General features: G+C 44.2%; 7 protein-coding genes and 1 pseudogene across 11 annotated transcripts; 3 read left to right on the top strand and 5 right to left on the bottom strand.

Annotated features, from left to right (window-relative positions):
• Nucleotides 1-7,720: 7,720 nt before the first annotated feature.
• On the bottom strand, nt 7,721-16,782 carry HAUS1 (HAUS augmin like complex subunit 1). 2 transcript variants are annotated; one of them, XM_014894830.2, is made up of 9 exons: nt 16,693-16,782; nt 15,484-15,658; nt 14,350-14,485; nt 13,260-13,394; nt 12,195-12,318; nt 11,362-11,427; nt 10,093-10,164; nt 8,937-8,984; nt 7,721-7,983 (listed from the first exon to the last, which is right to left on the bottom strand). In XM_014894830.2, the coding sequence occupies exons 1-9, from the start codon at nt 16,759-16,761 to the stop codon at nt 7,924-7,926; spliced, it is 885 nt and encodes a 294-aa protein (XP_014750316.1). In that variant the 5' UTR covers nt 16,762-16,782; the 3' UTR covers nt 7,721-7,923. The 2 variants fall into 2 exon arrangements, with proteins under 2 accessions (XP_014750316.1, XP_088012376.1); XM_088156250.1 differs by having other exon boundaries at nt 7,795-7,983; nt 8,911-8,984; nt 16,693-16,781.
• Nucleotides 16,783-20,691: 3,909 nt separating this feature from the next.
• Nucleotides 20,692-28,240, top strand: ATP5F1A (ATP synthase F1 subunit alpha). The gene is made up of 12 exons (XM_014894854.2): nt 20,692-20,847; nt 21,943-22,021; nt 23,021-23,190; nt 23,994-24,167; nt 24,245-24,411; nt 24,541-24,689; nt 25,629-25,780; nt 25,911-26,135; nt 26,236-26,343; nt 26,856-27,000; nt 27,192-27,342; nt 28,014-28,240. The coding sequence occupies exons 1-12, from the start codon at nt 20,788-20,790 to the stop codon at nt 28,093-28,095; spliced, it is 1,662 nt and encodes a 553-aa protein (XP_014750340.1). The 5' UTR covers nt 20,692-20,787; the 3' UTR covers nt 28,096-28,240.
• A 3,140-nt stretch (nt 28,241-31,380) lies between these two features.
• Nucleotides 31,381-52,983, top strand: PSTPIP2 (proline-serine-threonine phosphatase interacting protein 2). Its single transcript, XM_014894855.2, has 15 exons — nt 31,381-31,460; nt 39,192-39,292; nt 40,941-41,018; nt 42,040-42,074; nt 43,536-43,642; nt 44,285-44,347; nt 45,231-45,329; nt 46,125-46,170; nt 46,563-46,642; nt 48,376-48,474; nt 48,963-49,059; nt 49,355-49,436; nt 50,112-50,146; nt 50,450-50,507; nt 51,026-52,983. Exons 1-14 carry the CDS (start codon nt 31,428-31,430, stop codon nt 50,497-50,499), a joined length of 1,005 nt encoding a protein of 334 aa, XP_014750341.1. The 5' UTR covers nt 31,381-31,427; the 3' UTR covers nt 50,500-50,507; nt 51,026-52,983.
• Nucleotides 52,984-55,246: 2,263 nt separating this feature from the next.
• On the top strand, nt 55,247-112,569 carry EPG5 (ectopic P-granules 5 autophagy tethering factor). Of its 4 annotated transcripts, none has more exons than XM_088156248.1 (44): nt 55,247-55,339; nt 59,563-60,489; nt 62,534-62,777; nt 63,626-63,762; nt 64,327-64,434; nt 65,398-65,471; nt 67,131-67,239; nt 67,549-67,663; nt 68,235-68,385; nt 69,272-69,427; nt 69,780-69,937; nt 73,059-73,213; nt 73,780-73,920; nt 74,148-74,312; nt 75,534-75,653; nt 80,245-80,504; nt 82,420-82,560; nt 82,962-83,106; nt 83,919-84,116; nt 84,816-84,926; nt 85,858-85,977; nt 87,385-87,551; nt 87,743-87,967; nt 89,795-89,918; nt 90,829-90,970; nt 92,046-92,217; nt 93,435-93,597; nt 94,195-94,337; nt 95,562-95,718; nt 96,708-96,902; nt 97,888-98,101; nt 98,865-99,025; nt 99,142-99,349; nt 100,097-100,172; nt 101,007-101,107; nt 101,304-101,479; nt 101,955-102,140; nt 103,623-103,832; nt 103,991-104,135; nt 105,135-105,377; nt 106,354-106,573; nt 108,072-108,287; nt 109,453-109,567; nt 110,615-112,569. In XM_088156248.1, exons 1-44 carry the CDS (start codon nt 55,292-55,294, stop codon nt 110,795-110,797), a joined length of 7,725 nt encoding a protein of 2,574 aa, XP_088012374.1. In that variant the 5' UTR covers nt 55,247-55,291; the 3' UTR covers nt 110,798-112,569. The 4 variants fall into 4 exon arrangements, with proteins under 4 accessions (XP_088012374.1, XP_088012372.1, XP_088012373.1 ...); XM_088156246.1 differs by having other exon boundaries at nt 101,004-101,107; XM_088156247.1 differs by having other exon boundaries at nt 75,531-75,653.
• LOC148219956 (uncharacterized) lies at nt 76,773-78,173 on the bottom strand (annotated as a pseudogene).
• Nucleotides 112,570-114,556: 1,987 nt separating the features above from the next.
• Nucleotides 114,557-124,712, bottom strand: SIGLEC15 (sialic acid binding Ig like lectin 15). The gene is made up of 5 exons (XM_088157033.1): nt 124,619-124,712; nt 120,644-121,027; nt 117,268-117,672; nt 116,387-116,417; nt 114,557-114,644 (listed from the first exon to the last, which is right to left on the bottom strand). The coding sequence occupies exons 1-5, from the start codon at nt 124,710-124,712 to the stop codon at nt 114,557-114,559; spliced, it is 1,002 nt and encodes a 333-aa protein (XP_088013159.1).
• Nucleotides 124,713-139,341: 14,629 nt separating this feature from the next.
• Nucleotides 139,342-152,673, bottom strand: SLC14A1 (solute carrier family 14 member 1 (Kidd blood group)). The gene is made up of 9 exons (XM_014894853.2): nt 152,548-152,673; nt 147,282-147,444; nt 146,373-146,562; nt 145,855-145,983; nt 144,520-144,712; nt 142,752-142,899; nt 142,048-142,182; nt 141,026-141,075; nt 139,342-140,201 (listed from the first exon to the last, which is right to left on the bottom strand). Exons 2-9 carry the CDS (start codon nt 147,427-147,429, stop codon nt 140,025-140,027), a joined length of 1,170 nt encoding a protein of 389 aa, XP_014750339.2. The 5' UTR covers nt 147,430-147,444; nt 152,548-152,673; the 3' UTR covers nt 139,342-140,024.
• Nucleotides 152,674-163,448: 10,775 nt separating this feature from the next.
• Nucleotides 163,449-177,275, bottom strand: LOC106865006 (urea transporter 2-like). Its single transcript, XM_014894827.2, has 8 exons — nt 177,110-177,275; nt 174,979-175,168; nt 173,922-174,050; nt 170,797-170,989; nt 169,043-169,190; nt 167,431-167,565; nt 166,102-166,151; nt 163,449-164,118 (listed from the first exon to the last, which is right to left on the bottom strand). Exons 1-8 carry the CDS (start codon nt 177,273-177,275, stop codon nt 163,849-163,851), a joined length of 1,281 nt encoding a protein of 426 aa, XP_014750313.2. The 3' UTR covers nt 163,449-163,848.
• Between the last annotated feature and the right edge of the window lie 97,646 nt (nt 177,276-274,921).

Raw genomic sequence — 274,921 nt, 5'->3', positions numbered from 1 at the left:
CCCCATGTCCCTGTCTCTATGTCTGTGTCCCTGTGTCCATGTCTGTGTCCTTGTCCTCCTGTGTCCTTGTGTCCATGTCCGTGTCCCTATGTCCGTGTCCCCCTGTATCCGTGTCCCTGTCCCCGTTCCCCAGTGTCTGTGTCCCTGTGTCCGTGTCCCTATGTCTGTGTCCCTGTGTCCCTGTGTCCCTGTCCCTGTGTCCCCGTGTCCGTGTCCCTATGTCCGTGTCCCCCTGTATCCGTGTCCCTGTCCTCATGTCCATGTCCCTGTTCCCGTTCCCCAGTGTCTGTGTCCCTGTGTCTGTGTCCCTGTGTCCATGTCCCTGTGTCCCTTTGTCCGTGTCCCTTTGTCCCCATGTCCCTGTCTCCATGTCCATGTCCCTGTCTTCCTGTGTCCCTGTGTCCCTGTCCGTGTCCCTGTGTCCGTGTCCCCCTGTATCCGTGTCCCTGTCCTCATGTCCTTGTCCCCGTTCCCCAGTGCCCCTGTGTCCCTGTCCCTGTGTCCCTGTCTCTATGTCTCTGTGTCCGTGTCCCCGTGTCCCTGTGTCCGTGTCCCTGTGTCCCTGTCTTCCTGTGTCTCTGTGTCCCTGTCCTCATATCCGTGTCCCTGTGTCCCTATGTCCCTGTCTCCATGTCCGTGTCCCTGTCCTTCTGTGTCCCTCTGTCTCTGTCCTGTGTCCCCGTGTCCCTGTCCTCGTGTCCCTGTTTCCCTGTGTCCCCCTGTCCCCCTGTCCCTGTGTCTGTCCCTGTGTCTCTGTGTCCATGTCCCTGTGCCCCTGTGTATGTGTCCCTGTGTCCTTGTGCCCCTATGTCCCCATCTCCACGTACCCATGTCCCTGTGTCCATGTGTCTCTGTGTCTCTATGTCCCTGCACCTCCGTGTCCCTGTGTCCCTGTTTGCTTATGTGCCTGTGTCCCTGTGTGCGTGTGTCAGTGTCCCTGTATTCCTGTCCACCCGTGTCTGTGTGCCTGTATCCTATGCTACAGTGTCTCTATGTCCTTGTATCTTTGTGTCCCTGTGTGCCTGTGTCCCTGTTCCTGTCAGTATGTCCCTGTCACTGTATCCTTGTCACTGTGCTACTGTCGCTGTGTCCCTGTTTGCCAGTGTCCCTGTGTCACTGCCCCTCTGTCAGTGTCACTGTGTCCCAATATCCCTGTCTACCTGTGTTTGTGTGCCTGTGTCCCTGTCCACCTGTGTCCCTGAGTCCTTAGTCACTGTCCCTGTGTCCCTGTGTCAGGCCTGTGTCCCTGTTCCTGTGTCAGTGTCACTGTGTCCCTGTCCACCTGTGTCCCTAGTCACTGTCCCTGTATCACCAGCTCTGTGCCCCTGTCCCTGTGTCAGTGTCAATGTGCGCCTGTGTCCCTGTTCATCTGTGTCCCTGAGTGCCTAGTCACTGTCCCTGTGTCACCAGCCCTGTATCACTGCCCCTGTGTCACCGTGTCGCTGTCAGTGTCCCTGTCACTATCACTGTCCCTGTCACTCTGTAGCAGTCACTGTCCTGTGTCCCTGTGTCACTGTCAGTGTTCCTGTCACTATCACTGTCCCTGTCACTCTGTAGCAGTCATTGTCACAGTGTCCGTGTCCCTATCACTCTCCCTTGTCACTGACTCTGTCACTGTCACACACACCTCCTAGCGCCCCTCACACACTCTGAGCACATTCTCCCTTCGACACCCATCCTGGCGATCCTGCGCTCGCTGAGACCACAGAATCCCGGGATCTTTGGCTTTGGAAGGCACCTCCGGAGACCCGAGCCCGGGGGGCTGCGTGCGGTGCCATCAGAGTGACACTGTAATGCCCTCTTTAAACATCGTAATGCACATTTTAATAATTGTAATGCACGCTTTAAACATCGTAATGCCCTCGTTTAACACTGTCCTGGTGTTTCTGCACCCGGGGGTTTTCCCGCACAGCTGCAGGTGTCCCTGAGACTCGGAAACGTGGCAGGAAATCATTTCAGCATGGTCTATAAGTCCTGATCAGGGCTAGGAACACCTGGGATATTCAAGAGTTAAGCATTCACCGTAGAACTGCTCGTGGCACAGCCTCAGTCCTAGGGCAGGGAGCACGGAAATGGGTGGGAAATCCACCCGCGCCACCACCCAAACCGTGTGCATGATTCGGACTCGGAAAACAGACATCATGCCACCGCAGGAGCATTTATCATATTGGGGGAGATGAAGAGATTCAGCTAGAAGCAGAGCCACGCATTCAGGAATCCACAATTACTTTTAAAACCGGTACTTTGCGAGGTACTTCTCGCCAAATACGCAAAAACCCACAAAAAAACCCCCAAAACAACAACAACAAAAAAAAAAAACCCCAAAAAAACCAAAACAAAACCCCCCCCAAAAAAACAAACAAAAAAAACCCCACACGAAAACAAACAAAACAAACAAACAGAAAAAAAAACCAAAACAAACAAAAAAATAAATTTAAAAAAAATAAAAAACAAAACCGACACTCGTCAAGGAAGGTGAATGCATTTTCTGTGGTGTCAGCATGAAGGAAAGCACTAACAAAATCTATATTTGAGCAAAGACAAAACCTTTTCTGTGCTGGGTTACGGGCAGAATGCAGAGCCTGCTCCGATTTCCTACGCGGCTTGAACCATCAACCCTCACCACCCAGCTGGCCGCTTCTGGAGGGGAGAAACATCCAGAACCTGTATTTGAGAGGGAAAAAAACATCCAGAACCTGTATTTGTCGGGGGAAAAAACCATCCAGAACCTCTATGTGTGGGGGGAAAAAACATCCAGAACCAGTATTTGCGGGGGAAAAACATTCAGAACCTGTATTACCGGGGGGAAAACCATCCAGGACCTTATTTTGCGGGGGGAAAAATATCCAGGACCTGTATTTGCGGGGATGGGTGAACATCCGCGACCTGTATTTGCGGGGGGAAAAAAAAACACCCAGGACCTGAATTTGAGGGAAACAATGTGGAGGCATAAATCCCGAAAGGCACCCGAGGATACTGCGCAGCTCACAGGCGTTGGGACACGGCATCGGGAACAGGCAGCGCAATTTTGAACGGAGTACAGGAAAGCATAAGGACACGGGCGAGGGCGGTGAGCATCTGCCTTGGATTTGCAGGAAGAAGTGATACTTGGGAAGACTCCACGCCTGAAGGAATCGGCAGGCTGGAGGCTTTATAAAAGAGAGGAGAAGGAATTCTATCTTAAGTACCGCGGAATTAGTAAACTGAGCGAGGAGACACCAGTGATCTGTAAATGTCTGAATGAAGCAAGTGGCATCAAGGGAGAAGGCTGGGGATATATCAATGATTTTAATGGGGTGAAATTACAGAAGGGTATGTCTAAGCTAAGAATCCCTGCGGAAAGCTTCTGAATGGAGAACCACAGGCTGGAAAATCATCTCCCTAAGGGAAGTGGTGAAAGCTTTATTGCCCGAGATTTTAAATGCCATATTAGGGGAAATACCAGGGGACTCATTCTGAAACATTAGGGAGATTGGGCTGAAAGATTAGGAAGAGGAAACGCTGGAGGTGGTGCTGGCTCCAGGAATTTTGGGAGTACAGCCCAGCACATCTTCTAGGCTCCTCTGTTATCATTCATTGACTGTGTCTGCCAAGAGTGCAATGATTTCAGCGTTAGTTACCCCACAAGGAAGTGATAAAAACTCCTCCTCCAGGAAGAAATTTGTCTGAGCAAAGGGAATCTCGGCGCTTCCCCAAGGACAATGGGAGGAAATCAGTGCTCAGTGCTGGAGTACAACCCTGAGCCACATTCTCTTGTCAAAGTAAAAGTTGGTTGTGAGAGCATTTTGGCTCGTAAGGGTTTCCAGGCTGACTTCTCTCAGCCAGCTCCTGGCGGGGGGACACTCCTTCTCTTTCCCAGCCCCCGGCTAAAAGTTTCCCTCTAGCTCCAGACTGAAGAATGACTTCTCAAGAGCTCATTTTGGAGGCATCCACAGGCACATTACTAAGCATCCCCTGCAAAGGAAAAGCTTCACCTTCCTAGCAACATTTAAACAACACCCATTTTCCAAGTCTCTGAAATCACAAATGTGCTGCTGATATCCAGCCAAGCCATCCCCCTGCAGCTCTTGAGGTCACCCAGGCTGCCCTGCAGCCAAAGCAGTGGCCAAAGAGGGACCAAAGAGGTTGTCCAGGACACCAGTGTTCATCCATCCCTGAGATACAGCCAGCAACTTCTTGGGAAGGAAAAGAAATGAAACATTGCCTCACTACTAGGTTTTATCAGCCAACATAATCTAATTAACCAGCACAGCTGTTTCATTAGCATTAGGGGCATATTTATCAAGGAAGCATTTATTAGATTAGCTTGTAATTTTGGAGTTGCTGGATATTTTTTTTACTGGAGTTAACACAGTTCAGGACGGTACAATGCTGAAGGAATTCCAGGCAGAGGGAGGCAGCACCGTGTCCTCCCATGCAGGAGGTATCTGACAAAGACAGAAGGAATCACAAGTCTTACTTCAAACACACTCTCTCTCATTGGTAAAGCCTGTGCTTATTCACACGTGGTGTTTTTCTGTAGGAGAAATATTTGTGAATTGAAGAAGCAGAAACACAGCTCAGAACTGCAATTCTTTAGAGAAGTGAGCATTTAACAAAATAAGAAATGCCTCTAAAGTTGCTTGAAGGTTCTAACAGCGACGGCCTGCTTGGAGACAAAGTGAAGGATTTCCTGCAAGGTCACAGGGACCAGGATCACTATTGTTTCACTGCTGACCCTGTACTTTGAAAATTCAAAGAATACCTTAGAAATACAAAAGATTTCACAGATCTCTAAGACCTATTCAGTTCTAAATGTAATTTGAAAGATCTTTTACCATTTTACACATAAAATTTTGCTTATAGGTACACAAAACAGCGTTAAGTATCAAGATACTTGGAGTGTTTTACCGGAGATGGTACCAAATGTAACCAACTTACTGTTAAAATAAGTCTTGAAACTTTTAATATTTTTAATTAAAGTCCATCTTAATATCCCACATATACCAAAGGATTTATGTAAATGAAAGAAGATTTTTGAATACTTTCAGTCAAAGAAGACTGGAAAGGAACCACAATGAAATGTTTGCAACAGATGGAGTATTTCTATAGTACTAGCCAAAAGATACAGCCAAAAGAGATTCCATCCACACCTTTTGATTCGATGCATTTTAAGTAAAAAGATACATATATCAGCTTAAAAGCCTTAAATTTGTGGGACGGATTCTGCAGTTCTATAGCATTTTACTTTATTCTGAACGTATTCTTTTAAATAGATCCACAATATTTTGCTAGTTTGAAGATTTTTTTTTTCCTAAAGCAGTTATTATTTTGCATACTGGCCTAATAAGAACAGTATGTCAATTTGTGGTAAAGTGTGTATGAGTTTTCGTTTGAGGCCGATCCCTATTTTTCAAATCTAGTTCATAATTTTAATTCCTCCTTTTTTTCTGGCTTTATTGGGGGGGGGGGGGGTGGGTTTGGGTTTTTTTTTTGTTTGTTTGTTTTTGTTTGTTTGTTTGGTTTTGTTTTGTTTTCTGGTGGAATTCCTCATGTTTTCCAGGAGGAGGAATTGAGCACACAGCAATAAAGCATGAATGCCTTTTGCACATCGTTGGGAAAATGGAATGCCTGCAGCTCAGCCTGGCCCTGCACCTGCTCTCTTCTTGCAGGTGTTAACACAGGTGTCTCCAAAACTCAGAGTGGAGCACCTGATGTACCCTGCAGGGACAGTGAAGCAGCAGAGGCCTCCCCATCCTCATTGGATCACTCAGTTGGGTGATTATTCCATATTATCCAACAGACAAGGGTCCAGCTGGCAGCCACCCGCTGTGACCCTCGTGGAAGCACTCAACAGCTGCCAGGGCAGAGGGAGAAGCCCAGAATCAGAAGTTTTCTGTTTTCTGGTGTGCTTCTGTCTCAGCAGGGCTTCAGCGAGCTGTTCCTCCTCCAGCATCCCATCCCCATGTAGGAAAAGCTGCACTGTCCCAAAACACACCTGAAGGAAAAAGTTCCTGCAAGGCATTCTGCAAAAACAAAGAGCTAAGAAACCTTCCCAAAGAGCTCCACAAATCACATTGGCTTGACTTTTCCCGATTTCCGTCCAGAGCTGACCTGACAGCTGTCCGCTGATTTACCCTGCGTGCGCTGGGGACAGCTCAGCTGTGACACACGGCTCGGATGCAGCTGCTGCAGATTGTTCTTTCTCGAGTTTCCAGTGCTAGGAAGCAACACGTGGCTGCGTTCGGGCAGCTCTCCAGACAGTCTGGCCCTGCTGCTCTCCAGATCTGGTGCTGTGAAATAGGGAGCAGCAGCCCGGGAGCGGTGCAGCTGCTCCGTGGGTGTGGGGAGGGGAGAACAGCCCCAGGCTCCACAGCTGGCACAGCACTTCATGGCAAGGTGGAGCTATGGAAGTGCCACAGTGCCCAGGAAATCCTCCCAAGCCTGGAGTCATGGTTACACGTGTCAGATAAAGTCTTCTCCTAATCTTAGCCAAGAAATTAAAAAGCAGGGCTAGTAGCACCCTCAAGCCCTCATCTATCCCACCTTTGCATTCCAAAGCGTGATCAACACTCCCTCACATTTTAAACTCTTAAGCAAATCATTCCTAATCTGCTTTTATGAGCTTCTAGTGATTAAGACTCCTTAATTGCCAGGCTATGACCTCCAGTGCCTTACACTGGCTTTCTTGTTACATCATCCTTTGATGTCTACCCAGCCATGCTCTCTTGTCTTCCAAGACAATTTCTTTCCCCTACTACAACAGGAAAATCAGATTATATTAATGTTCTTTCCAGTTCAAACACCATTCCCATGGCCTTCGTGTGGGTTTTATTCATAAGCAGTACCTGTACCTGTAATCATCCCTGCACTACAATAGCTGCTCCAAATTTCACATCAGTTACCTCTGAGATAATTTCTCTTCAGCCAGCCTAGCCCATGAATTTTCCACTTGCTTTTGCCCTCATTTCCTACCCCAGAAAGAGTGAAGATAAATACCCCAAAACTAAGGCAACTCATCCTTTCCTCACAGCTTGATTTAAACACCTGGAACTAAACAGCAACTCCTTCTGCTGTATGAAAGAGGCTGGAGATTCTCATGGGCAGTGGCTTTCTAGGAATCCCTCAATTCTTCCCCATCATAGCAAAAAGAGGACAGAGCTCACAGTTGTAGTATTTTATTGACACTAGTGCAATTTTGAATCTCTCTTCCTGCAGAGCAGTGGAAAATCAACTTTTGCAGTGAAGCAACAGCTCTCATGGCTATAATCTCCTGCAACTCCAATTGCAAACAGAGAGCACCACAATTTGCCTGGATGCTTCCCAGAACAAACAGGCCCATGCTCTGTGTCCTCAGGTGCTACCACTATTTCTAGATTTTGCTATTTCCCTATCCACAGGAGATTTTATGATTTTCGGCTTTTGTACCAAAAAGCTTCTAGAAGCTGGAGTGTGCAAAACCAGTCTGAAAGTGTGGAAGGCTGGTGTGGTGATGGCATGGAAATAATAGGACTCGGGAACCCTCATGGAAGATGACATTTGAGGTAGAATTGTTAAGGGCAATTTGACTTCAAAATCATCATGTCCCACAGTGGTTCTACAAAAATACTCTTTTCAGATCTAGAAAGGTCTTACTGTATATTTTTGTTTGTTTGTTTGTTTTAAAGCTATGCCTGCACTATCCATAGAGCTGCTTTGCAGGCATATATCACAGAGGGAAAAATAACTGATAAAGACAACAGAAGGTTTGGAGGTTATTTAATGAAAAATAGGTAAAGTTTACAAACAGAAGGCCAACAAAAAGAAGAACATAGGAGGAAGCTGACAAGGTAAAGTAAGAATTCTGAAATGGGTTGCTAGTGCAAGTAAGAAGGAAAACAGAAGGAAACAGAAGGAAAATCATGTTCCACGTAGGCCACTTCAGGTGAACTGGGGCTTGCTGGCCTATGTCAGCTCGAAAGGCACAGCCTCGAGCTCCCTTGTGAGCTCTTCGTCCACGGCTTTCTACCAGGAGAGAAAATCAAGAGGAATCAGGGACTACGAGACAGTTTCCACACTCTACAGGTAAACGAACACATCTGCAATGACCAAACCCTGGGAGGCTGTCAGCAGGGATGGATTAACCCCAGTGCTGAGCTGGATGGACTCGTCACTGCAAAGGGCAGACAACCACAGGAAACCTCCAAATGAAGGACAAGCTCAGCTGCCTTTACTCTGTGCCCCAATGTGATTTTGGACACCTCCCAACTCAGAGGTCCTGCCCAGAGGTGAGCTTCCTGCCCTCAGAACAGCCTCAGGCTGGTAAGGGGAGCTTGTACTCCTGAATCAAAAACAAGTGATCTACCAACCCAGGCAGTCTCACCTGGAAATGTGCAAAATGCTCTCACCTAGCTGTGATTTTTGATCACAGGTTTAAGGCTTACCAGTCGTGCCTTATGAGCAAGCAGGCAGTAGCCCAAAGGAACAAAAACAGGTTTTATGGGACTCAAACATGGCCCAGCTCGCTCAGGAGAGCTATGGAAGAACCTCCCAAACAGCTTTATGGTGTTTGGCTCAACAGCCACACCTGCAGATCACACAAACATGGAGGAAATGGGCACTATGTTTTACAGGGGAAGGTACCCACTACAGTCTACAAGGCAGCTGTTGACTAAAATACGGGCCCTGAAGCCCTCTGAGAGTTCAGGAGGAGCAAGGAAGCTTCTGAGACCTACACTGCATGAACAAACATTCCAACAGGCAAAATTCATGGGGATACAGCTACCTAATCCCCACTGATATCACTGTGCCCAACTGCCTTTGCACTTTAGACATCACTCCACCAGCTCCCCTGATCAGTATCTACAACTTCTGCCTCACCAAATTTCCCCATGAGAACACTAAGACTACAGCCTAAGGTGAGTGAATCTGTAATCAATTAATACATATAGCTGCTGGAATGATAAAAAAATTCTTACAAGTTCTTTTTTTGCTTCTTCAACTATCACTCGTGCCAGGGGAATGCTCTAAGGAGATAAAATGAAATAAAAATCAGCATTTCATCAGGAAACAAGAGTCCTTGCACTGTTATAAGAGTCTAATGATAAGCCTCAGGTGAATTAATGGACAATTAATACAGTTTTGTGTATGCACTTCACATGCAGAAGGCATTGCCATTAAAGGCCTAGTATCGATCTGGTTAGGGCAATCATGTACTTTTCAAAAGTCTGGTATGGCCTAAAGTCTAAAAAAACTACTTCATTTTAGGCAATTTTCCAAACCTACCAATCAAGGGACTTGATTTCAAACGTATTTGTTCAAGAATTTTGCAAAGCACAGTAAGTTTGCAAGGATAAACCTCCCTCCCCTCCTGCTGCCTGCACCAGGAGTGAGGCATTGAGGCTCTCCCTTTCTCCACTGACAGCAAGGCTGGAGGAGGCAACTGGAGAACCTAATCCCATTTTAATGTCCTGCTCCACTCGAGGGAAGGAGGAAGCTGCCTCTTGGAGGAAGATGGATTAAAACAGAGCAGCAGTTCCACCTTTTTACCCACAGCCTTTTTTTTTTTTTTTTTTCTCCTAGGAGCAAGACATCATTGCATGAGGGAGATGAGAAACTTGCATTTTCATAGAGCTAAGTACCCAGCACCTTCAAGAGAAATCAAATAAAATAATGGAGAAGCCAGTTTAGAGGACAAAACCTACATCTTGCTATTTCTTCAGGATACTTAAAATCCTGTTCAGAGCTCCAAGCTCTGCACCACGTGCTGTGTCCACCATATTAACAGCCTGATGACAGTTACAGCTAAAGTACTGGCAAATCTCAAAAAGTTGGTTATACTAGGGGATTCCTTTTCTTCCATATTTCTTTGTCCAGTTTCTACCTAATTGACCTGAACACTAATTTACACAGCAAATCTGTCTACTATGTTAGAACAAAGTTTGCCTGGCAATTAAACTTGATTTCTTGACTCTGATTAATAAACAGAGATTAAGTCTTTGGTCTGCATCATTAACAGACCTGTAGGACATCTATCTGTCCACCAAAGCCATCACAATGATATCCCTTACATTCTGAAGCCTACTAAAATTAACCTGATCGCAAATACAATATAATAGTGGAATAAATATTTACAAGAGGTAAATCATGGTAGGATTTCAGTTCCCTCTTCAACGGCTCCAATTCTTTCTTCAGTGCAGCAAGTTCCTGCAGAGAGAGCAAGGCAGATCATATTCTAGGGAATTATTTGTAGAACTGATGGAAATGAGTGAGATAGATCCACAGTTATCTACAACATTTCAGAATTTGAGAGCTTTCATCTTGTATAAAACACACAAGAAACTGAAGTTTTGCACATGCAGCAGGAGACTCTCCCTTATGCTTATCAAGGGGAAGTAATTTCTCCTTAGGGCTGCAAATTGAGTACCTTCCACAGTCCTGCACTTTTTCAAATAATTGAAGTTAAATAAAAAAGATAAAGTCATTTTTGCTGCCCATTTCACTGACGTCTTGGCAAAGCAGCTCCATAAATGTCAAGGAGTCAAACCTTACCTTATGCTTGGGCTCTAGAAGATGGCAAGGCTAGAAAATTTGCCTGTGGCTTTTTGGATGTAAATTTCCAACAAAAATTAGTTCTGGCCAGTACCCTCCTGTAACACTGGGCAATGTGCGCAGTGCCACCCAGTGCTGGTTGGTGAGAACCACAACAGAGAAACCAGGAAATCTATTTTCACTGCTCCACTCGAAAACATACAGGAATAGACAGAAAAATTAATGACGAGAAAGACTGAATTCCCACTACAATAACAGCAAAAAATATGAAGATGTGTTGAGTGCACAGCAATAAGCTGTAAAATCTGTAGTTACTAACTCAAGAAATGTGCTTTTTCTTTAACATATGTTCCACTAGGCTTACAATACAGATGAAAAATGGTATATTTAAAAACACAACCAAAAAATAGCATATAGTGGTTCAAAATTTGGGTTTCATTAGACCTTATCCCCTTGTTTGAAGTGTTTGGAAGAGATTTATTTCACACAAAGTAGAAAGAATCACATTAGTCATTCTATCAAGAAACTGCAATACACAGGTAACCAAGTAATGGCATTTAGTCTACAGAATATCCACTGTTTATAACATGGACCAGAAATAAAGGAGGCAGATCTGTTTTCAGTGGCAGGGAATTTATTTTGTGGAAATTCTCCAGTAGATGCCTCTAGGAGAGACAAACCCACCCGAAAGAGCCCAGTTCATGGGAATCCATCTACAGGATTTCTATTTGTGCTCCATTTGGCCATTAAGATTTGTTCAGGCAACCAAACAGCAAACTACAGCTCCTGAAAGCACCCAACAAGCAAGCGTGTCCCACTGTAGAAACATCTCTCTTGTACCCAAAAACCTACCTCAGATGATTTCACGAGGGCCTCGTGTGTCAGGGATTGATCCAACCCCATGTCAAGAAGCTCACCCTGCAAACAGGAGAGGGCACAAAATGCAACAAGAAGGAGAAAGATTTCATTATTTCCTTCTGTTTTTATCTAAAGAGGTGGAGAAGAATGCAGGTTGTCCACAGCAGAAACGTGTGCTATGTGAGCCACAGCTATAGCTGGTGTACAAAATGAAGTGCTGCTAAAATTCGTATTAAGAATAACAAGTTTTTCAAGAAAAGCAATGGGAGAAGGGCACACGGCAAGGCTGAAGAAAGGCTTCTCAGGAAAATGTCAATTGTAATACAATACTTTCCATTTCGTATTTGTCAAGGAATCAGACAGCATCCAAGCGTTAAATAAGGCATTCACATGTGCTTCATCATTTAGGGAGGGTGAAGGAGCAGGCAGTAGAACTTCTGCTTTCTACAGAAGTTTAGTCATCCATTCTTTTCAAAAAATGGGTCATACTTATTACTTTGAGATACAATCTACCCCAGTGAATCAGCTGCTTTACTGGTAGCTGTCTGTGTTCTCTTGTAACTCAAAAGAAAACCACCAGATAATCCCAGCTAACCAAGTTTCTCAGGGAATGAGGAGAGAGCACTGTACTGAACACAGGATGCGCTGAGGAGAGATCAGCAGGGACAACTGAACTATATTTACATGTTGTCCTGTTAGCCCCAAAGTCCCCAGTCCTGGGTTTTAGGAAGCTTATGGGATGTCTCTGTAACTACAAATTTGGGCTCAACCAACCACGGCTGTGTCATCCCATCACAGTGCATTGTAAGAAAATTCCTCCCACCTACCTCAGCTTCCTTGATCTTTATTTTTAGGTCCTTAGATTTATCTTCCAGGAACTTCAAATTCTTGGATCGAATCTCAGCTTTGGCCTTTTCTGCTTCTTGAGATTCCTTTAATTTTTTAATATCCCTTAAAAATAATATGAAAAGAAAAAACTGTTACATTCAAAGATATACCAGTATATAAACACTGTTACTTATCTATGCTCAAGATAAGCCCTGCAGTCCAACCAACACAAGAAGGAAGAAAAAGGAGAAAACCTCGTATTTCCCTGTGAGATTTTCCAGTGGAAACATATACAGCTGTTACCTCCAGAACCCCACAGGCCACGGAAAATAGTGGCAAAGGGGAAAGCCATATGCCTAAAAGCAAAAGGTAATAGTCTTGGGCATAATTCCCTAACTCACTTAGAGACCTGTTACACGAGCTAAACCTCAGATCAAGAAGAGGCAAACCTGCACAAAGCACACAGGAATCAATCCATATTACTACTTTAAAAGACCAAAAATACACCCCACAAATAATTAGACTGGAAGAGAGCAGTGGAGAGCATCCAGGCCAACCCCCACTGAAGGCTGGGGTGGATCCTGCTGTGCTTGGCAAAGCACTTCAGATTACATGCTCCAGGGAATGGACTTTACACTAATTTTTTTAGTTATTACTATTATTACGTCTTCTACACACTGGTTAAGGGAACTTCTTACCTGGGAATGGTTTTTGTTTTGCCTCCCTCAGTCTGACTACAGAGCTCATGCTAAATGTGCTAAGAAAATCAGATTTGCCTTCAGCCTCAGATCAAAGCAACCAGTAGAAGATGTAAACTCGTATCTGAAAACTGCTTGTAGATCACTTTTGCTTTAAAATAATGGGTCTGATGCTTTCCCAGATCTCTTTCAATTACTGAAACTATCCATAACACATGGGTTTTGGAAGATACTTCCAAATACTTTGGAGATATGTCAAACCCCTAAAAATTCAGTTGTCCGCATTAGTTACCACAACCAACATTGCCCAAGACAGAGATCACCAGTATTACTTTAATCTTTCACTCCTCCTCATCCATTACTCACTCCTCTAAGTGCTTTTCTATCCTCAGTGCTGAAGTTAGTTTTTTTGTGAGGGTCTTCAATTTCAATTCCATTTCTTCGTTTTTTGATTTTGTTTTATACAGTTCCGAGGTCATGTCATTGATGGCGCAGAAGAAGCTGGTGAAGAGAGAATCGGTGGGAATGCTTAGGAGTCAACTCTTCTGAAAGTCAGATTTATTGTTATTCTTCTCTCCACACTTTAAAATAATGACTTAGTTTCCTCCTGATGTTATGGCAGGAGCAAATTAAAATAAGACACTAAGGAAATTTGCTTTCATAACTAAACACAGATTTCCACATGGAAGGGAAAACAACCCAGCAACCTGAGTAAGTGAACAACTGGCACTCTGGTGAATAAAGCCATTGGGTTTGAAGCCACCACGTGCTCCACTCGCGGCTTGCCTCACTGCTTTTGAGAGAAACTGCATTCAGTGCCTGAAAATGCACAGTCACAAGATGAGTTTCTTCCCAAGTGGCCCAAAGTTCTTCCCCCTCCAGGTCAGAAAGAGAGCTGTAAGAGCCAAGATCCTAAGTATCACATAAAAATTGGATCCCAAGGCAAATTTTGCCCCTTCTCTGCTGCAAGTGCTGCAGTGCCATGGGCCAAAGCCATGCTAGGGAGAGGCCCAAGGACACCAGACTAACAGATGCCATTTCTCCATGGCAGAGAGAATCTCCTTGCATGAACTGAAGCCAGATGAGACAGACAAACATGAGGAGATGAGGCTGGAAGACCAGTCAGAGCTCCCCAGTCTTTGCCTAAGTGTGAACACTGCTGTAGCTTGGGATACCTGGCACAACAGTTCAACTGGCAGCAGCCTGCAGCCACTGATCACGAAAGCATGAGAAAAAGGAGGGATTTAACTCCATCCCAGGTGCTTCTCAGGCTTCAGAGCCTTCCTGTGCTGGGATAACCAAGAGCTAGCATGCTCAGTTTTCATGCACTCCAAAACTGCCCAAGGGGTGAAAAACAAGCCTGACAAATAAGATTCCTAGTGCCAAGTTTGAAGCTGCTGACGTGAAAAATCAGAGGCAAACAGCACAGACTATGATGCAGAGTGTGAAAAATTACCTGGTAAGAGACGTGTCCTCCACTTCGAGTTCCATTGCACTTTCTACCAGGTCAGTGAGGTCTGCGACAGCTTCTTGGGACAGATTATCTTCAGAAAGACCCAGCCTTTCTCCAAGAATATACTGCCAGTACTCAGCTGGAAAATATATACAATCCAAAGTAGTGATTTCTTTAAATACTACTGCTCTCCTACGGAACTCTCCAAATCTAGAACCCAGTCTCACACAGGGAACTTGGCTACCTGCCTGTTGTTGGGGGAAAAAGACACTTTAAAAAAAAAGCTTAAACATGCCAAACTGCTGCCACATCTCCATCTGTCATGAATTCAGTGTATGAAGGGAGAAAGCACTGCTCCACTCCCTCCCTGACCAGTCTGTCTGACATCAGACAAATAAGAGCTCACTCTTATGCTACAGCAGTGAGCACAGGCAGGTCATCTCCCTACAAAGCTCAGCCTGAGCCTTGTTTGTGGCAGACCCAGGAAGTCTGTCTCCATCATTTTTTGTTTAGGGGCAAGGCACTTGAAGGAACAAAAACCAAACATGTTTCCTTACAAAAACGTCTTCATGGGTACTATGTCAGCCTTTGTACAGAAAAGTAAAACTCCTTCCTGAGAAAAGCCTGTGAAGGGACAGTCCTTTACTATGTGTGTTTAAAATATACTACAGTCCCCTGAATCACTCACTTGCTCAAAAAACCCAAACAAATCATAGAATAGTCACTCTAGGCAGCTTAAGCACAACTTAATCACCTCAATGTTGTTTCAGGCTTCTCTAGAGCTTTCTTTAACAGTGACGTAGCACTAGCTCAGACTCTTGAGTGAGCTGCAGGGACACTTCCCTCTCTATCCAGGCAATATTTCTATACTGTGCTATCCAGCCTAGAGGACTAGGAGGTTTTGGCAATTAACCTGCTTGTCCACATTTATGGCATGCTCAACATGGCTTAAAAAATTGCCCTTGACCAATCGTATGTCACTGTAAATTGCATGTGATGCATCGTAGTAAAAACTGCATTAAAAAAAAAAAAAGCTGAGTCTGTTTCAATTTTATATATATTCCTAAGTTTTTAACAAACACAATCTTCAGGATCACTCAGAAAAGCCTGACTTGAGAAATGGAGCTTCAAACTCACTTTCTGCTTCATACTTGGCCGTCTGGTCCTTCATGTCCTCTATCAGCAATGTAACGTCCCTGTCTCTCCCTTCATTGCACTCCATAACTTCATGCAAAATATCCACTGTCCTTTCATTCACCTCATACTGTGGAATAGGCGCATCCCCGTATATTTTCTTTAGCCATAAAGTAACCTGCCAGAGAAGGGAGACAAAAGAGCAAGCAATCATGTGAAATGACAGAAGACAGCTGATAGATGTGAAAAATGTAAACCAATGCAAACTCTGCATTCCTGAGGAGTAACTCCTATATCAGTCCAGGAGGCATTTCCCTCTTCTTTTAACAACCTCTGTGGTCTAGAAGACTATAATACATCCCTTTTAATCTCCTCCATTTCTTTGTACACCTGCTTATCTCCGTGTGATGAAATTTTATCTTCTTATTCACATGACCTGTCGGCTCGGACACAGTAATGCCCCAAGAAATGTTAAATGGGTATTTGGAAAACTGGTGAGCACTGTGTTAAAGTGTGTGGGATAAAGCTGCCCAAGCCATCCCTGGGAACAGTCTCTGTGGGAGAGTGGGAGTGACCACGATGTGCAGGCACAAGCCCTGCAAAGCACGTGTACCATCGGAAACAAGGCCAGAAATAAGAGATCAACACAGCGCTCTCAGGTAGGGCTGTGCTTGTGGAATCACAGAATTGTTTGGTCTGGAAAAGCACTCCAGGATCATCGAGTCCAACCACTCCCAGCACTGCCAAGGCCACCGCGGACCTGTGTGCCCAAGTGCCACATCCACACAGCTTTTAAATCCTTCCAGGAGGACTCCACCACTGCCCTGGGCAGCTGTGCTAGGGCTGGACAACCCTTTGAGTGAAGAAAATTCTCTAATATCCAACCTAACCAGATTAAAAAGGTTAGATTATGACCAGTAATAACAGAAGAAGAATGCAAGTTCTACACCGTGTAAGGAACATAAACTCTTGCATAAGCCTGTCTAATAAACCTGACGGAGAAGGGACGCAGCCGTATAATTTTAAAATACTTTTTTTCTCCCTAGCACCCCCTTCCTCACCCCGCGGCCGTACCCGCACCTCAGCGACCTACACAAGCAGCGGCGGAGAAAACCACGGCACCCTTCGGCGCCAACAGCACGAACGACATGTGGTGTGCGTGTGGGGAAAAGTGTGCCGGAAAGAGAAAGCGATCCCCGCCGGGCCCGTTACCCGAATGAGCTTCTCCTCGAAGAGCCGGTAGTCCGAAATTCCCGCCGCCGCCTCCGCCGCCGCCGCCATCCCGCCCGGAGCCTGCCGGGAGCGCCGGCTGAGGGCGGGGCCGCCGCCTCAGCGCGGCTCGCACCGCATCGCCGGGGAAATAATAACGGAAAAGGGTTTAAAGGTGAATCGGAGCGTTAAACGCTCTGAATAGAGCTGTCTGTTGGTTAAGGGAGGATGTTAAGGAACGCCAAGCGAAGCCCAAACAGCGGCAAAACAAAAGAGATGCAAGAGGAAGACATCAATATGTACAGCAGGAAGCTGCCTGAGGGTGCTGGGGGCAGGGCATGGACAGGAGCCCAGGGTGCCCAAGTGGGCGAGAGGCCCCTGGGCTGTGGCAGCCAGGGTGTGACACAGCCCCAGGGCAGCGCTGTCCCCTGTGCTGGCACTGCTGGGACACCTGCAGTGCTGGGGACAGCTCTGGGCCCCTCAGGACAAGAGAGACACCGAGGGGCTGGAGCGTGTCCAGGGCAGGGAACGGAGCTGGGGAAGGGGCTGGAGCCCCAGGAGAGGCTGAGGGAGCTGGAAAGGGGCTCAGCCTGGAGAAAAGGAGGCTCAGGGGGGACCTTGTGGCTCTGCACAACTCCCTGACAGGAGGGGACAGCCGGGGGGGATTTGGGATCTTATCCCAGGGAACAGGGACAGGAGGAGAGGGAACGGCCTCAGGCTGGGCCAGGGGAGGTTTAGATCGGATATTCAGAAAATTGTCTTCACAAAAAGGGGTGTCAAGCCTTGGACCGGGAGAGTGGTGGGGTGTTAGTTATTCACATCCATGTGGGGTTTGTTTTTTTTTTTTTTTTTTTTGTCAGGGGTTTTCACAGAAATTAAGTGATTTCCAAAATAATCAGAATGGCAAGAATTGCTGAAGAATCACATTTGGTACAATACATGCCAAAGTAGCTGAGGATTTTTCACTTAACCTTTTCAATTCACAGAAGGGGAATCCAGTGGAATCTGTGGCTTTACCAACCTCTGGATCACCAGAGGGACCAGTCTCACTGTTCCTGAGTTTCAGCACCTTCTCACTGGCAGCCCAAATCCTGTCTCACATATGGGACATAAAGTCATCCCCAGCTGCAGATTGAGAGGTGGAGGTGATTCTGCACCTATGCTCAGGTGAGAGCCCACCTGCAGAGCTGCCTCCAGCCCTGGGCTCCAACAGCACAAGGACGTGCAGCTGCTGGAGCCAGCCCAGAGGAGGCCACGGAGATGCTGCAGGGCTGGAGCCCCTCTGCTCTGGAGCCAGCCTGGCACAGCTGGGGCTGCTCACCTGCACAAGAGAAGGCTCCAGGGAGAGCTCAGAGCCCCTGCCAGGGCCTGAAGGGGCTCCAGGAGAGCTGCAGAGGGACTGGGGACAAGGCAGGCAGGGACAGCACACAGGCAATGGCTTCCAGTGCCAGAGGGCAGGGCTGGATGGGATCTTGGGAAGGAATTGCAGGCCCTTGCACAGGGTGCCCAGAGCAGCTGTGGATGCCCCAAACTTGGAAGTGTTTTGGCACTGTTGGACATGGCTTGGTGTAGTGTCCAACCCTTTAGGGGAATGGAGCATCCAAGATTCATAGATGCTCATGGTCAAAAGGAATGACAAAAGTCAGTGTTCACAAAAGTTTCCAAAGTTAAATTACACACTTAGCATGGAAATTAATGTCAGTCTCTGACCTGCTCATATAAGCCTATGCAGCAGGATTTTGGATAAAGGGGTAGGGTGAAAGGGAAGAAGGATTAAAGAGGGGCAGAGAGGAATAAAGAGATCACCAGGCTTGGCTCCTGTTGATCCAGCTGGTGGAGTGTCTCGGGTTCTGGGGTGCCTGCACATGTAGTCTTGGTGGGGGGACCTTTTATGGACGAGTTTCCCTGCCCTGGAGGTAACTTTCTTGCTTCCTATGCAAATTTATCATCTGCAGTTCATTCTTCTAGACCTTTCTGGAAATGGGTTGGAGGGCTTTAGGAGTCTCTGGAGGTCTTGATTCCCTGTACAGTCCTAGACCAGTTCTTGCCTTCATTCCTGTGCTGTGCTGTGCTTGTCTCCAGGAACTAGAAAAAGGATGTTTGTTGCAGAAAAACACAGCCCTATCTCTGAATGACCTCCAACCACATCCTCTTCTTCCTCACTGTGTTTCTACCTACAAACCTTGCTTGTTAGCAAGAGTCCTTGGTTGGCTCCATAGTTACCCAGCTATTGGTGTTTGAGGCACACCACCTCTTATCTTCTGGGCTTCTATACTTGGGGAAACCAATCAGATTTAATCCATGAAACAGATAGCAGCTAACAAGTGAGCTCTGAGTGATGTCCATGTGTTAAGAGAAAACAGATTTTTTGGTAGAATTGCCTTGTCAAGGTTTAGGGCTTGATATACTTCTAAGATCTCAGACCTAGGGGGAGGTTAGCAAAACTTGGGAAGGAAGGATGTACCATTGATAGTGGGCACAAAGAACACAGAGTTTATAGGCCACAGGGACATCTGCTTGAACTTCCCAGATAAGGAAGAAATAAATGCAGTGAACCCAGCGCTTGTGCTGAAATCAACTCTGACTGGGTAGACATTCTGGCAGGGGGAATCTGTGACAACTGACCCAAGAAACCCACCGAACCAAGAGAAGAGAAAGACTGTGCATGAGAAACAATATAATTGTTAGCCAACAGAATACTAATTAATAAAAAAACTTTGTAACACATAGCCAGTGAACACTACTTGCTTTGTATGCTAAAATGTATAAATGGTAAAGCTTTTTGGTAGTTCTGGAAAACCACTGAGCACCCAGGCTTGCACAACCCTGCAATAAATATTCAATGTCTCTCTTGTGTGTGTCATAATTGGTTTATTGCACAACAGGTAAGGAATCAAATTTTGCAGACAGCATTGTCACTGCTCCATCCCTTTCCCTACCCCTGATATGTGCCCCACCAGATTGGCACCTCTCAAGATTTAATCAGTAGCTGTAGCAGGACAATTGTGATTAAGCAGCTGCATATTGTGAGCATTGTGTGCTTGGCTTAGTTTTTTAAGGAAATCAAGACGATTCCAAGAGGAATGGCCTGTTTGGATGAGAGCCACGAGTGACTGAAATCAGCAGGACGGAGCAGTACCTGGGAGAAGAGTAATTCTGGCAGTGGGAGACTGTGGCCAGCATCTCATTGACCACCAACCCAAAACAGACTGACTAAAATGAGAAGCGAGAGATCTAACTAGGAAAGAAGGGTCTGAGTGGTAATTAATTGAAGTGGTATTTCATGGAATGGTACTAACAGAGAAGGTATGCGGTTTGTAACCAACGAATGCTGACGCCTTTGGTTGTTGAAATGTACGGAGTAACGTTTTGATGATGGGTATCGTAGACACGTAGCTACCTGCTTTGTGCTAACTAGAAAAGCAAATAGAAATACCTCGCCTAGTGTGTGAAATGGCGCTGCACACCGGGGAACGGGCCCACGGGGTAACATTTCTGTCCTTGATTGTGTCCCTGTCCTTGTCCCCGTCCCTCTCCGTGCCCCTGTCCTTGTCCCTGTTCCTTTCCGTGCTCCTACCCTTCTCCGTACCGATGTTCCTGTTCTTTTCTGTGCTCCTACCCTTGTCCCTGCCGATGTCCCTGTTCCTTTCCATGCCCCTGCCCTTGTCCCCATTCCTTGCCGCACTCCTGCCCTTGTCCCTGTCCCTGCCTCAGTTCCTGTCCGTTTTCCTTCCCGTGTCCCATCTCCGGTCCTCCCTCACTCCCCGCCCCTTCCGCCCGCTCAGGGCCATTTCAAGGACACCTCCCGCAGCCGGATTTTTTTCCTAAAGGCCTCATTTAAGTTTTTAGAATGATTTGTATCATTTTTATTACCTTTCCTACATACTCGTGTGTAGACAGACAGATATATAAATAGATAGGCGCACGCACTCCAACCAGGGGCACGGGAAGCAGTTCCGCGCACGCCCCGCCCCGTGGGCGCGGCCTCGGCGCCAAAAGGGGCGTGAGGCGCCGCCGCCATTTTGTGTGCAGAGCGCGCGGCCGGCCGTCCTCAGCGTCCCTCAGCCTCCGCCTCCCCCGGGACCCGCCGCCGCCGCGATGCTCTCCGCCCGCGTGGCCGCCGCTCTCGCCCGCTCCCTGCCTCGGCAGGCCGGCCTGGTGAGCACCGTGCCCGCCCCGGAGCCGGCGGGGACGCGGCGCTGCCGCCATCTTGGGGGCCGCGGTGACATTGAGGGTGTAGGGGGTGACATTGGAGTGTGGGGAGGGAAGCACAGAGTGTATTGTCAGCGCTGTGGGGCAGACCCTGCTGAGGAACGGGATGTCCTTGCCTGGGCTCGGGGTAGTGGCTTAAAGCTGCCAGGGCAAGGCCAAAGTTGTGAGTGTGAGGTGCGAGGGGGGGGTGAGGGTTTATCCTGTGTTTGTGAGGAAACGGAGGGTGGGAAGTGCCGTGAGGATCCAGTCATGCCAGTGTTTCCAATAAATATGAACGGGAAAGAGGCCTGCCCGGGGTGCAGGGTGTTAAATGGCATCAGCGTTGCTGCATGGTGCTGCACTGGGAGCCTTGGTTAAGGTGCAAAAGCATGATCTTATCACTCATTATCACGGATCTTTTTTTTTAGTGTTTAAAATAGGGTCTTCGCAGGAAGGGTGATTAGATATTGCAAAGGTCTCCAGAGGGGGGTAGAAGAACCCCAGAGGTGTTTAAAGATATAATGCACTTAGTGCTATGGTCTAGTTGCCAAGGTCGTGTTTGGTCATAGGTTGGACTCAATGATTTCAGAGCTCTTTTCCAAAGTAATTGTGATTCTGAGGTATTTTTGTTACAGTGCTTTGTGTTGTTTTTTTCTTTCTATGTGTGTTAACGATACCAAAACCCCTGCTGTTACATTTGTGTTAGAATACACAATCTTCTCTCTGTGCAAAACCCTGAGGTGCAGTGATTTCTTTATGCCCCAAGGTTCTCATGTTCAGCACAGAAAAGACAAATGTGAGGAGGTTTCTCTTTGGGGACTGCTGCAGCGGTTGATGGTGACATCAGTGCACTGCAGAAAAATGCAGTGAGGGATTTGGAGGAATCTCCTTCATTATCTGTCCTTTCTTAGTAGTGCTGGAGTTGGTTCCAGAACTCCATAGCTGTGAACTTAACTCAAAGCTGAGATGCATCATATGCAGCTCAAAGATGTGTTAATCTCTCAGCATTTTTTTGCACGATCAAAGAAATTTTACAGTTACTGAAACAATGATGTATTTCAGGTTTCCAGAAACACCCTTGGTGCAGCATTTGTTGCTACAAGAAACCTCCATGCCTCCAAAACATGCTTTCAGAAAACTGGTGAGTCTGAGAAAGGTTTTGACTGTGGTTTAAGAATTTGGTGTCAGACAAAAAGGAATTTATTATGGTGGTGAGCGTTGGTTGACGGCACTTTAGGATATTTATGCTTTGAGGGTATTTAGGTGAACTGTTTCCTGGTCAATTCAGCAAATTTCACTTTAATAACTTGGCAATGCCCCCAGAGCAGGGACTGGCTGTATGGCTGGCTTACATAGTGTACCTGCTTTGCTCGGATTCCAGTCACCTGCAGCATTATTTGAAAAAAAATACCCCAGGTTAGAGTTGCCTGTAACAAAATGAAGGAGTGCATGACTTCTCCAGGCCTGCCTGGGTTTGACCTTGTGCCCTTGAGCACAGCTTTATTTTGCTGCCAGCAGTCTGGTGTTTAGAGAGGACAGCTGCACTGTGTAGCCGTGTCTTTGGCAGTGCTTCATGCACATTCTTTTAAGTGGTTTAAGGTGATTAAGGGGCATACTAGGAAATAAGTTTTACACTGTTACTTACTGTTTTTTAGCCGATGAGGTAACAAGCTGTTGGAAGTCAAATTGAAGAAGTGTGGAGAATATATTTTTATATCTTCTATCAAACAACTTGATACTGAAACACAACGAAGTTCCTTTATGTAGGTGTGGATCTTGGATTACAAATCATTTGGCACGTGTTCTGATGTACCCAAGGCTAAGTTACTGCTCTGCAAGTAGGCCTGTTGTGCCTGGGCTAAGGCTGGTTAGTTAATCTAGTTGCTTTCTAGGGAGAGAGAGCATAGGATATAGTCAGGAAAGCGGGCAACTACACAGCCAGGCCAGGTTGAAGCTGGCTGGTAATGATGAATTGCATCTGCTTTTATTACCTGGAAATACAGAGGCTTTACCTCAGTAAAGGTGTTGCTAGTGAGACTTTGTGGCACAGCTGAGAAAGGGCACCCTGTGGATTCGAGGCAAGCTTTCTGAGTGCATATTGTACCTTAACGTGCCAATCTGATTTCACATCTCTGTCCAGGTACTGCCGAGGTATCCTCTATCCTAGAGGAGCGCATCCTGGGAGCTGACACCTCGGCTGAGCTGGAGGAGACCGGCCGCGTGCTCTCCATCGGTGATGGTATTGCCCGCGTGTACGGCCTCAGGAATGTCCAGGCAGAGGAGATGGTCGAGTTCTCCTCTGGGCTGAAGGTGAGCTGTCACTAAAGGAGTTCCTTTAGCACAGAAATAATAAAAAAATAATAATAATAATAAAAAAAAATAAAAAAATAATAAGAGCATGAGACTATCCTTGGAGGTACCACTGTGAGCATTGCATCGTCTTCATTGCAACTTTAATGTGTTGCAACTGGTGATGTTAAAAAAAAATTAAATTTGTAACGCTGCTTTCAGTATCAGCATCTCAGCCGACATTTGAACATTTGAGCTGTATTTGTTTTTACTTAGAAAGTAAAAGGACTAACCTGGCACTGAATTTTTTCTTTGGTTTCAGTGTCTTTTCTGTTCGATGCTTAGTAATGACCTCTCTGCTTCAATACATTATGCAGTTTGTTGGCTTCTTGTAATCCTGTCAGTGGGTTAGAGTTAAAACCTGTTTTGAGAGTACTGTAACATCTCTCTGAGCGTTTTTAAGGACTCGTTTCATTTTAGGCAGAGGAGAAACCAGTCTTTTTCCCTTGTCCAGCTTCTAGGAAAGGGAGTAATGTCGTACTTGAACCTTGCTTACCCTTTCTATTCTTTTTAGAGAAACAGTTAGCTTGAGTTCTAGGCTGCTGGGGTATAACTACCTGGGGTAAGTTGAAAACTTAGGCAAGTTCTCTAGCCCATGTGGAAGGAAATAGACACTTTGTACATAAAAGCTGAACCTTGACTGTTGTCACAAGGTTGAGGTAGATATTGTAGGATTTTGTACACAGTGAAATAATCATATCAATATTAAAGTTTTTATGCATGTCAGCATGGATTTTCTCAGGCTGATGTGATCTCTGTTCCAGGGCATGTCCTTGAATTTGGAGCCTGACAACGTTGGTGTTGTCGTGTTTGGTAACGACAGACTGATCAAGGAGGGGGATGTTGTGAAGAGGACTGGTGCCATTGTGGATGTTCCAGTGGGAGAGGAGCTGCTGGGCCGTGTTGTGGATGCCCTGGGCAACCCAATTGATGGGAAGGTAAGTGTAACTGGGTGTTAGTTATCTTTGCTTGTATCTGTGTGATACAGACCTCAGCAGCTTTTTCTCTCTTTTAGGGTCCTATTGCATCTAAATCACGTAGGAGAGTTGGCTTGAAGGCCCCTGGGATCATTCCCAGGATCTCTGTGCGTGAGCCCATGCAGACTGGGATTAAGGCTGTGGACAGCTTGGTGCCCATTGGTCGTGGCCAGCGTGAGCTGATCATTGGTGACAGACAGACTGGGTAAGTTAAATACTTGAGCCTAAAATATTCCTTAAACAGAGTCTCAGGTACAGTGGAGCTGGACACAGGGTTGGATAGGGGCAGGGAGAACCTTGGGCAGCTAAACTTACCAGCCTCTCTGTTCCACAGGAAAACTTCCATTGCAATTGACACAATAATCAACCAGAAGCGATTCAACGATGGCACAGATGAGAAGAAGAAGCTGTACTGTATCTATGTTGCAATTGGCCAGAAGAGATCCACTGTTGCTCAGCTGGTGAAGAGGCTCACTGATGCAGGTATGGATTCTGGGAGATGGTTGAGTCTGGCACCTAATGACATCCTGTTCTTCTTGCAATGCTCAGTACTGCTGTGACTGCTCCTGGCTGCAAGTGTAGGCAGAAATCATATTACATGAGTGAATGACTTCATTTTGTGAACAATAAATCTTTATAGTTCTCTGGGTGGAAAAAACCACCTTTTTGCTGTATCACGGTTAGGAAGACTATTCTGAGGCCCCCAAACTGCTGAATTGCTTCTGGAAAAGTCACCTTGTCGTTTTAGGTTTTTTTCCCAGCAGAGTTAAAAGCTTCATCTTGGCCATCAGGCAGGCCTGGTGACAAGCTGTGGCCTTCCAAGTTGTCGTGGACTTGGCATTTATCCCATGTGTTCCATGTGCCAGTCAGTGTGAATGGCAGGTGGAAATGTGGTGAAGAGCTTTCACTGCCCAAACACAAGGCATTAAACGATAGCATCTCTTCAGAGCCAGTGATCTCCATGGCCAAGGCTCCACATTTACCAGAGCTTACAGGGGATCATGCACTTGGCCCTCATGCTTGGTGATCCTGGCATCTGTCACAGAAAAACCCACATTTTAAGGACAGTAATTTGTTTGAGACCGTGTCACAGTGGGTTGCACGGTCGTGCAGCAGCCAGGAAAACCATGGGCTTTAAGTGTGAGCTTTCTATAGAACCAAAAGCTTGTCTTAGTTTTAAGCTTTGTTTTAAATAGGAAAGAAGTCTGCAAATGTTAGATGTTAGCTGCCACAACTTTGCTCTTGAGACTGCCCGAGTCAGTTTTGCTAGCAGATGTGTTCAGCTGGTGTGCTGAGCTTTCTTGTAGCAGGGTAGTGACACTGCTTGGACTTGCTTTAGCACTGGTACTTCACATGCTTGTTGTGTTTGCTGAGTTTGGGCACGATGACATAATGCATAATGGTGTCTCCAATCCTTTCCAGATGCCATGAAGTACACTATTGTGGTGTCTGCCACAGCATCTGATGCAGCACCCCTGCAGTATCTGGCTCCCTATTCCGGCTGCTCCATGGGGGAGTACTTCAGAGACAACGGGAAGCACGCGCTGATCATCTATGATGACTTGTCCAAACAGGTCAGGAAACTTTAGTGTTAGGCCTTGTGGTGTTGCATTGGCGTTTGCAGCTGTAAGAACACCTCAGGTTTAGAAATCTGAACAGTTGAGTTAGGTGCTGAGCTCTGAAGGGTGTCTTTGCTCCATGCAGGCCGTTGCCTACCGTCAGATGTCTCTGCTGCTGCGCCGCCCCCCTGGCCGTGAGGCCTACCCAGGTGATGTGTTCTACCTGCACTCTCGCCTGCTGGAGAGAGCAGCCAAAATGAACGACTCCTTCGGGGGTGGCTCTCTGACCGCCTTGCCTGTCATCGAGACTCAGGCTGGTGATGTATCTGCTTACATTCCAACTAATGTCATCTCCATCACTGATGGACAGGTAGGGCTTCCTCACAGCCCAGTCTGTGGAACTTCGTGGCTGGTCTCTGAGGAGGCCTCCAGGCTTCTGAACAAGATAATGATACAATTCTATCCTGCAGATTTTCTTGGAAACTGAATTGTTCTACAAAGGTATCCGTCCAGCCATCAACGTTGGTCTGTCTGTGTCCCGTGTGGGTTCTGCTGCTCAGACCAGGGCTATGAAGCAGGTAATTGAGAAATTGGTGTTCCTCCTCATGCTAGAGATGAGTGGTGTGTAGGCCTTCCAAGCCATTTCACTCTGATGAGCTGTGAACAGAGGGAATAAAGCTTTGTATCTCTTAGTGCTATGAAATTATGAAAGAACAAACTTCAGAGATGTCTTTAATGCTTCCATTGCCTGCTGAGAAAGGCATGGGAGAAAAGGAAATAGTATTTGCATAAAGATACAGGATTATGTATTGATCGCTTATGATTAGAGAATGCTGTCTTAACCACAGGCATTTAGTCCAGACATAGAATTAGATTTAATGTCAACGGTTGCTGTTTTAGGGGAGAAACAGTGTACTTACAGTAAAGTGCAGGATTTTTGTAATGTTTACAATCATCTGTCAGTTTTTAGATTGACTTGTCTGGAATGCAAGGCAGAGCTGACTCGTGACAACTGTCAGCTGCTAGATAACCTTCAAGCCGCTAGCCACCCTTGGTGGTGATCACAGTGGCTGTGACTTGTGCCCTGCAGGTGGCTGGTACCATGAAGCTGGAGCTGGCTCAGTACCGGGAGGTCGCTGCCTTTGCCCAGTTCGGCTCTGACCTGGACGCTGCCACGCAGCAGCTGCTGAACCGCGGCGTGCGCCTGACAGAGCTGCTCAAGCAGGGCCAGTACGGTGAGTGCCCTGCCCCATTAGTGCCTTGTGCTGACGAGGCTGGGCTTGGTTAGCGTTTATTGTGTCTGTTCTGTGCACATGGTAAATGCAGATTTGCTTGAACCATGTACACGTGGTCTTCCAGGGACTCTGTAGTCTGTTACGTCCTGATGGAAGAGTTCCAGTGGTGTTAATGCTGTCTTTTCCTGCAGTTCCCATGGCGATTGAGGAGCAGGTGGCAGTCATCTATGCTGGTGTAAGAGGTCACTTGGACAAGCTGGAGCCCAGCAAGATCACAAAATTTGAGAGTGCTTTCCTAGCTCATGTGCTGAGCCAGCACCAGTCACTCCTCTCCACAATCAGGTATGGTGGTTAACCTTGCTTTATCCCAAGGATATTGATGTCTGGAGTGCAGATAATAGTCACTGAACTGCTAATTTAGTGTATCCTAGATCATCAGGCGTTCAGCTGGATGTATCAAAACTGGGGGTTAAATCAGCCTTCCTACCACCCGCCTTCCTCTTAGGAAATGCAGCTGATGCTTAAAGTGAAGCTTCTTGCAATGTGTCTGCTCTAACCTGTTCCTGAAATCACTTGATTGAATCAGTTCCCATATTCCCAACAGCTTTGAGCTGTTGGAGTGCTGTGGGTTAAATGCCACTGAGTGAACTGCTGGGGATTGAGTATTTCCATAGTCCTGCCCTGGAAATTAGTCCTGGCTTTTTTTTTTTCATGAAGAAAATCATATGCCTTCTGTATCTGGGGCACAGCTCTGTAGGTTAGGCTTTGTTGGAATATATGTGGCTGTGCTGAAAGAATTTGTGAATAAACGCCAGTTCTTAAAACAGGACTGGCTCTTCTAGGAGAAGTATATTCTATCAGTGGGATGGTGGCTTCATGCACCAAAAAAATGTGTTCCTTTATCTACTGAATTCGTTAGAAATGGGGGGGTTTGTTGTAAAGCTTCTATGTTTATCTCGGGATTGATCCTGTTTTGGTTACTATGTCAGAATTTAACTGAACTCTTCCCACAGGACCGAAGGGAAGATTTCTGACCAGACGGAAGCAAAGTTGAAGGAAATAGTCACAAATTTCCTGGCTACTTTCGAGGCATAAACTCTTAAAAGTGTTGCAACACACCACGCTGTTGTGACCCAGTGTTCCAGCTCCGTCAAAGACGAAAGCATGTGCGACTTGAATGTACAGATCTCGATGAGAATAAAGGTTCCCGTGTAAAAAGGTTCTGTTCTGAATGTAAAAATACTGTGTTCTCAATGATTGTTTTTTTCTGTACTTCTGACTCACTCTTGAGCCTGTAGAACCACGGAGCTGAACTCTCCTGGACAGCCCTGCTAGAGGAACTCTGGAAATCAGGGTCATCTTTAATGGTTGAGTGGGCAAACTCCCCTGACGTGAACCAGGAGAGTGGCAGAGCTGAGGGACCTTCTCAGTGTTCATCGTTTATGCCAGGTAGCTTATCCTGCAGAAAGGCAGGATAGGCAGCTGGGGAGTTAGCTTGGGCTGTCTTGTCACGAGGACAACCAACTGGATTTTACAGGAGTCTCTTAACTGCCTGACACTGACAGAGCATTTATTGGAATCTGACTGACCCATCCTGGTGCCTGGCCTTTGGAACACTGGTCCTTGTGTGTCATGATGTAGCTGTCACAGTAGTAATAGCTAGAGATTTAAATCTGAGAATTCCAGAATGGTTGTGGAGAGGACCTTGAACATTGTCTCGCTCCACCCTTCTGTCATGGACCCTTCTGTCTCCTCACCTTCGACTATCCCAGGTTGCTCCAAGCCTGGCCTTGGACACTTCAGGGATCCAGGGGCAGCCACAGCTGCTCTGGGCACACTGTGCTGGGGCCTCACCAGCCTCACAGCCAGGAATTTTTTTCCAATATCCCATCTAACCTTGGCCTCTGTCACTGTTAAGCCATTACTCCTGGTCATTCTAGGCCCATATAAATAATCTCTATCTTGTCAATTCTCTTTAAGTACTGGAAGGCTGCAGTTAGGTCACCCCAAAGCTGCCTCTTGTGCAGGCTGAAAAATCCTAATTATCTCAGCAAAGGCGATCCCTCTGCTCACCTTGGTGCCTCCTGTGGATTTACTCCAGCAGCTGCACGTCCTTGTGCTGTTGGAGCCCAGGCTGGAGGCAGCTCTGCAGGTGGGCTCTCACCTGGGCACAGGGGCACAATCCCCCCTGCCCTGCTGCCCACGCTGGGGGATCAGCCCAGGGCAGGGGGGGGGTTGGGGCGGGGGCAGGACTGCTCTTGATGTGTACCCTGTCCCCAGTTAATTTCTGTACAGGAATGTCCTGCCTCCCAGTTCAAACCTGTGCAGTTACAGGCAGCTGGAAACATTCTCGTGCAGTTCAGGCTAACGGGCTTCTCTCGTTAATGGCCTGAGTGCTCTGAGAGAGCGACCTCTGCAGCACTGGGCAAAAATAAACACACACTTGGATTCCAGAGATGGCAGATACCTTTTTGGGAACAGTTAGCGCTGTGCTCGAGGAGGAGGGACTCCTCTGCAGATCTTTGGTTTTTGACCATTTTTTTTTTACCCCACAGCCCCAGAAAAGGTGGCTGGGGGCCTCACAGGTGTGAGGGAATACTGCTGTGGAACTTTTCTGCTCTGTTCTGCCCAACATCACTTGTTCTTTCCAGGACAGCTTTTACAGCTTGTGACTGTTTCTGCCCAGTGACTAAGCCCTTATCACTATTTGATGTTGCTGTGCTATGCTTTATTTACGTGCTGCTGTAGTTGGAAAGCCCTGAGCTCAGAGGTGTCTTAGTCCAAAACTACTCAGACATTTATTTTTTTTCTAGTAATGTAAGATAAATGTTCCAAAGTTCTGGTTTCTGCTCTCTTGCTGCTGTGATACAGGAAGATGGTAACTTCCTCATGGAAGCACTATGTGCTAAATTCATCCAGTCGGGTCAGAGTGAAGGTCAGTGGGTGAAGGTTCTGGAGGATGCGTCACAGGTCCTGAGTGGTGCCATGGGCTGCCCTGGCTGAGGGGTGGGGCTGGGAAGCTGGGAAATGGTGAGTGGATCACAGAATCCCAGAATGGTTTGGGTTGGAAGGGACCTTAAAGATCATCTATATCCACTTGCTGCCATGGGCAGGACACCTGAGCCCAGGTTGCTCCAAGCGCCATCCAGCCTGGCCTTGGACACTTCCAGGGGAGCTACAGCTGCTCTGGGCAACCCCAGCCTCACCATCTTCTCTGGGAAGAGTCTCTTCCCAATATCCTGTTTATCCCTGCTGTCTCTCAGTGGTAAAACGTGGTCCCTTGTTCTGTTACTCTGTGCCCATGTCTAAAGTCCCTCTCCAGCTCTCTCTGAGCCCGTTTAGGTACTTGATGCTGTGGATTCATGGTGATGGATTGTTTTAGTCTCCCTAAATCAGCCTCAGGTTACAATTGAGCAGACTTACTTCATTAAGTTAAAAATGCCCTTTTTTACATTACTGGCGTGTTTTAGCTGTCTCTGTGTTCAAGCAGAGGAAGCAGTTGAGTATCGTGGGTGTGATGGAGGCATTTCAGTACATAGTGTCCGACCTCCACTTTCATATTTTCCAAGCATTGCTCAGAGGTCCCTCATGGAGTGCCTTGTGTCAGGCAATAACTCCTAACAAAGCTGCGGCATGGGATGTGTGTGGTGAAGGAGGGCTGTGTGTGTTCAGGAGAAGCTGGGGGGCTCAGCCCGGAGAAAAGGAGGCTCAGGGGGAACCTCGTGGGTCTGCACAACTCCCTGACAGGAGGGGACAGCCGGGGGGGTCGGGCTCTGCTCCCAGGGAGCAGGGACAGGACAGGCAACAGCCTGCAGCTGTGCCAGGACAGGTTTAGACTGGATATCAGGAAAATGTCTTCACCTGCCCTAGCACAGAGTTTTCCTGCCCTAGCACAGGCTTCCCAGGGCAGTGGTGAGGTCTTCATCCTTGGATTACAAAGTCCTGTGGATGTGTGGCACATGGGTTAATGGTGGGCTTGGCAGTGCCAGGTGAATGGTTGGACTCGATGACCTTGGAGGGCTTTTGCAACCTGAGCAATTCTACGATTCCATGAAACCTTCCCAAAATATTCCTGAAGCTCCGAGCCGGGCGGGCAGGGTCACGCAGGGGGGCACGGCTGTGCAGCCGCCGGCCGAGCTGCTCCCGCTCCGCTCCGTCTTTCCTTGGGGAAGCGGCGGGATCGGCCGTCACGGGTAGGTTTGTCCCGGGCCGCGCTGATGCCGAGCATCCTTTCCCCCCCGGTACCACCCACATCCCGCAGCATGTCCCGCTCCTCCACCCGCGGGGATCCTGGGGCGGGAACACCCGTGCGTGGGAGGAGACTCGGCGGGGCGGGACGGACTGGGCCGGGCCGGGCCGGGCAGGGCAGGGCAGGGCAGGGCAGGGCAGGGCAGGGAGCGGCGGAGCGCGGCGGCGGCGGCAGCAGGATGCGGGAGGCGCGGTTCAGGGACCACTTCTGGGTGAGTGGGAGCACGGCGGGGCCGGGACAGAGGGGGCAGAGCCAGCCGGAGCCGGGAAGGCACAGCTGGAGGTGGAGGGATCACTGCTCTCTGGTTAGAATTGGCTCCAAAGCCGACGATCGTGGTCGTGGGGTGACGTTGCTGAATGCTCTGGGTCCATAAAACACTGGCACAGGTTTCCCAGAGAAGGTGTGGCTGCCTCATCCCTGGAAGTGTCCAAGGCTAGGTTGGACGAGGCGGGCTTGGAGCAACCTGGGATAGTGGAAGGTGTCCCTGCCCATGACAGGGGGTGGGATGAAATGGTCTTTAAGGTCCCTTCCAACCCAAACCATTCTGGGATTCTGTGATCCCCAGCAGGCACTGCCCACCATGCATGTCTTGAGAGTTGTGGCTTTGCAAACTGCTCCATGCAGCCAAAATAATCCCAGCAAGTGGCTGCTGCCTTGCTGGAGGAGGTCAGTGCCAGGCTGAAGGGTTTGATATCATTAATTTGCTATCACTGAACTACTTGGAGACACCATAGTGAAAAATGTTCTCTTGATGTGGAGCTAATTCTGGGCTAGGAGCAAGTCACTTGGTGTGGTGCTGCTGCCAGCTGTTGAACCATGGAGGAAGACCTACAGTTCGGGGAAAACCACAATTTATTCTTCTCGGTCTGAATTATGTTTATATAAAAGGAGAAGTACAGGAAACCCACATATCTGCTTCAAAGCTTCAGCTCTGTGGCTACTCGGTTCCTCTTGTGGTGGATCTTCGTTCTAGGTATTGGCAACCAGGAAGTAAATTACTAAATTTGGTCTTTTGGGGCAGAAAATCCTCATCTGTGAATGGTGCTTGGGGTTTCCCAGGAAGAGCTGGCACCAGGTTTGGGGCTCCTGAGTGTTGAGGAAAAAGTGCAGAGCACCATCCTCACCCAGCATCATTAGTGAGTTAACTGGCATAGTGTTGTCAAATATGTAAATCCCACACAGATGTCAAACCTGTTGTGGAGAATAAAACTAACTTTGCATCTGGCAGCTGTTTCCCAGCTATTTGTTACACACAAGTTTTCCACAGTGCTCCCTTTGCTTTGTAGACCTGCAGAGGGGAGGTTTTGAGGGTGGTGGCAGCACCCCCTGGGCTGGAGGAATAACTGTGATGCCAGAAGGGCTGAGTTGACAGGGTTTGTGGTGCCTCAGTGGCACACTGGATTGAAGAAGAGCTTCTCACCACAGGGCCGACTTTGGCTATTTCTGCCTGGTTTGTTCCTCTCCAGCAGTGGTGTGGTGCTTTTTGAAGGAGGATCCTGGAAGAGGGGTGCTCAGAGGGAGAAAACACCAGGACGGGAGCAGCCTGCAGCTCCCAAGACAAGGAGGATCTGGGGTGTTGTGTGGGGTGCTCACCCCTGTGTGACCAGTTTTACTACAAACACGGCTATTTCCTGAATAACCCCTGGTTCTTGCTGAGAGCCCCAAACCATGGGTGGTGCCAGGGATTTTTCCTCATTTTTGTTCTTTCTGAAGCCTGTGTGCTGCAAGTCCCCTGACCGAGGAAACGTGCCTGGAGCAGGCAGCTGGGGTGGAGGTTGGATGGGAACGTGATCGATGTGACTCAGTGGAGAGACTGAGGCTCTTCTGTGGTCGTTGGTCCCATGGAAAAGGCAGGTACCACCCCAAGCAGCTGCCACACCACGTACTGGTGACTGTGCATCAGCTGTGAGGGCTGGGGAGGAGGGGGGAATAAGGCTAGGAAGAAAAAAAAAAACAAATCAAGATGAGATTTGTGGGGGGAGGCTGCACATCCAGCTTCCACCTGCTGCTGAGTGCTGTGAGTGGGCACACACTTCCTCCTGCAATTTTCCTCTTAGATTGCTTTGCATAAGGCAAAAATAGAAGTCTTTTCTGAAGTAAGTGATTTCTTAGAATCATAGAAGCATAGAGCAGTTTGGGTTGGGAAAGACCTTACAAACCAGCTAGTCCACCACCCTGCTATGGCCAGGCGTGCCTTTCATGAGACCAGGTTGCTCTATGCCCTGTCCAACCTGGGTTGGAACACTTCCAGGGGTGGGGTAGCTACAGCTTGTGTGGGCAACCTGTGCCAGTGTTTTAATACCCTCAGTCATAAACAATCCAAACAATTCCTTCCTTATATTTTATATGAATCTCCCATCTTTTAGTTTAAAGCCATCATTCCTTGTCCTATCATTACAAAGAGCTTGGTGAGGCACAACTTTCGTCTTCTGTAGGTTCTTCACCTGTCAGACAAGGTGAGACCAAAAGGGTCACTGCTGCATGATCCTGGGCAGGTGGCACATGCTTGCCACACATTGTCCTTTAGAGGTGATGCTGGCTCAGCTTCAGATTTGCTGGTCCAACAAAATTTCCATGTCTTTTTTTTCCCCCCAGATCATCCCACTCTACCTGCAGAATCCCTAAATATTGGGGAAAATATATGTTACTCTGGTGGGAGAAAATTTCTCAGTGGTTAGGACAGCCTGGTGAGAAGGAGGAGACTTTGGGAGCACTCCAGGAGACGTATGATTTAACTAATGGGACAAAGTCTAAAAAAATGTGCAAACTCTCAAAACCTAGGGCAGTTTAGGTATTGGATCTTCCAGCTTTGAAATGTGACTGGTTTGTGGGGATAGGATGGTAAAGGTGAGGGTGTGAGACCCTGGCACAGGGTGCCCAGAGCAGCTGTGGCTGCCCCTGGATCCCTGGCAGTGTCCAAGGCCAGGTTGGACAGGGCTTGGAGCAACCTGGGACAGTGGAAGGTGTCCCTGTCATGGCAGGGGGTGGCACTGGATGAGGTTTAAGGTCTCTTCCAACCTGTACCATTTTGGATTCTGTGATTGTAGGCTAAGCTGCAGCCCTCCCTTTGCTCTGTCAGGGTAGCAGGACTGTGCTTTCAGCCTCGCCTGGGGACTGATTCAGTTTTAAACCCCAGCAGTTCTGGTTCCTTCCGTGGGTGCTTTGTCTGCTTCTGCACTGGCTCCTGTTCCCTGCTGGAGCTGATGGTGTGATATTCCTGATGTGCTCTGTAGGGAAAACACAGGGCCACTTGGCTCTCTGCACTGCAGTTTGCTCGTGCTCTTGGGTCTCAATAAAAGATGATGAATTTTCTAAGTAAAGATATTTGCTCTCTGGCACCCCACTGCAGCTCCTGCTTGCTTAGGAACTGAAGTCCAGACATGCCTGGAGCTGAACATTTTTGCCCTGCATGCTCCAACTCCCATGTCACTCAGTCCCACAGGCTGTGCATCCTGCCTGCCTGTGAAGGAGCTGTGCAAAAACAAAATTACCCCAAAGCTCGTGTTCATTTGCCCTTGCCCTGCCTGTAGTGATTGCCACGGGTTGGGCAAGACTGACATTTTGTTTTCATTTGTTTTTGCAATCTGCTCTTCTTCTTTCACTGTGTGAGGTTTCTTCTTTCACTTTTTTTCCACTTTCTTAGCACATGCCTTGTTCTCCACAAGCCTGTTCTTGCACCTGTTTCAGGTAACCCAACAGCCTTGGGTGTCATCAGTGCAATTCAGTGCTGTAAAACCACTCGGTAAAAATAAAAATTACAATAATGCTAAGAACCAGCCTGATTCTGATCTGTGGGCTAACAGGTTGCAAGTTGGAGAGTGGAATTTTGGTGACTTTGCCTTCCCTGAGGCAATGCTCTGCTCCCTGCAGCGTGTTCAGTGATGCTGCTAAACCAGCCTGTGGCTGGGGGGATGCAGCCCTGGGTGCCTGGCTTTATTCCCTGGCTGCTGACTGGGGGTGGCTGTTTCACTTCCCCTTTCCCCTGCTTGTCCTTCTCTAAATGGGGACTGGCTTGGTGGAACTTAGCAGCAGCGTTGTGAAATCCCTAGGTCATTCGTTTCAAAGGAACAAGGTGGGATTTCTGGGAATAAGTCATTGCATCAAGGGGGAATGGTCCATTGCTTCTGGTGTCTCTGGGACAAGCAGGGAACCTGTTTGCCTAGGGGGAGGAGACTTCACATGGAAAATCACTAGTCAAAAACTCCTTTTTGTAGGATGCTGGTCCCAGGTGGGTGGATTTGCAGCGAGTCCTTTCCCTCCCTGCAATGAGTTTTGTCTGTCCTGCTCTACCCTCCTGGATACGGGCTGGGGAGGAACCACAACCTGGTGCAGCCTCTCCTCACCCTGATCTTTCCTGCAGGCACCAGCATCAGCACTTCTCTTTGTCTCAGCAGCTCCTGCAGGACACTGAGCGATTTTGGGGCTGCACTGACTGTGTTTCCGACTACTAAAATTGTCACTGCCTTCTGGTGCCTTTCTCAAACAACACAAGGCTGAGGAAACATAATGAGAGCTTGGAATAAATATAGATCTTTCAAGAGGCGGTCCATGAACAAGTGCAGTGCCCCAAACCTTTCGGTTTGGGAAGGCTGGGACAGACTGGAGTGCAGGAAGGCTCTGCAAGGGGATCAGCACAGGGTGGATCCATGGGCTGAGCCCAGTCGTTTGAGGTTCAACAAGAACAAGAGCAAGTGCCAGATCCTGCACTTGGTTCTCACCAACTCCTGCAGCTCCAGCTGGGGCACAGGGGCTGGAAAGTGTCTGTCAGGAAAGGCCGTGGGGCTGCTGGGGACAGGGCATGGACAGGAGCCCAGGGTGCCCAGGTGGGCGAGAAGCCCCTGGGCTGTGTCAGCCAGGGTGTGACACAGCCCCAGGGCAGCGCTGTCCCCTGTGCTGGCACTGCTGGGACACCTGCAGTGCTGGGGACAGCTCTGGGCCCCTCAGGACAAGAGAGACACCGAGGGGCTGGAGCGTGTCCAGGGCAGGGAACGGAGCTGGGGAAGGGGCTGGAGCCCCAGGAGAGGCTGAGGGAGCTGGAAAGGGGCTCAGCCTGGAGAAAAGGAGGCTCAGGGGGGACCTTGTGGCTCTGCACAACTCCCTGACAGGAGGGGACAGCCGGGGGGGATTTGGGATCTTATCCCAGGGAACAGGGACAGGAGGAGAGGGAACGGCCTCAGGCTGGGCCAGGTGATGTTTGGATTGGATATCAGGAAAAATTTCTTCATGGCAAGGATTATTGATCCTAGAAACAGGCTTTCCAGGACAGTGGTGCAGTCCCCATCCCCAGAGGGATTTAAAAGCCATGTGGATGTGTCATTTGGGGAGGTGAGTGAGTGGTGGGCTGGGCAATGCTGGGAAATGGTTGGACTTAATGGTCATAGAGGGTTTTTCTAATTTAAGCATGTTTATGTTTCTGTGTTTCTCCAATGCCATTTGCTTCACAGGATGTGTTGTCTGCAGGGGTTTTCCATGTAAAGTGGGGTAGAAGAAGGAAGCGTCAAGCACAGCAGCTTGCTGTGATTCAGACAGGATCGTGATGTGCTCTCACATTCCCAGCAGAGCATTTCAGCCTGTCTTTTGGCTGAAAGCATAAGCAAACCTCTTAACAAAACATAACAAGCAGCACACGAATTCCATCTCCTTATTGAGTCCACTGGGTGCAAATCCAGGCAGCAGATCAGGAAGGGAGGGCTGCATGTCCTGCGAGCTCGGGGAACATCAGGTGCTGCTTTGTCACCTTGAAATCATCTGTTTGCAGTTTCCATGGGCTGTCCTCTGAATAGCACGTGGCCTCAGAGCTCTGCCCAGCAGGGAGGACCAGGACAGATGTGTGCTGGAGAGGGGCAGGAGAGATCCTCATGCTCTGTTTGGCCAGGGCTTGGTGCAGCTCCCCATCCTTCATTACTTGCCTTTGGGTTAGTTTATTATGGTTTTAAATCTTCTCCTCTGTGCCTGTGGCTCTGTGCTTGCCGTGTTGCACTTCCTCTTCCACTGCTGTTGCCAAGCCAGTCACAGAATCTCAGAATGTTTTGGGTTGAAAGGGACCTGAAAGCTCGTCCAATTCCACTCCCTCCCATGGGCAGGGACACCTTCCACTGTCCCAGGCTGCTCCAAGCCCTGTCCAGCCTGGCCTTGGACACTGCCAGGGATCCAGGGGCAGCCACAGCTGCTCTGGGCACCCTGTGCCAGGGCCTGCCCACCCTCCCAGCCAGCAATTCCTTCCCAAGATCCCATCCAGCCCTGCCCTCTGGCACTGGAAGCCATTGCCTGTGTGCTGTCCCTGCCTGCCTTGTCCCCAGTCCCTCTGCAGCTCTCCTGGAGCCCCTTCAGGCCCTGGCAGGGGCTCTGAGCTCTCCCTGGAGCCTTCTCTAGGCTGAACACCCCCGTCATGCTGGTCCTTTTGGCTCTTTCTGTGCCAAACCTGCCCAGAAGGTTTCTGCCAAGGCTGATTTGGCACCATACAGCCCTGCCTAGCTCCATCTGGGCCGGGAGCTCCTCCCATGGAAAACTCACATGGAGGAATTTAAAAGCCCTATAAATGTGGCACTTGGGGATATGGGAAGGTGAATGGCTTGGCAGTGCTGGGGAACATTTAAACTCAATGATCTCAGAGGGCTTTTCCAACTTAAACAATTGTGTGATTCTGTGTTTCATGTAACCCTTGCACCCTGAGGTCTGGTCCAGCCTTGGGTGCTTGGGAGCACATATGCTGGAATTTAATCCTTCTACTGTAGGAGGAAGAGTGATAAAACAAGGAGCTTAGTGCAAGTCATTGATGGATACTCCCAGTTTTCCCCTGGAGCCTTCTGCCTGGCACAGAGAGCCCAGGAGTGCCAGGCAGCAGAGCAGGATGCAGGAGCCTCCAGGTGCCCATGGACGTGCAGTGATGGGGCTCTGACCCTCCCTCCTGCCTGGGCTTGCAATGACCAGCAGCTGTGCTTTACATCCATTTTGTTTCCTTTGAAAGTGGGCTAGGTGAGTTAGGCTGTTGCTGTGTTTTGCAGGTGTAATGAAGCCTGAGTGCAGTGCAGTGTTTCCTTTTCACAGACCCCATTAGCGAAGATGTGAGCTGAGAGCTGGTTGTGGGTTTATCAGTGCTAACCTCATTTTGGAGGGACATTTGTACTTTGTGAAGGAAGGTTGGTTTCTGCTTAGGTCCTGCTCCTCAGTTCTATCTTCCCATGCAAATCTGGCATACCTTTGGATTTTCTGTCAGGCCCACTCCACCACATCTCCACTTCACTTCTTGCTTTCTGGTCACTGGCAGTCAAGGACTTAAATAGAGAATTCCACGTAATTAACTCTTCCTTTATCACAAATACCAGCCTTGTTACTTCTCCTTTATTGCACCAGGAACAAACTCTTGAGAAATCCCCCCTTCTGCTGCCCACGCTTCTCTGCCAGATCTCTGCATACTCTTATCCTGGCTTTGAACCATTTCTTGAATCTCTCCAACCTTCCACTATTCTCTTCAGGTTTCTTGATAACCTTTCATGGCTTTTGTTTCCTATTGCTGAGCTTCATAGCAGCTCCTACTATTGCTCCCTTTTCTGCAGCCTTGCAAAAGAATGAGATAAGAATGGGGTAGATTACGTCAGCCTACATCATTGCTGCATCTCTTTTTTTTTCCTTTTCATCTTTTCCTTTTCCTTTTTCTTCATGCATCAGTGCAATATATGTTTTTAAGGAATAATTTGGAAGAAAACACTGACCTTTCAGAAGTCTATGGCCACTGTGAGTGGCATAGATGCACCTTGTCTCAAATTGCCACCATTGTTCTCATACTGGAGTCTCTCCCACCCCTAAAAGAAAAGATTTTATTTCATAAAGAGGCCCTTGCACATTGCTCCCACTGAGCCATGGCCTGTGCAAATGCCTCAGGAGGTGGCAGTGGCCAAGGATTGCACTGGCAAGGACATGACTCCTGTTGCTGTGTTTTCAGAGCACGGATCTGACCAGCACAGTTGGCTATGACAGCATCATTCAGCATCTGAACGATGGCAGGAAGAACTGCAAAGAGTTTGAAGACTTCCTGAAGGAAAGGTAAGGAGCTTTGTGCCTCTGACAGAGGGTTGGGTTGAGCCTGGAAGTGGTGCTGTGGCACTGCTCCTGCTCCTGGTATTCCCAGTTTGATTTGTGCCGTGTTTAACTGATGTTAAAGTTCTGTCCCATGAAGTTCACCTTGCTGCTTACCTTGCAGAAGATAAGGTTAGTAGATCTTGGCCTAGGAGAGCCATGGCTTTGTCTCTGGTTGTTATGAACACCCCACAGATTCAGTGTTAATAAGTGGTAGGGTTAGGTACTGCTGTTATTAATCAGAGATGATCTAAGCAGGGGTTCTGTGGCTGCAAAAAACAGCTGCCATGGTCTGGCCATGTATTTTGCCTTTAAGATTTTGCCACCTGCTTAGCAGTAGCTAAATATGAAGAGCATTGTAGAACATGTAGAGCATGTACATTGTAGAACATGTACATTGAATTAATGTCATTTTGGTAGTGACAACTGGAGAAAACCAACCTCTGACTGCACGGCTTGGTACAGAGCATCCTAGAACAAACAAAATGGGGGTGAACTGAAGGAGAGCTGCACTTACAAGCGTCTAATGCACATACGTCTGTTCAGGCTGTAATCCTGCTTTCCAGGAAAATTTGGGTTTCCACATGAGGAAGTGGACCCTGAGAACCAAGTCTCACTCATCCGTGACAGTGCAGAGAGTGCCAAAAGCCTTCTCTACACCCTGTGCCCTCTTTGGTCTCGAAGGAGGTATAGGCTTCCACTGAAGTGTCTAGCCAGGAGGAGATCAGAGGCTGGACCTGGGTTTTCCAGTTTCTGGACTTGGCCCTGATTTCCAGCACGGCTGTTACACAGTTCCAGCTATGGAGAATGTGCCTGCTGAATGTTTTGCCACAAACAAAGTTAATGGGAATGTTGTTAGGTAGGAAAAAAAAATCAGTCTATCATACATATTTTTTTCAATTTCCCTATTAGCTTCTGGAGTTTTTAGAGTTAAGGTAGGTGAATTTCATTGCCAAAGTCCAACCACACAGGGGTCTGCACCTGTGTTAGTAGTTAAGGCATTTTAGGAAGTTATTTGTTTTATCCAGTGGATGTTCTAATGGCAGCCTGTAGCAGTGCTTGTTCCTTTCCACAGACAGCTGGGGTTGCCCAGATGGAGAGAACTACATTTGACCAAGCAAGTCCAGCCCTGGTTGTCTGTAGTGATTTCAAAGCAGCTGCAAAGGACTGGTTGTTCTTACACTGCAACACATGGGCTCTCTTTTCCTCCTTTTCTTCCAAGAGGGGGAGATAAAATGGTCTCTCAAAGGTGTTATGTATGTCACTTCACAAAATTTGGTCTCTTCTTCAGCTGCTCTCCATTAGGATTAGTGCCAGGTAGAGAGGGTGCCTATTGCCACAGATTGACAGAGGGAAGGGTTAGATGGGATATTGGGAAGGAATTCCTGGCTGTGAGGGTGGTGGGACCCTCTCTGGCACAGGGTGCCCAGAGCAGCTGTGGCTGCCCCATCCCTGGCAGTGTCCAAGGCCAGGTTAGACAGGGTTTGGAGCAGCCTGGGACAGTGGAAGGTGTCCCTGCCCATGGCAGGAGGTGGAATTGGATGAGCTTTCGGGTCCCTTCCAACCCAAACCAATCAGGTGATTTCTCTCTTTTATTTCTCTCTTTCCTCAACAGAGCAATTATAGAAGAAAAATATGGCAAGGAGCTCATTAACTTGTCAAAGAAGAAGCCCTGTGGGCAGACAGAGCTGAAGTAAGTTCACAGCTACTTTTATGGGTGTCCCTGAAGCAGTTGAGGAGGAAGAGAAGGAAGGAAGCTGTGAGACAAAACAGAATTGAAATGTGAAATGTGATTGAGACATTCAGAAGATGAGCTGAATCATTCTCATGAATGAGCAGTAGCAGTGCCCAGTTGGGTTTTAATTTGCTTTGAGTTGGAGCCCACCAAGTTCCCCTTAGCCACAGATTAACCAGAGCACTGTAGAAGCTCAGGGGTTTGTGGGCTGATGGGTCAGCAGAAGGCTGAGGATCATGAGACCTTGGGTTACCTCTGGACAGGTTTTGTAGCCAGAGGGAAGTACAGGTACTTCCTTGGCTCAAACCATGCAAATCTTCAGAGCCCATCATGCTGTGGCCACCACAGTTTGTTTAATTTCCCAAGTGACCCTCAGTGCCTTCTACTACTTTCTTTGTTTCTATGCTTTATACATGCCCTGGTCATTTGCTCACAGTATCAAATTGAGGTGTCACTTCAAATATTTCTGACATCTTTACTGTGCCATATTAATAGGGAGAAAAGCTCTCTACTTTTGCAGCCAATGGCAAACACACCATGTTGAAATTCTTAATCTGTTCTTTTATTTACAGTTTCATATTGAGGTGTCACTTAAAATGCTTCTTACATCTTTACTGTGCAATATTAATAGGGAGAAAAGCTCCCCACTTTTCCAACCACTGGCAAACACAACATGTTGAAATTGTTCATTTGTTCCCAATGATGGTTTTAGGAGGTTGCTGGAAACATTTGTCATGAAACTTTGAATTTTTAATTGCATCCAGTGTTCAGAAAGATGTAAAGTAGATGTCAAACCAAGTGAACTGTGTTATACCTGCTGAGAGGGGAAAGAACTGGAGGTACTAAGAGGATAAATAAATGTGCTTTGAGGTGCTTTGGCCATTGTTGAGTGAGCTCTGTTTTGGAAGAGGTGCTCTGCTGATGCCTGTGCCTGACTGTGCTTTTCCACCCTTTTTAATGTCCTGCCTGTATTTTTCAGCACGCTGAAGAGATCCCTCGATGTTTTCAAGCAACGTAAGTAATTCTTTGTGTTTGCCAGGACATTTGGCAGCACTAAAGCCTGAAGGCAACTGCCTGGGTAGAAAATAGCAGAGAAATCCCTAAAGCTGTGCAATGCTGAGTCCAGGCTTAGGCTGTACTGCTGGCCTGGTTCATCCCAGTGTGTGAGGTTTGGGACAAAGTGAGCCAAGACATGTGTGGAGACAGGAGATCCACAGGGCATCATTTTGGGATCTCTTGGGCTTTCAGGTCTGGATGCAGCTCAGAGGTCATGTTTATGTACAGAGGAAGCTGGGAACCTCATCTGGAGTTTGTTGGACAAACACACAGTAACTCATACCTCAAACTGGGGACAGCTCTGGGCCCCTCAGGACAAGAGAGACACCGAGGGGCTGGAGCGTGTCCAGGGCAGGGAACGGAGCTGGGGAAGGGGCTGGAGCCCCAGGAGAGGCTGAGGGAGCTGGAAAGGGGCTCAGCCTGGAGAAAAGGAGGCTCAGGGGGGACCCTGTGGCTCTGCACAACTCCCTGCCAGGAGGGGACAGCCGGCGGGGATTTGGGATCTTATCCCAGGGAACAGGGACAGGAGGAGAGGGAACAGCCTCAGGCTGTGTCTGGACAGATTGGATATGAGAGAAATATTTTCATGGAAGGAGTTGTCCAGCCCTGGTGCAGCTGCCCAGGGCAGTGGTGGAGTCCCCATCCCTGGAGGGATTTAAAAGCCGTGTGGATGTGGCACTTGGGGACATGGGTCAGTGGTGGCCTTGGCAGTGCTGGGGAGTGGTTGAACTTGAGGATCTTAAGGGGGCTTTTCCAGCCTAAATGATTGTGTGATTCCAACTGGAGCATCTAAAAGAAGGTGCTTTGGCCACTGTACCTTGCCATGTGTCACATCCTGCCATGGTACATCACCTTGAGGGTCAGCATTCTGCTATCCTGTGCCCAGTCCATCTCTTGCCTGATCTGGGTTTCTTGGCTGCCCCTGTGGACCTCCCCAACAAGGCTCTGCCCTCACCACTGCTGACAATTCACAATTCTGGGTTTGGAGCAGCTTTGGGGGTTGAATAAGGAGCTGCCATTTGGCTCTGCTCCCTTGGTGGACTTGCTGGGGTGGTGTTTCATGATGTGGCCTCTTACCTTCAGCAAGAGGAGCCTGAGATTGTTTTAGCCTTCTTTTTTCTGTGCTCCAAGTTATTGCCTGCTGGCCTGGGGCAATGCAATGCGTTGAAGCATGCCTAGATTTAGCTGCATGAAGGGGAGAGCTTTCTCAAACCGTGGAGCAAGTCCCAGCAGGACTGATCCTTTCATTGGTGAGCACTGCTTGGAGGCTGCTTCAAACAAGCTGGAACTTTCTTCACATTTCTGAAAGGGGATGTGTGATGTGTTCTAAGTTGACTTGAGAAACAGTCTCTTTAGGAATATATATATATATATATATATATATATATATATTTAATTTAATTTAATTTCTCTTTGCAGAGATAGACAACGTGGGACAAGGTCACATCCAGCTGGCACAAACCCTTCGGGAGGAAGCAAAGAAGATGGAGGATTTCAGGGAAAAGCAAAAGCTTCATCGGAAAAAGGTCAGACGTGCCTTCCTGCCCCAGCAAGGGGCTGATCCCCCTGCTGTCTCATGCCGTGTCTCAGCCCCTTCCACGCCCCCACTGCCTGTGCTGCTGGGAAGTGCTGAGCTCCTTCCTATGTGTTGTAACTGTGTTGAGCTGTGTAGTAACCTCCAACTTCCTTCTTCTCACTTCCACGTTTTCTTCGTGGGCTTTTTGGGGCCAGCCACAGCACTGGAATGTTCTTAAAGCATTTGTTTCTAGTGTTGTATGATCTCCATAGGGGCTGCTAAAATGGCCAAGCCTTTTAAACTACTTCTGGCTTGAGATTCCTTTGTTTGGAAAACCAGGGAAAGCTGCTGGAACTAGGGACTGGTTTGGACCTAGCAGAGGGGGACTGGGCTTCCCAGTTTTGCCAGAGTCTATGGAGATGAGACAGTACTATATATTGCTAGGATTTAATTTGTAGAGCTCCTTTGCATACACAATTCAAGGCTTAGACAGAAGCACAAAAGATGAGTTTTGTGAGCATGATTCGGGTGGATGTAGGTCTTTAAAAACATCTCAGTGTGGTCTGTGGCTCTTCCTTTTCTAAGCCTCACAGTGTGTCCTGGAGCTTTGATGGTCAGTGATGTGTTGACCCCAGATCTGTTATCTTCACAGATAGAGCTGATAATGGAGGCAATTCACAAAAACAGGAATCTCCAGTACAAGAAGACCATGGAGGTAAAGCTAACGTGCTGCTGTTTCTTGCAATGTGGGCTAATGCTGTTCACACACCCAAAGCACTGGGACAGGCTTAAAATGAGAGGGGTTACCTCCTCTGCTGTGACTCTTGAGGCTGTTTCTGTCTGAGTGGTGTGCAGGGTGTGCTCAGAAACAGTGAAGAGCACGCCAAAGACATGGCCAGTGGTAGCCTTGCATGGATAGATAGAAATGGTTTAGAATCAGAGAATTATTGAGGTTGGGAAAGCCCTCTAAGATGCTTGAGTCCTGCCATTTGCCCAGCACTGCCAAGCCCACCACTAACCCATCTCCCCAGGTGCCACATCCACACCTTTTTTGAGCACTTCCATGGGTGGTGACTGCAACACTGTCCTGGGCAGCTTGTTTCCCATGGCATGCCAAAGGGCAGGAAAACCCTTTCTGTGTAGAAGTTTTTCTCAGTATCTACTCCACACGTCCTCTGATGCAACTTGAGGCCACTTCCTCTCATCCTGTCCCTGTTCCCTGGGAGCAAAGCCTGACGCCTCCGGCTGTCCCCTCCTGTCAGGGAGTTGTGCAGAGCCACAAGGTCCCCCCTGAGCCTCCTTTTCTCCAGGCTGAGCCCCTTTCCATCTCCCTCAGCTGCTCCTCATCAGACTTGTGTTGCTGCCCATTCCCCAGCCCTTCCCTGGCCATGCCCATGCCTTTGTTTGCCAGGAGCTTTTCCACCCCACTCCAAGAGCAGCCTGCGAGCGAGGCTTTTCCCAAGCTGCAGGGCAGCTTTTGTGCCACTCCCTGCTCTGCAGGCAGGCTGTTCCTCGCAGGCTGAGCTTTCCAGGGCCCTCCCCATGAGGTGTGTCTGTGCCTGGCTCTGAGGGGTGTGTGTGTCTGGTGTCTGTCCTAGGCCAAGCGTCTGTACGAGCAGCGCTGCCGCGACAAGGATGAGGCGGAGCAGGCTGTGCACCGCAACGCCAACCTGGTCACGCAGAAGCAGCAGGAGAAGGTAGGCAAGCTGGGTGCCTCTTGGAACCCTGAAGCCTGCTGGGAGTTGTGAACTTTTCTGTGCTTCCTGGCGCTGACCCCCAAAAGAGCACTGCTTTTGACTTTAGGCATCGAAAAAAGCTTCCAAAATTTGAGTGATGGATTTGGAGTCACGGGTGTGTGGTTAAGTAGAAGGGTGTGATTTCACATGGCGAAGGGTTTGGAATTTGGGGTTTTAGAATATGTAGTAACAGGTATGGGACAAGATGGAGGTTCTGGTTCTGGGGCGTTGGCTCTTCTTCCTTCTTGTTCCTTCTTCTTGTTGGTTTTAGGTAGTGGTTTTTGGTTAGATGGAAAATACCACACTGCGGGCCACAGGTGTTTGGTCATTGGGTCAAAACTATAAATAATATAGATGTTAGCTGTTAATTGGATAGTTAGGCCTTAAAAGACCTTGTAACAAGTGAGATACAGCTCCATTTTGTCATTTTTAGCTTGTTAGCTAGAAGTGCTGTAACACTCACTGTGCTTTAGATAAGAATTAATAAACAACTGAGTCTGAACATGAAAATCCTGTCTCTCGTGCTTCAATCCCAACTCTGACTGAAGGCAGAGGAAAAAAGAAGTCAGCCACTAACAGGTGGCCATGGCAGAGAGGGGGAAGGGGATGTCTTTTCTTGCAGCTCTCATGCCCCATGGCTCTTCTCCCAGCTCTGGGTTTTGGGGTGGCTGGTGATGTTCCCCAGTGGCGCTCCAGAATCATTAATGATGCACCCAGCCTCTTCTCCACCTTCCTTGTCTCTCCTGTTTTTGGCAGCTGTTCCTGAAGCTGGCTCAGACGAAATCAGCACTGGAGGACACTGGTGAGTGTGGAAATGCCATGTTGGGAGGGCAAAGGGGAATGTTTCCAGGGGCAGGGGGTTGTACAGCCATGGTGTGCCTCGTGGGTGAGCTCCATCTCTTGGGTCAGGAATCACATACCCAAGGTAGTGGCAGTGGGCAACTTCCCTGGAAAAGCCTGCATGGCCCCACCAAAGCCATGTCCTTCTGCTTTATCCCTGATGTCCCGACCTTTTCAGCCTTTCTCTCAGCCCTAGAATTACCTTCTAGTGAAGGGATTTTTTAAATGAATGTTAGTCATGGAATCACAGAATCATGGCATGATTTGGGTTGGAAGAGACCTTAAAGGTCATCTTGTTCCAACCCCACTGCCATGGCAGAGAGACCTTCAGCCAAAATATGATTTATCTTGCAGACAGGAGTTACCAGCAGAGTGTGACCACAATGGAGAAGATCCGAGAAGAGTGGCAGAATGAGCACATCAAAGCTTGTGAGGTAAATGCCCCTAAAAACCTCCACATGGCAGCGTGGTCCTGTGGGTTTGCAATCCTGCAGGGCTCAGGGACCGTGTGAGTTTTGCTGTCCGTGTGTTCCCCTGGCAGTGAATGTATTGCAGCTAACCCTGTGTGTGTCTCAAGCATGGCTTCTGGATTCAAGGCCCCACTGCTTCAAGGTTTCTGCTCTTATTTTATTATTTTTATTTTTCCACCACCTTCTAAAATTGACAGAGTCAAGGCAGTGACATTTTTTTCCCCGCTACCTGGTTGCATGTGTGGCGTGGCTGTCATGTGGAATGGCTGTGGTCACCTCTGGATACTCAACAACACCTGGAAGACTATCTAAAACTCTGAAGGACTTCACATGACTTTCCAGCAGAGGCTGGTGGTGGCTGGAGGTGCTGGTGAAGCCATCTCAACACGCACACTGTGCCAAGGGCTCTTCACCTTGTGACACACAGACAGTGAGATGCAGTACTGTGGGAACCCCTCTGAGTGGCTGTATCAGCCTGAAGCAGACTGCCTCACAGGGAAGTGAGGTCCAGCAGGGATTTCCAGCACATGCTGGGGAATTTCAGGCTGGTAGCAAGAGGGCTGAGCAGCTGCTCTGCTGCTGGCCTGTGATCTGTGACTGGGGGATGGACAGAGACTGCAAAGACAGATTTTATCCCAGATCTGCTTCAGGCTTGCAACCAGCTTTCCCATTCCCAGCTGTGCCGATTCCTTCCAAATTACCTCTCTTCAGGCTGCTACTCTCCTTTTCTCTTCTGAACTGGAATTTGCTGTCTGTTTTGTGTGGTGTGCGTGGGTGTCTCTGTGCTGGTGTGCTTTTGGTGTCTTCTCTGGATGCCTCTAGGACGGGGACACAGTTTAGTGGTGGCTTGGCAGTGCTGGGTTATTGGTTGGACTCGATGTTGTTAGACAGCTTTTCCAACCCTAATGATTCTGTGGTGGGGAGTGGGAAGCAGCAGTTTCACTTTTGCAAATAGGTGGATATGGAAGTTCTCCTCTCCATGTGTTGCAAAGGTCATAAGTGGTAACAAGCGTGGATGTTCATGGAAATGTGTAAAAGCACGTGAAATTGAGGTGTACCAGACAGTGGATTTCAAAAGGGTTTAAACCTGCTTGGAAAAAGGGTGGGCAGGAAAGAGCAAGAAGACCAACCAGTCAACACACTTCTGTTTTCATACATCCCCAGTGGTTTTTTTTTATTGCTCCATGTCTGGAACATGGAAATGTTAAAAAAACACATACATGTGGACTTGGGGAAATGTGTTAGTGGTGGCCTTGGCAGTGCAGGAGTAATGGTGGGATTTGATGATCTTAGAGAGCTTTTCCAACCTAAATGATTCTGTGATTTAAGGGTACCTGTGTAAGGGAAGTGGGCTGGGACCACGGGAGCACAGGGTACCTTGGGAACCTCTACTGCCTTTAGGAAGCTGGCTTGGTCTCCCAGAGGTAGAAATGTGCTGGGTGGTCCCCTCCACATTAGTCTTGCAGATTTTCCAAGCTCAGTACTCACCTTTGAATTACCTGGTTGCATAGAGGGATTATTTCTCCTCTGGACAAGCCGGAGGAATCACAGCTCCCTTGTTTCCTGCAGAAGACCAGCACCAACTTTTCGGGGCAGTTAGCTTTGTTGTGGCACATGGGGGTGAGAAGCAATCAGGAAGAAAGAGATTCCTCCTGTTTTTAAAGATGTTATGGACAGTTTTTTCTGTGTTGTTTCAGTTCTTTGAGACGCAGGAGTGTGAGCGCATCAACTATTTCCGTAACGCCCTCTGGCTCCATGTCAACCAGCTCTCCCTGGGTTGTGTCCAGAATGATGAGGTACCTCAGCTGAAAATCTTCATTTTTCTGCATAGCAAAGCCTAATTTGTTTTCCTGGGCACTAAGCTGTGTTATGTCTGGGTTGGGCTGTGGCCCTTGATTGACCACAGACATGAGTGGGCAAGCAGAAGGACTGGCCAAAACTCTTGCAAATGAGGTTTCCTCCGGAATTCCCACATTTTCTGAGGACGGTGAGGCCCTGGGACAGGTTGCCCAGAGAAGCTGTGGTTGCCTCATCCCTGGAAATGTCCAGTGCCAGGTTAGACAGGGCTTGGAGCCAGTGGAAGGTGTCCCTGCCCATGGCAAAGGGTGGATTGGGATGGGCTTTAAAGTTCCTTCCCAACCCAAACTACTCCGGGATTCTGTGATTCCCTGACACTGAAGCTCGTGTGAATACTAGGCTTTCACCCTCTGTGTGCTAACCATTTGGGGAAAAGCCTTGTTTTTTGACCTGATATATACAAATGCACTTTATTTCCCTTTTGCAGAAGTATGAGGAAATCCGCAAGAGTTTAGAAATGTGCAGCATTGAGAAGGATGTTGATTTTTTTGTAAATTTACGCAAAACTGGAAGTTTGGCACCAGGTAAGAGCTTAGTAGAATCTCAGAAAGTAGTGTTGGCTGCTCTGCTCATGGAGCTGGCTACTCTGGTCAGCATCATTTTGTGTGCAGAAAACACAAATTTTGCATTTCATTCGTTGGCATGCAGCACTAGTTTCTCTGCCACTTTTGACAGCCCATGGAGATCATAGTCCTGTTTTTTAGTTTCCTGATCAGGCATTTTCTCAGAGAGGGGAAAGACTTAGCAGCTGAAAGTTGGTTTAGCAAGTATTTTATGTCTGTAAGAGGCTTGTACTTTACTACTGTCAACTTTTCTTAGCTCCTGTTGTTTATGAAAACTACTACAATGCCCAGAGAAATGTGACTCCTGCAAGAAGTCCAGCTCCTGTACCTATATCAAGGTAAGGTGTGTAACGTACAACTGCAATTGCTATTGCAAGTGATGCTCACTCCCCGAAAACAGGCATATTTTGTTCATTTCAGTTTATTGGAAGCTTGACTTCAGGGTATTAGAGGAAAATACTTGCTTGCACGGCTCTTGGTGTGATCTGAGGAGAGTTAAAAGCATTTGTGGGTGGAGGGAGGAGCTGCAGAGCTGGGTTCACTCTTGTGGGACAGAAGCTGGGCAGGGAGGACGCTGTGAAGGGTTTTTCTGTCAGGGGCAAGATGATGACTGGGGCCAAGACTCATGCCAAGTATGAATAATTGCCACTTTGGCTACCACACTGAGAGAGGAGTCATGTCCAATTGTGGCTTCCTAATGTCTCACTCTGGTCAGAGGCATGTACAGAGATACGCCCTGAGGCTCACTTGTGAATTTTTCCCCAAGTCAGTGCTTTCTGGTTATTTTTTCCTCTCCCCACTGTGTCAGGTTCAACTCCCATGTTTGCCAAGTGGGCTGTGGGTGGTGAGCCCAGCATGACTTGCCTTGTCAGGTCTCCATAAAGCCCAGGCTGGCCAAACCTCTTGCCCTCCCACCAGCTCTGGGGGAGGCAGCTGGGGGGTGCAGAGCCAGGGCAAAGGTTAAGGAGTGCCTTAGCCAGCAGATCCTCAGCTCTGTGTTTCCTTCTGTGCAGGAGGGGACCCCTGCCCACCCCGACCACTGCACCAGGTGAGTCACTGCTTCCTGGGCTTTCTGGCCACACAGCGAACTGTCACTTCAGCCCTTGCCCAGAGCCCCTTCCCAGCTCCCTTGGACCCCCTTTAGGCTCTGGAAGGAACTCTAAGGTCTCCTTGGAGCCTTCTCCAAATGAACACCCCCAGCTCACCCAGCCTGGCTTGAGCCTCATTCACTCTTGCATCTCATCCCTTTAACGTGGGTGGCCAATGTGTGGTGCTTCTGCTCTCTTTAAAGTCACATAATAAGCACTTCTCATGGGAAACCTAAGGGGAAATTTTGTGCTCTTTGTTTCAGGGGAGCCTGATTATGCCACAGTTGATGGCTACAGCTTGGTCCACTTCTAGCAGTCACAGTAAGTACCCACTTTCGATGAACAAATGAAGCCTTAAAAGAAAGAGGGGGAGGAATTTTTTTATCTAGGTAGATAGTAATATGACAAGGGGGAATGGTTTTTACTGAAAGAGGCTGGATTTAGATCAGCTAGAAGGGAGAAATTCTTCCCAGTGAGGGCGGTGAGGCCCTGGCACAGGCTGCCCAGAAAAGCTGGGACTGCCCCATCCCTGGAACACTCAGGACAGGTTGGACAGGGCTTGGAGCAACCTGAGATAGTGGCAGGTGTCCCTGCTCATGGCAGAGGGGTTGGAATTAGGTGGTCCTGATCGTCCATTCCAACCCAAACCATTCTGAGATTCTGTAAGAAAGGATTTGAGATGAAGCTACACAGATGAGGGACAGTGGAGAAAGAATGGCCATTGGTTAAGGAATGACATTTTGAGGTGACTGACTGGAAAACGTGATGCTCCTGTCAGCCCTCGCATCTCTTGTCTGAGCTGTAGCTGTGGTTTAGACACTGTTGATCCTGTTCCCTAGGTTTTCCAGAAGGCAGAAGACACTGTTGGTCTGACCAGCGTGGCAGAGATGGTATTTTGAGTTATTCCCAGACACATAGAGCTGAAGTGCTTCTGCTTTTCAAGAGAATATTTGAGGACTCCGATAATTATTTGTACATTCAGAAAGCGCTTACTAAAATCTGTGCCTTTGATCAGCAAACTCCTTGGATGGATCTTCACGCTCAGAGGAAGAAAAGGACCAGACACAGGGGTGATCTGTGTTTTTGAAGAAGTTTTTGATTTGAAGTTCTTCTAAAGTGTAGCCGTCTAGAAAGTCTGGAGCCTCCCACTCTCTAGATAACTCAGAAGTTGTGTGTGCTGAGAGGAGTGCTGCATGATGCTTTGAGCACGCTGGCTTGTGCTCAGGGTGTGTGCATCCCTCCCGGATCTCAAATTTTGCCTTTTCCTGATGGCTTTTGCCTGTTCCTAAAGTCTTTCATTAGCGGGGATTAAACTTGTCATTTAGGTAAAATTTTGCTCTTACCTCTCAGAAATCTTACCTAGAGAGGCACCAGTGGTTGCACTGTGTATCTGGCTTAGCTGTAGCTGTGCTCAAGCTTAAGTGCTGACACTGGAAAATTATTTGCATCTACCCAGGGAGGGGCTGTGTCACATCTAGCCTGCCGAGAGGTCCCAGGAAGGATCTGAAGGAATTTATTCAACTCTTCCTACCACCTCTCTGGTGATGGTCTTGTGAGCTTTTAGGTTTATCAGGTTGTCCCTGGTAAGCTCTGGAGACCAGGCTGGATGGGGCTTGGAGCAGCCTGGTCTAGTGGAAGGTGTCCCTGCCCATAGCAGGGAGTTGGAACTGATGCCTGAAAACAGAGGTCAGACAAAATTAAGGGGAATAAAAAGTGGTTATATTTACTGAAGGGCCTTCAGGTACATTTGGGGCAGATGAAGCCCCTCAGGAGCTACACCCAAAAAATGGACAATGGGTCACAGATTTTCATCTTTTTGTAAGTTTGGTCCATTTGTGTATTTGGGTTAATCTTCCAATTACAGCTTCAGGTAATGAAGTCATTTACCCCAAGTTTTCTGCCCCACCAACCCACTTTTGTTTACATTTCTCAGGGCCTGAGACAGTAAACTTGATTCCCATATTCCCTTGATGCCCTAGAGAGAAATTGTTTTGTCTGACCAAAATAGGAAAGCAGTAACTAACACTCTATATGGAGTTTAGAGTTATACACTAAAGAATTGCAGGATTACAAGTACATGAAAAATATAAAAGCTAAAATCCTAAGGCATCAGAACTAGGTGGTCTTTAAGGTCCCTCCCAACCCAAACCATCCTGGGATTCTCTGATTCTGTGATTTAATTAACTTCTGTGATTCTATAAACTTCGGAACTTGTTCTGACTATGCACCACAGGAAACAAACTTACCTACTGCTGGAGCCATGAAACTTGTTTTCTGACCACATCTCCTGAAAGTTCCTGCCCTTGTTGTTACCACATATATAGATAATGATTATGGTTTGATTCAGAAGCTTATGTGCCTCGGTCGGGGCTGCTGGTCTCTCTGATGTCCCTGTGTGCAGTGCTGCTTCACTGCTCCTTGCTGCCTTATGACACTGGATACAGGGACACAGGACATGGGGATAAACACACAATTTACCTGTCTAAACCTGGTGCCAGGTAACTAACCTGGGGCAACAGGGTTTGCTGTTTTTACAATGTTTTTTTCAAGTTGAATCTGCATGGCTTCAGCATGTGCCTCAGCCCACCAGTCCTTGGGGTTTTAACTGAATTTGCTTGTGTGGGGAAGATGACACTGAGCTCTGACATCTGCCCTGCTGCCTCACAGTGAGCTGTGCAGAGTGCACATGCCAAGGAATCAGCTATCCTATTTATTTCTGAAAGAACAAGGATACAAATACTCTTCTGAAGGAGCCTGCTGTAGTTTTAATTCTATAAATATATATTTTAAAAAATAAGTTTTGAGTCTCGTATTCTGGATATGCATTCTCTTTTAAAGTTATCATGTTCACTTTCTATTGGCGATGGGTTTGGGATCCATGCAAAGTCTCTCCTGGATGGAAACCTACAAGATTACATCCTTGCTCAGCCTTTATTTCAGTCCTTGCTCAATACCAGCACAGCAGTGGGAGAAAACACCCCGAAAGAGAATGGCATGAGAAGTGCTTATGGTTAGCCATGAGCTGCAGACCATGCAGGGCTGTTTGCACCGGAAGAATATCTGCTCTGAAAAAACTTGCATGGTTTCTTTTCTGGGATTTTTCCACTGACTGAACAGTTGCTGTTTGCTTTTTCTGGATGTAGAGGTCCCCAGTGAGGCTAAAACTTGGCTTGGAAATTTACTAAAAATACAGAAATAATCCCAAAATCGGGGTGCTGGGGCAGGTCTCCCCCTACACCTATGTACAGTTTACATTTCCCGTGGATACTACAAATTCCAGGTTACACTTTAGTAACATAAAGACTTCTCAAGCCCTAAGTACAACGTCCCATGGAGAGAACAGTGCCTGTTCCAGGCCATTGACTGGACTGTGATGTGTTCTGCAAAGTGTCACTGGGCTCTGGAGGGGCTCATCCTCCTGGGCATTGGGAGAAGCAGCTCCTGCTCCCTCTGGGGTTTGTGCCCTGCTCCAGCTGTGGCTCCTTGGGGATGGCTGGGTGCCAGGACAGGGATCTGAGGGACAGCAGCCCCTCAGTCTGGGGCTGAGCCAGCATTCCTGCTGTTCTGAAGGTGTCTCAGGCCCTGAGGCAGACAGAAGTGACTTCACACTCCCCATCCTCGCTGGTGGGGGCTTGGCTTCTCATCCCACATTCCCTGTGGCAGAAATTCGGGCTGGCCCTATGGACCGTCTTTGAGTCTCTATTACAGTCTCCGGTTCACTGCAGACTCTCTGTGAGACCCTCTGGGCAGTCTGTGGGTCCCTTGAGCAGGCTGTGTGTCCCCATGGGGGTTCTGTTTGTCCCTATGGATGATATGTCAGTCCCTATGGATGGTCTGTATGTCCCTGTGGATGATCTCTGGGTCCCTATGGATGGTCCGTATGTCCCTGTGGATGATCTCTGTGTTCCTATGGATGGTCTGTATGTCCCTGTGGATGATCTCTGGGTCCCTATGGATAGCCTATATGTCCCTGTGGGTGATCTCTGTGTTCCTATGGATGGTCTGTATGTCCCTGTGGATGATCTCTGGGTCCCTATGGAGGATCTGTATGTCCCTGTGGATGATTTCTGGATCCCTATGGAGGATCTGTATGTCCCTGTGGATGATCTCTGGGTCCCTATGGATGGTCTGTATGTCCCTGTGGATGATCTCTGGGTCCCTATGGAGGATCTGTATGTCCCTGTGGATGATCTCTGGGTCCCTATGGATGGTCTGTATGTCCCTGTGGATGATCTCTGCATCCCTATGGATGGTCTGTATGTCCCTGTGGATGATCTCTGGGTCCCTATGGAGGATCTGTATGTCCCTGTGGATGATCTCTGCATCCCTATGGAGGATCTGTATGTCCCTGTGGATGATCTCTGGGTCCCTATAGTGGACCCTGCTCATCCATGGAGAGTCTGTCAGTCCCTATGGACAATCTGTGTGTCCCTATGGCTGGTTTCTGTGTCCCTACAGCAGACCCCACTCACCTAGGGATGGTCTGTGGGGTCCCCACGGACAGTCTGTGTGCCCACGGACACTTTGTGAGTCCCTATGGGTGCTCTGTCTGTCCCCATGGATGGCCTGCGTGTCCCCATGGACGCTCTTGTGGGTAACCAGGCAGTGTCTGTGTGTCCTCGTATAGTGCCGGTCTGTCCCCCTGCAGTATTGGTCTGTCCCTGTATAGTGTTTGTGTGTTTCTGTACAGTGTCTCTGTGTCCCCGTGTCCGTCTGTCTGTCCCCACCGACGCTCTCTGGGTCCCTCTGCCTCCCCCCGCTCCGCCCTCCCCTCTCTCCGCCCCGTCCACAGCGCCACGGCCCCGCCCGCTCCCCAGCCGCCCCTTATGATTGGTCGCTGCAGCGGGGGCGTGCCTCACCGCCCATCTCTCTATCTGTGATTGGTCGACGCCGCGAGGGCTTGTCCCACTGCCTATCGCTTTCTCTGCGATTGGTCACTGCCGTGGGGGCGCGTCCACCGGACCATCTCTCCCTGTGATTGGCCGGCACTGCGGGGGCGTGTCTCTCCACTCGTCTCGCTCTGTGATTGGTGGCTGCTTTGGGGGCGTGTCCCTCCGCCGGTCCCTGCGCGGCGCGGAGCCGCCTCAGCGCGGGGCAGCGCGGCCATGGCCGAGGCCGTGCGACCCCCGCGCCGCGCCCGCACCCGCCCCAAGGTAACGCGGCAGCGAGGGCGGCTCGGGGCCTCCACCACGGCCGGTGGAGGCGAGGGAGGGTCCTGCGTGTGGGGGGTGTTTGCGCCAGGCCGTGTTTACATCTGTGTTTGTGCGGCCTCTAATGGTGAAGGGTGGAGAGTGGGGGAGAGTGTGTGGGTGATGTTGCTGTGGGTTTTTTTTTCTTTGTTTTCGTAAAAAGATTCCTGATGGTCCCTGCTGTTCTGCGCTCTCTGTCTGTGAATTTGTCGTGTTTGCCGGCGGGTGGGAGCTATGATAGGCCTTGTGCTGTAGCAGGAAGTAAACAAGGTTTTTATTATGTTGTCGTACGGCCTCCTCAGGGGTCCTGTGTCCTGCGGGAGGGCTGGGGCAGTGTGCAGCAGTGGAACTTACCTGTGTTTTAGTATAGTGTAGGGAGATTGTCCTACAGACAGAGCTGGGGCTGCTCAGCTGCACAAGAGAAGGCTCCAGGGAGAGCTCAGAGCCCCTGCCAGGGCCTGAAGGGGCTCCAGGAGAGCTGCAGAGGGACTGGGGACAAGGCAGGCAGGGACAGCACACAGGCAATGGCTTCCAGTGCCAGAGGGCAGGGCTGGATGGGATCTTGGGAAGGAATTGCTGGCTGGGAGGGTGGGCAGGCCCTGGCACAGGGTGCCCAGAGCAGCTGTGGCTGCCCCTGGATCCCTGGCAGTGTCCAAGGCCAGGCTGGACAGGGCTTGGAGCAGCCTGGGACAGTGGAAGGTGTCCCTGCCCATGGCAGGGGGTGGCACTGGACGGTCTTTAAGTTCCCTTCTGACCCAGACTATTCAGTGGTGCTGTGTTACTCCATTTTGTCTGTGTTGGGTTTTGAAATGCTGAGAACATGATTCTGTGTGTAACACATGATAGTGCTGCTTCTTCCTAAGTTGATGCTGCAGTTTTTTAAGTTTTACCCTTCCTAGGTTTTTATCCTCTGCTGAGTGGGTTCCTTGTTCCTGATATTAGTACTGACAGCTTTCTGAAGGCTTTATTTTCTTTACACAGGATATTTATAGGAATGATCTGAACTACCTTACAAAGTGGAAATGTTTTCCTTGGTTTCTTAACCTCTTTCTTGTTGTCCCTATGGACGACCGTATAGAGCAAGGACATTCAAGTCATGACTGTCAAAGCTCTTTGAAAACACTGAATTAATTGACCACTGTTCTGTAAAACCCGGGCTAAATCTAAATGTCAGATGTGGGTGTGCTTCTGAATGGAAGGCAAGTAAAGATTGCAGGGAAAAACAATCCCGGAAGAGTTACTGTGTCATTGTTTTGGTTTTGATTCAGCCCCTGGCGTGTGCAAGGCAGTTAAACCTTCAAACTGCTGCCTAAGAGAATTGGTTCCCTGCAGGAAGGTGGTGAGTCATGGATGACACTGCTGTTTCATTTAGGACATGTGTGTGGTGACTCTAGTCTTTAGCTATCCCTTCCAGGTGAAATTCACTGTGAAACAATTCACTGGGGTTGTCACATGTGAGAACCTTGGATTCTCCAGTGCTGCACATGACCCATTTCTGGAATTTGTGTTGCTACTACGGTGCTCACCTCTGTTAGTGCCCGGGCGTGCCTGAGGATGCAGTTTGTGGGTCAGTCACATTAAGGACTTTTCCATTCCCATGCCACAGAAAAAGCTGTAATCCTTTGAAAAGCTGGAATTCTTGTGATCTGAGAGAAAGGCTGGCTCAGCTACAGAGCTGCCAAGTGGTGGAATGGAGCCCAGGGCTTTCTGACAATAGTAGCCCCAAAGTTAAACTTGTGCAGCACCAGCAGCACCAGATTAATTCAAACAGAGGGAGGTGGCAAAACCAGTGCACTTGGAAATGGTGAAGAGGAAACCCTGTGTCTGCTTGTTTCTGTGTATGGCACTCAGGTTGATGCCTTAGGATTTTAGCTTTTACATCTTTCATATATTTGTAATTGTGCAGGTCTTTAGTGTCTAACTCTAAACTCCGTATGGAGTGTTAGTTACTGCTCTCCTATTTTCGTCAGAACAATTCCTCTCCAGGTCTGGCAATCAAGGACTCCTCACTGCTTCAGGCCCTGAGAAATGTAAACAAAAGTGAGTTTGGGGAGCAAACTTGGGGTAAATATTTTCATTACCTGAAGCTGTAACTGGAAGATTAACCCCAATAAGCCAATGGACCAAACTTGTAAAAGTGTGAACATCTGTGACCCATTGTCCGTTTTGGGTGTAGCCCCAGGGGGGGCTTCATCTGCTCCAAATGTACCTGAAGGCTCTTCAATAAATACAACTGCTTTTTATTCCCCTTAATTTTGTCTGGCTGCTGTTTTTAGGTAATCCTAAAAAGGCATCAAGGTTATTCCAGAGATGTTTCCTGAAAAGTTTGAAGTGTCCTTAGCATGACCCTCAGGTCATTGATGATGTGCAAGGAGAAGTGAGTGGTAAGGCATGGGACAAGACTAATGACCAGATGACATTTTCCCATCCCTGGGGGTGTTCCAGGACAGGTTGGATGGGGCTTGGAGTGACCTGGGATAGTGGAAGGTGTCCCTACTTATGGTTTGGGTTGGAATGAAATGGTCTTTAAGGTCCTTTCCAATCCAAGCCATTCTGGGATTCTTTGATATGTGACTTAGGCAGAGTTTTCCTCCATATTAATTCAGAACTTGATTTCTCTCGTTCTTTCTCAGATGAAATCTCTTTTAATGATTATGCCTTTTTTTCTTTTTTTTTTTTCTTTTACCTAGGGAAGTGAGAACTGAAAGGCACATCATAAATTTTAAAAACAGCTGTGTCTGGGAGGGATGCAGGCTGATACTGAGAGATAAAGGGAGTTTATTCTGTACGAGGACTGCAAGAGGAAATGTTGAGATTGTAGAGGAGAGAGGGCCAGCATGTGTTTGTGAAGTGTGTGGATCAATACACTGTATAAATATGATTTAGTGATACAGTATTCTGTGGAAATTATTGACTTTGAGGTAATTGTCAGGAGATGCTTATTATGACAAGTCCTGGTTTAAACAATTGCACTGATGTATTTTTAACCTCTGACCTGCAGCTTTAGCTAGTGAGTCAGAAATGCTTTGTGATCAGAAGTATTTACAGGTTTTAATACACCAGAAAACAGTTTGAAAGCAAAGCCAGAGTAATTACCTTTTTGTGTAAAGGACCTGTGACCATATGTTCAGAGTAAAATTAGCCTTGAGGTCAAGGTGAGCTAGTGCCATGATTTGAGCTGTTTTCATTTACGCTTTCTCTTAAGGCAAAAACATTCAGATGTTTAGTAAAAATATGTGAGCAAGTTTCCAAAACTTATCTTTTCCCTATTATTATTTTCCCATATTAAAAGCTTGTACTCATTTTACCTCTGTTCGTTGTTACGTTATATGGGTCATCCAAAACTGGAGCACTGTGACCTAACTCCTCAGTTTTGCTCCTAATAAAGTGCTAGGTCTTCACAATTGACAGATTGGCTAATCACTTTGCCAGTTTTTTGTTATACAAGTGGCAAATGATTTACAGGTTATCAAAATCTTAGTTCATTTCCTATGCTGTGCTTTTGAGAAGGAAGCTAATCTACACCTTAGCTTAGGTTTATGGGAATTATTTACCCTCAAACTAATTGTAATTTTAAATTGATTTACAGTTTTAATGGCACTATTAAGTTTTTCTACATCTCTAGTGTGTACTGCCTGCTGAAAATAGGCATTTTCAGTTATTGTTCAGGTGTTACCATGGTTTTAGAATGTAGCTAAGGGTTGCATTCCAGACTTGTTTTGTTTTGAAATTACTGTTTTGAAAATATTTTCCCAGTAACTAAAATATTCTGTAGAACTTAAGATGCGTCTGGATCAGAGTAACTTTTTTTTTTTTTTTTTGGTCAATATGGTGAAACTGAGTAACTCTTCTTAGGTATCAGGGTCCCGTTGTGTTGGTTATTTTCTGTGTTAATGAAACAGTCTGTCCTGTGATATTTATAGATTTTTACTTAGAAATGTTGAAGCCTTGTGCAAGAGCAAGACCAAGAAAACATACACTGGTAGACAGTCTTCATAAAGCAGCTAGAGAACAAAGATTTGTTTGGTATATTTGTTTTTATCTTTAGTATTATGAAAATTAATATGTTTAAAAGGGCTTTTGGAGTCGTAATGCTGACAAATACTACTTTTGGTATTGGTGGGATTGGGGATGCAAGGTGGAGAGATTCACTTGGCACTGACACTGTTAATCTTTTGTTCTCTTAGGAAAAGAAGAAAAAAAGTAGTGAGGAGCCCCAAGTACAAGAACCTGATGATGTTTTCCTGCCTCCTGTGGCAGAAGGGTCTTCTCAAGCCAGGAGAGTGCAAGTGGAACATCCTGGAGAATTTACAGAAATTCAGCTCAGAGATGAAGTAGACAGTAGGAAAACTATAAATGATGTGTCTGACATCCCCCAAAGTCATTCATCTTCAGCAAATGAGGGGGCTCTGGCAGTGGCTCTGGAGCCTCCCAAAGATGCAGAAGAAGTCAAAGCTGGTCCTTCCCAGGAGGAATGTGTGGGGGATGTTGAGAAGAGCGAGAAGAACGAGTTGGACAAACCTCAGAGCCCTGTGGAGGCAGTTGCTAGCGGATCTAGAAATTCTGATTTATTGAGTAGTACCCTTCAGCCCAGTGCTGCTCCCTCCCTGTTAGTGATGGGCTTTGTACAGGGCAGAAGAGCTGAAAACCGACAAGACTTCAGAGATCCTCTTGCCTGCTCTTCAGAGAAGCTTCCCCCCAGCACCTCCCAGCGCTCTGAGAAACCCAAGGCGCGCGTTCCGCGCCCGGTTTATCCAGACCTGTCCTTGGAGCTGTCCTACGAGAAGCCCACCATCATGGCAGTAAAGCCCCTGCTGCACCACGAGAGGCTCTACCCAGAGCTGCCCTCCGAGCCTGAGCTGGTGCCATTCACCAGGGAGCAGCTGAAAATCTTTGAGCCCTGCTCCTGGCTGGAGAACGTTGACTCCTATGCCGAGGAATTCGAGAGTGTGGCTCACCAGGACAGACACGAGTTCTACGAGCTGCTGCTGAACTACATGCGCTGCAGGAAGCAGCTGCTGTTGGCTGAGGCAGAGTTGCAGGCCATGGCAACAGACTGCCAAAATGTGAAGGGGAGATTATGGACTTTCAAGGAACAGCAGAAAACTGTGCAGGTGCTGTTGCTGAAGTTACTTTTGAATGCAGACTATTTGGAAATTAATTTCACTTGTTGGCAGGTTTATTGTAGTTAAGCTGTTTTGTTGTTAAAGAATCACAGAATGTTAAGGGTTGGAAGGGACTTTAAAAATCTTCTAATCCCAACTCTGCCTTCCATGGACAGGGACACCTCCCACTAGACCAGGTTGTTGCCTTATCCAACTTGGCTTTGAGCACTGTTAGGATTGGGGAAACCTTCCTGGGTAACCTGTGCCAGTGTCTCACCACACTCTCAGTAAAGATTTTTTTTCCTAATATCTAACCTAAATTTCCCCTTCTACAGTTCCTGATAAAGAATCCCTGACCAGCTTCCCTGTAGGCCCCTTTCAGATACTGGAAGGTGCTGTGAGGTCTGTACATTCCTCCAGGCTGAACAGCCCCGACTTTCTCACCCTGTCTTCATAGGGAAGGTGCTCCAGTCCTCTTACCAACTTCTTTGCTTCCTCTGTACTTCCTCTGACTCTAGAAGTTCTGTGTCCAGAGATTATTGCCTCTGCTTTCTGTCTCTCCACTGTCAGATGCCAGAGTATCATCTTCTTGAGACTTAAGACAGTTTGTAGTTTGATTTTTTTTTTTAACCTCTGACGTGTGCAGGGCAGTAGGATATGTGTTGGCGATTTCTTTTGGGGTCAGAAAGGATGAGGTGTGTACACCCAGTTCTGTCCGTGGTGTCAGGTGAAGTTTGTACCACAGCACTCCAAGCAGAGGTGGGGACATGTTGGGAGTGACTGTAGCAGTGATGTCCTGCTGGCCTGCTGCCAACTGTAGGAGCAATTTCCATTGATGCATAAGTATAGCTGTGTTTTTTCTTACTTCCAGAGTGGGCATGGTACTCTGTAAGATTTTTGTCTCCAAACGAGAGGTGTTTATGGAGCTTTGGGGCACACATCCGAAAAGTTTCCTCCAGACTCCTTCTGTGACACTTGCCTTTGGAGCTCAGTGTTACAGTGGGAGTGAATGAAATTGTTCTGATGCTGTTTATCATCATCAAAATTGTCCAGAGATGCTGAACAACTATGCATAGGGTAGATTTTACTGTTTTTGTAAGTGCAGTTCATCAGAGTTGAGGAATTGAACACACCTGAATTTTTTCCTTTTTCTCGGGGAATAACATGGAGCCTCACTGGATTCTAGAGTTTACAGTGATAATTTTCTGTTCAAGAACAATTTTGGCTTCACTCCTTCATCCTCTAAGGTCATCACAGAGTTGTCTACGATTGCTTTATTTCATCCCAATTCACTGTATATTTATTGTGTGTACAGAATAATTGTTGTATTTATACCAATTTAAAATTCTTATTCTGCTAACTTAGGAAACACAGGGATGCTTTCAAGGTAAGCTTTCAAAGTGCTGGCTCTTAGGAGTGTTTCCTGATTGCATAAAAGAGTAACAGGAATGTTATTGTAAGAATAACAGGAATGTTATCTATTGTATTTTTCTTGTGCTGAAGAAGCAGAGATGAGGCAGAGGAAAACTGACCTGAGCTTTTAAATTCATTTTGGGAAAAGGTTAGAGTGCAGGTAATTTCTGAATGTTTTAAACATGCAGTGGGGAATTGCTGCAAAATACTAGTCTTGAGAGTGTGGGAAATGCTTACCTTGTTCCAGTGAATGTTTTAGGTTTAAAATAGCAGATCCAAATATACGTGGAAATCTGTAAATTAAGAAGCAGGTGCACTCACTGGGAGTGAGACACTTGGTTTTGTTCACATCTGTCAGTGCTACAGGCAAATAACTCCTGGCTGTTTCTAAACCTGAGTTGCTGAGGGTTTATAATATATTTTTTCTTCAGGAGCCAAGGATATGAGTCTTCAGTAATCAGTAGCTCTAAAAAGCACATAGGATATTGCCAAATGTTTGTCTTTCCATTTATGAAATATCCCCTTTTTATGAAAGCTTTGAGATGTGTTTAGGAGAGGGTTATATCATGATTGATTTCTGTTAGGGTGACCCAACAAAATGTCAGAACCGCTGACATGAGATATTTGCTCCTTTTTCCAGGGTGTGTGTGCAGATCAGTGCAAGGTGACAGGTCACCACCGCTACCAGACAGTGGAGCTGAACGAGGGCGTGCTGGGGGAGCTGAAGAAGCTGTTTGAGGCCAAAGCAGAGCACGTCCACCAGACCCTGGCCCTGCACTCCTACACCTCAGTGCTGTCCCGCTTGCAAGTCGAGTCCTATGTTTACAGGTTGCTCAGCAGCTCGTCCCTGCTGAGATCTGTGGCCCTGCAGCAGCAAGAACAAGGTGTGTTTGCTGGCCTGGGCTGCTCCCAGTCCCGGTCAGGGTGCCCAGCACCTCGTGCAGCTGCAGATTTGGAGTCTTGTGGTGGAATTTGTGTAGTGGAGTGTTACTCCTCGGTTACAAAAAACTGGTGATCTGATGTAGGGATCAGTGAAAGCTTTTCCTCAGAGGAAAATGTCTAATACCCTTGAGAATTGGCTTTATCACTGGGCAGTAAAAGCTAACTGCAGGAGTGACTTCTACTGTCTGAGCTGCAGATGGACACTGATTACTCCACAGAAATACTATGTGGATGGGACACCCAAATTCCCAATCTTTTATTGTCCAAGGCAATATCTAATGCAGTTCTTTTTCCCAGTTCTAAAATGAGCTGGATATTTTTCCTGCTTTACTTCCTCTTTGGAAGGCTATTTGAAATCTTAAACTCTTAATCTTTAGAGTTGTCTTTTTGGTTTTCGTCCTAAATGTTTTGTTTGAGTTCATGCCAATATAATACTTCAGCTAAAGTATTTCTCCTCCTCCTACCCCAGATATTTTTCTTCCTTATTGCTCCTCCCTTTGCACTCCATCTCCCAGAAAGTTTATATGCATAGTAGTAAATAGGGGTTCTTAAAAAGCTGATGTTGAGGGAAGGCCTTTTGTGAGAGTAACCATAGTATATTCTTCTTACAATTAGTGTCCAGAGTTTTATTATATTCTAAGGATTCTATTCTGACAGATTTAGCAGGCAGCTGTGTTGAAATATCTTGATGTCTGCAGGTACAGAGAGCAGTTTTAGATGCAGCCCCAAACCCATTGTTCATGCTGCTACTTCTTGTCAAAGCTTCATCAATTCTGTTTTTAATTTACAGTTTCAAAGCAGTCGGAAAATCTCTCTTCAGACTTGAGCCACTTGAAGGAATGTATCAGTGTCCTTTTCAGCTTCACTCGCAGGGTTATTGAAGATCCACAGTTTCACAGTGACCTTCTCATGTGGCTGCAGAGACTGGTGAGGGAGTAGACATGGATATATCTGATCCAGCACACAAGATGAATTCGGGAGTGATTTCTGGAAGTGTTATTGGTTCGCTCCCTGTCCCATGGGCAGTGTTCTTTTGAGTGGGATTTGTCCTACTTGAAAAACAGAATCTCTTAGCAGATCTTTAGAATTGATTCTCTTCTGTGATAAAAGTCAAGCAGCATTAGTGAGGATTGGCACCTGAGCAGCCAACACTGCTCACAGTGAACTTAATAATACTCACTGTGCTTTTACTTATTTTGAAATTAGAACTGTTCAGACTTGTCATGTTTGAGAAACTTTTGTTCTTGCCAGTTTCTAAGTAAATTAGATTTTAATGCAGTTGTAGAAAAAATAATTACACCAAAGAAAATGGTTTGTGGCTCATAAGGCAAACAAACAGATTTTAAATATTATTCTCCTGTAACAAGCTCTGAAAATTCAGGTTTGTTAGAATGTGTGAGAAAAGAAATGAGCAGTATTACTGTAGTTAGCAAGACTGTAAGGAAATGAAATTCAAAATTATTTACTTGATTTGAATATACTTCTCTCTAGGTGTCTGTGCTGCAGAGAATTGGCTGTCCAGGTGACCATCTCTTCCTCTTCAACCACATCCTTCGGTGTCCAGCTGGCATCAGCGAGTGGGCTTGTCCATTCATTCAGGTGTGAATGTTTAATTCTTTACTGTCAGCAGGTTGGAGTGGGAGTGGCGTGGGTAGGGGAGGAGAGTGTCTTGTGCCTGCTTAATCCCTCATGACCCACACTGCCCTTCCAGGTGTGTGGAATCATGGTGGCAGTGAGGGGTTTGTCAGGGAATGCATTTATCCACGTCAGGCCAACCATGTGCAGTTAACAGGGGAGCACACTTCACTCTGGACTGGAGAGATCCCATGAAAGGGAGTCAAGGCCTTATCCACCAGCTTTTGGGAGTTTTCTCCAAAATGTGGAAAGCATATTTAGACTTGAAGAAGCAGCTGTGTATAAAAAGTGAGATTGGATTCAGCTCTGTGTAAGCGATCAAGAGGACCAGATTTTTTTATGTGCTATACATTGAAGTGAGACTGATTTCCCTGGAAGGTTCAGGGACAAAGGTCTAGGTCAGAGGGAGTGCAGCTATACAAAGGCACCCTTGCAAAGAACATATTTGGTCTTTTAAGAGGAGAAAATGTTGGAAATCCAGTCAGAGGAAAAGGGCTTCAACAATTACACTAGCTGGAAAGGCAAACAATACAACAGAAGTATAGAACAGAATAAATTAGCTTGGGAAAGACCCTTAATATCATTGAGTCCAATTAACTTAATGTGGTGAGATTTCATCTTCCCCTTTGCTCAGTGTCTGAATTAGCCCTGGTGCCCGGACCTACATGTGGCACAAAGAGACAGGTTGTCGTCTTTTTTATGGAGCTTTTGATCAGGGCTTTTTTTCCTTCCCTCTTTTAGTTCTTCTAAGTAGTTTTGGACAAGTCATAGTGTTTTGCCGTGGCAATATTTTTTTCAGGGTGTGGGTGTTGTCTTTTATGGATTCTTTTAAGTCTTAACAAAAAACTAGTGAGAAATGTGAATTTTATGAGAATAATTTGCCCTTTTCTTGTTTAGATTTACTTAGATTTTTGCATTTAATTTCAGATCAAAGTCTTGGGTAACCCTTCGGGTGTCTTCCATTTCATGCAGTCTCTTGCCTTGCTTATGTCTCCTGTCAAGTAAGTATGAACACGATTTTATAAATATGCTCTGATTATTTAAGACTAGAAAACGCACAATCTACTTCTAAAACTCTGGAAGTTCATTGCAGGCAAAGTCATAAAAGCAGGCGCATATAGATTCACAGTTTAATTCAAACTCTTTTACTTATTCATCTTAAAATTCAGCCTTGGCAGTGCCTCCTTGTGCTGTACACGGTATGATGCAGCTTTCTTTCAGCTGTGAAATAGCTTGTGAAGACTGACAAACCCACAGTTTTATTCTGAAATATTTCTTGCTCTGCACCATGGCCTGTTTTTTTAATACTGTCTCTGCAATAGAGTCCCCCGAGTAAAGATGTTAAGCTGGTGTACACACTGATTGGACTTCTGGATATATTTTTTATCCTTTTTTTAAAATTTATTTTTAAAATCTAGTAGGAGTGTGGTGCTTGGAGAAGCTGATTAATGAAATCAGTCACGAGTGAAAAGGGTTTTACTTTCCAGATAAAATGCATAGCTTGCCTTTCCCTCTGCCCAAAATTTGATGTGAAAAAATCAAACTGCTGGTATTCAGAGCTGTCACTGTGATCTTGATAGTTTGGGTCTGAGTTAAGTGGGAGTCTTGTTTATTGAAAGCTGTTATTTTAAAGGGTTTTATTTTTACATTTTCTTTCTAGAACTACCTGGGGAAAGCAGTGTATCATGAGGGAATGTGCGTTGCCAGTTCCTTTTAATTCTTGTGTTTGGAACAAGGGCCAACTTAATGCGTCTGGGGTGCTGCTCTAAATGTTGATACCAGAGCTCAGAGCCTCCACAGGGTCTGCTTTTACTGCTGAAAGAGCTGAGACCTGTCTGTTACAGCTCCTGCATGTCAGGAACCAGGTTATCCTAGAGTCATTTACAATCACAGGATTGTTTAGGTTGGAAAACATCTATAAGTTTGTTGAGTCCAACTCTTAAACCTGAACCACTGTGTCCCCTGCTGAACCAGGTCCTCTGATGCCACATCCACAAGCCTTCTGAACACTTCCAGACATGTTGACTACACCACTGCCCTAAACAATCTGTTGCAGTGCCTGACCAAGTTTCCATTAAAAAATTTTCCCTAATATCTAATCCAAACCTCCTGTAGTGCAGCTTGAGGCTTTTTTCAGTCCTGTCACTTTTAACTTGGAAGCAGAGCACCTGGCTGTGCCCTCCTGTCAGGGAGTTGTGCAGAGCCACAAGGTCCCCCCTGAGCCTCCTTTTCTCCAGGCTGAGCCCCTTTCCAGCTCCCTCAGCCTCTCCCGGGGCTCCAGCCCCTTCCCCAGCTCCGTTCCCTGCCCTGGACACGCTCCAGCCCCTCGGTGTCTCTCTTGTCCTGAGGGGCCCAGAGCTGTCCCCAGCACTGCAGGTGTCCCAGCAGTGCCAGCACAGGGGACAGCGCTGCCCTGGGGCTGTGTCACACCCTGGCTGACACAGCCCAGGGGCCACTGGCCTCTTGCCCACCTGGGCTCCTGTCCAGCTGCTGGCACCAGCACCCCCAGGGCCTTTCCTGCCATGCATCTTTCTGCTTTACTTGCTAATTTCTTCCTCTTGCATCTGGGTTTTTTAATATCTTCCCTTAACTGAAAGATTACTGAATTCAGGATTTTTAATTTTCTAATTTTTCACACTTGATTTTTCACTTTAAACCAGAAATCGTGTGGACTTCATGTGCCACATGAAACCAAGTGAAAGGAAAAGTTCCTCTTCATCTGGAAAGGAATCTGGAAACTGGACTCTGGTAGATGAAGGAGGAGAAGAGGTACAGCAGATGACTTCTTTTGTTTCTCTTTTTGTCCTTTATGCTTTTGTTCAAGCTCATTGATCTTTGTGAAATGGATGAGGAAAATCTGACTTAAGTTAAAAAGGATAATTTGAATTTACTTCTGTTTTAGTCTCCTTTTATCTCTGTGGTATAACTGTAGAGATTGGAGCTTCCAGTAGTGAGTATTAGCAGAGAGTATTGAAATATTTCAGTTTTTCCTAACAAAACTGTTATTAGTGCAATAGTGAAGCCCTTTACTATTGGCTTTACTGTAAAGCTATTGACAGCACCTGTATTTGTCTATAGGATGAGGATCCTGAAACAAGCTGGATTCTACTCTTGGAAGATGATTTGATTGCTCTATTGTCACAGTTCCCATTTCATGAACTCTTTCAGCAGTTCCTCGGCTTTACATCTGAAGGTAAGCCAGTTGCTAGAGACTTATTCTTCATTTTGCTTATGCTAATTAAATTAATGGCTGCCACTGCCAAGAGTGCTACTGTATTATGAAACTCTCTGAGAAAAATAATAATAATGAACCTGTGCAGCAGCTTGCAGGCTAAAGAGATGAGATGGAAGTATATGCCATGTGTATGGGTTAAATAAAAATGTAATAGCAACATGCAGGCAAAACATTAGACTCTTTTCCCTTAGTTTGGATTTGGTTGTCAGTTAACTTCCAAAAGTGCTTTCAGAACTATTTTTCCTCCTCACCTCTTAATTGTAATGTTATGTGATTTTTCTCTTTTTTTTTTTTTTTTTTTTTTTTTTTTTTTAATCTCTGGACAAGTAATTGTTTGCCAGAGGTCTTATTACCTGCATATTTTATTTGTACTTTCATACTTAGCAGGTAGTTAGTGTTCATTTCATAAACATAGCATACATTTCAATTCACAATATGGTGAATTGTTGCTTTGAGTGCTTGTTAAGTTAGTTAAAAATCCAGAAATCACACTTTTTTTTTAACTCTTATTTTTGTGTCTCCATCTAAGGTGCTTATTTTCCTGAAAAAACATCTCCCCAAAAGATGATGAAGATTTTTGCCTTTGCAAACTCCTTAGTGGAACTTCTGTCTGTGGGATTAGAAACGTTTAACAGAGCACGGTACCGACAGTTTGTGAAGAGAATTGGTCAGCTCATCAAGTAAGAGAATTTTTTTCTCTGTGGTGTGATTGAATCTGTTTTATACATATATTTGATACTCAGAGCTGCTGAAAAATCCTCAGAATCAAACATCAAACAACCAAAGTAACCCAAACCCAAGCAGTTCTCAGGTAGGTTTTGCTCTGACATTTGTTCAGTTCAGGGTTAGGCAGTCTGGGAATCTGAAGTGGAGAATTACAAAATCTAAATGCTGTGGGTGCAAAGGGGCCAGGTGAGCTATGGAGCACCAGCTGACTTCCATTAGTCATGTTGTTAGGCTTGTCTTGGGTACTCACTGAAACCCAACAAACAGAAATCCCTTGAATTTCCCCTATCTATAACTGATGTTACTGCTTGATTTCAGTTGTTACCCAAAATTGTTTTGGGGTTTTTGCTCCCTGAAAATTGTCCTGTTGTTGCAGTAAGTAAATGTAATTGAAGCCTAAAAGCTGCTCTTCATTTTTAAATCTCTAGCATTGTCTTCTATGTGTGCGTTCTCAAGGGGGAATACAGTCAAATTAGAAAAAAAATCCATCTTTTTCTTTGTGTTATGGAGGCAGTAACTTTCTCAGTGTAATTATTTCTGTATGAGTTTTCTGTATGTACAGCTCTTTCATCCTGTACAGTTATTTAAGGCTCCAAAGGTCACACACAACCTAATTTGGTATAACTGAATATTATGCCTTGTTTGCTTGTAAAACCCAGGAGGGAGAACATAGAAATTTGACTGATGCAATTTATATAGAAACCTCTGGAACCCAGAGGGAAAAATGTTGGACATGTGTCTTGTGGCTGGACTCTGATCGTGTTGCTCTTGTCTGTGTTTTCCTGTGGTGGTGACATACTTAATGATCCTTCTTTGGCTTTTGTTTGCTCTGCTATGTAGGATGACAGTGTGTCATGTGAGTGACCACTGGGCCCAGTATGTTAGTGGCAATAAACAATATGGATCAGTAGAACAACCCTACTCTGTGGAAAAATTGCAACTGGAGTTCGATGAGCTGTTTTTCAGAGCTGTTCTACATGTTCTGAAGGCAAAAAGGTGGGTAATCCCTTCACTGGCTTAATTTTGGAGGAGTTCAATACTTGAAACTGGGATTTGGAGTAGCTTTAAATACTTAAAGTTTAAACAAGTCTGAAATAAGTAGGATTTTTCAGTGCATTGGTAGCATCAAGGTGGGGAGGAATTAGGCCATGAATTGTAGCAACTGACAGAAGCTCTGAAATCTTGGCCAGTTCAGAATGAGGTTGGCTCAGAATCTGAGGTGCTAATACACATCCTCACATTCCTAATTCTGTTGTGTAGCAGAGGTGTGGGCCAGAGACGTCTCCTTTCCAAATGTTGGGATTTATCAGGGTGGAGCTGTTCCTAGCTGCCTCTTCAAATCCAACAGGTTGGGAGTCTGGCTGTTCATGTCTGAGATGCCTTATGGAACCTTGTCCAGCAACATGCTTTGGAGGCTCTTCTTCGTCATGCACTGTGCTGAGAACGAGCACCTGGAGCAGCTCTGCTCTACTCTTCAACCTGTTGATTACAAGCAAAGACTCAAAGGTAAAATTCCCCCCCACAGAACCAGTTCTAATCCATCAACCTGCTGCTGCATCAGCTGTGGGTTTAACTCTTTGCACCCTTGAGCATGGCTGGTCCAGTGGCCACAGAAATGTCTTGGGCAGTTCACGGTTTTCCAGTACCTGTTTGCCCAAATTGTCATTTTAACAGCAATTGATAGATTTTAATGCCCTTGTTTTCTCTGTGGCTGCCTCAGAGCTGCAGGAGGGACATGCAGGAGGTACTTCCCATGTTGACCTTCAACAGTACTTGGAGAGTGAGATTTAAATCCTAAAGTACAGACGTATCACTTAGGATTAGTGTGGCAATTTTTTGGTTAGGTGTGTTGGATTTTGTTGGTTTTTATTTTCTTGCTACTGGTTGACTGTTGAGCTGCTGGTAGTTGTACAAATAATGTATTTTTAGTGTCCTCCTTTTTTTTCCCCACTAAACTTGCTAATTTTGGCTTTAGTAACTCACATTATTGGAGACTGCTTATCATCCCCAACTATGTTTCTTTTATCTCAGGCCTTCTTTTCATGCATTTCTTGTCCTAAGTGGAACATTTTATTTTTACTTCCTCTTGACTTTTGTCCCATGTTGATCTCCACAGTGAACGTGGTGTTTTCAGCTATAGCAGTGCTATTTAGAGGCCAGCTGGAATGCTAGTTTCCCTCTGCTGCTGCATTCATGGATAGTATTTCAGGACTTGATTGACAGGGGGACAGGTAAACAGTTTACTGTTCCCTACTTTACAGCTTCTTTGCTCCCTTCAGGGAGAACAAATCTCATTTTTGTCAGTTTTACTTCTCAGCTGGCTGGTATCCCAAGTAGCTGTTACCCCATCTACAAAGTTTTGATGGAGAAGCAAAAGAAAATGGTGATTCTGAGAGGTTACCGAGTATCTTGGCTCTGTGCAAACGCAGCTAACATTTAAGGCGATTTACATAGAGATACCAAGATTGTAGTTGTGTGCACTTGATTAAGTGCTGATCTAATAAGACTTGCCAGCCAAAACAGTAGCTGTTACACTGTTTCAGTAGAATGTCTTTATTTTTGTTTTTGCTAGAAAATTTTTACTGCATCTATTATAGGTTGCAGTAACAAACACAATTTTTTTAATATATATAATTATCCTTTCCAGGCATTGTTTTGCTTCTAGCTAACTTTTGTTTCAAAGTCCCTGGTATGCTGATGCAGGATTTCTTTATCCTCTTCATTCTCCTCAATGAGTTTTGTCAGTATAATACTGTTTTTTTCACCAGTGTCCAGACGGAATATCAACAGTTCTTTCAGTGAAACCCGTCTAATCTTCTGAAATATTTTCTTTTAACTGCCACATAACAAATTATTCTTAATTTCTTGTAATTCATACCCTGGAAGACCATGACATTAACATTCTCTTGGGAGAGAGCCTTTTTTAGTGATTTCCTCTCCCAAATAAACATGAGAAAAGGGTGATAAACCTGCAAGTATAAGCAAGCCTTGGTAATTGGTGGAAGCTTTAAGCATCAAATCCACAGAGGTGGGAGTAATGCCTTTTTGAAATTACCTAAAAACAGAAGCCAGATAAAATTAAGAAAAAAAAAAAGCAGTTGTATTTATTGAAGGGCCTTCAGGTACATTTTGGGCAGACAAAGCCCCCCAGGGGCTACACCCAAAAGTGGATGATGGGTCACAGGTTTTTCATACTTTTGTAAGTTTGATCCATTTAAATATTGGAGATTAATCTTCCAATTAGAGGTAATGAAGTAATTTACCCCAAGTTTGCTTTCCCCCAATTCACTTTTGTTAGCATATCTCTTTATTTGTGGTCACAGTTTCCTCGCTGCCAGTATCTGGATTTGAGAAGTCAGTGATTTTTAGGGTGCCCTGAACTTGAAGTGTAGTGTGATTAGAGGAAAGGAATAGGGTCAAGTAGCAAGTGGATGGTGAAGATACTGTTTCTCCTCTATGATACGACAGGATTTAGGTGGAGTCTCTGCTTCCCTTATTCCTTGTCCCCATCTTCAGTCCCAGGCTATGGCTTGGTGTGGGTTTGAGGTCAGTGTGGAGCCCACAGCTGACCCCTTCTCCCCACTGTGGGTGACTCTGCTATGCCTCTAGATGCAATAATGATGTGGTCATTTTTAGTATCCTTTTGCATCATCTTAAAAAAACTAAAGTGCAAGGGGAAACACAGTTGTCTGTAACTTCTGCAGTAAGGATAAAAAATATCCTTAGGAAGTAGAGGTGAATGGATGAGGCACCCTTTGTTTGCCTGCTGTGTCTATCAGCAGTGCAGTTTCTCTTACTGTTTGGAAGAAACTGTTTTCTTAAATTACACAATCCTCTAGCATGCTGTTCCATGAGCTGTTTTGCCTGTGCAAGCCTGACCTTCTCAGGTTGGAGTAGAGTTGCAAAATTCTTGAAAGCCCTTAAAATAGAATGTAACCCCAGTGCACGTGTTTGATCCCAGGCATGCTGAGCACACGTGTGTTCAGGTTAGCTGAGTGCACAATGGGTGCTTTTTCTGTATATTCAGCTGCTATGAAAAAAATCACTGTAAACAGTGTTTGCTGGCATGTTTTGGTTCAGAGAAGGTAGATCACTCCTGAAAATTTTTTTACAGCTCAAATGCTGCTTTCAGGGCTTGTTTAGCTGCACAGACTCTATTTAAAGTTATTTGGAAGAAATTAAAAATACATTTTAAAGCCTTGTACAGGTTCCTTTGTATCCTTACCTTCCTGTTGTCCCACACCCTGAGGAATGGAATGTTTATTTGTTTTTGGCAATATCTCTTTAGAGTTTAAAAGTAAACCTCCCTTGAATTTGAATGAAAACATCTCTTAGCCTTCCTACTTGTGCAGGTTCAGTTCTCTGTTTTCAGAGATGGATTCCAAACAAGTGCATCCAGTATTTTTGCTTGTATTGTACCTGGGAAACTAAAATTGGCCCTTTTTTGTAGCTCTTGGGCGTAATCAAGACTTGGGACTAGATACTTGCAGAATTTTTACTTGTGGTTGGCATGGAATGATCTCCACAGATCACTTCTTTGGAATTTGAGTGAATAACTCTATAAATGCTGTTGTTGTGTGTCCTATTGCAATTTCATCATGTTTCTTTTAATTGACTTTTTTTCTAGATCCAGAGCACCTTGCACAGTTTGAAAAGTATCTCCAGTCAATGAACTGCTCAGAAGAAATCTGTCTGCTCACCACATTTGCTCAGATGGCACAAACCAAACGGACTGATGTTGATGAGGATTTTATCAAAATCGTTGTTTTGGAGATATATGAGGTGACTAATGTTACTGGTGCATTCAGGAAAATAATGAAAATGCTCTTTATATTTGTAATTGTGGGAGGTGTGAAACTTTCATGGCTTCTGTAGTTTGTTCAGCCATGGAATTAAAAAAGTGCTACTTTAAACAAAAATTACTGAATTAAAATTGCCTGAAATACTTGTTTTTTTCTGGGAAAAAGAACAGATTTTCTGTAAGCAAAGCCAGAATGAAACAAATAAACAAAAATACTTTTATTTTGTTTTATTTTTCTCATACAGGCCTAACCTGTAACTCTGGAATTCCTTATAGGTTGTTTTTTCTGTTGTTTTTGGTGAGATTATTTTTAGTGCCTGTGGCTCTGTTGTTCCTGTGTTTAGTTTTGGGCATGTTTTTTAGCACTGTGACACAGAACTTTCCTGGTGTTTAAGGGAAATCAGTTTCACTTTTCATATGGGCATTTATCAAGTTTACAATGACCAAGAGCAATTGAGTGTCCTATATTTTCCAGGAGACTTTTTAATTCCGTGTTAGTGGAGGTCATCCAGAAGCAGTAACTTCTCTTCCCTGCTCATCTTCTCAGGTGTCCTATGTTAGTCTTTCCACAAGAGAAGCATTTTCCAAGGTTGGTCGAGAACTCCTGGGAGCCATTGCCAGCATCCACACACAGATTATTTCTGTACTGCTGGATCGGATTAGAGAGACCATTGATAAAGTGGGGATGGTAAGTGCTGATGTCTATAATTTAAATAATTTAAATCACACACCCAGTTAAACCTAGAGGCCATACCAGGTTGTGTGATAAGACATGGCTTGGTATGAATGGATGTGTTAAAGACCCGTCTGTGGGAGGTTTTTGGTCATACTTCACTTTAAAATAGCAGGGCACAGTGCTGATTATTGTTGTGTGCTGAGTACTGATTTGCACTTTTTTGCTCTCTCTCCTCAAAGGTTTCTTTATATCTATTTAAAGAACTGCCCCTGTACCTGTGGAAGCCTTCTTCATCTGAGATAGCTCTGATCCGTGACTGGTTGTTGAATTACAGCCTGACAACAGTGGAGAATAAACTGGCTTGCATTATCTTGGAAGGGCTGAACTGGGGATTTGGTGAGCATGTAGGTATTGAGAACAGAAGCCTTGAACCTCCTCAGTTTTTCAGAGCAAAAGTTTAGCTCAACCTGGGAGAAGAACAGAATTTCAAAACAGTTAATTGCATGCTTTTATATTATGGCTGTACACCTAATGGCACAAAATGAGAATTTCATAATTATTTTACAGCACACTGCCTGAGGATTTGCTTGTGCTGCTTTCTTATAGTGGTGCAGCTGAGTTTAAAAGAGATATTTAAGCAAGGATTTTTTTTCCTCTCTAAATGAGGAAATAGTTGATACGACAATTTTTTATGAGTCACATGATTAAAATGCTTTTGACTGTAAAAGTAGAGGAATCTTTTGAAAAATGTGTAGGAGCCTGGTGTGACTGTAGCTTGCATGCTGGTATCTAGGTATGTTTTTCAGAGAGCAAGAAAAATAATGATGGAAATTAGACATTTCAAAACCCTGAGCATCACTGAAATTATCAGGAATTATTCCATAATACTGGGTTACTCTAGGAGCTCCTTGACTTCAGGATATAACTGAGGGTGAATGCTGTTTCAGAAAAAAGCAGGAATAGACTGAGGGAATAATGTTGCCTGTGTTCAGTGATTTAGTTTAGCATTGCATTCTGTGCATTTGGTGATCCTGAACTCTTCTCTTTGCCATGCTGATGGTTGTACATTAATATCGACTTACTTTTTCTCTCTGTTTCTTGTGGACATGTAAAGAAAAGTGAATATTAGGGAAAATTAACAATTCTTTGCTGTGCAGTAGCAACACCATGTCTGTACCCTTTGGTATGGGGAAAAATGGCTCTTTTATGTGGCAGTTGATAGAGGAATTGCTGTGTTTTTGTACAAAAAACATGGTCTTGGGATTTGGTTTTGTGTTTAAAGGCAAGAGTTCAAGTGTCTGTATTATGTATTTGAAAAAGGCATCTATGGATTTTTGCATTAGTAATCATAAGTTCATAAAATGCACATGGAAAGTGAATATTGTGATGCCTTTAAAAAAATAATCTTGTTATTGGGCTTTGTGTTGCCCATTGTGAGCCTGGTACTCTTTAACATTGAGCTGAATTTTTTTCACTGGGCAAGATTTTTGCCTAGATTTTGCAATAATTAATTTGAACTGCAAGAAAAATATTAGGATTTATTTCTCCGTGGTGCAGCTGAATGTACAGTTGTAGAGACCTCTTAAACGACTCAAGTTTTTATGTCTTGACACTGTTTTTAGCAGAATACTCTTCACCTGGATCCAACTATCCATTCTGAAGTTGCATTGATGGTCCTGGAAGCGTATCAGAAATATCTCTCCCAAAAGCCATATGCTGGGCTGCTTTCTGAAAGCATAAAACAGGTATCCTTTCTCCTTACTTACAAGGAATAACTTATGGATGGCTATAAGTGGGAAAAGCTCTAGGGCAAGATCTTGTTTTTCTCCTTTTTTTTTTTTTTTCATTCTTTTTAAAGCTATTCTTTGTCTAACTACAATTTCGTAACATAATAACACTCAATGTTGCCTGCACCCACAGAGCGGTTTGAAGATACTGTCAGGCTTCTGTTGAAAATCTGTGTGAGAATCACAGAATCATAGAATGTTTTGACAGAAGGGACCTTAAAGATCATCCGGTCCCACCCCCTGCCATGGGCAGGGACACCTTCCACTGTTCCAGGCTGCTCCAAGCCCTGTCCAGCCTGGCCTTGGACACTGCCAGGGATCCAGGGGCAGCCACAGCTGCTCTGGGCACCCTGTGCCAGGGCCTGCCCACCCTCACAGAGAACAATTTCCTACTAATATCTGATCTAAATCTACTCTGTCTCATTTTGAAGACATTCCCTGTGTCGTGTCACTCCATGCTCTTATAAACAGTCTCTCTCCATCTTCCTTGAAAAAGACATTTAATTTTGACCCGCTTGCAGGTTTGTGAATAGTCACAAACTGCTCCTCCTTTACTCATGCAGAGGTAGATAGTACTTGCTAAAGCAAGGCTATTTATCATTACTGGTGATCATAAGAGAGCTCACTCCAGCTCTTAATCTCATTTGAAGACTCAAGTGTTAATCCCTTTTGGAGCTTTTCAGCAGTGGGCAGTGTTATGTGACCTGAACACACCACAGACATTTCTTAAATTGATTTTACAGCACACTGGGCTCAGGAAGGGATAGCCCTAAGTTACAGGATGCAAGGAAGGATGGAAAGATCAAAGTTAAAAAATCCCTGTTTTGGATATTTGTCACCGTTGGATTGGATGTGACATACACGCACACACAGTTGAACAGAATAACAGTGGCGTCCTCTTTATTCCGTGTGTTCTCCAGTTTATACACTCTTAACAAAGTGTGATCTTAAGTTATTGACTGCATCACAATACCTTATTATATTAATCGGTGCAAAGCAATTAGTGTCAATATATTTGGCAAAAGTTTTGCAAAAATTTAATAAGGCCCACACACACATTTACTTTCTCATGTAGTCTAAATACAGAAGTCCTTCAGGTATCTTTTTAAATCAGTTTCCATGCTAATGGTCTTGTCTTCTTCCTTGCTATGGATACACTCAGAATTCATCAGTTGATGTTACTTCTACTAACTCAGTTTGGCTTACAGGCCAGGTCTCAAGCCCCTCCACACTTTTCCCTTTTTATATTTGAGCTACAAACACAGCTGCCAAGGATTTTTGCAGGGCCCTGTGCAAAAATCCAAGCAGACAGGGGAGGCACAAAGCAATAATTACAATCACCAGCAAAATAAACGATCCAGTCTTCAAGAAGGCTTTAAGCCATTCAGTGATGCCCCAACTGTTGAAAAAACTATTCAGCCATCCCTATCCTTCATCACCTGTAATTCATTGACTCTTTCAAATTTGCAGTGCTTTTGTAGATTGATTCACTGTGATCTGATAAATTCATGCAACACATGCCTTCAGAATCCTGGCATCCATGACCATGTGCTAACAACAAAAAATCAATAGCTGCTCTGTTTTGCAAAGTGGCAATGTCTAACGCTATCTACACCTAGTAGTAACCCACTTAAAGCCACACATGTGTCATTGCTTTGTTTAGCTAACCAACAACCAAGTTTATTCAGTGAGGGTAGAGCATGAGCTGCAGCTCCTCCAGGTGCCAAAATGGATGCAGGAGCAATAGAAGCAGGTCCCCAAAAAGCCATATTATCCTGGCATTGAGAAGTAAATTCATGTCGAAGTGATCGTTTGCTTCTTATTTTCTGGTGCATCATTATAATGTTGGGCAGCAATAGAGTGAATTGGCCCAAACTGCACGGATCTCTTGTTATCCTATTTGGAATACCAACCCAAGTACAATCACCACAGATTAAAACCACACCTTTTGGCAGCTGCAAAGACACATTAGAGACACGTGCTGTATGATGTGAGGTGTAGTTACACCACAAGCTTGCATTTCTGTATACATTTAATGTTGCATTTACATTCTGAGGCAGCCCCCCTTTGGTCTTCTCTTTCCTCTTGTAACTAAACATTACACAAGCATCCATTTGCAATGATCCCAGCAATTCTAGTTCCTGTGGCTCAATGGTAACTTGAGGCAAGTGTGCACAGATACTGTTCCAAAAAATCTACATTTTGTATGGGATTCACTGATTTACAATTAAAAGCTTGTGAGGGACAAGGCCAGTTGTCAAGAGGTACACCAACAAGACACACAGAGTGTGGATTTTCAGGATTGGAGACTGATAAACACAGCGTGTCTTGATGTGTAGCCTTAGACAGTGTCACCCACACGTTGTGCTTTGGTTGTGGTGGAATCTTCCATCCTGTTCCTTCCTGTGTGCTGCAGGTAAGGCTTAACACAGTGAGCAGGAATCCAGCATGGTCCATTTTCTGCAGAGACACAAGCATACCCCTTCCCCAGGTTATTAAATCTATAGGACCACTCCATTGGCCACTAACCCAATCTCTCACTTGCACACGAGCAGGCTTTTGCAGCTCTGATTTCGAAATTAAAGAGGAAAGGTGGGAAAACAAGGAAGTAAAGAAGTTGTCTCCCTGTCGGATAAAAAGTTCAACGCATAAACTGCCTAGGGAGTTTCTTCTTGCATTCTCCATTTTTGTTTTTGAAGCTGGTGCTTCAGTGTGCCATGAGCACGTTCAACAGTAGCTTGTCCAGTGGAAGAATGAGGAATACCTGTACTAAGTACAGTTCCCCAAACAGCTAATAAATGCTGTGTTTTCTGAGATATATAACCAGATCCATTGTCAGCCTTAATCTGCTGAGGTACTCCTAAAACGGCAAAACCTCTTTGAAAGTGATGAATAATACCTACAGCTTTTTCATCTCCATGTGCAGTTGTTACAATAGCATGAGAGAAAGTATCAGTTGATACATGTACATGTCTTCCAAATCAGTCATCTGAGTGATGTCTGTTTGCCAGAGTTGCAATGCTTGCAGCCCTCTGGGGTTGGTCCCATAATATGCAGAAACTTGTGAACCTTGACAGTCAGGGCATGCAGCAACAATTGAACGAGCACCATTGCTACTGAGGCCGAATTGCAGCTGTAAAGCTTGAGATCCCTGATGGTAAAATTGATGAGATAAGATTGCTTGTTGCCTGTGATCAGGGACTGTTAAGGCAGCATTGGCAGCAAGAGCGTCAGCTACAGCATTTCCGTCTGTGAAAAATCCTGGCAAAGAAGTGTGACTGCGAATTTGCAGCACAGAATATGGTTCAGTGGGTTGCTGAATTGTATTCCACAATTCCAGCAATATATCAAATAAAGGTGAATGATCAACTTCAGATAAAGCAGCCTTATCCAATTTTCAGGTCAAATTTACTACATAAGTAGAATCTGTCACAATGTTTACAGCTTGAGGAAACAACTGAAATGCAGTGGCTGTGGCTTGCAATTCAACAATTTGAGGTGAACCTGTTTGAAATTTTACCACATGTTGCCAATTGCCGTTGATTTTCCAAGTAACTTTCTTGTTTCTTCAGGCCCCTCCATAGATATTCAGTCAAAGATGCTTATATTTATTTATTCAGAGGTTTTAGCATTGTGCTAGGCTTTGTCTTCCCAGTATTTTTTTGTATGGTGTTTTCCTCTATACTTTTTTCCCCCAACCTTTTCTTCCCACACTGTGAATGTTCTTTGTTGTCTCTGCTCTGTTTTGACTTGCTCCTCTGTACTACTTAACCATGGTTTGTTATCTTGTGCCAGCCAGATGAGTTCTCTTTTTAAGCCAGTGTTAGCGCTAGTTTCCACTTGTGCTGTTTAATCTATCCTGACTTGCATGAGCCTATAACTAGAATTAGAGAGAAAGTAATGCTTAGGTTCTTGTACCCCTGCTCAGAGAGGATGAAATATCTGCACTGCCCTCCAGCTCTACAATTTACATTGCTCTGTCAGAACATGTACATTTTTTTTCCCAAGAGATTTACAATTCTAGACAAATCTAGACATGGTCATTATGACAGTAGACACATACATTTGTGACTCTGCCTTTCCACATACAGACTTTTTTCTAAGGAGAGGCTGCCAGGTTTTAGGCTTTTTGTTGACAGATAGTACTTTTGCATGGTTTTTTCTATTTCCTTTCACCAGCAGTCTTAATGTTTTAAACATTATTGAAAGGTTGTGTCTGGCTTTTTTTTCCTTCAGTATTAAAATTAAGATTTAATTCAAGGTTGGCATCTAGCTTAGAAGAATTTAACCAGACAGTGTATGTTGATAGCCTTTACCTAAAGGGATGGGGGGAAGGAGAGGGAGGTAGAAATTGAAGCCACAGGAGGAGAGTGTTTAGATAAACTACATGATATGTCTAAAAAATAATTGCTGTTGGTCTAATCCTAGAAGGTTTGGGTTGGAAGGGACCCCAAAGATCATCCAGTTCCCTTTCCATGGACCAAGTGCCACCACGTGCTGCGTCGTGGCTGTGCTTCCTCTCATTGCTGCTCCTGCTGCTCTGTTCCAGGTCTCCTACCTGGCCAGCATCGTTCGCTATGGGGAAACGCCAGAGAGTTCCTTCAATCAGTGGGCGTGGAGTTTGATTTTGAGGCTGAAGCTGCACAGGAATGACCGTGGGGTGCAGCAGAGCGGACTGGCTGTGCCCGCGTGCGACAGTGCGCTGGACACGGCCGAGTCGGTCACGCTGCACCCCCTGCTCAAGGCTGTGAAGGCAAATATCCCCATTGGCTGCTACCTGGCACTGGCAATGACCACCCTGGGCCACAGGTGAGGGCTTTTTGGGGGGTTTGCCTTGGGTGGATGGCCCCAGGGACTGAGCAGCCTCCCTGTTGCTGAGCTGCGGGTTGTTAACGGCTTTGTGCGTGTTTAAAGAGCAAAGGGCTTGTGATGTGAGGGATCGAGCAGCTTGTCATCTCTCTTAGGAGGAGGAGCTGGGCCTGGTTAGTCTGGAGGAGACTGAGAGGGCATCTCATTAATGCAGATAAACTTCTCAAAGGGGTGTCCAGAGGATGGTGCTGGACTCTTCAGTGACCACATGAGGAGCAATGGCCACAACTAAAATACAATCGGTTTCACCTCAGCATGGGGAAGAACTTCATTACACTGAGGATAGCAGAGCCCTGGAACAGCTGCCCAAGGAAGTCATGGGTTCTCCCTCTCTGCAGCCATTCCAAACCCACCTGGACTCATTCCTTTGTCTCCTGCTCTGAGTGACCCTGCCTTGGAGGAGTTTGGACTGGATAATCTCAAGGTCTTTTCCAACTCCAACCTTCTGTGATTCTGTGACTGTAGTTTCACAGAATCCCAGAATTATTTAGGTTGGTAAAGACCTCCAAGGTCATCAAGTCCAATCTGTGACCAATCCCCACCTTGTCACCCAACCCAGATCAATGTGTGCCATGTTATTGCTTGGACACCTCCAGGGATGGGGAGTCCACTGCCTCCTTGGACAGCCTCTTCTAGTGCTAAATAGTCCTTTGTGTATAGAAATTATTCCTGAATTCTTTCAAGCAACATGCTATTTCCTTTATTTTGCTAGTAGTGTTTTTTTTGCCGTTTTGGCTGCACTTTAGGGTCCAATCATAAGAATTAGTGCTGAAACTGAGGGTTAACTCCTCTGGACAGGAGTAACTTTGAACCATACTTACTGAAAGGGTTGTTCTCGGTAATTTCTTTTATCAGGACAGCACTGCATTCAGAAAATAGTGAGAAAAAACCCACTCACTCTGGGAACAGTAGATAAAGAGCATTATAAGAGTAGTGAACCTCTTAGGCATGACTGTGTTCCAACACAGTCTTTTCCAGTGCTTTTAGCTGGTTTGTAGGTAAGGCTTTTGGATGCCACCAAATGTTCTTGTTTGAGGTACAGAGCCACACAAAATTTGATCAGTTCTCACCAGAACTGTTTTCCCTGAGCCTGTGATCCCTTTGGTTATGTGCTATGCTGTTCAAAATTTTCACTGACTTGTTTTCTACATATTATATTTTGTTGCTCTTTTAAGAAAAAATAATTTAAAATAATTAAATTATAATTAAAATAATAAAATAAATTTTAAAATAATTTAATTAAATATTAAAAATAATCTGGGCTTTCTTCTCCTTCCCCAAGGAAGCCGTTGTTTCATGATAAGGTTATGCCATAGATACTTTAAAGCACTGGAGTAGTTTGAGACTGATAATAAGGTATTTTGAGTTGAGAGTGGAAATTCTTCCATAACTTTGAGCATGAAATAAAACACGAAAGAACCTTTTTAGTCTGTTCTCCCCCCTACACCTTCTCTGTTTGGCCTTTGGCTCTTCTTTTTCTTGGAGAAGAAGGCAAGTTGTCCAAGTTAGGCAGGAATAGTGAGCTTTAAAGCTCACTATAGAAATTTGATGAAAACTTGCGTTTCCAGTGATTTTTGAAAGATGGGACACTGATCCCCAGAAAGAAATTTGTGAAGGAAGGAGATATTTAGTAAATATTTGAGAAGGAAATACTTAGCAAATCTGTCAGCAATTGAATGACTTCTATAGCTGAAGAAAAAACTCTCTATTTAGTTATTTAGATTTTCAAAGATCAAGTGTAAATTTATGAATGTATTTACATCTCAGTTAATGAGAATTAAGTCAACACCTTGTCTCCCTTTCTGCTGATAGTGAATGCATTTTTCTTAATTTGTTTTGTTTTGTTTTCTGACAGCATTGAGAAATTCTGTGCTGAAGGGATCCCTCTTTTGGGTGTACTAGTCCAGTCTCGACATCTGAGAACAGTAGTCCACGTGCTGGATAAAATTTTGCCCTTGTTTTACTCTTGCCAATATTACCTCCTGAAGAATGAACAGTAAGCATTATATGCTCATAATATGTTCATTTTTAAATTTTATACATTTGTTTATTTAATTTATTCATAGTTGCAGTGAAAGTTAATAATAATAATATTTTGGTTTAGACACCTGACAGTCTCCCAGACAAATCCTGAGTAAGATTTGGGTCCTGATGTAGATTAAGAACTGTATTTAGTCCTGATGAACTGCCTTGAATTACAGGCTGGTGTGAAATGTTCACACTGTGCCCAGTGTATGGCTGAACTGGAGCAATTAAATCTGCACTGTGGTTGTGAATCAAAGCCTTTCTGTATGTGTCTCACTGGTGCTGTTGGGCTAGTTTTAAATTCTCTAGAAGCAGGCTTTCTGTTTAATATGGAGTAGGAGATACTTTAATTTAATTTGTTGACATCTCTAGGTTTTTATCTTACGTGGAACTGTTTCTTCGTCTGGATAGTGGAGTCCCTCAAGGAGTGACCCAGCAGGTTACCCATAAAGTGACACAGCACTTGACTGGAGTGAACTATGGAGAAAATGTTAAGCTGCTCAGTAGTATGATACAGGTAAGAAGATTATTTAAAAAAGAAGAGAGAGAGAGAGTGTTTAAAACCAAGCTTCTTTGACTGAGTTAGTGTTAAAGATTAGAAAGGATACTGAAGCTGGCAGTTCAATCACAGAATACCTTGTATCAAGCATTAGTAGTTGGGTTTGGTTTCCTGAAATGTTCCTGGTTAAATTTGCCTTACTCTGGCAATACATATGACACTAACAACAATATTTGCCTTTCAGACTTCTTGGAAAATTCATTTTCCCATACCAGGTCAAAACTATTTAAAAAAGGAAATGTAATATGCAGCACTGCGTTCTTGTTTGTGTTATTTGAGGAATGCAGCAGAGACACTAATGTTTGCAAGCTCTGCTTTTTACCATTAATTTAGGGCACTGAAATGGAAAAATGTTCTTGAGTTAGGGAACTGCAGAGGTTTTTTTAAGTGCAGGGAGGTCAAAACCCAAGGCCCTCTAACATTAGAGAGGGATAATGGAAATAGGCTTAATCTGGGAAGGCCTTTTGCAGGATCAGCAGCCTGGAATTTGGAAATAGGTGCTGTTTATGCCTGCAAGGGTCCTGCTTAAGGCTTCTGTGTCTGTTTTTGCTGATTGCACAGAGTGCTCTGCTCTCCAGGCTTCAGAATCTGTAGAAGTTTGGAGGCTGTAGATGACAAAGCTCTCCTTACTTGGGTATAGAGAGTTTTGTAAATTACTTAATTTAAGGGTAGCTCCACAGCCTCAAGCAAGTCAAACAGTCCTCCAGTAAGTTCTTAAACGTTACTAAAAGCTGCAAGCTGTTGACCAGTTCTCCCCTTTAATTTGCCAGACTCACATTTTTCTAAGTGACCATCCAAATGGAGTGGGGCCAGCTGCAGTCCTGGAGTTCTGGGTGCAGGTGCTCACAAGCCAGCAGCTGTGGCACAGGGACCGTGCCACTCTCTGCCTGCTGGACGACTTGTGCAAAGCTGCTTTTCAGTACAGCCAAGAGGACTGCGTGCAGAAGCTGCTTTACCAGCAGCACAAGGTAAATTGTTGTGGTGTTTCAGTGTGGCTGTTGAGTAAATGGTCAGCTCGTGTGTTGCACGGTCGGATTTTGATGTGAATGTGTTTTCCTGGAGTGCAACAAGAACGGCTGTGAAATCCTGGGATGGTTTGGGTTGGGAGGGATCTTTACAGCCCATCCAATTCCACTCCTGCCATGGGCAGGAACACCTTCCACTATCCCAGTTTGCTCCAAGCCCTGTGGAAACTCTTCTTCAGCACTTCCAGGGATGAGGCAGCCACAGCTTCTCTGGACAGCCAGTCATGATGATGAGTGATGATGGGGTTATCTGATTTTTTTCTGAGTTGATCAAGATTAATTAAATGTCATATCTTTTATAATAGTGATAATAATTGCTACTAAAACCAGTTTGGAACACAGTTTGCATTCATGTGAGTTCCACTGTAGTTTGTCTTCTTTGCATTTCAAATATTTGATGGAGTGTTTAGGACAGAAGTGGAGCTCACTCTCCTGAAACAAACCAGACATAGTCACTGCAACAGGATGTTTTCACTGAAATAGAAAGTCCAAGCAGGCATTTCAGTGGTGCCTGGCAGAGCTAAGGTTGGAAAGTAGCAGCAAGAGGTAGAAAGGAACCTGAATAAAGATTGAGTTATGCACCTGTAGCTTCTAAATCATCTGGTCATGAAAAAACCCCAAATGTTTTCTGTTTCTGTGCAGAATGCTCTGGGCTATCACTGTGACAAGGGTATGCTGTCTTCACTGGTCAGCTGGATCGTGGCAGGCAATGTCACACCATCCTTTGTGGAGGGCAATGCCAACTCCTCTCAGGTGAGTGTCATGGTGGGGTTTTGTTGTGGGAAAATCAGCATACTGGTCTAGGGGTCTGTTTTGGTTTGGTTTGGTTTTTTTTTTTGTTTTGTTTTGTTTTGTTTTGTTTTGTTTTTTTTGTTTGTCTGGTTTTTTTTTGGTTTTTTGTTTTTTGGTTTTTTTGTTTGTTTGTTTTTTGTTTTGTTTGTGGGTTTTTTGGTTTTGTTTTGTTTTGGGGTTTTTGTTTGGTTTGGTTTGGTTTTTTTGTTTTTTTTTAGATTTCTCTCTTGGTCACTTTTTCTTCCCGTCCCAGAGTTTTCTTGCAAAGAAATCCAAGTTCAGCCTAAGAGAATGCTATGGGTTTATTGCACTAAAAAGAACACGGGTATTTTGCACAGGGAGAGTTTGTCTAATCTGCATCCAAGAATTCGTATAATACGACATACTAGTTAAATTTTCTTCTAATCTACTATTGTGCTTGATCTGTTTGACAAAATCTGTAAAGCCTGACTTTTCTATTAATCAGTCTTCATCTGATAAATCTTTTGAATTTGAGTTACTTTCTCTCTGCTTCAGTGAGCTCCTTATTCAAGAAAAAAGGAAAAAAACCTTGCAGTACCAGATACAGCTGTGTAGTGCAGGTGGAAGAGAGGAGATCTTACTTTACTGAGTTCGAGAAGGTTGTTTCCTCCAGAGCTCCCTGGGTAATTCTGTCAGTTGTGTCTGCTTTTCCTCCTCTTCCCCAAGATTGTACAAAGGGGAAGTTTGAATTTAAGGATAAAGAGGTCTTGTGTATTGAGATGTGATACTGCTTTTTGCGACTCTGCAGAGAGAATCTATTTAATTTTACTTTTTTTACTTTCTATTTACTCCTCTTAAGAAATCATCAAGCTTCCTGATCCTGCCCCCTGCTGTTTTACTATCAATATTCTGTCATTTCTGTCTTGTCCAGGTCTGGTTTGCATGGATGGTGTTAAATATGGAGTCAATATTTGAAGAAGATTCACAGCTTCGCAGAGTTGTGGAGGGGGAGCTGGTTATCAATGCTTTAACTCCTGATCAAGCTTTGAAGGTGAGAGAGCTGGTCATCCCTTTTTATTAAGTAGAGAGAACTGCTGGAGAAAAGTGTTCCCTTGTATAATTTAGTTTTTTCTCTTATGTACTGCTTTCTTACCAAGATAAATGCATAAATAACGCTTTACCTGGCTGTGCAGGAGAAAATATACTGTAGGGAAATTTTCTTATACATTTTGAGTATATTTGAGTTCCTTTACATTTAAAAGCTGCCATGGCAATACCTGATTTTACTATATCAGTATTTACAGAAAACTAGTTTGTGCTTTTGCATTATTTTCTCAGTCATCTAAATGCCTCAAAACCTTCAGTGGATTTACTCTATACCCCTGATATGGGGAGTGGTTATTTTTCAGGTGGGAAAACGTGTCTGTATTTCAAACAGATGATTTCTCAGATGACCTGAATTGTGCAGAAGACTGGCTTTTACTTTTCTCTGTGTTCTGAATTATTTCCCAAGGCTTTCAAAACTATTTAGGTCTCTCCTTCTACAAGCACTTAATAAGCTGTACTTCAGGCCACATTGCAGCATTTTCCAGCTTCTTTGCTCAAATTCAGTTAGAATTTTTGGAGTGAGGCAAGTGGAAACCAAAGCTGTCCATTCTCAAAGCACCTTTTACCCCATCCTTCATCTTAGCTATTTCAGTGAAGGAAGTGTCTCTGTGAAAATAGGTTTGCTTGGGCAGTGTCAAGTACATGTCTTGCATCCTTGGAGCTGGTCTGGAGAACGTTTGCTCTTTGTCTTGGTTTGTCTTGATTTAGCTGGAAAACAGAAGGAGTGTGTGGAAAAGGATGCCAGAGGTCTGGTGTAGGAGATGAGGTAGTGCCAGGGTCTGCTCCCAGTGTTGGGAATTCAGAAAAGCCTCCCATTCCCTTGCTTCAGACACAGTCCAGGGGAGCTCGGAGTGAGACTGTTTAACAATTTAGTGTGTCTGTGGTGTTGCTAAAATGGGAGGCTGCTACTCATAGGTTGCTTTGGTTTTGTTCTGCTTTTGCTTCCGTGTTCTTTCTTGACATTAGTTACACTTTGCATTTTGAATTTTCACTAGTGCTATATTAAATGTAATCTTGAAAAAGTTAAAAGTAGCATGCTGGAGATTTAAACGGGGGATATCTACTTCTGTGAGGAAGAACAGTAATTAAGTGTAATTAACACCAGTAGCCCATATGTTGGCCTTGTGTCAGAGCCATCATGCTGGGGTTGTGTAAGCATCAGAGATGTAGGTCTGCTCTCCCAACATAATTGTGAGATGGGCAGCTCATCCTTCAAGGCCTGTAACAGATGTGTGACTGCTTCCAAACTTTTCTCCACTGTAATTACCAAGTGTTCGTGCTGTGCTAATCTGCTCAGTTGACCTGTGACAGCCTGTTACAGCACCACACTTGTCTGGAAATGTTTCTGCAGAAAGCCCAGGCCCAGCTGAAGCTGCCCATCGTCCCATCCCTTCAGAGGCTCATGATTTACCGCTGGGCTCACCAGGCCCTTGCTACCCCTGCAGCTCACCCTCTCCTGCCGCTGATCTGGCAGAAATTCTTCCTCCTGTACCTTCACCGACCAGGACCACAGTATGGGTGAGTCTGCCCTGCTCCAGCAGATTAGCAAGCACTAATTAAGTGCACAGCAAGTGAGAGTCAGTGCATTACACTGACTGCTCCTGAAAGCAGTGGGTACCAGCAGCTTCTCTGGTGAGCCAGTTTATCTACAGAGATGCTGATTTGACATTTGCAGCAAGACTTACTTACGCTTTTTTGTTCATTTTTAGATTACCTGTAGATGGCTGTATTGGAAGACGCTTTTTTCAGAGTGCAGCTCATGTTAACTTGCTAAATGAGATGAAGCAGCGGCTGACAGAGATGGCAGACTTCCACCACGCTGCCAGTAAAGCCCTGAGAGTGGAGAGTCCTGAGGGCAGTGACAGGTCACCAGAGAAGGCCAGCTGCTCACCTGATTACCTGACTTCACCTGAGCTGCATAAGGAACTCGTCAGGTAAAAAAAGCCTTTCCAGTTCCACGTTTATCAATGTAACTGCCTGAGTAACTACTACAGCACAGTCGTAGCTGTGTGAGAAATGAAGGGATGTGACCTTAGATGTACTGCAGGCACTTATTAAAAGCATAAAATCATAGAACCGTTCAGGTTGAAAAAGCCTTCCAAGATCATCAAGTCCAGCCCTTAACCCAGCACTGTCAAGACCACCACTGACCCATTGTTCCCAAGTGCACAGTTGGGCTCAGATCCATTCCTCTGATTGCATAACTTGTTTATTTTGAGAGGAGACTGGTTTTGCTACTTAAAATAAAACATCGTTGATAAGTTTGTCACTCCCTTTAGGGGAAAAGCTTTGCCATGAATGGTAGCCCCGTGCTGGCAAAATATTTATTATTTAGGCATAACTGCTACTCGTATGCACATCACTAGCTATAACTGTAAAAGGCTACTTGGTGTGTATATATGTTTGTCACAGACCAGGGCCTGAATTTATGTCTGAGTAAGATTGCTGCATCAGGAAATTTACTGTGGACTTCAGCACACGGTTCAGTGCAGTTTGCTTGATTAGCAGCCTGAAGGTGAGCTCTGCCAAGTGTGTTCTGTGCCACCTGAAAAATGGTAAATCTGCTTACCAGAACCTTGCCACGGGACTCCCCTTTTGTCTTGGAGGAGGCTAAGGAGGGGGACACAGTCACTCACTGCTACTCAGCTGGTGAATGCTCACTTTGTTAGAGATAGTAGCTTCTAAGAGATACCTATACCTCATGTACACTAAACCTGAGGAAGTGTGTGACTATTGCAAGGAAGTACTTGAAAGGATTATTTGAAAGAGTCCCTTGTTCAGTGGCCCTGGATGTGTGGAATCTGAGCTCTTGCTCAGTGCTCCCCTCAGCATTCAGTAGGTACAGTACACACAAACAAGGGAGATCATAAATCCCGCTTGGTTGTCTGTGAAAAATAATCCAGAGATGCTCACCGGATGAACTAGATTAATATTTTCAGTCTTTCCTTTCAAATAGGTTTTCCAATCCCAACAGAAAACCAGACTGCTCTACACCCAAATAAATCTTATGCTCGGGAAGTTTAATGACCTGTCTAGTTTCCTAGACAGGAGGGAAATTATTGGTAGGGTTTATAGGGGCTGATGCTTGGAATTGGTCTACTTCCATTTTTTGACCAATGACACTGATGAAGGAAGCAGGAGTTTGCTAGTGGTATTTAATACCACAGTGTGAAGATTTAATGGCATTCTAGTGCTTCCTTGTCAGGAAGGCTTGGATGGTGTGGTTGTGAAAATGGTAGCAGTCAGTGGAGTGATGTCAGCTGAAAAGAAGGTGTATTTATGTTAAAGTTTTAACAAAGGAGAAATGAGAATGAGCTAGCCATGAATGAGGCTTTGAAAAGAAATTAAAAGATGTGACTTAACTCAGGCATGACTTTTAGAAACAGGCAGTGCAGAGAGGTTGTGGGGTGAGAAGCCAAACTTGCACATGTGTACTCTGTTTATTCCTTTGGTCTTTTGGATGGGATTGTGGTGGTACTTTCTGACATAAGAGACTATTCCAGTCCTGGGTCTTAGGCTAGTTTGCATAAATGATTGCCTTTTCAGAATTTGTTCTCATACTCTTTGTTGCTTCCCTTCATATTTTTCTAAGTCCCTTCTTTCCACTGCTGGTCTTTAACTTGACAGTAAACAAGTGAAAAAACACCTGAAATGTCCTTTTTTAAACCTTGTAGCATTATTTGTTGCCCTAATTCTAACATTAGAACAATCAAATTCACACTGATTTTTTTCCCCCCTTTTTTCCTTTTTTTGCCCCTCAGGCTTTGTAATGTTTTAATTTTGTGGTTGGAAGAAGAGAGTTTCCAGAAAGGAGACACATACATTCCCTCTTTGCCAAAGCAGTATGATGCACATAGACTTGCTAAAGTCATGCAGAATCAACAGGTGAGTTGCTAGTAACAGTGGCAATCTGAAATCTAAAGACTACTTGCTACCATTAGTCTTTGAAATTAGTGAGAGAATTGTGTTACTGGTCTTTAGTACACATACAGGATGTATGATACTTTCATGGCTCTAACCTTTTTTCCTAAAATCCTGTGCTATCCCAAACTGCCTTCCTTTATGTTTGAAAGAGGACTCAAATGTAGATTCCTTGCATATCTGTCATTTCTTGCAACACAATCCTTTTTCTGTACTGCTCTATAATTCCTTTTTTGTTCTAAGTTAGTATTAGGGGATTATTTAAGTTGTAGCTGTCAGTAACAAAAGACTGGACCCCAAAACCTGCTTGTGTTGGTAGTCTGTAAAATGTCAGGTTCAAATATAAGTTAGTGAGTGTGCATTTTTCTATTCTTCAAGCCTAAAGACTTAGTATAAGCAAAACCCTGCAAGAGGAGAGATTTTGGAAGGGCATTTCTTTATGCTTGCTTTGTTTTCACTCCTTCAGTGTATAAGACTGCTGGAAATGCAGTCCACTTTAGCCTGGCTGCAGTTAATAATGCCATTATGTTTTAGACTACCTTGGTTGCTTGTATTCCCTTTTTAGGAGCAGATTTTGAATAATCGTCTTTCCCTTTGTCTCTTACATGTTAGAAAGTATACCATGTGTCAGGTTTCATCTCTAGGTGTCACAAATGCTCTTCAGTGGATATATGTGTATGGTATATGTAATAAAAATAGTTCAGTATTTTTCTTCAGTTTAGACTTTTTGCCCTGAATAATAAATCTCCTATGACTTTAAACTACAGGGTATATTTTTTATGTACTTACTTTAGTTCCCTAGCTACTAGGATGGGTGGACAGCACATGGGGCTGACCAAAACGGGGATGATAATTTAATTCTTTTGTGCTCCAGGATCTGTGGATGGAGTATGTCAATGTGGAACTCATACACCATGAGTTTCAGGAAGCTCTGAACCTTTGGCTGCAGGTTCAGCTTGAATCACATGCAACCTGTGCTTCTGCAGGGGAAACAGATTTCACCAACCCTTTGTCAGGTAAGAGATAAAAATATCCTTAAGGAAACTGCACCTTAAAGAGTTACTGGGATGTCAAAGCCCTGGTTTCTTTAGGAGCTTGATGATGCCTGTCAAAGCTTTTCATACAGTTTGTTTTCTGCGGGTACAGTATTTGCCATGAAGTTGTCATGGTTTCCTCACTAAGATTTTCATGTGAGAAGCCAACACTGATGCTTTTTGGCTTCAAGTTTGCCGTGTCACAGAGTGGACCTAGGGCGTTATGGGTGAGCTCCCCAAAAGTTCCTCTGGACAGAGTGTGCTCCAGACATTTTCCCAAAATTTAGAGACAGACAGGTACAAGCAAAGGTAAAACCAACTGCATCTGAAAACATATTGTCTCTGGGATTTTTTCTTTAGTTTTGTTTGTTTGATTTTGTTTTGTGTTATATTTCCCCGTGTGTTTCCCTGGAATTTTGGCATAGTGAAAGGGTTGTTCTAGCTCAAGAGGGGTGATAGTCATAGCTGGTACGTTAAGGATGTAGTGAGATTGGATTTGGGGCTGGTCCAAAGAAAAGGAAGGAGTGAGGGAATAGAAGGGAACTGGAATAGACTCATAGGTGAATTTACACTGTTTGGACTGAATGGAAAATAAACTGAATAGAAATCAGCAGGAGGAGAAGACTGATCCAGAGAGAGTCTGTACTCTGAAAAGGAATTGACATTGACAGGACTAGAGGTGAGGATGAGTTGTAGGGAAAGGGGGATAAATTTTGCTTAGAATTTTGTCTGGGTGTCTGTGTCAGATGAGTAAAATAAATGGAGTAACAGGGAGACTGGAAGATGGGAGTTTTTGGAGAAAACCAGTGGGTCTTTTGATCCTAACCTTTGAGTGATGGAAGAGCTGGTCCTGAAAATTAGCTGTGTGAAATAAAGTTTGAAAACAATGAGATCAGTTGAATGATTTTTCTCTTTTTTTTTTAATGAGGAAACCTGAGAAATATTTATCTGCAGTGAAAAATTGTTTCATGCAGAAAAATTAATGTTTTTGTTCAGTTTCTCCTAAACTTTTCTCATTGACCAAACTTGCTTCTGCTTATTTAAAATTCTTTTGTAGCCAAAGTGAGGATCATGAATAATTTGAAGAAGCTTGATACTCCCAAGCCCCCTCTGCCTCTGCAGACGATGAGGGCTCCTGTGCCAGTGATTTCCTCTGCCACTCTCGTGAGTCAGAAGGACGCGATCCAACTCATGCGCAAGGACCTGAACGTCTTGCAGCAGCACGCCAAGTGAGTCGTGTCTGTGCTCCTTGTGCCTCACTGTTAGTATTCCCAGCGTGTCCAGCAGTGCCTTAAAATCATCATGGAGTCACAGGATAGCCTGGGTTGGGAGGCACCTTAAAGCTCATCCAGTGCCATGGGCAGGGACACCTTCCACCATCCCAGGCTGCTCCAAATCCCAATGTCCAGCCTGGCCTTGGGCACTGCCAGGGATCCAGGGGCAGCCACAGCTGCTCTGGGCACCCTGTGCCAGGGCCTCACCTCCCTCACAGGGAACAATTTCTTCCTAAAGATGCCCTTCATGGCAGCCTCATTTGTGGTGTTAGCACAAGACCGTCAGTACTTGATTTCTGCTTCTTGTCCCCTTGGTCTACTCTCTCTTCTGGTCTGTCAGGTTATTATTCTACTTCTTCAACTGACATAAGAGTGCACAAGTCTTATCTAATGGCTGAGACTACATCAGACTTGTTTTCTCATGTGGCGTATTTCCTGAAATAAAACCTCCTTTTAGGCTAGGTTTGTTGACAATGAGTTATTTAACCCTTTTGCACTAAGGTAGTAGTTGCAATATGAAGCACCCAGGAGAGAAACCTGATTTCTGGTTCTGCTAGCTTTGTGAATGAAATAGACTTTCTATTTTTAATATTCCAACTCAGATAAGCCAGCTGAATTGTTTTCAATCACAACTGGTCAATCTATAGCTGTTCTTACTGAATGTAGTCGTTTAATAACAATAGTATGAACCAGAACAAAAAGTACTAAGCCCACAAGAGGCTGTGTCTAAACAATTCCAGTATCAATTTTAGGTGGGTTCTCTATTTTTTTTCTTTTTTTTTTCCACTTTTGACTGAATTATCACACTCCAGCTTGGTGGTTGTTTTTTGTGGTGTTTTTTTTTTTTTTTTGCTTTTTATTTCCAATGGAAAATTGCATTTCCTACTGAGATTATTCTGTTTAGTTTCCTTCCAGGTTGTCATATCAAGTAATTCAAAAGAACTCATACATACTTGAGTGGTTTTGTTCTTATGAACCTGATTCTTTATTACTTTGAAGTGCTATTACTTTGAAGTTTTAGCTCAATTTCATTTAATAACCTTTTATGTTTTCCAGGAAAGTGTCATGAGTCTTTGTACAGCACAGTAAATTGAAGTCTCGTCTCTTATAAATTCTTATCATTGCTGTTCTCAGGAAATATTTTGGTAATTTTATTAATAAATGCCTTTCAGAACTGCAGCTCTCTGGGAGTCTCAGCATGTTGCTCTGAACAGTGAGATCCTGGACACAGTGCCTAAGCTGTATGTCAACAGGGAGGAGCAGATCACCCTCCACCTGGAGTGCCGGGGAACTTCAAATAAAGAGTGCCAGGGAGCAGCTCAGCTCACCATCCAGGTTAGAGGCATGGCATCACCTCTTTTTTGGGGCTGTTGACATAGAGGATGAGCATGAAATGCCTCAATTATCACGAAAATGGTAGCATTTGATCAAGTAAATCCATATCCATATTAGTGATCCAAAACACATCATGTGTAATGCTCAAAAGGAGAAGCAGATCAACAACTGAAGAATAAGTTGTTGCATAATTTGTTATGCTCATGGCATCAATTCTAAACTGCTTCCCAGTGTATGGATGTGGGAATTTGCTTGCAGATAGGAATAGAAGCTTGAAAATGTTTATGGAAATACTCCCATGTTGCTTATTAAATTAATTTTTTGATCCTCTCTAAGTTTCAATCCCTGTGGATTAAAAGCCTTAGATAAAAGACATGAATTCTATTAGTGTGTGTGATAATTAATTAGGAACATGACCAAGGAGGTGTACGTGGGCACGATGTACTAAATCTGATCAAAGCTCTCAGGAGGAAAGCCATCCAAATTCAGGGTTCTCTGACTGGACTCTGCTTCATTTTTAGAAACAGCTGCAACATGGAAGAGTTTTAGCAAAACTGTATTGGTTCTGAAATGAACGTGTGCCTTTCTATCCTTTAGTTTGAAGGGAAGCACAAAAATGAAGCAGTGAGCCAGCAGCTTCATGCTTTGCGTAAAGAAGTGAGGCAGCTGCAGGCAGAAGCCATGAAGCCGCCTTCCCTGGGTGTTGTGGAGGCAGCCGTACACGTGGAGAATTTCATAACGTACGTTGTTCAGCTGCTGCTCTGGGCAGTGGTGTTCGTGTTTCCATTTTGGTTTCGTGTGTTTTTCCATGTGCTCATCAGCTCGGGCCAGCAGCAGAGCTGGAATCCTGAGACCTGTGTGTTTGTGGCACGGTAATTCTTACTATCAGAGGGTCACTCAACCTCAGCAGGGCACACTGCTGAGTATTGTATTGTGTTCTACTTCTGTTCGTTGTTTTCTACTTCTTTTTATTGTTCTGTGCATAATAGCCCTCCTAATCCTGTAAAAGGACACTGAGTGATGACAAGGATGCTCTCTTAAACTTCAGGAAGTGGCAAACTTGTACCACAGCTGTCTCAGCCATAGGCTAAATTGCATGATTTGAATATGACTTTCTGTGGGTTTTTCTCTGTTGTAATGCAGAACATAAATCTTTGAAAGAGTACTGCAATTTGAAGTAGTTATTCAATAGGTGAAACAAAACGATGCAGTGGAAGAGGGCTAGATAATACCAGATTTTTGGGGGAGTGTGAATAAAATGGGGTCAACCAAGGCCCTCTTCCTCACTTGAAGACCTTTTGCAGTTCATCCCAGAGGTCCACTTTTGCAATTTCATCCTCAGTCTTCCAGATTTCTTCTGAGATTCTCTTAGTGTAGCCGTTTTACTATAGAGCGTTATGATTATACAAGTAAAAGGATTTATGTACTACTTGTTCATTCTTGATCATTAATCTGAAAAATTCTGTGGATGAGCCAGTTCTTGGGAATTGCATCTTCTTCACCTGTTTTAATTCAGACTTAGTGAAGACAGGGAATTGATCTCAATGAAACATTTACTGGGCAATACACAAAAAAAATTGGTTGCTTTAATTCTTTTATTGTTGAGCCTGTGAAATAAAATGGGATATTTTTTTTGCAATACAAAGGCAGTTGAGATGCCATCAGAATATGAGAGTACATGATTAAAGGGAGAAATAATCCATTGGGACTATGCTTTGGAAATCTTTCAGTGTTCACTTTCTGGCTGATTATGGAGACTTTCTAAGGCTTGCAAGTATCCATTTCAGGCAGAAAAATTACATGAGCTAAATCTGTGACTTTTTAGTCTGGCTATGAGAAGAAGGGATACTCAGGGAGTATCACAAATACTCATCTCAAGGCAATATGTTGGCAAGAAACCTTTATTGTCACAGGTTATTCTCCGTATGTAAGTTTAAACTGTCTTTTTAACTTAATATTTTCAGGGCCCTGATAAATATCTACAAGGTGCAGCCTATGCCTGCAATCAAGAAAGTTGGAATTGGTTTGTTTTTCACATTGGTAGAATATGTGTGTGATGAAACCCAACGTAATCCTCCCACAAGACAGTTCTTCACGTCCTGCATTGAGATTCTCGGCCAAGTGAGTTTATTTCTTGAATATGAAAATATTTTCTAAATTTTTAGAATTTGATTTTTTTGATGCTTATTCCAATTTCACTTGCTGTTACCAAGAGGGGGGAGGTCCTAAACATGTTCAGAAGCCTCAAAGTTAATTTCTAAGCTTCTCTGCCATTTTGTTTTCAACTAATTGTGTAATAGTCCTTAGGAGAGGTGAAGCTTGCATTTAAGCAAAATAAAAACTGTTGCTCTGAGGTGCCTCTGCTTAGTGTTAATAAGTTGTCATTGTGTTAGTTAAATGCTGGAGTTTTGGCCAGGTAACTAAGGTTTGGATACTTTCAGTTCATAACAGTGTTTCAGCATAGACTTTGCTTTTACCTGTCACTTTCTGGTTGATGCACATCTCGTCAGCCTCTGTATTTAGACACCTTTCTTCTGCAGCCTTGCAGTATTCCCTGTGTAGTGAGTTTTATCAGAAGTTTGGTGGTTGAGAAGACAAGTGCTTGCTGGTGGTGGTAATGTTTGCTGTGTTTGTGCTCTGAGAAAAATGATTAGCCTCTGCTTTGGGTCCAGATACTTATTTTTATCTTGGGTAGAGCTTATTTCCATGTGCAGCTGTCTTTGAGCACCTCTAACAGCTGAAGGGCTGAGAAGTTCTTCACATCTGTAATTCTGCCAAATTTTTCCAATTATCAAGCAGGGCTGGTGAAATCAGGATTCATTTTCTAATGCTGTTCCCTCAGGAAAAAATGGTTTTTCTAGGTGTTTTTAGACAACATATGTTACCACAAATGCTGGTCTAAAGTGAGCATGTTTGTTTTGTGATATATCTTGTGGAATAACAGCATTTAGTTGATGTTAGTCTTACAATCTCAGTCTTTTGTTTTTGAGAAAAACTTCCCTTTTTATAAAAGGACCAAAACTATACATGTCTCAACAAGATTAAGAGGTGTATTTTCCGGCTGACTGACATTTGGCTGTTATTTTTTCCACCATTCCCACTTTTCTCAGGTGTTCATCAGTGGGACCAAATCAGAGTGCAAGCGTCTGCTCCAGACGATCCTGCAGAACCGGAGGCTCTGTACTCTCCTTTCTCCTTACTTCACTCCTGTTGCCTCTCCCAGTGAATTTGTGACTTTATACGAAAAGGTTGTGGCCTTTCTGAGTGAGGATAACAGCGATGTTGTCTTCATGCTGCTGACAAAGGTAAAGTCTGGTCTGTGGGTGTTCTTTGCCTAAAGATCGTGTCCTTAAGCTAAAGAGGAAAGAGATGCAAATCTGGTACTTTAAAATAGCATTGACAGGTTCTGTAGAGATGCGTTGGTCATGCAGAATGGTAAGTGTTGAATTTAAGCTCAAGAGGGGCTGGAGTCAAAAGCAAATAGCTTAAGTAGCCTTTTCCAGCCCGGATAGTATCAGTATGTGCTTCCCAGGGCTTACTGCTAAAATTAAAACCATCTCTCGATGATTTCTTCTGCCTGGTATCTCTGCAAACCCATTCATCACAATAGTTAGTGAATGCCAACTATCTACAATCTGCTGTCTATCTAACAATCAACATTTGGGACTATGTCTGCATTTTCCAGTTCTGTTTGGCACCCATGTGCTTCCTGCCTCTCTTAAAGCAGAGTATGGTAATAGCAAGTGGTTTGCACATCTTCTGTTACTCACGATACTTCCAATGGAGATAGTAGTGTAACACTTGGCATTTGATATTGCTCTGATCCCCCTCTTTAGTTACAGGGAGATAGCTGAGAGCAGGAGGAAGTCTGTCCTGGGCAGGACTCTGAGATGGCCGTGGTGGCAGTGGCCAGTACTGTCCCTGCTACCAAGGTCCAAGCTGATGTTCAAGGAGCTGTGAAAGCTCTGCTCCTCCACCTGAAAATGTACAGGCTGTATCTGAGTTTCCACATAAGTTTAATGCTTGTGTGGAAACTCAGACACATCTTCATGAATCTGAGCCCTTCTGCCCAGGGCTGTTTCACAGTTCTAAAGAAATCTGCAGTATGCTAAATCATAGCCTTTGAAGAATGAGGTTTGGCGTTAGGGCTAACGAGATGCAGATTCATGAGGTCTTTCTTAAATACATAGAAATGTCATGATTTAATTTGCTGGTGACTTCTCCCTCCTCCTAAAGGTGTTGTGTCTGTTGAATGTCCTGCTGACAAATGCTCCCTGTGCTCTGTTGCAGTTTGACATCACGCAGTGGTTGAGCGTGGCCAAGCCGCCTCTCTCGGAGCGCACCCAGCTCCTGGAGTCCATTCACTTGGCTCTCAATGCATGTGGCCTGGAACCTGAAGAAGATATTTTGATGCCATTTAATATCTTCTGCAAGCATTGGACTAACCTTCTCCAGTATCAGTTCCCTGACCACTACAGTGATTTCTTAAGGTTGTTTGTGCAAAGTGAGTATCTGAGGTGATGCATCCTAAGCCTTTGTACAGAGCCTTGGCTTAAAAATATGAATTCTGTGCAGTAAACTGCAGAGTGATTTATGCTTCCCTAGGTTTCTACCTAGGGCATTTTTATGTGCCTTGCTATGTGATGTGTTTTTGTTAGACATATTGTAGCTCTTCTGTAGGTCAAGGCACACAAATCAGTAACAACAGATTTTTCAGCCCATGTAACAGGAGAAGGATAGAGGAGAGTCTTCTGTTAATGGATGCACCTATTAATGGTTATGCCATGGTCTGTAATGAAGAACCCTTGTTTTTGATTCAGTTTTTGATTACCCTTCAATATCAGGCAGAGAGCTGGAATTATGAAAATGTGTAACTGACATTGAAACCTGCTGAAAATGTCCTGGTTGACATTTGATGCCACCCATATTCTGATGTGCCCCTCAAATGAGAACAGAAGTACTTCTGTTTGTCAAACCATACCTGCTGAAGCAGCAGCTGTTTCTTAATGTGTATTTGCAACCAGGAATGTACAAAGTGCCTGGGAAGCTGTCTAAGAAGAGAAACATGTAGATGCCAAAAGGAAATGTTGATTACATTTGCAAACTTGAGGTAATCTCTCACCCTTAAACCTGGGGCTTTCAAACTCCCACATTACCTAATTTTTCATGTAGCAGGGAGCTCTAATTTCAACCTTTTTTGACTTGATTGGAGAAAGAGACTGACATCTTTCTGGTTTTCACGAATGAATTCCCTTCTTTCTCCTAAGGCTCATCAGAGCAGCTTCTGAGCCCTGACTGTTGGAAGGCATCACTTCAAGCTTTGGGGTGTGATTCAGCAGTGACTGAGCAGGGCAGTTTCAAGAAAAGTGATTCTGCTGAAGGTCCTGTGATGAGGGATGCTGCAAAAACTCTCCTCTCCCCACAACAGGTGGGTGCCTTTTGGGTTGATTTATGTTTTTCAGGTGAAACAGACACCCTCCAGTGACAGATAACACTGCTGTGCAGCCTTTCTACAGCTGATTAATAGCTTCCTTCTTTTTGCAGGTCAGAGAGACAATAGAATGGCTTTCCACATCCTTCTGCAAACTCCGACTGGCCTCTGTGGACTTCAGGACTTTTGGCCTGTTTTCAAAATGGAGTCCTTATGTGCCTGTAGTGAACACATTCCTGGAGTATCTCATTAAACGACTGATTGACACTGAAGTTGCTAATTTAGCCCAAGAGCCTGTTGGCAGTAGTAGAATTTTAGCAGGTAATGTGTCTTAAAAGCAGATTTTATAAGAACAGACACCTGATTTCTCTAATTCCCTCTGTTAAGGGCCAGTTAAATATACAGTAAAATCTTCTTTGCATTTGTGCAATAATGGTTGTATTAAAATACAGATGGGAAATGTTGCTGCTGCTTCATGGCCACGTAGGACTTGGTGCTTTATAATCTGAGAGGAAGCTTTTTTATATTTGAGTTTGCTTCAAAATTACTTTATGAGGCAATTGTACTTTCTTCAAGAAAAATAGTCTTTTTCACTGAGCAGAGATTTGGAAGGAGACACTACTGAATTTCATCGTGCATGATTTAGATCTGGAGAAAGTTGGCTTTTCTTTTAATTTTTAATTAATTTTTATTTTAATTAACACATTTTAATATGTGCAGGTATAAAGTGTGAAGCATCATTGCACCCACAATCTCTGGTGTGTTATTAAAGTTATACTAATAAAACATCTTAACAATGCGAAATGCTTATGATGGTTGTTAAAGCAGCCCTGTTGTTAACTAGAGTTATTATTAAGCATATTGTATTTTAAATTTTTATTTGACCAGAAAGGACTGATGGAATGCTTGGACTCAGTGATCTTGGAAGTCTTCTCCAGTCTTAATTATTCTATAATTTTGTGAATGCTAGAATGAGAAAAGGATATTATATGCAAATTTAGAAAAGTGTAATATGTTCACTGTTTTTGATTTGAAGGAAAAAAGCAACTTTGTTTTGTTTCCTTTTAGCATTGCAGTCCTTGTATTCCGTCATTGCTGGACTCTTTAAGCCATGGATACTGGTCTTGGAGAAAGAAGATGCAAGGTATATATTGCATTTTAAAATTAAATCAATTTTTGCTAAAGTAGGGACTTTAGTCCTATAAGAATGGCTTTCATTATTATCTGGTTTTTAATAATTTGTGGCTGTCTTGCCTTCCATTTAAATAGCTCTCACTTTGTAATTTCCTTAATAATTACTGAAGTAATTCATGACCTACATCAAATTTTCCAAGCTTTGGATAGAATAATTATTTTAGATATGAGAAAGATCTTGTAATACTACGAGCAGAGCTTGATTATTTGAAGGATTTCACTCAGTTTTAAAAACACTGAAACTTGAATTTTGGATTCCCTTTTTTTAGCTTTCATAATATATATAATACCTGTTTAAAAGAAAACAAAAAAGCCAAACAAATGCAACCCCAAATGCCAGTGGTATATAAAGAAACTTTAGGCTAAATGAATGCTGTGAAGATCTATTGCCTCATGTACCTCTGTCTTCACATAAAAAGTTAGTTATGGTACTATCCATTCAAATATTGCTTGCTTTCAAAATTAAAAGCTTTCGGAGTTGTGAGTGCACCTTCAGTGCTGAAGTTGTAAGGTTTTCTGCTGTTGGTGAATAATGTCATTGAGAAACTCTGTTCTTTCAATTTCATTATGAAATATCAAAGAAGTAATTTCTGCTTACTCAGTGGATCTGGTGGGATAGTGATGGTGGGATAGTGAACCATGCAGCTCTTCTAAGGAAGAAGAGGGGAGTCCCAAAAAGCTGAAATTGGGAGGACTTCTGATACCTGTACTTCCCTGCTTAGAATATTTAAATTCTGCTCAGGTAACTGAATGCAGAACTTTGTGTTGCATTTCTTTTCAGTAGCCAGCCCTGCTACCCTTGGTTGGAGAGTGACACTCCTGTAGCCTCCACTGTGGTGTGTTTGTTTGCAGATTGCATCAAGCTTTTGCATGAGAGCTTCAAAGGTGAGCATGAAATCCTAAGCCTCCCCACATGTTGATTTGGAGGAAAAAACCCCAAAAGTTTAGTGTGCAGTTTTTCTTTGGGTGTATTTTAGTGTAATTTGCAAATCTTCCATGTTCAAAAATAGACTTTCTTCTGAAATCAAGTTTTATCTGAATTTTTTTCAATTGTTAATTTGTCTGTCTTCTTTGATTCTAGAAAAGCTGTTGCCAAGCCACCATGGGGCACTCTGGTTACACCTAATGCATTACTGTGAGTGTTGCACAGCCCCCAAAATGCCAGAGTTTATTCTCTATGCTTTCCACACTGAGTTCAGAAGGCTTCCATGGAAGGAAATGCATCCAGACCAGATGCTTATGGAAGAGTTCTTTAAAGTGAGTTTGTGGCATCTATTGAATTAAGTTCATAGTCAGTGCCGCCCTTGAAAATAGCTGGAGAGCAGGACACAGCTGTTTTTGCAAGCAGGCTTTTAAAGTTTGTTTTTGGCATTCACGGCTGCTCAATTTATGATGGATTTCTGTGAAGGAGTGCTTTTGAGTCTTAACTAAGTTGTGAGGAGCTGTACAGCTCCCTCTTTGTTGATCTACTGGAATGTCTCATTTATTTTATGTGTATTTAATGCTTTTAGTTAGATTTAATATATTATGCTATTGCCATGTTGTTCTCATTTCCAAGTCATCTGAGACAAGGTAAAGCTGCAAGAGGGGGAAATGATGGAGAAAAGACATTTGTCTACTCCTCCAATGACCTAAAATGCTGCTGTAGATTTACGGTTGGCTATGGAACTGAAAAGTATAAAAGTACTTATATCTTACATTGTCCACACCTTTTTCCCTTTCTCCTTCCTAGATCGAAAGAGGCAGCCCCAAGAGTTGTTTCTTGTTCTTGGGTTATGTTTTATGTGAAGTAAACTGGGTCAGTGTCCTCTCTGATGCCTGGAGTCCCAACCCTCATCCTCAGACTCATGGCATGATTGTCTGTTTGTTGTACATGATGGTCCTGTTGGCAAAGGAGGAACAGCTCATAGGCGAACAGGTAATTTTTTGTGATGGTTCATACCCATCTCTTAAAAACTATCCTTTATTAGAAAGGACACGAGATGTGACTAAATCCAGTTCATTGCTTCTGAAAGACTCTTCAGAAGGTCTTGATCATCTTCAAGAAGTCCCAGTTCACATATGTCAGCTTTCTTCCACTTGCACTATCTTCTGCTCTCCATTTCCTCTGAGGCGTTACAAGATGCTGCACTAAGATGTCACCAGCAGCCTTTGACCATCATTGTATTTCAGTTTAGGAAAATTACCAGAGTTCATGTGCTTTGACCTGAATGTGTTTGCTTATCAGAAGCTTCTCGAGCTTCAGAAGATAGCTGTTTGCACATGGTGTGAGTCAGCCTCAGGAATTCCCTCCTTCCCTCCAGCAGTGTGTTAAACTGATGTAGTGTCAAGAGATTTTTGCCTCCCAGAGCACTCCTGTGACACCTTGATCTAAATCTCAGCCTTTCTCAGCCCTGTGTCCCAGGGCACGAGCAGCCTGAGGAGTACTTGTTGTACCAGTGTCACATTCCTGTAGAAGTAGTGTAATTTGAGTTAGTTCTGGTTTGTCACCACAATTCCAGTATTTGTTCATTCTAAAACCTGTAGAAACATAGGATAGGATACAGAATATTCTGAGTTAGAAATAATAGAGTCCAGCTCCTGTCCCTGCACAGACACCCCAGCAATCCCACCCTGTGCATCCCTGGGAGCAGTGTCCAAACTCTCCTGGAGCTCTGGCAGCCTCGGGGCCGTGCCCATTCCCTGGGGAGCCTGGGCAGTGCCTGAACCCTCTGGGGGAAGAACCTTTTCCTGATATCCAGTCTAAACTTCTGACACAGCTCCATGGCACTTGGTGTTTCTCTGTGTCCAGGGGCTCTTTTTCACTGCAGATGTTCAAGAATAGATGGGAGCTGCTCATAGACAGAGGGACTTTTACCTCTGCTGACTTGCACTGCCTCTGTGACTGTGGGGCTGCTGTGCTGTTCAGAGTGGTATTGATGGGAATAAGCACATGAGGAGTCCCCCAGGCTGGTGGATGAATCACTAAATGGAAAATTGAGGGACACAGTTTCTCCTGTGAACTTATATTAATGTGATTTTAAAAATAATATTTTAATGCCTCTTTTAAACCTGTACTGAAGTGACTTTAACTTGAAAGGTCTCCATATCTTTCTAGCTGTTTTTACATGTTGAATTTTAACATTTTTCACAGATTTTTGTACTTGGTTAGAGCTGCTGCAACAGTCTTAAACACAATTCTGCAAATATTAGAGACGAAATACATGTGTTAGCATACTGCTTGAGTAAGAAATTGCTTTTCAGAAAGACTCCCTAAGGTCACCTATTTCTGTAGGTTTTCAGCTCCATCTCCTTCAAATTCTGAAGCCAGAGATTCCTTCCAGTATTGAGTACTGTGAGTATGAATTGAAAACTGCAAGGAGGATGTGTGTAGCTTAAACTCATCTCTTTAAATCTTCAGGAATCTCCACTCATAAATCTTCTTGGACAGACCAGCTCCCTTCCTTGGCAGCTTGTGGGCATTTCATCTTACGAAAGCATCATCAGCTACTGCAACAGTCACTACCCTCCCTCTGTTATCCTTGCTAAGGATGCTGGAGCTGAACTGATCGTGAAGCTCCTGAAAATCTCAGCAGGCTTTGGGGCATCTTCAGATAGTCACGTCCACCTTGTGAGTTGAACTAGTTTTGGAGCATCTCCATGCTGTTCTTGGCTTTTGTGTTCTTGGCTTTTTGTGGCTGCTTGTGTATATTACAGAATATGGAAGGAGTTTTATGTGTGATTTTTCTTCCCCCCCCCCCCTTAATTGATGTTAATTTTGTTTGACAGGATGCAACACTGAAGTGCCGAGCATACATTCGCCAGGTGGTTCAGTTCCTCAGCACCTTAGAACAAAGTGGAAAGATAACCCTTGCAATTTTGGAACAAGAAATGGCCAAGTTGCTAGATGATGTAGTCATCTTTAACCCCCCAGGTTTGTGTTGAGGAAATGGCAAATGGCTTCAAGACTGTCAAAATCCTTTATTCTGCTGAGTGGATTGATGAACATCTGTGACGATTTAATTATTTGTATTACTTTCATGTCTCCCTGATGAGCAGCAGGGCATAGTGCTTTGGTGATGTATACATAGGTGGTATATTAGCACAAAGCAAAAACATGAATCTTGCCCTACAGAGCTGTCAAAAGTGACAGAACCAACATTAAAAGTAGGGGTTATGTTTGTGAGTAAAACTGGCTGATATACAGAGGCTTTAGCGATTAATTTCTTTGTCATCTGTTGGTTTGGGGTTTTTTTCTAATTTTTATTTTACTTGTCATTTATCTCTTTCTTTAAAGGGAAGAATGGCACAAATCCATTTTCCTGGTCCTGAGGGATTAGGAGTGATGGGTACAGATGAAAGTGGGGAAAATTGTTAGGTATTAGGAAGAAATTCTTGCTATGAGAGTGATGAGACACTGGCACAGGTTGCCCACGTAAGCTGGGGATGCCTCAACCCTGGCAATGCTCCACGCCACATTGGGTAAGGCCTTGATCAGCCTAATCTAGTGGAAGTGTCCCTGCTTCTGGCAGGAGGGTTGGAACCTAGATGATATTTAAGGTCCCTTCCAACCCTTAATATTCTATGACTCTAAATCGTAAAACTGGGGTAATTTGACAGTGTTGAAGTAGAAGAGGTATACTGGTGTACCCTAGTGGTGTAATTTTTCCAGACACCCAGGATAGTGCAGTGAGATTACCTAGATCTCATTTTTAGTATTAGTACTGTCTTGAGGTTCCTGTGTCAAGCCATGAGTTCAGGTGAAATCCGTGTCTCGCTGTGCTCCGCAGAAATGGTTGTGAGAGGTTGTGTCTCTTCCTGCCCATGGGTGTGTCACGAGGAAGAGGCTTTCCCCAGAAAGTGTCCAGTGGTGAGGCTGAGTCTGGATCCCGGTGCCCTTTGCTGAGAGGGTTCTGTGTTCTGTGACTTGCAGACATGGATCTGCAGACACGCCACCTGGCCCTCAGCAGCCTGTTCATGGAGACGCTGATGATGCTCAACACCTCCAGCATCACCACGGCCGAGTCTCTGCGGGGCAGCCTGCGCAGGTGGATCGACGGCAGGGTGCAGGGGCTGCTGGCCATGCCCCTGCTCACAGCTGCCTGCCACAGCCTGGCCTCCGTGCGCCACATGGCCGAGACCACCGAGGCCTGCATCACCTCCTACTTCAGCGGCGGTAGGCGCCTGTCTCTGTCCCACAGCCTCTGCTCACCCCGGGATGCCACCGAGCACAAATCCGGAGTTACGGATTGGTTTGGGTTGGAAGTGTGGTCAAAGATCACCTTGTTCCAGCCCCTCTGCCATGAGGAAGTGGCTTCACGCTGTCACAAGGGTGGATGGGGTATGAGAGAGAAATTCTTCCCTCTCAGGGTGGTGAGGCCCCGGTACAGGTTTCCCAGAGAAGCTGTGGCTTCTCCATCCCTGGAAATATCCAAGGCCAGGTTGGATGGGGATTGGAGCAACCTGGGATAGTGGAGAGTGTCCCTGCCCATGGCAGGGGATGGTATAAGATGGTCTTTTATGTCCTTTCCAACCCAAACCATTCTGGGACTCTGTGACTGGGGTTTGGGTCTTACAGCTGCCCTAACTGTCTGTTTTCTTAATATCCACACCCATCTCTGTGAAAACTGATTTGCTCTGTGTAGTGTTGCCATTTTTGCAGCTAAAGTGGAGGACTTTATAAAAAAAAAACACCCCAAGAGAACTGAAGACATTTTTCCACTTCTCTAGTGTTCTGTAAGCTAATTTAAGAAAAAAATACTCTGCTTTGGTAAAATTCTGAAAGTGTGGTATGCGTGATTTTTTTATTTTCTTTTTTCTGTTTACATAATCCTTGTGGAACTACATTTTTATTTCTTTCACTGTGTGGAAGATTCAGTACACCTGAGGGAAATACTTCTAATTCCATTGCTAAAATGTTCAAATTTTAGTCCTGGCTGAATGCTGGGAAAATACCTCACCTTGACCTCAAGGAGGTGCCCTATGATAGTGGAATTTTTCTGTTCTCTCCATCAGAGTTGCATGACATGCTGATTACCTGAAAAACAGCTAAACCAGCCCAGATTCTCTTAACTAGTAGTCCTGGTTCTTAGGTTTTACCAAGTGCTGCTTTCTCACATGTTTTTTGTTCTTTCCTTCTGCTTTCTTCAAAGATTCCCCTCACCACCAGGAGTTAGGTTGGGGCCCTATACTTGCTTCCCTCCAAGTTCCTGAGCTAACCATGGAAGAATTCCTGCAGGAGTGCCTGTCTTTAGGAAGTTACTTGACCCTCTATGTCTACCTGCTGCAATGCCTGAACACTGACCAAACCCTTACCAATGAAATGAAAATTCTGCTGACCATCAGCAAATGGCTGGAGCAAGTGTACCCCAGGTATGAAAGCTTCTGAATGTGCCTGGACTTTTGGATTATTATTACTGTTTAGATTAAATTTTTTTTAGAGTTGTATAGCTGGTATATAATTAGGCAGCCCTGATTAATGAAGTTAATTTCAACAGAGTGCTGGATGAAATGGCCTGTCCTTCTATATCTACTAATAGAGGGTCTGTCCATCTGCAGTGCCAACAGAAAGTACATGGAAGAAGGAATTTAATCTGCTAGAAAAGTAGTGAGTTTCAGTAATTTTTCAGTCAGACAAGCTTGGTTTCAATGACAGCCCAGATTTGTGCTCCATAAAAATGACTCGAAGCAAACACTGAATCATTCTGGGTTCCACTTCCCAGCATGTCCACAAGGTGGGATGAGTTATGTGCTGGATATTCGGTCTGGCACTCTGAGAGAAATGGTATTGAAAGCTGCTGGATGGAGACTGTGCAGCAGCTCTGAAACAAACCTGCAGCCAGTGGATCTGATGGGAAGCCCAGAGTTAGTGGCCTGTATTGTTGTAAAACATCTTAGATAACTGGGTTCTGAGGGGAAAGGATGCAAAACTTTGGGGTCAAAATAAAAATATTTAATGTAGGTAACAACTGTAGTTAGAGTTGCTGCTGAAATTGCCAGGATTTAGCAAGCCTGATTATTATTTTTCCTTGTTAACGTTGATAATGTTCATATTTTCTATAAAAGAACAATTTGGAAAAATGTATGTTCCCACTGTTTCTTGAAATTCAAAAAATACTTTCACTGTGGTAGGTACTGTAGTAATTTCATTGCCAAGGCATGAAGGAGACAGCAAAGCCACCATATAAAGCCGATTAAACCTTGCTGTAAACATCAGATCTGACATTGCCTGCAATGGGAAACGACTGGGAGGAGTAATGTGAGGATAGTCTGATGCAGGAAACTCGTGCTGTTGCTTTATGTGGAAAATCTGAGCTTGTTAACTTAAACAGCCAACTGTTTGGAGAAAGATTAAAAATAGCATGGGGGAACTTCACTTGGGGCTTTACTCAACAAAAAACTTCAATGTTTCCTTTTCTCAAGGATCATATTAAATATCTAAATTGTTGTGGTAACAACATCCAGTCCTTCCTGAAGTGTTTTATTGGTAAGTAAAGAAAAGAACAAAGGAGTAGAGATACAGCTACATTCCTTTTGTGCCAAGTCTTAGGCAAGTTTAAATCCACTTACGACTGCAGTATCATTTATTTCCAGTTGTAAAGCTTAAAAGGAAGCACTGTTCTTTGTCCTGTTACAGGCTCTTAAAACTGCTAGCTGGTGGATCAAATCCATAGCAGTAGCAGTCACAACAGTATAATGACTGGTGGGGTAGTGTAATTATGCTATCCTCATGTGATAAAATTAGCTGTTGTTAATTAACAAACTGAATTCTTCATAGACCTAATGAGGAGAGAAATAAACTTCTTAACCTATTCATCTGACTCTTTAATTTTTATTTTCTCTTACGTTTTTCTTTAAATTTTACCTAAAGCTCAGCAAAGGAAGAGGCAAAGCTGTTTCTGTGGTGGCATAAAGCCATGCAGCTATCCTTGGTGCAGCTGGAGCAAGATGACCCCGTCCTGATTGAATCTGTCATCCGAACCCTGCTGTCCATCCAGGGCAGGCAGAGCCAGCTGGCTGAAGAGAGACTCACTTCTGGAATACTTGGTGCTATTGGATTAGGCAGGAGGTCTCCTTTGTCACCCAGGTGAGGGCTGAAGCTGTGTTGGATTAATTGTTTTGAGTCATGGTGTTAAACAAACTGCAGCCTGGGTGCAGAATGCCCACTCTGGGTCCAGCAAAATGTCAGAAGATGATCAGAGTCCACATTTCCCCCAGATGTATAATGTTCTTTGGGCCTGTCACAGAAATAGCACATGAGTGTGTTAATCAGGTGAAGAAGCAAGTATGAACCTTTGCAAAGGTTGTGGTGAAAAAGGAAAGAAAATGCAGTTCTAAATCTGATTTAGTGTCCACCACAAGCAAAGTTTGTATGCAGACTGTTTGTTAGAGGAAGGTACTTCCACCTGGTCTGTAGAAAACTGCTTCAGTTGACTTCCCGAGATTTTGTATATAAACAAACACATTGGAATTTCTGTCCTAACCTTGAAGTATTGGAAACGTTAAGAGATGTGCAAAGCAGCATGTGCTTGCTTGTGATTCACTTTACCTTCTAAACAGAGACACCAAGCTTGATTATTAGGTGTCAAAATCAAGTTCACTCTGGAAAGAATGCTGAGAAAAGAACCCCATAAATGTTTGTGGAACAACAATTCAATCCTGCACCTAAACATGACTTTGTGTTTATAAAGCCCTTCTGGGATGCAGTGCTGTTTTCAAATTGCCCTGAATTCTTGGTGTCATTCAACTCATCCCTTGATTTGGGTGACAGGAGTGTTTTACATTCTGTCACCTGAGGGGTATTTCAGGTGTGAGGTAATGACTATTTCAGCTAGGCTTGAAACAGATGCAATATTTCCTATAAAGGTATTGTATTATCTTCTAGTATGTGTTGTGTCCTATTGTGTGTATACCCAGAGAAACTGGGATCCCCTTCCAGTCCTGGGAGTGTTCAAGTCTGGGTTGGATGGGGTTTGGAGCAGCTTGGTCTTGTGGAAGGTGTCCCTGCCCGTGGCAGAGGATGGTGTAAGATGGTCTTATATGTCCTTTCCAACCCAAACCATTCTGGGATTCTGTGATATTGATTGTGATACTGTGATATTCCAATTCCTAATGCACTGGAATAGATCCTCTCACGCCTTTTCTTTGTTCCTCATGCAAGAGGTACCTCGTGGATGGATCTTAACACTTCATCTGCTGTTGAGCCTTGCAGGTCTGGTGTCACCCTGTCCCTCTGTGCTCTCCCCGTGCAGGTTCCGGGTGGTTGCCCGCAGTTTGTCCGCCTTCCTCCTGGTGCAGATCCCTGCAGAGGGCCAGGTGCGCCTCAAGGCCGGGTCAGAGCCCAGGCTGTCTCAGAAGGCTCAGCAGGTGAGGTGTGCCCATCTCTGTCTGCTTGACATGCCCCCTCTGCATGCTCGTTTAGCTTTTGGGGTGAGCTTTGTAAGAGTCGCTACAAGCGTTTCTTCAAGGTAAATCCTGCTCTCACCTTGTTGGTAAACTTTGTGTTTGACTCTGTCCTAAAGTACCCTGGGTAAAACTTTACATGGTGTTCTGTGTTAATATGAAGGCACTACTTCTGAATCTTACACATTTAAAAGCGGATGATGAACTTAGGTCTATAAAGCCCAACTTCAGAAAGTTTGGAACATAGCAGGTGGAAGGAATTTAAAACAAAGAGGAAAAAACAGTGCTGCTGTGGTTTGCACTGCTTTTCAGTGATAAAGCAGGGCTACATTCACACTGACATTTGTTTATGTGAGGTCAGGGCTTAAAAGCCCTATGACAAATAAATATTCCCCCTTTAGCATGTGCACTGACCGTGGTGTTCTCTCAGTAAGTGCTTGAGAAGAGGAAGGAGGAGTTGGTTAGGAACCAAAGCAAAGTTGCTTGGTACAGCTTATTGCTCTAAAAAAAGGACAAAACTTGTTCAGAAATATTTTCTACATTTGCCCTTGTTAGTCCTGCCAACATAGACATCTCTACAAAGTATTTTTAACTTGGCAGTTAAGATCTAATACTGTTAATGGGAGCGAAACAATACTTTTGTGAAAGACAGTGTCTTCATAAGAACAACCTAAAGTGAAGATTTAAGTGTGTTGCAGCTTGTAGTTTGACATAATTTCTGTGAAAACACATCTTGAGTTCATGAAGCAGATACTTGGCAATGTTTGGGTTACGGAATCCTAGGAAACATTAATAGAACATTAAACAATTAATAGTTTTTGTGTTGATCTTTGAGAGAGAACAGCTTGAAAAATACAAGTTGACTTGAAACACTGTTATGGGATGTTAGTTGGCAACTGTTTTGTGCTGGGTTCTGTAGTAAGTGAGGATCCTTTAGGGGAATTGTGCAGATGGTGTTGTGTTATGGACCAAAATACACAAAACTAACAGAATCTTCCCTTTTCCCTGTAGGCACTGACTGCTCTCGAAGCCATGTCATCCAACAAACAATACACGGATTACCAAGAGCAGCTCTCACAGGCCTCTCTGTTCATCAAGCACCCTGAGCACTGCCTTCGGGATGGCAATAACCTCCTGTCCCTCCTGGTGAACACACTGTACCCAGAAGTGCATTTTTTGGATAGCATTCGGTAGCAGCGCCGGCGGTGGCTTTGGTTTACAAACAGTGTCCTTATTGCACAAGTGATTTTTACCTTCAGAGTTCCACTTTAATTAAGTCAGACCTGTGAATAAGAACTGCACACTGTCAAGTTTTCTCCACTTCAAGGTTTTCTTGCTTTCCTTTTGATTTTTAGGCCTGTGGAATTGCTTAATGGTTTGCGTTTGGTTTGTTTGTTCGTTTGTTTGTTTTTTTACTGAAAGCACTTGATTATCTTCTGTGTGTGGTGCCCTTTGAAGAGAAGGGTGCCTGGGGATAGGTGTAAAAATCACTAGTCAGCACAGCTCATCCTGTAGTGTCTGAAGTTTTTGCTTGGTGCCTTTTTTTATTTTCCATTGTGCCATCACTCAGGCCAGTTCAAAAGTGAGTGGAGGATTGTGTGTAAAAGAGGTTTGACTTTCTTAATCAGGATACCTCTGAGTCTTACCTGATGAGTGTGTGTCTAGCAATTTTTGTGAAATCCCTGTATTTGAAAGGATGGTATTTTAAATCTTGACTTTTTTGCTATCCCACAGAAATCCGTAGTTTAGAGGCATGCCTGCAATCTTTACCCACTTCTGTAAATACCAACAAAAATAGGAATTGAGAACATTGTTTTTTCCTGTTTTCTAAATATTAGTGTGTCTGCATCTATATTGCTTGATTAAATGCAAGTAACTTCTAGCCAAGTTCAAGGGGATTTAAGTCCAGAGACTATTTTCTGGATCTCCAGTGTCTGAGAGGGGAACAGTCAGTTATGATCATGTTAAATAGGATTCCTTAATTACTAAGTCTGGTTGTTTAACAGCTAGAAATATTTAACAGCAGGAAATGTTTAACAACCACCACTTCAGCTTATTTTCTTCTGCCTGGCTGGACATGACATGACAGGATTTTAGATGACACTGTGAAGAGTTATTTTTGTTGTATTAAATTTGGTGATCACTTGTTAAAATTCTGTTGCCAAAGCATGAACCATGAGCCTGTAAATCTGTTGTTTGAGCTGAATGATCACTGGTTTTGTTGCCTTGTCTGATCATAGGATGCACTTTTGTTTAGGAAAAGCAGAAGGCAAAATTTTCCTGGTGCTTGTTTGATGTCCCTTTAATCACTGACCTGTTTGAGCTGGCCCAAGGTCCTGCAGTCCTAGTCCCTTACAGCTCTGTGAAGGAACTGATCACTTTTTGTTTTCCTCCATTAATTGTGCCTTTGTGGTTTTGACATGGTTGCACGTTAAAACATGAGTTCTGGTCAATAGGGGATAGAAATGTGCTACCTACTGTCTGGTCAATAATGCTTTGAGCTGTTGCTCTTAAACCATGGTTCTGGTGCTAGAGGACAGATCACCTTTTCCTTCTTGGCAGGTTCTGCTAATTATGCCAGCTGGGTCATTAGATCACCATCATTTTAATGTGGTCTTAGAGTTCTTTGCTCTATCTGCGAGCCTATAAATAAATATATATATGTATATCCCTTTGTATAGTAACCAGACACCAATGCAGCATGGTTTTTAACAGACTCTTTTGGAAAATTCATGTCTGGAGGAATACATTCTGCTGCTTTCCCCCCCAAAGACTTAAAAGCACTGGGTTTATTAGGTTCAATGTTATTGATCAGTTGCATATAAATGTGAAGAAGTCAGAAATATGTGTTTGACATGCACTTTCAAAATGAGGAATTGTTTCAGCTGTTGCGTTTTTACAAATGTTGTATTTATAACATGCTCTGTCTGCAAAGACCATGCAAAATAAAAATGGAAAATCAAGCAGTTGGTGACAGACACTGTGATGTTTTCAACTTTGTAGAAGTATCCACATCAGATAACAGATAACATAATTGCTCTATGTGTCACCAGTCTTCTGGCTTAATGATCAGCGTGGCAGTGGCTGAAGTCTGAACCTGTTTTGCAGTTTTCTGTGCACATGTGAACTCCAGAGCTTGGGAGTCCAAGTGGTGCCCAAGAGATTGACTTTTTATGCCTTCTGGTTTTACTGGAAGGACTTTGGCATTCCCTGCTCAATACCAGAAGTGTCCTGGTGGGTGCACTGCTGTGTTTTGTCCTTCCACTGGTTTGAGAATACTGGTTTGAGTGGGTGTTTGAGTCTCCCATGAGGACCAGGGGGAGAGGAGATGGTTTTGGGACATGAGGTCTGATGATTCTATTTGCACTCAAACTACTTGAGTTAAAGAAGTAATTTTTGAGAGAAAAATTCAGGAAGCCAAGCCTCAATCCCATGCACAGGTAGAAGTGAGTTCTCATTACTCTATGTATGTAAATCGTAAGGGCTCAGAAATCCAATTCAGTTTGTCCAACTGATATCTCTGAGGTCTCTTTCCTCTGTGACTGTGACTTGTGAAACTGAGCTTACAGGTCTGTGACTACACTGTCTGCTGTAACTTCCCTTTTCTCTTCGCATCTCTTCTTATTTTTATTAAATCTGGCTTTGTCACTGCTGGGATTTTAAGCAGGGATTTAAAAGATCAGGTTCAAGTATATCCTTGCATTTATTTTTTTTCCCTTATCATTCTGGCCGAGTCATTTAGTATTCTGCTTTGCTTTCCCAGTGCAGATATTATGAAGAGGTGAACTTTAAAATAATGATTACCAGCCTGGGGTTGAGCTTGCAAGCTTGATGGTATTTCAGTAGCAATGTGGTGATTGTTACCAGGAGCAGGATGTTTGGGGACCAGTTTTGGAGTTGCTGCACTGGGATGGATGCACAGAGCATCAAATCCATCAGTATAAACATGAAAATAAGTTCAAGCCACCTGCTCTTTCTTAATCCTTTCTCCTCCTCCTCATCTAAGCCATCCTGGGCCTCTGCCTGCCTTTCCAGGTTGCCCCACGTTGCCCTCTATCATAAATTGGATCTGCTCACCTGATCTTGGAGGATGTTCACAGCTGGGTTAGTGATTTGTCTGTGGTTGGCCTTTGTGACTTTTACTAACACTTCGTAGTAGTGACTTCATCTCAGAAGAGAGATTTAAGAAATGAGTAGTCAGACCTTAAACTCCTTTGTGTAACACAGGTATAGAAATGGTTTAGAAATATTTTTTAGCTATTAAAAAACCAAACAACCCAACAGTTTTGTGTATTGGAACATTTATCACAAAGCTCTGAGTTTCTGGGCACTAGGAGCTGAAGCAGAGTTATAACACAGACTAGTTTAGACTCCCAGTGTCCTGCTTTCAGCTCTGCCAGTTTTTGGAAAACGTCTTCCTTTTTTGCTTGGATGCCTCTTTAAAGTTAAGATTTCCTTTAAAATAAGCTCTTCTGGTAGTTTAGGAATAATAATTATTTTTTAAGAAAAGAAACAAACCCCATTAGAAATCCCAGTAGTGTTTTTCCACCGCTAGGATTTCTGTCGTGTCAGTAGCCCACTTGGATATGGTGGGAGAAGTGGAGTGGTGAAAACGGCTTTTCAGAGTGATGTTTGAGGAATACCAAAGCAAAAAGCTGTGAGGCAATTTTATACTATTGCCTGCTTGCTAAATATCTGATACGGGCTAAAATCACACAGGTAGGTTAAAACTGACCATGTTTTGCTCTTCCAGCTCCATCACTCTTCTCTTTTCCCTGTAAGGGCTACTCTCACTCTTGAGGAGAAGCAGGAGCTCATAGCATCGTGGAAGGCACTTGCAGATCATGCAGTCCCAAGCTCCCCGAGGCTGGTCTCACCTCCTGAGCCTCGGCCAAGGCTGGTCCTGTGCTCCCTGGGGAAGGAGATCCATGGGGATGGATCCTGGCCAGCCCCTCAGCTGTGCCTGGGCGCTGTCCCTGCCGTGGGCAGGCTCTGGTGTCTGCGGTCACAGTTCTCGTAGGTGCACTCTGGCAGCTGTGGCCTGGCAGGAGGAGATGTGGGGAAAGTGGGAAAGTGCTCTGGGCTTTGCCAGGGGCTCAGGGGATGTCAGAGGAAGCGTCTGCAGCACTCTGAGATGGATCCTCTTCCACCTCACGGCAGCTTTTAAGGGTCTGAGCTGCAACTGCTGTTCTACACCTTAAAGCTTTTACATTTTAGAGCAATACTCTGCACCTTTAGCATCCATTCTGCTACTGTCCTGCCCAGAGCCTCGTGAGGTTGGGACAATCCTCTCCCGAGGAGGATCTTCTCATAGGAGTGATGGCTTTAAGCCTTCTTACCTGTGTAGGTATCTAAGCAAATATAACCAAGGGTACAATGTGGTTTAGACCCTGATAGATCAGCTAAACTGGGCTTTTTAATGCTTTTTTACAAGTAATTACAGATTTTACTGTGAGATTAAGGTCCTTGTTTCTTTGACTGTGCCCTGTACACTGTCCTACTGGAATATCCATTGTTCTTGGCAAAGGTCAGGGAAGGAGACCTGCGGGGTAACTCAGGAAGGAGGTATCACAAAGAAATTACTCAAATTGAAAGGGAGCAGCCCCATGCAGATGTAATTATCCTTGACCTCAGATAAGTCTTCTTTACCACTAGATCAAGGGTTGGTTTTGGTGGGACTTTTTGTTTATTTTTTAATTTATTTCTTCTATCCCAGAAGTTTGGCCACCCCAGCTGTCAGGAGTGTCCAAGATCAGTGTTGTGCTGGGTAAGGAGAAATGCCAGAGGTTTGTGGCAGCGTGGTATGGATGCTAGCCCTAGAATCAGGCCCTGTCACACCTGAGCTGAGCTGTTTGCTACCTCCATACCTTCCCTGCACACTTGGCTAAGCTCATCATCTTTGGTGGGACAAATTTTTCTGCTCCATTACAAACTGGGGTGCAGTGGGAGGGGAAGATTTATGTTTCACAGTGTCAGCACAGGAATCCCCATCCCTGATCATTCCCTTGGGTGGATGATCCATTGTTGGTTTAACGTGGCATCACAGAACCATGGAATGGTTTGGGAGGAACCTTTAAGCTCATCCAGTGCCACCCCCTGCCATGGGCAGGGACACCTTCCACTGTCCCAGGCTGCTCCAAGCCCTGTCCAGCCTGGCCTTGGACACTGCCAGGGATCCAGGGACAGCCACAGCTGCTCTGGGCACCCTGTGCCAGGGCCTGCCCACCCTCCCAGCCAGCAATTCCTTCCCAAGATCCCATCCAGCCCTGCCCTCTGGCACTGGAAGCCATTGCCTGTGTGCTGTCCCTGCCTGCCTTGTCCCCAGTCCCTCTGCAGCTCTCCTGGAGCCCCTTCAGGCCCTGGCAGGGGCTCTGAGCTCTCCCTGGAGCCTTCTCTTGTGCTCTCTCAGCTCCCAGCTCTCCCAGCCTGGCTCTGCAGCCTTCCAGCCATGCTCTGGGCTTGTGCCTCATCTAAAGTTCTGTCAGCCCTTTGCTGTACAGCAGCCGTGTGCTGTGGTCTCTCCAAACTGCTCCCAGTCCCTTGTCCTCACACCACTGGGGTCTCCTCTCAGCTGTGCCCAAGCCAGAACCTCCTCCCAGCAGTGTCCAATCCTTGTTCCCTCACACTGGCTCACCTGGCCATCAGCTCAACCCACTCCTTCCCCCAGCAGCCTGCTCTGAGGCCAGAAAATTGTTACCAAGACCAAGGACAAGCTGCATTTCTCACCTTGGCCATGCTCACTCTCCTGCAGGGTAACACGAGTAGAAGGCAAGACATCCTTACCTGGCCAGGCTGGATGAAGCAGAGGAGGGACCTGTGAAGTGGAAATGATGATGTGGGTTAGCAATGAGGTCAGAGGGGGCTGGGGAGCCAGGACTGGCCTAGAGCTGCTGTGACACTCCAGTGAATGGGAAGAAGCCCTGATGTCAGGCATGTGGCCCCCTCCATGTACTTGGGAATTAGGCACTGGAATATAAGGAGCAAAGCATTTTTGGCTGGTCTGACAACTACTACTGTTCAAGACAAGTGGTGGCTTCCATGAATGTGACACCAGACTCTCCCTACAGACGAGTCACAGTGATGGGACATCTCATTCTTGTCAGTCCTGCCCATGCCACCACTCATCAGCACTGCAGGGCTGGGGGCCAGCAGCCTCCTGGATGCTTGGGATGTTGTATCCCTCAGTCCACGGGCTGATTCTCATCTCCTGTAAGCTGACCTCACAGCCTTGGCGTGGCTGGAAGGTGGGATTTCACAAATGCTGGGGAAGTGCTGGGTAGTGAGGCCCTGGGGGACTGACGGGGAGCTCTGTAAAATGAGGATGCTCATCCCAGGAGATGGTATGGGATGTGGGATGTAGCAAAGGTGAATCCTGGCTGTGGGCCACAGGGAAAGAGATAGTAATTCAGGGGAAAAAAACCAATAAAAATCTGGTTATGTAGGCAGTAGGTTCTCCACTAATTTTCCCTCTTGGTTTATTAACATTTCTTCTTGGGCACAGGGAAACTCTTGCTCCCTCTGAATTTCCAAAGGCCCCTCTGTCAGCCAAGAGCTTCTGGCTCTTCTTAGGTTTCCTGCTAGAACTATCCTTCTCCTAGGGCAGAAAATCATAAAACCATTAACACTCTGTCCCCCCAAACAAACCCAGTCCCCTCCTGCCTGACTTGTCCGTGCATCCAGTGGGATGGAGGGGCAGTCAGGACACTGACCTTCTCTGGAGAAAAAGGTGAAGCTCAGGATAGCCAGCAGAACCACCACCTTGATTCCCAGCGGCACGAAGATGAGGACCATGAAGGAGGAGCTGTCGGATGCCCTGAACCTGTAGAAGTAGACGGCTCCCTCCGCCCTGCCGTGGCTGTTGACTGCAGTGCAGGTGTATTTCCCGTCGTGGCTCAGGGACCGCAGCTCCTTGGTGACACGGTGGCCGGAGATGCTGCTGGAGCTCAGGCTGCTCTCGGGGGGTCCGCTCCAGCTCAGGGCAGGGGCTGGCTCTCCCTCGGCTGTGCAGCGAGCCTGGAAGGTGTGGTCCCTGCTGGAGCTGACCGTGATGTTAATGATCCTGGGGGCGGCTGTGGGAATCACAACAGGGCAGGGAAAGTGGGTTAGGCTGCAAAGGCAGGTGCAAAACACCTGGAATGAAGTTTTGGTTTGGTGAACCCTCAGCGTTGTTCTGGGTAAAGTTGGATATTGGTGGGTGAGAGCTGGACCTGCCCCAGCCTGAACCCCCCTGCCCTGGGCTGATCCCCCAGCGTGGGCAGCAGGGCAGGGGGGATTGTGCCCCTGTGCCCCTGTGCTCAGGTGAGAGCCCACCTGCAGAGCTGCCTCCAGCCCTGGGCTCCAACAGCACAAGGACGTGCAGCTGCTGGAGCCAGCCCAGAGGAGGCCACGGAGATGCTGCAGGGCTGGAGCCCCTCTGCTCTGGAGCCAGCCTGGCACAGCTGGGGCTGCTCACCTGCACAAGAGAAGGCTCCAGGGAGAGCTCAGAGCCCCTGCCAGGGCCTGAAGGGGCTTCAAGTAAAATAGGGATAAATTTTTTAACAAGACTTGTGACAGGACAAGGGTTGATATTTCAAAACTAAAAGAGTAAAGATTCAGATTTGATATAAGGAGGAATTTTTTTTTAAAAGAGGGTTGCTGAGAGAAGCTGTGGCTGTCCCTGGATCCCTGGAAGTGCCCAAGATCAGGCTGGACAGGACTTGGAGCAGCCTGGGACAGTGGAAGGTGTCCCTGCCCATGGCAGGAATTGGACAAGATGAGCTTTAAAGATTTTCTTCAACAAAACTATTTAATAACTCTTTGGGTGTTGGCATCAGTCCTCTCCTTCCTTGTTTTTCTTGGCACTTTCTTCTCCTAGATTTCCCCACCCAGCCTATGTTGGATAGAGGGGCAAAAGGATTCACCCAGCAAAGCCTGAATGCAAGGATGTGGACTCTATTTGTTTTACCCAGTAATGGCTCACACATTTTTCTGAACTTCGGTCAACTTCATCTGTTGTGCCCTTCCTTGGTGGCAGAAGGCAGAGAAGTGCCACCCACCATTGTAGGCACAGGTGCAGCTGGTGACCTTTCTGGACTTGGCTGCATCTCCACAAGGTCCAGGACATGTCACCCACAGTGTTCTGCACAAGCATTTCGTGGCTGCTCCTTTCATCTCTGACCTCCAGAACGCACGTGGATGGACCCGTTTGTGTGAGCCCTTTGCTCAGTGCCTGAGGCTTGCCAGATTTGCCAGGTTACTTATAGGGAAAATATCTGCTTCTTGCCACAACCTATTTTAGATGATTTTCTTTCCAGCCCCAGAGTTACCAGGTCAAGTTGGACATTAGGAAAATTTTTTTTCAAAGAAAGGGTGATTGGACATTGGAAGGGGCTGCTCAGGGAGATGGTGGAGCCTTCATCCCTGGAAGTGTTCTAAAAGGTGTTACAGGAAGAGAAGGGCACTAAATGAGTGTCCTCACTGAGGAAGAGCAAGAATTCAGTTTTTTCAGACTGGACAACAAAAATAGAGTTTGTAGCCACATGTCTTCCCCTTTGTTCATGTAGTGCAAGAGGAATCTGAGGCTGTGTGTCATGGGTCTGTTTTGGTGTTTAAATTAACCTTTTAAGCACTAATTACTCCCTCTCAATCACACTCTCAGGGCCCATTCCCAGGCAGTATCTGTGTGTGTTATCATCCCTCTGGTGTTAAAACCCAGGCAGCCTCTGAGAGACAGGTCTTGCTGCCATCCTGCCCTGGTCCTGCTGTGTGTGGGTGCTCAGGAGCTGCTGCAACTGAAGGAGAGCCTCAACTGTGCAAAACTCCTCAAGAAACAGCCAAGCTCATCATCTGGACACCCACACTGCACAGCAGGCATAAGGAACTTCCCTCTCAGAAGCAAAACCATCCAACGTAAGCCTGGGTAAGATCTGAGTCTGCCTCCAAGTCCTCCTGTGTTCCCATTGATTTGTGAGCTTGCCCTGGGAAGTGGGATTATCATTTGAGATTTGTTGTTCCGAGCTGTTTTTCCAGGAAAAACTTCGTGTTTCATGCTCCAGAGGATTTCAGATTTATGGCACCTGAGTACCAGGTATCTTGTGTTTCCAATCCCCTCTTACCACCCAGGCCCCATTGTGCTAACCCCTGTGAACTTGTGCTCAGCCCCTGGGCTGTCCAGTTTGGGTTCTGATGGAGAGGATGTCTTTAATCTCATCTTGGCTGACCCCAGCCTGCCCTGCTGCCTGCCCTGACCCCGTGCTGCAGGCACAAAGTGGGGTGCACAGCTTTTGGTGGGCTCTTCCAGAGCCTCACCATTTCCTTACCAGTTGTGTTCCTATTCCCTTCCCTGTACTGTGCTCACTGTCTCAGATTGGAAGACTGAGAAGAACAGTGAATTTTCCCTGTTACAATGTAGAAAGAAAACAGAACCCTTTGGAAAACCATCTCAGGTAAACTTCTGCTACCATTTTTCATTTCCCACACCCTTGTGGCTCTTCCCTAGAGTGTGGCTTTGCCTCCTTTGCCCATTGTGGGAAATAGAAAAGGTATAAAACTCTTAGAAATGCTGCGTGAAAGCAAATCTCCAGATGGAGAAATGCAAGAATGCTGAAGATGCAAGGACAAGACACAACCGTGCTGTGAGCTGTGTAGAGATAGGCCTTAAAAAATGTTAAAGAAGATAGTAGAAATATGTAAGCTTAATAATGAAGCTTCATCCATTGTTTTAAGCTATTACAAGCAAGCTTTGTTCAAAGCAAAATGTACGTGTGGCTTTATTAATTGGCCTGAGCAAACACTTGTCAGCTTTTAATGTTATGCTATTGGCTAGAAAGTTGTTAAAAGACTTTGTAACAAAGAGAACTTGGTCTGCTGTGCTGGCAGCTGATGCTGCTCCATCCCCCTTGCTTGGCTCTGTAAAATGAGGCTGATGATGTGATGGAATAAAGCTTTGAGACAGCTGCTCCAGCATTCCCATCCTGTTGTGTGTGTACACAGATATATGTAAATATAAATAAGAGAAAAAAACATCCCAGGAAAACCCAACACCCTCTCAGGCCTTCTTACCAATCACATGCAGCTTTATCCCATTCCTGCTCTCATACTTGTCCTGGACGTCTCCAGCCAGCTCCACCCTGCAGAAATACCTCTCACTGTCACTCCAGGTCACGTTGTCCACCCGGATGGACAGGTCCTTGTGCCGGGGGTTGCCCAGCAGCTTGTACTTGTTCTTGTGGCTGATGGCAGTCCTGCAGAGCTCGCTGCTGCTCTGGCTCACACACTTGAAGATCACTGTGCCATTGTAAGGCTCCTTGATCCTCCAGATGGCCGTGAGAGCCCGGTCAAATGTCTTGTAGGGGTGTGTGAAGGTGCAGGGCAGGATAACCATCTTCCCAAGCTCCCCAGTAACGTCAGATGGGACATGGACAGACCAGCCATTGCACTGCACACCTGCAAGCAAGCAGGGATCATGGAATTGCAGAGTGGAATTGGCTGGAAGGGGCCTTAAAATTAATTTCATTCCACCCCCCTGCCATTTCCACTATCCCAGGTTGCTCCGAGCCCCATCCAACCTGGATTTGGACACTTCCAGGGATCCAGGGGCAGCCACAGCTTCTTTGGGCAACCTGTGCCAGGGCGTCCCCACCCCCACAGCCAAGAATTTCTTTCTAATATCTAATCTAAATCTCCCCTCTTTAGTTTAATATATAGACATGTCTATCTACCCACTGTTCTGCTGCTATCAACAGCTGTGGCAGCAGATTGTGGCTTCAGAAACATCTGTGCCTACATTCCTGTCTTATGAAACCCCCTTCATTAGATCAGGGGCTCTCAGTAGCTGAGAATACCTGTAAAATGTAAAAGCATCCTGTAAGGAGTTCCACCCATCCCTGGTCTTGCTGGCTCCACCACATGGGCATTCAGCTGTCAGATTACTGTAGACTCAAAGATAAGAGTTGTTTTTTGTTCCTGTATCTGTGCCCCATAACACTTGACAAACATCTCCGTGGCAGTGCAGCTTGTGTTAACCTATTGTGTGTTACACAATGGACAAAGGCCATCCTAGGGCCAGTTCTCTGTTCAGATATTTACATGGAGTCAGCTCCAAGCCAGTATTTTGATTACTGGGATCTGGAGTCGTGCTGCCCTGTCATACACAATAACAGTATGGGCACCTTTTCCAGCCCAGGTAATCTAACAAACAATGCTGCAGCACTGCAGGAGCTTCATGAAGCTCATGGGCTTTGAGCACAAGGACCTGGCACTGAAAACAGTAATTGCTGTTGCTTTCTAGCTTATTTGCTCTTGTTTTAGCTATTTTGCAGCAAGTTCACTGTAACCTTTACTTTAGGAGAACTGTAGATTGTGTGCTTTTGAGTATGACTTGCTTCTCTCTGCCACCCCTTTGATTACCTGTTCTTTTTTGCTGTTGTTGTTTTCAATCTTAAGCAAAGAACACCTTTTGGTAATTTTTTTTAGCACGTAGACCCCCTCTTGCCTTCCAGATGAAAAATAATGTTAAAAATAAGTGCTTTTAATGCTAGCATCTCCGCCCATTTCCATGGAAACACAGTTTGCCTAGTTATGAGTGGAGGGAGTTGTCAACTTCCAGTGTATAATCTACCCTTAACTCTAAAGCCTCAGCATGGTAGGTCTTTCATATTCCTTTTGTTAATATCCATTCTCCATTTGCTCCTGGAACTGAAGCTCTCACAAGAAAGAGAGAGGCAAACAGCCTGCACACCTTACAGAAGGGAATTCCCAAAAGGAGTTGTCAGGTCAGTGTTACTGCTGGCTGTCAGTGGAAAGGTCATGAAGACAACAGCAAGAGCTGGGGACCAGCTCAGCCACTACCCTTGCTCTGGAAAACGCTGTTTGGCAGTGAAGCCAAACAAATCCTATCGAGTTTAATGGAATTTAAGCGCATATTTGAAGTTAAATGTGAGCTTAAGTGCTCAGTGGAACTGGAAAATATTGTGCTGCATAATAACTCCTAAGGAATATGAAGCAGAGCAGTGATGAAAATGCTGCTTCCACCTGGCAAAGCTGGGGAAAAGTTGGATGAACTTCCTGCTCAGGTTGGGAAAACAGAAAAATGCAAAACCCCCCTACACAAACTGACAACCTCTTAGGCAATCGCTAATCCTGAGTTTTCCCAGTGTTGTCACCTGCACTTGGAATTTCAGGATACTTTTAAGCAACGTGATGGAGAGTGCAGTTCTTGGGGAGGTTGTGCAGCAGGCAGTTCCCTGGCACTCGGACTAGAGAGGAGAAGCTGAGATCAGGCAGGGGCTGGCAGCAAGCTCAGGACTCACCCTTCCTGGAGATGCGAAGGAGGCACAGGAGAACCAAACCCAGCTCTCTCATGCTGCTCAGTGCTCTCCCCTGAGGGGCATCAGCAAGCCAGAACCATCCCCTTACATCTGAGCTGCTGGTCTTGCAGTCACAAAAGGTTTTTTCCAGGGGTAGAAGAAGTTGTGGTTTTCTTCTGTTTGGAGGGAATGAGTTGTTCAGCTGAACCAGCCCTGGGTTCAGGTATTAATAGTTTTGTGGTCAGTCATATGAAGATTACACCAGAAGGAATCACAGTGTTAACCATTTTCCGGCTAAAGGGAGGGAATTGCAGACTGGGGCTGCAGACATCCATGCCATGTGTGTGATGGGGCAAGGGGGAATGGCTTTTGCTAGCCACTCACCAGCCTAGAGGAAATCCTCACAACCTGCCCGTGACATGCAAGGCTCTTACTGTCCTAGCTTAAGGCAGCTCCTTCTCCTGAGCCTGGAGCCTTCAAACCAGCTGTGCTTTACCCCTTGTGCTCACTGGATCTTGTCATCCCTAGGTGTATAAAAAAGCCCCAAACCACTCTTCTTTTGAAGACACTTGGGCCGAGGTTCACTGGTGGAGGAGTGCTTTGGTGTCCCCTGCCACCCTGCTCTGTCCACACTCATATGACCCTGATGAGTCATTCCCTCCTTTGAAACAAGATGAATTCCAGCTTTTTTTTTTTTTTTTTTTTCCCCAGATTCCTTGTGCAAATGCTTGCTGCTTTCCTTCTGGGTTTAGCTTTAGCAAATTTACTGTGCAGTTTGCTCATCTGCAGAGCTGATGGTGTTTTCTTCTCCCTTATGGCAAACTCGTGGCTAAGTTTAACAGCCTTGGGGTGTGAATTCCCTGCCTGGCTTCAGCCTGAGGTTTGCTGCCTTTGCTTCAGGCCAGAGGGAGGGAAGAATGGTGTGTGCCTGGATAATCTCACCTTGCCTGAGGTGATGCTGCAGGGCTCCACTGGCTCCCTCCTGGATGGTGACAGGGAAAGCAGCACCCACAGGACTCACAGACAGCTTGGACAGGGCTTGGAGCAGCCTGCTCTAGTGTCCCTGGCCATGGATGATGCTCCAGGCGCCTCCCATCCCGGAGCATTCCGCGATTCCAGCTGCAGGCAGCCGCTGGAGGGCTCCCAGAGACAGGAGAAGATGCTGCTGAGTCTCTGCTGCTGCTGCTTTCCCTGTGCCCAGAGCCAGCGCCCACCCCAGGAGGAATAGCAGGGCTCCCCTTGGAGCTTCATCCCTGTTCCTGCCTCCTCTGCTTCCTTCTGACCTCGGGGAAAACCTCCTAGAAGGGGACATTGAGATGTGGCAGTGTGAAGTGTGTTCGCTGCTTTCTGACCCCTTTCTCCCTTCTGTTCACAGTGTTTGCGAAGAGAGAGATTTCTGGGTACTTTTTATTTTATTTAGGGGTTTTTTTTTGGAGGCTCTGAGAGGATCCAGCCCTTATTTATGGTTGTTTGGACCTGTTGCTACTCAGCCAAGCGTGTTAATTTTTCAAATACTGGCTTAGGTCCCTGCCCTGTCCCCTCTGCATGTCATCCTTGGGCAGGAGCATCAGGACCAGTGGTCTGATTACTTAGTAAACTGCCCTTAGTAGCTGTAAAACATAATTCATGCCACCAGCAGCTGAGAAACCTGAGGGTAAGGGTGGTGGAAGCAGCAAGTAAGAGACCTGTAATCCCTATCACCCCTGTGATATGTGCCTTTTCTCTGTACCTCCCCCTTCTTCCCCTATGTGCAGTTTGATTTTATCTATTTGTGATGTAAGGTTTTTGGTGGTGTGACTCTTTTCAAGCATTTCACCACTCATGGCACAGTGGGACTCAGTGGATTGAAGTAAAAGATTAAAGTGAAATCCATGTTAAAAACATCTTGTTACAGTGAAGCATAAATGATTCATGTAAAGAATAGCTGCAGTTAACACCAGTATGATCCTCTTCCTCTTTAATGTTTTACTGCAGCATCTCCTAGAAAAATATCTGGTAAATCAGAACAAAACTACAAATCCTCCAAGTTTTATTTGTAGACTGATTTTCCTCTTGGACCATGGCTATTGGTATGAAGCATTTTACTGTTTTAAATACACAGTTGATAACATATAGCTGAAAAGATTTACAATGATTTGAATCAGCCAAAAAATAATTTTTAAGAAAATCATCCATGGCTATATGATCCACAAACTCTGTGACCATTTTTCCCCTGTTCTGTACTTAAATAATATGTAAGATTTCAGTATGGATGCCTGCTTCTGGTCCAATACCAAAACCAGGATGCCTTCCATATTTATCAAATTCTGGTCTTAGTACTAGTAAATTTAAAGGTTGCAAATAATGACATTTCTTCTGCCTCCCTAAGAAATTCCTGCAGTGTTTTGTGATGAATGATTGAGGGATTACCCCAGGGGATGTTTAGATTGGATATTAGGAAAAATTTCTTCACAAAAAAGCTGCCCAGGGTAGTGGTGGAGTCCCCATTCCTGAAGGGATTTAAAAGCTGTGTGGATGTGGGACCTGGGGACAGGGGTCAGTGGTGGCCTGGGCAGTGCTGGGAAATGGTTGGACTGGATGGTTTCAACCAGGGCTTTTTTTTTTTAGGGCTTTTCAACCTGAATGGTCCCATGGCTCTGTGGCGGGGTTGTGATGATCTGTACCCAAATTGCAACATGTGGCTGGAGATGAGCGTGGCAGAGCTCATCCCTCCTGGTCCGGGTTTGTCACTGAGGACCAAAGCAAAGAGTTATTTGTTGACTTTGCTGACAATCCACACACTGATTCAGAGACCAGAGTGAAGGCAGGTGTTCCCTTCCCTCCCTTTATGTCTCAGCTTCAGCTCCAAGGTTTTCTCCTCCAATTACTTCAGCATCCTGTGTGTTCCTAGTCCTCTGAGAGTGCCAGCCTGCACACATTTGAAGCAAAAGCCTGGCGTTTTGTCACATCTAGCTCTCTTCCCTGGAGGGATTGTCTGTGAAGTACTGGGAAGTGAAGCTGGGAGGACAGAGGGGTTTTCCCTCTGTCTGGTCCCTGTCAGCAGCAGAAAGTGGAGCCATGCTCCCCTTTCTGTGAAGCTGCTGTGGGCTCTCCACCTTCCCTCTGCGTCTACTTCATCCTTGTTGGATCCCAGGAACCTGGGAGTTTTGATCTTTCTGTGCTGACACTCACCCCCAGGAGAACACTGCTTTTGACCTGGGGCCTTGGAGAAGGTTTCCAAATTTGAGTCATGGAGTTAAAATCACTGGTATGTAATTAGAATAGAAGTGTGTGATTGCACATGGTGAAAGGTTTTGAATTTGGGGTTTTAAAATATAATAATAGGTATGGGACAAGATGGAGGATTTTGGGTGGTGTCTCTTTCGGTGTTCATCTTCCTTCTTCACAATTTCAGGCAGTAGTTTCTAGTTGGACAGTCAGTGCTGCACGGCAGGTCACAGGAGTTTGGTTATTGGGTCAAAAGTATAAATAATAGAGGTGTTAGTTCTTTATTGGACTGTTTAGCTTTAAAAGACCTTGTAACTAGCTAAATTCAACTCCATTTTGCTCACTTTTAGCTGGTAGCTGAAAGTGTTGCAGAACTCTCTGGTACTTTAGACAAAATTTATCAAACAACCAAGTCCAAACATGAGAAAATTCTCCTTCGTGTTTTTAATCCTGACTGAGTAAAAACAGAAGAAAATGAAGACAAGCCACTAATTAAGTAGTGCTGTTACCCCATTTACAATGCTCACAAAGCAAGAGGCAGAAAAAAAAATGGGTAAACCTATAGAGCAGGGAAAGTAGAAAGGGATGGAGGGTGTCAAACGCAGGCATCATTATTGTTGGTGACACTAATCGTGTTTCCTGGCTTTGAATGGTGCTGCAGAACACTGTCACCACTGCCTCAAGCTCCTGCTGATTTGGTTTGAAAGTCTACAGGTTCAGGCACTTGCCCTGTGGTGTGTGCTCAGCCTCTCACCAATACTCCTGACCTGGGAATTTCTCCTGCCTGCCATCCCATTGCTCTAAGTCTGTGGCTGTTCCATCACCAAAGCTGTGTTGGCAGGCTGATGGAGCTGGAACACGGGTGCTGGTGAGCCCTGGTTGCCTCTGGTGAGCATCAGCCAAAGCAAATTAAGTGTGTAATTGGGTAATTTGCACCTAGTGGGCAATTACTGCATGAAAAACAGCTTGTGTTATGGGCAGAACATGGCAGTGGAAAAAGGCAAAGGAAGTGCCTCTCTCTTGTTTGTTGATTCTGCAGTCACATCCATTGAGGTGGATGAACTTCTCTGATCTCCCAAATTCATGCATTTCTGCCCCTGCCTGTTCACATCCTCTGTCCTGGCCATGGAACAGCTGCAGTGCTGTGCTGGTCTCTGCTTTGCCCATACCAAGGCAGGTCAAAGCCACCAAGGGGATGGTCCTGGGGCCCCCAGCCCAGCCAGCAGTGTAGATATCTCTGCTCTAACCACAGCTTTGTGCTGACAAGCCTGATGTGGCCACTCATTACAGAAACCCCAAGAGACCTTTGACTCACAAGGGATCTGTATCAGCCTGCTCAGTGAGAGCTGTGGAATGTTTTAGGACTGCCAGCCCCCCTCAGACCCATCTCAGCTCACCAGCCATGGAGTGTCCTGTCCTGGCCTGGCCATTCTGTCACCCAAACCAGCACAGAGGGGCTGGCCTGGCCTGTGTGTGACACTGGGATTAGCCTGAGCCAGGGGCTGAGCCAGCTGGCAGGGCAGAGACACCACGCATCCCTTCAGACTGATCCAAATGACACGTCTGATCAGAGGCACTTGAAATGCCACCAGAACAGAGGTCCCTGCCTACCCTTCCTACTGAAAGTGAGCCTTTGGAGATTCATGTGCTCTGTCTGTCCCTGCTGAACGGGCAATGCTGATGATTGAAGAGATTTATGCTCCTCTAGCTGCAGATTTCACAGCCCTGCTCTGGGATGAGAGCTGCTCTCCTTTGGGAAGGAGTGTGGGCTGCTTTTTCCCACCAGGGCACACAATATCTGAAGCACATTTCCCTTGACAGAACACCCTGGCCAGTGAAAGGGTGGGTCTGACCATGGTCTGAGCTTTGCTGCCTCACTTCACGGGCTCCAAACAGATTCAAAGGCACTCAGAATGAGATCTGTGGCAATGAATCCTCTCTAGGATGTGCCTCTGGAGAATAACCCTACACCTCTTGTGGTCACTCACTCACGCACACCCTGCCTTGCCTGAGATTCTGTGCCCTTTGGAGTGACATTTATTGTGGCATCTTCTCTGGGAAATGTTCAATCCTGTTGTCCTTTGTCCTTCCTAAGTTCTGATAGTCTGTAGTGTTTTCACTGATTTAAATGCAAAGTTTAACCAGAATGCTATCATGGCTTTTGTTTGGTTCTTTTGTTTGTGGGAATTTTTTGTTGGGTTTGGTGCGGTTTTTTTTGGTGGTTAAACCTGGACTGTTTATCCATTTCCCCTTGCTGAAATTCTCCACTGGGAATTACCTGTTGCTGTGTGGCTCCAGAAGGGCTTTGACTGCTCTTCAGCATCTGCAAGCATCATCCACAGGTTTCTCACCTTGCAAGTGTACCTCACCATCATCTCTACTCTTAAATATGGCCCAGCATGAGTTTGAAACTAATAAATGCCAGAGGATACCACTGCATCTGCTAATCTGTTCTGCTGTGTAATTTCTTGCACAGCACAGAGGGTTTTCATCCATTTTCTCCTGAACTGAATTCCAAACCTTGGGTTTGACCTGGGTGCTGAGTTACCACGTGTGGTAGCAAGGAGGGAGGGAAGGCACAGCTCCCAAGCTGCAGATCTGAAGCCAAGCTGTTGAGATAATAAATGAGGCAGGGCTGAGTGATCACTCTTCTCCATGAACTGTGTCCAGAGGCAATATTCATTGACAGCCTTGACCTGATTGTCCCAGGATTGTCTGTGCTGCAGTTAAATCTGCAGCTGAGTTATAGGCAGAGGCAAGAGTGTTTTAATGGCATTGTAGAAACTTGTGCCTTTAAGGAGACCACAACAAATAATTTTGTAGGTAGTACATGACCTGGGTGAAGAGCAAGCAGTGTTCTGAACTGCTATTGAAACAGGAGACCTTGACTTGAATTCTTGGCAGAGCCTGCCAGTGCAAGATCAGCTCCTTTCTAGCTGGGACAGGAATTAGGTGAGAGAGATGAAGGCAGCAGCTTCCCTTGTCTGATGGACTGATTTGTCTCTGGCAGAGCCAAGAGAAGGAGTAATTTTTGCCCTGTGGCAGGGGTTCCCCAGAAAGCAGTTTGGTGGTGGGCTTTTCATGCAGTTTAACTTTCATTGAGGTTTTCCTTAGAGTTTGGTTTTCTCAGTGGATGTGATTTTCTGGCTGATGGAGGCAGCAGGGCTACAGAGGACATACTAAATCAAAATCACAGAAATGCAGAATAAGAGAATCAGAGTTACTGCCTGTGTGTTTACTCTTTACCTTAACCTCAGGAAACATTTCTGGTAGGAAATGGAACCTTTAGTGGCAATAGGTGGCAAAGTATGGGTAAGTGTCCAAAACCAGCTGCTTCTGTGCTGTTGGCACTGGGGTCTGCTGGATCAGAAGGTACCAAAAATGGAAGTGACATGTGAATTGTAGCATGTAAATGAATTTATAGAATGATAGAATAGGTTGGGTTAGAGGGGATGTTAAACATCACCCGTTTTCAACCTCCCTGACATGGTCAGGGATGTCTTCCATGATTCCAGGCTGCTCCAAGCCCTGTCCAGCCTGGCCTTGGACACTGCCAGGGATGGGGTGGCCACAACTTCACTGGGCACCCTGTGTCAGTCAGCACCTCACCACCCTCACAGGGAAGAATTTTTTCCTAATATCTAATCTAAACCCACCCTTTTTCAGTTTGAAGACAACTTTCCTTTTTTGCTTTTTTTGCTTGCTCTGGTCTCTGACAGCACAGAAGCGTTCCCAAAAAAGCCGGTGCTAACCCTTTCAGGCCAGTGTAACCTTTACTTAATTGCAGGACTGACATAACCTCATGTGGCTCCGGAGAGCAGAGTGAGATAAGGGCCCTGCCTAGGGGAGCTCGCTCTCATTAGCAGTGATTGATGATGGCATTGACTCCTGGGATTAAGATCAGAGGCCGATAGGGTGCAGGAGAAGTGCTATGGGGAGTGCATTGTTCATATCCACTCTCACCTCATGTGGGTTGGAGCAAACAATAGATAATTTACATTCCTCAGTACTCCCTGCTCACAACCTGTGTGCACGTGGCTGCTGGCTCAAGGACCTTGCTGGAAGCCCAGCACTCCTGTCCAAGCAGGATTGGGAAGGGAAGCTCCACCAGAGCAGGGAAGATGCTCGACAGAGAGTGAGAGAAGCTGAGGAAGTGTGGTGGGAGGGTGAGGAGGAGGAGAGGAGCAGGCTGGGCTCGGGCAGAGGTGATGCTGCAGGGTCAGAGAACTGCAGAGCTGGGGAGCTGAAGGCAGGAGGGAGGATTCATGAGGATACTTCATGGAATATCCTGTGCTGGGAGGGATCCACAGGATCATGGAGTCCAGCTCACAGCCCTGCACAGACACCCCAACAACCCCACCCTGTGCATTCCTGGGAGCAGTGTCCAAACTCTCCTGGAGCTCTGGCAGCCTCGGGGCCGTGCCCATTCCCTCTGGGGGAAGAACCTTTCCCTGAAATCCAACCCAAACCTCCCTGGCACAGCTCCAGCCATTCCCTGGGTGCTGTCCCTGTCACAGGGAGCAGAGATTGCTGCTGCCTTTTCCATGCAGTAATTTCGCTTCTCTCCAGCCCTGAGCCCCCTTTATGGATTGTGACCTTTGTGAAGAGACTGCCTTGAAGCACAGTGGGATGGGGCCAGGGCATCAGCACGATGGCACTGCTCACTCTGCAGGGTAGGTGAAACACAGGCAGTCCAGGGCTGAGGTCAGGTAAAGCAGGTGGTGAAGGGACTGTGCTGGTTGGGAGTGGACGTGATGGATGGGGAGAGCAGTTAATGGCACTCCTGGGCAGACAGGGCAGGCAGGTTTCACAGAGCTCTGCTTCTCATGTGACATCCTCACAGACCTCGCTGCACTTAACCAGAGAGCCTCTGGAGACTCTTCCTGGGGTTTCCATAATCCACTAGGTTGGGTCTGGGAGTACCTTGGGGTGTCTGAAATTCTCTCTGCCGTGTTCGCTGCATGTCCTTAAGCATGCAAAGGGTTAAAAACGCATCACCCTGGATTGCCCATGTTGTAATTCCCAGCAGGCAAGATTGGAAAGGAGGTTTCTCTTTCTGCTGGGGAGCTGGGTGACTGAGGCCATCCACAGCAGGCTTTGAAGGAGTGGAATGCAGGTCATAGCATCATAAAACAGTTTGGGTTAGAAAGGACCTTTAAAGCTCATCCAGTCCCATCCTTTGCCATTGCAGGGACACCTTTCACTACCCCAGGCTGCTCCAAGCCCCATCCAACCTGGCCTGGAACACTTCCAGGGATGGGGCAGCCACAGCTGCTCTGGGAAAACTCTGCCACCACTGTCATAGAGAGAAATTTTGATTAAGCCCATGCTCATGAAACAGAGCCAATTTCTTGTAGACAAAGAGCATTGTTTTGTTACAGATAATCATACTGTGGAAAGATTAGCCCATGATTTAGCAATGAGAGGAAGAGCAGACGTGTACATCCTCTGAGGTATAATCACTCATTTGTCTGTCAGGTTCACTTATTTTGAATAGTCAGGGTTTTGCCATTTTTCTCCGAGTATATAAACAATTCTGAGTTATCTTTTGAATGTTTTTGGATAAGTTCCCAGGAGAACTTAAATCTTGGATGGATTTGTAACATGCCTGTAGGCAGCTGTCTTCTCCAGTCCTGGTTTGTGGTTGCTCCTCCTGTGACCAGAGGAAAATTTGGTTATGTGTACATGAGGAGCACTGGAACAGCCCCACGTGTCTGAGTCAGACTGTTTGGGTGCATTTCTTTTTTTGCTTTCTCACAGCTTCATCTAGAATCACATATCTCTGCAAGCCTTACAAACAGCCATCATTCTTTGGAAGGAAAATGGAACAAAGGAATGTGCAAAAATTGCTGGCATGATTATCAGTCACATCACAAATGGGGCTTCTGTTGCCTCCTTAGATTTATGACTTAAACCTGCAGCATACAAGTTAGCAGGCTCCTCTGGGAGAAGCATTGTTGTATGGACAATGTGACTTTCCTGCACAGCATTCTTGTGGGCATTCCTCCTCAGATATTTGGGCTTCAAAATCCCCTGGCCTGCCACGTGCTCCAGCTGGAAGGGCAGCACTGGTTTTGCCTGGCTGGTGTGTGTGAGCCTGGTGGATTCCCTGCAGAATTCCTGCCCTGGGATTCCAGCTGAGTCTTCCAGCTCTGGGAAGGACCTGATGGATGGTTTGATTTGCTGGGAAGGACCATCCCACAAAGTCTCAGCAGAGTTTAGGCTGGAGCTGGGCAGATTGCATCCCTCGTGTGTAATTCCTCTTTTGGCACCTGCTGGTGCTGAAGATGAGAGACAACTTCTGCTTTCGGGATGTAGGAGCCAGGGGAAAAATGTTCTTCTGGAAATTCCACTGGAGGCAAAATATGAAACAACGAACACTTCTGTAACAATGAAAAGGAGCTTTGATATTCAGTGGGTAAGCCTGGATCTCAGTCTCACACTGCCTTGTCTCAAGCATGGTGGGTGTCCCTCATTTCTGTGATACCCCCTTTGCTGCTTCCCAGCACACCTCAGGGATGAGCACAGATCTCCTTCCTTGCTCTGCTCCTGCTATTCTGCTCTTGCTCCCCAGCAGGACTTTCAGCTCTCAATGTGAAATCATAGACTCATTAAGGCTGCAAAAGAACTGTGAGACCACAGAGTTCAGTCCTGAACCTGAATTAGCACTGAATTCACCACTAAACCATGTCCCCACGTGCCACATGCCTTTTGGACACTTCCAGGGATGCAGATTCCACCACTGCTCTGAGTAGCCTGCTCCCATGCCTGACCATCCTGTCTGTGAAGAAAATTTTCACAATATCCAGGTGAAACCTCCCCTGGCACAACTTGAGGCCATGTCAAACATCTCTCATTTGGTTTATTAGGGGAATTTGCCCTTTCAAAACTATTCCATCTCATCTCTCTGCCTTGAATCAGCATTCACCTTTGTCTTAGTAAAATAAAAAAAGTACAACATGGCAAATTTATCCCAAAGCTGTATCACTCATGTTTTAGCTATGTGTAATCTTATTTAAATTTATGTATATTATTTATATTTATGTGTAATCTTATTATTAGCTATATGCTCTCTTATTTTAAACCCCGTTGTGTTTTGGTGTTTTGTCCACTGCTGAGTGGATCCTTTCTTTCTTGAATCAATTTTTTTGTATTTCCCAATTAAACTAATACAATCTAAAAGTGTCTTCTGTATCACGAGATTAAAAGGTGGTCAAGTGGCATGTAATCTGCCCTTTCTGCACGCCTCAGTGTTGATCTCCCATTTCTCTGGTGCTGGCCCTGCACCTGGATGGAGTAAGCTGCTGGAGCTGTGAAGCCTTTTGTCAGGTTGCATGCTTTTTATCATTCTCTATCCCACAGAAATGGAATTCTGTGTCTTTAGGGTTTTTTTGTTTGTTTGTTTGTTTTAATTAAAGAGAGAACTGAATGGCATGTACTTTCCAAGAAGCTGCTGAGGGCAGCTGGGGTGAAGTCCAGTGAGGATCCTGCTCGTGGATGACTGCAGATGGACAGTGAAGGAACATGAGTACAAGGAGATACTGGATAAGTTCTGGTAGAAACTGGAGTGTTAACCTGTGGCTAAAGAATGCCAAGGATTAGTGAATTTGAAATGTTTAGCAGTGTGGAGAAGTCAGAATTCTTTCCAGACTGGTTGGTGATCGTGTGCAGCACCACCAATGCACTGCAAGCAAACCAGGACTGGGGAAATGGAAAAGGGAGTGATGGCTCAAAGAGCCATTCACGATGGGATAGCCAAAAAGAGGAGGTGTATCTTGGGGCAAAGAACAGAGATTCAATATCCCCCAGGGTTTTTTTTTCCATGGACAAAGCTGTTTTGTTGGTGTAGCAAGAATTCTCTCTGCTCAAAGTGCCTGGCAGAAAATCTACCCAGCGGTGTCTCCTGCTGCTAGGCCAGCACCACAGGACGCCTGGGAAGGGAGAGCTGGTGTTTGAAGATATTTTGTGTGTGGGCAGGGCTGAGTCACCCACACAGTTTAGATAAAGGTGAGTTTGGAGATAAGGGATGTGCTGGGTTATGCTGGAGTGGATCAGAGGGGAGATATCCTGGATCCTCATACGGCCTGAGCACTTCCAGCTTTGGGGCAGCCACAGCTGCTCTGGGCACCCTGTGCCAGGGCCTGCCCACCCTCCCAGCCAGCAATTCCTTCCCAAGATCCCATCCAGCCCTGCCCTCTGGCACTGGAAGCCATTGCCTGTGTGCTGTCCCTGCCTGCCTTGTCCCCAGTCCCTCTGCAGCTCTCCTGGAGCCCCTTCAGGCCCTGGCAGGGGCTCTGAGCTCTCCCTGGAGCCTTCTCTTGTGCAGGTGAGCAGCCCCAGCTGTGCCAGGCTGGCTCCAGAGCAGAGGGGCTCCAGCCCTGCAGCATCTCCCTGGCCTCCCATGGATTTACACTTTCCAACACAGTGTCAGACTCTCCCCCACCAAAACCATACACTGCAATGAGTTTTGTAGCTGCTTCGTGACTGAGGCGCCAGGACTGTTTGCTGGAAAACTCCACTTGAAAGATTCTTTCTTTTCCTTCCCAGTGCACCATTCCAGGGGCAGGCTTTTCCTAGAATTATTTCTCTAAGTGTTCTAATTAGCAAATCTGATCCTTAACCTCCCACTGATCTCAGCCTTATCCGATTAAACTGATGACCAATCCAAGAATGTTTAATCTAAAGTGAGGGGATTTGTAGTTAGTCGGTTTCCTAAGACCATGGCTTCTGTCCATTTTCTTCTAATCTATATATTTTCATTTGAGGTAAAAGGAAAAAAAAAATCCAGACTTTCTAAAAAAGTGTTTGTGTTTAGACCCTCATTTTGCACCTATGCATATGGAGTTTTATTTTACTAAAAAAATTACTGTTGATGACATCATTAGTCCTAAAAATAAAAGCAATTGCTCCAGTGTTCCAAGTACTACTGGGCTGAATTTCCCCTCACAGGTGCTTCTGTTTGTTGACAGGATTGATTTTGTTGCTCCCTTCTAAGAGTTTGAATTTGTTGTGGGAAATCCTCATGCCAGTGATCTTAGAGTTATATTCCAATCTAAATGGTAAACATTGTGAAGATGAATTTCTAAAAAAATTTTTGCTTTGAGGAAACAGCCTTAAGATGTATCAGGGGGGGTTTAGGTTGGGTATTAAGGAAAAATTTATTCACTGAAAGGGTTGTCCTTTCCCAGAGCTGTCTGGTCCTGCCCAGGGCAGTGTTGGATTCCCCATCCCTGGAGGGATTTAAAAGCTGTGTGGATGTGGCACTTGGAGACAAGTGGGTCAGTGGTGGCCTGGGCAGTGCTGGGGGCAACTTTGATGATATTTTCCAACCTTAACCATTCTGTGACTCTATTCTATGATTCTGCTATGCACTGGAGTGCAATACCAAGTTAGGGGGCCTCAGCCTCCAGGTAAATAATTTAACCTTCACAGCCCCTTAGCTAGTAAAGCACCTTTGGGGACCTAAAATGATCCTTCTGACCCACACCCCTGAAATATCAAGTCCTCCAACTCCTTTTTAAACAGTTTCTGTTTCAATATATGTGAAATTAATTTTCATGGTCTACTTCTGAGAACATGGAGAGTGAGGGCCTTAAGTCACTGAGGTGTATTTGTTTTGAGACCTAGACTGTTTCATCATCTCATTCCAAATCTGGAAAAAGCCCAACTGCTGGTAACAAAATGGGCCTGACCACCTGAAGGCAGTCTTCCATGGCAAGACAAAGAGAAACTTCAGAAAGGTGTTAATCTGTGCCTAACAATTCGCCTGTCATGGGGTTCTTGCACTCTGAAGGAGAGGGAAACAATCAAGAAATAACCAAGCAATAATCTTTTCAATGCACAGCCCTGCCTCCTCGTGGGTAGCATCTTTCTTAGCAGGTGAATTATGCCCAGCTATGGCCAAACTCTGTGTCAATTCCTTTGCACTTAGTGTCAAGATTCAAAAGATTAGATAATTATCAACACCAGTGTTCTTTGTACTGTTTATATTTCACAGTAAGAGAAAAAACACAGTAGAACCAAACAGAACCTGCAGCAGTCCCAGAGGATCAGATAAAGGATATTGCATTGTTGCATTTCCCCAGATTTGAGCACTTGACATGAAACTGGGAGTTTGGAGGGAATTATGCACATCAGACACCAACAATGAGAGTGGCTTAGGAAGTGGCAGTCAGGCAGTTCATCTGAGTAAAAAGCAGATAGTTTTTTTTTTAACTTTACTGTTTTATTTATGCTTTTTTTAAAATTATTTTTTTTCCTGCAAATTATTTTTTTGATAGTATTTACTTACTTTATGTGTATGTGTATTTCATGTCAGAATTGTAAACACAGTGACATCTCTTTCCTGGCACTGGGAGGGAGGCAGTCCAGGAAAATACCCCAAAATTTCTGCCCAGCATGTTTCTTATGAGTCTGGTATCACCTGTGTATCAGAAACAACAGTGAAAAAAGGGCGCTTGAAAAAGAAGGGTTATCTGAATAGTAATTATTTGATCTAAAGAAAAAAAAAACCAAACAGAAAAAACCCCAGTTTCAATAATAAGATAAATGAGTTCTGTTAGCAAAGACAGTATTTTGAAGGATAATGGGAAAAAGCATAATATGCATGTTCTGACTGACTTACATGTCAAATTTCCAAATAGCTGTTATTTTCTGAGGCTTGATGGGAAGAGTAAATTCGCTGGATAGTATAAAATTTAGAATTAATTCTGAATGATGTGCAAAATCTTTCTAAATGGCTGGGACACGGCCTTCATCTTTTGTTGTTTTTCACTTCTGTACATATGATTTCTTTATGGTACTGCCAAAATGTCTCTGTTGCTCAGCAACAGCAGGCTGGAATAGCACCAGTCAGAGGAAATCTGCTGATTTACACTGGACATAAATTGTGTTCTCTTGCTGGAGTGCATTTTTTGACATAAGGGGGAAAGCAGCCTTTGTAGATTTGCCTCTCTGGGGCACTCATGGGTGGGAAGATCTCAGTTCACACATTAAAATGCCTTTTTGCACCACAGCTTGATAAATCCTAGAAGCAGAGGATGGTTTGGGTTGTGTTGGACACCCAAAGGTCATCAGTCCAACCCCCTGCAATGAGCAGGGACATTTTCCACTACCCCAAGTGGCTCAGAGACCTGTCCAGCTGGACCTTGGCTTTTTCCAGGGACAGGGTAACCACCATATCTCTGGCTGTGGTGAGAAGTGCCAGTGCCTCACCACCCTACCCATGAAAAATTTCTTCTTTTTATCTCATCAGAATCAATCCTCTTTTAGTTTAAAGCCATCAACCCTTTTCCCATCAAAACGGGCCCTGATGAAAAGTTTGTCCACATTTTTCTTAAAGAGATCTTTGGGTACTGAGAGGCTGCAAAAAATCTCTCCCTGGAGCCTTCTCTTCTCCAGGTGAGCACCCCCAGCTCTCCCAGCCTGGCTCCAGAGCAGAGGAGCTCCAAAGCCCAGGATATCTCCACGTCCCTCTGTGCCTGCTCCAGGTATATTCTAGACAGAGCAGGACCTCCTCTAACCCCAGTCCGGGGTCCAGCAGACTGGGAATGAATCACTGCCTGCTCTGGGGAGGTTTTTGTAGCTCTCTGTTGTCCCAGTGCTGTGCCTCGGGCAGGCCGTGCCTCCTGTGTAGAACCAGACTTTGCACTTGAAGGTTTAGGAATGTTTGATGCCACAAAATGCCAAGGGACTGAGGGAGCTGGGGCTGTTCATCCTGGAGAAGGCTCTGAGCAGAGCTTAGAGCTCCTTTGAGTGCCTAAATGGGCTCCAAGAGAGCTGGAGGAGGATTTTGGCTAAATCTTGGGTGGCAGCACAGGGGGAATGGCTTCCAGTGCCAGAGGGCAGGGCTGGATGGGATCTTGGGAAGGAATTGCTGGCTGGGAGGGTGGGCAGGCCCTGGCACAGGGTGCCCAGAGCAGCTGTGGATGCCCCTGGATCCCTGGCAGTGTCCAAGGACAGGCTGGACAGGGCTTGGAAAAACCTGGGACAGTGGAAAGTGTCCCTGCCCATGGCAGGGGGTGGAACAAAGACCCTTCAACCCAAACGATTTTGTGATTCTGTGATAAGCACAAAGAGCAGAATTTAAAAGTTTCCTATGTATTTCCCACACACTGATTTAAAAATTTTCTCTTCCAGTGCTTTCTACACTACTTGTTTAAGAGGTAACCTATCTTTGGAAGAACTTAAGAAAGAGAGAGAAACTTACACCAAACTCAAAAAAGGATGAACGTTTGCTCTAGAAATTAACTCCACAGAATATTATGTAGGTATTTATTACGTAAATCATGGAAATGCTACATTTTACAGGTGAGTGTCAGACATACAGAAATACTGTTGAACATCTGAAAACCTAAAAGTTCACCAGAAGATACTGCCAACAGTTCAAGACAAATATTTTACACTCAGGTCTTTGTGATGTTTTAAAAAATAAGTGTTTTTGTTTTTTGTTTTTTTTTTTTTCCCTTCCCACACTCAAAAATCACGCTAGACTTTATTTCATCTGCTACAAGAAAAACAGGTTTTGATTTGATTTTCCTGGTGTGACGTTAAGGCATGTGGGCTCCTGTCAGCTGAAGGACCTGAGCACGTGGAATATTTTTGGTGAAGACACGAGCTTCAACATGAGACAGAGCATGCCAGCGAGGCAGGCAGAGAGGTGGCAGAGTGAATCCCTGTGGAGGTGATCCACACTGCTGGGAGCAGGGCCAGCTTCCCTCTTCCCCACCTGCACACCCTGGGCAGGGGTGGCACATGGCTGGCGTCCTGCAGAGCTCTGCTGGTCCTCAAACATCCCCTTCCCACTGTGGGGCAGAGAGAAATGGCAGAGCAGCAGCTTCACAGCATCATGGAATTGCTGCCAAAACCACCACTGACCCATGTCCCCAAGTGCCACCTCCACACAGCTTTTACTGCTACTGCCCCTAACAGCCTGTTTCTAGGCTTGATAACCATTTCTACAAAGATATTATCCCCAATATCCAATTTAAACCTCTTTGGCCCAGCCCGAGGCCTTTCCCCCTCCTCCTGTCCCTGTTCCCTGGGATAAGATCCCAAATCCCCCCCGGCTGTCCCCTCCTGTCAGGGAGTTGTGCAGAGCCACAAGGTCCCCCCTGAGCCTCCTGAGCTTCAGCAGCAGGCTGGGACAGTGCAGGGGACAGAGCAGCATTTTGCTGTTTGATATTCGTGGGCTGAGGGAGAAGTAGGGAGAGAAGAAGATCAGCTCAAATTAGTTCTATTTGTGCATTGACTGAACAGAGCTATTTTATTGCATGGGAAAGGGACAGCAATGACTTTCGTGCTGTCCCCCCCTTTGCTAACCCATCACCAAGTTCAAGTATTAAGAGAAATCATGAGATTAACACAAAAATCACAAAAAATCATGTCCATCTTGTGTTTGTTGATTGCTAATGAACATCTCTCTCCACGGGGTTTGAGAGGTCCTCCAGGTAAAATTCTTCACAACCTATTTTCTATTTGGCAAAGAGTGCTCTTCATTCTATTTCTCTGCTACAAGGAAACTCTCTAGGATGCCTCCTATTGCTGTCAAAAGCTGTTTAGCCATTAATTTGAAGTCCCCTCATGTGCTGAAAGATGCTCTTTATTTCTTTATGTCTGATTTCAGTGTCTTCAATTTCACAAAGAGATTTTTCTTTTCAGCTTATAAGTCATTTTCCCATTGCTTATAATTCAAGTTTCAGACATATGTGCTTTAAAATCACAACAGATTGATCTTGGGAAAGGATCTTCCAGCACAGCACAGTCCTATCTAATAGAAATCTTCTTAATAGAGCAAACATGATGTGGTGGGAAAAGTCTCTCCACACAGAAGGTGGTGTTGAGCATTGTAGTACACAAATCACAGTCTGCTGGGCAAACACCTCGTGCTCTTGCCTTAAAATCTGCTGAGTTTCTCTCTTCCTGGGTCTCTATGGCTCACAGCAAGACCTCTCATGTTTCTTCATCATCAGATAATAAGCTCGGTTGGCTTCTGGGTAGGTGACTTTGGAGAGTGGCAGCTTGCAGATCCCAGAGCTGTTCGTGGTCATCAGCAGGAAGATCAGGGCAGACAAGCAAAAAGGCCAGGTTCCTGATGGCACCCCAAACTGCAAAGAAAAATAACAAACTACCTATTTGCTGTGTGTTTTTTGGGAGGACAAGAGGTAGGAGAGGGTGGAGATGAGACAGGAGAGTGGATACCAGAAACATTCAGCTTTTCCCTGGGCTGTTGTACTGACTGACTTTTGGCAACTGAGAAAAGAAGTTAACCCAAATTTAATATTTCTTTACACATGTGCAGGGCCCTTTTCCCAATTGCTTCAGGCATGAAGTAAATATCTGAAAGAGGGGAGATATCCTAGCAGCCTGCCAGTGCCTAAAGTGGGTCCAGGAGAGCTGGAGAGGGATTTTGGGCAACGGCCTGGACAGCACACAGGCAATGGCTTCCAGTGCCAGAGGGCAGGGCTGGATGGGATATTGGGAAGGAATTCCTGGCTGTGAGGGTGGGCAGGCCCTGGCACAGGATGGCCAGAGCAGCTGTGGATGCCCCATTCCTGGAAGTGTTTAAGGATAGATGGGGCTTGGAGCAACCTGGACAGTGGAAGGTGTCCCTGCCCATGGCAGGGGATGGAACTTGATGAGTTTTAAGGTGTCTTTCAACCCAAACCATTCCACGATTCTGTGATCTCATAAGTGTCAAGAGCTGAGCTGTGGAAGTTCATGCAAACTCCAAGGATGGAAAATGGCAAATGATGATTCCAAGTCACCTGTCCCAGTGGGAATCACACTGACCCCCTGGGCAGATAGTAACCCCTCTCCCAGACTGTTTCTGCCTTTGGCTGAATTTTTTTCCACATCTTGGTGTTTTGTCTGACAAGCCAGGGACAAATTCAGTATATGGAAACCAGCCCTTAGCTGATACACTACTTACCACAGACAACATGTGAGTCACTGCTGCTCCCAGGTATGCAGTGAAGAGTGCTGTGAAAAAGAAAGGCAGTTCCTGGTGAGTTCAGTTGCTCATGGAGTAGAACATCAATGAGAAATACCTCTCCTTGTGCCTTGGCTAGCTCAACCAATGATTGTGACCCTGTCTGGACAGTACCCTGCTCAACCCCTTCCTGTGCCCCCTCCAACAACCTGGAGCTTAGGAGAGGGGCAAAACCAACCAACCAACCAACCAACCAACCAACCAACCAACCAACCAACCAACCAATCAAACAAATAAACAAAACTGGAGTGATGAAAAATATGCTATGGTATCAAGGGCTTTTGAAAAATGCACTGACATGGAAAGTATGTAGCTTGATGGATAGAGTTAAATAGGAAAATAACCCTTCCACCCTCATCTGTCCTGCCTCCAGGGCTTGAAGGTGGGTCAATGACATACAGAGCTAAACCTTTCTTTTATGAGCACTGAATGAGCAATAGTTTCATTCCCAGCTCACTCCAATATTGAAATTTCATATGGAATTGCCTTATAAATAATTCTTGAATCCCGCTGTGTTGCCCAGCTCATGCCTTTGATCCATTTCAAGAGAATGGGGAATGTGTGCTGTCTAACTACAGCAGAGCTCCACTCTCCTCAAAGATTAGGCATATCCTTCTTCAAAGAAGGAATTTGAGTTGGTATTTATGGCTGGAAAAAACCAACAAGATTCATCCAGCAACGAGCAAACAAACACAATCAAGGACTCAAAAGAAAGCATCTGGTTTCAAAGACCTTAGTTAACATGTGCCCACTGATCACAGCTCTTGCTTTAAATACAACCCTTGGCCAAAAATGAAAGCACGGGGTGCTTTAAAGCTGTGGCTCCATCACTCAGCTCCCCTCGTCAGCCTCACCCACACCCACCTGCCTGCCTGGAGGTGCCCATCTGCCTCCAGCCCTGCCCAGCTGCAAAGGCATCCTGCCTCACCTCGAGGAGAGGTGAAAACCCTCTGGGTACCTACCACAGGCCATGGCCAGGAGGTGTGACTGCCAGGTGAGAGCCAAGAACATGCCCCCGATGGCAGCACAGGACAGAGAGCTGTTGTAGCCCCACAGCCCCAGGTAGATCTGGTTAAACGGTGTTGCTAAGCTCAGCCCTGGAAAATAAAATCAAGAGAAGTGTCGTTCCTTGGACCAAGAGATGCAGAACTGGCGTGGATCCAGGTTTTCAAAGGCTCCAGCCAGCGTTTGTGCATGGAGCTGCTTGTAGGTTGTGTTGCTGTGGTCTAAGGGAATCGCGGCAGAATTTTCCTGCTGAGCTGAATTTGGTGATTTGATTTCCACAGAACACACATGAGTGAATGAGCCTACATGTGAACCTTAAATGCATCCCTGGGGCCTGCACATTCAGGCTGATGGCTACAACTTTCACTGATCTGCCCCTAAACCCACCAGGATACACCCAGAAATTAGATATTTCATGGTAAAAATGAATCTCAGCACAACAGACACTTCTTTCTTCTGAAGGCTTCCACCATTACAAAGCAAGGTAAGAGAATGGGGAAGTCAATCAAAAGAATTCTTAAAACAGAAGTCTATTTTGTTCCCAAGCAGCCATTCTCCAGTGGGTGAAACACTTGTGACTTTAAGTGCTCCACTTATTGTAGCTCCTGTTTTATTCTCCATGCTTTTATATATAAATCTGTGGCACAAGCCAAATCATTACCTGCCAGCATCCCCACTGCTGAGCCGATCACTGCATGGACACAAATGAGTGGAGAGGAGATAAATAAACCAATCAGGAAAATTCCCCCAGTCCAGGGATTGTCACAGCCATAAACCTGGCCCACGCCCACTGGAATGGATTGCAGGAGCTGTAGAAATTAACAAAACAGACCAAACCAAACAAGACAATTTGTTATCAGCTTTGTAAGGTTTTTTTTTTTTTTTTTTTTTTTTAAATCAATTTTTCCTGGCCAGTCTCATGTTTGGCATTTGTTGGATGCAGTCTTTCTTTCTAAGTGGAACATTTGGGAGACAGCAGGGCATTTCCACAGGGTTTCCTCTTCAATGGAAATAAGTCATGGCTTGCTCCCTGGCCCCAGCTCCTCTGCCAGGTTTTTGCTCTAAGATCAAAACTAAAGATTTTGTGAAAGGGTTTAATCATCCTCTTTGCATGTGCTGCTGACTTGACCAGTTTTACATATCCATAGGGACCATGAGAGTGAACCTAGGGGATGGTTCCCTTGGGATTCACTAGAAATATGACAAGAGTTGCTGGGCTGGTGGGACAAAGCCCAGCTTAGTCACGGCTTAGAGATGGTTTTGAGGCACTTTTCCATATACAATCCCCATAAAACTATGTGCCATGGTAAATATTCTTTGAGAAATGTCACTTGTGGGTTTCTATTTAGTGTCAATTAACTTCCTTTTCTTAATCACTCCCTGGGAACCCCTTAAAATAATCTGCTGAACTGAACAGAAGATAGTTACTCCGGTATCTGTATTGTTTATGGTGTAATCCAGGAGAATAAAATGTTCATTTGGAAAGGTCCCACTTGAATATAAATTAAAAATACGTGAATGTGTACCTGCACTCAAGTTTTTACCCATTCTACTACAGTAATATCTGCTTGCTCATGTCTAATCAGAAAGATGTAATTTTATAAACAGACTGTATCTGAAAAATTAAAATTACCCTGTGAGTTAACTGGAATTCTCAGCACCACTTTAGCTTTGGGGAGATGATCAGTATATGCATAGAAATGGAAATGGATAATTAGATTCAAGAGAGTGTTTGAAGATTATAATCGATACACTTGGATCCAAATGCACATGAAAAGATTCTTATTTTCAAGCTGTCAAACATGTACATTCCTAGAGTAAACCCTTATATTTTGGATAATTGTTCTCCTATAAATCACATTTTGTACTGCCAGGCCATAATGGAGTAACAAAGGACCTGGAGCTGCTGGAGCCAGCCGAGAGGAGGCCACGGAGATGCTGCAGGGCTGGAGCCCCTCTGCTCTGGAGCCAGCCTGGCACAGCTGGGGCTGCTCAGCTGCACAAGAGAAGGCTCCAGGGAGAGCTCAGAGCCCCTGCCAGGGCCTGAAGGGGCTCCAGGAGAGCTGCAGAGGGACTGGGGACAAGGCAGGCAGGGACAGCACACAGGCAATGGCTTCCAGTGCCAGAGGGCAGGGCTGGATGGGATCTTGGGAAGGAATTGCTGGCTGGGAGGGTGGGCAGGCCCTGGCACAGGGTGCCCAGAGCAGCTGTGGCTGTCCCTGGATCCCTGGCAGTGTCCAAGGGCAGACTGGACACTGGGCTTGGAGCAGCCTGGGACAGTGGAAGGTGTCCCTGACCATGGCAGGGACTGGATGGTCATTTAAGGTCCCATCAAACCCAAAGCATAGGAATTAATAAAGGAAGATAATATATTTCTGTAGTGTTTTTAATTGTAAATGAATGAGAGTTTTAACCTTAAGACACCCTACCATTGTGATTTCAGCATCTGCCCAGGTGATGTTCGGTGTTGCTGTTGCAGGATTAATGACAGTTGTAGGGAAGAAGAGGTTGTGTGGTCCTGAAGCAGCCAGATAGAGGGTCAAGGCCAAGTTGAAAGGCAAGGTGAGAATAGGCAGGTCCCACTTAGAGAAAACTGTGCTTAAAGCACTAGTGAAAATAGGGCTGAAAGAAGAAAAACAATGGTCTCACTAGAAGCTTGGCATTTAGGCAAAATTCACACCAGAACAACATCCAACCATAAACCCAGCTGCAGAAAATTTGGTCTATTTAAAATAAACAAAAAAACTAAAAAAAAAAAAAAAAAAAAAAAAAAAAAAACAAAAAAAAAAAAACAAAAAAAAAAAAACCCAAACCAAAAAAAACCCATTCTCCTCCTTCTATCTGTTTCATTTCCCCAATCTTTCTGATCAAATCAGAGACAAGAAAAGGTCACTCCATAAATTTCCTACCCCTCCAAAGGCAATTATCAATGCACAGCCTCCTGTCATGTTATGTTAATATGTATGGTGAATTCGGTGAGCAAGAAGGAGACAGGATGCAGTGCTTTAATGGAGTTATTCCCCAGCTCAGTGTTTACTTTACCTTTTTAGCACCTGAAGTGGACTGAGTCTATGATACCCTGGGTCTGAGCGAGCTGTGAATTGTGAATGTGGCTGTGTGCCCTCCTTCAAGCTTGTGGATCAGCAGTAAAAGCTGACATCAAAGTGACTGTAACACCACACGAACTTCAGGCAGACAAATTACATGCGTGGTTTTAGCAACTAGACATTTTGGGGTCAAAGACCAGGTTTCAAAATTTTTTGCTGGCCAAATACCTAGCGGATTATGGTGCCATATATACGAGTAAAATATTATTAGTTGTTTGTTTTGATTAGTGTCAACCATCATGTCTTGGGACCACTGAACAGCTTCTGTGCTTGGAGGAGTAAATTTTCATGACATTTTTATATGGTGACTTAAATGGATGAAACACTTGTGGTTGATGATGGTAGGAAATGGTGAAAATAATGTTCCTCTTGAAACAGAAATGAATTGATGCATCACAGCAATATGACTCACATTCAGAATATTGAATTACACGTGATCAGCCACTGATTTTTGTTTTCCCCACTGGGATTATTTGTGATTATTTATGTGGGTATTTTTATTTGTTTCTGGATTACATCTGAGTTTAGAAGCGTAAATAATGCAGATTTAACAGTACATGTGTGTTCCTCTGCTGTCTGCATAGAAACGCAGCAGCTCAGTCTCACTTGTGGGGACTCTGGGGCTGGAAGGAGAAGCAGAGGAGCCCTCTGACTTACCAGGTCATGGACACCAGTGCCACTGGCAGGAGGAGCCACCAGTTGTAGTCTCCATCAGCAGAGAACACAGCCATCAGCAGTCCCACCAAGACCCCGTTGTAGCCGTACAGGCCTGCTGCTATGGCTGATCTGTGTGGAGGGAACAGCTGTCTTGAAGTCTTCTTTCCTTCCTCAGGATGCTTTGCTCACATCAGCCCTCCCTCCCCAGCCAGCTGTGGCCCCCTTTTTAGGGATGACCTGCCGGAACTCACCCACCCATATTAGATTTTTTTTTTCCAGTGTCCCTCTGCACCAAGTGCAGCTGCTGGGAGGATCTGTCTGCTCCTACCAGACCAGATCAAGGCTGGATCACACAATCATAGAAGGTTTGGGTTGGAAAGAACCTTAAAGACGACCTTGTTCCAACCCTATGCAGGGCAGGGACACCCCACACTAAATCCAGGCTTCTCATCCACATCAAACATCCAAGACATAAATCAGCACTGAAATGGCTGAAATGGGGAAAAGGATGGACTTACCTGTCCTGACCCAGAATAAGTGCTGTTAAAGTTGAGACAAGTGTTCCCACACATCCAGTGAGTGTCCACCAGGGGTTGTGCAGCAGGAGGCCAGTCAGAATGACCAGCCCACTGAGGGGATTGTTGACAAACATCACCTGGGATATCCCACGCAGCACCCAGTCAAGCAGCTGGATCGGGAGAGGTTTGTCTGGAAAAGATTAAATTCAGCAATAAAACAAGCCCCCTAAAGTCTGCAGATGGTACTGATTTGGGAGGTATTTTTGAAACTCAGGAAAAGTTTTGGCAGTGGGACTTGGCACCACGACTGAAGCAATGAATCAACAGGACTGTAAAGCCTGACAGGGATTTATTATGGTCCACAGTGAAGTCTTACAGCTGGAAAACTGAGATGAACAGTGAGGTTGCCAGAACCCTGTGTTATAAAGTACCCTGGACCAGATTCATATGAACCAGCTAATTTATGATGTCTGTGGCTCAGATGGCAAATCATGTGTGCATCCCACTGCTGATTTATTACAGGGACCAAACACACCTAACTATGTGTAATTTAACTTCACAGTGGCATTAGGCTTGACAGAAACTGCTCAGCTGAAAGGACATGGAGTGCTAAGAAGAATGGCAGAGTACAGAAAAACCATCCAGGACTGTGTTCTGAGGGACTAAATTCACTTTGTACATGGCATGCTGGGAGGTAAATGTCATCTCAGACATCCCCAAGATTTAAGCAGTACGTGGATCTCTGCACAAAGCTGATTTTTTTCCCCCTACAAAACGGACATAAATCAGGGTAGAGGTATTTTCTATACTACTCTAACTTGAATCACATCACTGAGAAGTTAGTTATTACCCCTTTGATGTACTTTTTATTTGGAATCCGCTGTCATTAGTCATGATGAAGTAGGTTACCTTTCAGCCAGGTTCCAAAATCCTTCATGTCTCCAGTGAGGTAACCCACAGCTCTGCAGAAACTCTTCCCACCCGTGCTCAGTGGATTCTGCTTCATTGGCATTCTTTCTCCCTTGGTGTCTATTTTGACATCAACACAGTTTTCCATGTTGGTGTTCTGAATCTTTGGTAAAATTCAAGAGAAAAGGAAAAAAACCAGAGTTCATTACAATGTCTCTTTCTGATCCCCATTTATTCTCTTTACCACATAACTGCTCACCACATGTTACTTTGGAACCAGAAAGAGGAAAATCCTTACTCTGAACACCTGATTCTTTTGTCTCACGAGCACATTCCCTCTTCACATGCTCTTTCCTCCCAGGCTTCCATGCAGTTACAAGATGTTTCATTTATTAAGCTTCTCTGCTGCTTAACCCATATTTCCAGTTTGAATTCATCCATCAGCTATCAATAATAGGCCCCTAAATTAAGTTTCATAATTCACCTATTGGGATCAGTTCAACCTTTCTCATGAGCACAGGCTTAGCCTGGGGTTGTCCATAGTGCATTATTCCATCACTCACATGCATTCATATACTGCTTTTTCTCATTTGAACTGCACTTTAAGCTGACCAATCTTTAGAAGCACCCAGCATTGACTCTAGAGTTTGATGACCAAATTCACAGTTCTTGCTTTCCACTCTGCCTTAGTCATGTTGCTTTCTTCTCTGCTGAGGCAATACTGGGGACTGCATGCTGGAAGCTGTAGGAAGAAATCCTCAGAGACTAATGAAAATACACTTATTAAATTTAGCAGGTGCTATAAAAAGTTTAAATAAGGTAGGGGACTGTTATAGGCCCAGCAAAGGTGTTTTGGCCTAAATAAGGTGTTTGGGGTGCAGGACTGGGAGATGGGGTCCCCTTTGGGACACCCACCCTTTGCACAGGGAGCTGCTGGAATAATCTTTGGCACCTCATCCAGCCTAGACAGCATTATTCAGGCATGTGGTTTAGAGGCTTACACCTAACAGTAAAAAACAATGCCTATTGCCAATTCACTGTCTGTCTAAGAGCCAATTCTGAATATGAAGTCAGCAAATAAATAAAAATCCCTGCTCCTGGAGCACACTCTGTTTCCTGAACTAATTCTTAGTAATTATCAAACAAACACCAGACAAAGTGTGTTGTATGAATACAAAACCAGAGGTTCTTCAGGTCACACTGGTGAGTACCAGCCTGTGCAAGACATAATGAATTTAGATTAAGAGTTGATAGTCTAAATACGATGATACAGACACATAGGTCTTGTGTTAGTCTTTTACTCACTCAAAACTTTATTAAAAGCCTAGTGGGCAGCTGGGGGAGAGAACTCATAGTTCAGAAAGATAGGTGCTGAGTACTGAAGCTCCTTCACCCCTGGGCATTGCACTTCCAGACCCTCCAGTGTGGTTAAGTACCTCTGAGTCTCTGTAGGGAAATGCCTGGTTATTGCACCATTGGTTAATCCTGGCCAGGTTCTCACTTTTATGGTACTGGAGGGCTGGTGGTGACCTTTCAGGAAGCAGCAAATACTTGCACAAATAAGAAATGGACATTTTCTACCTTCTGGAAGAGCCCAGCTAATAAAAGGATAGGTCCCATATGAGAAGCTGATTATAGGACCAGTATATACAGAAAAATATTGAGTTTGGCTTTGTGTAGGACATGAAGGTAAGGACCTGGAATAAAAAGGCTAGGGAAGAAAAGGAGGGAAGAGTGGTTCTGGAGGTGGTATCTTGATAGAGGAAGGCTTTTTTTGGGTTTGTTATAATTCATTACCTTAATCCCTTAAATTCACTTTTTTCATACTTTATTCTGGAATAAGTGAGTTGAATGTACTTTCAGCTAAATAAAAATTTCCAGCCAAAATAAATGCTCTCCATTTGGTGAAAGTGCATTTATATTTTGCTTTTACAGGATCTCTCTCTTCATGCAGCTTGGGCTTTCCCTGTTGCTAACCCGTGAAATGATGTGCTGCTGCAGTGCAGAGAGGTGCTGTGAGATCCTTGGCATGCCCTAGGTGCTCCCCTGTGTGCTGAGTGAGGTTGCACTCAGGAGTCTGCAGAACGGGTTGTAGCATGCATCTGAAATACAGGAGTCACTGTCCGGTCCACTCATAGAGTGGAGATAAAAGTGGATGAAGAAGAGGAATTCACCCAAAAATTGTTGCATTGCTTTGCCATATAAAGGCAAGTGTGAGCTCTCTGCTCTGGGTTTCCATGGGCAGAAATGAAGCCAGCTCACTGCAGCTGGCAGGGCAAAAAGACTCAGTGACCTGGTGAATCACTTGTACTAACCTGTCTTGAACTTGACACTCAGTGAATACCCAGCACAGTGGAGTATTCAGGGTCACAGAGACTGCAGAGTGATCCTGGTTACCTTCCCTCCAGCAGTGCTGCCCAAACTCGTGTTTGTTATGTCATAGAATCATAGAATACTCTGTGCTGGGAGGGACCTTTAAAGCTCATCTATTCCAACACCTCAGGCAGTCCCATTTGGTCTTGGGATGGGTCTCCAGAGAGGAACCACAGGGACTTCATCTGCTCAGTAGAGCATGTAGTAAGTGACAGGACAAGGGGCAGTGGCTTCAGACTGAGAGAGGGCAGGGTTAGATTAGACATTAGGAATAAATTGTTCCATGTCAGGATATCAGAGATTGCCCAGAGCAGCGATGGTTGAACCATCCCTGGCAGTGCCCAAGGCTAGATGGGGTTTGGAGCAATCTGGGATAGTGGAAGGTGTCCCTGCCCATGGCAGGGGGTGGGACTGGATGAGCTTTAAAGATCCCTTCCATCCCAAACAATTCTGTGATTATTTATGCTAAAGGAGAACAAAACCATTGTTGAACAACCTCCTCACCTGCAGAGCAGCCAGGTGGGAAATGAGCATGGGCCAAGAAAACCTTTGGTTCTGGATGGGGTCTTCATGACACAGCAAAGACCCAGATCCAGCCCCACTGGTTTCATGACCTCCCTGAATCCCACCCCAGGCACTGTGTGGGGGCTGCATCCTGTGTGAGGGGGTTTTGTTGTCACCAGAGCCCTGAGGCTTGTCCCATCTGCTCAGAAACAGAAAGTATGAAGGACTTGTACAACTTCTACTTAGTTGTCCAATAAGACCATAAAGAGGTAGTGAAACACTTGGAAACTGGCACCAGCATAAAAATTTTTTAGGCATTTTTAATGATTTTACAAAGCAGTCCCTAACATATATATGCATAGATTAATGATTTGTTAACACATGATGTTGCCTCAGGGAGTAGATGATAGCAGGTATTTAAGAAAGGAGAGAATACAAAAGGTGTCTTATCTCAGAATTGTGGATATGCTCAGAGAATTTTAACACAGAGATGTCTGAATAATAATGCAGACTGAAGTGTACATGTTCTGATGGGGATTTCATGTGTGCTTCAACTGCAGGTCTGCAGCAGTTCTATTGAAGACCTGCAGTTGAAGCATGCAAACAAATAGTTTTCACTGGAAGTGTTCTTTTTTCTTAGTGCACAAAGGAAGGAAAGAATTGCAAAAGGAGTGTTCTGCTGGAACAGACTGCTTGGCTTCTGCAGGGGGGCAGGTTTGGTAATTTTTTTTATTTTTTTTTTAATTCTTGCTTAGTCTGGGGAAATTTTTTTTTTTAAAGACTAAGTCCCGTTCTCAGACAGACAGCTTGGAGCACACTGCCTCATCTCACATAAACTCTGAGAGGTGTCCCAGCCCTGCAGTGCAGGCTCCCAGTACTGGTGTGTAACTGCTGAGATGCAGGAGCAGCAGCAGAACCCAGGCAGAGCCAGTCTGAATGCACTTTTCATCTCAGTGGAGCAAGTGCAAGGGATTTGTAGGGTGCTGTAAGTGCAGAGAAACTGTTCAAAACCATTTTCATGTGAGAGCTTCTCACGAAACAAAACAGAAAACATAAAAGATGTTTCTCTTTTATGAAGATGAAATCATCACAGGGCTGAGATGTTAATCTACCGTGTTTTTTTTAATCATCCTTTCAGAGTTAATAAATGCCCTGTAGCAAAGTACTGACGTTATGCAACCCCATGTGTCCCTAAATCAATTTTCCTTCCACTTGTGTACACTTCCTCCCTGTCACGCCATGCCCACGGCATCTCAGTCATGCCTTGCTAAAGCTGGGGCTGCACTCCTGCAGCATCTGGCCCTGCAAATACTCCTTCATCCACCTGCTGAGGAGGAGACAAGCCTGGCCACACGTTGGTTTTGTGCTGTGCATGGTAAGAGCAGTGTTGTGCTTGCAGTGGGACAGGGACAGAGTTTTTAGTTTGGCTGGTTTGTACTCCTGGGTAATGGGCGCTTCCAAAGCTGGACGTGGGGCTTCTACCTGTGAAAGTGCAGCAAAGTTATCTACTGCTTTCTCTTCTTTCTGGAATTTTCCTCTCTCCCTGCCAAAATTTCTCTGAGGGTTTAATTTATGGCGAGGTATTTGTTTGTGCAAGGACCCGAGGACCTGCTACTGCACAATTGCAGCCATTGTACCTTGCATTCTCTGAATTGTTGCTGTGAAGTCTGCGGGCAGCCAAGCGCTGTGTGCAGCCTGTTTTTAGAGGAATTCCTGCATCCAAGCACAATAGGAGGAAAGGGCCAGACTCTCAGCAGCTCTAATTCCAACACAGCCCGTGTAATGTTAGCAGGGGTGTAGTAAAGCTGGATTAATATTGTGTTAGGCATAGGAACACACACAAGCACAAGCACAGTCCTCGAAATAGGGCACAATGCACTTGACCCTGACTGGAAGAAAATAGTTCAGGTTCTCCCATAGAAAGTACATTTCAAAGTATTAGTTCAAAAGAAAGCTCACCCCTCAAGTTCAAATATTTTTAAGCTCACATGTAATTCAGATTTCGGAGACCTGTCTCTCAGGGACAGAGAAATACAGAGACACTATCACATCAATTGTGCATTATTACTATCTGGACATTTTCATTTGGCAGAATGGAAAGGCAGTAAAAGGAAATGTTAAAGAGTTCTAGTTATTTCTTTTTTTAAATGTTATTTATTTCTTTTCTCTTTTCCTCCAAGGTTCAGCCACCTGGGCTAAGCAGCACTAATAAATCCTCACCCTGCTAGAAACTTCTTGATAACTGATATTCTCGTGCTCCTTCTGAGCCTCAGCTGCTCTCCTTCAGCAGGAATGCTCAAATGCTCTTTGCCGGGTATTTTGAGGGAGAGGAAAGACCAGATAAGTCAGTAGCAGGGTGCATTAAAAGGAAAGAACAGAGTGTTCTTACCTCTCAGATGAGCTCAGGAGTAGCTGTAGGTTTGCTGGTTAGGCCAGAAAGTGGGGAAAAAGAAAATGTCCCACCGGCTTATATAGGCTAGCATGGCTCCTGTCCTGATATTACTGATTTGTTTCTCCTCCCACTTGGTGAGCTCCAAGTGAATGTTAAGAAGGTTCCCTGTTGAATTCTCCACCTTTCCTCTTGCTCTATCCTGGGTCTCTTGCCAATAATCTGTCCAAATGTCCTCTTTCTTGCTGTTTTTTTTTTTAATGATTTTATTTTTACTTTTTATTTTTATTTTTTCTTTTTCTTTTTTTAATTAACTAACCCTTAATTTTGTCCTTTCTCCTTTTCTACCACTTAAAAAACCAGAAGATTTTAAAATGGACTCTCAGTGTACCTGAGCTTGACCTCTGCAGCATTATCCTCCTTGTCCAATACAACTTAGCATTCTTCCCTATCAAAATTCTGACCTGGCAATGTGCAACACAGCATTTTGTGTTCAGCAGCCTGTCAAGTTGTACTGTTTCTGGGTAGCCTTCAGAAGCACTGTTCTGTTAATGAAATGCAGTGGTAGACCTGGTGACCTTAAATTGTTTAATTGTTTTTTTTTTTTTTTCAATTATTTGAGAAATTCAAGGGGTATTTTTCTTTCTTTTTCTTAAAAAAACAAAAAACAAACAAAAAACCCCCCTATCCTTCCCACCTCACTGGAGAAATCTGAAATACCAGAAGTGTATTTGAGAGGTTTATAAGGCTGTGAAAGTGCTGCAAATGACAGAGAAGAGGCTGGAGAGGGAAGTCTTGAATAGCAATGCAGGAGGAAGGGCAGAGAAGAAGATGATGAACTTAAGGGACCCTTTTAAGCTACTTTAAGCCATAGTAGAATTCACTTTAGGACTCTTTCACAGTGATGGCTGAGAGAATCAACCTTGCAAATTGAGCTGGGTGCTGGAGAGAATGGTTTATTGTTGAACCAGAGCCCATCTAGCTTTATGACTTTGCTTCCCCCAGCCCTGTGGAAACAGCCTCAGCATGCACATGAGCTGGAGGGATGCAATTCTCACTGCTCTCATTCCCGGGGTGCATCTCTTTTGATGGAGATGTTTTTAACAGCACACTGGCTTTTTTGTCTCCCCTAAGAGGTCGGCACCTGATATAAGCTGTCAGCTTAGCACTGCTGCAAGAGCTAGTCTTCCTCTGATCAAATAGGCAGCAGCCCTTGTGGGTGAGCCAGACACTGCTATCCCACGCCTTTGCACCCAGTAGAACGTGAAATTTTGCAGGGGAAGCTGCTTCACTGTAGTGCAGTTAACATATTTTCCTTTTACCATTAGTTTCTCACTGGGCTGCCTTTGCTTTCTGACTGATGAAACGAATCCTTGCATGTCCAAAGGAGGGAAATGCACTGGGTGATTTGGATGGGAGAGCCTCACAGGGATTCTGTTCAGACTGAGTTTTAAGCTTCACACCTCTCATATTTCAGGGATGCCTAGGTCTGGCTTCAAGTTATTTCAATCAACATCTTTTCAGCTCTCCCTCAAAGGGGTGCAGCACAGGGGGCAGGCAGGGCTCACTCCTGGGTATTTCTTTCGTCCAGGGAATCACAGACTCATCGAATATTCTGAGTTGGAAGGGACCCACAAGAATCAAGGAGTCCAACCCCTAGTGAATGGCCCATACAGGGGATAAACTCACAACCTCGGTGATATTAGCACCATGCTCTGACTAACTGAGATAATGTCAGGGTCACGGAATCCCAGGATGGGCTGGACTGGAAGAGGCTTTAAAGCCCGTCCCATTCCACCCCCTGCCTTGAGCAGGGACACCTTCCACTATCCCAGATTGCTCCAAGCCCTGCCCAACCCAGCCTGGAACACTTCCAGGGATGGGGCAGCCACAAGCAGGGGCTGTGCCAGGTTCTCCCCACCCGCACAGGGAACAACCTCTCCCAAGTATCTAATCTCGACTGCTCTCTGTCAGCATGAAGCCACTGCCCTGTCACCACATGTCCTTGCACAAAGGAGCCAGGTTCAGGACTGCTCTGTCTGATTCTGGTGCCTTAATGAGGTATTTGACAGGTTGGGGTGACACACAAACAAGGCAGTGGCTGGCAGGTCGGTGATGGATATCTTGGAGTGGAGCATTGTTTAGATTATCAGGGCTGGTTAATAAGTAACAGGATCACAGTCTGCTGATGCCCGTGTGGGAATGAGGTCCCTGGCAGCAGCCTGCTCTGGGCTGGAGGCAGAGCAGGGCAGGGAAGCCCTCCAGTGCCGTGTGACAGAATCACTGGATCCCAGGTGCAGCCAGCTATTGCAGGGGAGGATGCAGAAATGCCTGCCGGCAGCTGTGTGCCCTAGGCAAAGCCCTCCTGGCTGCCTGAGGACTGAGATTCCCTCTGTGTAGCGTTGATGTAGAAAGGTAGGAATGATAGAAAACCTCCCAGGTGTAACTCTGAGCCAGTTCTGGTGCCCATCACTAACTTCCAGTGCTGGCCACTCAAGGATGTAGGCATCCCTTGGTGTTCAGGGTGGGAAGACTGAATCTGCAATGGCCGTTCCTAGGCAGAAGGATTGTGGTGTGCCACCTGTTTGTCATGTGGCTGTCATGTATCACCTGCCTAGGAGTGGAACACCAGCCCTGGTGGACCAGGTAAAGGTGTGCAAATTGAACATTCAGTTAACACAGGGGCCCAGAGAGCTGCCTCTTGATTTTAGGTGTGTGTGAAGAGCACTTGTTGCTGAGGACAGGGCAGCTGGTGTTGGTGTCTGACAGCCAAGCTCTGTGTGATTTAAGAGCTCTAAATCTGTCACTTACATCATCAGCTCTCTGCTGGCAAGGATGCTTGATGTTCCTTCTGCTGTGCTCTCTGGGAAGGTATCCCTGAGGACATCCCTTGGACCAAGCCCAGTGCTTGACATGGTCAGAACAGGCGTTGGTCATTGGATCTCAGAAAAATGCTGAATGATCCCTGGCTGGTTTAGCTTGCTAGGCAGGAGTCTGCCTGCTGGGTACAAGGCTGGGTACAAAGCTTGAACTGGTCAGCTGCGCCAGGAAGGATTCTAATGGCCCTAATTCAGCTTCACACACGTTGGCCTCATTCCTCTCTCAAGCCTCAGAGGCCTTGAAAAGGTGAATTAAAAGCACTTGGTAGCAGATTGGCTTTTACTGCTGTTTTTGGCTGTGCTCCTTGACTCAGGTTTTACCAGTGGGAATAGGTCTGCTCAGGGTGCTGCTTCAGATCTTGGACTCCAACGAGTGATTTAAAATGGTGTAAATCCATGTATGGAGCTTTGCAGGTCACTAAACCCCAAGTCCTGGTCTGCTTTTGCTAGACTGGGGTGTGGAAATGTGATACGTGACCAGTGTTAGAGGGAGAAAGGGAGGGATCCCCTCCCTGGAAATGCTGACAATGTTCCTCCTAGTGCAGCCACAGAGATATTGGCTTTCTTGCTGCATTGTGGCCACCTTGGTGACCTCCAGGACCCTGCAGGCCTCTTCTGACACGCTGCTTTCCAGCTGGAGAGCCACCAGCATGCATGGATGGAATTGTTCCTCCCCAGATGCAGGACTCTGCACGTCTTTATGGAACTTCAAGGGGTTCTTGCCAGGTCATTTTTTCCAGTCTGCTGAGGACCCTCTGTATGCCAACACAACCCTCTGGTATACCCAACATTACTCCCAGCTTTGTGCCTTCCCCAGATTTGCTGAGGGTGTGCCCTTCTTCAACATTCTGGTCATTAATTAACAAGTTAAACTTATTATGCCTGGCTTACACCACTAATGACTGGAGTCTAATTTGTGCCACTGATTATAACGCTTTGAGCCCAACCATTCAGCCAATTCTCAATCCAACTTGCTTCAAATTCATTTAGCCCATATTTCCTTAACTTGTCTGTGAGGATGCTATTTGACAGAGTGTCAAAATGAGATGATGCTCCAAATTTGCTACAGTGAGGTAAGGGACTTTTACAGCTCACTTGGGCTGACTTGACCAAACCTAATGTTTCACTTCCAGAACTGCTGCCAGTCTGGGGTTCCTCTGGAGGTGTGTGGAGAGCTGGCAGTGGTAGTGGAAGTATGGCAGGAGTGGCAGAGAGCCATATGGTGAGAGAGAGCCCATGTCCTGGCTGAGGACACAGCTCCTCTGGCCAGCTGTGGCCTGACCTGTCCCACAGGCAGGGTTCCTGGAGGAGCAAGTCAGCCCACATCAACATCTGTGGCCACTTTGCTTTTCATCATCTTGTTTTTACGAGTGAGTGAAGAGTGGAAAAATCTGTTTCAGCACAGAGCACCACAGGGTCTGTCACAATCTTGGACTTGTTTGCTGAGGCCAATAGTTTTGGGTTTATACAGAGATACCCAACAGCTGAGCTGTTGTGGGATGCTTCTATGCTTGCATTTTGGCCGGTGAAGATTGTCTAGAGGAAGCTGCAGTTTGTCATTCCCATGTGGGGCAGTGGGATGTGCTGGGTGAGCCCTGGAGCACAGTCTGCTCTGGTGTCCGTCTCCCTCTCGTGGTGTGACTCCAGCACAGCCACGTGTGCAGCTGTGGAAACAGCAGCAAATATTCAGATCTCCAGTTTCAGAGGGCTCACAGACAGCAGTTCCCTCGCCCTGGCATAGTCCAAACTCCTTGTGCTCTGAGCCCATCTGCTGCTCTGTGAACTGCTCTTGATGATGTATGCTCCCAAAATTACCAGTTCTGCTTATGCATGCACATCACTTCCCTCCTCTTCCTACCTGCTCTGGAGACCCTCTGTCCTTTCTGTCCACCCTGACATGCTCTCATTACTCACCTTCTGGGTCCATGCACCTCCAAGAGTGCATAAGTGATATCTGGAAACCAGCTTATTGATTAGGAGCAACAGCCTTTGTATCCCGGGATAGGAGTGGGGCAGGAATATGTGGAGAGAAGGTTGTAGTTGTCTTACAGCTACAGTAGTGTGTAAAAAAAGCTCTTCTCTGTCATGGCAAAACAAGTGGCAACTTCAGAGAGAGGTGCAGACTCTCTTCCTGCAGGCTGGTGCTCTGAGTGCTGGGGTAGAAAACAACTCCTCAATTTCAGCTGCAAGTTTTTCAAGGTATTTGTTCAAAACTGTTGTTGCTACTTGGAGCAGAGACATTTTTGGAAAGGCACCAGTTAGCCATGGCCAATACATGCCAAAGACTGCAGTGGTGGTTCAGCAGCTTGGTGATGAGGACCAGCTCTCTGGAACCATCCCTATCACCAGTGCCAAGGTGCCCATGGTGTCCAGGTCAGGAAATGTGTCTGAGGCTCCAGGAAGGACCAGACAGTCATGTGAGTCATGAAACCCAATGAAATACAGGTCAAAGAAAAGCCCAGTGCATTGTTCTGGCTGGTTCTCTTTGCTTGCTTTTGTGTCCCCTTCCCTTTTTCCAGTCAGCTGGATCATTTTTCCTACCAGCAATGGACATCTCTCCAGGCTGGTCTGGTTGCTTGTGGTAATGAGATTGAGTCACAAATCCTGGGACTCAGGAGCTGAGAGAGAGAAAATATCTCTGGTTCATGCCTGAGTCTGAACCTTGAGGCTGTTTTCCTGGTCATCTCTAGCATGGCAGACTGGATCATCCACATTAGAATCATAGCATTATAGAATAGTTCAGAGAAGAACTTTGAGATGATTGAGTCTAACCATTATATTGAAACAATCTGAAATACTGGAGGGCTTTGGAAGCCTGAGGTCGACTGTATTGCTGTATTTCAGAACAAGTGGGAAATTTTTAATTTCAGCTTCTGACCCCTCTCCTGTTCTCCTGGCTCCAAGGAAAAGCCCAGATTCAAGAAGGCTCTTTTTCTAAACCTACCTCAATGCAGCAGGATCCTGTTAGATATGACAGAGCTGGCCAAACCTGCCACTTTTTATGACACAAGGCAAAGTGTTTTTCTGCTTCCTCATTCACGTTTGAGAATAAATTCACTTCCCTGCATCTACTCTCAGCTTAATAAAGTTCCCTGCTCTTTTTGCTTCCCTTGCCCTGATGGTAGGGCTGTGAGTCTCACCCTAGGTATGGCTGCTTCCAAGGAAATAACCCATTGTCACAAACCTGTATGTTGTAGGAGATGTATGTGTTAGGCCTTAACATAGAGCAGAATACTATTATTCTTTCAACAAGAAGCTCTTTCAGCCTATAAATCCCAGTGATTACTACCTTCTTGCCAAGTAGCTCACACTAGAAGTGGAAGATGCTGTACATAGCACGGGTTGCTGATCAACAAGAGAAAGAGGACTGGTAGCATCCAGGAATGAACCATCAGACATTAGAAACAACTGAAAATTAATAGTGCAATGGATAGAGGGAGAATTACTCTAGCTCTGTGTGGTTACAGGATTTTGCAATTAGCACTACAGAGCGACATTTTTGTGCACAAACATAAAGAAGTATAAATCCACTTGCTGTAAAGATGCACATTTTCGGGTAGGCAAAATTTAAAAAAAAAAAAGTCATATCTATTGGATAACTCAGCTTCTGCAAGGGCAAAATGTCCTAAATGTGATTTAATTTGCACAAGTGAATTAAGCTCACTTGGCTACAGTAAGAAACCATTGCTGGCTGACAGTTTGTCATCACCTCTGACTTTTTTGTTTTCTCCAAAGACAGGAAATCTCTACCTGATTTCTGGCTAAGTGGTTCTGCAGAGCAGAGATTTTGGAAGACAGAACAACAGACCTGTCAGCACTTGGTTGAGATGAGAGAAGTGTGGAAAAGCAGTGTCAGGTACAGGACAGGGTGTGCAGGGGGAAAAAGATTCCAGACCATCCTAAGCTGCACAGGTCAAGGATGCCTCTGTCTCTCTGCCCTTGCCTTTTGCAATTCAGTGCACAGCACAGTTTAATTTGCAGGGGCTGGGATGTGCTAAACAGCCCCAAGAACTGTGCATTTTGAGTGGTGATGTAGTTGGATGTTTTTGGAAGGGTTTCTGCCCACTCTTGGTGCTTCAACCCTGCTGTGCTGTGTGAAGATGCACATTTTGGGAGCAGGGATTTGTGTCTGCCTTGACTGTCTGCAAAAAGCTTCCCCCGAAGGTGGATGTGTGGATGCAGTTCTATGAGACCTTAAGCTCTTGAGTGCACAGAGGTTGCTGAGCGCACTCAGGAGCTGATGAATGAGAAGTCAGAGGAACCAAAACTCATTGCCAGGTAAAACGTGGTGGAAGAAACCTTTGCTTCCCACAGAGCCATCCCACATCTTATCCCACCCCTGGGACGTGTGAATTCCAGCTGTGGCAACAGCTGTTGGAGTTTGTAAAACACCCCCTGAGAACTGTAAAATCAACTGCAATCAAGGTCTTGTTTCCTGTTTGAACTACTTCCATCTCCCAAATTAAAACTGACGGAGAGGAAGAGGGAGTGAGGGAACAGCGTTCAGCAAACAGGTCTCCCCCTCAGAGTGGTGATATTTCTGCAACCCTGGCAAAGGTGATCTACAGAAAACCCAAATCATTCTGCAGTGTTGGGCAATACGTCTGTCATTGCAGACTGGAGATGTCTGGCATGGGCAGGGCACAGAGCAACTCCCCAGCAGCTGGATATTTTTAGGAATTATCTTATTCTGACAAGTTTTGAAGTTCTGGGTTTTTCAGCTTGTAGGAAAGTCCCATGTTGCTGGAGTGCCCCTCTGAAACACAGAGCCCTTCCTGGTATTTTCTGGTGCCTGCTGGAAAGCAGACTGGCACCCTGTGCCAGCAGCCTAGGTGCTGGGGAGAGATGCAACTCTCCCTGTATCTGATGATTTCAGGCCCCTGTCTGCACTGATTGCTTGCAGGTGTGGGAGGAAGAGATGTCACATTGCAGAAGGGCTGAAAAAAGGGACAATATTTATTTTAAGCTCACTGCAGTGTTTGATGGAACAGGGAGTAGGGCCCAGGTTCTGCTGCAAAGCAGCTCTGGTTGCTTGAGAGTAGAGGCCAACAGGGAAATCTGTTCATCAGATTTAACCCACTGTGCTCTGCCTGGCCTGTGAGTGCCATGCAGTGCTGCAGCCACTTCTCCCCATCACTTTGTGGAGGTACAGCATCGGGTTTTCCAGGTCTGCAACCTTGGGTGTCCTCCCAGGTGTCACCACCTCCTCTTGTGGTCTCCCTCTGTGCTGCTCTTCCCATCAGCTCTTGACCCCTGTGAGGAGGTGATTAGGTCCCAAAGATCAGACTATAGAAACCAGTTTGACTGGATAGCAGGAAAAAATTCATTATGGAAAGGGCTGTGAAACACTCACAGGCTGCCCGAGGCAGTGATGGAGTCCCCATCCCTGGAAGGATTTAAATACCATATGGATGTGGCACTTGGGGACATGGGTTAGTGGCAAGTTTAGCAGGGCTGGGGGAGTGGTTGGACTCAAAGATCCTAGCAGGATCCTCCAGTCTAAAGGATTCCATGCTTCTGTGAATCAGGAGGGAAACTTTGTGCTTCATCAGTGAGGATGCTCCAGTGCAGGTGGCAGCATGGCTCTGACCTCTGCTTCAAATCTCCACTGGGAAAACAAATCCCTTCCCTCCACATGAGGAGTCATTAACAGGTAAGTCATCCTGGAGCCACCAATTCCCAATCCAGGACATCTAAACGGTTTGTCCCAGCTTTTTCTGTCTGAGTTCTGTGACTGTTCTTATCAACAGAAGCACTTATGTCTACGGGAGAAGAGTTGAGAACCTCCTTTCAAAGAGCAAAGGTGCCCTTTTTTTTTTCCCTTTTATGGGTTATGAAGCAAATACAAGAGTAAGAAAAATAATATTTGGAGCAATGAAGTAAGCATCTTTCTTGAAAGTGCATCGTGTACATACTATTTTTTACATTGAGCTCCACATAAATTGTCTTCATTCTAGGAAGCTCTCTTGCAATTCCTTCACTTTGCTTAGTCTCTTCTGCTCTTTTATTTTTTAAGGCAAATTTTTAGGAGGTTGGTTTTTGCATGTGCTATGGCTAGGCCAGGTGCTGGTTTGTACAGGAACATTTATTTAATACTACTTAAGGTGAAGGTGAGCTGGGTGGAGTGATGGCTCTAACCATTGAAGACACTTTTCCCCCCCCTCCTTTAATAGTCATATTTGTTTTATGTTAGATCTCTGGGAGCTGTCTCAAAATTATTAGTCCCACTGAAAACTGTACGTTTTATCTCTCTTAATGAAAATTTTTATGGAACTCTCTAGGTATCAGACTGCTGGGCTACCACTGATAGCTTCAGTTAGTGCTTTTATTGTCTGCTGTTCCCTTGCAGGAGACACTTGATTTGTCTTGCCTGTTTTCAAGAATTATTAGTGCTGGCTATAGTTACTCAAATCTTTTGATTAGCTAGAGACTTAAAAAAGCTGTTTATACTCTACTTTTTATGGAAGGCTTCAACTCTAGAAATTGCTTTACTAATTGATTTCAGGATGGATTTTCTTGTGGCTGAGGAATTAATGCCTGCTGTGGCACTTACATGACAAATCCTTTCCAATAGCCATATTGTGCCTGGGATTCACTGTTATTTTTAGGAAAACAAACAATATGCTGGGTATAACTAATTGAGTTGGGGTTTTTCTTCACATATATGGTTCCAGCATTATTTTGCAGTACTTTTTCCAGTAACTTTGCATTGCTACTATTCAAATATTTCTCTAACTCTGTGCATGAGCTAAATGAAACTGTTCATGAATAAGCTCTCCTAGTTTCTGTGTGCTTCATATTTCATTGACTGCTGCAGAGGGAAGGTCTTCAGACAGTGGTGTGTCACCTTTTGTGTTATTCTGCCTTTCTTTGTCTCTCTACAGCAGCAGCAACAGGGGGAAGTCTCTGATCTTGCAGTTTGTAGGGACCACAGGAGACTGTTTTTGTGCTAGCGTTGGTTTGATATCATGGCTCAAAGGATGTCTTGGCAGAGAGGAGACGAAGTAGGACCTACATTTTACCAAAATTCCTGGAATGGCCTCCCCTGTTAAAAAAAATTCTGAACATAAACAACACCGTGTTTTTGTCTCCCAGGGTGAATGCAATCTTGGATGCTGTTTCTTGGAGACATTTAGAGGGGTGGCAGACGCTGGTCTGCTGCTGGATTTTTGGAGATAAAGGCACAAATAATCCCATGAGCAGCACCCAGGCTCACCTTTTTAAAAAAGTGTTTTTTGGACCTGGGATCCCACCTGTTCAAAAATACTCACATGGATCTGCAAAGCAGCCCTGAATCATGAGGCAGAGAGGACAGCATCTCACCTGAGTGTTTGTGGTTGCACAGTCCCTTTGGATTTTAAATCTTCACCTCCCTTGGGTCTGTCATTTTAAACTGACCTCGTAAAACAACTTTAGAGTGAGAAAGCCTCTCTGTCAGGCTTCCTTCACAGAGGTTTTGGAAAAGGCTCCTGAGAAAATCTTCCTTAGGGCAGTTGGAGCTTCCCTGTTATAAGGACATCGAGGAGGCATAAAGTGGCAGTGGTAACTGTCCTGTAACCTTTGTCTTGTTAATTTTTCTTGGTTTAACGGAAAGGATCTGCTCTTCTAGGAAAGGGAGAGAAAGAACTGCCACCAGCAGTAAATGTTTATCCCATTCTTTTCATGAAGTTTTTTATTTCTCACTGGATGTGTGTAGGGATTCAGACTTGCTATCCTGCAGTCAGCAGGAGAGAGAGATCTTCTATTTTTAAGACAGAAAATTATTCAAGGAAAAGAAGAATGTTTGATCATTGCTAGCTTGTCACTCTTCTAGTCTGATTAAAGCATATATATTCATTGCCTTGGCACTTAATGAGGAGCCAGGAGATGGCACCAAAAGTGCTACAGGATGTGCTCTGTAAGAATATTTACCTGTGTGTGTTGTAGCTGTTAAGAGGTATTAAAAGGGTTAGACATTGATGGCACACAAGAAAGGAAGAGAACAGTCTATTTATTTCCCTTTCAAATATACATGCTCTTAATTTGAAGTGCAGCTCTTGACTTAGTTCTTACATTATTTATTATTATTAGACACCAATGCCTTCTCAGCATATTTATTTTGTTAAATTACACCTCTGAAATTAAATGCAGCCTCTTGTCAGCTTTAATGTTCTTCTGCCTATTCTTATAATTATTATTGATAAGAGGTGACTTTCAAGTTACCAGCCAGTGGATTGATAAGGCAGCTGTTATTATGTTACCTGAGTGCTTTTTGGAAAGCTTAGCTCAAGGGCAAACCGTGATTTCCCTGGTGTGCAATGCTGAATCCCCAAGCCTGCAGACTGCTGGCAAAAGTGGTGTTTGTGGCTGTGCTGTGCCTGAGTGAGGTTTGAAAAGCTGCCCCCAAACTACCCCCAAGGTGCACAGCTGTGTGTGCCCGGCATCAATGAGCGTGGCGGCTCTTGGGGGTGCACAGTGGGGTACCCCCAGAGCTTAAATTTGGGCTGTCAGAGGGTTTCTGCTCCTTCCTCTTCTGCTCTTCCCTCTTGCTCTCTGATGCCCTTCTCTTCATTCTCAGGTAGTAGATCCTGTTGGCTTCTGGGTGGGTGACTTTGCAGAGGGGCATTCTGTAGAGGGCCGGGTTTTCGGACGTGATCAGCAGGAAGAACAGCGCTGAGAGGCAGAAGGGCCAGGTGCACACTGGCAGCCCGAGCTGGGGGGGGACAGAACACACACAGGGATGCACTTTGGTACCACTTTCTGGTCTCTTTGCTTATTCACAGAGTTGACAGAACTCAGAGAACTCACAGAATTCACAGATTGGAAGAGAACTTCAAGATCATCGAATCCAACCCATGCCCTAACACCTCAACCTATGTCTGCCTACTGCTAAATTCTTGCATTTGGGAAGCTGGGAGGGTCTGGCTTTCCCTGGAGACACCGTGGCTACCAGATGTAGATCCAGCTGCCCACGCTGAGGCATGTTTCCCACCTGGAGTGTGTGAGGCTGCACATAGCATCTGACATTGCTGGATCCCAGAAACATTTCAGCTTTCTGTGCTTTCTGGCACTGACCCCCTTGGAGAACACTGCTTTTGACCTGAGGCCTTGGAGAAGGTTTCCAAATTTGAGTGATGGAGTTAAAATCACGGGTGTGTAGTTTAATAGAAGTGTGTGCTTTCACATGGCGAAGGGTTTTAAATTTGAGTTTTTTACAATATAGTAATAGGTCTGGGACAAGATGGAGGATTTTGGGTGTTGTGTCTTTCAGTGCTTATCTTCCTTCTTCTTCATGATTTCAGGCAGTAGTTTCTAGTTGGACAGTTAGTGCTGCACTGCGGGGCACAGGAGTTTGGTTATTGGGTTAAAAGTATAAATAATAGAGATGTTAATTCTCTATTGGACTGTTTAGCTTTAAGCTTGTAGCTAGCTGGATCTCTCTCCGTTTTGCTCACTTTTAGCTGGTAGCTAAAAAAAGCAGAATTTTCTGTACTTTTGATAAGACTTAATAAACAACCAAGCCTGAATACAAGAAAATTCATTTCCTTCGTGTATTTTTTAATCCTGCCTCTGAATGAAGGCAGAAGAGACTCCAGACAAACCACTAATTAAACGGTGCAAAAACGCCACCACTGTTACAACGCTGCAGACATCAGTCCTGCCAGAGGTGCAGCTTCAATTCTGGTGCTGAGTGGAGCCTGGCACCAGCATTGAAGCAACTGAATCAGGCTCCAGGGCTCGGATGACTGCAGTGAAAGCCCAGACACCCAGGTCACACGCAGACACTTGAATTCTCTAATAAAAGAGCCAAATTCTACCCTCTCTCCTCTGTAAAACATGGAGAGTATCATTCACGCATATTCACTCTCCCCAGTGACTCTGTGACACTGGCATCACATCCAACCCTCAGCCCTCTCTGTTCCCTCACCTCTGGACCTGAATTGAGGTCTTCCAAAAGCCAGATCACAGGGGTAAAAAGTAGATGTCCTTTTTCCTGATGCTTCCCAAAAGCAGGTGTGCTTAAAGCAGCCCATATGCAGGGATCTACATAGTACTGAGAGGGTGCCAGATGAAAACATTCAGTGCACAAAGCTGCTAGTTCTAATCTTTTTTTTCTTTTAAGTTAATAAATCAATTTAATTAAAATATGGTTTTGCTTTAATCTCTCAGATCTTAAAGAAGAAACAGAGCCTGGCATTTCTGTCTTCACTCCTTTCTTGATTTGTCCAAATATAATAACTTTGTACAAAAGAGAACTGTCTCCCCCTCATTTTAGTTCTCATACCCAGTTCAAACTTCAGTAATATCTGTGGGCATGGTTGGATAAAGACCTTGAAAGAAGAAAATGAAAATTTAGATAATTTGGAATTGCTGAAAGATAAGGTTCAGCTAAGTATTTATTCTCAAACCATATGCTGTTGCTGTAACTCACATATACATACACAACCCTGTTGTGGATAACATGCTCCAAAGGTCTTGAAATCTTATTATCAGATATAAAGTCTTCAGGGGCACAATTCAGCTGACACAGGGCTTGTACAAGACGTGCCAACTGGCTGCAACATTCTCATTTCAGTGTTGTCAAAGCTGACATGGAGAATTTTGAGATATTTCCTTCAACATTATATGTGAGCAAATCAAGATGCAGTTAAAAAAAAATTTAAAAATTAGGTAAAACACAAAACCCCACACTTACCACAGAGAGGGCATTAGCAAGAGCTGCTCCGGAGTAAGCACAAAATAATGCTGAGAAGAGAAGATCAAAGAGGGCTCAGAATGAGAAAAATATTGTTCAGTTCTCCAAAGAAAATATAAAAGCCAGCAACGTTGTCCAAAAGCATAGCATAATATCCTCCCAGCTACCTAATGTGAGGATCACTGCTGGAATTCAACAATTAGCTGAGATGTCCCCAGAGAAAATGGCCTCAAGTTGCTCCAGGGGAGATTTAGGTTGAATATTAGGGGAAGATTTCTTCCCAGAAAGTGTTGTGCCACCCTGGCAGAGCTGCCCTAGGCAGTAGAGCAGTCCTCATCCCTGGAGGGATTTAAAAGCCATGTGGATGTGGCATTTGGGGACATGGGTCAGTAGTGGCCTGGGCAGTGCTGGGGGAAGAGTTGGACTTTAGGATCTTGGAGATGTTTTCCAGCACAAATGATTCTGTGATTACATTTTGTCCTATCTGCTCTGTAGAGATGGATGGTGAATGAAGAACATGTTTTTGTCAAGATGAAGTGATGGTGGCATTTCTTTTATCTTTAATTTATTTTTATTTGTCATGACTGACCCACATGCAGTGGGAATTGCAGGAATTCTCCAGCATTCTGAAACTGGACTTCAGAAGTTCTCTGCCCTGTGGCTTCATACCAGAACCAATTACCAAGAAGTCTCCTTGCCCCAGGACCCCAGGGATGGCAGGAACAGGAGGCAAGGTGAGGCACCCAGGGGCTATGTCAAGGAAGGAAAAGCTGCTGAGAAATCCAGAAACTGTGCTCATGACACTGAGATAAAGATAACTGGAGCCTGGGCATATATTCAGAGGAATGTCTTTAAGGGAAATTTCTTAAACTGTTGCCATAGTGGCTGATTTTGGCTGCTGTTGGACATGAGGGTCTTTGGGTAGATGGATTTTAAACTGACCTGGTGCAACAGCTCCCTTCTTATGACACATTTTCCTCAGTGACACAATTATGAAAAGGCTGCTTCTATGTTTTTGTTGAGTCGCTACTTTGTTAAACATGCTCATGGATTAATTTGTGCTCATTTCACAAGCAGAACTTCCACCTTTTCTAGATGTTTCCACCTTGTCAGGCTCTCATGCTATTCTTTCTGCACTCCCACAATCAAGCCCAATGCTGATGCCACCAGAGAAACAGCTCTTGTACAGTACCTACTTTTGGGACAGACAGAGTTGGCTCTAAACCTGTGCTCCCCATGAGCTGCCCACCTGAACAAATTTTTATCTTCCTTTATATAAAAGATACTCACCACAGGATTTTTGTCTTCCTTTATATAAAAGATACTCACCACAGGCAAGGGACAGCAGGTGCGTCTGCCAGGTCAGGGCGTAGAACATGCCCCCGATGGCAATGCAGGCCAGGGCACAGTTGTAGTTGTGTAAGCCAAGGTAGATGCTGTCAAATGGGGATGCAATGCTCAGGGCTGCGAGACAAAGGGCAAGGCTGTGAGGGTCAGGCATGACAGGAACCTGCCGGAGGAATCTGTCGTCTCTTCCTCATAACATCAAGATTTGTCTGTTCTCACACATACAGAAAAGGGAGGATGTCAAAGGATGCTCTTTATTTTGGAGCTCTGATAATATCCCTGCAGCGGAATTTGGCCCAGTCTCAAAGGTTTAATCCAGACAAAACTCCCAGTGTATTCACTGAGTGTGTTGTAGCTACACACAGTGGTGGAGGATCCAGCCAGAGTGTGGGAGAACCTTCTCACCTGGGTGTTTTTGCAGAAAGCTGTGCTCACACACACTGTTAAACCTCATACATACCCCAGTTTTGAATATTAGAGGCACAACTGCATGTCTTGTGGGAGCAAGCAGAGTTTTCCATTTTTTCCTAGTGACATTTGTGAGATATAGGTGGTCATTTCACCTGTGCAGTGGAAATTCTCCATGGGGATGGGAGCTGGGGGTCTGCCCCAAATCTGACTTCTCAGAAACTTCTGCAGGATTTCTCACAAGCTTCAGGAGTACCAGTGAAAAAGAAAGGTCAATATGTAGTGCACAGGCCACTTTCCTGACGCTTGTAATATTTATGTATTTCCTGCTATATTGTCCTCATCTGTCCTCTGTTTTATCACCATGCTTGTCCCCAGGAACTTTCCACTGACCTTTCCTTTCCAGATTGAATGTCACACCTGTACAAGACCTGCCATATGCTCTTAGCCATACAAATTGTGGGCAGTTTTATTTAAAATCATGAATATAAGACAGATACCTCTTGTACAAAGTGCTTCAGAGCACAGAGAACTTGTTGGATCACTGCCTTTTCCCAAGAATCAGACTACATTTATTCATCATCAATATTTGCTAAAATTGGTCACTTAAGTGCCATTAATGTTGTCTAACTTCAAGGGTCTGCTTCTTTCAATATTGTTTCTCTCTGGTTAGTGGAGAGACAGAACATTTTTAGTGGCATTCTTTTTGGTATTTTGACAAATCCACAGCAGGATTGAGCCAACTGCATCCCAGAAAAGTCTGTTTCTCTTCCTGGACTGATTAGTTCTGAGGCAGACCTTTGCTTATGGTCATCATTTAAAACAATTGTCGTAGCAATAATTTAGTTCTGAAAGCCTTTATCTAGGTTTCCTCATGCTCTCCATGGGATTTGTCATATCCAGTGGCTAGAAGGTTAAGTAAGGTGGAACAAACTACCTGGCTGAGTTGCAAATCTAACAAAAATTACAAAGTTTAGAGAAAACCTGCTTCTGTTCTTGCCCGCACTGCGCTGTGTGACTGTTGTGTGACCTTTACTAGGAGCTTTCAAATTTGGAGACATTTTGGAAAATGAGAGTGCTGCCCCAACTACTGCCAAGCTGATGCAACTTTAAAGTCTGAACTTTAAAGAATCCAGCCTGTATCAAGATATCTTGGTAGCAAAAATGATTGGTCAGTATTTCTTACCTGCAAACATCCCCACGGTGGATCCAATTGCAGCATGTAAAAAAATCAGTGGGGAGGAGATGAGCAGAGCCACAAGGAAAATGCCTCCAGTCCAGGGGTTTCCACAACCATAGACTTGGCCAATACCAACTGGGATGGATTGCAAGAGCTGCAGCAGATTGCATAAAAAGGCTTGTTATTTATTTATTGTCTGTGCCCTGAGGGACACAGCAGATATTTTGTCCAAGCTAGTGGCTGAAAAGGGAAGGAAGAAACCCTGACTCTGAGTTGGACTCTGAGTACTCACAGAATCCTAGAATGGTTTGAATTGGAAGGGACCTTAGAGATCACCTCGTTCCACCCCCTGCCATGGGCAGGAACACCTTCCACTGTCCCAGGCTGTTACAAGTCTTGTCCAACCTGGCCTTGGACACTGCCAGGGATCCAGGGGCAGCCACAGCTGCTCTGGGCACCCTGTGCCAGGGCCTGCCCACCCTCACAGGGAAGAGTTATTTCCTAATACCAAATCTAAACCTACTCCCTTTCAAAATGAAGCAGTTTTTCTTTGGGGGGAATGCCTTCAAATGTCTCTCCAGCCTCTTATAAGTAGTGTCCCTCCACCTTTCCTACACAATCTCTCCTGGTACTGGAAGGCCTGTTTTAGGTCACCCCAAAGCCTTCTCCCTTTCTAGGCTGAACAATCCCCGTTCTCTCAGCCTTTCCCCTCAGCAGAGCTGCTCCATCCCTCTGATCCCCTTGGTGCCTCCTGTGGATTCACTCCAGCAGCTGCACGTCCTTGTGCTGTTGGAGCCCAGGGCTGGAGGCAGCTCTGCAGGTGGGCTCTCACCTGAGCACAGGGGCACAATCCCCCCTGCCCTGCTGCCCACGCTGGGGGATCAGCCCAGGGCAGGGGGGTTCAGGCTGGGGCAGGTCCAGCTCTCACCCACAGCACCCCCAGCTCCTTCTCCCAGGGCTGCTCCCTCTGCTCATCCCCAGCCTGGATCGACCCCAGGGGCTGCCCTGACTCAGGTGCAGCTCCAGCACCTGGCCTGGTTAAACCCCATGAGATTCCCATGGGCCACTTCTCCAGCCTGGCCAGGTCCCTCTGGATGCCATCCCAGCCTCCAGGTGTGCCAGCTGCACCTCCCAGCTTGGTGCCACCTGCAAATTCACTGAGGGTGCCCCTGATCCCTCTGCCTGTGTCATCAATGAAGATTTTCAATAACACTGGTGTCCATATGGACCCCTGAGGGACAGCACGTGTCCCTGATGTCCCCTGGGACCCTGAGCCATTGACCACAACCCTCTGGATCCATTACCCTGTTCTCCTTCGGGAAGGCGACCCTCCAGAGCTACACATGAGGGGACTGGGTACAAATGAGTTTCTGTCACTTTGAAATACTGATGCTCCCTCTGAGCTTTCCTATTGACACTGACTGTGTTGCTGATGTTTTTTAACCATATCTGGACAGCAAGAGGCCATATCCAGATATCCATGATGTACTCTTAAGACTAGTTTTGGGACAACCTGAGTTTGAGTGGAATGAGAGGCTCATGTTCTCTCCTCCCTCAGGCTCTACCAGCCTTTCTGCTGGATCAACCAGGGCCATCCCTGAGGATTCTGTGCATTGCTCTGTTTGCACTGAACCAAGCCATGTACCTCTGTGAATTGCTCCTGAGCCATTCTGACCCAGCTGAAAGTGTTACCCAGAGGTGAATGCCTTCGTGCACACCTTCTTAGTGAAATACTATAAACCTGTTGGTGTGAAGCTTACCAGTGGCACATTGATGTCAGACCAGGTGATATTGGGCACTGCAGCTATGGGCTTGATGAGAGTTGTGGGGAAGAAGGGGTTGTAGTGTCCTGTGGCTGCCAGGTACAGGGTCACTGCAATGTTGAAGGGCAGAGTGAAAACAGGAAGGTCCCACTTGCTGAAGATGGATCCCAAAGCACTGGACAGGACTGGGCTGAGAACAGGAGAAGAAATACAATTAATAACTTTATAGTGATAAATAATAAATTTATAGTGATGAGACAGCCTGCCTCTTTGGTCACAAAGTGGTAATTTTGGCAAATAAAGGCCAGTACAATTCCTTGTAGCAATGTCAGGTGGGGAATACCTTAATATCTTAATCTGCATCAAATAAAGAGTTGTAGAAAGCTGTTCATCTTTCTGAAAAAAATAATCTCACATCCACGTATGGATTCCAATACAGCATTTGGGCATGAACAGAGACAGGCAATCTGGCTTATTATTCAGTTTAAAATTTGAACAAGAATCAGAAAAGGAAATTTTGGGGATGCCATGTGAAGGACTGTGGAGAACTTTAGATGGCCTAAAAAAGCTGCTGTCTGGAGGTGACAGAAAAGAGTTGGAAATTATGCAGTTTGCTTTTTTGGGCCTTTGTTTTGTTTTGTTCTTGTTTAAACAGTTTGAAGGGTATCAGGAGATGGCTCTGGAAGAGAAATAAAGCAGAAGACATGACCAAAGACGGTGGAAAACCTTTCATTAAGAAAAATGGAAATATTTACTATGTTAGACACTATTTTTGGGGACTATGAGGCCCAGCAGACTGTAAGATGAAGCCACCAGTGTGGCACAGATGGGAAAGGTGTTGGTACCAGACTTCACTCAGACCTTGACTGATGTAATTTTGTGCTGCCCAGGTAACATCCAAAATCATACAGTGTTTACTGAAAACTGAGACTTGTTTTTAAATAGCTTGATTCAATATTTTTAGCATGTAAAGTATATGAGTTTAGACAGCCTAGAGTCAGAACACAAAAAGCATATAAACTTTGAAACATCATGGCCTTATCCAAAGTTCTTGTCTGTAGAACCTGGGATATAATCTTTGCTTGATCTGCTTTTATCAGGACATTTCCAGACTGCCTGATTTCTACCTGAAGTGTGTGTCTTACACGAAGGACATTATGGGAGCATATTGGGCAATATCTGATTTTTATGGGTCCTAGAAAGCTCAAGGATGAGAAATCCAGGATAAGAATGGCCAGACCTTGGTGCAAATGACCTGTGTTCTCCTTCCAGCTGAGCTCTTCTGCTGCAGGTGAGCTGAATAGCTCTTATGGTCTACTCCAAGTAGCAACGAACATTGCGGCTTACAAAAAATAAATTTAAACATTTTAATTTTTCGAGGAACTGCATTTGAGCCCTAGAAGGTCATTAAGCTGGTTATAATAAAAAACGATCCCATCCAAATTATGTGACATTTCAAAAGCAACATCTTGTGCCCTGCTGTATAGACACTATCAGTGGGAAAAATGCTTTGTTCTCCCTGTGTAATCTCACGTGAAGCCTATTCTTTTTTTGACAAGTTTGGTTCCCAAAGGAGTTTACAGATTTCTTTGCTTGCAGCTGTAGAAAAAAAAATAAAAATCAGTATTTCAGTGAAAATGGTGTCCTAATTTCTGTGCTGAAATACAAAGCTTCTGTCACTTGCACATCTTATCAGGAAAAAAGGAAACAGTTAAACAAATGCTGACTTCTATAGCTGAAAGTCAAAGTATCGGTTAAAAAAATCACTGAAGTGTCTGATTTTAAAATATTTCAGCTCTACCCTCAAGACTTGTGAACTAAACAATAAAGAAAATTTTGAACAAAAGGCCTCAAGGAATTCTGGCAGATAAGACAAACTAAACATTCTTGCAACATATCTTGGGTTTTGAGAGATTGTTATAAAATGACCTTTGCTGAGAATGACTAAAGAAATGAAATATAAAACAAATCTGATCTTAAAAGCAGTGAAAATCCAATAATGGCTTGCATCTTACTGCTTACAGTGATTAAAATGTGACTATTAAATTAATTTCAGTTAAGGCTGTTAAACAGATTCTGCAGTGCTGTTCAGATCCATATGTAAAAATGGCAGAATTTAATCCTGGAAGGACACAGCCTGTCCTTTGGAGCTACTTGGAGGAATTAATTTTGCTCATGAGTGGTTGCACATCTGAGAAGGGGAATATTGGATTCAGCCCCGGGATGAGCACAGGGCTGGTTCTGGATGAGGAAGGAGCATTTTGGTTTTGGGTGCAATGAGCTGCAACCGGTGCATGTTTTGCTGCTGAGGGCCATTTCCAGAGGATTTGGGTGGGGCTGCTTTACCTGTGGGCTATAATCAGTTTTTCTGTGCCCTCCATGAGCCCCACAAGCTCTGTGTGCTGGCGAGCACAACCCTCCAGTGCCATCAATCTTGTTGGAAGGAGCCCTGGTCACTGAGAATTTTTGACTTTCAGTGTGACAGGCACTGACGCCCAGGAGAACACTGCATTTGACCTGAGGCCCTGGAGAAGGCTTCCAAAATCGAGTGCTAGAACTGGGATCATGGGGGTGGAGTTTGAATAGAAGTGTGTAATGACACATGGTGGAAAACTTTGACTTAAAGGTTTTAGAATATAGTAATATATATAAAGCAAGATGGAGGTTTTAGGGTGAAGGCTAGTCTTTCTTTTTCACCTTCTTCTTCATGGTCTAGGTGATATTGTGTGTTTGGGTAAAAAAGTCCAGATGGTTGGTTATTGGATTAAAAGTAAAAATAATTTAGGTGGTATTTTGTAATTGAGCAGTTCACCCTTAAAAGGCCTTGTGGAGAGAGAGAGAGAGATAGAGCTAAAAAAACCCCAAAAAACCCGATTTTTTTTAGTTTGTTAGCCTGACGTGCTGTAAAACTCATGGTTTGTGATACTGTAATATAGACAAGAACTAACAAACATCTGAGTCCAAACAAGAAATCCCATCTCACTCATTTAATCCCAACCCTGGAAAAGAAGACAACCCACGACAGTCACTGGTGTAGGGCAGGGGGGCCCTCAGTGTGTCTGAGCTGTTTGTAGCCAGACCCATCCTTTGAGAATTGTCCCTAGGAGGGGCAGGGCACTTACCAGGCTGCAGATATCACTGCCACAGGGGGGAGAAGCCACCAGTAGTAGTCCCCTTTGTCCGAGTAGACAGCCATGAGCAGGCCCACCAGCATCCCGTTGTAGCCGTGCAGCCCAGCTGCGATGGATGACCTGTGACCAAAACAAGTGACAGGCAAAAAGCTTTGCTGAAGGTGGCCGTGGTGGCTTGAAAACGTTTTTTGAAATGTTTCATTTGGTGAGATTTGGGTAGTTTCTTTTGTGTTTGACAAGGATTAATTAGAGCTGGATTTTTTAAAAAATTGATACATTGCTAGGCTAATGAGAAAGTTGATGTGTTTTTGTGAAATGTATATGTAAAGATAAAAAAATTTGGGAAAGGCTTTTTTTTTTTATTTATTTAAAAAATTTTTTAAATTTTTTTATTTTTTTGTTTGTTTGGTTTTTTGGGTTTTTTTGTGTTTTTTTATAAGATAACACTGTCCCGGGCCCCTTTTATGTGTCCTGAGCTGGGCAGGGGCGGGTGGGCTTTAACATAAGACTTGAAAAGTTGCAGGGCTCTGTTTTCAACAAAAGCTCCAATAACTAAAGGGAAGCAAAAATTATTACTAAGATTTGAATCCTTCTTTCCCCTCTGGTGTGGCTAAGGAGCCTGCCCAGGGTGGCCCAGAGCAGTTCCAGGGAGGCCAAGCCTGCCTTAGGAGTGAGACAGGCCCCGCCACTGGGACAAACAAAAATACAATTTGTAAATGACCTGCCCTTGGTGGAAGGCATGAAAAAGCAGTGAGATTACTGATGTACTGCCTTGCAGTGTGGAAAGGGAAAGTTTGGGGACTGCTGGACGATGGAGGGGGGTGGTTGTGACTCAAAGGGCCTGCGTGGTTGTGAGGGTGGCCATCAGGGAGAAAGAACTGCCTGTTTTCAGGAGGACACACAGCCACAGGGACAGGCCAGCTCTTCTTGGGCCACAGCTCTGTCTTCACCTGAGTCTTGTGTCTCTAACAAGGAGCAGGCTTTCCGAGTAGGCTCTGAATTCTATCAGAAGCATCAGTTTTAATCCAGGGCACAAGGTGCCACCTACCTGTCCTGGCTGAGGGCCAGCGCGGTTAACGTGGACACAGTGGTTCCAGTGCAGCCTGTGAGCATCCACCAGGGGCTCTGGATGAAAAGCCCCACCAAAATTATCAGCCCGCTGAGAGGGTTGTTGACAAACATCACCTGGGAGGTCCCTCGCAAGATCCAGTCCACCAGCTGAATGATTAAGGGTTTGTCTGGGGGAGATCAAGGCAAAACACTGTTGAAAATGTTTTTTTTTATTTTTTATTTTTTTTTTTAACAAGGCACAATCTCTGCAGCCCCTTTCTGGGCACAGAGCACAGGTGGAATATTAGCAGTTCTGTAAAACAAGTCTCTGATTGATTGTTGTCTCTGCATATTTTGCATCAGGCACTTGAGAATTAATAAGGATGGACTGGGCACTGCTGTAAAATTCATGGAGGGACAGACAAACAAATAATTTATTTATAATGGTCAGAGAATAGTCAAAGGATTACTTGCATGGTAGATCACTTTAGACTCTGCTATAAATTCAATAAGGAGACAGACTTTTTTGGTGTATAATTCAAATGCAGAGGGGAACTCTGAAAATACTTTGTACTTATATAGGGAAATATGAAAAGGAAGCAATTTTGATGTTTTAGGAAGAAAATCAGCAACCCTGAACATGGAGGTATGGTGTATATAGGAGATGGGGTTAAAGGTTTCTGAAAGGTATTTTAAGAGCTAAAGAACCTAAATTGGAAAGCAGTAATTATAGCTTGGACTGTACTCAGGGCAAAGAGGCATTTCCAGAGGACAAAGAGTTATTGCTCTTTAGAGAAGGTTATTGAACCTAGGCAGAGTAAACAGACACCAGCACAGATCCCTCAGGTGAGTGCAGGGGGAAGGTGGGATGAGGGCACTGCAATAACTTTTTGCTGCTGGTTCTCCTACTGCAAATTGACTTGAGTTTTTCTTCTGCCTCTCTTCTGGGAAAACTGCAACCATTTCTGAACTGCTGTGTGTTATTAAAGGATGATGCAAGGGAGAATGGATGGGAAAGGGGAGCTGCTTGCAGGTACAAGATGTTCAGATGTTCATGCAGTGTGCATATGCAGCTTTTCTCTTCTTCAGGATTTGAAATCAATGTCTTAATTTGATTGTTCATGCAGTGTAAGGGTATTTTCTGAATATGTGCAATGACTTATTCCTAAGAACTCCTTCCAGGCAGGGTTAAGGAGGAGAAACAAGGAGGAGAAGGAGGAGGAGGAAGGGCTTCCTTAGAGGAAAATGACCACGCTTGTCTGAATTTATTTTAACTAATATTTGGTGCTGAGCTATGCAACAGGTATGAGCGGTACACTTAGTTTCAGACACAAGTATTAGCTGTAAAAATTCACATATAACCAGAGGACAGTGGCCAAAGCTTTCCAGAACACTGAGTAAGAAAAGCTGTCTACAAAGCAGAGACCACTGAAGAAAAAAGGAAACAGGAGGAGATATTCCCCTGTGTCTGAAGATCACACTGGCCTGTCTGTAAATGGATGTCTCCTATTTCTCTCACATTGATGGAGGTGCACTGCTAACAACCCTAGCCTTGACAGAGGACCCACAGTCTTGCACAGCCTCTCAAAGCCTCCCCCCCAGTAATTACAGGCAGGTTGGACTGTCTGCTCATGCATTGCTCCTGTCTGGACAGTGAACCTTTGAGATCAGTCTTGGCTTCTATCTTATGGCATTGTAACACCCTCTCAGTGCATATTGCTCCCCCAAGGCTGGGAACTCAAGGGCCTCTGCCTCTATCAGGAGGCAATTCCCTGTCATCAGCCCACAGGTGGATGAGAGACAGTGGCTGATCCAAGGCAGTTACAAATGAGACACAAGCCCCAGCCCTGCCATGTGACTGTGGCCACTGCTGTGTGAGACTTGATGCTAATGACTTGTAACTGATTAAGTGTGAAAGACTTCTTAGGACTGTGCTGAATTTGCCTGCTGCCATAGTGATGGACAGAGGATGCAGTGAGACTGCCTTCCTGAGAGTGAGATAATTAAAAGGCCAGAGTTTGCAATGAGCTTGAGCCATGCTGCTTCTGCTCTGCCTCAGGGGGTGAAGCACACTTCATTGGAAGTTCTGTTGGCAATATGGACATCCCCAAACACATCCTTCTGCTTACTTTTCATCCACTCTCCATATTCTTCCATTTCTCCCGTGAGATATCCAAAACTATGGTGGATCCAGTTTCCACTTCTCCACAGCAGGTCCTGGGCTCTTGGCATTTCCTTCTTGTACATCTCCCTCTCACTGGGATGTTCAGTCACAACAATCTCGCCAAGCTCCATCCTCTTTTGGGTGATGGTAAAGGGTAACTGTAAATCACAGAAACAGGGTGTTAGAAAAACCTTTTGTGTTGGGCTCTGACAACCTCCAGAACCCAGTGGTGATCTCTTTTATCAAAGGTGGGATGTTTATGGAGAAGAGATCTGCTGGGAGAGGTGTGTGCTGCAGTGGTGTCTCCTCTCAGTGCCCTTCTGCTGTCTTGGGGCTGTGGCACAGACACAGAGCTGCAGGGGAAAAGAGAGATGAGGCAAGGGTGCCTTGCAGCATCCCATCTTTGCTCCAGCTCCTGATGCAGCCTGTGACAAGCTGCTGGTTGGACATGAGATATGACATCTGCCAAAAAACTGAGTAGCACCTGTGTGCTGGACATGCTTGGCTGAGTGTAGCTATTGTGGCAGGTTTTGAGAAGGGAACCTGCTGAAGTTTGTCCAGCAGTGAGCTGGAGGCAAGCAATGCAAATTGCCAGGACAGCAGCAAAGAGTAGAGGATAAGAAAATACAAGAGGAGAGGCTGAAGAGTGTGTCCTTTTTAATGTTGTGAGTTGGTGCTTTTGTGTATCACCAGGAATCTATGATGCTCCTCATTCCACATCTGCCTTCGACAGACCATCAAGAGCAACCTGGGGTAACATCAAAGCACTGCACAGAAATCAGCATCCACATGTGGCTTTTGACAAGGACAAGAGCATTGGCTCAGGGCTGTGTGCTCCTTAGTTAGCAAGTGAATATTCAGCAGGAGTAGGGGTTTATTAATCTTCCAATTACAGTTTCAGGGCTTTGCTCATTAAAAAGCCTATTACCATATAAACCTTAAAGAGAAAATACACAAATAAACTGCACTGCAGCCTGCTGAGCTACACTGCAGGTCACACCCTCAAAATTACATCCCTGCTGCCTGGGAGGGAGCCTGGCATCAGCTGTGGGATTTGCTCTGATGATTTTCATATCGGGTGGCTGGGTTTCTTCCAGGTGTTGCCCCAAAGTGGACTGTGCTATGAAGGGCTTGCCCCCTGTTTTGTGGAATATGGGCACCATCTTCCGGCGGGATCCTGTTTGTGGATGGCTCGGGGATGCTGGCTGTCAGCACTGCAGCCTGTGGCAGCAGCAGGGAGGGATGCTTGGCTGCAGGAAAGGCTGATCTGCTGAGAGGAGCACTGACAAAAATACCTGCGGCTGTAAATGCGCTGAGAAGAAGGTCCTTGAGCAGAAAGGCAGTTTCTCCCTGCTCCTGGCAGCGCTTTGCTGAGCGCAGCCTGCACACCGCTCCTGTTCCCCGGTGCTCTGGCTCTCTCTGCCGGCAGTTCTGCAGCTCTTCCCCACGGCAGAGAGAGCTTTTGGGGTGACCTCCACCCCAGCCTGGCCAGGGCTGCACCGGCAGCAGGGGCTGCTGTGTGAAACCGTGTTAACAAAGCCTAAGCATCACTCAATTTGTTTTTAGCCTAAAGGAAGAGGATTGCAGAAGGTATTAAATGGTCTAAAACAAACCACCCCCCCCAAAAAAAAACCAAACCCAAAAACAAACAAAAAACCCCCACCCCAAAACAAAACAAAAACCAAAAACAAAACAAAAAATCCCAAAACAAAAAAAAACCTCAAGAATTGTGGTTGTGCAAGGAATAGACATCTGCAAACCTTGAATCAGGCAATCAGGGATTGGTTTAGGTGGGGAGGAACCTAAAAGCCTGCCATGGGCAGGGACACCTTCCACTATCCCAGGTTGCTCCAAGCCCATCCAACCTGGCCTTGGACACTTCCAGGGATCCAGAGGCAGCCACAGCTTCTCTGGCAACCTGTACCACAGTCTCACAGCCAAGACTTTCTTCCTTTTATCTAATCTAAATCTCCCTGGTTTCAGTTTAAAATCATTCCCCCTTGCCCTGTCCCTGCCTGCCTTGTCCCCAGTCCCTCTGCAGCTCTCCTGGAGCCCCTTCAGGCCCTGGCAGGGGCTCTGAGCTCTCCCTGGAGCCTTCTCTTGTGCAGGTGAGCAGCCCCAGCTGTGCCAGGCTGGCTCCAGAGCAGAGGGGCTCCAGCCCTTGCCCAGGTGTTTCATGGGGTTGTTAGCAGGGAGGTTTTGAGGTTCTGCGAAGCTGTGCTCAGTGCAGGAGCAAATAAGGAAAAAGAAGAGAGAGGGGGGTGGTTTTATTATTCCTCTTTGTTTTCTGATCTGTATTCTCATTCTGGCTAGAAGCTGAGTCCAGTTCCTGGTTTCAGTTTAAGGCAGCCTTGGTGGCTGTTATTTTTGGCTATTCCTTGTGGCTAGCCAGGCAGACTTTGGTGTAGGGAACACTGAGCTGGAGTTCCCCTTCTCCTCCTCCCATGTGTCCTCTAGGCTGAGGGAACTTGCAGTGGTTATATATGGGGAATTTATATCCTTATGAAATAGGAAGAGAGCAGCTCCTACTGGAAAACCAGGTATTTCTGTCTGGTTACATTCCATGAGCACTGGGGCTTTGTAAGATGCATAATTTCCTTGGGTGTAGCTGTGGACACTTCAGGTGGAAGTCAGGCCATCTGAGCCCACAACTGCCAAAGAATTTTCCTGCTATTCCTATTGAGAGCTCAACCTGGGTGCTCTAGTGAGGCACCCAGTAATTTTTGGGAGGCACACAGGGTCTGAAGCCAACAGCAAATGAAGAGAAGAAATTCTAGAACAATGCCAAGCCAGCACCTGGCTGTCACTGAGGTTGCTTTCCCTGCAGAGGTTCACATCACATTTAGCAATTGATCTGGTAACAGTGGAACAAGCTGCCAAGGGCAGTGGTGGAATCATCATCCCTAAAAGTGATCAAAAGCTGTGTGAATGTGGTGCTTGGGAACATGGGTTAGTGGTGGCCTTGGCAGTGCTGGGTTATTGTTGGACTTGATGATCTTGGAGTGCTTTTCCAACTTAAACAATTCTATGCTTCTGTGATCCTATTCCATTTTGTCTGCTTTGTTTATTTGCTCATGTTCTCCCTGAAGTGTTTTCCAAAGGATTTCAAGGGCTGAGGTAGGCTCAGGGAGCTGCACTGGATCCGTGTAAAGGAGACTGGAACATGTCTTATGGTCTTGAAGTTTTAGGGATGCATCAATAAAGAAAAGTGAGTGGTCCCTTTGCTGTGAACAGTAACCACTACGAGCTGTGCAGTACAGCTCTTACCAGCAGGGAGAATAAATACCAAGGGGCTGTGTCTAAGTCATCACAGCACATGAAAAGCTTATGCTCATTTTAAACCCCACCAGGAAAAATTACTTGTGGGTTTTACAAAGCAGAAACGTGATATCAAAGCTTCTAAACCCTGTACTTACAACACTGCACAGCTCAATTCCCTCTGAAACTGAGGTGTGGGACCTGTGTGTTTTTAAAATTCTTCTCTTGCTTACATCATTTAACTGTAGGGGGTTAAGGGCAATGCCATCATATTAGATCCCTTTGCAGTCAAGTCCTCTCTGTTTGGAGAAACTCATATCTCCAGAGAGTGATTGGTATCTCTTTTTCCTAGCATACCTAGCTGAGTTGTGAGAAAGGAAAAAAAAAGGGTGTTCTGCCTCTCTTTTTCCACTGGCTGCAGAGGGAGCCTGGTGGCTGAGATTTTAGAGGTCTCTTTGCAGGCAAGAGAAGTTCCAGCCTAAGAGACTTTGCCAAGGTCAATCTTGAAGTTTTTGGAAGTGGAATATGTAGTCCCAGGCTAGTGCTTTTAAATCACTGAGCCATTGCAACAGGCCTATAAACTATATCAAATTGGGCATTGAAGTTCTGGGGCCGAGAAAAAAACCCCAAACTAGCCTCTTTTTATGATTCCTGCTTGCTTTCTCCTTATGGATTGGAAGGGAACTAAATCTCATCTTGGATGGAGCACACTCACCCTCCTCAAATGGCAAAGCAGCTTGGGACATGGCTGGAGGAGAAGGCTGAAGAATTACCAAATTTTGAGGGGAAAGAAGTAGCAAAAAAAAAAAAAAAAAGGAGCAATTTGGTGGTGCTGAAAAGCTCTGCAGTGCTGCAGTGGTGAATTTTGGGGCTCTATTGAAGAACAGCCCAAGGGGCTGCAACAGCTGGATAAGATCCTGAAGGGTTGTGATGGGTACATTGATCTCCGCAGGATCATTTCACCCTGGAAAAAAACACCTCTCCTTTGCAGAGAACACCTGTCAGTCTATCGATGGGCTGGTGCTCAGTGGTACAGGCTGCATGAATAACAGAGAAATCATTCGAACAATTATCTAATTAAGGCTAATGAGAGCCTGAATCACTTATGGCACACCTAGGGCTGATGAGGAATTCCTTGAGAAAGGGCCTTTTGTTAGCAAACACCAATTCATCAGTGTGGTAATGAGCAGTCCTGCTTGTTAAGAACATTTTCCAGACTGCAGGGTAGTGCCAGGTGGTTAGGACTCACCTCCAGACCTACCTGTGCCTGCTCATCTCCCAGCACACAGCTGCTGCAGCCTGATTTTGAGGCACAGGGTGCTGACAGCACAGAGATGTGCATTTTTAAAGCCTCCCAGGTCAAGCTCTGGGTTTCTCTTTGGCTTGTGCTGCTAAAGAAAGTGTTCCCAGCATAGCACCATCACAAAGCCTTCAGTGATCTGGTGGCCTCATGCAGATTAAAAAAACCCCAAACCACCAATTTTTTGGTCAGAACAGTGAGATGGTGCATGACCCATGTGAAGGGTGACAAGTAATATTTGAGCCAAAGGGTGTACAGGGCTGCTGTTTGTGTTGGGAGCTTGGCCATGTGCTGAGGTACCTGAGGCCAAGCCTGGATAAATTATCTTTCCCCTTCTGTGCTGAAAGCACAGTCATCAGAAATGCATTGACTTCAAGGGACGTGGCCTCACAAGGGCGCTGAAAAAAAAACGGTTTGCAAAAGCACATTTCTTTCATAAGAAGCCATAAAGGAATAGAGAAGAAATACCATGTACAGCTAGAGGGAAAAACTTTGGGATGGTGGCAGAACGCTTGGCTGAGTCGTAATGACTTTACCAAGTGAGGCTCTACCAGAGATCAACCTGTGATGTTGAAAGCAAATGAATAAAGCAGGGCATTTCAGATCAATTGCTGAGGATGCATGCAAGCACATTTCTGAGAATAAGTACAAAACCCTTAGCCACAGACCTTTAAAATAGGGTGGGGAAAAAAATAAACAACCAAACAAACACCCAAAAGGAAAGAAAAGGTGCTCAACTGACCTCTTTTCCTATTATAGACATTAAATAAAGCCACATCCCACAGCAGTTCTATGATATCTTTACAAGCACAACTACAACAGTTAGCAATTGGAGTAGTTTAATGGGGCTAAATATGACTCTTACATCCTCATTTAGATAATTGTCTTTTACAGTGTGGTCTTGGAGTCTTTCTGTGTTTTCCTTTCCCAGTCTCTGTACTATGTAATGCAATACTTTGCTCCAAGGTGAAAGTTTGCTACTTCTTTCCCCCTCTGCTGCAGCAATATCTCCCACTCTGCCAGTGGAGGCAGAGTTTATTTAATGGATTTTATTGGTGTCTGTGGTAGAAGCTGAGCTGGCACCATTTGTATTTGGCTTGTCTGCACACCCACAGTCATACACACACACATGCACATGTGTGTAACTGTGAAGGAGGAGGCTCTGGCTTCCTTACCACAGGTCTCCTGAATGGTGCTGCTAGAAAGGGGTTCATGGACTCATAAAAGGGACATTATCATTGTGTTGAAAGGGACATTAAAGCTCATCCTGTCCCACCTCCTGCCATGGGCAGAGACATCTTCCATTCTTGGACACTTCCAGGATTGGGCAGCCATAGCTTCTCTGGGAAACCTCTGCCAGGGCCTCATCACCCTCACAGGAAATAATTTCTTTCTGATATATTACCTAACTCTAGTTCTATTCCTCTTATATTCTCTATAACCGTTTCTCTATATTCCCTATAACCTTTCAAAGGCTTATCATTGTGTTGCCTCACCATGGCTGACATGGAGTGATCAGAATCATCTCCAGGGAGATCACCCAGCTGTGTGGTCATCCCGTCATCGTTGGGATGGGATGGCTTTACTTCCAGAAGTGTCTACCTCATCCCTGTGGTGACACAGAGACACTGAGATGGGACCTAGAAGGGTTTGTGTGTGCAGTGTGAGTGTCTGTACCTGAGCATCTTGCCTTGACTTCCAGTGAAGAGCTGGTCAATAAATGCATCTAGAGCATGATTCATCCTCTCCCATCCTACACAGATGAATCATGTCCCAAATGCTGTCACATTTTCTGTCTATAATGGGAAAGACAGACAGCTCAGATGCACACAGCTGCATCACGTGTACTCAGGGAGAGGCGTGATGAGTCTCAGCTAAATGACTGTCCTAAGGTTATTCAGGAAACCTGTAGCTCACTGGGATATCAAACAAGTACACCTTCATGTTTGAACCAAGTGCCTCATATGTGAAGAATTTTCAAAATGCTATCTGTTTTAAAATAATAAAACTAGTTAGGTCAGGTAGATATTTTAAGACACAAAAATCTTGTTTTCCTGCATATGGTTCCAGTTATAAAACCAGAGGGGAAAACAAATAGAGAAAATATGAAATATAAAAACCGTAGCTTCTAAACAGAATGTTTTTCAAAGGTTTCCATGAGGTGTTGGCTGTTCGGCAAAGCAGACTGTAAAACAATTTTACAAGCCACATTTATTCTAAGAGCTCCGCTTATTGAAGTACAATTCAAACTCTTGTTCTGCCGGCCAAGTTCCATAAATTAAACACTTGTCCAATAACACATACCTCTCCACTGTTTCTTTTTGGCGTTTTGTGTTTGTGTGTCTCTCTCACTCCTTTTTGGATTTTTTTTGTTTTGTTTTGTTTTGTTTTAGTTTTTTTTTAAATCCTTTGCAAATGGAAACAAAAAGGGTTTGCTTATTTTAGGAACAGATTTAAGAAGCAGAGCAGTAAAAGTAAAAATAAGGCAAGGAAAAAGAAAACAGGTCAACAGACTAAAATGAGACTTTTGTTCCATTATTTTGCATCCTGCTGATTTACAGCTAGGGCTAAATCTGTGGCGTGAAGCTGTGTGATGTCAAACATTCAACTGAAGTTGTGCCTCTGGATATTATGAGAGACCAGCCAGGTGAGCTGACAGCTAGGAAGGGAAGCTGGATGTGTGTCCCGCCTTCAGAGGGAACCCAATATCCCTCCCTTCCCTAGGGTGTTATGGCCTTAGAGACACGACCATCACCTGGACCAGCCTTTTCTTACAAGAGAGGGGACAGGGAAGTGTGAGATATCCTGTCTGACCTGGAGCAGGAATGGACCTGCAGATCTATCAAGGCAATGCCCTGCCAGTAGTGCTCACTGTGCCTTCCCTTTCCCTCCTCTTTCCCTGTTTCTCTCTGCTGTCACTCACCCCTTCAGCTAATGCTGCTTTTTCAGGCTGTGTCTAAACCTTGCAGATTCTTCCATTGAATCATAAAGGTTGGAAAAACCCCCAAGATCATCAAGTTCAAACTTTGACTGATCCCCACCTTGTCACCCAGACCAGAACACAGACTAGCATGTCCAGTTTTCCTTGGACACCTCCAGGGGTGGGGACTCTGATGTTTAGCAACCCTTCCATGAAGAATTTCTGTGTTCTCTTGTCCTCTCATACCACTCCTCCTTTAGCACAGGATCTGTCCTGGTGGTCACACCTGCCTTGTTGTGCCAGCATCTTCCTGAGTTTAACTTTCATGTGACCCCCTGACTTTCTCCTTCACACTGACCATGAGCTGCCTGTCTTCATTTTCAGAATGAGTCACTGCTCTGTCTCATCAGGAGGGAAAAATTAACTCCCACATCCCATAAACACTGCCTCTACTCGTCAGAAGTATTTCTAAAGATCCTCTCCTGTGGTGCAAAGCTTAGACATCCTAACACGAGTTCCAATGAAATGAATGCCTTCTTTAATACAGAGAATAGAGAAGTGGGAATAATACAGCAAGAAACTAGACAATATCTCTGCTTTCTTATTAATTCACAGTGAAAACCTGGGTAAGTCAGCTACTGAATGTCTCTCATCAATTCAGAGGTGACCTCTTAAATGAGAATAAATCCTTTTAACTCACTGTAGTGATTCAGGGTCTTACTCTGTAAGGCTTGAGTGTGACAGACATGGGCAGCCAAATGTGAATCAGTTTGGAGCTGCCAGAGAAAATACTGTTCTTTGTTGAGGGCTACCTTCTGCCAGGCTGAGATACTATAACTGATGGGTGTGAAAGAGAGGACAGGGAAGGAAATGTGCCTCAGGACATTTTATTGAGGCAGAAGGCAGATTTAATTTAGCTTCTGCTGAAGGTGATTTTAGGCAGTTCATGCTGCAGTAAGGTTGGAGGCAGTATTTTGGTGAGTCTCAAAGGCTGGGGAGTGCCCAAAAGATGAGGACAAAAAGGACATTAACTCCTTAAGGGGGGCAGTGGTTAAGGGTGATGATTCCTGCTTCAGCTGCCCACCCAGCAAGAGCTCAAAGAGGGCTTTGAACAAGGAAGTTTTTCTGGTTTTCTATGTGGCTGCTTAGGTGGTACCATGTGGTTTTCTCACACCAGGAAGCACAAAGGGCAAGGCAGGTTGGAGCATCCATGACTCCATCAGTGCTCTACAGACAGGCGATTGGTGATCTGCAGCACCTGTGCTCCAAGATCAAATGTCTGATGTTAACATGCACTGAGAAACCTTGTTTATTCTATGCAAAATTACCTTGTTGTTAAACCTTTAAGCTTTTCATCTGGGGTTGGATATCCTGTACAAGCCTTGGGGAGTTGGCAAAACCCCTTCGTTTTGGTGTGAAATACATTGCTGTTTTTTTCTAGCCTAGCTTAGCAAAGCTTTGCTTGTAAATATTTTAACTGCAAGTACAATCACATGGTGTCTGCTGTTCCTGGGCTGATCCAGCTGAATACTGGGCTGTCCTTAGCAAGGCATACACAGATTGTAAGGTGCTAGATGCTGTTCACAGTGAATTAAAGTGTCAGAGCATGGCCATTATTTGGTTAATCCTGGGACAAAGCACTCAGCATTTTAATACGGTAACTGTAAAGGCATTTCTCCATATAGTTCACATCGCTTGCTCTTTAATAGAAAGTTAATGGGGATTTTCTTTTTTAGATAGCAGCAATTTATCATGTGTTTCCCTGGTAACTACAACATCGTGAACCTTCCTTGAAAACTCCATTGGGATTCCTGCAATGTTTATGAACATAATGAATGGTAAGTGTAAGGCAAACCCATTGAATCACTTTATTTTAAATTCTGGCAGAGACATAATTTCCCACAGTTCATAAACATTTACAAAAAAAGGAGTTTACATGAAGAAAAACAGTTGTTTTTATCACTCAGATCAAAGAATACGTTTATCTGGATGTATGGATGCGTTTTCTGCCAGCTTTTGATAAACTCAGGTGACAATCTTTAAGAGGCTTCACAGACTAGTGCGGAGCCTTTGAAGTCTGCAGCTTTGCTCACCTGAAAACACAGACATCACTTCTGCTCTCTGTTCTGTGTGAGTCTGAAGCTTGCACTTCAAAGATTGTAAACGACAGGACAAATTTCCCGAGCTGCTAGACTTACTGGAATAAAATGGTGAAGTGTGGCATGTTGCGGGATACTCAGGTTGGATGGGGCTTGGAGCAGCTTGGTCTAGCAGAAGGTGCCCCTGTCCGTGGCAGGGGGATTGGAACTAAAAGACCTTTAAGGTCCCTTCTAAATCAAACTTTTCAAGGATTCTCTAATTTGGGGTGTTGTCTCCAGGTTCTACTCCTGTGCAATTGGATTGGCATTTGTGCATTGGAGGAATGGCCTTATGTCTTTTTGAAATGCAGTGCAAGGGATCCCCCTATTGTGAATGGTCTTTTCATCAGACTGAAGATGGGAGAGATGGAGAGGAGTGAGAGCTGCAGATAAAAACTTATGTGATAGAGTCTAGCTGTCATCTCAGGTTTCATTCCTCTGTAGTTAATAAAACATCACTTATATAAGTGAGAGAAGGGTCATATCCATCAGTCTCAGTGGAGCTGCTCTGGGCTCTTCCTGTTGTAGATAAAAAAATAATGTTTCTGGTATTGTTTGCAAGTGGGGACTTGTTTACTGCAGGATGGAGCAAGGTTTCTCTTGCTCTTCCTTTTGTGGAGGATTTTGAAGGGGTGTGCAGAGCAACCCCATTCCTTTACAGAAGCTTCTAACAAGAAAAGATATTAAAAATGGCTATAATATATATTTTTTAATTTGCATCTTTCAAAATGTTTTGTTTTGCTTTAATTTTTTTAGAATCGAATGTTATTTATCTAAAATATCACATGTAAATGTGGCTGTGAGGTGAGCAGGGAGATTGCTGGCTCATTCTGAGGCTGCCTAGAGTTGTGTCAAGTATTATCTAAGGTTCAGCCTTACCCACAGATGCTGGTGTGCTATCTCCTCTTTCCAAACATGCTTCTGGTAAAGAGCTTCAACTAAGACCAAAATCTACCTTCTGTCTTCTGAAGACTGACTGAGTTATGGATTTAGAAACAGTCTCAGGGTTAAGATTTATGAACTTAAGCATAGCACATTCCAGTTTATTTTTTTTTAATTTATTTTTTAAAAAATTATTTATTTATTTATTTATTTATTTATTTATTTTGTACAGAGGGCATTTTTTACCAAGTTTCTCTTGGCTATGGTGGCAGCGGGGGCCAGTGGATGACCAGTCCAAAGCTAGCATTGGGAATGGGGTTAGTACCCATTGTACAGGGGATAAATGAGACTAAAATCTATATAATAATATATTTTAGGTGAAATGTCCATGCTCGTGAGGAAAGGGAAGGCAGACAAAAAAAGAGCATTCTACCAGACTGCTTCTGTGGATCATTTGCAAGTGTGAGTGCTGTGAATTCCCCAGACAAGGCTTGGAGACGTGTTCAGATTGAGCTTCCAGAGGAAAAAGTTTAGAGATCCAGGGAGAGATCAAGGTCTGACTCTTCCAGAGGAGAGAAAAGGAGAGAGTTCGGATATAGGGACCATTTATATGTATATATATATGGATATAGGAGCCTGTGGAACAGGGAATAGTCAATTTCTGAATTAACACCTAGTTGTCCAAGTGGAAAAGAGGTGGAAATGTGGTATTGGTGTCTCTGAGTAAGGTACTCCCAATTTCACCCTCTGTGTGTGAAGAAGACTGAGTTCACTGTCACAGCTTGGTAGGTGAACGAATTTGGGGATCATCTTTAGGCTAGGCAGAATGTACTGCTTGAGGCTGGGAATCTGTTGCAGGTGCAGAAGTTATTTGGAAGAACATGGAGGCAGGTATTAGGAATTTAAAATTTAAATGTATTAGTTGAAGATTCAAAAAATATCAGAGTTATAGAATTGGTTCAGGCCAGATATGTTCATGATTTTTACAGTTTGGGCTTTTAAAAAAGTGTTCTATTGCTGTCTTTTGTTTAGCAGGAGGAGCATGTAAAAAGACAGTGTTCAGATGGGGTTATGAATATGGAAGGATTTACTGCAGAACAATGGTTAGGGCTCAGTTTTGTTCACCCCATAGAGAAAAGCTGTGTGCTGTTCTCAGTAGATTTGGCTGCCTTATTCTGAATTTTTTTTTGGTATGTACTCCTGCCCTTAGAGCAAGGATAACCTCTGTGAAACTTGTGACTACAGATCTACAGTTATTTTCAAATTTGCAAGTTCTGTGATGGAGAATATTGATATCACTCTGAATACTTTAAGCTCTAGCCTCTTGATGTGTTTTATGCCTTTTTCATTCCCTGTATTATTAGTACAAGTTATTTTTACAGGATTTGAAAGATGCATTACAGAACCTTACTGCTGAACTTTGGCACAGCGGTGAAGGAAAATAGAGTTTGCATCAGCTTGTTTTACTCACAGTAAATTTTCACCCTGAGGAATATGCCTTATCTGCAGCCAAGGTTAGATTTAATGCTGGTTTCTATTGTAATGCTCAAAATGCAACATTTTGTTTCAATGAAGGCTTCCAGTTATGTGGAGGAAACATCTAACTAGTGTGAGTTATTTAAATGCCACACTCTTAGTCTTGTGTGACCCTGAGTGCTTTCTGCATAGCCAGTTCTTGGGTAATATAGGATTTATGAGACCGAAGGAGGCTTAATGAGGCTTACAATATAAATTTGCCAGTTGTACTGAGTCCAGTGCAAAGGTTGGGATTAGTTTGGAGGTCATGAAAAGTTGATTTGGAAAGCCAGGGATTTGGCTGAGGCTTGCCTGATGCAAAGGGAAGAGCCAAGGGCTGCTTCCACTTGCTTTGAATCCCTCAGTCTGAACCTATCTGAGGTGGGGTTAGACTCAGGGTGCACCCCAGGGTCCTTGCTCTGGACCAAAATACCTCTCCACAAGGCTGCTCTGGGATTTCCTGTGCTTCCAGGAAGAGCTGAAGTGCTGTGGTGACACAATCAGTGAAGAAACACACTTTAAATAATTTTGCCCTTGACATTAGGTATGTCACCTCTGTGCCATGGTTATGTTTTCCATGGCCACAGCACAAGTCAAATCCCATGGCTGATTCCCATGCTCCACCACGAGTAAATACTTAGTTTTGCCCTATAAGAGAGGAAAAGGTTAGATCTCTTTCTCTCTGTGGATATAAAAGAATAATTTTAGAGAGAAAGATGCCTTTTATTGCAAAAAAAAGCAGTTTCAGGTCACTCCACATCCAGAAGTAACAGCTGTGTTTAGCAGAGTACTTTGTCAGAAGAAAATAAAAAAAGATCAAATGCAGAAAGGGAAAATAAAAGAGTTACAGTCTGCATGTATTAAAGCCTAGTTTAGCTAAATTCAGTGATAATTTTTCAAAGGAGAAAAGTACTGCAATAAAACATTTATTGTGTTTTTGTGCTTGTTTTCATTCCTTTGAGAAAAATGAAACAGTTTTAAGACTCATTCTATACTAATTCTTTTTCTTAGTTTTTCAGTTCAAGCATTAAACAAAAAAAAAAAAAAAAAAGAGTTATTCACACAGTTCTCATTATAGATTTTACAAGAGGAAAAAGTTGTAGCTTTCTGGATGGTCTGACCCATTCAAGAAGGCATCATTTGCTTTAAATGGACATTGGCAAGGTCCTTAATAAGGATATGAATGATTAAGGGAAACCAGATATTTGGAATTGAAATGAGGAAAAAAAATATCTGAGTATAAAAACCCCTAAAATACATGTGCTAGGAATAACTTATCTACTCATGACTTGTGCTCAGACCCATTTGGTGGAGAATTGTTGAGGCTCAAGGCACAAAAAAGGATGTTTGGGTAGCAGAAGCCAACTTGGAGGCTGTAAAGTGACTTGTTTCTATTTCCTTGTATCAATTTAAACAGTCAAATCAGCTTTATAGTTCTGAAAGAAACCCAGTTGGGAGTTTATGTGAGTTCAGGATGTTGTAACTGTATGTTTTGGACATGGTAGGCAAAGGAGAAGAAACATTTGCATCCAATTTACCAGCATGTTCCTCAACTGACATATCAACAAGCTGGTTGAGGTAGTGGGAGAGATAAGTATTTTAAGCTGTAAAAGTTTAAGAAGCTGAGAATCTGGGAAAGGAAACTAGTTTTGAAGTTCTGCAGTCATTCATAAGCCACAGGATGGTGTGAGGAGACCTTGGGCACTGCTGGTCCTGCCTTGTTCCTTGGCTTGGTGCAAGGGACTTTTGACTCATTGGAGAATGGACATGCATGAGGCAGAGGACAAGCGACCTGTGGGCTGCATTCAGCCTGCCAAAATATCTTCCAGCCTGGCAGCAGCCTCTCCCTGACTCCTGCCCCAGGCACAGTGACTGCTCCACCTCTGCTGGCAGCTGGCTCCTGGCTGCTCCTGCCCTGGGATGTGACTTGGTCAGAAAACTTCTCTTGGTTTTCCAGCCAAACATGGAAGGATGTTGTGCTTGTTGACTGAGCTGAAAATGAGGGTGGCTGAAGGAAACATCATTATTTTATCAGACCTGCATTAAACTCATGCTTTTCTGAAGTAATGTGTGTGCCTGAATTCTCTGGCCCCAGTGGGCTTGGTTGCCCATCAGGATCTGTCCAAAGCTCCAGCATTGGTGACTCAAGGACATGAAGTCCCTGTTCAATCCCTGCTGGAGTCAGGGGACACATGGATTGCTCTGTTGTTTTCTCTGGATCAGGCACTGGAGCTGGCCACCTACCGAGCTGAAGCTTTTGGCTTTTCATCAGTTTTAAAAGTAATTGATATGAATTGTGATAATGACTGGTTTGTAGATCTTGCCTTTGGCTATCCACAAAGCTGCTTAGAGAATTGCAATCTTTATATGACCATGGATATCTCAGCCGTGTCACTGAACTCGGGGCAGCAAAACCTGCAGGGATTTACTAGTACAAAGAAACTCTTCCTGCTTCTGAAAGCCTCTTAAAATATTTTATGCAGCATATACTTACTTATCCCTGGTCTTTCTGATCATGGTTCCTTCATTGCCTAAGGCCTCAGTCAGCTCTAGAAATAACCCTGCCCTTGCTTTGGAAAAGTGCATGAAGTGCCTTGTTTCGTGTTTTACAGGTGGGGAGCCTAAGAGTAGGATCATTTAAGTCTGACATGTTTGCTTGTGATTATGGAAATATCTGTAATCAAACATTTTAACAGTCAGTGCTATTTTCTAATCTGTGTGTGTGCAGTCTGATGTCTTTTGAAGGCAGCAGGAGGCAGGAAGGCCTCACAACAGGGAAAATTAAGCCAATTATCTCTGAGTAGATGTAAGGACTAAATTGATTCAGCCTTTCCCTCTGCAGTGAAATGGGAATCACGCTGCTGGGAGCTTGGGGCAGGACCTCAGGGAGGGAGGTGAGGGTTTAAAAGAGCTTTTCAGCCCTTTGCCTCTGTTCTGACAACCCTTCCAGCACCACGGGTGGTGTCATGATGTCACATGGATGTACGGTGGCCATTTGCCACCCCAAAGCTCTGCTTGGCTCTGATCACAGGATCACAGAATGGTTTGGGCTGAAAGGAACCTCACAGGCCATCTCATTCCACCCCCTGCCATGGGCAGGGACACCTTCCACTACCCCAGGATACTCCAAGCCTCATCCAACCTGGCCTTGAACACTTCCAGTGTATAGAGTTTATTTCTGTATCGTGGCTGAAGTACCTGATGAAATTTATAGAAGTCAGCACAGATAACACAGATTTTATCCCACAAAAGCCCTCTCATAGAAGTTGATGTGGGTTTAAATATCCAAGCAGTCTCACGTGAAAAACAGAGTTTCAGGGATTTTGGTATTGCCATTGGTTAAATAGATTTCAGGTCTTTATTATGCTATTGAAATACTTGAATCACCACTTGAACTAAATGAAAGCTTACTGTGTGTGCATATAATTGTTTTTCTTGCTACCTATTACTTGATTGGGGTTGAGTAAGGTTAGCAAAAGCATTAAATTAATTTTCTTGTAAAGTTATGCATTATGAAGTAAGAGGTATAAAAGTTACATTATACATGGCAAATGTCTTGAGGGTTTGGTTTATAGACTTGTTTATATTTTTATTTTAATGATTATTGCTTTCTTTGTGTCATTTCCACTTTTGAATCTCAATACTCATTACATTTTTATTATCTCTTTTATAAAATAAATGGCACCAAACCAGACAATTTCGTTCTTGAAATAAATAGATCCAAATATATATCTCGATAAATTATATGTTGTGGCTGAAAGAGGGACTTTTCTAAAGTCACTAAGCTGAAGGCAAAGCCAATTAATAGCTGGCCTTTCATTTTTATGGACCATGGCATGCAGCACATCCATCTGACTTGGCAGATTTGAAATTGTCCAAGAGATAGCTGGACTACATTGAAAGCTAAGTCAGTAAAATTAGTGCTCATGGAAGGCAACAGATCAACAGCTCTAGAAATCAAATCCTTGGGAGCTCTGTGCAAACCCCACTGAAGTATTTTTGAGCACTTTCTCTTGACTTCAGGGGGTTCTGGGTGAGGGTCTCTGCCTCATAATGTTTTAAGGGGCTAAGCAATCTTTAGCCACTGATCATCACTGTGGATCTTAACTGGTACATATTCCCAAACATGTTGTGAGACCTGTAGGTGTAGCTGGTACTTACTGGGAATCTCTCAAAGCACCAAACAGAAGTGTGTCTATTGTGGAATCACAGACTCATATGATGGTTTGGATTGGAAGGGACCTTAAAGAACATCTTGTTCTACCCCCTGCCATGGGCAGGGAGACCTTCCACTGTCCCAGGTTGCTCTAAGCCCCTTCCAACCTGGCCTTGGACATGCCCCAGGAGCTGGAAATAGAAAATAAGAGTTTAATTTGTATATCTGCAGTACAAGTGCAATTATTCTTCATAATCTTGTAGGTGGAGGGGGTCTAAAGAACATGTCTAAGGAGGAGCAGCTGAGGGAGGTGGAGGTGTTTAGTCTGGACAAAAGGAGGAAGTACCTTCTCACTCGCTACAGCTCCCCAACAGGAGGGTGGAGTGAATTAAGGGTCAGTTTTGGCTGCCGCATCTGAAGTGAAAGGATGAGAGGAAATGGCTTTAAGTTCTGCCAGAGGATGTGTAGATACATATTAGAAAAAAAATCTTCACTGCAAGAGTGTTTGGGTATTGGAATAAGTTACCCAAGGAGATGGTGGAGTCACTATCTCTGGAACAGTTCAAGAGGCATCTGTATTTTTAGAGTGATTATGGTGGTGTTGGTTGATGGTGGGACTATCTGGTCTTGAATGTCTCTTCCAATCTCTGTGTTGATTCTGTGATAAAATTGGCTGGTACTTTTTAGTAATATGTGGCCTCTGTTCTCTGTAAATTTTTTTTTTTGTGTGTGTAGATTTTGTTTTTCACAGCCTTTATTTTCTTTGTATAATTTTGCTATTCTGAAACATATGTCTATGCATTTTTTTCCTTTGTATCTAAAGCTACAATCCCCACTATATACACACAATGAGTCCTGGGCTACCAAGCCCACCTCCTGGTTGCCACCCATAAATCCAACTTATAACCCCATAGACAAACCCTTTCTTCATCTAAGAACCAGCCCAGCTGGGTTTCTCCTGGGGTATTTCCATGTAAAGTCTGTTCTAGAGCTTTGTTGAATTTGATGTTAATCAGTTCCTTCCTATTTTCTCTTGTTCTCCCAGTCTTCTTCCAGGCTCACTGGGAAATTGGAGTCGTGGTGGTGAGACTAATTGCCTTGTTAGGAATAAGTGAACTGAATGAAATCAGCCCAGTGGTGTGAGCAATAACATTTGGTAGCAGTCAGGGTCTGGTGTGCTGAGCTCTTGCCTGCTCAGCTGACCAGGTTTGCCTGGTACTACGCTCATGTTTTCACATGTTTGTCTGTATCAAACTTTGCCTTTGTTCCATGTTTCTATCCCAAACTGTCTTGGAGCAGAGCCATCTTTTTGGACTGAGTATGCAGAACATGTGGCCTAGTGGGATATATTATTAAGGCTTCCAAAAGGAACCCAATATTAATAGTAACAATAATGTGAATAATACTGAAGAATATAAGCTTGTTAGAACAGCTAACATAAATCCTATATCTAAAAATAGAACACCAGCATGAGAGCTCAAATTGATTTAAAGTAGGGTGATTTTTTTTTTTAACTTACTGGGATTTGCAAGTGGATGGGGAATAGTATTTTGAAAAACTAACATTTTACCTTATACATTTTCTAAATGGGAATTTTAGGAAGAAACTGTTGAACTGTGCCATCCCAGTTACTCCATGGCAAACATCTCTCCAATGCATAGTATACAGGATAAGTAATAATTGTAAGTAATAGTAAGTAATGATATGGTTTTTTTGAACTCTCTTGTTGGAGTTTTGCCTTGGGCAGCAGGGAAGAATTTGGGATCTGGTGACTTGTGTGGTGAACAAAGCATTTCATTGCATTTAAGCAATAACCAAAATGTTTCTCTTTACATGGTTTTATTGCTGTTGGAGAGGGGGAAGAGAGATTGTGATCCAAAAGCCTCTTAAATGGGATTTGAAGTGATGAATAGCTGTGGGTATAGAAATGAGGATTTATGGAGCCATTGGCTATTGCTGCCAGTCCTAATGATAATGTTCTATCAGGTACTGTTATTTGCATGGTGATAAAATTTTCTGTGCTGGTCATGGAGTTGGGTGGATTGTAGTGCACTGCCTGAATGCAGAACCAACATCAGCCTTTCCAGACGTAAGTAGGATCCTGGTTCCACAGAGAGACTTTGATCCAAATTCAAACCAAGCAGAGAGCTTAGTTACATAAGTGTGTGTAATCCGTTCTTTTTGGGGGGTTTTCTGTTTATTTTAGAATCATGGAGTCACAGAATGGTTTGGATTGGGAGGGACCTTATAGACCATGCAGTTCCACCCCTGCCTTGAGCAGGGACACCTTCCACTAGACCAGGTCACTCAGAGCCCTGTCCAGCCTGGCCTTGAACATCTCCAGGAATGGGGAGTCTACAGCCTTTTTTCCCTGTCCTGCCTGCCTTGTCCCCAGTCCCTCTGCAGCTCTCCTGGAGCCCCTTCAGGCCCTGGCAGGGGCTCTGAGCTCTCCCTCTCTCTTCCTTCTCTTGTGCAGGTGAGCAGCCCCAGCTGTGCCAGGCTGGCTCCAGAGCAGAGGGGCTCCAGCCCTGCAGCATCTTTGTCACACTCCTCTGGACTCACTCCAAGAGGCCCATGACCTTTTGTTATGCTTTGTTGTATAAGAATAACTGGGTTAAGGACCTTTGTGAGTTCTATGGATTGTGTTCCCTGCCTCCATGGCATTTCTGGAAACAACCTGTAAATCCATGTTCACGGGGCTCTGGTCGGAGCTGGCTCACATGGCTGGAGAATTTGGGAGCTCTGGCACTGCAAGGCAGGATGTGACATTTTGGTCAGGGATGGTAATGAAGGCACCAGGCATCCTGTTGTCACCTCTAGTTCACGTTCCCTCTTGTGTCAGGGGGCTTTGGAATAATAGGGACTCCAAGGCATGGACACTGGCCACTGCCACCAAAGGTGTCCCTGCAGGAGATGTGTCCTTGTCAAAAGGGTTGTGCACCCTGTGGTGACAGCTCTAACCACCAAGGGCTGGGCTTGGGGTGTTGAGGCCAGGACAATGGCAAGAGCATACAAAATTTTATTTTCACTCAGCTTACTGACTGGATATCCAGTAAAATATTCCCAGGCCATTTCTGTCTGTTTCTTTTAAACAATCTTCCTTGCCTGTAAATACATGCTTCCTGTAGCTGCCACTTTATATATCGAATTAGTAAAGCTTGTTAAGTCCCCATTATTTTGTTGCATGATGGAGAATACAGGTGTTTTTCCACATAAAATGTTCACATGACACAGCAGGAGTAGCACTTTAAGCCTTAATGGCATACACTTTGTTATCTAATTTTTGCACATTAATCCTCTCAAGATGTCTGTTAACACAAACCTTGCTAATTAATGTTACTTTAGTGCCTGCAAATGTATGATTCAGTTTTTTAAAGGAAATTGGGAGACCACAGAGCATTGCATTATGAATCATAATATCAATGACATTTAAAGACATGTAAAATATCTTAGCTGGTACGTGATATAGAATTATACCACAGTCTAACCTCATCAACACAAAAGTCATATTTCTGATGCCTATCTTTTTGTTTGTGTTCTTAGACAATTATTGCTGTAGCAAGACTTGGGCAAATATCTTTATTTCCATGTGTTTTTGTAAGGAAAAAATAAGGGATTCTCACCCAAAAACAAATGTCTAACAAGACATGGAGGTCCAAATAAGTTACCCTAGACTTCTTGTTTTAGTAAATAGAGATATACAGGCACCTATAGAAGGTAAATCTTCTAATCAAAACCACAGAGAATTCACATCTAACCCTTAAGGAAACAACAATGTTGAAACAAGCTCAAGTTCGAAACTGTTTATACCAAAAAAGTGAGTACATAAGGGGCTTCAGGCATTCCTTTTCTTTTCTTATTTGGAATGGGAAATAGCAGACAGCCTATTGTATCTCTTTTGGCATATCTGAGGCCAGCAAATGTGTCAAACTTGCACTGTGGTCCTGGAATTTAAGCCTTTGTTTCCATTCCGAAGGGATCTGGAATTTTAAAGTTACATGGACAAATTTCTGGATATTTGACTTGCAAAACAATTTCTAGTCTTGAATTGATTTACTGCTTGCGATAACGCTGTTCATCAGAAGATGTGAACCTAATTAACAAGTATTAACCTGTATCTTTCTATCGTCTACTGACAGCAAATGTACACAACAAAAAAGGGAAAACTTGTACCAAAATTGAAGATATATTTATGGAGATATGTATGAAGATAAATATAATCACCATTTCCACACAAAATCTTAAAAAGCATCTGTGGTTTTGGTGGAGCAGAACTTGGTGGAGACCATGGACAGAAAAGGATACACATTATCACTATTTTTACTAAAAAATTTTGGAGTTAAGACTCCTGTGGACAACCTTAACCACAGACACACAACTTAAATCCTGCTGTTAGCAATATTATCTTAAACCTCACTGCTTATTTATTGCATGGTGATGTTTTTAACAGGACTGATTACCTGTTGGAGCAAACTACCAGGGAAAGCAGTGCATCCCTCTTCTCCTGAAGCCTGCATCCCAAAACTGGAAGCCAAATGCTCAAATGTCCTGTCTGGCCTGAGCATTTATGAATCTCAGTGTTTCTGAAGTACCCTACAGATCCTCGAATAAAAGACACAGTTGGAAGTACAACGTATTTTATGGGAGAGCTCCATCTGCCTCACACAGGGTAAGGAAAACCTCAGGTGGCTGCATGGTGAGCTCAGGTACAGCCACATTTCATTAGACTTACTGCAACTTTCAGCCACGTGGGTGCCGAGGCATAAATAAGCAAGGGCAGGCCAGCTTTACAAAAATACATATTTTTCTCACTCTGACAGGCATGCAAGGGCCCCGCAACTGCCCGTGTCTCGAGGACAATTTTAACAGCAAGACCTTTGTCCTCAGGGGACTGCTCTCACTTTTTCATTTAGAAGAGGAGAAAAGAAACCCAATCCTAAACATATGATGATTTTATTATGTGAAACCCAATAGGAAATGAAGTAAGAGTATCAAGCTGCTTTCAGTTTCCTAGCAAGGGATTTTGTTTTAAGTTGGAAGAGGGGCAGCTGTGTTGGACGCTCACTTCCCTCTGCCTAAACATCAGGATCTCTTTAATTGCTGGGGGTCATTGTGTGAGTTGTGTGGTGCAAAGACAGAGCAGGCTTGATGGGAGCTCCTGAGCTTTGACCCAGCCTCTGCTGGTTTTGGAGAGGAAGATTCAGCTGAAGAAGCAGAGGATAAAGGACTGCAGAAGCTCCTGGCTGTATCTTGGTGTGTGCACACAGGGATGCCTGAGTCTGTGTGTGTGTGTGTGTGTTTGTGTGTGTCTGTGAGCACCATAAGCCAGCCAGCCAAATTCCATCTTCATGGACAGTTCAATGGAAAGTTAGCTTGAAAACGCAGTATATCATATTTCATGAATTTAATAGGGTTTTCATGATTTTACAAAGTGCTTCAACCAGACACTCATGGCTGGAGGCTGCACAGCAGGAGACCTAAAACACTGCATCTGTGTTTTTCAACTCTTGCCAGAATCCATTGAATTTGATCCGGAATGACTATGCATCTTTGGAATGTACATTCACTTTTCTCTTGCCTTATCCAAATAAAAGAGGGACATGGGGGGGTTGAGGGGGAGGGAGAAAAGAGTCCTATGAGAATTCCATATGGAAACACTAAACTAGCATTATAAAGGATTTCCTATAAACAAAATTACGGTCACAAATTTTGGACTCAGACCACATTTGAAACAAAGGGCCCTTTGTCTCCTTCTTTTTAATATATTATCTGTGTTAACACACACGTTTTTATTTTTTTATGGCAATAGATAAACAGATGGACACATATACACTCATGCAAAAATGAATGTATATATTAGTTTGAGGTCCAGTTGCAATCTCTCTTAATTTTTTTTTCGATTGCAGAGCTCCTAACAAGAGCAAACTTTAATCGTTCTGTGCACTAAATCCCTTGAAAATAAATATCCAGGGCAACTTCAAAAGCCCTTAATTAGAAGCACATGTGTGGTGTTACAAATTTCTGGCTGAGGCGGCTGAGTTGTAATTTAACGTTATGATCCGCCATAAATATTATCCATAATGAGCAGACTTCATGTTACACTTCTGTACGTCAGATAACTGCAATATTTTTTTGTCTGCTTTTGTTCAATCACTGAACCTTAAGTGAAATATAAAATTAGAAGGAAAGGAAGAAAGAAAGAACCGGTTTTCCCACTGGGGAGCTGAATATTTCTGTCCTCCTAGCTGCAAAGAGAGCTATTGATTTTATTCTGTTTTCTTTGTTACAGTTTAAAAATGTGGTTAACAGATAATAACTTGGAGATGATGGGGGAAGGGGAAGGATGTTTGGAAGTTGGTGAGATGATTGCTGTTGTTTTGCATAACTTTCTGCTAGAAGCTTCCTGGAATATTTGCTGTGTTTCCCACTACCAAAGCAAACTCCAACCCCCCATTAGGTCGTTTCTACATGAAAATCTAAACCATTTCTGCCCCTGTGTTGTACCTGAACCTAGCTGTCACTGCAGAAACTTGATGGTCGAGGATAAAATTTTCTGTGTAGATTTTAGGTGGTTTATGAATTGGTTTTGCAGCCTTGGCACAGGCAGAACATAATTATATGTACATGTGTGTGTGTGTGTGTGTTTGTAAGGAGGGGGTAGTGAACCAGACAGTAAATTTACAGTGCAAGTGTGCAGCTGTGGGGATTATGCGCTGGTTGCTCAAATGTGTGTGAAAAAATGCAGAAATAGCATGGGGCTGCAGAACAAGTCCACAGTCTCATGACTTGTATGAAGAGGCAGTTTGGTTTGGACTTTGACCAAACACATTGGACTGTGTGGTTTCTGCCTTGAAGAATGCCCCAGGACCCTGTACCTATTTAAAATGACAAGCCTTATCTGGTGTTTCTGACTTCAGGTGTCTGAGTCTTGCCTTGGCAGGCTGTTCATGCGGCCACAGACAGATCTTGCTGTTCAGCCTGGACAAGAGAGGGCTCCAGGGTGACCTCAGTGCAGCATTCAAGTACCTAAAGGAACCACAGGAGTGCTGGAAATGGACTTTGGACAAGGGCCTGGATAAGGGGCCATTTTCATACTGAAAAAAGACTGGGTGAGATGGGATATTGGGAATGAATTCTTGTTTGTGAGGGTGGGCAGGCCCTGGCACAGGGTGCCCAAAGCAGCTGTGGCTGCCTCTGGATCCCTGGCAGTGTCCAAGGCCAGGCTGGACAGGGCTTGGAGCAGCCTGGGATAGTAGAAGATGTCCCTGCCCATGGCAAAGGGTGGAACTGGATCAGCTTTAAGGTGTTTTCCAACCCAAATCATTGTATGGTGTTTCTGTGATTCATATAGCCTGAGTGCAGGGCACAGGGGTGCTGCTCTCTCCTGGGACATCTCTCCTAGACATTGTGTATCCTCAGCCTATGCTTCCTTCAGAATAATGAGCATATCCTGCCTTTTCTCCCACCCACACCAGCCTTTGTGCTGGAACTGCTTTTCTGCTTGATATAGAGAAAAAAATAAAGTACTGCACGAGTTAGTAAAAATCTCTGTCCAAGTGCCCGGGGTGGGGATGTGTCTCTATGGAATGCAGCATCTCGACATGAAGTGTGGCTCCTGCATGCTGGGGGAGCAATTCAGAGCAGGGAAGTGGTGAGCACAGATACAACAGTTCCAAGCTGCAGGCACCACGGGCCCAGGTATAAAACGAATAGATGGCTGGAAGCAGCACGCTCAGAGAGCATGGTAACAAGTGGTCAGAGGGCTGTGTGGTGTTGGTACCTGTCTGTTTGGGTTCAGCCAGGCTCTGGCTGCTGACACTGCTGCTGGGGAGACACTAAGGTGTCTGGGATTATAACTCCTCCCAGGAGATGTCAGGCCCTCATATGAACAGTACCAATTTTTTTTTTGTGGCAGCAGGAGGAGCTGCAAATCCAGTTCTCTGGGGTATCCCCCACAAGACTTTCTCTCTCAGCTTTGTCTCTCATTCCCAAAATGCCTGTATGCAATTCTTGCCTCTGCTGTTGCAGAGCCTTGAGCTGGATCACATCCTATCAGTTCTCATAGCTCTTATCAGACACAGCAAGCTGCAAGCCAGGTTCATTCCCTGTGCTCCCTCCCCTCAGCCCAGCTGAGCTCACAGGGATGGATTTGTACACCTCCTTTCCCTCTTTAGGTAGTGCAGAGCAGAAGCGAGGCTGTAAACCTTCCAGGTGACAGGTTATCTCCAGAAAGGCTTGCCAAATTACTTTATAAACTTCAGATATGTAGGGGAGAAGATAAAAGCTATAATGTTGCCCTTCAGAACCCCATGATGGATGTGTTGCTCAGTCTCTGACTGTGCTGAATGTATCTGACCAAATCTTTCATTACGATGGCGGAAACAAAATACCTCTAATCTCCCCCTCCCCTTCCACTTCCATCTCGAGTTTCTGGAACCACAAGTGCCAGGACATGGAGAGTCTGTTGTCAAGGCATTTCTAGCAGAGATGATGGAAATGCCCATTTCTCTGTGACTTCCAGCATCAGTCTGTAATCTGGGAGCGTTCAGATAATGCTTGGAGACCTGTAGAGCTGTGAGTGTGTTTCTGAATACAATCAGCACTCAGAGCCATCTCCAGCAATGCTTTTAGAGGCACATCCAGTAGTTTGGGCTACTTACCAAAAGAAATTTAAACCAAATATATCGCTGGAGAAAAGTTTCCCAGTCCTTGTTTCAAGATGATATTTAACACTTCACATTTTACTTCCAACCAAAGATCAAGAAGTAGCTATAAATATGAAAAAAACACTTCATATTTAGAAGTATGAATAATTTCAGTGTTTCAGAACAACTCCCTGAAGTTTCCCACTGCCACCACCACCTTTGCCTGACCACAGAGCCAGAGGTGACTTCCCCAGCATGGACTGGAGCAATGCAACTCTGCTGGAAGAGGAACCTCTCTCCATTGTGACCTTATTTGCCATCAATTATTTGGGTGTGTGCCATTCCAGGTAAGGAGGGACTGCTCTGACACGCTCCTTCAAACACGAGCATAGAAAAGCTGTGAAAGATGCTGAGATACTTAAAGTGAAAAAGTACTTTGTAATCAAGGTCAAACACTAGCAGTGACTTTGAGCCAAATAAGAGCTCAGATTTCATGTGGCTACACATTATTTCATCCTAATTTCTTCACCTCTCTATAGTTTACACTGATTGCCTCCTGTAGGCTTTGGGACACCCTTCAAACCAAGCAGTCTGGCAATGATGCTAATGACAATTCTTCCTTTGGGCTGGCTTGCATTCATCTGTACTTAACTAACCCGCAGGTCTGTGTCACAGCCCAAAGGATTAACATCCAGCTGAGCGTGGTGGAGTACAGCTTGTCTGACCAGCTGTCCTGAACCCACAGAGGTGAGCTGTGCCCCCCAAAGTGCTGAAGAACTGCCCTGGGTCCCCTCTGTGTGTGAGCAGGGGCAGGTGGAAGGGACCTGCTGCCCTGGCAGCTGGTTTTTCAGGACGTCGATAGATGGAGCTGAAGGAACAAGGCAGAGCCTGCGAGGGAAGGCACACATGGGTGTGTTTGCTTTTTTTTTTTTTAGTGTGCCAGGAAGGCATTGCACTTGTGAAATGAAAGAAGTGTGGCTGTGCAGTGAAGGGAGGGCATGAGGGACACAGGGCTGCTGCAGAGAATGATGAAGGAAAGATGGGAAAGGAATGGAAGGCATAGAAACCTACATCAGGGGCAAAATACCTTTTCTCTTGTCTACAGGCCTCTCCAGACTATATTCTGCACTTGAATCAACTTCTACACATACAGCATCAAAATAGTCTTTTTTATTTTTTTTTCCTGGTAAATCTTGCACAGAATTAATTCCAGCATATGATTTTACTTGTCTAGCTTAGATAAGACAATTACTCAAGTGCTGTGTGTGTCACAGATGTCCAGCTTGAGACGATCTAGAACTCAGTTAAGGCAGGTCAGGTACAATTAAACTGTCCCTCTGCCTGAATAAATCACCTTGTGAAAAAATTCTTGGTAGTCAGTGTAAATAAGGATTCTCATGTCATGGTTTGCTTAGTCTGCTAATCAAAACATGTAGCTCTGAGCACTTACCATTTAGTGCAGCTTATGAAAATCAAGCATCATTATTGCTGTCTGATACATTATCACCAGCAGCCATATAATGGGAAAAATGTTCCTGGGTTGAAATGAGTGCAATTTATGATTCTAAATTGTTATGTATAAAGAAAGAAGAGTGCAGCTGGATATTCATTAGACACATTCAATTTAATGTATTGAAAACAGTAAAGAATATGTTTTAATTAATAAGCCAAGTGCACATGGCAATGGAATCTGTAAAGAGAGCCCACAGAGCTCTGCAGCTCTTTCTGGGAAGTGAAATAGCAAAGCTGCTCTTTTCTCTAGAGTGAGGTGACCTGTATTCACCTGCAGATCACAATTCACCTGCTCTGGTTGTCTCTGCTTTATTGCCACACTTAGAGGACTTTGCCCCTCAGACCCATCAGTGGTACAAAAAGCATCAGATGTTTTTATGCACCTCAGTGTTTGGAATTCCAATTTGCAAATCTGTTTTAGGAGGAAGATACTTAGCATATTCCAAAAATGAGGGCCTTTGATCAAATTGCTTTCAGAAAAGGCACTTAAGAAGGGTTAAAAAGACACTAAAAACATTGCAAGTGTTACCTCTGTGCTGCAGTGTTGGAAGGAATGAATAGGAAAAAACAGGACATCAACAACTGTGAAGTTCATATCCCTAAATGACCTTCAAAATCAAAACTGCATCTGAAATTCCCCCCAAGAGTTTGAAAATGTACTGAAGATATCAACCAAATAATCTAATTCTTGTGAGGTCTTCTTAAAAAGACCCAAAAATAGAAAAACAGTAGCATGAACAATTATTAAAGTTATGCTTTGGAATAGAACTTTCGTTCTAGCTCAAAAATCTTGTTGAAGAAATTTTTGGCACCTGACATTTACCAGGTTTGTTAGAAGCCAGGAAGTGAATCACCTTGGAAAATCTGAACAAAATTTTCTTGGCTGCCATCATGTAAAGGCAGATGAAATGTATTTCAAAAGAAAAAAGAATTTTTTAATCTGACTGTTAATTCATACCAGCTAGCTCAAAATAAGCCAATATTTGCAGTTTGTAATTTGAATATAATCTTCTTGACCCTTATTGGGTTGGTAATTTGTTAATTGATAGAGAGGGAGGGGGGTGAGCTACGGTGTTAGACTATTTATATTCATCCCTAGGCGTGGCCTTTCCTAAAAAAAAATAAATCCACGAGTCAGATGTGACCATTTCCAGTCACAGACTGGGATCTCTCCCTGCCAGGGCCCACTGAATGGGGCCATGTGCATCCCTCGGGGACTGACTGTAAAAGGTGAAGCCATTTCTCCTGAAAGAAAGGATGGATGGCAGAGATGGATGGGATATTGGGAAGGAATCCAAATAATCAGGATCAATTATTATATATGCTTGTCTAATTATAATAGTTATTATCCAGTTATTTCTCTGCATCTGAAAAACTGGTACCTTTTGGCTTAGGTATTGAAACTCAAAGTTCTCCAGTTATCACCTTTAAAATGTGTTAATTACATATACTTCTGTCTTGTTCTGTCCCTGGCTTTTACATGCCAATCCACATAAATTCGTTATGAATTTATACCTGTGAGGGTGGGCAGGCCCTGGCACAGGGTGTCCAGAGCAGCTGTGGGTGCCCCTGGATCCCTGGCAGATCCAAGGACAGGTTGGGTGGGGCTTGGAGCAGCCTGGGATAATGGAAGGTGTCCCAATCCAAACTATTCTGTGATTCTAAGGAGAGAGAGTCCAAAGGAGAAGCTTTGGTACTACAGGTAATGTGTGCACACAACTCTCCCATCTCTGTGTAGTAATTGTAGTGAGAAGTGGTGGCTTTTTAGTTATGGCATAGCTGTTTTACCACCCCATTTCCCATATATCCTGCAAGGAACTAAATATGTTTTAATTTGGAGGAGTAATTGCTCCTCAGAACATCCTGAAAGCAAACCTTGAGGGTGACAGAACTACAGGGTGGACTGAGAGGCTTGCTGTAGCCTGGATGTGTTCACAGTGCAGCAAACACATGGCAAGGATCCCTCACCCCCTGTGCTGTCTGCCAGGGTGTCCTCCAGTGAAGGGGTATGGCTGCTTCTGCTTCCCTGAACAGCTGAGAAACTTCTTTGAAAGGCAGCTGGGAAGAAACTGCCTTCCCTGCCAATTAAATGAGTTTCTGGCCTAAATGAAAGCCAGGTGTAGAGGAGAGGTGAAACAGCATACCTAGATTGGAGACTTCCATGGGCAGGAGGGCACAGCCACACACACTCCGAGAGCCTGAACTCACCAGGGAAATGATCTTGAGATTATCTTGTCCTCTTGCAGAGTCAAGCCTCCCTGCTTCAGCCTCCAGTCTGTTGGTAACTGGGGATGGCTCCTGTTCACGTCTTCCTAAAGCAAAGAGATACAGGAATCTGAAATGCTGGAGAGTCACAGAGCAAGAGTGGCAATAGTACAATAAAATCACAGAATGGTTTGTGTTGGACAGATGTTAAAAATCATCCAGTCCAAAACCCCTCTGCCATGGGCAGGGACACCTTCCACTATCCCAGGCTGCTCCAAGCCCTGTCCAACCTGGCCTTGGACACTGCCAGGGATCCAGGGGCAGCCACAGCTGCTCTGGGCACCCTGTGCCAGGGCCTGCCCACCCTCACAGGGAAGACTTCCTTTCCAACACCCATTTAAACCTTCCCTCTGGAAAATGGGAAGTCATCCCCCCTTGTCCTGTCACTCCACAGCCTTATAAATAGTCTCTGTTCATCTTTTTTGTCAGTTCCCTGCAGGTACTGAAGCACTCAATTAGGTCACCTTGAAGCTGCCTATTCTCCACACTGAACAATCCCCGTTCTCTCAGCCTTTCCCCTCAGCAGAGCTGCTCCATCCCTCTGATCCCCTTGGTGCCTCCTGTGGATTCACTCCAGCAGCTGCACGTCCTTGTGCTGTTGGAGCCCAGGGCTGGAGGCAGCTCTGCAGGTGGGCTCTCACCTGAGCACAGGGGCACAGGGGCACAATCCCCCCTGCCCTGCTGCCCACGCTGGGGGATCAGCCCAGGGCAGGGGGGTTCAGGCTGGGGCAGGTCCAGCTCTCACCCACAGCACCCCCAGCTCCTTCTCCCAGGGCTGCTCCCTCTGCTCATCCCCAGCCTGGATCGACCCCAGGGGCTGCCCTGACTCAGGTGCAGCTCCAGCACTTGGCCTTGTTAAACCCCATGAGATTCCCATGGGCCACTTCTCCAGCCTGGCCAGGTCCCTCTGGATGCCATCCCAGCCTCCAGGTGTGCCAGCTGCACCTCTCAGCTTGGTGCCACCTGCAAATTCACTGAGGGTGCCCCTGATCCCTCTGCCTGTGTCATTAATGAAGATTTTCAATAACACTGGTGTCCATATGGACCCCTGAGGGACAGCACGTGTCCCTGATGTCCCCTGGGACCCTGAGCCATTGACCACAACCCTCTGGATGCAATCATCCTACAATTCCAAATCCATCTAATAGCTCTCCTATCAAGTCCATCTCAATTTAGAGAGAAAGATGTGGGGGATGGTGTTAAAAGCTTTATGGGAGATCAGTAAATAAAAGGTGAATATACTTATAAGGCAACACACCAAGAACTTGTCTAGGTGCAAAAAACCTCTGTGAAGCACCAAAGGCCCATGGGATAAAGGACCCAGTTGCTGGGACCACTGTGATGGTCTGGCAGCTCCATTCCCAGGTGGTGAACAGAGTAGTTCCTTTCTGCTGTGCCTTAAAAATTCTCCCAGAGTCAACATAAACACCTTGGTGCCTTTTTTTTTGGTGTACAACACCAGCCTGCACTCAGAGGAGCTGTGGATTGCTGCCCAAATGTTCATCACTCATATTTCAGCACAATGAAACAGACATATGCTTGTGTAAGGAGTTTGCTTGCATAGATGGTCCAGAAGAGTCACCAGTCTAAAAAGTCTCAAAAAAGGCTTTTTTTTTCTTTTGCTGTCAAAAACTGATGATTTTTGGAAAGTACAGTTTCAATGGAAGAAGTGCCATCTTTGCTAATATCTTCAACTAAATATGTAAGTGGGAACAAGCTGTTCCATGAGCAGCAGAATTAACAAAACCATGTTTCATGTGGATACGTGTCTCAGGTTTGAACTTTCTGGTTTAACTAGGGTGCCAATTTAAGATTTTCCCATAGCTGTGATATGAATAATGCCTCCACCCAACACAGATTCTCTACATTTTGGTAAAGGGTAGCTGGAGCCTCTCTTATTCTGTCTGGTGCAACTAATCAGGTCCCTGTCTTCCCCCAGGCAGTAAATTTTCATGAAGCATGTACAATTCTAACAAATTTTGTTGAAACAGGTTCAAAAGTTGTCAGGGGGACACGAAGAGATGAGATGATACACACATAAGTTGGATCATGTAAGTCTCTGTTTTCTTTGGAAATCAGAGTCGAAACATTCTCCACAGGCAGCTTTATGCAGAAAATGGCTATTTATGGAAATATTTACAGCCTTCTCTATCTTATAAACGGATAAGATAGAAAGGGATGCAACTTGGCTTCTCTCCTCTGTATTATTTATGATATATAGGAGAAGCAGTGTATAGAAGTAACCTACGAGGGTTTTTCAGCAATTGCCCTTGTTGCTCTAACAAGTTTTCTAAATTCTTGTTGTGCATCCTTTTGACAAACAGAACCTCAACAACAGGCTTTCACATTTTCAGTTATATTATTTCGTTGCTGAGACTTTCAGGGAATAATCTTTGAGCTGTTTTGTAAAGACCATGTGAATCAATTCAAGTGCCAGTATTTAAATTTTAGGACAGGTTTTCTGAAGACCAAAGGCTAAGCACTGGTGTTATATAAACACTTAACAAAAGTTCTCCTTTCAGATACTTTACTTTTTCTTACCTTACATTTTAATAGGCTGTCTGTCGTCAGACAGTGCTTTAGACTAGATATAATAAAAATAGAAAATAAGCTATTTTTAAAAATCGATCAGTTTTATATTTTTATATAAGAAAGAAACATCAGTGATGCAAGCTCATTTTCACACTCACATGTCCTCTTTCTTACCTGAAGGAATGGTGAAAATGCCCCTGGATCCCTGGCAGTGTCCAAGGCCAGGCTGGATGGGGCTTGGAGCACCTGGGATAGTGGAAGGTGTCCCTGCCCATGGCAGGGATGGGATGGAGGGAGCTTTAAGGTCCCCTCATCCCAAACCATTCTGTGATTCTATAATAAAGCTTTGAATATATAATCTCAAGACCATGTCCACTCAAAGCCTAGTTATATTTATTTTTCTCTTCTTGTCTTTCTTCACTAATTCAAGACTAAGACGTGATAAAAACATCACTGATTTAATTTTAAACAAGCTACTCTTCCCAGGAGCTGGACCTCAAAGCTCCATGTGTCCTGGGTGCACTGCAAAGCCCAAACCTACTCCTTACGATTTCTTCTCTTTTGATTTTCAGAGTGGTTTTTTTAGTCCTTGTTGTGGCCAGTATCAGTGACAAGGGAAATATTTATAGTGCTGAAATCAAAGGAGCACAAGGCAGTGCTAACAGCACTCCATCATTTCCTTTTTCAAGGGAGGGACGTAGCTGCAGACTTAAAGATTACTCATCACGATAGGAATATTTATCTCTTGGAAAGCCTTTATGTTACAACTGCAGGGCAGTGAAATGAGCACTGGGCTTCTTGCATGATTCACAGTTTTTCATTATCCAGTTTGAACATTGCTGGTTCAATCAGCACAGTGTTTTTGATGGAGACACTGGTGCATAGGGCTGTTCCTCAGGCTTCTTCACCCACACTTTCTTGTGCTGTCTGTGCACTCAACATTTCATTACCTTCTGATTTTATTTATTTTCACACATTGCCTGTTTTTGTGGTTCATGATGGATTTTACACAACAATTCAGTGGGGCAGCTCAGGGCAGTAGGGAGATCTGTAGGTACCCACAGCTCTGGTGCTTCACTGTATGTCTCAATGGTTTCAGGCTCTGAATCTAAAACCAGAGGATCAGTTTCATCTATCCCTAAGCTCATCTAAATCTGGGTGAGTGTTTATCTCAGGCCACTCATATCAGAAGAGTGACAAAGGCAGGGCAGGAGAGTTGGACGTGAGCTGGGAGCTACAATGTGGATTGTCACCTCTCACTGAAATGTTCAAAGGTGCACAATCTGCAGGGCCATATCAACTTTTTCCTGTCTCTCATTTTCCTCCTGCCCTCCTGCAGCAATAACCTGCCCCAGGGAAATGCCTCTTTTGCCTGTGCAGGGCTGCACCTCCTGGCCATTGCTGTTTCCTCTCCCCTCTGCTCTTCACCATGGGCAAGAGTTCCATGGAGTGATGGGAGCCTGACAGAGGGCATGTGAGTAACTCGCTCTTGATTGACAGCCCCTCCATGGAATAATCCGTCAGATTAATTATTTGTACTTCAAAAATCCCTGGGGATCCCATCACCACTTCACAGGGTGCTGTAGAAACTTATAATGAAGTTTCCCTGAAATGGCAATCTGTCTCTTAAGAGGCAGCAGGTGGAATCAGCTTGTGGACGGCAGTAAGGAAAGAAAAAAGAGTTTTGAAGAGTTTGGGAAACACACAGACACCACAAAGTGGTGTTTCCCTTTGGCTAATAGCATCAGAGTTTCCTCAGTGTCCTCTGAAAGTGGTGGTCTCCAGCAGCTGTGCACCAGCCTGGGTCTTGTTCCCTATCTGAGTTTGCTTATGAGGTAGCATGGAGCATCATGTTGGATGAGGACCCAGATATTTGGGTTCCAGTGCCTAAACCTGCAGATGTTCACTCTGTTGATATAGAAATTAGGCTAAGATTTGCTATTACTATTATTATTATTATTATTATTATTATTATTATTATTATTATTATTATTATTATTATTATTTCCCAAGGAGCTGTCAAAGCGAATTTGAGAGAAGAGACTTTTAAGTAGTACTTACATGAGGAATTACTCATGGAAAATTCTTCCTCTGAACTTTTCCAATTTCATTAACAAAGGAACGTTTATAAAGCAAAGCCCTGCGCTAGACACATTTCTAAGTTTGAAGTTGCTCTTGTAGCAGTTGAAATGAAGTTCATGCATCAGTTTGAGAGCAACTACTACATCTGGGCGGAACAAGGATCTACTTGTGGCAATCAAGAGAGAAAAATATTCCTTGTGAGACAACGGGGCAAGCACTGAGATTATGAGTGAAAGCATCTGAGCCTGGTGAAAGCAGTTCTTTGATCAGACTATTTTCTAAAGTCGCCATTACTTAACAAGAATAAATATTTTTATCTTGAGCGAATATTGGCAATCTCTAAAACAGAGATGAATCATAAAATGATAGAATCATGGAATGGTTTGGGCTGGTAAGGATCTTTAAAGGGGAAGGGGTCTTTAAAGATAATTCAACTCCAAGCCCTCTGCCATGGGCAGGGACACCTTCCACTATCCCAGGTGCTCCAAGCTCCTTCCAACCTGGCCTTGGACACTTCCAGGGATGGGGCAGCCACAGCTTCTCTGGACACCCTGTGCCAGGGCCTCAACACCCTCATGTGGAAGAATTTCTTCCTAATAATATCAATCTACCTCTGTTCCCTGGCAATGTCATTTCCCTTTGTACTCCCACTCCATGCACTTTCCAAAGCCCTCCTCCATGTCCCTCTCTCGTGTGGTTTATGGACTGCCAGTTCACATCGATGGATCATATTGAGCATCTCATCCATCAACACTCCCTAGTCCTTCATCTCAGAGATTCTCTCAATCCACTCTCTGTCCAGCCTGTTTTTGTGTTTTGGATTGCCCCAAACCCAGTGCAGAACCTTACACATGGCCTTGTTGAACTTCACCAGGTTCATACACGTCCAACTCTCAGGGCTGCCTATGACCATGAATGCCATTCTGTTTGTTACCAGTAACTATTCAATGTTTGCCTTGAGGCAGAGTTTTTTTATATACAGACCAGATTCCTGATAGACTTCCCGGCCTCTAATTGCATCCTCATTAAAGCTAGGCTAACATAATCTTCGTTTTCTTTTGTTTTCTTGCCTTTTCCATTTTAGCCAAGGCCAAAAAAACCCTCTCTCTATATCATCCTAAATTAACTTGTTGTAAAATCCAGGTAGCCTTAAGGATGTCCTATGTCACTCATGGGGGCATGATCTCTAGGGGGTAGGTTGAAGGTTTTCTGTCATAAAGTACCACATGATACTCCTGGAACTAACCAGTGATTTGAACTTTCATATCAGCTTTCACTGAAGGATGATGAGAACATTCTGCAAACACAGGGACTCCCGTGCCCATTTTGCTGATGGATCATGGAGACTGAAGGACTCACTGAGGCCACATATCAATGGTGTCAAACACACAAGCTTAATTTTTCATCCTGGAATTTGCAGCTATTCCTGACCTCTATTATTTATCAGCTTCTAAAACTCACCTTGCCAAAGCATATTCAAATTTACAAGAAGTGAATAACTGGATTTCCTCATTTATTATAAAGAAACTCTATGCTGTGAGGGTGGGCAGGCCCTGGCACAGGGTGCCCAGAACAGCTGTGGCTGCCCCTGGATCCCTGGCAGTGTCCAAGGCCAGGCTGGACAAGACTTGTAACAGCCTGGGATAGTGGAAGGTGTTTCTGGTATGGCAGGGGGTGAAACAGAATGAGATTTAAGATCTCTTCCAAACTGTTCTGTGATTCTATGATTTTATAACTATGGGCCACTTTGGTGTGGAACATACAATAACTGTGATTTCTAGTAGGGATGGCATGGCAGGCATGAGAATAAGAATGTTTGGCAAAAGTTTTGTTCCTAGTTTTTGTAGAAAAAGACAGGCAAGGATATTCTAGCATGAAAAGCAGATAAATAGGCTTCAGGGAAAGAAAATTTCTCAATGTCACCTTCCTAAGAGGAACTTCTGAGACCCCAAATATAGCTACCCTGATGCTAATGCTATGCAGAAAGGAAGCTTGGGCTATGTCACCAAGGTACTCAGCAGTTATGAGATGTATATTTTAGAAGATCATGTGAGGAATTAAGCATGAAGATGCCATTTAATTATACATTTATGCACTTGCCTTTTTTAATTTTTTTTTTTTTTAAGCAGACTCTTTGCTGAGCATTTACTTCTTTGAGTTAATGACAATAATTACATGAAAATCCATTTGGGCTTCTCAAGATGCTGAATTTGCAAACTGGCAATACAAATACTTTAATACTCGTTTAAATACACTGTAATTGCACTTGATTCTAAGTAGTGGCATTTTAAAAGCTGTGCCATTTGTAAATATTAGATGTGCCCCTCCCCCCGTCCACTTTAACATCAATCCTTAGTGTATCTGGTTGATGTCAGTCTTGATAAATTATTCTGCTGAAAGAGCTGACCATAAAGAATAACATTTTCCATTAAAAATTAATATATTCCCGTGCCACAGGTCCTTGTGTAAGCGCAATACAATGGTCTGTATTGTCTGTCTGTCAGCACATCCATGTCTGATTTGTGGTTTACCTAGATCCTACAAAGTCCTGAGAAAATTACAGTTTTGATACCTGTCATTCATTAGTAATATTTATATTACTAATGTACTACAATATTTGCACACTGGCAAGTGACACCTGCAGTCTGGTTAGCTGTCAGCCAGGCTCACAACATGAAAGAAAATAAATTACTTTTGTTTGTTAGTGAATGAAAGGACAACATTTTTTGCTGCCTTTCCCTCGGCACTCGGTTTTCCGAAGGGATTTCAGATGGTTCTCTGGTGGTTTGGTTTGGTTTAGGATGGGCACAGCTTTCTGCAGCTCTGGGGAAAACTGGAGCAGTAAAAGCAGAGTCATCAAGCACAATTCCCTACACGACAGGCCCTGATTCACATCCCTCTGCTCAGAGACTCATTGGGTATCATGCCAAAAGTAGTTTGAGTTCCTCCCCTCATCTTCCTCTTGCCATGATGGACATCCTAGGACTTAATATCCTGTGGGCATAGGAAGATGTTCTCTCTTTCAGACTGAATGCAGCCTTGGAAATTTCAAACTCCTCCTTTGTTGGCAATATTTTTCTTTTTTAAATATTATTTTTCTGTGTACCTAATTATTGTAAACGTGGACAACTGTTTTATTCCGTATTTTCAAAGAACACTTTTTTGCTTATGTACACATTGTCTGTTTACATGTCTTGTGCCAATTGTTTAAAAAATGCATTTTCTTTCTCCTTTGCATTTCAACCTGTTCAGAAAAGTCTAGCTGAATGATGCCTCACCTGTGGAAATGTCTTTGCTCAAGTGCTAACACTTATCAAATGTTGCTTGGCATTTATGAGGTTTTGTTTCAGAGGGATACCAAAGCAGGGTCCTAAGAAGTCTTTACTAATTTATTTGATTATTCCCTATTTTGATTTTTCCCGTTTTCTATTAGATGACAATAATGCAAAAGCCCAAGAGAATGTGATGCAAAACATCTTATTTTCCAGGAAACAGATTTTTTATTATTTCCGTGAGGCTGTTCCCAAACAGAAGGAAGACAGCTGCTGAGAAATTAAACATTTTGCAACTTACCTTCTGTAGAAAGAGAAACGTGAGAGCTACCTTTGAGGTCAGGCCAAGTAAAAGAGAGCTTTGTAACGAACAGCATCTAAACTGATTTTCAATCAGCCCAAAGATCCTACATTTTCCATTCTATTATGTTGATAGATATGGGAGTGAAATATTTTCTTTCTTACTCTTTCCCCCTTTTTTTTCCTCCCTTCTCCTTTCCCTTTTCCTTCCCTGCATAGGATTTGTTTCTTTCAGGGGTCACTAGCCCCTTTGGATAGTGTCCTGGATTTTCATTATGACTACATATTTAATATAAGAGTAAACCAGAGTTTGCAGTCAGCCTTGCTCACATGGAGCTGAAGAACCATAAGATATTTTATTGATAGAAGGTGCGCTCTCTGTATGATTAAAATCCCCCGAAATTTCTAGTTTTGAGGCAGCTGAAACCACTCTGGTTCCAAAATTCTAAAATTTTAATCTAAAGAAATCTGTTTAGCAATTAAAGTAAGCAAAAAAGTGTGTTGTGTGGAAAATTTTGCCCAACAACCTTCCAACCCTTGCACATATTTCAATGTTCTTACTGAAGTTCATCTGCCCTAACTCAGGGATCTCTAAAGGAGATCTGAGGAGGTCACCCAATAACTGAAAAACTATCCTAGGTGAGAGAAATATCAATTTGGTATGTTTCAAGGCATATTCTTAAACCCTATTTTTAAATTTGCATGACTGCATAACATTTGTGTATCTATTGTAAATACAAAAAATACGTGTACACCTTCTGCTAACAGTTACTGCAGTTTTGCACAGAAGCTCATTCCTCTGTGGATGTTTATGCATGTGTCCAAAAGAGACAGAGTGTCTAAATATTCCTATGCCCCACATTCCCCATTCTTTCTTCTAGCAAGAGGGTTTTCTGGGCTTTTTAGCAAAATGAAACACACTGATGTGACATGCTGATACCCCACATATTGGGAAAAATGAAAGGATCTGCTTCTCAGTGAGAACTCTTTTGGTAAACTCACATGCATGAATGATTAAACCCACAGATTAAAATATCTTTTACAATGTGTATTTTTTTTCCTTTCTCTCAATAACTTTAACACAGGAAGGGAGGACAGAGGAAGAGAGAGAAATAAGCTTATATTCTTAACTTTCCTAACCCATATTCCATTCCAGAACTATAAGATGTGATAAAGATAGGTAAGCAGATTAATTTAGCAGACTTCCAGACTTCTGATGCAAAAGAGGGAGGCAGAAACATTTTATCATTTCTGACATATGGAGCATGTAGTTCTGACTGCAATATGGAATGGATGATCAAAGTCATGTTTTCAATAGATCCAAGGAACATTTTTAGCCTTAAAGTCATTAGTAAACTTCAATTTAGGAGCTGAACCCTAAAACCTTAATTTGGACAAAGCACTCCTACTTGGGAGCATAGCAACTCACTCACAGGTCAAAATTTAATATAATTCTTGAACCAGGCAGCTCAATGTCTTGGAGAAAATGACTAAAAAATACTTAGAAAATACCTTCAAGGTATGAGGATGAAATTGAGAGCTAAGCACAGGGAAAATAAGAACTAAGGCTTTCAAAGAAAATTGAAGCTTTGGAGAGCCTTCAACTATTTTGATTTATATTTAAACATTTTAGAGATTGGAGCTTTGATTAGCTGAGACCCTCTCCAATTCCCCTTCAGCTCTGATTTATGGGCAGGCTGAATCTCAGTAAAATGAAAGCTAAATGAGGTGTTCTTTAAAATTACCTTTGAACACTTAAGGTAAAGAAGAGGCCAACTAGGTTGGTGCTGACATGAAGGGGAATGGGATATGAGGGTGAGTGTTTTTAGGAGCTGAAGTATTTTGAATACTGGAGAGGGGGAAGGAGCAGAAAGAACAGAATGTCAGGGTGTTTCTAATTGCTACATGTGATAGCAGTTATATATACATCACTTTTGACTGGGAGATGCCTGAAACTAGACTTGTTAGCACAAACAAGGCTGTTTGTGCATATGTAAGATGGAATTTGGTGGGTTTTTTTGGTGGTTTATTTTTTGTTGGGAAGAAATTTTTTTCTCAGTTTACTGAAGAAATGGCTTTCTCATTTTGGTGTCTACTATGGATTATCTCAGCCTATCCAAGGTTATTCCCATAGAAATTCTGTGGTTTCCAGGAAATAGCTAGACACCTCCAGGTGAAACTGTGCAGGGGTGGTTCATGGGGAATGACCCCACTGGCTCAGCATAGAATCAGAATGGCTTGGGTTGAAAGGGAACTTAAGGATAATCTTGTTCCAAGGTCTCTGCCATGGGCAGGGACACCTTCCACTGTCCCAGGCTGCTCCAAGTCCCGACCTTGCACATTTCCAGAGATCCAGGGGCAGCCACAGCTGCTCTGGGCACCCTGTGCCAGGGCCTGCCCACCCTCCCAGCCAGCAATTCCTTCCCAAGATCCCATCCAGCCCTGCCCTCTGGCACTGGAAGCCATTGCCTGTGTGCTGTCCCTGCCTGCCTTGTCCCCAGTCCCTCTGCAGCTCTCCTGGAGCTCCTTAAGACATCCTTTACTTCAGGCTGAACAATCCCAATTCTCTCAACCTGTCTTCCTAAGAAATGTGCTCCAGCCCTTTGATAATTTTTGTGGCAATCATCCTGGACTAGCATCCTTTAATAATATGGTGGATACAAAAAGTTCTGTACATCACCATGGTCTTCCCAGTCTCCCCCAGTTTTTGTTCTTCACATTGTCATTCTATCCAATAGAGAAGAAAAACACTAATTAACACTGACATTATCAGAAGCCAGCCAGAAATGGCTAAAAGTGCCCCTTAGGGCATTATCTAGGTCTACAAATGTTCTCAGCCCTGCTCTCTTCACAGCTGCTGGTGTAGGAAATGTCTGCTCTGTCTCTGCTCAAGGATGTGTGCTGTGTGACAGTGCCACACCAGGGGTCAGACTCCCACCCCACCAAACTGCTGCAGTTTTCTCATCCTTGTAAGAAAAATATCAGGTGCAGAGGAAATTGCACATGACAATTGTTTGAAAACATGTCTCTTAAATGAAGTAAGGAATGTGTCATAAGCAGATGATCCCTGTGAGAGAGGTAGCTGCCAAAATCGTGAGTTAGGTCATGATGTTTGCAGAAGATTTTAATATTTTGCAGCTGGAATGTGCTTATAATGACGTATTCCCACCCCACATTCTTGCTGAGTTTGAAGGCATGGATACAAATGATTACTGACTGGCTTAAAAACTTCCTTGCAGATACCATGGATTTGTTTCTTGACAGCCTTTATCATGGCAAGACGAACTGTTGAGGTATTATGAGTGCAAAAGATTGAGTCTGACTGTGGGGGAATGTTTAAGTTTTCCTAGTTAGTTAAAACAGCCGTAGGGCATCTTGGATTGAGTTCAGCTTCATAGCTTGGACACAGATCTCAGTTATCCTCTATTCTTGGCACTGGTCTTTGCTTGCCTGACAGCCTAGTGATGGGAATCCAGGATCTTCAGCTACATAAATCTGTTCCTACATAGGTGTCACCTCATTCTGCAGTTGCGTGCTCAGCATTCAAGCATTTCCCTTGGTCGTTTCTCACTGACAGCTGTTTCTTCCCAGTGGGGAGCAGATGAGCCATGGCAAGCCATTATCAGTCCTCTAAGATGATGTGGAGTCAGCCTCGACATCAGTCCTGAAGATAACTCTGGTCTTGTGCAGTCAGTGGCTTGGATCTTTTCCTGTTTGCCAGAATATTGTCCCAGCAAGGCAGTCTCACCCTTATCAACACAAATAGCTCACATGCATCCCCTGGGACATGCACGTGGGTGAGTAGAAGCCTCCTTGTGATATCTCTTGCATTCCTTGTGGGGCTTTTATTCCAGACACATGCAACAATTTTGAAGCCGCTGATGTGGCTGTTTGCAGCCAGTTTGAGAGAACCACTGTGGGCTGAGGTGCATAGTTACTATTTTTATAACTACTGGCATCAAGTTATAGCTTAAATGGTGTTGCTTCTGGAATTAGCCAGATCCCACAGTTTTTCATCTTTATTCTTGAGACATTTGGCTTCCCCTGTCTCCCTAATCACTTTCTCATGTGTTAAGTCAGGGCTGAGCCTTTCTGACGCAAAGCACTCTTTCATGCACAAGCCATAAAGTCACATAGAGTTTCATCATACTTCCAGACAGACAAATTTCAGCTTCTTAGGAGAATTGCATTGCGATTGGAACCTCAGTGCAGAAGTTTCCCCTCTCCACAGCTCCTGGGAGGCAGCAAAGGCCTTAAGAAGGTCACCAGAGCTTCTTGCCTGCCTGAATAAGACCCATGCCTGAAACAAAGAAGGAGCTGGAGTAGAGGAAATAGATCTGTACAGGCATGCATTATCCAGTCACAGCAGATGAAGCTGCTAATCCTTCTGTCTCTGAATGGCAGGCTTTTTGGAAACACCTCAGTATTGGGGATATCTTGTGTCCAGTCCCAAAGGGGGTGCTGCCTGTTCCAGGGCGAACATTAAAAGTGGTGATGGGGCTATCTGCAAATGGCAACACACAGATACCCTCACAATGATGTTCCCTGTCTGCCACACGCTATTGTGTACAGAAATGTCCCCCAAAAACTGGATTGCTTCCTTCTTTGCAAAGACAGAATAGGCAATAAACGGATTGCAAAGACAGGATGGACACCACCAGTCTGTGGCTGGAGAGTGTGAACTGGGAGGTGTCTTATGGCTTAAGTCATCATGCCATAAGCACTTCTGCAGGATAAATGGGAAAAAAGTAATCTCAAGGAATGGTTCTGAAGCAGTTAATGGGTTTTAAGAAGGAGGAAGTTATGCACTTCTTTATCCCTCAGGTCCACAACAAACCTTGTCTTCCACTCGTTCTCACTTATCTAACACCTGTTCAGCAAAGAATTTGGTGATGCTTAAAATCATCCCTGTTCAGCAATGCACAGAGGCAAGTATTCCATATGAAACATGCACTGAAATCCTTCTCCTAGGAGTCTTTTTGCCAACCTGACCTCTGCATCCAAATTCTAGCCAAACTGAACTGATGAGTGGGGTTTTGGCCAGCAGACATTGCTCAAAAGGGTATCATATCACAGTTTGAATGTGTACAACTGAAATTTGAACAGAGGAGCTGAACCTAATCTTTGATACAGATGCAAAGTCACCATCCTTCCTCAAGTATGGAAACCACCTTTACTGGAGCTTTACTAGTCAGCATTTCTGACTGGTTTTATGCAGGAAAAAAACAGTGATTTCTAAGGATCTCTATTGCATTCACAGTGAATTGACATAATGGAGGCTGTTAAATTGGTAAAAAAGAGATACCTCATATCTGATACCATGTGCAATTCCAGATATATACTGTCTGAAGCTGGAATGTCTGGACACGTGGAACAAAGCTGCTATTGCAGCTTGCCACTGCCTGGGTAGTGAGGGACAAAGTGAGTACATGATATGAATGTATGCAGGCACAAAATCTGAATGCTTACAGTTTTGCAAAGGTACAGAAGTTTAATCAGGGTAAATTGCTGTGGGAGTACCAAGCCTAAAATAACTGCAAATTGATTCCCACTTACTTTGGAAATATTCTAGGGAACTGACAGTTATTTTTGAATAACTCCATCCTCCTGAAGTCCAAGGAATTCTTGCCACTGATTTCAGTGTGAGCAGAATGTTGCTGAGTAATTTTAAAAGACCACCCTCCTCTCAAATTCAAGTTGTCCAAATGAAGTCAGCACATTTCAGGTCTTTCTTTTCCTTATTGATCCCTGTCCTGAAAGACATAATCTCCCAGGATGTGCTGCTTGAAAACAAGGAGTCAAGTGGCAAAAGGAAGGTGAAATCCTATTTTCAGAGTCCAGGCTGTCAAAGATTATGTGCATATTCAATGTCAGGTATTTACATATCAGACTTTTCCTAGGATGGCTACAATCACCTTCAGACTACATTCCCCTATAGAGAGGGAACTGCAAATTTAAGATTTTCCAACAGGTAGTTCACAGATAGCAAACACATATAGACCTCTTCTGATTACTTAGCTTCTGACATATATGGTTATTATATTGTATATAATATATATAGTATGTATTTATACTATGTATATATGCATGATATGGCTCTGTTATGATACATAGACTTACTGTTCAGCCCTGAGTAGGAAGAATAAGCAATACATGCCTCCACCAATGACCATCTCATCTTCATGCACCATCTACAGGATGCCCCAAAAATCACAGTTTGAGCACAAGCCACATCTCCCTGGTGTGGCTTAAAGTTCTGTGACAAGACAAAACTCCGATGTGATGGCCTGGGTCATGATGTCATTGTTAGATTCCAATTATAACAATAAAATAGCAACAGCTAAACGTTATCCAATGGCTGCACTAAGAATAGGTTGACTGAAATGTAATGACTATGCATCATCATTAGAGAGCTGCTGAGTCTCAGAGAATCTCTTCTAATGAACAATTGGATAATCACCAGCAAACGATGACTTTCGCAATTGAATCTAGAAGATGAACTCATTGATACCATTGGATTATTAGGAGCTTATGTATTGATGTTCAATCATTTTAATGGATGTGCTTTCCTTATTGTAGAATCTGACAGTAAAACTGCTGTGAATAGTAATTTCCTAATAATAACCCTAATGATGCTAATAATACCATAATCTTATTTAATCTAATTTAAATAGACAGAAAAAAAAAGGACCTACTTAGAACCACTCGTCTTTTGTTGGTGGAAATACTCTCAATATAAAAATTACATTTCTTTCCAACTCCTTTGGCACACAGAAATCAAAGCCACTCACCACTTACAAATCAGGCAGGAGTCCCAAATCTGTAAGATCTTTGGGGAAGCAATAATGTGTTGTGTTTAATAGGGATGAATTTAAGCATCTGCTCACAGACTTTGCTGAACTGAGCTTTCTCTGGCTTTTGGGCAGGGACTCAGTTCTAAATGGGATTAATTTTGCCTCCATGTTGGGATGTCTATTATTACCTGAGTCAATTTACTTTGTAATGAAGGCTCAGCAAGTGATTTCATGAGTTAACAGAGAGGAAGAGAGTGTAGATGAAGGCACAGGGCAAAGACACAGCTGAAATCAACTGTCTGGCACACCAAATCCTCAGCATATAGTAAATTTTCTTGACTCCACATGTACTTTTAACAAGCCATATCAGAAAGAAATCCTCTGAGAGCATGTCACCCATGCATGGACTTGCCTCAACAGTGTTTAAAATAAATTCCATCATCAAATATTTTTGTTTGGGTCCACCCTGAAGTTGGAATAATTTTGCTACATGTAGAAACACTGAAAATTTGACAGAGGTAATCCTGTAATGGAAGAATTAAAAGCAACTTCTTTTTTTTTCTGTTAGCCCTATTTCGTCTGTGTGTTATATACATGGTTTTGTATTTCAGTCATATCTTCCTTTGTGCAAACAAAGTCAGGATTTCTGTGCTTTGCAGAGCTGACGTGTCCCTGGGAATAAGGGCTGGATTCTCTTGTGGCTAACACTTCACTCTGAGAGAGAACTTCTGGTTGCAAAATTTTTATTGGTGGCAACGAGTGAGACAGGAGAAACAAAATCTGAATTCTGGATTATTTGTGAGGCTAACAGCCAGGCTAAAAATACCATTCCTGCTCAGCAACACAGATGAGTGGTCAAATAAACAAGGTAGTTGTCATTTTCTCTGAAAAAGTCCCTTTTCAGAAACAAACAGTTCAAAATCAAGCAAGTTTTACAAGAGAGGGTAAAATGCCATGCTTGCTGAAAAATTCACTGTGTCGGGCAGTAGTGTTTTGCAGGAATCACCAAAAGTGGACTCAGTGGTGACAACAGTGTGTGGATAAAAATGGGACTGGGTGATTAGAGGAAGAGAAGTGAGGAATAGTGCTGAGATCCTGAAGTAACTCAGCCCCAAACCCCCACTTTTCTTTCCTACCTGAGCTCCTAATGGCTCACCAAGAGGCAGGTTGAGGAGTGTTAATTCCAGAAAGATCTTAGCACTGGGGGAGCTTGTGCATTGTCAGTATCCAGGCTGGAGGTGTTTAGTAGGCAGGGTGAGATCTGGCTGTCCTTTTACACTTTTACACTGAAGGAGATTAAATTCTAAGTATTCCTGGCTGGAAACCTTTTACAGTGGGAAAGGAAGGAGGAACACTACCCTTTTCCCATAAAGAAACCCTTTTTCAACCAAGTAATTTTGGAAATAGGCGGGTGTATTATAAATCCCCACAATGCTACTTCCCTGGACAACAGCACAGAATATGCAATTTTCTCACAGAAAGTCAACAGCTTTTTGTTACTCTCAGCTTTTCAACCCCAGCATTTGCCTGCCCACCAGCCTCAGCACCAAATGAGGAGCACGCCCACGTGCAGGAAAGGACTGCAGAGCAGCTACCAGGTGAGATGGCCATGCTCAGGTAAACCCTGCTCAGCTCTCCTTAAAGGTGGCCCCCAAAGTCACTGTGGGCAACTCCGAACTTGCTCTGACTTGTGCTGCCTGTTTGTGGTGTCAGTGCCCAGGGGGATGAGCAGGGTGTGAGGGTGCCTTGGGCCATGCCTGGGGTGTGTGGAGTGTGATGGTGATGGGACCTGTCCCTGCAGAATCCCCCTCTGAGCGTCTCCCTTCCCAGGAGGGTTTAAACAGGCCATGGGATGATTGTACTGCTCAGTTTATCCCTGGAAGCAGTGGGAATCAGGTATTCCCAAGTGTCTCTGCTCCTGCAGGGTGTAGTGGAGAGGGATGTGCTCCTCTGGGATGCCCTTGCTGCAGAGTGATCCCAGGGAGACAGACCGACAGAGTGTTAAAAATAAAATTAAAGGAAGACTGCAAGTGACAGAAAAGTTGAAGACAGGACTTTCAGAGAGCACAGTTTGTCAGGAAGACAGCTGCTTTTTATAGCATGCCTGGCATGGCTGATGGCAGAGACATTTGACATTTCTCTCTGATTGAGTGGCAGGTGGGGAGAAGGCAGCCAGAAATACTGTAAGCAAATCACTTGGAAAGTGGAATTAGGAAGGGGCAGCATTTGGGGAAAGTTGTGCAGCTTTGGCTGGACTCCTTGGCTGATTCACAGTGCTTGAAGGGCAGGATCCAAAGTCCCTTGACATCACTCTTCCATCCCCTCATGGAAGGAAAAAAAAAGAAACTCAAGGCTCCAGGAAAATGAATTTCCTTCCACAAGGGTCTGCTTTCCTTAGGCTGTCAGAACTGCCTGTGTCCAACTCTCCTTCTGCAATGAGGCAGAGCAGGATTTGGTCCTTAGGGGTGACAAATGCAGGGACAAGGGTGAAAGAACTCCTGGGTGGCAGTAGTTATTTCTGGGGTCCCCACCTTTTCCACTGAACTGGAGAGGAAATGGGGTGAAATATGAGGGGGATTACAATTGAGGCTGTCATTCTTTCTCCTTGACTAAGGAGAGCCCAGCTCTAGCTCAAGTGTTTGAGCAACTGGAAATTTGTTGGAATGGAAATGGGCTTTAGGGTCTTATTTTCTCCATTTGCAAAATGTGGGTACCAGCAGGGACTTTCTTCCCACTTCCCGAGGTGCTTTTGGAATTTCAGAGGGCTGGGTATCTTTCTTGTCACTAGGAGGGACTCAGCCCCTGCAGGACAGCTTTTGTCTGTGAATGAACCCATGGCTTTTGACTGCTACCCTTGAGCTTTCCAAACACCAGGTGAGATCCCTGCCAAGCACCTAGAGCAGGATAATATACAATAATGTTGTTTTTCTTTATGGTTTTGGATACTTTTGCAGTGTTTCCTACCCAGCTCTGATCTGTGACTCATAAGAAATAATGCTGGTCACTGTGAACTGGGGACCCTCACAAAAAACTGGGAGTAAGTCTCTTATCAGCTCCTGCTTATCACATGGACCTACTGATAAATTTATACCAGACTTCCCTGAGCCCCATAATTTAATTTACTATATTTATGAGGTCTTTCTTATCTCCAAATACATTTTCCTCTTATTTATTGTTCAGGAGACACTTGGCAGAAGTAGTTAAGTACCTCAGTAATTTACGGTCATCATTAATTTCATGACTGTCAATTTATTAGTGTTTACACCTTCTGTACAAGCAGGCAAAGTATTTGATACAGTAAATTAATTTATCCCCAAACATTTGTCAGGCTGTATTTGTTAGTGTGAGTCTTTTTCTGTCAGTGCAAGGATAAACTATGGGACAGGAGAGGACAGGGTGAGCACATGTGAGATAATTATCTAGGATCAAACACATGAGAGATTCTGTCAGACAAACCTTTTTTAACCTGTGTATGCCTGAAGATCTTCATCTGGAAGATAGAGAATGCAAATTGCACTGAATGTTGGCTTTGGAAAAGAGAGGTATTGAGAAGAGAAATATTATTGCTCAAGTCTTTTCTTTTAAATAGGAAAAAATAAATTATACTTTTTAGTTTTGTTGTTTTGAACTGAAATATTTCGAACTGTGGACCAGACCCAAAATGGCTGAGGAGCAATTTTGTTTCAAGCTCTGTTTGACTAAGGTGCTATGGCATTTCATGCAAGCTGTGATTTGAATATTCATCATCTCGCATAGGCAAAACTTCTCCCACCAGGTTTGTGGCATAGCTGCTTTTCCTTTTTCTCATCCATCTCAAATTCAAAGTGTTGAAAAAGTCCTACTGCAGGCCAGCTGTCTGGAGGCTTATGTGTAATTGTACTCCTGCTTCCAGCAGAGAGAAATCTGTGTAGTGCTAGGAATGATGTGTTGATGTTGAGTTTATACCTTGTCACAGGCTCAGTATGTATCTATTGGAAAATGCATCTACTTTCCTTATGCTTTTCTTTCTTTCTGAGAAGTGGGAAATATAACTCTGGGCAGAAATTTCTTTCTGAATAATTTTTGGGGGTGGGGGTACAGAGTCAGCATCACAATTTTATTATGATTTTCCACCTAACAACTTGTTTTAAATGAATTCTGCCCCCCAAATATTTTTAATATTGTGCTGCAGGGACATTGGAGTTTACTGCTAAATCTTGTGTAATATATCATGGTTTCTGATCTTATTGAAGGGAAGTTGAACATTTGGGAACTCTCAGACAGTGAAGTGTTAAGGCAGGTGTAGTCTTGCTGGTGAGTCCAGCTTTCAGGTGAGAATGGGATGGTAGGCAGCAAAAACACCCTAGAGACCTTCATGACAATCCTCTAGTTAAAAATATTTGCCTCTTAATAGTGCTTCTAGTATAAAATAAATTTTAAAAAGCTCTATGTGGAAAATAAACTAGTTTTAATTAAAAATTAATCTTCATGGAAGCATACGTTTTATAATGTTAGAATTATTACGTTTGGAAAAGACCTCTTAGATCATTGCTGGCCCAGCACCACCACCTTGTTTACCACTAACCCTTGTCCCCAAGTGCCACATCCAGACAGCTTTTAAACCCCTCCAAGGATGGAGACTGACCCAGGAGGCCTCTGCCAGGCCTGGGCAGCCCTTACTGTGCAGAATTTTTTTCTTAATATTTAACATAATCTTCCCCTGATGCAGCTGGAGACTGTTTCCCTCCTCCTGTCCCTGTTCCCTGGGATAAGATCCCAAATCCCCCCCGGCTGTCCCCTCCTGTCAGGGAGTTGTGCAGAGCCACAAGGTCCCCCCTGAGCCTCCTTTTCTCCAGGCTGAGCCCCTTTCCAGCTCCCTCAGCCTCTCCTGGGGCTCCAGCCCCTTCCCCAGCTCCGTTCCCTTCCCAGTGCAAAGATACTTGCAGAGGAAATGCATCTATAAAACACTTTACATTATTATTTTGCTTACCATTTTCTGTGTTTTTTTGTATTTTGAATCCTGCAAGGATTTTGGTTTTCATTTGTGCATCCGTTGTCTTACTAATATCTTACTTTGATAAATACTAATACTATAAAATAGTACTCTAAAATACTATAAAACACTAGTAACATTGCTCCTTTGTCTGAGATGCACCTGAGAGCAGACTTTATCCACAACAGGCAGACAATGAATAGACATTTTAGTTGTTATCCACAGCAGGCAGACAATGAATAGACATTTTACTTCTTCTCCCTCCTGGGTCCCCCGGAGCTGCTGGAAGGGGTGAGAATGCCCTGAGTGCAGCAACACCAGGGAAGCCAGATGGGTGATAATGATGGAGAGATTCCCAGGACAATAGATAGCTTTAGGATCACTGCAAAAGCCCTCAAAGCGTTTCCTGAGATCCTCCAGTCTCTAACAAAAAATTATTGGCTTGCTGCAGGAATTACTGGGTGAAAACCCATACTCGCAGTGATGTTAATGTAGGGACAGATGCTCCCAAGGGTTCTTTACAACTAAAGAATCCAAAACCCACTTAATACAGCTGTGCTTAGCCCAATGTTTACTCATAATAAAACATCATTAGAGAGACCTAGCCTTGCATTAGTGTTGGCTTTGTTCTGATGAAATCTGGCTGTACAAAGAGTATTCGGAGAGCCGCTCTGGCAGAAACAGCCACCCTAGAGTGCTGCCAAAACGTGCTCTGCTTTACAGGCAAGGTCCTGCCCACGCCTGGGGAGCACTGAGGTGATGAATAAATTCACGACTTGCTGGAGAAACAGCTTATACTTTTTCTTTTTGCTCCACTGTGCAGAAAAGCCAGCTGGATGCTGCAGGCGGTGAGGAAATCTGGGGTCATTCCTTGCTCTGGGCAGCGTGGTGTGTGCTTGTAAGAGAGGTAACAGAGCATCCTGCGTGGTGACCCATCTGGCCTGCTCCTGTGCAGGTAGCAGGGTTAGCTCAAGACAGCAGAAATCTACTATTCCCACCTCTGCTGTTCTGGCCTTGCTAGCCTTCACTGCTTTTTTTGCCACCTCCTTCAAAACTTTTGTTGTTTTAGTGTTTGTTTTTTTTTTTGTTTTCATCACTCAATAAAAAAAAATAAAGTAAACTTCTTATCTGGGTTGCAAAACCCTGTCTCATTATGATCTTTTATGTTGGTAGAAGTCTGTTTATATTTCTGTTAACTACTTGTGTAGTTTAGCTTAGGCTTGTTAAAAATAATTAATATTCTAAATGTAGAAATGATCACATAGGACATGACTCACTTTCTGTGGGAATTAATGAAACTCAGTGATTTTGACAGGTCCTCTGAGGAAAAAAAAAGAAGGATCCTGAAGTGCCCACATGCATGCTTTAAAGATTATTTCAACTGGAATAGGTCAAAATAAATATTGCAAATTGTACATCTTAGACTCCAACAAAAGTATGCACCTACCTGTAGGACAGAAAGCAGGAGCTATTTAGCAGCATCAATAACTAACCATGGGGAAGGAGGAAGGCAGAGAATGTTTATGCCAGATTTCAGCAGGTGGACTGGTTTCTTGCATGTGACACTGTGGGAAGAGCGTGCTGCTCTGAGATCTGTATCCAAGTAGTCAGAAGAGAATCACTGGGGCTGGAAAAGATTTCCAAAATCTTCAAGTCCAGCCTTTGACTGATCCCCACCTTGTCAAACAGACCAGAGCACTGAGTGCCACATCCACTCAGTTCTTGGACACCTCCAGGGGTGGTGGCTCCACCTCCTCCATGGGATCCCCTTCCAATGCCTGACAACCCTTTCAGTGAAGAAATTCTTCCTCATGTCCAACCTGAACCACCCCTGGTGTAGCTCGAGGCCATTTCCCTCAGTCTTTAATTGCCTGTGAGAAGAGGCTGATTGTATCTTTATCCCAAAGCACGCATTGGGAAAGATTAAAACCTGAGTATTGATTGCATAAAGGAGAAAAGGGGATCACTTGTTTTAGGGAGGAGTGAAAGAGAAAGTTTTTATAGCTGCATAACCCATGATTAAAAATGGAAGCAATTTTATAGAGATTTTAGAATACTTTTAAGTGTATCTTAATTAATGTGTGTTCTGCTTTGCATTCTTTATTTGGGCAATTTTTGGAGGTGCTGAGGAGCAGCAGCATCCATTGTTTTGAGCTCAATTTGAGAGATGTCAATGTTGGGAGAACACCAGGGTGAAGTGTGGCTGAACTGGGGGCATTTCCAGTCAAGGATTCTTGAGCATGTTCACTAACAGATACCTGCAGCAGGTCACAAAGTGACCATCCTCAGCCCACTGCCATCCTGAAGCAACTACAAATGTGGCCAAGGTAGCCAAGATCACAGGGATGTAATAATAAATACTGTTCACTTTACTTGAGGAGATTGCCCAAAGCAAGAGGAGAGCTAGACCCAGCCTGTGTTTCAGCCACATGGAACCCAGTAAGGTTAACCTATTAAAAATAATGCTGGGATTTCTTGGGTTGTCTACATTTTGCCCCTAGACTTTTCTCAGTAAACCTCTCTGCAATTCTCACATCAACTGATGTTTTTCTGTCCACAAGACATGGTGAGATTATGTTATTATAGATAACATCACCTAACATCCTCCAGCCAGTATCATCACCATTAAATCTTACATGGCTAATGTTAGATATCTTATTTAATGGAGAACTTCCCTTCACCCCTGCCCATGGATGATATTTCTTCCTTCCATGAAGAATGATAGCAAACATTTCTGACAATAATTAATTTTCCGTTAATTATTTTCTATTTCTGTACAGTGTGCTCTTTTTTATTCTAGCTCCTTACAAATTTGGCGTTGAGACCCCTTCACCCTTTCCATCGATTCAAGTACAAGGTTCCATTCTTCATTAAGGCTATTTTAAAATCTGCAAAGAACTGTTTTCCAGATGTGGATATGCACAGACAGTAATTGCACTTCATGATCACTTCCAGCTGCCCTAAATGCCTGCCAACAAATTCCCATAAGGAGTGCATGTTTTGTGCTGCAAATCAGGGAGAACATTGTAAAATGATAATGTGTTGCACACTGCGGTACCTACAAGAGTTATGGACTTTATAACCAAACTAATTGGAATTAGGCTTTACTGTAAAGGTCAAGAAAAAAGTTGCAAGGAAATGCAATCTTAGTAAATTAATCTGTTGGGTTGTTTTTGATTACTATTGAGCACCTGTTTGTTTGATAATGTTATTTTTTTGGTGAATTATATAGTTGAATACTCTGTGGATGCCTTATAAGCTTGCATAACATGGATATGCCTATCTCGTGTTTTGAACTTGGAGATGTAATTAGGTACCACATATTCTTGTACCAAATAAAACATTTTCCTCCTGTAATGGTTCTGGTGTGAGCAGAACTTATAGCTATGGATCACATGTTCTGCTGGTGTTAATAGCCTCAGTTTCATAGATACCAGCAGAGATATGTACACACTGCTAGAACTGAACCCAGTACTGTGTTTTTGTTATTTCAACAATTTAATTTTTAAATAGGTGTTTATATAGTTCCATAGCAGTTCTCTCCCTTTTTACTTGCACAACCTTGTGATTCTTGGCTGAACACAGTTTAATGAAAGAAGACCAGCAGAAGACATCACTTATAACCTCAGAGTGAATAATAACATCCTAACCAGCAGAGCAAGTGCTTTAGCAGTCTTAAAAAAGTCTAGTGGAAGGTGTTCCTGCCCATGTCAGGTTGGAATGAGATGGTCTTTAAGGTCCCTTCCAATGCAAACCATTCTGGGATTCTGTTAAAGCAAATAGTCACTCTTGAGCCAGTGATCTTCAATTTTTTCTACCTTACTTTTTAAGTTTGTTGGGTTTTTTAAATTTTTTTTTTCTCTCTGAAGATGTAGATTGCAATTTTGCAAAATTCTGACTACAGGTTTTCTTCCCTCGGTCAGCTTTTCTCTTGTCATCTCCTTATGTGTAGTTCCTGCACATCCTAGAGATCATATGTTGATAACCACTCCACATCTCATGAGTGTATTTATCTCATAACTGCTTTCTACAAATACATTAAAGCCTTACTTGAGTTGTATTTAAGCTGCAGTTCTTTTCTGGGAAGCAACTCACTAACAATTTCCTGTGGTCAGGATTCCAGGGTTCAGGCCTCCCAGTAACAAGGAACATTATTGCTCAAGGTGCTTTGTGTGAGGTAGATGTAATATTTGTGTGGACAGTCCCTGTGATTGCTCCTGATGAATACACATCCAAATCCTTTGCTAGCTGAATGAAATTCCTTACTGAAAAATACATAGCTTAAGTGTCAGAACTACAATTGAGAAAAAGACAGGTGAAGATTAGACCTCTAAACCCCTATTTTACCCCCCCCCCCCCCAAAAAAAACCCAACAACAACAAAACCAACCAAACAAAAAAAACCAACAAAAAAACCAAACCAACAAAAAAACCAAGCCAACAAAACCATAGTTAGTGGTAAGCTTTTTAAGCCTGGTAAGCATATAGCAAATGTCCATGAAGGAGTTACTGGGTGCAATACAAAACTGAAATTTGAAAAGTTAGGAAATATGAATTCCCTTAAGTTTCCTCAGTTTGGTACCTAAAGTAATTTAAGGAAGGGATATAATGCTGAAAAGTTAATCAAAATAATCCAAATCTGGCAACCATATAGGCATCAAGCCTATCAGAGTTCAGAGTGTCTGGAAGATGATCTTAGAAATATGTTTTTGTTTTGGTAGTCCTGCAAGGAGTTGTACTTGATGACCTTATGGCTTCCATCCAGCTTGAGATACTCTGATTTTATGATTGCATGGCTTATTTTAGAATATGACAAGCAGGGGAGAGGGGATGATCCTGAAGTAGTAGGCTGTAGGAGGGTTAGGTACTGTAGAAAAGTCTACAATGAGTCTCTGCTTCAATTCCCCTGCTGCAAGCAACATCTTCACCTCACCCGTGTGCTTGTCTCATTCCAAAAAAGTCAAAATTACAAAGTCAAAAAGGGTCTTGAGCACTCATCAGCCCCAGAAGTGGATGGCTCCTGTCCTGCCAGCTCAGTGCACAGGCACCCTCAGGCATCAGCCTGAAACACCTCACAGAAATATCCCATACAAAGACAGAGGCACCTGTGGAACAATCTTGGTTACATTTTCTCCTGCCCTCATTAGACCATGCAATACCCCATGGCACTGGCACTTGTTCCCCTGAACAAGAACAGACCACGGGGCTGCAAGTGTCACACTCAGCTTCCTGAAGTGCAGAGAGAATAGAGTCCTTCCTGTGAAGTCACCAGAAATTTGAGCACTTTTTACACAAAATACACACAGACCCACCTAAAGGCATTATCTCTTGTTATCCTCTTAATTTCCTGAAGCTTTTCATGATCTTCAGTATATAGCATGGCAACAAGATGCTAATTTTTCCTTTACCAAACATGAGATCTTCATAATAGAGTGCAACATGTTGGGCACAAAATACCTCTTCCATTGCACAAACAAATCAAGACTAAAAAGTTAGATATCTCCACCTGAGCCATTCAGCTTTGGTTCATTTTATTCCAGAGTCAGTGGTGAGAGGTTCTGAATCATCACATTTAAAATTATAAGTACTGTCCTTTGGAGTGCTTCCAGTGAGTAGGGTGACGAGCCAGGATGACTTTTACATTTGAGACCTGTAAAATTGACCACCTACACCCCAAGATAAGTTTCATCAATAGGAAAAAGTGGTAAATTCCACCAGAACATTCCTCAGGACTCCAAGGATTGGCGCCTAGGAGTAGGCAGCAGGAGCAATTTGATGTCTGATGACGTTGATGCTAAAAGTGGCTCCTCCAGTTATTAATTGACAGGTTTGACATCTCTGATAGCCTCAGCAGGCACTGGTCATGGCTGGATGCCTGATTTGGAGCCCGGTGTGGTGAACAGGCTCTCAATTGACTGTTTGTTGGATTGTATGGTGAGCCTTGTGCCTCCATGTGACATTATCAGCCTGACAATGGAGCTGCAGCTCCTTTCTCATCGTAGGTGGAAATCTCTGGCCACAGCAGCTCTGTAGGCAGCACTTGCCACTTTCTAGACAAAAGAAAGTTCTTTTCTTACCATGGTATTTGTCTTGGTAGGTGGGAAAGCACTTGTAGCTGGGCACAGGGAAAGGAATAATAACCTTTTGTTATGAAGTTTTGTCATAACTGTGCCTGTATGTGCTCTGGGGTAAAAATTCTCCAAAAACATTATTTTATTGTGCCTCCATGAACAATCCTTCATTCACAGCCCTCCCACACCCAGGCATTCACACATGACCAAGGTTCATAGCTGAAGATACTCACTGACGCACAATTCATCAATGACTCTTTTCAGCAGTGAGCCTCTCTGATGATGGATTTTTTCACTCTGCTCTCCAGCTGACCCAGCACCTCAGCTATCCCGGTGTCTAGCCCAGAATCTCTTGGTTTTCTCATCTCCCTTTGGTTAAACATATCTATTTCTTAAAGTTAAGGCTTATTGAAATTTCAGGAGGAAAGAACTCCTGCCAAGAAATACAGTTTTGTCAAACCTAATTTTTGGCAAGAGAATGTCAGCTCTATGTCTATGCATACACAAAACCTTGCTGGTGAGAAATTCAAAAGAACAAAACCATTTTGAGTGTTCATTTCAAAACAAGGTGAAATATTGTGTTACAGTACAACCTAACCTACCATTTTTTTCTTCTCAGTAAAAGCCCCCCCCCCCCATTTTTATAGATCATCATTTTAGTTCGAAATGTCAACCTGAAATAATTTTCCTTTTGGGTTTTCTTGGAAACTTACCAAGCAAGTGAATTTTTTTAAAGCCTACAATCCAGAACTTTTTTTTTTTATATTTTTTTACTTGCTCTACTTCTAGTTTTCAGATTCTGTCTCAGGATTTTCCACACTGTCCTTGTATAGAGCTACTCTTCACTACAGAGGATTTATCTGTATCGTGTATACAATGTAATTAATAACTACAAGGGGAATATTTTATTTTCCACTCAGCTAAAAGTGGGAAGCCAAATGATTTCGTTCTGGTTATGCAGAAGGCTGACACAGAAAAAAACCAGCAAATTTTGTGCCTTAGATGGCCTCAAGGGAAGGAGATTTATTACTGGCTCAAGAACTCATGCTGCAAAGTGCAGGGGGGTCTATCTTAGTGGAAGGACCATTTTAAAGCCTGGCTTTTACAAGGTTGATCTTCAAAGTGTGCTGCACCATCACAGTAATTCCTCAGCTGCTTTTCTACCTCCCCTGCCTGCCCTTCTGATCCTGCCCCACAGATCTGCTCATTTCTGCTCTGCTGTACAAGCCTTGCCAGGCTGCAGGGCTTTGCCAGGCTCTGCCTCTGTCCTTTTCAACTCCACACTGCTTTAAAAAACAACTCCTACCCTTTCTGACCAGCCTGAAAGACCTGCAAGGCTACTGGTTTTAAAAGGGAGTTTAGAGAATAGTTTTTTTCGTCTTCCTTGATAAACCAACCCCCAGGCTTAGGTAGAAAAACATCAGGGGTCCTCTGTTTTTCTGACCTTTCTCCCAAAATAATCAATATGTGCAGGTTGTCAAGCATATTGAACGATGTGGCAGTAGAGAGGATGTTTCATACATTCAGCCCCCTGTTCCCAGCTGGAAAACCCAAACCAGGAGAGGCCTAAGGATCCCCCCAGAAGATTTCTGCAGGGCCCTGTGTTGCAGCAGTCTTCCACATCAAGGTATGTGAGGCTAATGCCCAAAATAACAGCTCTCGAGCCATGATGAGAATCGTACAGAAAGCACTTACCACTCTTAAGCCAAAATCAATAGCAAATTTTTTTTCCTTAGCTCAAAAGGACAAAACTATTTGTTTCGCCATCACACCAGCAGGCCATTCCTCGAGATGAGCTGCTTCCATCAAAGGCAGCAGCGCCTGCAGAAACAGAATTAACTTAACTTCACTAGCCTCTAATCATAGAAGGATTAGGTAATTCTATCTGTTCAAAGTGGATAAACAATTTCAATTGCCTACCATGGTAAGTGGGTCTGTTTTAAATTTAGAAACCTTACATAGCCTTTGGATAGTGTCTTTCTTGTGACCTTGAGAGCAGCAAAATCCCTTTTGAGGCCCTGCCCAAATTTTGATTCTGCTTTATGGAATGATACTGAGAAGTTGCTGAGAGGTTGGACATTTTTGCCAAGTGCTATGTCTTGATTAATGTAAAAACCTATCTGTAAAGTCAGCTGGGCTGTACTTGTGCATATTGCTCCCTCTGGATCACGGTCTTCTCATGCACACTGATGCCATCCTGTGCTACTGCCACAGGATTATGGCTGAGTCTGAGGCTCCAGCACAAATCTGCAGAACACTAAGTGGGATGGAGGAGGAAAGAAAAGAGTGGTGGAGATGAAGGGGCATGAGGCTGGGGGCACCATGGAAGATGTGGCTGGAAGCTGATTTTGATGAACAGAACTTAATGTGTCATATTGCCCTAGCAAGAGAAGTATACAATTTAATCATGAGTAAAAAGAAAGAATCTACAGAATCTACAAAATCTATTGCCTTCTCCTGAAATGGGTGAATGGGTGCTGTTCCATTCTCCCACTGCTGTGCTTTACAAGGGTGCTTTACCTATGTTTATTATTTTTTCCTTTCTTTCCTTCCTTCCTTCCTTCCTTCCTTCCTTCCTTCCTTCCTTCCTTCCTTCCTTCCTTCCTTCCTTCCTTCCTTCCTTCCTTCCTTCCTTCCTTCCTTCCTTCCTTCCTTCCTTCCTTCCTTCCTTCCTTCCTTCCTTCCTTCCTTCCTTCCTTCCTTCCTTCCTTCCTTCCTTCCTTCCTTCCTTCCTTCCTTCCTTCCTTCCTTCCTTCCTTCCTTCCTTCCTTCCTTCCTTCCTTCCTTCCTTCCTTCCTTCCTTCCTTCCTTCCTTCCTTCCTTCCTTCCTTCCTTCCTTCCTTCCTTCCTTCCTTCCTTCCTTCCTTCCTTCCTTCCTTCCTTCCTTCCTTCCTTCCTTCCTTCCTTCCCCTCCTTTTTCTCTCTTCTGCCTTCCACCTGACACAGCTTTGTGTTCTTGTCTGCTCCCCAAATCCCTGTTCCCAGTTCAACAGGAATCTCCCTCTGCACCAATCATGCCAACATATTACTTTTTTACATCCAATCCTCGCATCCCTCTCTTTATCATGTCTCTCCAAAAAACCTGTAAATTATCCTGAATATATTGCTGATATTACAGGTCCCAGTATTTGGGGTGTTGTGCAACTGTCTAAGAACTGCCCTTTGCTGAGGGTTTTACAATACAGAGGAATAAGAAAAACAAAGAATAAGAGGAACCAATGTTATTACATTCCTGGTTGAGATAAGGAGCTAAGATACTTCCTGACTCAGGAAGCAACTTATATCTCAGGAAGTGGGTGAATGCTTTTTTAAGTTCTGTTAGAATCTGTGGACCTTGAGAATATATGTAAAAAACTTTTTAACTGCTGCCTTGACCAACAGCATTGAATTATCTCAGTTAAAAGAAAGGGTATGTGGCTGAGTTGGGAAGTCGGTCCATTTCTAGTAACTTTGTTAAGTTTATCTAAGACCACTTTTGGTTTGTCTTCTTTCTTGCTTTTATTTTAGCAAACTTAGTAAACTATTATCTGTAGGTATTAAGACACCTTTGGCCATTTCTGTTAGTATAATGACTTTTTTCTTCTTTAAAATACAGTATTTTGAGATTTAAAATAACATCTGCAATCACAAAAAACTGCATAGATTTTCATAGTCAAAAAATTTATGACTCAGACAATGGGTTTCAATTTTAAAATATAAATTATAATCCCACCGGGGATCATTTTTACAGTGCAAAAATACTCTTTGACACTGCTGTGGGTTTTTATTAAAGAGTTTATAAAAAGTAATCTTAAATAAACACAGCTGGTGCAAGTTACAAGCAGGACTGGATTGTAGATGACAAAATTATTCAGATAGATGGATAGTCCCAAAGGTTCCTTCTTGACAGAGTTTGTAATCTTGATAATAGGGGAATTATGCACAGGAGTACCAAAAAGAAAGTGTGGCTGGGGCAAAGGAAAAAGATGTGGGACACAGTCTGAAATTTTCAAGGGTCAGTAAAACAATCAGATGACCCCAGATTCGGTGGTTATTGACATCCAACCCTGTTTTTCTCCCCAGAGATGTTGTGGGTTCCCTCATCCCTGGAACTGTCCCAGGCCAGGTTAGGTGGGGCTTGGAGCACCCTTGGACAGTGGAAGGTGTCCCTGCCCAGGGCAGGGGTGGAATTTGCTGGGATTTGAGGTATTTTCCAGCCCAAACCATCCTGCAGTTCTGTGACTCTATGGCACACGTGAGGGATGGAATACCATCCAGAGGGACCTGGAAAAGCTTGAGAAGTGGCCCATGGAAATATCAGGGTGTTAAAAGTCAGATGCTGGTGCTGCACCTGGGCCAGGGCAGCACCTGAGACCCATCCAGACTGGGGATGAGCTGAATGAATGGAGCCCTGAGGAGAAAGATCTGAGGGTGCTGGTGGGTGAGAAGCTGGGCATCACCTGGAAATGGGAAATATGGGGACAAACTTCATAGCAAACCTGTGATACCACAAGTGATAATGGCTTTATAGTGAAATAGGGCAGGCTTAAACTAGATATAAGGAAGAATTTATTTATGCTGAGGGTGGTGAGGCCCTGGCACAGGTTGCTCAGAGAAGTGATGACTGCCCTAAGCCTGAAAATAGTCAAGGACAGATTGGATGGAGTTTGGAGCAACCTGGTCTAGTGAAAGGTGTCACTGTCCATGGCAGGGTGGTTGGGACTGGATGATCTGTAAAGTCCTTTCCAATGCAAACCACACTCTGATCCTTTCATGTCAGGATTTGCTACAAACTGATGTTAAATGAGCTGAGTGTTGTGTGTTGCACCTATGGCTCAAACATCTACTTGAGGGTGGTGCAGATATTTTTAACCTTTTTTGTTGTCAGTAATTATTGATGTTATGATGCTTGCTTTCTGCAGAAAAAAAAAAAAAGTAATTTTCTTCCAAACAATGTATAGGACCCCAGAAACATTGATGTTTGAACATATTTTCATGATATTATTTTCTGTTTCCTTATACTCTTAATTTTCCTCCACTATTTACTATTTCACACTGCAGCTTAGCCAGAGGTTGTCCTGACACAGGTTTCACCATGAAGAGAGAAAAAGGGAATGAGAAAGATATACATGAACAAAATAAGTTGGCTTTTCCAAGAGAATGGGAAGGGGACAAAACTCTCTGTTATATCTTGCTTTTTTTTGGCTTTGTAATCTTTCTTAAAAATTCATACTTTCTTCAAAAGCAGTACAAAAGACTAAATCTTCTTGGATGTCCTTGTCTAAATTAGTTCTGTGCCTCCAAGTTTTGGCTGCTCTGAGACAAATTTGTGACAAAACCCCAGTTCTTTTCCAGTCACCTGTTCAAACTTATTAGCTCCATTATTATTCCCTCTTGCAAGTGGAAAATTCATGAGTGTCTTTTCCAACAACATTTCATTGTTGTTTTAATGGAGGTATTTTTTTCTTTTCTTTTGTAATCAACAAACCTACCAACTATTCCAGAAAATAGCAGAGACTATTACAAAGAGTGAAATAAAATGCTGGATTCAATACTTAGGTTCTCACACTTTGTTCTGAAGCTCATGGTCACTGGTGAAGAGAAACAATGCCTTGGAAAAAGCTGTGTGTCAAGATAAAGGTGTCCATTTAAAGTTTGAATTCCAGACACTAAATTGCTAAAGTGAGTTTCTTAGGAACCACATAAAGACTTCCACATACAGGAACTACTTAGCAAATGAGAGATCAGCAAGAGTCAGAATATAAAGTGTTTTTCATCTCATCCAAAAGCTGAAAGAAGGCAAAATTCACATATTTTTTTCCTAAAGTGTACTTTGCCAGTGTTAGTCATATTGTGTTAAAACTTTGTCCTTCTCTAGTTCTGGTAGTGGCGAAATAAAAGCAAAAAAAAGGCATTTTCCTGACAGCAATCCCAGCAAACCACTAGTGTCCAGAGATAAAATCATGCCTGGGACACAGCTCATGCATCTCTATCCTGTGCTAGGTAGGGTTTTTTCCCCCTTCCTGCCCCTATAGATCAGTTGTATTTGGGGGCAGGAAGGCACCACTTGAAATCCTCCTCAGACTTCTGTGATTGGAAGAATAAACTTTCACTATTTTCTTCCCAAGCTCCTTTGCCAAAGAGGTACAAGCCAGACAGAGAGCCCAGGAGACTCTTCCCAGTTACCTTGCACGGCTCTGTAACACCTGCCCTCTTCCTCACCTGAAATACACCCTCACACTCAAAATAGGAGCTGAAAAATTATTCTTTTACCTTGCTTTTTTTTGCCCCCTGATTGTCTCAGAGGCAGGTCTAAGTGGAGTCCATGCTCTACAGAAATAATCCCCTGTTAAGCACCCACACCAACCCACATGTGCAGCCAGTCCTCCCACCCCAGTGAAACAACTGTGATGCCCTTTCCCAAAGGGCCAATGTTCACACTCTACAGATGAATTATTTATTATCTTGCTCCTCTCCCCCTCCCTGTGCTGCTGCACTGTATTTCACACAAGCTCGGCACAAACCCTATGACAGTTTCTGAGTGTATCAAGGCTTAGAGAGGAGCGCTGAATTTCCTAATACTAAAGGGCCCATTTTGTGTTATTTATGGCCTCACTAGTGTCGAAGCAGAGACCTATAAATCGTAGGCATAGGCACACTAATTCTAGCAACAGCAAGTTTTAGTCACATGTAATTAAAACATCCCAAAGTCTTTCAGCTGTAATGTATTTCCAAATGACACCACTGGGACAGGGGGAAATGGGAAATGAAGGAATCAGCAGTATTTCAAAGCCATGGCCATTGTTAGCTTTTGGGGCTCTGTGTAGCTTTGGCAGTGCTGTCAAATCTGCAGGTTTCCTGATGCTGTTTTCTATCACGTATTTTAAGGATGATATAATTGATTTCCAGAAGCAGCAGGAACATTCAGATTGCTGGGGTACCATCAGGAGCTTCAGGAGGAACCTGATGTTCACACTGAAAAATAATAACAAATTTTATGATGGCTATCAACAAATTGTGATGGTATCTCTGCCTGGATTAGATACACTAGAGAGGAGCAGATACCTTTCTCTCCCATAAGGTGAGATAAAAGTGGAGCCTGAGACTTCTATGAGGTTTAAGAAAGTCTGTGGTCTTCTGGTTTTATTGTGACTTCTTGTCAAAGCTTAGGATTAGATGTTTATTGTTCAGGGCAACAGGAGAAAGGTGATGCAACCTGAAGACAGCAGAATTTGAAATGAGTGCAAGGGATTTATTATATCTAGCCCATGATTAACCTATGAAATTCAACCTGCCATTGTTGCCAAAAGATTGGAAAAATATACCAAAAAGTACAACAGGGCCCTTCACTAATGCATAGCTCATGGCCATCAGAATAAACTGAAGTCAACAGTGACAGCAATGTGCATTTTGTGCAGTGCCATTTGCCCTCCTCAGCAGACAGCAGAGGTTTGAGCTTCATGTGTGTGGTGGGAATATTTGCAGCTGGATTGAAGGGCATGCTCTCTATTTGAACACAATCTCCATAGATTCAAAGCCATGGCACAGCCCTAGCAGGTGATCTGGGATGTTTTCTCTCTCATGCAGGATATTAAACCACCACTTTGCAGGGCAAAAGCCAGCCCAGCTACCTGTGACTGCAAAGGCTCCTCCGTGGGCAGACAACTCCATCCCAGCTTTCAAAAGCCAAGGGCTGGCTCATTGGAGCTTAGACTGATCTGCTGTGACAACTCCTACTCTCTTTTCCAGCCTGGATCCCCGGGCAAGGGATGGTGCTGGCTGTAGATCACAGGAGCCAGTGGCCAGCCAAGCTGTGCTGCTTCCAGCACAATGCTGGAGCAAACCTGGACCAGAGCAGTGCTGGCTTGTTTGCAGCTGGGAACTCCTGCTGGGACAGGCAAACAGGACCATGGATCCAGCCCTGTGCAGACCCTACCCTTGCCAATCCATCACTCAGGTTGTTTTTTGAGGGATGTGTTGCTCTGTTCACATCAAATTTTCTGCTATTGCCTAATTTTAGTGAGCGTAGCAGAGGGAATAAGTTAAGAAAATATTAGTAATGACAAGGAGGATGAAAGGAAAATATTATTTTTGTGGCCAAAGTCCCAGGCCTGCAGATTTCTATGCTGGCTTGTTTCCTACTTTCCATTTTTGTTATTATGTTTTCCTTTTTCTCAACTATTCCCTGTATTTCTTATCAGCAAATAATGAGCAGTGGTTGACACATTCTGTCGGAAATTATCTCTTGAAGGAAGTTAAAGTAAATGCAGAGCTAATCATTGTGTATTTAGAGGGAATTTGTCCTCTGAATTGAACTCTGTGGCAGGTGCTATCTTGCTCTGTACAGACTATCCCAAAGCACACTCCCACTGGGTCAGATCCATGGTCCATCCAGGGCTTTGGAGGTCCAACAGGACCTTCTGTGGCCTCTGGGAAAAATGGAGCCAAACTGGTCAGTTGGAGGGAGCATCCCATGGCATGAGCTGGGGGCAAGGAGTGTACAAATGGGATGGTGTGCTGGGTCAAGTTAGAGGGGCATAAAGTGCCAAAATTTAGATATCTGAAGAGAAAGGAGGTGTTACTACTGTTATTTAAAATAATAAGAAGAGGCCATGGTTGAGCTGGGCTGAGTCCACAGAGGTGAAAAGAGCTTTTATATTTTGGTGCTTTTATATCTTTGTGATTCATAACCCTACATGGGCTTCTCTGCCTCTCAAACTTCTTAGATTTTTTTTTGTGTGTTGTCTTTGTTGTTCCTTTGAGTTGTCTTTGGGAGAAAATGGGAGGATGAAGGCAGAGATGATGGAGAACAAGATATTCTATGTTCTTGAACTCAGTGGTTTTGGCTGGGCTGCAAGTACAAGTTCAGTGATCCTTATGGGTATAATGCATTTTCCTGAGGTTTTCCTGCAGGTACCCAGTGCTGTCCCCCATGCTGGGCAGAAAAATGACATCAGTGTATTCCAGCTATGTTACTTTTTTCATCAGACTCAATGCTCTCAGCTCATATTGACCTGCAGTTAGGGACTTGTGCCTCTTGCTGTTTATGACGTCTCTGTGTTTGCTATCTGTCACAAATTTTGTGATCATCAAGTCTCAGGTCATTAACACCAGGAGACAGATCAGAGCTCCTTTTAGACTTCAGTTTCCCTTGCTTCTCCCATGTATTCAAGTGTCTGTTTACAGAAGCACTGCCAAGGTCTTCTCATCAGTCAGTGTTTTGTGCTTTGGTGTTGATACTGGAGAAGCATCACAGTTACAGATCTCACTCTGAAACCCTTTGAAATACTGTGCCAGCTTACAAAAAGTGGTAAGAGCAGCTTGGGATCCCACGAGTAGGATTTCTGTGGCCTCAGCTTACTCATGTAAAATGTAGATGTTTTGATGTTCAATGGCTTGACTCCTTTCATAGGTGACAGAGAAGTGTCACCTGGTTAATTGTATTCATTTTGGACAACTATCCCACATGCTCTGTGTGCCTCTCTGGAGACCCACAAAGAGCCATCACAGGATGATTTGTGTTGGAAGGGATCTTAAAGCTCATCTCATTCCACCCCCCTGCCATGGGCAGGGACACCTTCCACTGTCCCAGGCTGCTCCAAGCCCTGTCCAGCCTGGCCTTGGACACTGCCAGGGATCCAGGGGCAGCCACAGCTGCTCTGGGCACCCTGTGCCAGGGCCTGCCCACCCTCCCAGCCAGCAATTCCTTCCCAAGATCCCATCCAGCCCTGCCCTCTGGCACTGGAAGCCATTGCCTGTGTGCTGTCCCTGCCTGCCTTGTCCCCAGTCCCTCTGCAGCTCTCCTGGAGCCCCTTCAGGCCCTGGCAGGGGCTCTGAGCTCTCCCTGGAGCCTTCTCTTGTGCAGGTGAGCAGCCCCAGCTGTGCCAGGCTGGCTCCAGAGCAGAGGGGCTCCAGCCCTGCAGCATCTCCGTGGCCTCCTCTGCACGAATCCTTCTTTACACCCACTACAACAAGAGCTCAAGTAGTTTAGACTGACCCCCCCCCCCAACTTGACACAGTTAAAATTAGGGCATCATAAAAATAATTATGGATTCAGGAACTATTTGCATTCTCTTCTCAAAGTACAGTGGGCAATCAGATCAGATAGACACAAGTTCAAATTTTGTTGCTTTTATATGGTGGAATATTTTTGGCAGCAGCTGATCTTTTAAGATCCTTTAAATACCATTTTCATTGCTAAGTCATTGAATTTTCTCAGTGGGAGAAATGAGGAACTTGCTTGTTTCTTGACTACCAATTTCACTAGAATGCAAGAATTCTATTTCATAAGAAATATCAAATTTCAGATATTTTTGGCAACCCAACATCAGAATGAATTGGATGGATTTCCAGATTTGGCATAATAGTAATGGGTGTTAAAAAGAGCCCTGAGAAGCTAACAGATCCTTAGCCTATAAATTTGGGCAGCTCGTGTTCACATTCATGTGCTAAGTCAATTAGACTTTGATTAAAGTCATTGAGAGAAACACTGGTGCAGAAGCCTTCATTCAGCAGATTCATTTTACACACACACAAAAAACCCCAAAACAATTAACCACACTGAAAAACGCAAGACACAAAAGCCAATAGTGAAAAAAAAAAATCACTAATTCTGCTTTGTGACTTCAGCTAGTTGTGAGGGTCTGGAAACTAATTTTTTTTTTTGTTGTTATGCAAAAGTGAGTTGAGAACCTGACTCCCAGTATATATATATATATATATACATAATTTTTTTTTCACCCACAGATATTACTGAAAAACAAGACGTGTTTGGAGGGAAGACCCAAACAGGCATAATTCAATTTTTGAGGATGAACCTATCTAGTCTTGTACATAGCTGCCTGTCATTTGGATGCAGAATTAATATTAAGCATTAAGTATTAAGCAAATCTGTTCACACACACCTACAGCCAATTGCTGATTATAAGATTTTCCTTGTTTTTCTTTGCTGAGAACACGTGTGCCCCACTCCAGGCAGCATCACCCTGGGGATGTGCTGATGAGGACACCTCAGTGCTCCATTTCTCAGTGTCCTTGCTGTATGGCCTGCAAATCAGGGTGGCAGATGTCTGCTGCTTTTTATTTTTATTTTTTTTTCCACTCCTTGTGCTTCATCACTTGGTATTTTTAGTTGCTAAATGTTGCAGAGACAGCTTTTTCAATTAGAAAAGTGACAAACTCTGCAAAATGAATTCCAGCCCATGGAGAACATCAGTATCAATCTCCAGTACTTGCTCACTGACTTTGCAGGATGGACTTGTTTGTTTTTTTGTTTTTTTTCTTGAACTGAATGCTTTGATCTATTTGTCTCCAAAATAAATAAACCAAACACCAACAAAGAACGTTCCCATTTAATGATGCTCAGGAAAAGGCACTTGTCCAAATCCATTCCCGTGCCTCTGTTGGGGTGTGGTGGTAGGAGAGTTAAGAGACTTTGCTACGGATAAAGAGCTTTTATTAAAGGCTGCCAGTGCTTTTATAAAGTGTTGTGTGGTTAGGGTGTCAAAAGTGTCCAGTTTGGTACACATCTACCACTGTTCACAAAATCCTGTGTGCCTTATGCACACTTATCCAACATCTAGGATTCAGACAGATCATCGGCTTTGGTCCTTCCCTAACATTATACAAATTATCCAGTATCTGCCTTAATTTAAGGAATCAGAGCTAGCAACGGCTGTAGGATAGAACTGATAAAAGAAACCTGTGATGCAAGTAACTGTCCTCATTTCCAGGTACTGTTTAAATGCTCATGGAAAGTGTTCGGAGAGTTTAGGCTATTTGCATTTCTTCTTAACATGCATTTACATTTTATTTTGGTTTTCTTCTTAGAATATGCAAGAACTTACACAATCTCAGGCAAATCAAGGCAGTGGAAAAATAGAATTATAATACTTGGGAATTATTTTCTGTTTTTATGGTGGTGAGTTTAAGAGTATCCTGTCACTTGGGAGAAGTTTAAGAGTTGCTTGTCCTGGAGGAGCCACCTGCTAATAATCAACCTATTTCACTCTGTAAGTCACCTGATCAGAAACAAGTTAGACAAATTTAGGTCAGGAATTAAAAAAAAAAAGGTTAAATTTGTAACTACAAAGGCAGGAACACCTTATGGGAAGCCACAGTGTCTTCCTCATCCCTAAACATACTTAGATTTAAAGGAAAATATTATAAGTCAAATAGAGGATGCAGTGCTATTATTACAAGGGGAGTCAAACTAGGCGATTATAATGCTCCCCTCTAGGCCCAAGCTCTATATTTATTACTTTTTACTGGTTATGAGCCTGGTATTGTGTAGCTGTGGCATTAGAGAGAACCTACTCCTGGAGGAGGCACCAGCTGAGAGCCAGGCATCACAGGGCAATCATTCCTTAGGAACCTAAAACAATTAACACTGTAAAAAACCCCACATAACTATTCCAAAATAGTTTGGGTCATCTTTCAGCAGGCTGGAGACAGGAGAATCTTTTGGGTTTCCTAATCAAGACAGGGAGGTTTTACCACCTTTGCCCAGAGTGCACCAAATCCACCTTTGCTGTGGGGTTTGCTTGTTTCAATGTGCTGGCTTTAAGACATATTCTGAGAGAGTACAAGAAAGTGGGCTCAGGACATCAGGGCTCTACCCTGATGGTTTGTTTGTTGACTTCTGCTGAGCTACCTCTGAAAGCTCCCCTACTGCAGCAAGCCCCGTTTTTCAGGGCTAGGTGTTCCAAGGCAAATTATTGGGGTTCAGTGACAGGCAAGGAGGAAAATCAAACAACACGCTCAACCTGGCCCAACTCAATTAAACAACTCAATTTAACTCAGCCCAAAGAATTTCTGAACATCCCTGTGAAACAAAAAAACACTGAGATCCAAGGCAGGAGACACTGATGTTCAGTTGCAGCTGGAAGGCAGCTCATCTTTAAATCTAGCTACCCAAAACTGCTTCAGGAAAGTCAACAGGTGACCTGGGGGATCACTCACATTTCTGATGGCTTGTCAGCAGTTGTGAAGTTCCTCAGGCCAATTTCCAGCACTGCCAGGTTTTCTGAATAATGCATGATGCCACAGGAGATCAGTGATACGAGGGAGAAAGGTCAGTCAGAAGGAACGTGCAAACCCAGACCAGCTTGACCTTGAAGGACTTAATAATAAGGAATAAACCCATGAGTTCAGCAGGGTCTTTGCACCTTCACTTAGCCAAAATGCTCTGGGAAGGCAAAATTTGGAAATTTTAAGTTTTGCTCTCAAAGAAAGCAATGCTTGGGTCCACTGGCTCTCCATCACACCTCCATCAGTGTTTCTACGATGGGATGGATCATCTGAATTAGCTGCAGGGGCCCAAGGAAATTGCTCTCCCTCTGAAATCAAAGGGAGTTGGACTGCCCTTGGCAGAGAGAAGAGAATGAGTGTTAATGAGGTTTAAAAACGACTCATTCTTAAGATAAACGCACCTTGACACATCCTATGAGTGTCCGAGTTTCTTTCCCAGACAAAGAAAAACAGTTTGAGTTGCCAAAGTCTTTACTTTAAACAGACAGGAGGAGGGATCAGACCTTATTGGTCTCATTGCACAGCACTTTGCTGAGGCTCCATTGTGCTACTGACCTTCTGTGGAGGGTTTGTTCCAAAATTCCGCCAAAATGGATGAATGTAATTATTGGGTAGGAGTTGGCTGATCAGAGAATTCCTATGTCTGATCCTGGGATGAATGCACATCTGCTGGTACCTCCTTGGGCAGGAGCCTGTCACAGGACCAGTGTGTGCTCTGCTGTGTCACAGTCACTGGTCCTGCCAGCCAGTGACTCAAGAGCCCCAGATGAGCAGAGTGAGAAAAAAATAAATCTCCTGTCTACACTTTGGGGTAGCACTTTATGCAGCTTTAAAAAGATTCTGGGATTTTTTTGAATAAACAGATTCTTTTTTCTCAGTAATAAAAATATCCAACTCTCTACCATTCCAGATGAATTAATGGCAAGGCCTAGAGCAGGTTAAGGGAAATTGTTTAAAGTAATGATGACAAATCTTAGTTTTGAAATTATTTTTTTGTTTTGAGGGACCTCCAGATTTTCTTTGCCTCAGAGAAGTCTGTCTGTCTGTCTGTTTTTCAGTGCTCTGCAATTCAAGTGTGTCTTTGCCTGAGTGGAAATCACCTCTCTCACAACCTGACATAACCTACAGGAGCTCTGCTATGGGTCCTAAATTGAGCCAAATTTTGGGTAAGTCCATGGCATATGCCAAGTGGTGGCAAGCAGGGAGACTTCTACTTCACCTTTCAGAAGAGCAGCCTGATTTGCAGCAGAAAGGACAAGAATATATTCTGAAAATCAGATGACATTCAAATATTTTGTTCAGAAGGTAAGATAAGAAATCAGTGACTATCATTTAAAGTCTTAGACTCTAAATGTAGGGATTATGGAGCTGCAAGGAAGCAGAAAGAGTTTCCCCTTGAGCCCTCTGAATACTGCTTTTAATTAAAGTTCAGATTTTTACATTCCAGAAACATCAGTGTTATAGGCTTATCAAGAGAAATAAACTCAATGGTTAGGTGAATATCAATATAAAGTGATCCTTAATTAACTCAAAGTTTATTCTATAACATATATGCTAGATTTAATTCTTACATGCTGGCAAGTGTAAATAAAACCCGTTTGAGATACAAAGAGTCATAAACTGAATCTGAGTGAACCCAAGTTTTATTTTGACACCATGGGACAATCTTTGACAACCTTACCAAGAGAAGAACCTGACCTATAAAACTGGAAATAAAGACGGAAATGTGGTCAATTGTCATTTGGAAGAAAGAACTTTTCAGCAGTTAAAGCACAACCTGTGTGAGGGAAACTTGTCTGTTAAGCCGAAAAAGTACTTAGAAGAGAATACATCTGTCCCAGTATTGTCTTCTGAAAACAGCCAGATGCCTAATGTAGATTAGCCATATAATTTTTATAGACATGTAAAGATAGGTGAGCATGCCAAAATAAATCATTGCAGCTCTGACCTGCACAGTCTGTCTCTATATGTGATTCAATTGGGGCTGGAAAACTGCATTTGATTAACATCTCTGTATTGCCAGCAAGTTGTTGAGGAGCAGAATTGCTTAATTTCTTCTGATCAGAAGGCTGTAGGCATGGATTAATAGGGAGAATTTAAATAATCATATTTATATGTATACAATGGAAGATGCAATTAAGAGGAGTTAGGAAAAGCCAAACTTCAAGAGATGTTAACATAGAAAGAGAGCAACAATTACTTGGCATGATACCCAGGGTAAAGCTAGCAGCATGATAATTCAATCAAGACAGAGAAAAAGTGAAATTTGGATGGAGTTTACAGGAAAGACTTTCTCAGAGAAAGACTTATGGGGATACAGAATAATTTGAAATCCCTGAAAAAAAGAGATTTTAGGCCAGGCAAAACAGAACTTCAGCAAATATTCTGATGATAACTCTCACAAGCACAAGAAAATTGCCTGGACAGTCTAATTGGTTTCTTCTCTATTTAAAATCTCTAAGTTTGATTTCTGCTTCGTGATGTGTAATGTCTTCAGCAGGATAAGTCCCGTTAACAATAACTATAATATTGTGGTTAATTTGCCTTTGGCAGGGCTATCATTGCTTTTCTACAATAAATATCCCACACTATGGCAGATACCCACAGATGAGCTTTGCCCACAAACACACCTGCCCTGGCTGTCGCTGCAAGAACAGCCCACCTAGACTCAGAATTACCTCCAGACCAGACCCAGCTCTGGCTGAGGCTCAGGGTACAGTGGTACCCTGAATTTATTGTGTGCACTTTGCAGGAGATACTCTTTCTGCTTGTTCAAATATTTTTTAGCACCTGGTCAGGAAGGAACAAAAGGTGCTGATGAGTTGTCATACTCGCTGAGTGCCTGGCCCCTGCAGAGCCATTTGTGTGTCTCTTGTGCTAGGAGGCATTTGGGTGCTTGAAAGCAGCTGTGATAGCAGAGTCTCTGTTGGAAAATTGGGAAGGATGTTCCCAAGGAATGAGAAAATGAAGCCAGAGAGACATTCAGGTGAAATGTAATTCTTAACAAGATTTTTGTTGCAGCAGTTGCATTGTAAGTGGTGGACTTTGTCGTATCCCTCAATTAACATTACTACTACTTCTTTCTAGTATTATTTCTACTTCTACATGGAAGTAGAAATATGGAATTCTGAGGGACACTCCAAACAGTTTATGAATCTGTGTCCATTTCAAGAAATTATTTCATCCAAAAAAAGACACAGTTTTTGAAAACATTCACACTGAAGTGCTGTTACATATGAAATATTTCAACACAGGAAATGCCAAAGCAATCCCTGTCAGTATTTCTTTAAGAAATATTTTGACTTTTGTTTCAAAATATTTTTTTAATTTAAAAATTGACTGCAGTGAACAGGAAGAAAAAAAAAAAAGATTAAATAAGAAAAAAAATCTCTAAATAGACTCAGGACACAAGAAGAGGTTTATTTTTGGAGTGAACACATTCCTTCAAGTTGACCCCAAATAAAGTTCATTATTATGCTTACTTTCGCCTAGCTGGAAATCCTGAACATACTTTCTAGTAGACCTGCCCAGGATTTTCTCTTGGATTTCTTTTAGGCCACTGAACAGAAAAAAACCAGAAAAAAAAATATTCTGTCTCTGCTGTGGAATGTATTTCAGGGAGCAGTCTTGCCCTGGTTGGAGATGACACTGCATCTTTCTTATCTCAATGACTAACTTCCAGACACACAAATTGCCTCCTAACATATGGAAGATGTATGGGCAGGATTTTTTGTACAAGCCAGACTGCAGCAGATGGGTGAAATATACAGCACTCTGTCTTTGATTTAGCAAAAATAATCTACTTCGCATTCGTGGAAACTGCACGGTTTTCCCATGAAGTTTCTGTGCAGGATGACTTCTCTAAGGGCTCTGCTAAAATTTCAAATAATTTGTAACTTGATTATGCTAATTCTTTCTCCAGTCAGGGAGAATATAGTGTATGTGATGCCCATTTCCTCTCCCTCAGCCAGCTCTATGACATTTCGTGCTTTCTCAGAAGAGCATTAGAGTCTTAAAGACAGAGAAAAACTTCAGCTCCTCAGGTTTCTGGTGGGACAAGCACAAAGGGAGTCTGGAGAACATCTCAGGCTGGTTCACAGAGGACTCCCTTACCACACAGAGCAGGAGCTGTCAATGCTGGACCTTCTGCACATGGACAATGAGATGCTGGCCCCAAGGATGGCTCCCAGTGAGCTCCAGCTCTCAAGACAATACCTTAGTTGAATTTCTTACCCAAAAATGACCAGGCCCACGCAGGGTTGTGCATGTCCTGTGATGTAATGGTCACAGAAACGTCTGGGTGGCAGCCACCCTACAGTAACAACTCTATGGTTCTGTCACTCAGCACACAACCCTGATTTTCCCTGCTCACAGGCATGAGAGACACTGAGAGGCCCATAAGTCACGTCTGTCTGAAGAGCTAGATGGGGTCTGACTCCCAAAATTCAGTTACAAATGTCTGTAAGAGGTGTATAAGCCAAGGGCAATGAAACTCTTTCAAGCTCAAATTACATGCGGTCACTCCAAGTTCTAATTTCACGGCACAATTTTTCCTCTCTGTTGTCACACCCGAGTGGTGAGACAAACTACTTTGTGAGATGGGTAGAAAAAAAGATGGAAAAAAAGTAAAATAGTAGGAGACAGCACTCAAATCTGTCCACCTGTGCTGGGAAGTGGACTCCATTTAAGGACTGTATGCCAAAGAAATGCTTTCCTCATGCCTCAAATAAGGATGTGAGGGACACGAGCAGAAGAACAAGGCTGACCCTGTCTCTGTTCACTCCTACTGGTGCTGGCAGTGTTGCAGAGCCAACCCATTTCACTAAATGAGCCATTCCCACCATGGTGCCCTTTGTGTTTTAGAGGTCTGCTCTCCCCAACACCAGTAAACTGGTTTTTTTCAGGCTGCTTGGTGCAGCCACCCGTGCACCCTCGTAGAGCAAAGACAGGGAGCCTCAGCACTGAATTTGAGGAGTCAGAGTAGCCTCTTGCTAAACACACCGGGGTTTTTTTTTCTTTCTTCTTTTTGTAATTTTTTTTTTGTTTAATTTTCCATGCTAGCCTATGCAGCAGGAGCAGGCAGATGGACTGCAGCCCTGCTCTGTACACCAGGTGGCCTCAGTGGTATGTGCTTCAGCCCTGATCATCTCAAGGTGCAACCACCACTCCTGACCATGCCCTTCTTGTCTGCAGTGACCTGAGCACGCTTTGCAGTGCAGTGAAACAGAGCCAAGAGTCGTGCAATGGGAGAAAATGTGGGAGATAAAACACGTGCATGGATGGGATTGATATCAGAAGGCATCTGTTAAACACACATTATGTTTGTATGAAACAGCTCTGCAGACAATGAGTACTGCTGTGTTGCAGCTACCTGGAGGGACAGGGAGTTGTTATCCTCTTCTCTTAGAACAAAGTTCTTAAAAAATAAAAGCCTCAGCCACAGGCAAGCATTTTGCATGTTGCCACATAGTGATTTATTCATTAAAGAGGAGATGGAGGAACCAACGGGTGACTGATAAACCAACTGCATGGAAAACTACAAGAGGGTCTCAGTGAGAGGCTGATTGTTCCCATGGAGGGAAGCTACTGGTGGAATCTCTCATCTCACTGAACTCATTCAATATGTACACAAAGCAGGAATACACTGATTAAATTTGCCGGCCACATGAAGTTAGAGGATGCTATTAGTGCGATGGAAAATTGTGAGTCACAGAAACTTGGCAAGGCTCAGTCATACAAAATGTAGGTTGTCCACCCGTGGTGGCAGTCATCTGACTAAAAGCAAATTTCTGTGGAGGAGTTACTCACCATGAATTCTCTTTACTGTTAGCAGTGACAAAAGCACTTTAAACATACTGTCCGTGTCTTTTTAAAATAGATACCTAAGGTACATTTAAAGGACTTTGTACTAAGTGTAGCTATCACTCACTCTTGATGGTAAGGACTCCATAAGGAGTCTGGGTCAGCTGCAGATGCATGAACTGTGCTCATCTAGATGCTGCAAGATTAATCACATTTGGCTTTAGAGGAGAATAATAAAATCTCTGCAAGATGGTGGCATCGACAGGGAGGGATAGAGGAAGGGCAGCTTGCTCTCCTCAAGCATGGAGACCTCTGATCTGATTTTCAAATTGGAAAACGAGGAAACAAATTTAAAAATTGAAAGCAAACTATGATTCTGGAGTGCTCAGTCAAGGTATTTCCTGTACTGAAAGTCCTGCTATGAGACAGAAATGAATAAATGAATTTCCACCAGGAGGAAGAGCAAAAGGGTGTCTGTGATGATGACCATCACTTCAGAGAGGACTGAGGCAGTTTGGCCAGTGGGAAGGGAAGGGGAGGCAAAGGCAAGACAAGGCAAGGCCACGAGGTTTTCCAGATGCTGTCCAAAATTTCTTTTAGCAGATTAGCCTTTAGCTTGTGAACCATCTCTATCTTTCCTCAATATTATCAAAGATAGAGCCATGTTTTCACTAATTTTTTTTTTGAGCTGTTCCCCACGTACCATGCTGGCTGCATCTCTCCTCAGCTTCTTTCCCTGCCACGCCTGCAGTGACCTGGTCAAGCAGTGTCCCAGATTCTAAGCTTTCCCATTCCCTGAAGGTTTTACCAAAGATTGCTAAAAGAACTTCTCTGGCTGCATAGGGATTAACTGGGCCCAGTCTGGGCCAGGGGTCAGTGCCACATCCTATAGCTTGACTTTTCTCCTCCTTTTCTCCCTTCCCTCTTTAGCCTTTCAAAAATAGGGGAGGAACTGGAACACTGAGAAACCAGAGGAGCCATCAGGATTGCAACTGCTTGCCAGAATGGAGGGATACATGACTGGAGAGACAGAAAAATCACAGAGAGATCTGAGAGAGGGAGGGAATGAGGAATTAAAATAGTCAACACCTAGAATTAAACCATCAGTCAACAGAAATTAATTGCAATGGGAAGCAAGGCAGGACTATGAAATATCTGATGTATTCTATTTCAGCAGTGGGAAAACTCTCCTTTCAGGAGCTAGTTAGTGGCCAAATAACCCAGGTTGCTCAGAGGAGCTGTGGCTGCCCCTGGAAGTGCTCAAGACCAGGTTGGACGTGGCTTGAAGCAACCTGGAATAGTGGAAGGTGTCCTTGCTTAAAGCAGAGGGTTTGGAGTGGGATAGACTTTGGGTGGAAGGTCCCTTCCAACCCAAAGCATTCCATCATTTTGTGATCTAAGCTGGTTAAAACACATGAAATAATTGAAACTCCATGTCCCTTGGTTTTGTAATGGCAAACCACAATCCTTCCTTCTACTTGAATCCTTTGCATGTTTGCCAAAGGGTGACATGAGAGAGGACAAGTGGACAGACTGCCTCAGGGCATCCCTCACTCACCCTCACCTGTCAGGGAGGGCAACCAAAGAGAAGTGGTTGGCTTCTAATGGGACAAGGCTCGAGAAGGTTTTGGCAGAAGATGAAGTAATTTATGTATCTTATAAGAAGGCAGTGGGCAGTAGGAAAGGAGGGAGGTGTGGATTGGAGGTGGCAGAGTTATTGTGGACAGTGGTGAGGCACATGGGTGAGTTTAAGTTCAGACACACAGCTCAAGAGTTAGACCAGAGACCACAGCAAAGGCCTGGTAAGGACATGGTGAGTCAGATACTGGGCAGTGGGGGAAAACGGTTTTCATTATTGTAAACTATTTTTTTCTTCCTACACTGCTTAATTGATCTCTGGAACTCACTTTTGCGAAATATTACTGGGCATGCAATTTTGCAGGAGGAAAATATAGTTGGGAATACTCTGAGTTATCTCACAGAGGATAGATGCATAATGGAAGCACAATATAACATAAACTCTCATACTACAGGGTATACAATCATTACTGCTGACAGGTTTATATAGCAAAATTAGTCCATAATTGCTCAAAGGGAATTCTTGTGTCTTCCTCTGAGGAACTCTTGGAGGAAGAATCTGGATTAAAAGCATTGCTAATTGTATCCAGCACAACTCTTCCTATGTCTTAGCAAATCTTTTCCATTTCTGACTCATATGATATGGAAAAAAATTCATATCTCCTGCAGGTTACATAAATTTCAATAAGAACAGAAGTTTAATTTCTGTGAATGGGATTCCTGGGAAAAGCAGTGAGCTCCAAACCAAAGCAGTGCATGAGCTGTTTTACAGGGCCATCCTACCTGCAGGCATCTAATGGAAGTGCAGTTGTGCATAGTCAGTGAACATGTCCCATTAAATCAGTGCCTTAATTGCAGGGCCCCCTGAGACTTTTTTACAGGGTCCCTTGAGACTCCTTCCACTGAAGTCCATTTGTCTTTGTATCATATATCTAGGTGTACAGAAGATAGATTGCTATTTATTAATTTTTTTTCTTTATTTCTTTTTTTTCCCTATCAATTTTACTTGAAAATTTAGAATTAAAGAATATAAATCCAAATATGCAAGTTAACATTTAGGGAACTGAGTTGGAGGCAAGCACATCTCAAGGTTCATAGGGCATCCAGTTTCCCTGGGGGTGTCCAGTAGGTGCAGTGAGTGACCCTTTGGTGCCTGGGTTTTTAGGTGCCTGAGCTGGTCCACATTCATGAAGATGAAGGGAACCACAGTCTGTTTAGCCTGTGGGATTCCTATGGTTTAAGGAAAGAAGGTAGGCTCTTGAGACCTCAGCTAGTGTCTTGGATGAGAGAGGCTGAATTCTGTGGCTGTGCCTGCTAACAGAGTGAAATGTCTGAAGAGGAAAAGAATAATTATTCTTCAGGATGGTAGGAACATATGATGGAATTCCCCATCCTCTGATAAACATATCTACAAGTAAGTGATCAAGTCGAAATACTTTTGGTTCATGAGCAGCTAATCTGCAAAGAAATCTCTCCCCTGTTCCTCCCATTGCCTTCACAACATTATTTTCATTTCTATCTAGATTTGTTTGCTTGTTAGTCTGTGGCCTCCCCCTAAGGATGTAACTGCAGATGGATGAATTATTTTATTTTATTAAATATTATTCTTGGCTTTTTGGAGATGTTTTTTGTTTTGCTTTAATGATTATTCCTTCTGGTGTTACTTCAGTTTTCAATTACAACTTGTGTGTGTATGTGTCTGGTACACTACCATTTTGTAAATGGATGTATGCACTTATTGTTAATTGATTCCCCAAATAAACCCAAATGCGTGCATTGAAATAATGCATTATATTTCTTGCATGCCACTGAGCTGGATGCCTTCCAGTTTGGCATCTACTGCTGCTCTAGAGATGGACATTTTTCTCTCCCTCCCATTACCCCTGGAGTCAACAGAGATGCTGTTATGCCAATTTTCTCTGCAGACCTCGTATCGTTGGTTGATGTCTCTGGAAAAAGGTGGCCAAAGTTGTGCCTCTAAGGGTGTATTTAGGCATCTAGACAGACAGTTGTTTTTAAAAATACTCCAACAAAACACTGAACTCTCAGCAACCCACACAGGCTTCAGTGAGGGTTTTCTTCCCTGAAGTCAGGCCATTATGAAGGGTATTTTTCAAAACCAGCCCTTGTTGGTCTATATTTGCTCCTACCAAAACCACTGTCTGCTTGAAATGAGAATTAATCCACAATTGGTCCTTTAGCCAGTTTTTGCAATCCAGCTTTTTTTTTTTTTCAGGCTTTCTCCAGAAAACACAGCTGAAGTCCATGATGGTGGGACCGTGGACTTCAGCAGGTTTCAGCAGGCCATCTAGTCCTTTTTTACACCAAAAGAGAAAGATAATCCCCTTTCAACTGTGATTCATCCCACATATTACAAACATCTATCTTAGGAGTAGATGAATCATTTCCTGGAGGTGCTTCTCTCTCTCTCTCTGCCTTTTCTCCATTCAGGAAACCTAGAAGAAAGCTTAAGAGAAACTATAAATTGTGGATAGCTAAAAGGTGGATATGAATCCCACTGTGCACTGAAAATCAATGACTGTTGATTCATTGAATTCTAACTTTCAAATGCTGTCAGCATTTCTGTTTTGACAGTTTGGAATTTTATATTGCTAACTACTTCCTGCCACTTTCTATGATCCTCCTCCCCCCACCAAAAAAAAAAAAAAGAATTAACTGGCCCATTGAGCTAGTATGGAAATCTGTGATGGGAATTAGCTGGACCATCACAGGCAACTTAATGTTGTTTTAAACAGTGAGAGGTTTCATATTTGGTCTTCAGCTGCCAGAATGAGTCAAGTTTTCCATAAGACACAGAAACAGCTGTACCTGTTAGAGTCCAGAGGAGGCCACGGAGATGCTGCAGGGCTGGAGCCCCTCTGCTCTGGAGCCAGCCTGGCACAGCTGGGGCTGCTCAGCTGCACAAGAGAAGGCTCCAGGGAGAGCTCAGAGCCCCTGCCAGGGCCTGAAGGGGCTCCAGGAGAGCTGCAGAGGGACTGGGGACAAGGCAGGCAGGGACAGCACACAGGCAATGGCTTCCAGTGCCAGAGGGCAGGGCTGGATGGGATCTTGGGAAGGAATTGCTGGCTGGGAGGGTGGGCAGGCCCTGGCACAGGGTGCCCAGAGCAGCTGTGGCTGCCCCTGGATCCCTGGCAGTGTCCAAGGCCAGGTTGGACACTGGGGCTTGGAGCAGCCTGGGACAGTGGAAGGTGTCTCTGTCCATGGCAAGGGGTGGAATGGGATGATTTTTAAGGTCCTTTCCAGCCAAAATCTATAAAGGAGGATTTCTCTCTGCTCATCCTGGGAGGACAACTTAAATGCAAGCCTACAGCTGGCTCAAGCCCCTGGTAAAATACCTCCAAAGAAAAGGAAGCAGAAGCTGGGGAGTAAATGGATCAAACCATCCAAGGCGTCTGGGGCTCACCTGTGCTGACACACCTGAGCTGACTCCCAGTGTGGGGTACATCTCCCCATGCAGAGCCAACAGCTGAGCTCCTGGAGCACAGCTGGGCCATGGCCTGGGCTGAGCAGCCTGCTAATTACACTGGCCTTTCAGCAGGATTAATTATCACTGAGCTGATACAGCACAAATGCTTTTGGCTGCAGTGCTGGCTTGTTTGGGACCTCTGAGTGGTGCTGTGTTTCATTCTGCAGTCAAGGCCACAGGCATGGAGGAAAATGTTTTGATGGTGATTGTATAATGTGTGTTGATGTCAATGGCTAAAGAACTGGAAGGGAGTATGAAAAGCACAAGTAGCCACGTGCTGAAAATAAACTACTCATCTCTGTGAAATCCTTCCTGGTTTAGCAGCAGTGTTTTTAACCTGTAGAGTATAATAATGTCCCCAAGGAAGCTGAGAACCCCCAAAATGATTTAAAAGCTGTTGATCCTTTATTTCAAAGTGCAATACAACACCCAAAGATTATTGAGCCTTAATATAAAGGGCTGCTCAGTATTACCTGGTTATCTACTGACAAAGTTGAAACTAGCATCTTGTCATCTTCTGGCTGAGCATGGTAATATTTTAGAATTGGAGACACATAAACAATAAAAAACACAGGATCTTACAAGCAGTTGACAAAGGAGGTAATTTATCTTACTCCAGTATTGATCATTCCTCAGCCAGAAAATGCAATACAGAAATGTCAAGCATTCTGGTGCTGCTCAGTGTGACCAAGTTTTCTGATGTGATCATCTAGGGGGAGCAGGTCCCCTTCTGAATAATGCTGGCTCTAAAGGTGGGACAGTAGTGTAAGGATGGCAGCACCAGTGAAGTCCAACCATCTTTTACCCTCCAATCCTTTCTCCAAAAGAAATTTAGGAGACATCATTCCCAAAAGTTGCATCTAGGGCTTTAACGCATGAAAAATGAAACATGAAAAATCTCTTCCTAATTTCCATGCATGTATAATAGTGACACTAATTGTGCCACATGATAAGATTAACCTAATCTGAGTTGTGCTTTTCCCTATATTTCTTCCTTATTCGGTGGCTGACGTGCATTGAAACATAAAATTAATGATAAAACAAGAAAAAAAAATAGAGAACCTTGTTGAGGCTATTTTCACAGGGAGGGTACTTTTGTGCTTAGATGATTTACATTTTCTCTTGTAGACCTGAAGGTGGGTAAGTCCAGTAATCTCATCAGAGGATCCTTAAAGGTTTTCAGTTGGAAGGGACCTTAAAAATCATCCAGATCCAACCCCCTGCCCTGGGCAGGGACACCTTCCACTATCCCAGGTTGCTCCAAGCCCTGTCCAAGCTGGTCTTGGACACTTCCAGGGATCCAGGGGCAGCCACAGCTGCTCTGGGCACCCTGTGCCAGGGCCTGCCCACCCTAACAAGGGATAACTCCTCCCCAGCACCCCATCTAACCCAGACTTTTTTCAGTGTGAAGCCATTCCCCCTTGTCCTGCCCCTATCTGCCCATGGGAAAAGCCATTCTTCCAGGGACTATTTCACAGAAACTGTGAGGGTTGCTGACCGTATGGGGATAGATGGGTGTAGGCAGCCATCCTGCTGCCCCTTCCTTGCTCCTGACTGCCATGAACCAAGCCAACCTCACCAAAATATCCCCTGCCCTAAAGCCAGGGCATGTCCCAGCAGAGCTGCTTGGATGATGTATCCACTGTCTGCAGAGGCTGGCAGCTGGGGGACCTTAAGAGATCACCCAGGATTTATTCTAATGTCCAAATCTGACATCAATATAAGTAACCTGGTGCAAAGACCCACTGATGCGGAGCTGTATTTAATTTATTAGTTGGCAAACATAAGCATTTGCTGTATGCCAGTTGCAAGGGCATTTTTGCAGCCAGACTTTTTGCATCCTTTTCCTTTTGAATACTTGTAAAGGTCATATTGGTCTTGGCTACTCATTTATTTCCTTTCTCTCATTGAATTTTTAACAATGACAGGCGTTCATCCAAAGCTCTGGGCTCCTCTACACTGCATTAAAATTCACAATGTCATTTGCTTTCAGTAAATATATTCAAATGAGCTGCCTTCAAAACCATAAATGACTCACCATACAATCAATCATAATTGCAGGACCCTCAATTTCTCCTCTACATGTTGTCCTTTAGTGCCCAGAAGAAACACATGATGTAACTGCTACCAGAAACTGGTTGTGGAAAAGAAATTTGATGTGATCATTTTTATTCTCTGAGGAAAACTTGGTAAGTTAAATACAGGACCAGTTTTGGCTGGAAAATGAGACAGATACATGTAAATTTTATATTACCACTCAGAGCTCTGAGTTCCTGTACTTAAGAGAACTTATCTTTCTAATCAATTATTAAGTTTCAAAATGGAACATGCTCTTCTCTCTTACTTTCCCATAAACCTCCCTGACAATTTAAAAACATATGTATTCACATGCAGAATGTCAGCTTGTTGAAACAGTACATGGTCAAAGTTTCCAGCCAGATAAAAATGATCAAGGCATCCTCTTGCAGGATATAGAGTGTTATGACAGGGAAATAAGTGCCTTAATAAAAATTATCCAAAAGATTTTTAATTAAAAAAAAATACAATAAAGAAAATATTAAGAATCTAATTAGTCCTTATAGGTAACAGTGGAACTGCTGCCTTCCCCTGTGCTCTTGATAAGCTCAGGAGTAAGTTTATCACAAAAATCACAGAGATAAGAGTTAGAAGAGATTAGGAAATCCTCTTCTAAGTGTAGAATTGTTCTCTCCAAAATACTTTCTGAGGCTCTATCTGGTCAAGCATTTGTCTCAAAACAGCAAGGCTCCAGTCACTTCCCTTGAGAGATGACTTTGTTACCTCGCAGATCTCAGTGTGAGGGACTGAGTTCTAAACTAAATTTTACTTTTCATGTTGCTGGAGAGTTACTCTGTCTCAGGAAGGGCTGCCTTAAACCCCGTGCCCTTTATCGTGTGATAAACCCATCCTGTGTTCCTACAGCTTTGAACCCAGAGTTCAGATCCTGGTTTACTTACTTTGCTGCTTGAATCCTTGCTCTTTCCCTCAAGGCTGATTTAAGTTACTGTCAGCACTATTTAACCTGCTGGTGCTTGATGGATATGTTCTATGGAATGGTTTAATTCCCAATAGTCAACAGTGCTCCTCTTACAGCAAAGCTTAGGAGAAATAAGCAACAAATATTATTAGAAGTGAAGACATGTGAGGAGATTGTATCTGTAGATCCCAGCTGTAGATATCCCTAAGGATAAAATAAACAAGCACAATGCATATCAGCTTCCCCCTCTGCCTGTCTCATGCCTTACTTGTCTTCTTTGGGCCCCATCCAAAGACCTCCAAACCAAACAGAAAACTTTCACTGACTTCAATGAGATTGGGTCAAACCCTCAAGGGCTGTGATTTTTGTCTTCCCAGAGTGTGTGGCCACTATTCAGTGGGATACTTCAGTTTCCTCCAGTACTGGAGTTATCTCAGGGCCTTTGCTGAGGTTTTTCATACACTAAAAAAGAATGTGCTTAACCAGGCTGTTGATTCTTCATATTTAATACCGAGTGGGCCCTATGGAATGCCAAACATCATAATAATTTTAATATTACATGTTTTATCTATATCAGATGTATCGAAGATGCATTTTGTATGTCGATAATTCAAAACACAAAGCCAATTACTCCTCTGGTATCATCCTGTGTATTTACACTGCTCAAAAATGTGTCTTGTGGCTTTATAACAGCTTGCTAATACAAGCTTCTTTCACTAACCTGTCTCAGAACATCAAACAAAAGCAAAATCAAATAGAAATGTAAACTTCATAGCCTGTGATATATGTGGATTATATCTAGTGAAAACATTTTTGATAGAACAATTTTATGTTTAAAATGAAGGCTGATTGAAGCTGGAATATTTTGTAAGAACACAACTATTTCAATGACATTTTTTATGGGAAAAATGTCTCAGCAAATTGCTTTGATTTTCTTATTTGTGTCAGTAACATAGAAATTATTTGTTTTGAGAAAAGAAAAAAAAATTGCATTTTCAAATTTACCATACTGTTTTGTCTTGACGTATAGCAATTACTGAATTCATCATGTAGTGTAATATAGTGTATTATATTCAATATTTCATTACAGTGTTTTTCAAAATTGCAACGAGGCATTTCTACTTTTCCAAAGTAGTACATCAATAATTCTTCATGAGACTTTCAAAATTTCTGTTCCCTGAAAATATCTCTTTATTTTTTTTTCAATTTTCTACTCTAGTTCAATATACAAACATAATTTTAGCACGTTCACATCCCTCACAAAAGCTTGAATTTCTGGGCACTTTTAGTACCGACTCAATCATATACACTTGCAGATTGAAAATTTTACAGATAAAGCTAACTGCAGTCAAATTTGTACACATTAGGTGCAGATTCTCAAATACATCCTCTTGCAATCTGAGCTAGTGCCTTCCTTCTTCTTGTATATCCTTGTCACTGATTCTGAAACTGCAGTTTCAATCACAGAATCATAGAACGGTTTGGGTTGGAAGAGAGCTTAAAAATTATCCAGTGCCACCCCCTGCCATAGACAGAGACACCTTCCACTGTCCCAGGTTGCTCCAAACCCTGTCCAGCCTGGTCTGGAAGACTTCCAGGGATGCAGGGGCAGCCACAGCTGCTCTGGGCACCCTGTGCCCATGCCTTGCTACCTTCAGAGAGAGAAATTTCTCCCCCAGATCCCATCCAGCCCTGCCCTCTGTTCATTTAAAGCCATTGCCTGTGTGCTGTCCCTGCCTGCCTTGTCCCCAGTCCCTCTGCAGCTCTCCTGGAGCCCCTTCAGGCCCTGGCAGGGGCTCTGAGCTCTCCCTGGAGCCTTCTCTTGTGCAGCTGAGCAGCCCCAGCTGTGCCAGGCTGGCTCCACAGGGAAAACCCACAGAGATAAACTTATATGAAAACAAGATAGATTTCAGAAAAGAAATATGCCAAGTCAGCAAGGCTTGTCATCCTGCACATAAATGTGAAAAATCATAGCAAACTAGAGGCAAAGGAGAATCCTGCTACCTGGAGCTCCTGGCTGGAGGGCAGCTGCTCCTTCTCCCTTTCCACTTGCTCACCTCAAAACGTGGTGGTGGAAGCAAGCTGGAAATCCTGCTCTGGGATTCCACATTGTAGTGCATGGTAGTGAGCCACACATGGCCACGTTTTGTTTATGACAGATGGCTCTTCCCAAAAATATAATGTGCAAGATTGTGCTGACTTGGACAGTTCTGCATAAACTGAGGGGGATTGACAGGGTGTAATATACATTTTATGTTTACTAAAAGTCTAGAAGAGAATGGGCCAAGCCCAGCAAAGAACAGGCTGTTTCAAAGATATTATGGCTGGAAAATGTTGTTTCTCACAGAGATCATCTCTCTATAATAAGCTTCATGGTGATCCTGTATGGTGGGGGAAAAAAAAAAAATCAACAACTATGCAGATTAGCAAAGGAGTCAATCACATGATTTTTATTTGTATGCTATCATGGAGATGTCTGTGAGAGGAAAAGAAAACTTCTGCCTGTCTCCACAGCTCTGCACAAAGCCAGCCTAGCTGGAAACAAGCTGCCTCATGGCCTAGAAACTGCTCGTGGGAACCATGTGGAATTCAAATGCAGGAAGGAGGATTTCTCAGTGATGAACAGACACCCTCAGAGAGGCTGTCTTGATGGACAATTTTCAGCAGTCAGCTGGGAATTGGACCAAACGAAGCACACATGCATCCTTGCTAGAGTGACAGCTTGGAAGGGCCATGCTGAAATTCCCAGCTAGGGCTCTGCAGCTCACACGTGGGACTTGCTCTACCTTTGTTGGTCTTTTTTCTGTTCTTTTTTGGATGCATGCTGAGTGGAGAATGCATACATAATATGGGGTTAACCAAAAAACTTTTCCTAAATCCTAAGGATTGTAATTAATCTTGAGATATTGGGGTTGTTCTGATGTCCCTCAACAGTAGAGATTAGTGTAGGTCTGGTGGGGTTAATGCAGCAGAACTGATTTGTGCCAGCTGAGGATCAGCTCCCATTTTAAATGTTTTACTGGAAAAGGAGAAATTAATTGTTTTGCTCCAGATTTTTCCAGATGTTGGAGACTGGAACCTGCTACTGAAAGAGGATCTCTCATCCCCTTTAGCTTTTCAGATTACACAGCAGACAGACAGACAGACAGACAGACAGAGCAGAGAGGGCATTTTTGTTGCAGCTTCTATTTTTGTCACTTCCTCTGAACTGTGTAAAACCTCCCATGACTAAAATGTCTTTCTTTGGCACAGGGGAATTGCATCTTTTGGGATGATATAACTGAATTGCGTGGGAAGCATTTTTTTTTTTCCTAGGCTAAGAAACTGATATTAAAAAAAAGTACCGTTACATTCCAAACTGAGATCTTTGGGAAAGTTCGTGGGAAATAGGAGAGATCTATCCTGAAAACAGCCGATTAATTCACTCTTAGGTTAAAATGTGGGACTTCTCAGCATTTCAAAGCCCATGTTTTTAGGTACTTGGAAGGAGCCTCCATTTTTGTAGCTGTCACATTGATTGGAACTCCTTCAGAGAAAAGAATTTAAACCATATGTGCTTCGCTGAACAATTTAATTTCTATCAAAGCTAACGTTTGTTGGTGACAAAACATTTTGCTCCAAAAATTCCTCTGATGATAAGAATTCACTAAATAAAGTTTACATAACCTTTTTGGAGACCTTGACAGAAAAACTATGTCTTGAAAGCAGCTGAAATCTCACTGCTTGGAGACAACTGTGCCTTTCCCTCTGCAATTAGTACAGCTGAGTTCTGCAACAGAAAAACACTTCCAAAGTTCCTCACTGGCCTCTCCAGGTTTTTCTCTCAGACTGTATAATCCCATGATTACATGGTGATGTTGATGCAACGTGACATGGTGTGGCAGTGGAGTTTCTAACCACTTATTTTGTACCACTGAAGGGAAAACCCACCAGCCTGGATGCTAAAATTCTGAAGCAGAACTACGAAAAAGAAGGAAATCCGATAATCATTACTGAAGCCTACTTGCAGGTATAACTGGCAGCTTTTCCTGAAAGTTTCAGCTGCTGATATTGTTCCCAAAATGCTTGGCAGCCTGCCACTCCACTCAATAGATATCTCTGCCAGGCTGTTCAGTAGCTACCTGTATTTAGCAATAATTCAGGAGGATGCTTGACTGGTTGACAAAAGCTCGCCCCTGTATCAACCTTGTGTATGGTCACACAGATAAAATCCTCGAGCTGGTTATTGCACAGCCTTGTCCTGTTGGCTTTTTTCATGCAGCTCTCAGCAGTGATGGCTTTTCTGATCATGAGTATTACAGGTGGGTACAGTGGTCTTGCAGTCACTAATTAGGTCACTGCTATGGGCTTTTCAAAAAGGGCATTATGTCCCCGCAACCTGAAATTGCAAAACTTTGCTGAAGATTTTTACCCTGCAATCAAGAAATTACATTTTTCTCCCTTTCTTTGAAAGGAAATGCAATTTATCACGAATCCTATTAGGAGAATTAAAAAAAAAAAATCACTTCAGATAGCATTACCAATAGAACTGCCTCCCTAGCTGTTCTGAGAGAAAGGTTAAATCAGTATAAGGCACAAAAAAATATCAGGGGAGATACTGAATGTTGACAACATTGTTGAACGACAGATGAACATCTCTGAACACTCTCTGGTCACAGAGGGAGTGCTGAATCCAGCACCAAGATTGGCTTTTGACAAATGTCAGCTGGCAAAAACACAGTGTGTACGAGGGAGCACTGAAAAAGGAGGGGAAAAATACCAACTGAGATGGGGTACCAGATCCAGTTGTGCAAGCTTTGCTATAATAACTACCTAAATATTGTATTAAACTCTTCTGCAAATAACATAAGCTGGGACTTGTCTGGTTTTTTGGTTTGCAAAAACAACAGCAACAAAAAAACCTTGCATGGTTTACCTCGGGATAAGTTTTTTCAGGGGGAGTAGACCTCACTTTTTCTCAAGAAGCAGTGGTGGTATGGTACCTTGGCTCTGAGCCATGAAGGTATATGGAAGAGTTGGCATGAACTGGCACCTCTCAGACGTGAAAGAATTCCTGATGAGTGAGTATTTTAGTATTTTAAATTGTTCTCTCTTTGGAAAAAACAATGGAACTTGAGCATCTCCAACTTTGAAACCACAATTGTTATTATTTGCCTATTTCCTAAAATTGCTCCAGTGCCAATATATCTAGAAAGATAACATTTAAGAGTCAGTCTTTTGCCCTAGCAGTTCTGAACTATCTTGTATGGTCAACCAAGCCTATTTTTCTAAGGTCATTCCAGTAATAAATCCCATCTTCAAACTTATCTAAACTTCTTAAAAAAAATTCAAAACAAAATTACTGTGTGAGGAAATGACATCCTGATTTAGAACGCTTGAGATGTAGCAGTCTGAGCTGTGATTTTTAGAAGTGTTAACTGTGCATGATTTTCAGATGAAATCAAGAGGAACAGGAGGGTGGTGTTTAGCCACAGTTTCACACCTTCATCTCTGGTGAATGCTCACTTTACTGGTCTAGTCTACACTGGTCTTAAAAGACAGCTGCTGCTCTCTGACAGCTCTTTGGGGTGTAAAGTGATGCTCCTTTAGTCTTCACCTTGCACTGGTCAGAGGAATCAAACTCACCTCCAAACTGTAGTGGCCTGGGAGCACCCTGAAGGTGACTTGTGCTCATAATTCCCGTGCCACTGCCCTTTTGCTGAGACTTAAAACATCTCTCCCCCTACAAAGAGTCCCCGAGTATCCTGAATTGGACGGGAACCACAATGACCATCGATGTCCGACCCTTAGCCCTGCACAGACACCCCAGCAATCCCAGCCTGTGCATCCCTGGGAGCAGTGTCCAAACTCTCCTGGAGCTCTGGCAGCCTCGGGGCTGTGCCCATTCCCTGGAGAATTCCCTGGGCAGTGCCTGAACCCTCTGGGGAAAGAACCTTTCCCTGATATCCCACCTAAACCTCCCTGGCACAGCTCCAGACGTTCCCTGGGTTCTGTCAGTGGTCACCAGAGGGAGAAGAACACAGCACAGGCTCAGTGCAGAGGGTGGCTGAGTTACCCCATCTGAGGTGAGTCAAAGGTGACTCAAATCTGCTGCATTTACAAGAAATCCCTGCACCCAAAGCATAGGCAGCTCTGTAGCTCCCAACTCCCTTTATTGACAGTACATGAAGTGCTTGTAAAGCAGAAATCAACTGACCTGCTTTAGGTGCCTTCTGCAGATCAGATGAATCATGCCCCAAAAAGTGCCACTTCTAGAGCACAACCTCAGATGTGCTCAGATGTATCAGATGCATCTAAATGTCTAAAGTTGGGCAGAATGATCCATTCTAGTGGGATTTAAGATATGATACTGTGAGTCTGAGCCCATGCTACCCCTGGCCATGTGATGGTTAGATTAAAAAAAACCCAACAACTAGTGCAATGGCCAAAGGCAAAGCAAACAGATTCAGTCTTGGCTCAGGTATTACATAGCTAAACAACCTGTGCAACCAGCTGACTCCTTCCAAACAGCTCAAAATTCAGCCAAGAGCCCTGAAGGCTTCATCACCAAACTAGTGAAAGCTTTGACATCTAAAGATGCTCCTGGGAAGGGCAGTCTTTGTGGGCCACCAGGCTGCTAATCCACACAATCTGGTGAACTGCTGGCTTGACATACTATTAGTATGTTTTATTAACTTGTCATGGAGCATTATTAGTTTAACTCTAAGAGTTAGAGATGGAAAAACACGTGTAGTAAAATTTGGACTTTGTCCTTCAGCTTCTGAAATATCCCTGTCTTAAGCCTTAAGAAGACTGTGAAAAGCATATGTAAATGTGGGTTTTCTTTTCCCTGAAAATTAATGTCATTTACCTTGGATTAACTTGGAGAGAAGCAGGACAGTGTTTATTGGGTAAGGCACTTTAATACTTTCACAAATAGTGACCTCTTGCAAATTGTAGATGCTGTCACATATACAAATCCAGTTAAAAAGATAAACAAAGACAGAGAAAGCATCCAGTTGTCCAGAATGCATTCCTAAAGAGATGAGGGACCACAGCTGAAGAGGAGCTCTAGGTCTGTTTTAAGTCTGCTTTTTCTCTCTATTTCCCTGGAGCTGGCATGTGGCATAGATTCATCTTTATCTTCATGTCCCTATAAATGTCTTTTTTTCTGTTCAGGCATGATTTTTTTTTTTTCTATTGCATTCGTGTGTAACTACTTCCAACTGTAACTCTGAAAAAAATTTTTTGTTCATAACAAAAGGAAGACTTACAAGGAAAATGTGAGGAGATTAAAAAAAAAAAAAAAGAGGATATAAAGAAGTTGGTCATACAATTGTAGAGTCTTGAACCTAAAAGGGAAATAAAACATCCAGCAAGCAATGCTTCTCTGCTGCTGAAAGTCTTTTTCAGCAGTGTAATAATTTAATCTGGTTTCAGCCACAGGCTGAAGAAGTGCATGCTCTAGTTACCTCAGAAGGTCTCTTTTTCTGGGAACATTTTAATAAGGACTACAGTGCATTTAACCTGTCTTGCCTCACTTGAACTTTGAACCACTGCATGCTGTGGAGCTGTCGCTGAAAAGTCTGTCCCAAATGGGCAAAAGCTTTTCACTCCTCCCTCTCCTGCCTCTTAGAATGGATCTGAAATAAGATGGTCAACACCTGCAGGTCCCTGGGGGAGGAAGATCACCAAGCTCAGACCACTCCTGAGCAGATTGCTGGGAGGAAGAGGACCAGGAACAGATGCTGATCCTCTTCTGTGAGTTTGGCTTTTTGTTTTCTGATTTTCTGGGAGTCTTGTCTGAAAACAGAGTCTGGCTCATACAGCATCTTTGGGGGATTTCTCTGTTTTGTTAGTTTTGTAAAGCATAACTTTGTTTATTGCTCTTCTACTTCAGTTTGTGCTTCTTGCTTTTCCAGCCAAACTGAATAATTAGCTCTTTACTCAGCCCAAGTGTTATCCACAGAATGGAGGAGCAGAAGAGAAATGAAAAGGAGAATTAAAGAGTGAGAAAAAATTTTTATTCCTTGAGTAGACTTTTCCATGGAGAGTCTCATGGTGTGTCTCTATCCTGATGTGTACAAACAGACTGAAGCTCCCTTTCATGAGCTGCCCCAGACTTGAAATAAGTTTTAATCCAGAGAAGTACAGGACCTTGCTTGAGTCTGGGTGACCATTGGGTCATATTAGGCCATAGCTGATCCTGACCTATCAAACCTGTTGTAAATGCATCTGAAATTCCAATCAAATGAGGAGTCTGAGTTGGGATCTTAGCTGGGAATCTTAACTTTCCTGCCTCAGGTGAAGGGTCACAGTCCTATGTGTGCATGAGTGCAAGATATCTCTGGTTTGTTTTTTTGTCTTCTTGTTGCAGAGTGGAACCATTCATCTCAAATCATGGTGAAATCACATATATTCCTATCAACTGAGTTTTCCTCTAAAATTTGTGGAGACAGACCCTAGGAAAAAACGAAATCATATTTCTGCAAGAAGCAAATTTTTGAATTCCATTATTTTCCTACACCTTAAGCATCATCTTCACAGAAAAAAACCATATTCCATGTAAATTTTAACTAAACTGCACTGTGGACTGCTGTCTTTTTGAGCACAGCTCATAAATATCACAGTGGAAATGGGAGATTTGACACTTGAGACATGGTCTTTATTTGACATTGCCATGCTTTGGTGGATGTTTGGCCTGTTGGAGAGAACAGAGCCCATGGTTTTGTTAGGAGCTTGATTAGCAACCAGCTTTAATGCATGACCAGGCTGCCATGTACCATGGCAATCATTCCATGCCTCTGTGCTGACTACATGACCCCAGCAATAAAAACACTGCTAAGTGCCGAGAGCAGCTAAAATAGAAATGACCCAGAAATGCAAAAAGCTGAGAGAGTGGCATGGCATTTTCCCCATAGTTTTGCCAATGAATCTTCACCAAACTACTTGCCAGAAGTTTTTGAGCAGGTTTGAAACCTGCTGATTCAGAATCTGAGTTGTGGCAAGGTCTAAAAACCGTGGTGGGGCTGGGAAATCAAAGTGAATATTATCTCCTTAAGATTTAGGTTGCTTTGACAATTTTGTTTGTTTGAGTGGTTTTTGGTTTTCTTTTTTTTTTTTTTGGGGGGGGGGATTGTTTTTGTTTTTTTGTTTTCTTGGACATGTGACTTTATGCAGTAAAAGTAAGTTACTTGGCTAGCAGAAGACTGGTTTGAAGCAAACCAGGAATACATGATTATTTGGTGCAGAGGTTGGTGCTTGCCCTGGGCTGCACTTTACAAACCTATGGTCAGTGTCATGGAGCCAGGACTCACTCCTGATAGCAGGATGTCCCGAGTTGGGAAGGATTCACCAGGAATATCGAGTCCAACCACTGGCACAGGAGCACGGGACCATCCTCAAGGATCCCACCACGTGCCTGGGTGTGTTGTACAAACGTTTCTTAAACTCAGCCAGGCTTGGTGCTGGGACCCTGGGAACCTCTTCAGTGTCCAATCACCCTCTTGGGAAGAACCTTTTCCCAATTCCAACCTGAACCTCCCCTGACACAACTTTGGCCATTCCCTCCAGTCCTGTTCCTGGTCAAAGAGAGCAGAGAGCAGTGCCTGCCCCTCTGGTGTCCCCTGAGAGGAAGTTGCAGACCCCAGTGAGATCTGAGCTCAGTCTCCTTTTGTCCCAGCTGAGCAAGCCAAGTGACTTCAGCCACATTTTGTATGCAAAGGAGTGTACAAGAGTAACAAAAATACCAATTTAAATAACTTTACCTGTCCATACTACACGTCTTTTGTATACAATCTGAACTGAATTTCTTGTCCTGGCTTCAGGTCTCTGCTTTCTATTGGGAGCCAGCATAATCCTGTTAATTTTTGATGCAGTTCAAACAAAGTGCATGTTGACCCAGGCTTTACTTTGTAATGACACATATAAAGTCCTCTGATGATGCAGAAAATGCCCAGGAAACCTTTAATGACTAGCAGCTCGGTAGTCTGGGCTTTCTGGTCTGTTGAGAGATGATGTCTCCATGGTGTGGGCATGGGTTCAGCACCGAGTGGGATGGAAGAGATCCAGCAACTGAATCACAGTGCCAGAGTCTGATGTCTGCCTACCTGCTAAGTTTATCCAGGCTTAGCCTGGGAGGTCTGCTGGGCATAAACCCCCTCGTGGCAGATGTGTTAGAGCACTCCTCAAGCTCCTGCCTCACCCCCAGGAAATAACTTTCAAGATAAAAATACTGGAATAATGGCTGAAAACCTTGATACCCTCCAGGAGCAGTAGTTCCCTTTTCAGTTCTCATGCACAGGTGAGAGTGGAGGCCTTTAAGCTTCTGTTTGTTTGTTAAAACAGGATGGACTGTCATATTCTTCTCTGCAGACACTTTTATTTAGAGTTATAGATTGTGGAGAGATACTGCACTACAGACCAATTGTGAGAGCTTATTTTCCTTATCCCACAGCAATAAATGCATTCCATAAATTGCAATTAAAGATGCAATTTGGGAGTCTAGCTAAACGAGTGGCAGTCCTCCAAACGTGTTGGCTTTTACTTTAAGAAAGGGCAGAGGTGTTTCTATGCCTCCTTGTGCCAAGAGGAACCCACTGAAGCTGGAGAGGAGTTGCCTTCAACAAAGCTGTAATGGCTTAGCATAGCAAACTGCCTTATATTTTATAAGAGCTCTTCTCAATATCCATTAAATCAGGCTTGAGAGACAGGGCTAGTGTTAGCTACCAGCAGCTAACACAGACCTAAATTATGTTTGCACTGGGTGCAAATTTAAAATTGAAATTGTGGTGATAACTTGCATTATGTTGCTTATCTTTGCAGGGTTCATAGTTGGATTGGTTTAAGAATAAGGGAAATTTTGCTGTTCCCCATTTCAAAACGACTGTGGGGAAGGGAGTCTAAGGACAGTCTGCCTTTCACTCCTCATTTAACATTGTCTGATGCAGCTCATGTTGTCTTGATTAAGTGACAGCAAAAGCCCTACATGACTTCCCAAATCCCTGTTAAATTGGCAGTGTCTCAGTCCTGTAACTCTCCTTGTCCAGACAAAAAAAAATACAAAACAATTTTCAAAACTTCAGTGACATGTCACCAGTTAAACCAAGGTTTCTAAGTTTGCTGAGTCTGAAATGACAGTTCTGTTCTGCAATCCTAAGTATTCATTTCAATAAATGCTATCAGATTGGTACTGGAATGTCAAAAGTTGATGGAGAAAGGACAGTTACATTGCATTAGACTATCTAAATATTATGCAGAGTTTTCTTGTTTTTAATGGTAATATCAGGAAATGTTTCCATGTCAGAGTTCAGATGGAAAAATTTGTCTAAAAATGTAGAGGAAATCTCATAAAAAATTCTTCTTCCGTATTAAAAGCTGCATCTATTTTCCCAGCTAAGCTATTTCTGAAGGATACAAGAAGAGACAGATGATGTAAGGAGAGAGGAGCTTGTTTTAAAAAGTGATATCCACTAATGCACATGTGTGTTTGTGCGTTATTAATGCTGAAAAGAACTTTTACCCCTGAGAATGTAAATTCATTTATAAAAAATGAAGACAGGCAAGCAGATCCATATGTATCCAAGCCAGACGACTTTTTTTTTTCAGTTAAAAAGAATTATAATCAACATTTTTATGGCATGTAAAGCTCCGAACTTCAGGTTTCCCCTCATTTTGCCAAACTCAAGCCCACCTTGTTGCTGTGCCCAGTGTGAACAAAGACAGGGATTTGCTGGTTACACACAGACTCAATCCATACAGGATCTACAACCAAACTCTGTTCTCTTCCAGAATGCTTTCACAGGTAATATAATTTTTTTTTCCTGGGATCTGTTTTGACTGGTGCTCAATTAGGCAGAAATATCATCTTGGATTTGAAAATTACCTCACCTGCTCAAGCTCATAATCCTGTGTATGTCCTGTGTCAGTTCTGTAACTGAGCTGGCTCCTGGGGGGTTTGGGCTGTGCTGCTCTGCTGGGGCTGTGGGTGCTCACTGCAGGTGAGGACCTGACTCCTTCCAACAGCTGCTGCCATTATGTACTCAAATAACATCACAGCCTTTACATTGCTTTGTTTGCACATTTTTCGCTGTTAAAGTATAAAAATCCCCTACCCAGCTGTGTTTGTCTTTTCTTTTTCATGTTTCCTTTCCTTCAGTTTTCTCCTCAAAGTTTTTGCCACCTCCTTTTTTTTTTTTCCCCTCTAATGTATGTATCCTTCTGCTTCATTGGTCTATATGGAGAAATTCTGCTTTCTCTTGTCATTTTCTTTCCCTCTTCTTTCATCTTCTGCTGTTTTTTGTGACCTTTCCTTCTTTCCTTCCCTTTTTCTGCTCACTCTCCTGTGAACTTCCCCAGGCCTATCAACACCACTGATGGATGCTCCATGGATTCTCCATGAAAAACAAGACATAAAGAACTTGATGAGCAGCAAGGGATCTTGGTGAATGTGATTTGCTGGCCAATATCTAACTCAATATCTAACTGCCAGTGAACTGGCTGTAAAAAGTAATTCTCACCCACAGGATTCTCTTCCTCCTGGCAGGAGGATGCTCACTGCTGCTTGGCTTGTAATATGGGTGTACAATATTTGATTTATGGGGAAAAGCAACACAAAAAAGCTCATGAAGGGTGCCATGGGCAGGTACTTGGGGACAGTCTAAGGCTGGTTTGGTTTGAGTTGAATTGGGTTGGGGTTTTTTTTTTGGTGTGTGTGTTCAAAGCCAGAATCATTGTCTCAGGCTGGGTGAAGCCAGCTCGTGGAGAACATCCAGCTTGGGGTGAGACTGCAGTTTATGTCTTTCTTCCACAGTCCACTTCCACTGATTGTACCTGAATGGAAATCTTTTCCAAGTAAAAGCCATTTACAGGCCCTGAGCTGCCTGCAAAGCCTGGCAGCTGGGCTGGGCAGGAAGGTAAGAGGACAGAGGAGCTGCTTTTGATGATTTTCTTTCAGTGTTTCCCAAATGGAGAAATTTCAACAAAATGTCTCCTTCTTGGTCCACTGGTCACAGTTCCCAGTGGATGTATGGAAATGAGCAGGGTCTTTTTGGGCTACATTATGCCATTGTTTCCCACAGCAAGGATTTATGGAACAACACTGAGCACTTAAAGGAGAAAAAACTGTTTTCTTGCAGAAAGCCTAAAGATGGGACAGGAGTGCCTACAGAACCTTGGAATCATAGAAGAGCTTGAGTTGGAAGGGACTTTAAAGATCATCCATTTCCACATCCCTGCCATGGGCAGGGACACCTTCCACTGTCCCAGGCTGCTCCAAGCCCCATCCAGCCTGGCCTGGGACACTTCCAAGGATGGGGCAACCCCAGCTGCTCTGGGTAGCCTGTGCCAGGCCCTCACCCCCCTCACAGCCATGAATTCAATCCTAAAATCTCATCTTATTCTGCCATCTGTCAGTGTGAAGCCATTCCCTCAGTACAGCAGACACAGGAACCCTGCTTTCTGTTATATGTTATATGGTATTAGATGTTATATGAACTATGCTTTCTGTTATATGTTATGGTTTCTGCTTTCAGGAACCTGAGTAGACTGAAAGTCTAATGAAGGTTGTGCTTTCAAGACCCACAGATTTTCATATGTGCATTTTGGTTACCTTTACTAAGTCACACGTGTCTTCCACAGACTGGAAAACATCAGCTACACACAGAACACCTTCCTGAAGGATCAGCAAAGCTCAAAGTAGCAAAATGTGCGTTTCCTCAAACCCAAAGGTTTTGTTTAGAACATGACATTGTTAAAAAATAAACAGGGATCCCTCACAGGTTTGAAGGATATGTCTGCATTATGGTACAGTAAGATGGTACCCTGTGTGAGACTAAAGGGATCGAGGCTGGAAGCGATGCCACCAATGCATTAGGGTTGGATCCACATGGATCAGCCCCTCAGGCATTCACCCAGTATTTTGGGCACAGGCTGAGCTCACTGTCTGCTGTGCCACTGCTGCTCAAACGAGCTGGTCTGAAGCAGTGGGTGCATTCCATGAGCTGCAATTATTGCAGCTCATTTGCTCTGGGGTCATGCTGAGAGTCACCTGTGTTGTTCAGGGCTGCCCCTTCTGTGATGTGCTGCAGCCATAAACTCACTGGGGTGCTCCAGCTTTGGGCTGATTTCACCTGAACAGCACACCACGGGGTCAGAACTGACACGTTCCAAACATTCCCCTTCCCCAATGTCAAGTCACTCTACTGAGCAGGATTTTTTAAGGACAAAATTCCAACACGGGAAAATATTTTTGGAGAGAAGTGGGGCGTCTACACTCTAGAAAGAGGAAAGAAAAAGACTGAGAGCACATTGAAAAATTAATTGCCTCAAAAGGTGTACCCTATTTTAAGGTGCCCTAACATTTCCAAAATTTCAATATAAGAAAATTGAAGCAGAGTACAGTTGGCATGAAACAAGCAATGCTGATACTATTTTAGAGCATGACTTTGTGCATGCAATAGCCTCCAGCATGACACAAAGGGCACAAAAATGGAAAAATAAAATAAATACTGTATGAGAAATTTATGACTCAAATGATTAATGAGAGGTGACAAAAGCATCTTTCTTTTTAAAGATGTATTAAGACAGCAACCAAATGTTATTATTGGAGAAAACTGGGACAGTGGGTAGAGCTGGGAGATAACTTTCTCCACTGTGTGGTGCTTCCTGAGTAGCTGAGCAGAGATTTTCAATGGACGGTGCTGTCACCCTCACACCTTCCCCAGACAATAAATAACCTGCAGACCCCCAGCCCTGGTTAATGCAGCCAGATGCCAGAGCCTCTGGGTGAAGTGTGTGGTCTGCACTGTGAAGCAGGTCTGACTGTTGGTCTCCTCTGACCTTAAAACTCATAAATCATGGCCAGAAATGAACACCCCACCCCTGCAAACCACAGTCCAGAGCTATGAGAATTGTAGGATCATGGAATCCCAGAATGGTTTGGGTTGGAAAGGACATTCAAAACCATCCATTTCCAGCCCTGTCCTGTGAGTAGGGACACCTTCCACTATCCTGGGTTGCTCCAAGCTCTGTCCAGCCTGGCCTTGGACACTTCCAGGAATGGGAACAGCTGCTCTGAGCCTCAGCACCCTCACAGCAAGAACTCCTAAAATCTAACATAAATCTACACTTCACCTTAATGCCTCTCCCTCTCCTTTGTCTTGTTGCTCCAGGCCCTTGTCCAGAGTCCCTTTCCAGCTCTCCTGGAACCCCTTAGGCACTGGAAGGAGCTCTAAGGTCTCTTCAGATCCTTCTCTTTTCCAGGTGTTCATCCCCATCTCTCCAAGCCTGGCTAAGGAGCAGATGAGATCCAGCATCAATGCATCATTTGAGCCATCAAAGACAAAGAGAGTTATGAGCCAAAATAGACCTGGAAGGCTGTACAGGAACTCAAGCTGTCTCCTTTCAGAATGTTTTGGCACAAGGGTTTAGCATGCAGGCTGCCCAGGGGCTGGAGTTCACAGCCCAGCAGCTCCTGGTGCTGTCTCAGTGCAGATGTGGCTCCTCCTGCCACAGAGCAGAGGGCCTGGAGCCTGGGAAAAGCAGAGGCTCTCCAAGTAGGATTTTTAAGGGCCTAAATCCAGAGTTGTGATGCTGATTCAGCTGCTATTTAGCCCTGCAGGCAGTTATGTTTCAAGGGCACCTCAGGTTTTTATGGTTAATTTTTCCAGATGCCTGAACTTTTTTTCTCGCTCCCAATAAATTTCCAGAAATCAACAATGACTTTGGTTTTTCTCCCCTGAGAGGCATGAGCCAATGGGTTTTCTCAAGTTACCTCCAAGGCTGTTTCTTTTTGACTTTTGCCATTTTTTTACCACACCAGAAGGGAGACCCTTCATTCAAGCAAGAGAACTCATGCACACAGGGGATATCCATACCCACCCTTTTCCCTCCACGAGGGTGTCAAATCCCTGTTTCTGGCCTCTCAGGAAACTGCTGTAACCACTAGTCTGTAAAGTGGTGTAGGAAAGAATTCAAGATTCATGGTCAGACTGAGTGAGGTTGGTTCAATTCACTTCCAGCAGTGCAAGAGAGGAGCTGGATCTGCTATCAAGGGTAGAAGAAATTGGAATTTTAAAAGAAAACCGCTAAAAATGGCCAAGCAGAAGTGGCAGATTTAGGTAGATATTGTGTTACTGTTCATACAAACAGCTTAGTCAATGTTGGAAAGCAACAGGTTAGTGTTGGATCTCATCTCTATTCAAATCACAGTAAGTGGTATTTTGTCTTCTAAAACAGATTTTAGTTTTAAAACCATAGAAAACCACAAAAAGACACCAAATCAAAGACCTCGTTTAAAGTAAGCGTCATTAAAATG

Source organism: Sturnus vulgaris, chromosome Z, assembly GCF_052056855.1.
Source record: "Sturnus vulgaris isolate bStuVul1 chromosome Z, bStuVul1.hap1, whole genome shotgun sequence".
In the NCBI taxonomy this organism is placed as follows: Eukaryota; Metazoa; Chordata; class Aves; order Passeriformes; family Sturnidae; genus Sturnus; species Sturnus vulgaris.
The sequence above is the reverse complement of the archived record's forward strand: the minus strand, read 5'-3'. Positions and strand labels throughout refer to the sequence as shown.

What these genes read in the sequence shown, in the direction of transcription:
- SIGLEC15 (XM_088157033.1), bottom strand. Translation starts at nt 124,712, where the DNA reads ATGAGTGGTGAAATGCTTGAAAAGAGTCACACCACCAAAAACCTTACA. An exon ending in CATAGGGGAAGAAGGGGGAG is followed by an intron (nt 121,028 to 124,618) that starts GTACAGAGAAAA and finishes GCTTGCTTGCAG; the next exon opens with GTGTGCAGTGCAATGGCTGG. An exon ending in GCTTCATCCAGCCTGGCCAG is followed by an intron (nt 114,645 to 116,386) that starts GTAAGGATGTCT and finishes TCCTCCTGCCAG; the next exon opens with GCCACAGCTGCCAGAGTGCA.
- ATP5F1A (XM_014894854.2), top strand. Translation starts at nt 20,788, where the DNA reads ATGCTCTCCGCCCGCGTGGCCGCCGCTCTCGCCCGCTCCCTGCCTCGG. An exon ending in AACATGCTTTCAGAAAACTG is followed by an intron (nt 22,022 to 23,020) that starts GTGAGTCTGAGA and finishes ATCTCTGTCCAG; the next exon opens with GTACTGCCGAGGTATCCTCT. An exon ending in AGTTCTCCTCTGGGCTGAAG is followed by an intron (nt 23,191 to 23,993) that starts GTGAGCTGTCAC and finishes TCTCTGTTCCAG; the next exon opens with GGCATGTCCTTGAATTTGGA.
- PSTPIP2 (XM_014894855.2), top strand. Translation starts at nt 31,428, where the DNA reads ATGCGGGAGGCGCGGTTCAGGGACCACTTCTGG. An exon ending in AACTGGAAGTTTGGCACCAG is followed by an intron (nt 49,060 to 49,354) that starts GTAAGAGCTTAG and finishes AACTTTTCTTAG; the next exon opens with CTCCTGTTGTTTATGAAAAC. An exon ending in GCTCCTGTACCTATATCAAG is followed by an intron (nt 49,437 to 50,111) that starts GTAAGGTGTGTA and finishes CCTTCTGTGCAG; the next exon opens with GAGGGGACCCCTGCCCACCC.
- LOC106865006 (XM_014894827.2), bottom strand. Translation starts at nt 177,275, where the DNA reads ATGGAGCTTGGCGAGATTGTTGTGACTGAACATCCCAGTGAGAGGGAG. An exon ending in ATATGGAGAGTGGATGAAAA is followed by an intron (nt 175,169 to 177,109) that starts GTAAGCAGAAGG and finishes GATCTCCCCCAG; the next exon opens with ACAAACCCTTAATCATTCAG. An exon ending in CACCGTGGGGATGTTTGCAG is followed by an intron (nt 167,566 to 169,042) that starts GTAAGAAATACT and finishes TTTGTCTCGCAG; the next exon opens with CCCTGAGCATTGCATCCCCA.
- SLC14A1 (XM_014894853.2), bottom strand. Translation starts at nt 147,429, where the DNA reads ATGGAAAACTGTGTTGATGTCAAAATAGACACCAAGGGAGAAAGAATG. An exon ending in CAGATGCTGAAATCACAATG is followed by an intron (nt 142,900 to 144,519) that starts GTAGGGTGTCTT and finishes TAATTTCTACAG; the next exon opens with CTCCTGCAATCCATTCCAGT. An exon ending in AGCAGTGGGGATGCTGGCAG is followed by an intron (nt 142,183 to 142,751) that starts GTAATGATTTGG and finishes TTTATTTTCCAG; the next exon opens with GGCTGAGCTTAGCAACACCG.
- EPG5 (XM_088156245.1), top strand. Translation starts at nt 55,292, where the DNA reads ATGGCCGAGGCCGTGCGACCCCCGCGCCGCGCCCGCACCCGCCCCAAG. An exon ending in TCATGTGGCTGCAGAGACTG is followed by an intron (nt 63,763 to 64,326) that starts GTGAGGGAGTAG and finishes ACTTCTCTCTAG; the next exon opens with GTGTCTGTGCTGCAGAGAAT. An exon ending in CTCTCCTCTCCCCACAACAG is followed by an intron (nt 99,026 to 99,141) that starts GTGGGTGCCTTT and finishes TTCTTTTTGCAG; the next exon opens with GTCAGAGAGACAATAGAATG.
- HAUS1 (XM_088156250.1), bottom strand. Translation starts at nt 16,761, where the DNA reads ATGGCGGCGGCGGCGGAGGCGGCGGCGGGAATTTCGGACTACCGGCTC. An exon ending in TCGAGGAGAAGCTCATTCGG is followed by an intron (nt 15,659 to 16,692) that starts GTAACGGGCCCG and finishes CTTCTCTGGCAG; the next exon opens with GTTACTTTATGGCTAAAGAA. An exon ending in GAGGACACGTCTCTTACCAG is followed by an intron (nt 13,395 to 14,349) that starts GTAATTTTTCAC and finishes TCTCTTCACCAG; the next exon opens with CTTCTTCTGCGCCATCAATG.